Source organism: Crotalus tigris, unplaced genomic scaffold (genome assembly GCF_016545835.1).
Source record: "Crotalus tigris isolate CLP2741 ecotype Arizona unplaced genomic scaffold, ASM1654583v1 scf7180000018468.2839379, whole genome shotgun sequence".
NCBI classification, from domain to species: domain Eukaryota; kingdom Metazoa; phylum Chordata; class Lepidosauria; order Squamata; family Viperidae; genus Crotalus; species Crotalus tigris.
Window position 1 is genome coordinate 1,249,956 of NW_024097024.1, and position 288,358 is coordinate 1,538,313.

Below are 288,358 nucleotides of genomic sequence, written 5' to 3' on the forward strand. Positions count from 1 at the left end.
TGTAAGATCCCTACAGCTCTTGATGATCACATGCATCTCTACTTTAAAGAAACTGTTCTCTTAAATATTTGAAATAATAAATACTTCATTGAGAAATATTGAATAAAGTCAATAAATAACATATAATTAAAGATAATTATGTAGGTCTTCATTAAGCTAAGGAGATAAGGAGTGTATCGGTAGTTTATTTGGTAGACCCTGGCACTTTATAATAATTGCATAAAAACACAGGATACTGTATTACAAAACAGTGTGTTCTATAAATAATTATTATTTTCAGTACATAGAATAATTGCAATATTATGGAAGAAGAGCAAAAGTGGGACCTATGTACCTTCCACAAATTATTAACAATTTTATGTATCTCTTCCTTTTTGATTCCCTTGCCTTTGTACTAAGTTGAAGGGCTCCAGTGTTTTAATCTGTCTTTTTAAAATATGCCTTCTGCATATTCCCACTCAGTAATATCCTTTTTAAACTAAGACAAACAGAACTATCTTATGATTTCTGGATAGTACTTGCTGTGGAACTGAACTTAAACAAGCAAAATATATATTTAAAATAACAATTGTTGAGTTATATTTATTATATAAATTATAATTATTATAATCATATTTAATTTTAATTATTACTGTAAGTTATTATTTTAATATTTTATAAAGCTGTTTAAATGTTTAAATTGGTTGTAAAAACTGAATAGCTTAATATGATTAAACTGTATCCAAAATATTCAAACTTATATTCTTAAATAAGTTTGGGGGTTGGACTCAATGACTTCCAAGGTCCCTTCCAACTTTATTATTATTATTATTATGGATCATCGCACAGTCAGCCAGATGTTCAGACTGGATTTGGCATTTTGTCTACCTATCGAGTCCTTACCCAGGACCTGGGATAGGCAGATGTGGATGTTTGATGGTATTACAGATATCGTCGCAGGATGGAAGCAGTTCCTAATAAGGCTGCCTTTTGCAATTGACTAATAGCGAATTTGTCAATGCCAATGGTGTTCAAGTGGTGCTCCAGTTGTTTTGGGATTGCACCCAAGGAGCCTATGACTATTGGTACTACCCTTGCTTGCTTTTGCCACAGTCTTTCTATTTCTATTTGTAGGTCTTTGTATTTTGTTATCTTCTCCAGTTCTTTCTCTTCTATTCTGCTATCTCCAGGCACTGCCACGTCCACTATCCAGACTTTTTTGTCTTTCTTATCGACAATTGTTAAGTCTGGGGTGTTATGTTGCAGGTGCTTGTCTGTTTGAATTCTGAAGTCCCAGAGCAGTTTAATTTTATCATTTTCTATGACTTTCTCTATTTTATGATCCCACCAGTTTTTGCTTACAGGCAAATGATATTTTTTGCAGATCTTCCAATGCACCATTGTTGCTACTTTGTCATGCCGCTGCTTGTAATCAGTCTGTGCAATCTTCTTGCAACAGCTTACCAAGTGGTCCACTGTTTCTTCAGCTTCTTTGCATAGGCGGCACTTACTGTCTGTTGCTGTCTTCTCAATTTTGACTTTGTATGCGTTTGTCCTTAAGGCTTGGTCTTGTGCAGCCAGAATTAGTCCCTCGGTCTCTTTCTTCAATTTTCCTGCTCTTAGCCATTGCCAGGTTTTATTATTATCTGCTTTCCCAGCTATTTTTTTCATGTATTGGCCATGTAGTGCTTTGTCTTCCCATGCCTCTATTCTGTTCTTCATTTGGTCTTTCTTGTAGGCCAGTTTGGTCTCTCCAGTAGTTAGTAAGCCTTCCTGATATACTAATTTCAGTGCATCTTCATCATTGTTCTTCAGATATTCTTCCAAAGCCATTTTTTCTTCTTCAACCATCTGATGTACTTGTAGCATTCCACGCCCACCTATTTGCCTTGGTAGATAAAGTCTATCAATGTCACTGCGTGGATGAAGGGCATGATTCATTGTCATTATTTTTCTGGTCTGCCTATCCATTGCTTTTAGTTCTGCTTGAGTCCAGTCCACTATTCCAGCTGTGTACCTAATGACTGGGATTGCCCAGGTGTTGATTGCCTTTATGGTATTTCCTCCATTGAGTTTGGACTTTAAGATCTTCTTCACTCTCTTGATGTATTCACCTCTAATCTTTTTCTTGACTTCAGTGTGCTTGATGTTGTCAGCTTGAAGAATACCCAAGTATTTGTAGTACTCTTCCTCATCCAGACTCTTAATGTTATTTTCGTGGGGCATCTTGATTCCTTCAGTTTTCACTATTTTTCCTTGTTTGATAGTAAGTGTGGCACATTTGTCCAAGCCAAACTCCATTACAATATCTTGGCTATATATACGGACAGTGTTGAGCAGCGATTCTATTTCAGATGATGTTTTTCCATACAGCTTCAGATCATCCATGTAAAGGAGGTGGGATAGTCTAGCAGATGTTTTTGATGTTTGATAGCCATGTCCTGAGTTATTCAGTATTGTTGACAGAGGAAACAGTGCAATAACAAATAGTAATGGTGATAATGAATCTCCTTGAAATATTCCTCTCTTGATATTAACCTCTCCCAGCTTCTCACCATTGATCTGCAACTGTGTCTTCCATTGTGCCATCAATCTTTGCACAAATTTTCTGATGTTTCTACTGACTCCTGTTATTTCTAGGCACTTTATTATCCAATCATGTGGCAGAGAGTCAAATGCCTTTTTGTAGTCAATCCATGCCACATTCAGGTTGGTCTTCCTTCTCTTGCAGTTTTCCAAGATCATTTTGTCTATTAGGAGTTGATCTTTTGTTCCTCTGCTATTGGGGCGGTTTCCTTTCTGCTCAGGTGGAAAGAGATTGTTTTCAACTAGATGCTGTTGTACTGCATCAGCTATCACACCAGTTAGTAATTTGAAAGTTGTTGGTAAGCAGGTAATTGGCCTGTAGTTACCAGGTGTTGCCCCTTTTGCTGGATTTTTCATTATTAGGTAGGTTTTCCCAGTTGTTAGCCACTTTTCAATTTCTCCTCCTTGTAGTATATTGTTGAACTGCTTGGCAATGAGTGGGTGTATAACAGTTAGATGTTTCAACCAAAACCCATGCAGTTCATCTTCACCTGGTGCTGACCAATTTTTGATTTTCTTTGCTCTTTTTTCTACCATTTTTGTTGTTATTACTAGTTCTTTCATTTCAACTTCTGTTTTATTTGCATCCACCTCTTTTAACCAAGCCGCATCCTGGTTGTATTTCTTTGGGTTATCCCATATCTGCTTCCAGAACTGCACTGTTTCTTCCTTGTCAGGTACTGACTGATTCCTTGCAGTTTCTCCATTGATGGATTGGTAGAAACGTTTCTGATTGGATTGAAATTGGAGGTTCTGCCTATAGTTTGCAATTCGAGCTTCATATCTACTGATTTTCCTGGCTATAGCTGTTATTTGTTGCTTTATTATTTCCAGTGCTTCCTTGATCTTCCTTGTTTCTAAGTGGTATTTCTTGATTAGGTATTCTTTGGTCTTCTTGTTCTTCAGCTTCTTTTCTTTCATCTGTTCTAGCTTGCTTGCATGTGATCTTAACTTGCTGATCTTATTTTCTAGTCTAACCTTCCATTTTTGTGGTGCACTGTTTGTTTGTTTTTCTTTTTTGTTGATTTTGCATCCCAGGTATTCTGTTATAACTGCAGCTGTGCTGTACATTAGTTGGTTTGTTTCTTGCAGTGAATTGGTGCTTATACTTGCTATTGCAGTATTTGCATCTTTTAATGCTTGTGCTAGCTGTTTCTTTGGAACAAGCTTCAATGCAGGCAGCCTTATTCTGTTGTTTTTGTGCTGTTCTAGATGCTCAGTTATTCTTTGTTTCAATTCTTTTATTTCTTTAGTTAGAGGGTTTTGTTCTTCCTGAGGTAGAGGTGCCTGGTTTCCAAATGAGAACAGTTGTATATTTCTGCTAGATTCCTTCACTGCCAACTCCCCCTGGTTAGCCTCTACATTCTGAATTACTTCTGGTAAGGCTTTGATTTCTTTGCCCTGGGGTAAACCTTTGCAGTTCGTCCAATTCTGTTTCTGTGAATATTTTGTTTCGTGTTATAAATCGGCGTTGATCTGCTAGTCTCTGTTCTGTTATTTCTGATTCTGGATGTTGTTCTTTCCAGAACTGGTGCATTCGTTTTAGATATCCTCTTCTTGTTGGACTTGATCTGTAGTAACAGATCATTATTTCTTTGTTTTCCATCACTGTGTATCTGCGACGGGTAAACACCTTTTCTTCCAGTAGTTCTGCAGCTGCTGGCCCTGGTTGCTCAGCCAACAGTCCTGAGTCCTGTAACCCATTTTTCACCAGATATCCAGGAACTCCAATATCTAGTGCGGACCTTGTTAACCCGGGCGACGTCCGAGCCGGTATGGCATTCTGCAATTTACGTCTATTATTATTATTATTATTATCTATTTAGGCAATTGCTTACAAACTATACAGACTTTTTTCCAAGAACTTAAATCTTTTCTGTAACTAAGTATAGCAAATAGGCAATTTTCTCAAGAGTGCAGTAACCATGTTTAGCACTGGCAATAATTAAATATATAGAGAGAATAAGCCAAAGTGTCTCTATCTTATTAAAAGGGGAAGGAAATGATTGAGCAGAATTGCAATTAATCCACAAATGAATATAGTCATTTTTGATGGCATATTCCTATCATCTTTGCACTTTCCTTGTTACCTCCATACATACATTGGTGAATGTGTCACTGAAATTAAAGTAGTTAATAGTGTAATACAATTTAAAATATGTCTCTACTGTGCTAGAACTAGCTCCTGAAGACACAAGTAATAGAATACTTAAGATTCTACCATTCTTACAATCTCTTTGAACCATAAGATGGGTGGCAAATAAAATTTAAAAATAAAATAATAAAAATAAAATAAAATATAAAATTAAAAAAAAAATTAAATAGTAAAGTAAAACTATATCATTTCCTGGAAACAAGAGAGGTACATGAATATCTAATCAAATACTTAGCATACACAACTCCTGGGACAGGAAAACATATTGTAGAAGAATGAGGAAAATTAAGGTGACAAACTTTTTTACAATGAAAAGGAGGACACAAATAAATTGAAAAAAAAATATTGTAAATAAAAGAAACATTTTATTCGTTGCAACAATAATACAGAATACACTATAATATGATAAATGCATAATAAAAACATTTGTAACAATAATATTTTATATTGTAATTATGCTTACATGTCGCGCCCCCACCCACAGCCATGCCCCCACCTGCAGCTGCTCCGCCAGCACTGCTGCCCCGCCATTTAGAGTGAGCCCCGTGGCTCCCAAAGCACCAGCTGCACCAGCTCCGGCCCCAGGGGGCAGCCCACTGTCGACACACCCCACCTGCAGCTGCCCCGCCAGCACCACCACCCACCCTGCTCAACCCCATGTAGAGCAGGCCCCGCGGCTCACACAGCATGGAGGGTAGCCGGCCACCGCCGCCCCTCACACCCCTGCCTACAGCAGCCCCGCCGCCCCTGCCTCTTGTGCCCACAGCCATTATTGCCCTAGCAGGGCCGAAGATCAAGAGAAAGTTACCGTGGCATCACCACGTCAGTCTCCTCCAGGTATCTTCGGGACTAACTAGGAGATGGTGTAGTTGGGTAGCAGGGAGGGGTGCAAAGTTCCTGCCAATTTGCCTTCGCTGCAGACAACTTACATGTGCAAAGTTTGCCGGCCGGGTGTTTTGGCGCACTCAGCAGCAATTCCTATTGGCTTTCAAAAGCCAATAGGGGGAGTAGCACAGCTCATGCAAAAGTTGAAAAAAAACCATCAAAAAAAGGTGCCGGAACGCCGTTCTGAGCGTTTTATGGGGAAAAAGAAGCTCTGCAGATTAGTCTTCAAATATCGAAAAGGAGGACATGTAGGAGGACACTTTTCAAGGGAGGACAGAACTCACAAAAGGAGGACTGTCCCCCCTAAAGGAGGACGGTTGGTCACCTTAGGAAAATTATTGAACAGATTAACATTTACAGTCACTACACTGTGCAAAGCATTTTAGCTTACAATCATCAGGTTATAAAATATCTGAAATAAAAAATTCCAGCAAAACTTTCTACCTGGATTTTTGTTCTTCAATCACTAAATTGTGTCTGACTCTTCTCAACTCCATGGACCATAGAACTCTGTCCTCTAGTGTCTTCTTAATTTGAGTCTGCCCAAATTAATGCCCACAACATTATCTTCTACCTAGATAGAGGATATTGCTGTTCTTGGGCTAGATGCTTGGCCAACCCTTTTGTGAGAGCCATAAGAGTGATCGTAGGAATGAGCATGAAAGTGAAAAAATAGGCAGAAAAACATATTCCCATAAATCTTGGTAACCCATAAACATTTGGGTGTTCATAATTAGATTAGAGTTGCTTTTTAAAGCATGTATGCAGAGAAATTAATAAAAGGGAAATCATGTTTCTGTTATCTTTTAATGAATTCATTCTTCTTTACCATAGCTGTAAAATATTAGCTTCTTCAAGTTGCGCAATCACTGCCACTAGTGAATAGTTGACCAAACCCAGGGGTAAGAGCTTGAGAAGAAAGGAAGAAAAGTGTTTCTTAAAAATAAGCTGGTCGTATTTTCAAAGAAAATTTTATAACAGTTAGAATGCTGAGAATTTGTTACATCCATTCTATTGTATATTTAATTTACTTACTGAAAAAAAATTACCCTGTCTGTTGTTTCGAAAAATTAAACATAGTTTAAGATGGCAAATTTCTCCTTTTGCTCCGCTCCAATGTCTTTAAGCAAAAACCTGAGGAAATGCATGTTTGTTTATTATATAACTTATACATTTCCTCACTCAACAAACTCCAGATGGAGTTTGCAATTTTCAGTTTCTAATTTGCAAATTAAATGAATAAAAGTCTAGATGCAAGATTTATGGTTGCTGAGCCGGCTAGATTATAAACTGGCAATTTGAATGTGAGCTATCTTCCTCCTTTTTGGAAGTTCCATAATTTCATTTTCATTTGAATAGGCATAAAAACACATAAAGTTTAATAAGTAAAACTCTTCTCCATTCAGTGAATGTATTTGCAGAATTCATAGAATTATGATAAACCACTTAAAATATTCAGTAATTTCTGCCTGATTTCATTAAGGTCCTATTTAGTTATTCCTGTTTGTATGAAGTCCATTAGATGCCTCTGGAAAACATCACAATTATTATGTGAGTGCAATAATGAGCTTCTGTAACTTAATTTCAACACACTTGTTTCAGATCTATGCACCCTTGAAGGAAGTCAAATCAAATGCTCTGCTTAGGTTCTAGAATCCTTTTGCTGGATGTAGCATAAAATATAGATTGCCTTTAACTGAATTATATTTTTTTATATAATCTGTAAGCCACCCTGAGTTACTTTATAGATAGGCATCATAAAAATTTAATAAATAAAAAAATAAATATTTAATAATATATTAATAATAATATAGAGAAATTACCCCAGATTAGCAATGTTATGTTTTAATCAGAATTATATAAACCTATTGTACATCTGTTATAATCCAGTTTTTTCTGCAACATGCCTAAGGTGAGTAGTCTACGTTTTTACCTTAAGTGTTTCTTTTCCTTCCCTTTCCAGCACCCCACATCCTTTCCAGCTATTCTCCTGTTTTTTGACAGATACTACTGTAAAAAGATGCTCAAGAGATATTTCTGCTAGTTAATTGTCTTTACTTTTCTCATATTGACGTTTCATAATTCCTCTACAAACTAGCAATACCTTTTTCTAGAACAACAGAAATCAGTTAATTGTTTTCTACCTCTTTTAGGTTCCTAGGTTTTGAAACATAAATTAATCTCTTTACAATAAATAAGATAAAGATAGTGTTGGAAAAGGGAGTGCAGTCCCTTTTTTCATGATATTGTGGATTCTTTTCATACTCTAAAGCTTTTCTGCCTTCAGCTGTCTTTACCAACTAGGAATTCTGCAAGAAAGAGGCCATTACAGCAAAGTAACTTTACCCAGTTTAAATTTGCCACAACACACATTTGCTGCCAAATTTTCCAGAGCAACATCTTAGTAAATTCTTTCTGACAATAGTTAGTGACAAGCATGTCAGAAACAACAAACTCAGTCACATATAAGGCACATCAATAATTTAGTCCTTTCCCCCTCCCCTCAATGAGAACTCTTGTGTTTTGCAATAATGAAATATAAGATTTTAAAAATAAATAATAGGCTGTTGTCAGGCCAATTGTAGCTAGAAGTTATGAATTTGATTGATTGATTGATTGAACATTTGACTTCATTCTCTCTAGCAAGATCAAAGAGAAGCTCTTCCTTTTGCCCATGGCCACTTGCAATTTATTTAGAGATTGTATTCATAACCCAGCAGGTAGCAATATTGGACTGAGGTACACAGAAAATCAGGTCTTTGAGGTTTCTTCCTCCCTCAATTCAAGGGATGCAACAAATGAGATTTTTTTAAAGTTTATTAAGTCATTAACCACTTAATCACTAAGTGCAAACCATTAGTTGTCTCTCTCTTTCTTTCTCTTCCTGTCCTCCCTACCTCCTCCCCCCCAAAAAGCTGATGATAATAATAAAAAAAACCACATATTTGCTTAAGCCATAAAATAAAAGCTGGTGTTTAAAACATGAGCTGCTTTCTCAAATGCGGCAGACTGTAATTTTTTATTTATGCAGCTATTCTTTCCCCCCTACATCTTTTTTCTCTCTTTTTGTTTGCTTTTTAATCAGCATGGCAGGAACTAGTGACACTCAGAAATGACAGGTATATGAATTGTAATGAGGGATCATAACAGTGGTATAGTGATGACGGGAGAAAAGACACATGCTCAAAAACACAAATGAGAAAATCACACCAAAATTGGTGCAAAATTTCAAATTAGATCAAAGAAATTTCCTTTTTTTCCCTTTAGTTTCCTTTAGCCAAGTATTTGAAGTTTTGCATGTTTCTTCTTTAAAACAGGTGTACCAATCATGCATACATTCCAAGGATAATTGCATGTACACTTGTCTAGCAGCCTACACTAGAAACTTCACAAGTGCCAGTTGGTTAAAAAGGTTAAATTGGTTAATAAGGTTAGAAAGATTGTCATAACAAGGTTAACACCATGTATCAACAATAATATCTTTCAATGTCCACTTCACCTGGAATCTGTTGAACAAAATAATGTGTTCAGGGTCATATACTTGAGATGGACAACTACTGTATATAAATCTATAAAACAATAATATAAACCAGGGGTCTTCAAACTTGGCTCTTTTATGACTTGAGGACTTCAATTGCAAGAATTCCTCAGCCAGGCATGCCTGGCTGAGGAATTCTGACAATTCAAGTCCACAAGTCATAAAAGGGCCAAGTTTGAAGACCCCTGATATAAACAAATGTGTTCAGAACTAGGAGAGGTATCAGCTATAAAGATTAAAATTTTTCAAGTCATGGTACTCCCTGTGGCATTCTATGGAAGTAAAAATTGCACTTTGAAGCAGTAAGACATGAAGATATGAAGACCAATAGTTGTATTATGAAGTGATACCTCTGAACATAGGCCCATACAAGACGGCACAATGGTACGCATCATGGCACAAGGCATGTGAGCTCTGTATTTTCTCTGTACTTTCAACTGATACCAGAACATCAGTATGAAAGGCAAGGGTTTATGTTGTGATGTAGCACACCTCCTTTGTCAATTTTTTTTTTTAATCATTGCACTTCTGTGACATTTCTTAGAACTCTTAATACTGCAAGGCTGGGTGTGTATTCTTGAACATTCTGTATGGAAAAAGTTATCTCAAATGAGTATATCATGCTGAGAGACCCTGTTAAACACTTGGCAATTTATTGCTTACAAATGAAGCTGCTATTTCTACTGCCTTGAATGTTTAAAATATTACTATCTGGAACAAAACAGGACATAAATATTAAATAAAAGAAGACGTACTTGAAGCTCAGTTTTTGTTTTTAATTAACTTGCCCTTCTCACAGGAAAGCTATAGAAGAGGTAGAAAGATGTTAATTCCTATAAAGCAAGTTTTCTTCTCTTTTTTATCCATTGCTTTAAATATTATATTTATTGTATTGAAATAAAATATTCTTTAAGACGATAATCCTGAGAGCAATACTCAACAGTTCTTGACCAATCATAGTCTACTTTCCTTTCCTTATCCAATACATTGGTCAACAAATAAAAGATAACACAATAATTATGTTCAGAATCTGTGAATTGTGCAATACAGTAGTTGCTTGTTGCTGGAAAATATATTTACAGTAGGGGAGCACAGTCTACATGCAGCCTGCAAAGAACCTCCCAAGATATTCCAAATATTCTACACAAAATATAAATACTAATATGCCTGAAGGAAAAAGATATATAATAAAATGAGTAATGATATTTGCTGCATGTAATTAAGGCCTTCTTTCTCCTGACTCTGCCTCCCTTTTGGAATTACAGCACCCAGCTTGCTCTTTGAAGAGTGACCTAAAAAGTCCCCTATGCAACCAGTCTATGTTTTCTCAATTATGGACTCATTTCATATGTTCAGAAAGTTTTGTCAGTCTTGACAAACAGTAGCTGAAATCTTAAATTCTAAACATTCTGCTTCCATATTAACTTAAGCTTTATTTATTTATACTTCCTCAGATTTCTATCGCTAAATTGGCAGCTACTCTTCATCATTCTTAGTTTTTTTAATCCCTTAGGCTTTTAGTTCATGTAGAACTATTTCCCAGATATTCCTCCTCCTCCCTCCCTCCCTCCCTCCCTTCCTCCCTCCCCCCCCCTTTCTCCCTCCTTCCCTTTCTCTTTCTTACTTTGGAAGGGGAGGATAGAATAAAATAAATCTCTTATCCTCTTATGGACACAAGCCTTTGCTATCTATAATTGCAGGGAACAAACTGGATTATGCAAATAAGCTTATTATGCTAAGATTTGTTGTTAAATTTGGGGCTCATTAGCACTCCAGAAAGCATTGAGTTTGATGCTGTTTTAATAGCATATTCTGAGTGCATAAACATTTTTGTTTCACGTATTTTTTTCTGAATCAATTTTAGTTGGATGTATTTTGATAATACCTCAGAAATTATAGGATGTTCCATTTCCCTCTTTTTTTTACATTTATGTTATTTTCTGTAATCAACATTACCAGCTCCTGGTTACAAGCTGGAAATATTTATAATGCTTATTAGCTAACTCATTACTCCATTCCAATAAAAGAATATTAATAGGGACAATTTTTAAATTTTATTTTAATAAAGTAATGTGTAAACATGCAAATGATATGATATGTTGGAAGAGTTTACTAAAGATTTTCAGTCATTAATTAATCTTTATTTTATTAATTGTATGGTCCTGACCACGGTATTTTCTGACTAGCTGATAATTAAATAAAAAATAAATAAAACTAGATTTCTGAAATAAAAACATCAGTTACAAATAAATAGTATAAACAATGATTAAAACTAACAGCAACCAAAAAGGTTATATTTTAAGACCTCAAACTTTGAAGGAAAAGAGAAAGTTACAAAAATGTTCAAGCACAAGTAGCCATGAGAAGAACCTGAGGCAGCTACAAACAATTTTTTCAGATGTTTTGGTGAACAGGAAGGATCTTACCAAAAAGGTGTTCTCTCAAATACAAAATAATCTGAATGTACTTCCCAAATGAAGGGAAAATTTGTTGGTTTACAAAGATAAGAGATTTTAGTTTGCTGTACAAACTAGATTTTTGCTCTTCAGCAAATCAGTACGTATAATAGTGAATAGGGCTGAACTATGATATATTTTCTATAAATATGGAGTTGAGGATTGGTTTCTGAAAGTTATTAAATAAAATGGAAATAAAGCATACATAAGAATAAATAGAATCCTCATGGAATGGTTTAACTTTAATAAAAAAAATAATTAACTATGTTGTTATGTCCCATAGATTGTTCAATAAATTTATAGATATAGATATAGGCAATATTTATGATAACATTATAAGTATTATGCTGAGATTTAACAATGTGTATATATAGATGATATTGACTAAAAACCCAATTATTTAAAATAAAATTTAGATAGAAAATAGACTATATGATGTAACAAGGAATATGAATGCAAAAATTAATTTCTCAAACATCAAGTAAACATACTTATGAAGAAGAATGGAATAAACAATTACAACATGCATAAAAGGGGAAAAATAATGCTCAATTTACATTTTTGTACTTTGGTAGAATGTTTGCTAAAGATAGTAAAATGGAAAGATTTTTAACTTATTCAAATGCTGGTAGCAAAGTAATGGATAGCATGTAGCTTATTAATGAATATTTGTTGAAAGAGTAAAAATCATGTATAAGAAAAAAAAATTATCTTTTAAATGGAAGTGAGAACTGAATATAAAAGTAGGTTGAATGCAGTGGAATTAGTATTTAAATGTGTGTTGGTGGTGGGCAAATCCAAAAGAAAGGGTCAAGAATGAATAGTTCCAGGATTAATGTGAACTAATAAAGGAAAATATTTGTAGTTCAGAATTGAAATGAGGGGATCTTTGGTGCTGTCTGAGCTTGGCTGCTTTCTTGCAGAAATTTCATTACCTAAACTAGGTTAACATCATCAGTGCTAGTAAGGGGTGGGTTTTGCTCTCAGTTTATATTCTAGTGGCTTGCCCTGTCTGTGTTGGTCTTTGTTGGTTTGAAAACTAAGAGATTGTAATTTTAGTTTCCCCTGAGGCACAAAGCCAGTTGGGTGAAGTTAAACTACTCACTCTATCTCAATCATAGGAGGAAGGCAATAGCAAACCACTTCTGAAATCTTGCAAGCAGTCCACTCTGATATTATTTTTAAATTATTGATTCTTACACTTTTTCTGCATTTTTCATAGTGTTGCTTACAAAATGCCTTGATAGTTATGCATATATGTCTGCATTTACAGTACAGTTCACTGGAAATGAACCGGCAGCCAGTATAATGTCTTTGCATAGGCATACTATGGTCTGTGAATTCTCCCAGAGACAAAGTTTCATTTGAGAGAGTGTAGTCTGGGTTTCTCAGCATGAGGATAGGAGCTGACTAAACTGTCTATAATGCTTTCCTGAAAAATTATAAATATATTTCTCTGGGTTTCAGATGCACTTTTCCTTAATTATGTATGATGTTGATCATGGTCATAATCCACTATAGCAAAAGTCCCAAGCCACCTTCTTATTTTAATTTACACTATATTAAATAGCTATCCTTTTCAGGTGAGAGAAAAGACTATGCTAAATGCAATCACAAATGCGGTCTTTCTTTACCAACACTTCCATATGTGAAGATTTTGTGATTTTTATAATAGTCTAATTACACTTAAAGGCCCTCATGTTCCTGAAGGAATGTACAACATACCCGATACCCTGTTTTTAGTAAATAAATACTGTGTTTTTGTCTACCACTTTTGTCCAAACAGATTAAGAATAAATATTTTGTCACATATTGTAACTGGGAAAGCTTTCTACACAGAAACTATTAAGTTATTTTTGGTCTGTAGGGAAGAGAGTTGGGATTGCCATGATTGGAAACTTTACATTTAAGTATGCTCAGAAATTATCGTCTTTGGAGATGAAGAAAATATAGGATATATTACTTTATATACTAATAGGGAAGATTTAAAAATGTACCTTATATTAAGTTGAGTGAATTAAGAGAATTCAAATTTAAAGAAATAACAATTATAGTCAATTAGAAAAGAAGTTTCTTATTTTTGTTGAAACAGTTTATTGATTCTATCTTTCTACTAGTTGCTCTACTGACACTCTGCTCACCAGCATATTATTTCAAAAAAGGAAACAAAAAAAAGTGATTGAATATTTCAATAGATAGTTACCATATTTCAAATCAATTTTGAAATTTGAATTGATAAGGATATGATGAACAAAACTATGTAGCTAACCTAAGAATCCTTATCTGAAAACATTTTGCTTTGAATTGGGGAACTAGCAATATTTATTTTCACCAAAAGTGGACAATGAGATATACACATGTTTTTTAATAAATTAACAATATTGAATCTACTTCAGTAATAAAGAACAGCCATTCAGATAATGGAAAGTGGAATTTGAGTCTCTTTTGATGGTTTAGATTCCATTTTCTATCACCTCTGGCCAATGGAATCTGTGTTCCAGGAGTTCACCATGTCTGGCTTTTCATTATCTGCAAAGCCCTTTATTTAATATAGCATATAATGCAGAATGACTTGAGGAATGTATGTATGAATTTATGTACAGTATGTATGTAGCAATTTTGATATAGACCACTCTAGATCTGGGACCATATAACATTGGTTTGATACTGATGCAATTTAATGTGCCTAATGTTAGTCTATAAAGCCCTTTATGATATGTTACCTGAATAATCGCAGTCCACCTGTCCCAACCAGAAGTGTATCAATCTACTGCAGTGTTTCTCAACAGAGCATGCAGGCTGGGAAATTCTGAGAGTTAAATTTGCCAAGGTTGAGAAACACTGATCTACTGGTAGGAAGAAGCTGTCCTCCCTAGGTTTCTAGGAGGAGAAGTACTGCAAAGCTAAAAGTGCTACTTTTCTATGACTTTCCAATGCTCCAGAATGACTTTCTCTACTCCTCCCTGATGGATTTTAGGAAATAACTGAAAGCCAAATTATTTTGGAGGACATTGTCTTAACCTAACCATTGCACCAGCTTTTATTATTTGTTCTTGACTTCTTTTTCTGTCTTTTGGGGGTTTTTGATGTTATTGTTTTAATCATGCTGTGGATACTTTAATACTTATTGTATATTATGCAAACTGCTGAGAGTCATTATACCGAGGCAACATGTAGGTTTAATAAATATTAAATAGCAAAAGAAGAATTGTGGCTCTGTATGTGATATAGCATGTCATCTGACAATGAGAGCCTTTATAAATATCAGCCATATGCATGACAGCTAGATGCATGACAGACTTCATACAATCAGGAATCATCTACAAGGCTATGAAATAGTCCTGCCAAACTGCCTTTAATGCAATATTTTAAAAGATGGTGCAATATGTATTTCCGTAGGGCCAAATAGATATTCCCTGGCCCTGAGAATACACATATATGTTTAATAAGGCATTGGAAAAGAGAGATAACCATATATTCCCTTTCCAGGTGTCATTTTATCCTTAGACACAAAGTTAATAGTACCTAGCAAACAACAACATGTGTTGGGTATTAGAGTAGAAGATCTCTTGAAAAGGGATACAATTTCATTAAAATGTGGGAGGGCGGAATCAGAGTTTCATAACACAGAAAATTTCTACCTTTCTTTGAAATTATTTTTCTACCTTAGAAACAGATTTGACCAATGTGGACATGGTTAAAATAAACAAGTTCAACTTGTTCTGCTATCGGCAAAAGGTTTAGACAATCCCAATTTTCTACTATATACATTTTTAGATTTCTAACATTAGGTATTCCCAAGGTCAAAAACAGTCATCTGCAAAACAGAAATTTAATTAGAGCTTTTCTTCAGTTTCACAAGAAAATCCAATTGAGCAATTATGTTCCTGACATTCTTTTTTTATAGAAAGTTTTATTAATTCAGATTCCATAATGTGCAAAATAATTGATAGGAGGGTGGGAAGGACAGAATAACAAAAGCAGTGTCACACCTTTATTACAGTTCCACATATTTTAGATGTAAACTATGACAAAAGCAGAAAGTTTCTGCAGAAGCTTATAGACTAGAGAGAACCACAATCAGTTGGATATTTTCATTATTCTTGAATAATGGTTCTTCAGCTAAATTTCCAAAGTGATTGATCTTTTGTTAAAAAAAATGAATCTAACTTTTCTCTGTAAAAGAATTTATTGTGATTGTAACAGTTTGGCCCATTCTTGCTTTCTGCTGTCTACTTTCCCAAGCTTAATAATGTAACATTTTCTCATAATCTGCATCACAATCCTTCCTATAAAACAAGCCTGTAGCAACAATAACACATTAGAGTGGATAAAAAAATAAATATTACATTTTCCACCATTATGTGAAAACAACAAATATGTCACTGAAATTCTGATGCCTTTTTCTTGTCAGAAAATAGTACAATAATTCTATGAATTGCCCAATGAAGTCCAGACAATCCATGCCAAGTAGCATGTTTATAATAACATAACACTTTGGAATTATAGCACATTGTGAACAGTCCTAAACAGTGAATGCCACTTTTCTACTTTGGTAGTCTGATAAGGATAACTGGACAAAATATGTTCATTTAGGAGAGGCAGAAATACAAAGTGAAGTAGAAAATAAAAGTATTTTATTATCACTTCTCATTTGGAAATGAGGCATGACAGATCTAGGAATGAGTACATATAAAATTATGAGAATGGAAAAGATTCATCCATCTTTACTTTTTTGATATTTCCATTTTGAAGTCATTAAGCTAAACTATGCATGCTATCCATATAGATCAGTGGTTCTCAACCTTCCTAATGCCGCGACCCTTTAATACAGTTCCTCATGCTGTGGTGACTGCCAACCCCCCATCCAGCTGGCGGGGGGGGGGTATCAAAAACTTGACCAAAAAAAAGAAAAAAATGGGAAACTATAGATAGTCCTCGACTTACAACAATTCGCTTAGTGACTGTTAGAAGTTACAACAGCACTGAAAAAGTGAATTATGATCATTTTTCACACTTATGATTGTTGCAGCATCCCCAGGGTCATGTGATTTACATTTGGATGCTTGACAACTGATTCATATTTATGACATTCACAGTGTCCCAGAGTCACGTGATCAATGGCCAGGGCGCATGGCCAGCTGATCACTCAGGTTGCAGAGTGCCTGTGGGTGGGAATATGTGGGTCTCTGGGATGGGACTGGGATGGGTGCCTGCCTTCCTTCCCTCCCTTTGTCCCTTCCTTCCTTCCTTCTTTTCTTCCTTTCCTTCACCTCCCTTAGTCTCTTCCTCCTTCCCTCCCTCTCTCCCATTGTCCCTTCCTTCCTTCTTTCCTTCCTTTCCTTCACCTCCTTCTTAGTCTCTTCCTCCTTCCCACCCTCTCCCATTGTCCCTTCTTTCTTTTCTTCCTTTCCTTCACCTCCTTCTTAGTCTCTTCCTCCTTCCCTCCCTCTCTCCCATTGTCCCTTCCTTCCTTCTTTCCTTCCTTTCCTTCACCTCCCTTAGTCTCTTCCTCCTTCCCTCCCTCTGTCCCATTGTCCCTTCCTTCCTTCTTTCCTTCCTTTCCTTCACCTCCTTCTTAGTCTCTTCCTCCTTCCCTCCCTCTCTCCCATTGTCCCTTCCTTCCTTCTTTCCTTCCCTTCCTTCACCTCCTTCTTAGTCTTTTCCTCCTTCCCTCCTTCTCTCTTATTGTCCCTTCCTTCCTTCTTTCCTTCCTTTCCTTCACCTCATTCTTAGTCTCTTCCTCCTTCCCTCCCTCTCTCCCATTGTCCCTTCCTTCCTTCTTTCCTTCCTTTCCTTCCCCTCCCTCTTAGTCTTCCTCCTTCCCTCCCTCTCTCCCCTTGTCCCTTCCTTCCTTCCTTCCTTCCTTCTTTGTCCCTTCCTTCCCTCCCTTCTATTGTTCCTTCCTTCCTTCCCTCTCTCATTGTCCCTTATTTCCCTCCCTCTTCATCCCTTCCTCCCTCCCCCCCTCCGTGCCCAGGAAGGGACAAGGGGAGAGGGATAGGCTGCCAGCGTGGCTGGGGGCTTTGCTGCTGGCAAACCTGCCTGTGCACAGGCAGAGACAGAGGAGAGCTCCACCCAGCTCAGTTGCTCAGCTTCACCGAAAGACATGCCGCTTGCTAAGTTAGCAGAAGCTCCAGGATCAGCACCAGGCTACATCTGATTCGAGCTTTGCTAAATTAGCAAGCGGCATATTTTCTAGCAAAGCTTGAGCAAGTTTGCTGGGCAGGAGCCAAGGAGAACAGCTACAGTTGCAGAATCAGCTGTAGAGGCTCGCCCTGATCCTGGACAAGAGGGAAGGAGGGAAGGACGGAAGGAAGGAACGAAGGAAGGAACGAAGGAAGGAACGAAGGAAGGAAGGAAGGAAGAGACAAGGGGGAGAGGGAGGGAAGGAGGGACAAAGAGGGAGCCAAAGGAAAGGAAGGGAGGGACAATGGGAGAAGGAGGGAAGGAGGAAGAGACCAAGAGGGAGAGAAGGAAAGGAAGTTCCAGCCAGGAGAGGCTTGCCAGCCTGGCTGCCGAGGAACAGAAGAGCGCAAAGCCAAAGAGAAGAAGGTGGCGGTTTCCTCCCAAAGGGGGCTCCTTTTCTCCACCCTTTCCCTGGGTTTGTGGGGAATTTCTCATCACCAACGTTGACAGGTGCTGCTTCGAGCCCATCGCAAGCTTTCTCACCCCCTTTGCTTCTCCCCCCCCCATTTTCATGAGGATTGTGGCGCCCTTGGGAAGCTGATCGTGCTTTGAAGCTTAGGAGAGGAGGAGGAGTCCCTTCCTCCTTCTCTTCCTCTCTCCCTGTCAAGCCCTGGTGGGCTCAATATGAATGGGCAGAGGAGGAGACAAGGATGGGCAGGGTGGCAAAGGAGAACGGCAGCCATTGCAAGACTTCCTGGCTGACAAGCGCAAGTTTGGGGGTCGCCAGCTGACGGGCGCAGGAGTTGGGTGCTGTGGCGGCCTCTCCTTCACTGACCTGCGTGCATGAGAAGAAGTCAATCCAGTTGCTGCACAATGAGTTTCTGGGGAGGGTGGGGCCTTGCTCTGCGCCTGCGCTCTTCATGCGCCCCTGCAGGGCACATTTGGTAGAGTTTGTGCAGACTGCCACCAAGCAGCATATTTTCCACAAACAAGTGAGGTGGAGTAGAGGGGGGAGAGGGAGAGAAGGCGGTTGACAAGCCCTGCCTAAGACCATCAGAAATATGGTCTTAGGTGACCCCTGTGAAAGGCTTGTGCGACCCCCAAAAGGGTCACGACCCACAGGTTGAGAACTGCTGATATAAATTTACCTACAAAAGAAAAGAAAAGAATTAACAGAATAATAATTACCTATATAGTATAACATGAATAGTGTGTAAGGGAACTGGTCCCTTAAGTTAAGTGTCCTTGACACTTCATATTTTCAATGAATGATCTGTTCAGCTAATAAATGTGTGTGTGTGTGTGCGTGTGTGTGTGTGTGAAGAAATGATGTCATGGTTCCGACAGATGAAACCCTTCAAAAGAACTTCCAGGTGTTGTTTACCTTAAAGGATCTTTATTCGGGAAACAAAGTATCAGCACTACATAGTTGAACCCAAAAACTAAATTCCCCTCCCCTGGATACAAGGTAACAAAGCACAATTCCCACCCCCAATAAACAGTCATAAAGCACATTCTCCAATTAACTTGAAGCACAGTCTTTCTCCCCAACTCTCCAGCCCACCAAAACATTATCAGCTCAGGACTCAGTTTATCCTTGGATTCCCATGGCAGAGTTATTATTGTTATGAATAACTGAACTTTCATCCCTATTCCCCCTCCCAGCACCAACTAATTCTAAAAGCATACAGAAAATGGCTGCATTTTCATCTGTTGTCAAAGTAAGAACATCCGATGTTAGCAGCATTGACATCCGGACCCCCTTTTAAAAAAGGACAAATCCTGTAATGCAAACAAAATCACACATTAGGGGTTACCTCTTGGTTTGTTAGGGTATTTCTTATAGAACCTATTAATAAGTCTGTCAGCTTTTACATCACTAGATTTTATCCAGGTGGCTTCAGAAAATAGATACCCTTTCCATTGCACTAAATATTGTAGCTTCCCTTTAAAAAGTCTAGAATCAAGAATACACTTCACTTCATAGTGAGTCTGTCCAGCTACTATGAGAAGTTCAGGAGCCTTCTTAGGGGGGGGGGTCATAAGATGGAGTCCCGAAAAGGTTTCAGCAGGCTACAATGGAACACAGGGTGGAATTTTCCTAAGAGTCTGTAGATGTGTTTCAGAAACATCTTGGTTAATCGCTGGGTGGATAGGAGCCCTTTGCAGGCAATGAAGTGAGCCTGTTTTGAAAACAGATACATCACAGTCCACATAACTGTATTTTCCCTGCTTTCAGGTAGATCTACTCTAAAATCCATAGCAATTTCTTCCCATGGTTGGGAAGGGTCCACCACCAGTTGTAATAGTCCAGGGGATTTCCCTGAGATTCTTTTCATGGTGACACATACAGCACAATTCCTGACATAGTTCTCTACATCCTATTTCAATCCCGTCCACTAAAATTGTCGGCAGATTAGGTGTAGTGTTTTTAAATATCCAACGTGTTTTACATCATGGCCGTGCCAGAACACAGTAAGCATGGTTTCAGGCAAGCACAATTCCTCCCTTTGTAAGCCAAACCATCCCTGCATGTTAGGGAGGTTTGATTGTCTTTGAACCATTGGTTAGTAAGGATCTCCTGTTTTATTTTCTTTGCCCCAGGGTTGTTGGGGTTTGGGGCTCTCGACGGTGGGACTCTACATGGCATTAGTTGAGAAGCAATTTGTGGAGAAGATATAATTGCTTTATTAACTTCTTCACACTGGCTCTTGTATTGGGGCAGTCTGGATAAAGCATCAGCTAAAAAGTTTTTTTCCCCGGTATGTACTTTAGGGTGAAGTTAAATCAATTAAAGTATTGAGCCCATCGTACTTGTTTCAGGGACAACCTACGGGGGGGGGGTTTTCAGCACCTCTAGGTTTTTGTGATCAGTCCATACCTCAAAAGGCACCATGCTCCCTTCTAGATAGTGTCACCAGTTTAATAGAGCCCAACAAATCATGAAGACTTCCTTCTCCCACATAGCCCACCTCCTCTTGCAATCAGTGAATTTTTTTGAGTTGTAGGCCCAGGGTTGTAGGGCCCCATCCTGATTCTTTTGCAATAGCACAGCTCCGACGGCCATGTCACTGGCATTGGCTTGAATCACAAAAGGTTTCCCTGGACAAGAATGCTTTAAGACCAGCTTGACCACAAATAGCCTTTTCAAATTCCCAAAAGCAATTTGACAGTTCATAGTCCATGCTAGTGGCTGGCCCGGTCATGGCTTCCTCCCTCTTTGCCTGTTTTCTGTAAGTCCATAAGGGGTAAAGCAATTTCAGCAAAGGAGGAGATGAACTGGCGGTAAAAGTTGGCAAATCCTAGAAGGCTCTGAAACTGTTTGCGAGTCTTTGGGGGCTGCCATTCAATTATGTTTTCACTTTAGCCGGGCCCATTTCAATGTCCTCAGTGGAGATTCTGTAGCCAAGATAATCTAGTTGGGTCTGGTGAAACTCACACTTTGATAGTTTAACATAAAGCCTGACATTTAGCAGTTTCTTTAGTACTTCTCTCACTAGTTTTACATAGTCAGCCATATCCGTGCTGTATATCAGGATATCATCAAGATATACAAAAACTCCTTTGTATAAATGGTCATGTAGTACCTGATTGATCAGTTGCATGATGACAGCTGGAGCCCCCTGTAGTCCAAACAGCATGACTTTAAATTGATAGCTCCCCATGGGACAGTTAAAAGCAGTCTTCCATTCATCTCCCTCTTTTATCCTCACTCGGTAATATGCCTCTCTCAGGTCCAATTTAGTGAAAACACTCCCCTTTGCCAGGTGGGTTAGTAAGTCCTTCAGGAGGCGGAGGGGGTATTTGTTTTCCACACTCACAGTGTTTAATCCTTTATAGTCTACACAGAGACAAAGCTCCAGTGTTATTTCTTTAAATAAAACTGGAGCTCCCACTTGAGATTTAGCTCGTTCAATAAATCCTCTCGCTAGGTTCTTGTTCACATACTGCTGCATTTCCTTCATTTCAAGGGGGGACATGGTGTATAACCTTGGTCATGGGAGTTTAGCTCCCAGTAACAGTTCAATAGAGCAATCATTAGGCCGGTGGGGAGCCAGGGTGTTGTATTCTTTCTCACTAAATGCCTCTGCTAGGTCCTGTACTTGCTGGGGATAAGTGGCTTGCCTGGTTGAGGCAGAGCAGCTATTTTCCCCTGCTCATTAGATGGGCTAAGCTCTACCGTAACCTCAGTAGAGTTAAGGGGAGGCTTGGGTCCTATAGGTAAGAAAAAGTTCTTATTCCCTTCTCCCACCAGATAAACGACTTCCATTTGTCTAACCAGGCTAGCCCTAGGATCACGGCCTTAGTCATTTTTGGAGCCATGATGAAACGAATGAACTCCCAGTGCTCACCTATTTCTAAGCATATGGATTCAGTTAATTGCCTGACTAAAGTTCTCCCATTAGGATCGGCACTACATAGTTGAACCCAAAAACTAAATCCCCCTCCCCTGGATACAAAGTAAAAAAGCACAATTCCCACCCCCAATAAACAGTCATAAAGCACATTCCCCAACTAGCTTGAAGCACAGGCTTTCTCCCCAGCTCTCCAGCCCAAAACGTTATCAGCTCAGGACCCAATTTGTCCTTGGATTCCCATGGCAGAGTTATTATTGTTACGACTAACTGAACTCTCATCCCTATTCCCCCTCCCAGCACCAACTAATTCTAAAAGCATATAGAAAATGGCTGGTTTTTCATCTATTGTCAAAGCAAGAACATCTGATGTTAGCAGCGTTGACAAATGAATTTAAGAGTTGTATGATTTAGAATTGTATAAATAATAGCATTTCATAATATATTTTCTTCACATATTCACCAAAGCTACAGATATATTTGCTTCATCATCAAGTGAAACAAGAACATAATAAATTTCATTTGATAAAATTAATCTCTTATTTTAAAAAAGCACATATAATCCAAATTTCAGGAAGATGGGGACTTTAACAAAAAGAATGGTAAGAACCCTGTACATGTGCATAATGCAATATATATCAATATTGCTTTTTAAAAGCTGAACAACCAAATATCCTAACAAATAATTTTTCAATAAAACTAAGAGATTGCTTTAGGAGGCCACAGAAATCCATTCCAGTTCCTATCAATGGAATTCCCTTGCAGGAATGAAAATATACCTTTAAGTCATTTCCACCGAAGTTGTCAGGTTTAAATCCTAAAATGACTTAATCAAACCAAACTTTATTAGGTTCATAGATCAGCATAAGGAGGATGGTGCATAGTTAATTAAAAAACATAGAAGATAATCAGAGTCTAAAAATAAAAATTATGAAAAGCTGGGGTATATAAAATATACTGTATACTGTATATTCATACAGTATATATTTTGAAAAATAGGAACATTAGATAGGTATAAGGAAGTCAATATCTATCAAAATACAGAGCACTCTAATATGGTGAACTAGGTTTTAAATCTAGTTTATGACAGAGGTCATCATCCAATGAATTTTAAGTCCTGCTCACAGAACATGGCAACAGAGGATCAACCTATTTTCCAAAGCACCCAAAAGCAGGACAAGAAGCAATAGATGGAAACTAATCAAGGAGAAAACCAACCTAGAAGTAAGGAGAAATTTCCTGGCAGCTATAACAATTAATCAGTGGAACAACTTGCCTCCAGAAGTTGCTCCAACACTGAATGTTTTTAAGAAGAGTTTGGACAACAATTTATCTGAAATGCGATAGGGTTTCCAGTTTGAGCAGAAGGTTGGACTAGAAGACCTCCAAAGCCCCTTCCAATTCTGTTATTCTCTTATTGCATGTTGCAACAGGCTTGGTTATCTGAAAGCAGCAGTAAGTCTAGAAGTGTAAGTAAATAAGTCTACTGCACCTGGGACACTTATGCAGTAATGGTGAAATGAGGCTAGCATAAATCTGTCTGTAACACATGCACTGGAGAAACATATATTGTGTTGTTTCTGTGTCTCCAAATTCATAGGTAATGAATCTTCCTATATCAGCCTACAAGTACAGCTGAGGAGAGAGGGTGACATCATGCCAGAGTAATGACCATCTAGTGTTTAGGTGTTTAGTTAAATATGACCTAAGGGAAGCAGAGTATTTTTTGGATTTACTGGCACTCTGTGTCTGCTACAAGCTGTTTAATGAGTGCTTTGTCCTAATCATATCCCATGCTGAGAGAAGCCCAAGGAAGATATTTTAGTTCCCACTGCCTGTTTCCATGTGGATTGACAATTATGAAAAGACTTGCTGATTTAAGTTATTATTTCACAATTTATCTTCCATTAATGAAACTAGGAAATCAAAATAATACTAAAGAATCGAGATATCATGTGTCATGCATCTAAGGTATGGAATCCAGAGTGCAATAAATGTTAGATTAAAAGTATATTAATACCAGATTAATTTATATCCTGAGACAAATTTCTATTGAAATATCTGAAAAATATTTTCAGAAAATAAATTCTTCGTTTAGTAAATTTTTATGGGGTTCCTTGATTCTGAGAGTACCTTTACAGAAAATGGAAATACCAATTAATGAAGGAGGATTCCGTTTTCTGAATCTGCAGCTATATCATCAAGCTTATCTATGGTCAAGTATTAAAGTATACTGGAAGCCAATATTAGTTGAGCAACATTGGAATGTACATATAGCACTTTTGATTGGGTGTTTTAGTTAAAATGCTAAAATAACTCTTGGAGTTATATGTTAGTTTTCTTGTCTCAAATAGAATGAGACCTTTTAAGAACAGAATCTGTCTTTTTCAAATACCGAACCATGCTTTAAATAGAACCCTGTATGAAACCCAGAAAACTCCCCCTTTCCTAAAAAGTCTTGGTTGTCTTTGGTTTTGATAACATTGTGTACCAATTCAACCTTATGAAAACAGATACCAAACCTGGACTGCCAAAGTCCATAAGTTCACTGAGTGATAGCAAAGGGATATAGAACACTCTAATCCTTTGCTGCCATCTGGCAGTGATTTGTATTTTTGCAGCCACATTCCTAAAAGCAAGCATCTTCTTCGCACCTTCATTACTTTGAGTATTTAGATTCAACTATCTAATGACCATTTCTCAATGGACATGTTTTTGGGAAAAACTTTCTGTAATCGTTGATTGATTTCTTGTTAAAGATGAGATAGAGAGCTACAAGTTAAGTGTAGAAACCATTTAGAAGGGCTGGAGGAGACACGGATGCATTCCGTCAAGGGGGCGGGGATTAAAAATTATATACATTTACCAGCCACAAAGAAAATCCAGTTTCCAAATTTAAGTTCCCACTTTGTACTCCTATTTTTTTGCATTTGATAGAATGGGAAGAGCTAAGTACCAACATTTCAGAAGGATATATCCTCACACATAGTTCAAGCAAAGATCCTCTAAAAAAAAAAAAGAAAAATGTAAATTTAAATTTAAATTAATTTGCCAGAAATGAATTTTAAAAATCCCAAATATTTCCAGGGATAGAAAGGATTCAGATTTATTAATCACATGGCATGGCATTTTGAAATCAAGAAGAAAATGATTCAGATGTACTGATCACAAGTGTGGGGCATTTTGAAGTCAAGAACCATGTTGCAAATCTAGATGCTAATGTAAATAAAATTAAGTTAACTTGCTTAAAAATATAGAAAAGATCTTTTCATATATAAAAAAGACAGAACCACTGAATACCCTCTGTTTAAGCTTCACTATTAAAGCAAAAGAAATGAAAGAAGTTACCACAGCTGTTATAGTTCTGCATGACTAGTTCAAATTCTTGCTCAGGAAAGAAACTAAAATGCAGCATATCTACTGGGTAATTTCACAGTCTGTAACCAATGTTCTGTTACTTTCAACATCCTCAGCTTCACCCCTATTAAGGAGGAAGCAGTACAGATGTACAAATTACATTACAATATTGCTTATAAAACTACTATAAGCCAAGGGGTTAACATCCTAAAAGTTCTCCTTCAGCAGAATGTGATGTATGTTATAGTTTCGTTTTGCTTCTGGGTATAATGATTAATTTCTGCATATTAAAGGAATTACGGTGTAGGAGGCCAGTTGAACAGGAGAAAAAGTGGAACAAGGAGTGAGGAAAAAATTTTTTAAAAAATCTTCCCAGAAATTCCTCTTTTCAAAGAATCTGTGTCAGAGGTGCTGCTGTTTTGATATTTGTTCCCAACAGTGGTCCATAAATTTCATAGTGGTGCAAAAAAGGAAGAGAGACTGTGAACACATATGTAAGTCAAGATGTTGTCTAATTAGGGCTTGGGGAGAAAATGTTTCAAGAAATCAACTTTTGCCAGACAGTTCAAGATAGCAAAATGATTTAAGATGATGAATGTTCAGCAAATGAATTACCCAAGAGGAGAAAGCCTGATATTATAGGATATTCATGTATTTGCCTTAGTGAATTTTCTTTTAAAATAGACTCAGTCTGGTCCCATTTGAGGCAGATTTTTGTTTTTATTTTGATTTCTGTATGTTAACATTAATAATTTTTCATAAGAAAAAAAACTTTAAAAAGACAGGGCAAAAGACTATAGACCAATTTAGGACATATACACACCTACTGTTTAATCCATTCCTGTCTTGAACTAATATTAGCTTGACTATAAAATGTTGTAAGAAAACCTTTCCAGATAAAGTCAGTTTGACATCATTTAGATATGTTAATTTTTATTCTTTTTCTTCTGTTCATTAAAATGTTCTGTGGAACTAAAAACCATTTTGAGCTTTATTTCTTAATACCTATATGTGATTAAAATATAATAATATGGAAAGCCAGTTAATGTGCACGTTACAAAATAATTACTGTAAGAAGAAGCATCTGAAAAAATCATTTTCTCTGGAGAAATCTCAGCTGCTTTATTGCTTCCCTTTTACAACTAACTTTAACATTCTAATGTTTCGTGGATTTTTCATTATCTTCATATTGGTTTCTTATAAATCTATTTAAAATTAATTTCAATATTTTCTCAGTGTAATACAGTCTTTAATGTATTTCATTTCTAATCATTCTATTAATCATTACTACTGTGTTAATGTTTTCTGTTTAAAAAAACAAGTGTTCATAATGTAACCATATACCTATATAATTTGATTCTTTACTATAAAATATACTATAATTTGAGCTATGAAATTACCATTACCAATAGGTGATATTAAATGTAAATTAAACAGATATATCTGTTTCATGATATTAATGAAATCCATCTATTTGGATTGAAATTAATTATTTACTGAAATAAGTAGAAAACAAGTAATACATGCTTACATTGTACCATTTTAACATGTCTGCTTAAGTCTGCTAACTAAATCTAGACTGAGACATATTTCAGTTTCTTAAAAACATATATTTTTTTAAATGTTAATAGAATTCTTTATTGGAACAGAATACTTTATTGGACATGTGTGATTAGACACACAAGGAATTTGTTTTCGGTGAAGAAAACTGTCCTTATGTCTAGCTGTTTTGGCATGCAACACCCTATAATGGCATCCTCAGGGGAGGAATTGAAACAGTTTATGTCCAGGATGTGTGAGGGGTCTGGATATTTTCTCAGACCTCCTTCTGACCCGTGCAATATACAGATCTTCTATGGAAGGCAGGCTGGTTGCTTTTTTTTCCTGCATTCTAACTATCCATTGCAGTCTATACCTGTCCTGTTTAGTTTAAGTATCAGTGAAAGAGAATTTTCTGAATATTTTTCTCATCTTAGAAAATAACATAATACAATATTTTTCTTCATTCCTAAGGTGCCCAAGAAGTGCAGTCTGAAATGGCTGTCTGTTGATTAATAATGATAAAGTAGACCAAAGTTTCATTGTTTTTTCATATAAAAGTCTTATTTTCTCCACTGTTAATATAATTGATCTACAGACAAGATATTTCATCACTGTGTATAATAACGGTGTTGCTTTTACCATACAAATTTTGGGGAGAATAAATTAAAACCATGGAAACCAGTTGATACATCTATTTGGATTCAAATTTATTATGGCTCAATTCATTGAAATAAGTAGAAATCAAGCAACCAAAATTATATCATTTCAATAGATCTACTTCAAGCATTATTCAATTCAGTTCAAATCTATTTTTGTTTCTTTAAAATAAATTTCAGATCTGTTTGGTGGATTGTTCTTTTTAAAACAAGTCCAATAGACAAATATTCCCTTACAGCTTTTCCTCGCATGGAGACTTTTTCAAGGAGAACGGAACCCTAGTTTTGTTTAAATTTATTCCTACCAGTTGAAAGAGAGCAGGGAATGTATCTGTACATTTCCGTTTTAACTGAAGGTAGGACTTGAGCAGTAGAATAATTCATATCAGACTGCAAGTCAGTTCTCTATCCCCACAGTGAAGTAGTTCAACGCATTTTTAGAAAGTTTTGCTGTTTTGCTTTTTTTAGGCTTGTGCTTTAGTGTCCTCTAGTGGTGGAGTTGTGTATTTTAGGGGGAGGAAGAGATTAAAAATTAAAGCAAAGAAATTTCCCATTCGTTAAAAAAAATCATTATATAAAGCTACGGAGAAAACATACTTTGGAGCTTGTATCCTTTCTGACAGATTTTCCCTATATATGAAGCAAATTAGTTTTTTCAAATGATTGTGCAAGAGTAAATACCAATTTGTGCATGATAGTAGATTGTGTCTCTCATGGCTAATTCACTATGTATATACAGCAGACAGACCAATCCCAGTTTCGAGGCTGACTGATTGGAACAGATTATAATAGTAGGTATTAAAAACTAGCACATTTTAATTCAAATAATCTGTTCATCCAGTTCTGTATATTCTAGCTTGACTACTGGTGGCTTTCTAATGTTTTAGGTAAACATCTTTTATAGGTATTAATATTTTAATTTTATTAGATATTAATATAACTGGCAATGGAGTAGAAACTATATGTTCCATTTATGGATCCAAGCCTGTATTGTACAATGTTCAAAATTTATTATAGAGGAGTTTATCCTAGCATTGTTCTAGAATGGGCAGGACAGAGGTCAACCTAAAGAAACAACTGGGGAGGATTTTTGCTGTATGCATGGATGAATCAGAGTTATTAAAGTCTATACCATCTGGTTCATGAAATATAAAAGATCTTATTTCCAAAGCTCCCTAGTCAAAAGAAAAAGAGAGTGAGAAAAATTTACCTTAAACTCACATCTGCAGTCCAATAATGTGTAAAGAAAAACCAGATTAAATACTTCAAACTCTGCTTCAAAATGCCTAATACATTTTCCATCTAGTCCACTTGGACATGGTGGTATGAATATTAAGCCACTGGCCAGAGCACAATTTGCCATTTAATATACTGTATTTCTCCAGTTAAATTGTTAGTAACATATTGAATGATAAAGATTAGTCACCCTCATAGCAGTTATATAAATGGAGATTAGGTCATTGTGGACTACATTAAAATAAGGTAAGGTGCTGTCAAGCATGATTGGATGCAATGTTTATTTATATATTTGAAAGGGAATGTTCTTGTTCTCTTCCCAATTTCTTCTTAGAAATGGAAGTAAATCTGCTCATCAGGAAAAAAAAGTATTTCTAGTCAATTCAAAATTCCTTTTCCAAATTAGCTATGCTTATCTATTTTAATTCTGGTCTGCTGAAAAACAAGCCATAGTAGCCTCTTATAAAAATATAATAATAATAATAATAATAATAATAATAATAATAATAATAATAATAATAATAGTAGTAGTAGTAGTAGTAGTAGTAGTAGTAGTAGTAGTAGTAGTAGTAGTAGAGTTGGAAGGGACCTTGGAGATCTTATAGTCCAACCCCCTACTCAGGCAGGAAACCCTATACCATTTCAGACAAATTGTTGTCCAGTCACTTCTTAAAAACTTCCGGTGTTGTAGCATTCACAACTTCTGGAGGCAGGTTGTTCCACTGGTTAATTGTTCTAACTGTCAGAAAATTTCTTCTTAGTTCTAGGTTGCTTCTCTCTTTGATTAGTTTCCATCTGTTGCTTCTTGTCCTGCCTTCAGGAGCTTTGGAGAATAGCCTGACTCCTTCTCCTTTGTGACAACCCCTGAGATACTGGAACACTGCTATCATGTTCCCCCTCGTCCTTCTCTTCATTAAACTAGACATACCCAATTCCAGTAACTGTTCCTTATATGTTTTAGCCTCCAGTCCCCTAATCATATTTGTTGCTCTTCTCTGTACTCTTTCTAGAGTCTCAACATCTTTTTTACATCATGGTGACCAAAACTGGATGCAGTATTCCAAATGGGGCCTTACCAAGGCATTGTAAAGTAGTATTAACACTTCATGTGATCTTGATTCTATCCCTCTGTTAATGCAGCCTAGCACTGTTTATTTAGCACAGTTGATCAAGCATAAGGCTCGAAAGTACACAGCTCTATTAAAAAGAATCGTATTCCAGTTATTATATCAATGCTAGAATAAATGCCAATTCATGTACAGAAATCATAGCCTTGCAATCTACCAAAATCAAAGGGTGTTGATCTGTTTAGTCCCAGATTCAAAAGGCCAATTTGTACTTTCTTCCTTGAAGCTGTCCATTGCCATATGGATCCAGGCAACTACATTGTCTCATTTACTGTTTTAGGTATCTATTATCTTAGTTCACGGGTCGGCAGCCCGCGGCTCTGGAGCCACATGTGGCTCTTTGAGCCTTCTCCTGTAGCTCCCAGCCTCCTCCACCATTTGCAGAGAGAGAGGGGGGGGAGGGAGAGGGAGAAGCCTCATGCTGTTCTCAGATAAGCTGACAAGCTTATTGGGTGGGGCTCCTGCCTTTGCTGCGTCTTAGCAGGAAGCAGGAAGCAGTAGAAAGCAGCATCTCTCTCTCTCTCTCTCTCTCTCTCTCTCTCTCTCTCTCTCTCTCTCTCACACACACACACACACACACACACACACACACACTGAGTGGGGGAAGAGGATTGGCTGACCAAGGGCAGGAGAGAACCAGCCCAATAAGAATGTGTGTCAGCTTGGTTTCTGGTTTGCAATCGTGGCTCTGTCAGACGTATGAAGAGAGTGTTCTGTCCGTTGTCTGGTTTCCCTTTGTTGGAAGACCCTGGAAAGGTCTAAAGTTGCCCTGGAGGGGCAACCACTGCTGAAGAGGACCCTTGACAGATCGAGGAAGGGCGGCAGCACTTCTGTTTGATCCGAAGCAGCTCCTTGGACTGACAAAGAAAAAATCGGTCATTAACATGGCCGATCACTAAGCTGTTACAGCCAAAAGCCAAAAGCACTACCAAGCACAATGAAAGCAACATGGAGGAACTGGGTGAGACCTTACCTTACCTTTCTTGCTTCCTATCTACTTTTCTGTAAAAGCCTTTGGAAATTCTTTTTTTCCCCTTCTTAATTTGGTGGCTTCTGCCTACTCTGTGAATATAAAGCTATGGAAAACAGCAAAAAAAGAACTAAACTAAACAACTAAATAATTGGACTTGTAATTTTTGTATACCTGAGGTCCCAAAAGGTTTCTATTCCTTCAGAGACCTATTATCTTACCTATCTGTTAAGCTGGAAAAAAAAAGAATATTTCTTTAAAAAAAACCAGATAAAAGCCTAACTTGAATTTGGGAAATATATATATATACATATGTGTGTTACCGGGGACATCTTGTGGTGAAATTTGGTACAGCAAGTGATTTTTTTCTGACTGGGAGACCTATGAGACTAAGATTTGTCCTTGACACTATCAAAAAAGATAAGAACTTGAAACAACTGGATGGGGAAAACAACTCTCTATAGTGGAGGTGGACATGTATTGACTTTTATCAAAAATATCCTCCACTAAAGGACCATCTATAAACACCACAGAAATGGAGGAATACTACCCACAACTTAACTACAAACTTATACTTGAAAAAATCCCAGAGGCTACTGAGCTAATGAATTCCAGACTGAAAGATAAAGGCGCCACCTTTAAGCTACAAAATAAAGCCCAGATTTCAGCTGATGAACTTACAACTCAAAAGGCAACAGAAGAAGAAGGAATTAACACTAAAATGGACTTTAAAGAATACCATCTACAACCTACTCTGAACTCTGATAACCAAACCTTGATTTCAACTAAAAAATCTGCAATTCTAACAGCAATAAAAACTGAAAAAAAACAATACTAAGATGGAAAGTGCTGAAGACCTACATACACAGCACGTTGAGAATTTAAATAACCCAGACAACCAAACAACAACTACAACATTGAATATGACTTTTTATTTAAATCAGCTGAAACCGGAAGATGGCTGTTACGTATAAGCTGGGTTGACAAGATTAGAAATGAGGAAGTGATAAGCCATCTGGGAAAGCCAAGGAAAATCATCAAAACAATTAAAAAATGAAAGTTAGAATATTTCAGACATGTGATGCGATACCCAGAAAAATACGGCATGCTCCATTAAATCCTCCAAGGAAAGATTGAAGGCAAATGAGGTCCAGGCAGAAAAAGAACATCATGGCTTCAAAATCTAAGGGACTGGTTTGAACAAAACTCAGCAGCACTTTTTCCTGCAGCTGCTGATAACAATAGGATTTCCAACATGATCACCAATGTCCGATAATGGATATGGAGGAAGAAGAAGAAGAAGAAGAAGAAGAAGAAGAAGAAGAAGAAGAAGAAGAAGAAGAAGAAGAAGAAGAAAGAAGAAGAAGAAGAAGAAGAAGAAGAAGAAGAAGAAGAAGAAGAAGAAGAAGAAGAAGAAGAAGAAGAAGAAGAAGAAGAAGAAGAAGAAGAAGAGAAGAAGAAGAAGAAGAAGAAGAAGAGGAGAGGAGGAAGGAGGGAGAGAGGAGGAGGAGGAGGAGGAGGAGGAGGAGGAGGAGGAGGAGGAAGAAGAAGAAGAGGAAGAGGAGGAGGAGGAGGAGGAAGAAGAAGAGGAAGAAGAGGAAACTGGAAGAAGAAGAAGACCAGTCTGAACTGACGACAAATATATAAGCCAAATATGGAGACTCAAATTATTAGGCCAATAATCTAATGACTATGAAAGGACCAGCTTCCTTGAAAAATTGATAACTGGATGGTCTCCCTTGATTCAAATGACATGTGTAGGAATGAAGGGAGATCCACCTGAGGATTTAAAGGCACTGCTATGGAAGCTTGCTTAGCACAAAAGTAAAGCCAGAGTTAGACTTAAAAAATTGGATTTTTTTAATGTGACCTTTAATGGAAGAGCCTAAAATCTCATTTAATGGGCTAAGGAGATTTTAAAAGACATTAACTGATTTAATATTTAGGATTTAGATCTATAAGGGAAATAAAAACTAGTTACTAGAATAATAGTTTTGAATTATAATATAGAAGATGGATTGAGAGGATAAAGGTTATTTTATTAGTAAGTGATGATATTAGGATGAGAAATAGAATATGATTGTGAAATAAAGTAAGAATTTATCTGAGTAAATAATAAGTGTATCTTAGATATGATAACTATTTTGTAATGAACTAAGGGAACCGTGGGCAATCCGAAACCTAAATACTACGGACATTAAGCTAACTGGAATACTGTAACTGAAATTAGATAAAAGTTAAAAACAGAACCTGGAGGCGTATAAGTCAAAAGATATTGATAAATATTTTAACCAATTGAGTTATAACTAGCAATGTATTAATTTGAATGTGATATAATAACCAACGGAAACAGAGAGGAAATTTTTGATGATGTAACCTGACATATGTATGAAAGAGCTTGTTATTGGACTATGGATTACCCAATCACCATATTGCTTCCTTAATACCTGGAGCTTTGTAAAATTGGAAAATTAATAAAAACGTGTTTTTTTTTTTAAAAAAAGAATGTGTGTCAAGTTGTCGGAGAACAGCGTGAAGCCAGCTTGCCAGGTGAGCAGAAGATCGGAGAGAAGGAAAGAGGGGGGAGCGAGAGAGAGAGGGAGGGAGGGAGACAAAGAGAGAGAGAGAGAGAGAGAGAGAGAGAGAGAGAGAGAGTCATGCACAGCAGCCTCTATTTCTTTTTAACTAAACTCTTCAATCAAGCTCTCCCCCCTTGCACGCGCACATGCGCACATGTTTTGTGGCTCCCAGTGTTTTCTTTTCTTTGGGAAACAGGTCCAAGTGGCTCTTTGAGTATTTAAGGTTGCTGACCCCTATCTTAGTTAATTCACAAGATGTAATTGCACACAACAATATATTTGCTTTATTCCATTTCCTTGTTTTATTTTTTTTTAAATTTGCCACTATAGTCACTCTACTGAAGTCTGCATGAGAGAGCAAAATGTAAGCACCATGTCAAAAGCCACAATAGGTTTACCCAGATTCAGAATTTCAAATAGTCCTCACTTACTAACAATGGGGACCTGGAATTAGAACTGGAATTCATTGCTAAGCTAGGTGGTCATAAGGCGGAACATTACATGAGCATGCTAACTTACAACAACAGTTCCAGCAACCCCAGTTGCCACTGTTAGGCAATGCCACTGGACTACAACATCCCACAGGTATGCAATAACCATTTCTGATCTCCTGCTGATTTTGCTTAACTTGCAAATGACAACTACATGATTGCAGGATGCTACATCATAATTGTGAGCCAGTTGCAAGAACCAAAATCATGGAGCTGCTGCAGCAGCCTCAACTACGAGGACCATTCATAAGTAGCCCTTGCTCACAGCTGTCTTAACTTCAAATGGCCACTGAACATGGGGTCATTAAATAAGCACTTCCTGCATATATTTAAAGCAGCTGCATCAAGCTAATAAAGGCCTCTTTCATTAGAATACTCTTTTAGTATCTGTAAAAGTACCTTTATTCTAAGGTCCTACAATTCCATATCTGCTCAACTTTCAGTTTGAACATAATTCTTCAATTTCTTCAGCAGAACACAATAAATTAAAGTGGCAAATAGAAATATAAGCTTTATCAGGCAATACCAACAGAAAGAGGTGTTTGTTTTGGGATTCTGGCAACAAGCACACTAAAAATGAATCAATGGGTCAGGCTTTAAAAGTTGATAAAGCTGATTTAAAAAAAAAGATAAAGTAAAATGGGTAGTAGAAAGCATTCTTAAAAATTAGAATAATAACAGAAAGCAATGTTACTGTTTCTCATATTGTAAAAGGATGATTTGTGACTAGCTGTTACAACTGCAACTCCATGAATGAAGTCATTTGCTTAAGCATCCGTTTAATGTATGTTGCCAGACATGTCTCAAAATTGCAGATGTGCCCGAATGAGATACAATTCTATAACAATATAGCTAGTCCTTCATTTGGGATCAGCAATTTGATCATTAAGTGATACAGTCACTGGGTGAAGCTACGACTGTGTTTATGATCTTACTTTAGCATTCCTTTTCTTTATAGATGTATGAATGTTATAAATGCAAAGAATGGTCATAAAGTTACTTATTCATCACTATCATGACTGTGAACATTGCTAAACAAACCAGCTGCTGAATGAGGACCACTAGTAGTAAGCTAGATAAACAGTTTGGATTTTGAGATGATCACTAGTTGACAACAGTAATACACAAGGAAACTTTGTTTCCATATGGTGGTCATCTGGGCGCAGATCTAGGTGCCTTTTAGGGTAACTATACCTTATCTAAGAGAAGCTTGATTTATGCTGCTCAGATCTGGTAACGTCCACTCACGACCAGCTGTTCTTAAGTTACACCCCTTTTTTCTACTTTAAGCAATCAAATGAAACACTTTTACATAATCATTCTATAATAAAGATACGTGTCAATAATGACCTCAAATACTAGAGGATAAATTTTGACAGCAGATAACACATACTCAAGCATGAAAATATATAGTGAGATAAAAGCACTGATTCACATTAAACAAAGTAATGTCTATCCATTGAGTCAAGTGCTTCATTCTGATTATTTATAGAAATAAAGAAGCTGCAAGCTTTCAAAATAAATATTAATCAGTTCATACATATTTTTACATATCAAAAGGATATGAACACTGCATATCTGGGGGGACTCAGATCCATCTTTTTTACATCTCCAAGATGCCAAGTTGTAGTTGAATAAATAGGTGCATATGGGATTATGGCTGTGAATTACTAGAATGCCTATAGCTTTGAAAATATCGAATCTATGTTCCTCCTGTGTTAAAGAAACAAGCAAGAATACAACTCTCTTTAGAAAGTTCATCCTACGCTAAGGAACATTAAATCTGTTCTTTATTATGTCTTCTTTTTTGTAAAGTCTGCTTCTAAAACTGAAATTTCTCTTTAGAACAATACATTTCTATGATTTAATGTTGCAATATTAGCTTAAAATAGCAAGTAACAAGTTTTTTCATGTTACTTAAAATCAATACTAAGTTGTCTATTCTATATGATATAGAATATACTAAACTATTAATCAGTAGCCTATGCTATATAGCAGCATATTACACTTTTGTATAGATATCTATATCAATTAACAGATGTTTTATTTCCAAGCCTGGGGTCCATTGAATATACTAACTGTTACGTCCTTGGCGGGAAAACAGACACGAGAAGCAGCTGGAGTTCTCAGTTTCTTTTATTCAGCGTTCAGCTTACAGGAAGATGGCTTCAGCCTCGCCCAAACGCCTCGCAGCCTCTTATATAGGCAACTCCCGGGTAAATGGGTTACTTTTCCCGCGCCAGCACCCGCGCATGCGCACGGCGCTGGCGACAGCCTGTCTGGTCCCGGGCAGCTTTGCACCTGCCCGGGACTGCCTGCAAACGCCCGAGCCGTTTGCAAGGCTCGGGACATAACACCCCTTTCCCCCGGGCTAAAACTACTACCAACATACAACATTTATTTTATATGACATTTTGCTCCCCAGTGCTCCCACTGTTTACTGGCCTTTGCCTTGCCAGCAATGTTATGTAGTCTTCTAGGTACTTAGGAGATTTCTTTGCTCTCTGTGACCTTCTTAGCTGTGGGTTACTGGCATAAGTCCCCTGACTGGAGGGAGGCGTGAGCCTGTTCTCTCTATTGTGCCCTGGTGTCTTCCAAGGACTGTGCCCCGATGCCTGGCCCGCACACGAATCGGTCCCTCAGTCGTTCCTCGAGGTCCTTGAACTCGCAGGGCTTGGCGGCCTTCCGTTATTAGCGCGGCGATGTATTCCTGGCGTTTCACCGGACCGTTGATCCCCTGCTTCGATCATAAAGGTTGTGCTTTGTTTGTGGCGCACTTTGTGTGGGTTGTTGTGGCGCCATGAGATACCGGACACCTTGGGGTGGAAGTGCTCTTTCATCAGCTTCTTCAGGTCTGCGTAGCTTACAGACTCTACTGGAACAGGTGCTGCAAGGTTTTCTGCGATTTCGAAGGCGTCTTGGCCGCAAACGCAAAGCAGGGTGGCGGCCTTCAAGCTATCTTCCCTCACTTGGTTTGCCTTGAAGTAGTTCTACATTCTGGATACGTAGGACTCCCACCGCTCTGGATGTGAGACGTCGAATTCCGAAAGCCTTCCGATTTTCGCCATCTTCGGATCTTCAGGAGACGGGTCTATCAGCCAGCCTACCCCCGAATGCGCACCGGATTGGCGGCAGCTGCCGAGTCGACGCCGTTCCTCTTCCGCCGCTCAGGACTCCTTGGGTAAGCTTACACTTCTTCCTTTCCAGGTAGTGCAAGGCATCCCACCTTCGTCGCCAGTGTTGAGTCCGTGGCGGGAAACAGACACGAGAAGCAGCTGGAGTTCTCAGGTTCTTTTATTCAGCGTTCAGCTTACAGGAAGAGGGCTTCAGCTCAGCCCAAACGCCTCACAGCCTCTTATATAGGCAACTCCCGGGTAAATGGGTTACTTTTCCCGCGCCAGCACCCGCGCATGCGCACGGCGCTGGCGACAGCCTGTCTGGTCCCGGGCAGCTTTGCACCTGACCGGGACTGCCTGCAAACGCCCGAGCCGTTTGCAAAGGCTCGGGACATAACACCCCTTTCCCCCGGGCTAAAACTACTACCAACATACAACAATTATTTTATATGACATTTTGCTCCCCAGTGCTCCCACTGATTACTGGCTTTTGCCTTGCCAGCAATGTTATGTAATCTTCTAGATACTTAGGAGATTTCTTTGCTCTCTGTGACCTTCTTAGCTCTGGGTTACTGGCATAAGTCCCCTGACTGGAGGGAGGCGTGAGCATGTTCTCTCTATTGTGCCCTGGTGTCTTCCAAGGACTGTGCCCCGATGCCTGGCCCGCACACGAATCGTCCCCAGTCGTCCTCGAGGTCCTTGAACTCGCAGGCTGGGCGGCCTTCCGTATTAGGCGGCGATGTATTATTGGCTGTTTTAACGGGGAACCGTGACCTCTGCTCGTGAAGGTGTGGCGCCAGAGATAACGGACACCTTGGGGTGGAAGTGCTCTTTCAGCAGCTCTTCAGGTCTGCGTTAGCGTGTACAGACTCTACTGGACAGGTTATGCTACAAGATTTTCTGCGATTTTCGAAGGGTCTTGGCCGCAAACGCAAAGGCAGGGTGGGCCGCCTTCAAGCTATCTTCCCTCATTGATTGCCTTGAAGTAGTTCTCCATTCTGGATACGTAGGACTCCCACCGCTCTGGATGTGAGACGTCGAATTCTGAAAGCCTTCCGATTTTCGCAATCTTCGGATCTTCAGGAGACGGGTCTATCAGCCAGCCTACCCCCGAATGCGCACCGGATTGGCGGGCAGCTGCCGAGTCGACGCCGTTCCTCTTCCGCCGCTCAGGACTCCTTGGGTAAGCTTACACTTTTTCCTTTCCAGGTAGTGCAAGGCATCCCCCCTTCGTCGCCAGTGTTACGATCCTTGGCGGAGAAACAGACACGAAAGCAGCTGGAGTTCTCAGTTTCTTTATTCAGCGTGCGCTCTTACCAGGAAGATGGGCTTCAGCCTCGCCCAAACGCTCCGCAGCCTCTTATATAGGCAACTCCGGGTAAATGGGTTACTTTTCCCGCGCCAGCACCCGCGCATGCGCACGGCGCTGGCGACAGCCTGTCTGGTCCCGGGCAGCTTTGCACCTGCCCGGGACTGCCTGCAAACGCCCGAGCCGTTTGCAAAGGCTCGGGACATAACACTAACCATCTGAGATTTCAAGACATATTTTTTAACCACTAAAATATCTCACTGTTAAAAAAATGTAAGGAATAGATAGTGACAGGTAAATGATTCTTACAATTCCTGTATCTACTAAGTTGTTCATTCTTTATTGGTTTTACTTTATTACCATCTCCATTTCAGACACAAGCTGACTTCAAAACACAGCATTCCCCCCTCCCCTTGGTTGTTATATTTTCAACATACATATGTTGAATTTTATCCTTTCCATAAGAGAATTGTTCAACCAGTTTTGTAAATTAGCCAGATTAATAGTTAGCTCTAAGCTAACACAGACTCTGACCCATCTTTTGCAAACATTAGATGAGTTGTCATCACCTCATGCAAAAAAAACAAAAAACAAAAAACAAAAAAACCCATAGGCCCAACATTATGTGTATATACTTTTTTCTATTTGGTTTTATTATCAGTATTTTAAGGAATAAACATTTTTATGAAGTATGCATACTGGTTGAAAAAGAGTCAAAGAATGTTCATATGCTATAATATATATTGGTTATAAGTTAGTATTCCATTAAAACACATTGTAATAATACATAATGAATCTGATATCATCTTTATCTGACAGAAATTGTTTGTTTTTTTTCCCTGTTACAATATGGGGAAATTACCTCAGATTCACTGAGAATATAGTAATTGGAGATACATGTGTATATTCTTTCAAGTGTGAGGACAAACACCTTTTCATGCAGAATCATTTTTCCTTAATACAAACAAGAAATTATATGTGTGAGGGCCAGTATGATTTATTGGTACCCTTGTATTCAGAACAAGTTACTTTCATACCCATGATCAAATTATTTTTCAACTCTTTATCTGTTATTTCTTGTCTAAAGAATGTAATGGCTGGGGAAAGGGAAGACATGCCTACCAATAATCTTAATTTTTTTATATCAAGAAATGGGTTTGTGTCTACTTTTGTTTTATGGATCCTATCTAAGAGTACAGTAGTTTTGGATGGCATCATTCAGACCATTGTGTCAAATACTCAGTAGAAATGAAAATTTAAATAGCCCCAATATATAGTTATAATCCTATCTTTGAACATATTAAAGAAGAGCTCACAACTTTGAAATTATTTATGGCTTCTAATATTCAGGCTGATCAATTTCATCAGATTTTCATTAGTCCTTCAAAATTATATTTAATTTTGTAGTAAGAGTTCAAATTAACTTGTTTATCTAAGTACAGATAACAAATACTATTAGAGTTATAAATCAATCTTCTTCTGATTTTAATGAATGATTTAATAGGCCCCATTAAAACACCATTCTCATTTGCTTATATAATGTGTAATGTATTATCCATGAAGTAAATTTTAACTTACTAATTTCAAACATGCACATTTACTTTATGCCCTCTTGATCAAGTTCTTCATGATTCAGCAAAAAAAATGCCTTAGAAGGCCTTAATCAATGCAACCTGCAGCATTCCCAGAAGTCAATTCTCTTCCATGACATCATTTACATAGTCATTTGCTTGCAGTATTTATCTATTTCCATAACTGTACAAATGGATGGGAACACCAGCTGACCTTCCTTCCTAAATTTTCAAAGTCTATAATTATATAATTGTGGCAAGTCTTGGCAATATCATTTGTTTCCCTTGTGAATTAGCAGGATGGGATAAATGTGAGATGCTTAATAATATTGGAAGTTGTTTTGTCATATTTCTGATCTGTACTCCCAGCACATCATATATTTTAATATATTTGTTGGAGTACATTTTTATTTCTGTACTTCATAGCGCAGAGCCACCAACTAACATAACTTTCCCATTTACCTTTTTTGCAGCTGTTGCTGCATTTCCTCTTCCCCTTTAGGAATCAATCATTCTGTCTCCTGTTCATCAGTATCCTTTTTACTTCTCTTGAGGGTTCCTAGACTGTATCTTCTATAAGGACTTGAGAGTTGTTTCCAAGTTCCAGTAATGCAGAATATTTTTTATGTCTCTTGTTTTGTTCATCACTGTTCTTACTGGGCTTGGTTCTTTGTTAGATTATACTCCTTATGGCCAAGCTTTCTCTGTCAACTTCTGGTGTAGCATTTCTCCTGTTTTGATCTGAGAAATTCTCATTAAGAGATATAGTCTGGTTATTTACTGCTGCAGTTCTCTGGCTTTTCTTGACCATGATTACATTGACTTGCTACAAACTTATGCCAAGTTCTTTCAGAAAGGAAAGTAACATTCCATAAACATAGCGATGATTGCAAGGGGGACGACTACAAAGTCATGTTTATTCATATCTTGTTTATTATTTACTGTTTATTGTCTGGATATGTTAATGCATTTAGATTGTTTTAATTTGCTGGACTTAGACCATAATAAAAAGTGCATTCATTCATTCATGAATAGTACCAGCAGCCAGATTTCTAAATAGATCAACAGCAAGACCACCACAAAGAACACTCTTGACTGTTGTTTCCACTGCATGCATGCAGTGAAAACAGCAGTGGACATCAATCTTGATGGTGGTCAGTCTTCATAAAATTTGCTCTAAAAGGCTATCTGAATATGGGGTGAATCAAGACAGAACACATCTGATGTCACTCTGTTTTTTCGTGCCTTGCCCTGAGATACTTTTCCATATCAACACTTATCAGCCTGGGATGCTTTTTTGATCATATTCATTTCCTGGAATAATACCAGACATTTTTAAAGAAATAGTCTAAGTTAGGGTTGTCAAACTGCCGGCCCATCGGCTGGATGCATCATGCCAAAACTACGCCCACCAATGGAAAAAAAATTGTGATATGTCATGTGATGTTGCAAGTTTGACACGCCTGGTCTAAGTGACTGCCCACATCATACTGCTCATTCACATCTAAGAAGTATTTAATCTCCAAGAAAAATCAATCTAAACACTTGCACAAATACATTCCACACTATTCTTTGTAGCATCTGACACGAAATAATAGAATTGAAAGATACCTCGGAGGTCTTCTATCAATGTCTGCTCAAGCAGGAGACCCTATATCATTTCAGAATTAGTTGCAAAATGGCTACAATTCCTTAAATATAAAAACTGTGAAGCTTGATATTGATTCTCGTAAATATATTTTTTCCTTGAATTTACTAGGTATTTCTGATTAAATGAGGAACAAAGAAGGCAGATCCCCTTACCTAGAAATATTTTTTTCCTTCACCTTTGAAGCCTCTAGCTTTTGAAAAGACTTGTCTCTTCCCCGCCCCACAACCAGATGCTTTTGATGTCTAGTTTACCACATTAACAAGCTCTTGAGTGGATGGACGGTGCCCATCTCATCATGTCCCCACACAATTCACAAGTTTAAAATGTTTTCCCTTACATTTTTAAAAATAGCATTCCACATTTTTGCACTAGTATAAGAAACATATTTTCATATATTATTTATGCATGTCTTTCCAGGAGGTGATTTAAATATATTTTTAAATTTATTCTATAGTTTAAAAACTCATTGTGACAAAACCCTGCTAGGAAAGCAGATTGTTTTTTTCTTTCACCAAGATCTGGAAAATCAAATTTAAAGTCCAGAATTATACTCAAATGCATTTTACTCTTGTAATATTAATTTTTTTATTACCTCAACCATTTCCCCTGTCTCCCTTGACTTCCACAGCAGGGGTGCTCACATTATTTCCTGCAGCGTTCCACCTCCACTTCAGAGCTGTGGATTTGAGGAGCTGCCCTACCGTTTATCAAAGCTTTCCCCTTGGTCATCAGAAGAGAGAGAGAGAGAGAGAGAGAGAGAGAGAGAGAGAGAGAGAGAGAGAGAGAGAGAGAGAGAGAGAGAGAGAGTCTTTTTTACTTTAGGCTGCAATGAAATTGTCAGTTTCCTCTTTTTTCCTCCAAGCCTTTCTTCTTTCCCTTATTTGTATGGAGTTATCTGTTCACAGCTTAGTAATCTGTCTAGAACTGCTGGAAAGATCATTTTTATGCATCACTTCTGGCAGCTAAGCTAAAGGCTAGTAATAGCAATATGTTTTTATAGAGACACACAAAAACTGGGCATATGGCTCAGAGATCCACAGAATAGTTTATATTTTTCACACATCGTTCACCATCCTGCACTTGCTGCTCCTTTCAGGCAGAACATCCTCAAGAATTAAAGCCCTCAAGCTATTTGGGTTTAAAAAGAAAGTGCATTGCTAATTTTCAAAAGCAAATATCAAATGTTCCCTTGCCACAAGGTATATGCTATGTATGCCTGTAAGTCTTTACAAACAAACATACACAAATATTTATCGCAAGTTGGAGTAAGATTTTTAAAGAAAATCTTAAGAGACAGTTGGTATATTTTGATATATTCCTCTTGGTACAGTAGAGTAAAAAAAAATCAATTTTCAGAAAGGTATATTGAAGATAGGACTTTCATTAAAAGTTTATTCTTTCTTTGGACATTCATTCAAATACCTTGGAGTGATTGTTTCGTGTTTGGACAGTGTTGCAGTGTAACATCTGAAAACTGGCCTGCCAACGTGTCTTCGTTCATGGATAAGCTGATGGAATTGACTAAATCCTAACTCTACAATCTCCTTATTTTGGACCTTGAGATCTGCTAATGCAGGGGTGTCAAAATTGGTGGCCCATGGGCCGGATGCGTCATATGCAGGCCACGCCCATCCTGGCTCTGCAAAGGCAAAAAAACATCATGATATATCATGATACATCACGTGACGCAATCAGGTTTGACACCCATGTGCTAATGGAACATCCTTCAGTTGTTAGTGAATGCAATTTGAGAAACACTTAAGAATCCTATGAAAGTAATGGTTTGTAGAAAACTACAAATGTGCAACAATCCTAAGTATTTGTATTATATAGTCAACAATAATCATCTTGAAACAACTTTTCCCAGTCTAGTGCCTTCTTAGGTAATTATGCCCAGATTCATTGAAACAACAGGGATTTTCCTACACATTTTTCTTAGATTTATCTGCGAAGAAAACTATTATTGTCTTGAAATGCCTTGTCTATAGATCAATTAGAATATCAGTGAAAAAAATATTTCATGTGAAAACCCAATGAAAGGGCCTATTTTATCCTTTTTGGACATCTTAGAAATAAAAGGAAAAGTGACATCTTATTCTCTACGCCAAGGTGAAGGTAGATATTTATAGAATCTTCTATCATAAATATTAAATCTTTAAACATCTAGTTTTGATAACATGGCATATGAATGTATAATCTGGTTTGATTATTGTGCTTTCTGTAGGACAATCAGAACTGTTTGAAGAAATGAATCATTGGCTGAACAAGATACGTTTATAAGACTTCAGATAACTTGTGTCATTTAAATCAGCAGTCCCCAACTTTTTGGACTGGTTTCGTAGAAAACAACTTTTCCACAGACCAGAAAGGCTTGTGGGTTTATGTGCTACCTAGATCCCACGCATGAGCAAATGAAGCTAGGGACTGGTACCCCTAATGTAAACCCTTCTCTGTGACACTTTAATAACTGTTTAATTATAGTCATTCCATAATAATCCAACACTTCCTGAACTTTAACCACCAGCAAAGTGAAAGGTTTATAAGTCCAAGATTAGTGGGAATTATTTCTTCATACAATAACATTTCTTGTGGATAATGTTTGGCTCCAGATCATTGTCTGCATCGGTATTAGTTTAATGTAAAATAGATGCACATTTCCTCTCATCCAATAGATTATATCAAAATGATATACTTAATATAGCCTTTTAGTTCAGTGTGAACATTTGACATCTGTGATGCAATTGTCCTTTTTTGGCTGAATTAATAGATCTGAAGCCCATTTTCATCATCCTTTCATTCAGGTATTCAGGAAGGAACAGTTTATGCAGAGGTGCTTAATAAATCAAAGAGACACTTAGAGGGATGTGAATTGTTCAGTCTAGGTGATTATTTTTTTTTCTATCTTTTTAGTCATTATAAAAGTCCAGCCCATGCAGACTACTCTCTGTGTACAAATGTCTGACAAAGTGGAAGAGATCAGAAACAATATTGTAGACAACAGATGAACACAGAATATTTAAAAAGCAAGAAGGGAAGAGTGAAGCCCTGCTGAAAGATTAAAGAATAGGAAAAAAGTACAAATGAGCAAATCAATTACTGTGTGAAGATTTAGAGGATGTTGTTTAATTCATCACGATCTGTGCTACATTGCATTTCCTCACAGTTTCTTTTTTTATTGATGTTCCTCTTAGTTCTTTCCTTGACATCTAATTCTACAGGACTGAGCAATCCTTTGAAGGTAAGTGTTGTGAACTGGAGGCCTGATCCTGCGTCATTTCTAAAAGGATTAACTGGGTTCATTTATACCAACATGGTGAATTCTTAATGATAAGGGTTCAAGTTACGCCAACAGGAAGAGAACTATAAAATTAGGTGTTTGGAAATTAAAAACATTTTTTTCTTTCAAATACCCGACATTGAGTCAGGGGTGCACTATCCATTGAAAATAAAGTTGCTAATATGTATTTATCACATACACATCGTGTGCAATAAATCCATTCTACTTAATTAATCTGTTTCTTTCCTTTGCTAAATAAAAGAAATATAAATTTCTACAGTATGTTGATAGACAGACTGGATCTAAAAGGCCTAAGGAGTGGGGAAAATCTGAGTTTCCTATGCCAGAACCAGTCCTTTCCATGCCAAAGTAAATTTGGACTGGCTGTGCAGTCCTTTGGCATCTTTGATTCACGGCCTGTGCACTTTCTATATCTTGATTTTCCTTTCTTTGATTTCACATAATCTCTAGAGATTGCATAGTTTTGCTCCAGTGCAGAGACACTGTTAGTAAATCAGGAGACTTTGAAGGTAATGGATCCAAAATGCACTCTTAATAGGCTCCAAGACTTTACTGCTGATAATCAATTACCGAAAGCCATAATATTCTGATGGCTAGCCACACCGGCCACTGATAATATATTTTATATAACGTAAAGATACAAATCCCTTGAATTCAACTTCTGGTGACCATATAGACATGTCCATGTAGTTTTTTTGGAAACATGTGTTGTTATTGTCAACTTCCAGAATTCTATATTAAAGGATGGGACAAAGCTTCATTTTTATGGCAGGTTTATATTTCATCTTCCTTAGGAATTTAATGTAGAATAATGATAGTCCTTCCTCTAGTTTTTGGTTTTTTTTGTGTTGTTGTTTTTTTGCCAAAACAACAGTCTTTGAGGGCAAGTTGGGTTCAGAACAGCAACCAATCATCCAGTGACATTCCATGGCTCACACTGTTTCTGGGTTAAGATGTGAAAATCAGCAATTTCATTATTGCAGTATGATGTTTCTATAGGTGTTGTTGAACTGAACTTCCTTGAGGCCCTAAGGAAGATAGGTGGTAAGGGAAGCTATGAGTTCTAGTCCAAAAATATTTTTTCTCCAAGACTGATGATAACGAAGAACAATATTTATTTGTTTGTTTGTTTGTTTTTGTTTTATTTATTTATTCATTAAATTTTTATGCCACTCATCTTTCCTATAAGGTGACATTTAAAATGTTTGCATTATATTGGAATAGCATCTTACATACTTTTAAGATTTCCTATACAGGGAAATCTATACAGGGATTTCCAAATACTGGGATGATAATATGGCAATGAAGATAATCGCTATCATAATTTTATCTTAGTAGTCTTTTAGCCATCTATTCAGTGCCATTTGTAAATATACCGTGTTCATTTATAATTTCATGATGACAATGATTGTAGATGTAGCAAGGACAGATGAGGACAGTCCCATATAAAATCATAACCATGAAAATAATCTTACAAAACACAATAGTAGATAGTTTTAAAGTGATTTTTGTTATTTTTTTAGTCAAATCTCAATGTTTTTGTAGGAACTACCATAATTCAGTTTTAGACTGTATGAAAGGGAAGGATCACAGTGATTATTACCTAATGGTTCTCAAAACTCCACTTTCTAAGATAGTATTTTGGCAGCCTTCAGTTGTGTGGGCTTCAACTCCCAGAATTCTAGCCAGCATTCTAGAACCCTAGCCACATCTTAAAGTTGCCAAGATTGAAAAACAATGTTCTAATATGTGAAATATAAATTATGATGTGGTTGTTTTACCTAGGTCTCAAAATTTTCTTTAAAATATTTTACTTATAAACTAATGATATATATATATATATATATATATATATATATATATATATATATATATGTAGGTCTTTGGTTGTTCGGGTTTTCTCCCGCGTAAAATTGGAAGTGTCGGGAGAAAACCCGAACAACCAAAGACCTACATACAAATACCCGCGAAAACCTCAGAAAACATATATATATATAAAATAACGATCACCAAGAAAATAAATAAGAAAATAGAATTTAATCAACCTAGCTTTCATCGATAACTCTCGACATCGTCAGGGTTAAAAGGCAAACGCTGAGAGAAAACCTATATATGATCGTTAAACGCCTGTTTCCGGCTCCTGGAGCTTGTCACCAGCCCCAGCTGATCTAAATGCACCCCTTTTGTCAATGCACGTTCCTTTCCCGTTCCTTTCCTGCACTCCATCACGCACCATTCCACCGTTAACCCCAGGTTCGGATGGGGTCGGAGTACCCCCTCCTCCCTTATGTGCAATTCCTCCACCACTTCGAATACCACTCATTCTGTAGGGTAGGGAGGAGAGGGTATTCAAGTCTCTACCAATGCCCCCATATGCCCCAATCCCGTCTTGATCTGTCCTACTTATCCTTCAGGACTGCAATGCGAGTCTCTCCCCCAACCCCATGCTATTCTCCCTCTTGTCCTCATTCCCGTGCACCGTCCTGGTTGGCCTGTTGTTTGATCCAGCATCTCTTTCCCTGCACACACCCCAAACATTCTTTATCGCCGTTCCATTGATAGCACTTTGCCATTCGGTCTGGTGTTGGTGAGCACCATTCTCGTTCGACCCCAATCCCCTGTGTTTACCCTTTACGGAGTTCCTCTGTCGTGGCCACAGTTGTTGTTCAACCACATGTCCCCATGTCAAATGTACCAGAGGGGGGGTATCTCCCTTCATTCACTCATGATCGAGATACCATTACGTGTCTGACAGCGTCACTTATAGATGGCTCGTCTTTATCACCATCTTCAGACCTCACTATGTCCCGTCTGCCCCCCAATCCCCCTTTTAACCCTGATGATGTTGAGAGTTATGGACGAAAGCTAGGTTGATTAAATTCTATTTTCTTATTTATTCTCTTGGTGATCGTTATTTTAGCAATATGGACATACCCAAGAGTTGGATTTTTACTCATATTTCTAACTATATAAATACACACACACATACACACACACATACATACATACATACATATATATATATTAATAATCATGATCTTAATAAAAATAAAATGGAATAAAAAAGTTGGAACATTATAAGTTTAATTATAAGTTTATATAATTATAAATTATAAGTTTAATGGAGCATACAATAAAATGACCATGTTGCTCAAAAATCTTCTTTGCACTTTTCAAAAATAAAAAACAAAAATATTCAACAATATCCACAGTTTTTTGATTGAAAAATCAATACCAATTTTTATTCAGTTCCCATGCCTGAAAAATGTACAGTAGATCTCTTGTTAGATTCCAAATACTATACTATATACTGTAAGCCAAAAACATATATTCATCACACTCTCTTTCAAATTGTAATCAAGAGCAATTGCTCCAGACTGCATATTTGTAAAAGACCCAAAATACATACTGTATATTTTGGAAATTAACAAGATTACTGAGCAAGCCTCAAGAAAATTTCACTTAGATTTTCATGCATGAAACTCAGTTTTAACATACGGAAGATTTGTGATAGGTATGTGCACAAGGTAACACATGCATGATAAACTATATTAGAAACTTTCATGATGTGATAAAGTCAGCCTACGGATCTTGGATTTAAAAAATAATAGCTTTCTGCATCGCAGATTAAATTTTATGAAAAAAGATGTATTTTCTGCATATATATTTTGAAAATGATGCACAAGGGCACAGCTTCATAGAAAGTACAGGACATGATATCATCCAAATATAATCTATATTTTACTTGATCAAAGAGCTTTCAAGAAAAATAATTAAAAAGTAAAACCTTATGCAATGAAATTCAAAAGAAAAGATTGGAGACTGGTAGAAAGCATCTGACTCAGCTTCAAAGTCCTTCGGAGTGTGTATAATCAATGTTTGTCAATAACAGTTTTACTCCCTTTAATTTATCTTCTGTGGATATAAAGCATGTTGATATTAGTTACACTCCATATCTTCAATCTGATTTTTGATGATTCAGGAATATATTAAAATTCAGGCATCTCATTTTAGTCAAGGGCAAGGCACATAAAACTGTGTTTATTGCAGTCCTTTCACCTTTCTGTTTCTCTAACTAGAGAAAAAATATTTATAGAAACTTTTATGGAATTGAGAAACATACCATACCAGTATCAAAGTCCATATTTGCTCTAATTGTAAATTATTTTCTATATAATGATGTCAAAGGAAATTCAGTAGTTTTCTGTATTAAAACTTAAGTAATACTTCCATAAGTTAAATCATGGTAACTGGACTTCTTGTTTTGAGGGGGGTGAAACTTTTCACTTCTTATTCAAGTAGCTTCTTCAGTCTGAGCAAGTTGTTTAGGGGAACCACATATATGTTCTCCAGAATGGTTTCATTTCTCACCTAATCTATATCGAGATTGTTAGGTAAGTAGGCAGAGAGTTGTTGCTCCGAAATATTTTCTCTTAGGTGAGTTGTTAAGAGTAGCCTCCCTGGTGAATCTCTGAGGTGGTCTTGATCTCCCTGGAGGCTGACTTTCTGGACAAACCTTTGTCTCATAGTGTCGGTATCCAAATTGGGCCTTTATTAAATCAGTGTCTGGATCTAACAAAAGAATGGCAGAAAGCGCTGACAGTCAGAATCAACAAAGGAACCTATCATTTCTTACATGACTGATGTGTCAGGGAAGCTAAAAAGGATACTTGGAAAATAAAACATATCTGTGTCCATCAAACCCATCAACACACTGAGACAGAGGCTTATCCACCCTAAAGATCAGACACAGAAAAAATAAGAGGAATAATGTAATGCATGCAATCCACTGCAGTGAGGAGTGTTCAGAAAACTACATTGAAGAAACCAAGCAGCCTTTACACAAGAGGATAGCCCAGCACAGGAGCAGCAGCTCTACAGGACCAGAATCAGCAGTATATCTTTATTTAAAAGAAAAAGGACACTCTTTTGAGAACAATGATGTTCACATTTTGGATAGGGAAAGACAGATGGTTTGAGAGAGGAGTGAAGGAATCCATTTATACCAAAGTAGAAATCCTTCCCTTAATAGTGGTGGAAGCTTCTGAGACAACCTGTCTCCCATTTTTTATGCTGCTCTTGCATCAGTCCCAAGGAAGATCAAAACTGCTTCATAGATTCATCAGGGAGGTCACACTTAACAATCCACCTATATAAGGAACGGTTGCTAGAATTGGGTATGTCTAGTTTAACGAAGAGAAGGACAAGGGGGGACATGATAGCAGTATTCCAATATCTCAGGGGCTGCCATAAAGAAGAGGGAATTAAGCTATTTTCCAAAGCACCTGAAGGCAGGAGAAGAAGCAACGGGTGGAAACTAATCAAGGAGAGAAGCAACTAGAACTAAGGAGAAACTTCCTGACAGTGAGAACAATTAATCAGTGGAACAGCCTGCCTCCAGAAGCAGTAAATGCTCCAACACTGGAAGTTTTTAAGAAGAGACTGGACAGCCATTTGTCCAAAATGGTGTAGGGTTTCCTGCCCGAGCAGGGGGTTGGACTAGATGACCTCCAAGGTCCCTTCCAACTTTACTACTATTATTATTATTATTATAAAAGATTTAGGAGTAGCTACTCTTAATGCCTCTCTGCCTATACTCACCAAAGCCTATTCAGATTAGATGAAAAATTAAAGCACCTTAGTGGACATATATAGGGTCCCCTAATCAACTTGGACAGACTAAAGAAGCTACTTGGACAAGCAACTAAATGTTTCAAATTAAAAAGAAAATAAGTCCGGCTGACATGACTCAACTTCCACTCTGTCTGGGTAATAAAGAATCTTTATTGACATATTGCTTCCATAATGAATTATGCAATGTACCACCACAAATTTCTTCATGGAATGAAAGCAGCCAAAGAACAAATATCTGCCATTGAAATAACATTCCTCATTCTTCAGTAACCATATTAAATGTCTAAACAAAAAGGTAGGATATACAAGTCTCAAAGTAACAACCCATCCAATTTAAGTAGTACTATTTTATTTTGTTAAACTGCACCTAATCATAAATGTAATGATTAAGCAATGAACAGCATTTCAATTTGATCCAAATATATTTCACATTTTAAAAGCCAGTTTATTAAAACCGACATCACAAATAAATTAGATAAATATGGCAACTCTTTCCCTTAGCATAGCCCTCAGAAAAGACTTCTTAGAGGAAAACTTTCCATGCCAGTTTTACTTGCTAGTCCAGTGTGATCAAAATTGAAAGTGTGGTTAATAATTTGCAAAACCTGTTATTTAGCAATTTAGGTTGAGAAACAAGAAAAAAAAGAGAAGCAAGAAAAAGCAAATTAAGAAAGAGAAAGAAAATCTGTTTAAAATAAGAATGGTTAATTGGTTCATCTATTTGCCACTTCTCCCTCTGATTGTCTTTCTTGGAAATACTCCTGTTTCAGTAAGTATATTTATTTTAAAGCCTTGTTTAAAAGTGATAGATGAATTAATGTCATGCCTATATTAGAAAACATTATGTTCTACTACTCTATTGGTAATGCTAAGTATACTACTAGTAATCAGGAAATATATGTAGCCGAGAACTGTAAGGATTCAAATTTATTAATGTTTTTTGGAAATAGTCAATATAAAGGGGGAATGAAAAGCAACTTTTTGGGAGAAAAAAGACATGGCATAAACAAATATTCAACATTGGCCTTTTTATCTTCCTTCCCTTCCATATTTTCTTCTTTCAAAAATAGATGTAAATATTTCTTTTGTTAATCCATTTTCTACAAGCAAAATTTGGCTTTTGCTTAAGTAACAGGATGAGATTTTTGAAAATTTCCATTGTGCACTTAACGTAATTCTAACAGAGTATATCATTCATGTCAAAATTGTAAAAACAAAAATTTACCTCAATAAATATAAATAGAATACATAGAAAAATTATTTTCTTTAGCACTGATGAAATGCAAAAGCAGGAACATTTTTAATAAAACATATTTCTTTTTGTTATAATTGAACTGATCAAAATTTCTGAAAATAAATCCTAGAAGCAAGAATATCAAGTGTTCTGTGAGCTGATTATATTATTTGCCTCTAATGTTTCACTGCAAAATGAATTGCCAGTTTAAATATTCTGATTTTAATAAAACTGTGCATTTGTACTCTGTATGTGTTGACAGCTTTAATGTTGTTATACCTACCATCCTGAACATGAGTACGCTATACTACCCATGTTCAAGAGGATAAATATAATATTAAACCCTCCTCTTTGTTGTGTATAATGCTTGAAATAGATTACAACAGCAGGCACAAGTCCATTAGTCAATACTCTTAAATGCCTTTTAAAATAATTTATCAATGATACAAAAGGAAGTAAAAAATGTAGTGCATGCACATATATTTTAGTATATGTTCCTTACATTAATTATTATTTAACTATTAACTAATTAGGGTAAATTACAGGACACCATCCTCCTTTTTCTTTCATCAAATGTAGCAGTCTCTCATTCCAGATTTTGCAACCATTTTTGTTCTATTCGGTTAATGATTAGATTAAAGGAAATGAAGCTATAATTTTTGGCCCTACCTGGAACGGAAGCTGTAAGTTCCAAACAGAAGTCTGTAATAAAAAGAGCAAGGCAATACCCAAGCATTGTCACTCCTTCCCTTGAGCCGTGGCTTATACATTCTGCCAATTCAAGTAGCAATTAGTTCCCATGGGAGACAACTGAAAATTTCCACCTCACAAGGGCCTGGGTTTCTTTTGTAAAACTAAAATAAGGGAAGACACTCATTTTATGTGCATATGTACTGCCATGAACTCCCAAGGGGACAGAAATATACAGTAGCCATAAATAATATAATACAATATAATTATACAGAGTCCATGATGCCCACAACTTACTTATATGGAAATCATACCCACACTCTTTTCTTTGTACCGCTATCTGGAGGTCCATAACACTGCAAATGAATTCCTCATTTTGTAATGCAGTTCTTCAAAGGGTATGCAAAATGTATGCATTGAGGGAAATACTGTATGTTATGGAGCTTCATAATGAAAATAAATGTATTGGAAAAATTGAACATGTATGTACAATATGTGTACGTATAATGTATAATATATGCACGCGCTGTGTATTGCAAATGGTCTGTTTTTCACACATACAAAACTAAATAAAATATATTGTCAGATTGTAGTAATCTGTGACAAACATATTTTTCTGGGCTTGTCTTTAAAAAATATGAACAAATGCAAAAATAAGAGAGAATGAACCTATGGCTAGAAATGATATAGAGTAGAATAAAACATGTACTTTTTATGTTGGGACAATGCATACATTGGCCATCTAGTATGTAGTGTAAATCCAGAAGTTTCCTCTAGTACATCATGGAAATGTGACTTTAAACAACTAAAAATGAGACATCATTGAGATAGATTAGGAGGACTATATATATGTATCCTAGGCTTCACCCAATTTTAATAAGAAATAGGACCTAGATCAGAGACATATCTTTGAATGGAACTACATAATAATTGGATATAGACATACATTAAATAATACATTAAAGTTTAAATTATTATTTTTTAAAAAAAACTTGCATGAGTTTTCAAGCATCTGTTGTGTACATCTTTTGTGGTATTGCACTGTTAACCTTCAGCCTCCAGCAAGAAGAAGCAAGTTGCCAATTCAGCATTATTCATTGATCAAGGGAACCTCATATGCTCTCTTTTACAGGACAGGCAAGGGTGTGCCTGAAGCTACAGGATTGCAAAATGTCTTAGCTAGATGCATTACCAAATGTTGAACTGATCTCTTATGGAGGGGAAATTCCTTTCTGACCCCTGAAGGCATTCAGCATATGCCCCGAAGCGTGAGAGTTCTCTTACAGCTAAGTGCCTTCTTAATGGGTTTCCATAAGCTTTAACTTGAGCTATGTAGCCTGCGCTCTCAGCACAGATAGCAAAATGTTTGATAATGCAAAAATCTTATGTCAGACTCATAGGAAGGTCTGCCTTGTGAAACTGACTGAAGAGGCTTTGTTGCTCCTGTCTCGAAATCAGATCTATTCTGAAGAAGAAACCAAGTGTGTGTGCTCTCACTATCACATGAGATAAATGGAGAATTTCAGAATGTAGCATGAGATAGAATTTCAGATCTAGTAGTGAAACTACTCATAGGAATAATGGACTCATTTCACTTTGGTTCAAACTTCTATAGGCTTTTAAAAATTTAATTCTCTTCTTCGTGTTTGAGGGGGAAAATATCACTAAACCTCAAACCTGTAGCACATCACAAGAAAGAGAATGCTTGAAACTCCAGAGGATTGAAATTAAAAATTACAAACAAAGAGCTTTATGGCTGCATAACCAGAACTGGTGTCACTATGAAGCCAGGCAAAGTTAACTTCTTTTGAAAAGCATCAAGCAAAAAATATGTCTCTAAGTAGGCAGCAAATTGTGGAGAAAAATGGAAAGCATCATTTAACTCCAAGCCAAAAAAAACCTGGAGATTAATCACTCCTTGTCCTTTCATCAGTAGGGTTAGGAGTGATTGTTGAGAAACTAGAGTCATGTTATGTGGCTCTTGATTGCATTTAGATTAGAATTTCCATAACCAAGTGGTTTTCACCTGTACTGGACTTTCACTCCTGGATTTTTTCCCCCAGAGATGTCTATATATCCTTAGATTTCTTAATCCAACAATTGAAGAGAAGTCACATTTTTTTTCTCCTGGTATTTCCATTCTGGTTCCTTTATAAATCTTCTTGCTATGGGATATACCAGGATCTCTGATCAACTACAGCAAGGGGAGAAAAAAAAGGCTGGGGAGAATACTGATTGAAGAAACTGCACCTGCCTTCTCTTCGGCTTAAGGGTTATTTATGCTGCTCAGGTTTGAATCCAGCAATTCTAGGCTTGGGAAATCTAATATGCCTCTATTAGGGAGAATGAATCTATTTAAAAATATATAGATCTGTGGTGCAATTGTTTATGTGTAGAGTTGCTATTTTAATTCACTGGTGCTATAAGCAGTGTGAAACCAAAAGATCAACATATAAATTATTTAATGTAATCTCCTCTAATTGTTTCATTCCCAAGTATTTTCTGACAGCTCAAATTTATGTACATAAAGTTATTAATGTGTTTATTTGCATATGTAATAGATACAAATGAACAAATATGGGTTATTTCTCAGCAAAGTATTAGGTATAAAATTGCCACTTCAAGTTATTTTCTGTCTTCCAATATTTTAGATTTTTTTCACTGTTTTGCTAATAGGTTTTGCAATAAGAAGAAAGTTATTCGTTTGTCTTCCTGTTTTGGTAGGGTAAAGGTAGACACCACAAATCATAGTTTATTTCTGTAGTATAGAACGAAAGTAGATATAATTTCAAAACAGCCAAACTAACATAATTATATATAATTACATATAATTACACTTCAGTAAAAATTGGGTAGGAACAAGCAGACATGAATGGGCCAATTTCTGCACTGCAGAGTTTTCATTGTAAGTATTCCAGAGAATCAATGCTCCAAAACAAAGCAATTTCACCTAAAATTGTGGCCTGTTTCTAAACTACAAGTTTGACTGATGGGCTACAGATTTTCAGTTGAAAGTCATAACCATCTTAGCTCATTCAGTAACAAAGTCTCTAAGATGCTGTAAGAATATTTGCTGATTTTGACACAACAGTTTTCCATGGCTGTCCTGTAAGAAATAATGTTATTTGTTGTAGTTGTGTGTTGTATTTGTTATCATTATTATTAGTCACTCTTAGCAATACCTTCAGTCTAGTCTGGGGCATATCAGAGAATGTTTGGGAGCAAACTAGCATTCTACTAGTTGCTAAAGCATATTAGTGCAAGTGAATCTCAAAGCATTAAAACAGACACATCCCTTAGAAAGTTGATGCAACTGCTTTGAAGACTGTCCCTCATTATCTGTATATGCACACAATTGTTCAGTGCTTAGCTATATTGGCACTCCCAGAAGAAATGTGGTCTGTCCACGCATGGGCACATGCATACACATACATAAATATAAATATAGAGAACCAGAAACAAAGCAAGAACATGAGAGCACACAGTTGTTAACATACTTTGTAATTCCGTGCTTTCAAATGCTTTGCATAGCTCTCCTGTTAGACCAAGAACTCAGTATACTTTTGAAATTTTCCTGCAATTTGTAACCTGAATATTACTTGTTTCCTTTTTTTTCCAGAGGTAGCAAACATTCTCCAACAATTTTCGAGAATAGGACTTATCCTTGAAAAGAGCTCATACAATTAGTTTCCTTAAAAAAATTTCCTTGGATAATTGAGGTATGGGAAAATTTTCAGGGAAGCTGTGGTGACCTGAAGATAGCTCCATAGTGAACAGAGTTGACGAGCATGATGCAATGAAAAGTTGGCAAATGGACCAGCTTCTTGAATTTCCTCTCCAGATAAGGGGAGGATTCAGAATTGCCCACACACAGCACAGAAAATAGCTTCCCATGAAGAAACCATAAAACAGGGGTTTAGACCTCTGAGAGCCAATGGGATTATCACCTTTACCTAAGCCATGCTTTTGAGCCTTCAAAAGGACACTGGATTCACATATTTCATTTCTTAATAGACTTTAGAAATTGTTGTTCACTGCTTGTTGGACAGTAAGAACCTGCATACTGGAAAGTTTCATTTCATCGGGTAAATCTTTTTCAATCCTTAATGAAAGAAGTTTTATACAAGTTTAGAGATTTGAAAAACAATTTCTTTAATAGTAGCAAAAGGGTGATTAAAACATTGACTTTGGAAAGTTACAAACTAAGGACCAGAATTTGAAATCAGATTTTGAAACTAATTCCAAGAATTTTTCCGGTAGGAAAATATAGCTGTTTGGGGGGAAAATAAATATTTTTAAATCAAGTATAAGAAATTTTCCTGTGGAAAAATGTTGTTGATCAGAAAAAATAAGTGACAAGATGGAATTTTGAAAACTGAATCCTAGAGGAAAGCAGAAAGAATTAAAAGATTATAATGAAAGGAAAAGAGAAAAATTAATACAAAATAGAACAAATTATTCTAATAGATCAAATTTAAGCATATTTGGGACCAATTCACTCAGAGGTTATTTTTAAGATCATCTGTTATTAACAAGACTGCTTCTGAGCCTGACTGAAATGTGGATTTAAAAAGAATGCTATAGATAAAGATATTATACTAGATATACAGGTGAAACCAGACAATATCTTAACAATTAAAAGAGATATACAAATAACAAACTGAAGAGTGACTTGGACATTTTTTTTTCATTTTACATTTACAAAAAGAATCGTTTTAAAGGGCTTCTGAGAAGCAACATAGATACAATGGAAAGAAATCAAGCCCTACACTCTATTAAAAAGGAATAGAAATCACGATCTCTAAATCTAAAGATTTCTAAAAATAAAACAAAGAAATATAAAATGAAATTATTTAATGGGGGTTAAAATATATATATATATATATATATATATATATATATATATATATATATATATATATATACTTGACAGATAAAAGACAATCACCAGGAAGTAAAAACAATCAAGTTTTTAATAAATAACCGAGCTTTCGATAGCTATACTACTGCCATCATCGTCAGGGTGTAAAAGCCAGGGTGGGATTCTTTGTTTTATTTTTAGAGAAAGTAATTATGCTAAAAAAAGGAAAGGAAAAGATTAAAATATATAGGTTATTATTTCTGGTAACTCTTAACGGACTTTTGTTGACTAGATTTAAATGTTGAAGTTTTAAGAATCTGTTTATAAATAAGGAATGAGACGGGTTGAAGGATTTTATTGTAGTAGTAGTAGTAATAGTAGTAAAGATGATAAGCTACTGAAATTATATGTATTGGTCATGATGGAGAGGGAGATTATTTCTATAGATACCTTTTTTTCTTTTTTAAAATTTATAAAGTGTTGCCCCTTTTTTGGACTTTTATTTATTTTCTTTTAATTGAACTTTTATTCTTTTATATTTGCTTTAGTTTTCATCTTTTTTAAATCTCTATAGTTGTAAACTCGAATAAAATTAATACAAGCAAGGATAATTGAAATCTGGGAAGCCAAAGAAAGTCTAACTAACTGCAGATATGACTGTACACAAGACATGGCATCCTCATCTGCACTCCTGACCACCTTATCACTAAATCAGTTCCAGCAAATCATGGTCCATCTATAAGAAATTTCTGAAATTCTCTTCTCTTTTGAAATAAGTTGTAAACCAAATTCTCTTCAGCAAGTATTTATGATAATTGCAGGAAAACATATCTATTTGACACAAAAACACATTTCAAGTTTTCCAAGCAGTGGAAGTTGCAATTTTTCTCTTCTATGAGTCCAGCCACTAGCAAACTTCTTACTCTCCATCATTCCTTATAAGCTTGACACTTCCATGAGGCACTGCTAGTCCATTTATAGCTGTTATGAGACAGAATTATATTCTGATTTTATCCATAAAAATGACTAATTTACATTTGCTATAACAGGTTTCACATTGATTTTAAAAGTATTTTGTTAAGCGAGGATTCTGAAAAGATTTCCTAAGACAAAAATTGCCTCTGCTTCTCATACACAACTAGCAAAGTTGGCTTTTTAATACTTCTATTCATTCTTGACCATCAAAACCACTTGGAAAAGAAATATCAGTGCATAGTGTGGTACTCCCTTAATAGGTCAAGCCCTCCATCTTCTGGCAACATAGAATATAGCAGCCTAAAGAATGGAGAACAGAATAAAAGGAGGCTGGTTTTACTTTTATGCTTATATCACTTTTGTACCTATTTAATATGAGTGGGCAAAGCATTAGATAAGAATCTTTTACAAAGTGTGCTGGCACAAGCAAAGCATCTGTCCTTTAAGCTTTAAAGCAGCTGCATCCTCTGGAAAGCTTGGCAAGCTCATCTGAAAGCTATCTCCTAAAGACAGAAGCATTTTCATAGGGATCACCAAGGAAACTCTTTGCATGCATCAACATGTTCTTTGCACAGCTCTACAATAGAATTGACAATTGCTGACAATATTCTCTGAGTGTATTGAGTATACAGCAGAACTAGATTCCCCTGAAATATGTTAACCTAATAATTAATTTTGATCCCTATGTGTTCCTGGCAGATTAAACGTTACAGATGGTGCCAGAAAACAAATCAGTGGGGATCATTGAGATTTAGGAAAAATTTAAAAGTAATAGAGCTTAACTTCACCAATGGCAATATTCCACTGGCATATATTCTGAAAGAAAAAAAGAAGCAAATAGTTTATTCCTTCCTATTTTTTAAGGAGGTGCCTGCCAACCAGCAGTTATTTATTTATACATATGCATACACATATACAATTGATTTTTATTCTGCTTTATTACTTCACTAGCAACTCAAAAGGGTGGACATAGCTAATACTCCTCCTGTGTTCCACATAATAACCCTGTGAGATGAGGTGGGCTGAGAGAAAATGAGTAGCCTATTTACAGTGTGTTAGGAATGGGTAGCAGATTATATCTCTCCATTCCTGCACTCAGAGACACTGAGTAACCTCTTCAGGAGATGAAGGAAGCAGAAGTGTGGATCTGTCCAGAATAAAAGACAGGAAAGGTGCCAATGTATTATAGAGTTACTTCTGAGACAACTCTTTTGTTTATCCCCATAATTCAAAATGATTGTACAACATCATGCTACTTTCTAATTATTATTGTTGTTGTTGTTGTTTTTACCAAAGTGCAACACAAATATGAAAGTCATGGCATAATAACTCACAACATAATAGTCAAATTTAAACAACTAGATAGAACTAACCTAATAAACATAATGTTATTTAACCTTAACTCTGTATTGAAAGTGTACATTGACATGCCTAATTAAAATGTTTTCAGTTAATAGGAAAAAGTGTTTATAAAAGACTTAACTAAATATGACATTATAGTTGCTAGTTGAAATATATATTATTTTTAACTATACAGTGGATTTATTCTAAAGGGGATTGAGAGTACTGAAACTGCTTTTTTTTAAAAAAAAGAATCTGCTTTATTAATAGCAATAGCAGTAGCACAGACTTACATACCACTTCACAGTGCTTAACAGAGTTTACAGAGTCAGCATATTGCCCCCAACAATCTGGGTCCTCATTTTACCAATCTTGAGCTGGTCAGAATTGAACTCCTGGCATTGGAAATGCAGAATTAGCGAGCAATACTGCATTCTAATCACTGCGCCACCATGGGTCTTGGTTGTCAGATAGCATTTATATCTGATTTGTCTTATTACAAAGTCTCATATCTCTCTCTCTCTCTCTCTCTCTCTCTCTCTCTCTCTCTCTCTCTCTCTCTCTCTCTCTCTCTCTCTCTCTCTCTCTCTCGTTTCAGCATTCTGAGATTATATCATCATGGTTCCGCCAACAACCTGGTAAACAGTATGCTTTTTAATGTGTTCTTTATGACAGATGCTTCATAATATTTACAGTGTTAAAATATGGAGGGAATAATTAGGACAATGTGGTCCTTTCAGAGACTCTTTTGCTTTGAGAAAAATTACAGTGAAGGTGTATTCTGTGCATTCAATATATGGCTGCACTAAATTTTGACAAAACATGATCATCTCATGGCTATGAGCAGTTGGCTTGTAGAATATAGCTCTAATTTTATTGGGCAAGAACCTTAAATCACACTTGCCTTTAAGTAGATAAGCATGTCTCTGATTCCAGTAGAATAACTTGTGTGACATCATATGGAAAATTAAACCTCCATTCAGATACATTTTTTGGTAGAAATCATGCCCAATAACTACCATGGAATGTATTGGTAGGTTGTTGATCTTGCTATATTGAAGTAGAGAGAGAAGCAGCCTGGAATTAAGGAGAAACTTCCTTAAGGGCAATTAACCAGTGGAATAGCTTTCCTTCAGAAATCGTGGGTGCTCCATCACTTAAGAAGAGACTAAATAGTCACTTGTCTGAAATGGTATAGGTTGTCTTGCTTGAGCACGGGCCTGGACTAGAAGACCTTCAAGGTCCCTTCCAGCTCTATTCTATTCTAATTCTAGTTGTTAATTTATCATCAGCAGTGAAAAAAACAGGATTAATTATGAGATTTTGTTCGCTTCCTATTATAGAATGATTATAATATAGAAATCCTGATCAAAAGCAATATTTTATATATTTATATACAAATATGAAAAGCTTTGCTATGCAAAATGATTAATGTAGAAATGGGTAGTCTGTATTATGATGTTATAAGTATAAATATGTGCATGGGAAAATAATCTTTTTTGGGCGCTTCCATGGATAGAAAAGGCTGTAATATAAAAGTTGTAAAGTATTTTCTACATGGAACATTTTATTAGTTTTTGAATAATGTTAGCCATTGTTTCATGTATGTTCTTTAAAAAAGCATCACCATACATTTTATTTTTATGGATTCAAATAATACAAAGAATATTGTAACTGGATTGTTATGTGTTGATGTATCATTAACATTTAACATTTTCAAATGTTTGAGAAGTCTGTTCAGTTTTTTATTTAATTTACTGAAAGTTCCAAGAACTGTCAATTTGTAATCCAGCTTTTCCATGCCACCCTTTGCCACATTGTCCTATGACCTTTTGCAAGGAGAGAGTATAGAGAATTGATAAGGGTAGAAGGCATCTGTTTCTTTATTCTGCCAGCAGAAATACTTTTCTGCATCAGAAGTATTCCATAAACAGGACCAAAAGTTTGTATGATTAAGCAAGATCTTTAATATTTGGATCTGGCTGATATATCATAATGTGTAATCAAATATATTAAATAATGATGTCTCTGAAATGTAAGTTAATTTATTAGCCAAATATAAAATTTGAATACAGTAAATGATTGTGTAGCCTTTGTAACTGCTGTAACTGTTCTCTAATGATTAAAAAAATAGGATTCAGAAAAAAACTAAATCATGGAATTCCTATATAATGTAAGTGATCCTTCTTGGTTTCTCCTAAGATGGAAGTGGGCCTGTTCAGGCAGATTCATAGACTTATAATAGTTGATTATTATACCCAACCTTAGTAGTAAAGATAGTCCTCAACTTACAACACAACTGAGACCAAAATTTCCATTGCTAAACAAAGCATGTTTATCACCTTTTTTGCCATGATGGTTAAGCAAATCAATGCAACTGTTAAGTGAATATGTCTGCCCTTACTGATATTCTATGTTGGAAGCCAGCAGGGAAGGTTGCAAATGGTGATCATATGTCCCCAGAATGCTTCAACCATCGTAAGTATATGCCACGTGCCAAGCACCCAGATTTTGACTATGTGACCATGGGGATGCTTCAATGCTCCTAAGTGCAAAAACAGGTTGTAAGTCCCTTTTTTCTGTGCCATTATAACTTTTTACAATCGCTAAACAAATGGCTGTAAGTTGAGAACTACCCGTATATTGCCCAACTTAAAGGGGTAAAGGTAAATGTTGTTAGATCATTGAAATCTATTAACATTAGCAAATCCTAAAGATTAGGATGATTAGGATTTAGTTTGTCATCTAAGACTATTAACATATAGTCAGAATGCTTGCCTCTGTTAGATGTGAATATATTACCATTCACTATTTTTCAAAAGGAAGGGTTTTTTTGAGTTTTGAACTTAAAGCAAGTTTCCATCACAGCAGCACAAGATGTGCAAAAAGTAAAAACTGTGATCAAAAGCTATTAGTACTGAATATTTTGTCTGCCTATGTTAGAAAATGGCCTTTTAAAAGATAACTGGAGAAGTTCAAGTTATTTGTTGCTAGAAATGTAAGATACCAGGCAAAATCCATTTTGAACCTACATAGATTCATATTTAGGTCAGTTTACCTCAAATAAAGAAGGAAAGTTGGCAAGTATATATAATCATATTATATAAATCCTATGTTGGGATTTTTCTGGTCTTTTGGCCAGCAAGCTCCCTACTGATGCTTAATCTTCACTTGGATTCACAGCTGATAGAAATTTTATAACTGCCAAGTAGATATTTTTGCAATTATTCCATATGGCACCTGAGAAAGCATGGTCAGCTGTGGTTTGGCTACTCTTCTAATAGATATGGAAGTAATTTTTATCATGCCACAAAACATGTTCTGGGAGAAAATATTGCATGGATATGATCAGTGGTTGGATTCAGCTGGATCGCACCAATTTGGTAGAATTAGTAGCTAATTTTTTGTAGCCCAGGCCCAGAATGGGCTTCCGGAAGCGGCATCCAACACAGAGAACTGGTTGTTCACATATTTGAATCCCACCACTGGTTATAATGAATAAATTACTAGTTGTACCATACAAAGATTTTGCAACAATAGATACATGAAATATATAGAATATTTTCCTCAATAATTGACATAGAGCTTACTTTTATTTTTCATACTAGATAAAAATATATACTTTTTTATACTGACAAATCCTGAAAAAAGTATATAATGCTGCATATGATCAATCCTTTAAAATTGAGATAGATATTACGTATAGGGTCAAATTTATAACCATATACATACCAAGTGGTTGGTGAAGATCGGCTAGGACAGTATAACAACTTGAGTTCTATTATTTCCACATAAATACTGGAGCAAACATAGCAGATATATTGTCCTCAGCAAGCTTTAAAAAAAAATTAAGTCTAAATCAAATAATTAAAAAATAGTCATATAAAAATGATCATCAGACACAAAAGAAATAATACTTGCAACCTATTTTGAAAGAGATATTTTGAATAGATCTTGGTGGTTCACATAATGTCACTTGATTCCTAATAGTTGATTAGGAACAATGAACAAACTGAGCTAACAATAATCATAAGAAGACATCCATGGGCATGATGGGGTATTGAGAAATTATAAAGATGGTTCCATCTATTATTTAGAAAAAGGGGGGAAACTATTTCTTTTATACAGTATTTGACACAGAGATGGGAAAAGTACATAAAAAGCCAAAGATACCATTATTACTACAAAGTTTAATAAATAAACAGAGAAGTTCTAACTTTTGCAAAATAATCCCACATACTGTCAGGTTGAAATATGAACTCCTTTCCTTTTTTATTACCTTGCATTAAACTTTATTTGCTCTGTGGAGACAATAGCCCTATCTTGGAATGAGTTCCTTATCCCTCAGCCTGGTGTGCAGTCCTGCAGCACTTTCATATTGCAAAGGCTTGACTCTTGAGAAATAATGAGTGAATAAAAGAAGTCTTGACTTGACATAACGATAAATGAGGTGATTTTTTTTTTTTTACCGTCAAGGAACCAGTTTTGGTCCATAGAAAAAAGAAGTTTCTATTTTAATATGGAATATAAAGCATTCATTGTACAAAAAAGTGTTTTTCATCAGAAGCAAAAGAAGAACAAAGATAAAGGCAGCAATCCAATGAATGAGTTGAGAAAACTAAGATAATGCCGTTGATAAGCAGTTCAAGGCGACCCATTGTTCACCAGGCCATCGGCCCAGCCCTAGGGGAGAGCTTTTAAAAGTATCCCTGTATGCATTTTCACTCTCCTCATTACCATACCTGCTCTTTGAAACTCACCAGTGGATCCAACAAACTCCTCTGACACCTGCCGGAAAGAGCGGATGACCCATCTTAATCAACTACTTCTGTGAAAAGTCTATGGAAAGAACTGTGTCCCATCTTTACTTTGCTATTCAGAAAGCTATTTGTCAATGGGTATCCTGAGAGCCATTGCTATGAACAAAGATCTGTTTCTGTGCACTGGAAATGTGGCACCATGATCAAAGTTAAGGAGAATCTCCTACTTGTTTCCTTTGTTCGTGAATATGTCCCTTCTCTTATATGGCTACTAACACCAGAATAATTACCTGTACTTTATCCAGTACTAGTTTGAATGTAATGAAATGATTCCAGCAGCGCTCTGAATGGAATTGGGATTTTGAAGCAGTCTATTTACTTTTAACAAGGTATTTCTCCTACCTCGAAGACCATAACAAATGTTGCAGACACATCACAGTATTATATAGGAGCAGTCCATAGATATCAAGGGGAAAAAATAAACTGTCTCGTAAAAGGATTTTGAACAATGCCAGTTTGGATTAAAAGTTGAGATACAGGCCTGAAATGCTACAATAAACAGAACATTTGTCATTGACTATGTTTAGAATGTCAACTACTTCCTAAAACAGAGTATGTATTATTCCTACAAAAATATATACTAATCTAATTTTTTAAAATAAATTTTAAACACTTTCTATATGTGTTGAAATGTCATTATTAACAGTGGTGGGATTCAAATAGGTGAACAACTGGTTCTTTATGTGGCTGCCACTTCTGGAAGTCCATTTTGGGCCTGGGCAACAAAAAATTAACTACCGGTTCTGCCAAAGTGGTGCAAACTGGCTGAATGCCACTACTGATTATGAATCTTTTCTGAACAAGTTTTTTTATATCTGAGGTATAACACCAAAGTTTTCAGAAAGCCAAGTGGCAAATGCATCTAATGCCTATAGATGTGGCAAATGCATCTAATGCCTATAGAGAACTATTCTCAAGTCGAAATGAAAATCATGCACATTCTTCATCAAGAATATTTTTTCTATTGGACAATCCAGTTTACTATTTTGTCCATAATATAATGTGAACTACAAAGGGCACATAAGACTGATCAATAAAGAAAATACAGTTCAATATATCAATACAAAATATTCCAGGAATATTTGTGCCCAGGAAGCTGGAAGTTTTTGTTATTTACCTTGTTGTATAATATCAGATTTTTCATCTATTTGCAATGACATTCAGTTAAATACAACTTCCTTAACAGCATATTAGGCTCATGCCTTTTACAGTACTGTGTGATCGTTTTTTCTAAATATACAATAGGATTGTAATCAAAATATTACCCTGCATGAAACATGCTGGGCGATCTATGCTAAGTCATTCCATAAGATTTCAACTCTTTGTAAAATCTGTTGTGAAGGTAAAATGAATTAAAGATTAATTAATGATCCAGACAAAATCTTCAGAGATTATCATTATTTCCTGGTTGAAGTTATTTATTTATTATATTTATATCCAAGGACTAAAACTATGCCCCATGGTGTTTTGTTTTTTGCAGTACATTACACAAAGGAATCGGAATGTGTTGATGATCACTATGCTTATTCTATAATGTTGTCTAGTTTAATTTCGCCAGATCAATATATTTGCTACACTAAACAACTTTGAATACTACTTTTCATTCATGTTATAGTCTGTTTTGTTTCTGATATATCTGCAGATTCAGCTGATGACTATGACGCTGAATACAGCACCGACTATATAGAGCCAGCAGGGAGTGAAATCAGATTTAGTTTCTTTGACTCTGATTGGATATATGAATTCTTCACTCATGATGGTACTTCATTATACTTATTATAAGATGGAGAAACAGCATATGGGAAGTGAAAGAAAGTAATTCAGTTTTTAGATCAACGTAGAACTGGGGAAAATTGAGAAAACTGTAACTGCTTTATAAACCTGCCATTGCATCACTGTTCTGGTTGAAAAACCTTTCAATAAAAATGGTACAGATTAAAAAATTTGAAAAATTAAACTTCAGATTTATTTCTCTGTGCTAGTAAATCCCTGCCAGACAAACCCATGTCAGAATAATGGAATCTGTAAAAGGAACAGAAACAGCTATATCTGTACCTGCCCTGAACCATACACAGGATCGAAGTGTGACCGTGGTAAGACACATCTTGATTTTGTCACTACTATTACATAAAGCTGAAAAATGTAGATACTGTTATAAATCATACAGTTTACAAAATATAAAATAGACTTATTCACATCCCATTTTAAAAGTCAGCTGGAAATTTACAAGGACTTTCAAGTTTAAAACTATAATTTTAAGTTCTGTATACTTTGTCACTTTAAATGAATTAAGAATTCATTATAATTTCCATTCCTGAATACACACAATAAATTGTATGCATATTTTTGTTGAATATATTTCTTTCTAAAAAAAAACCAAATTCTGGACAAGAAGAATTCAATCAAGTGCAAATGTATGATCCTAGCATGAATGGAATAGTTTCATTTTGCATGCTAAGTATTCACATGTGCATTTTCTTTCAAACAAGAATTCTGAAAACTGAGATTGATTCAAGCATGGATGATAAGAGAAATTAGTTTACTACAAGGAAAAAAATCCAAAAACAATCTCCTAGAGGTAAAATATACTCACAAGAATAGAAAATATCCTAGTGTATTCAAAAGATTATTTTCCATTCCGAGGCATAGAGTATAATAACAATGGAACATAGGACGGATACTTGAGAAAAAGATTTAATTCTGAAATAGAATAAAATAGAATATAAAATAGTAGTTTCAATTCTGACTGTTATTTTACCAATAACAAAGTTTAAAGCAGAAGAAAGGAAATGTAAGAGCTTACTGCAATTATCCAAGAACAATATACCGGTACTAAGGAGTTAGAAAACAATTGCGGCCATTTTACTTAATTCTCATTACATTTTAGAATCATTTGGAAAAAGTGAATAAAGTACATAAAAGGTAAACAATATGAATGCACCAAGCGATCTTTAGGTGTAGCTGAGTATTTATATATGGAAGTCTTCTGATATTCCAATACAACAACAGCTAAACGTAGAGTATAAATATGAATATTTTCAGTTATTAGACCAAATATCTTCAGTTTAAGTTAAACAAAGTTAATAGCAATATCATATAGCTGTAGTAGTGTAAACTTTAGGAGAAAATATTTAAAATTGAATATTTTATGAAGAATTGCTTTAAATCAAATACCTGAAGTATAACTATAAAATATAGCATTCTTAAATATTAGCCAATATTAATCAAATCAAAATGATAATGAAGCACTGCAGAGATCATTCAAGAACTTGCTAAATGTTACAAAATAAGTACATCATGGAACGTATTGCAGATAATTAGTGAAATAAAATAGAAATTAATCCCATAAATGAAGTGCCTATATATTGGCTCAAAATAGATATAAGAAGTAAGTATAGTATATTAACATAATTATGAGGATGTAATAATTTCATCAAGTGAGTTTATTTTTAGAAAAGTAAGGATGGTATTTCATAAAATTATTTAATTGTACCTATGAGTTTATGTATTTATTTAACTGTATCTATGTATTTATGAACCAATTCATAAAACATGAAAAGACTATAGTCAGAATGGTACCAAAACAATGTAGTCATATAAATCAGTTGTGTTCTAAATGAAGGCATTAAACTTTATATATTTTAGCTATAATAATAGATAAATACATTTATTAAAGATGTCAGTTCATGTACAAACCAAGGATGCCCAGTGAGTACATTATTAAATTAAGCAGTTTTTAAACACAAAACTATTACACATATTTTAATACTTACATTTACCTCCATTATTTACATTTGACAACTGTAAAGCATTTGACTGCTTAGAATGGGATTTTTTTTTTCAAAATTAATCCATTGAATAAATTGTAGTAGGATAAGGACATTTATATGTGGAAGGTATAACAACCTAATCTCAGTCCCACTAGATAAGGGGTGTCAAACTGCCAGCTCATGGGCCGTATACATCACGAGGAAACCGCACCCACCCCATTGCCAACAATGGGGAAAAAGTTCTGATACGTCACACGACATCACGTGATGTCAGAAGTTTGACATGTCTGCACTAGATAGATAGAGCATGAAATCAATTTCAGTTTATTGAGACTATGTATAGTAACAGAATCTTGCAAATGTGATTGTGCTGTACATCCTTCACCTTCTTATATTTCAATTAATTAGGGAAGCATCTACCTGATTTACTTTTGAATGTTATCTTGTTTTGGGATATAAAAAATGTTTCAGCTCCTTTTGCTTAGGTAATGATACCTACCTATTTCCACCATGCTCACCTTCCTTACTCTTTGTACCTTTAATGCCAAAAAAATTGTATATGATCATGACTGTCTGATCATTAATCTGTAAAGGAGCATAACATTTAACTGTTAAAAATAACTAAATAATAATAATTTGAAATTATACCATGATGCGGTGGCTTTAACATTAATTAGTGATTGGGTAAATTTAACAAATTTGGAGATACTCCATCTGGAGGGATGGGATTTACTTTTCGGTTGGCATGCCTATTTAATATTTAATAAGAAAGTGGATAGGGTTTTTAAATCTCATATTATAAGAACTTCTTTACTTAGGGTTTGGAGAAAATATTATAAAAGTGATTTTAAAATACCACTATGGGCTATACCTTGGCATGCGATAGAGGGCATAAGGAGAGGTGTTAAAATGGATATGGTGTCTTATACACAATTACTTAGATGGGATGGACATAACTGGCAGTTAAAATTATTGGAAGAGTTAGTACATGAAAATATTACTTATTCTTGGTTTCAATATAGACAATTAGCAGATAGATGGAAGTTGGATCGTAAGGTGGGTTTTCTTAGAGAAGATGAAAATCTTTTTAAGCAAGTAAAGGATCAAAGACAAACCCATATTAAGAGAATTTATGGGGTTCTAGTGGAACTGGATTCAGAATCAGAATTAATTAAAGATTGTATGATTAAATGGGCGCAGAATTTTGGAGAACCAGTTCCACTGGATATCTGGGAAATTATCTGGGTGAGGAATGTTAAATTTACACAAGCCCAGAATTTAAGGAAGAATTTTTATAAAATGTTTTATAGATGGCACCTTGATCCACAAAAAAATGTCTCTCATGTATCCTGACCTACAGCCTAAATGTTGGAGATGTGGTTGTTTGGACGCCACCTATTATCATATTTGGCGGTCGTGTAAAAATATAAAAGCTTTTTGGATTAAGATATGGTGGAATATTCAGAGAATCTTTAGAAAGAGGGTAAAATTTACTCCACAATTATTTTTGTTAGGTATAGTTACTGACTGCGATGCAAAGGAGGTTATATTGATGTTGAATTTGATCACAGCCGCAAGGTTGTTAGTAGGACAATACTGGAAGAAGAAATCTTTGCCTACCTTGCAGGAGTGGTTTTTTAAAGTATCTTATTTGGCGGAAATGGCAAAGATTTCGGCTTTCTTAAAAGAACAATCGCAAGAGAAATTTTTTGCTATTTGGGACAAATGGATAAAGTTTATACAATTTAAATTGGATATAAAAAAATATTATTTAGCTTTTTTATAATATTTATATATATATATATATATATATATATATATATATATATATATATATATATATATATTCTATTGTTAATCTTTCTTTTTTCTTTTTTTTCTTTTTATATAATTTTTTTAACTTTTTAAATTAAGCCTATATTCTGCTCTGGGAAGCTCCGGGGGGGGGAGGGTGTGGGTGGTTTGGGGAGGGTTGGGGGAGGTTTGTTTTGTCTTGTTTAATCCTGTTTTTTTTGTTGTTGTATTGTTGTTTTCTGTTTTTTGTAAAAACTTTTAAAAATTTTTCAATAAAAAAAAAACTAAATAATAAAATAAATGAAAACAAAATGAATTAACTGTGGAATATCTGTATCCAGCTTTTCTAGCCTCTTGTATTGCAGATACAATACCAGACATGTCAAACTTGTGATGTCATGCGACGTCACAAAACGTATCAGACAGTTTTGCCATTGCTGACAATGGGATGGACGCAGCTTCCGTGTGACGCATCCAACCCATGAGCTGGCAGTTTGACACCTGTGTTCTAGACCTTGACCATGCTAGCTTGGAATGCTGGGACTTCCCAATTTAAAATATTTTCTTTTTTAAACAATTTTGTGATAATTGTTTCAAACGCCGTTTGAAACAATTATATATAATAATTAATACTACATGGTAATTTTTTATAATATGAAGATAAGCCATACAAATTCATATTATTTATGTGTAGAACAAATAGGAAATGTTTAAAATACAACTGTGTATTGGTATTTATAGTACTGTAATGTTGCTATTTTCCTCCAGGTCCATGAGCATTTCCATATCCATAGGGTGATGAAAGAATAGGAATTGTATGATTGTTTACTGTTTTACAACTCTGTAACTGTAACTTTCACCAGGAATTAGAATACAATTGTGTATCTCCATTGTTAATCCTTGTACTACATAAAGTCTGCTTTTAGCAAATATCCAAAACTTGAAAAATCTACCTAACTTTCTTGCTCTTTTTACTGTTATTATATACCACAGTGAAAAATACATGCCAAAGAATCAGCTGCAATCAAGGAGAATGTCTGATTATGTTAAGAGCACCTTATTATCAATGCAGTTGTAGATACCCTTATAAACCACCATTATGTAATAAAGGTGAGACAAATTGTTGTTGTCATACCAGTAACTAATTTCTAGGATTACTTCTACTACTGCTGCATTTTATGGATTATGCAAAGAAAAATCACACCCGTTTTTCTCTAAATTATCCTCTAAAATCAAATCTTTTCACTTTATTTCTTAAATGCAAACAATATTCAGGACAGCCTGCATAGATTTATTTTAATGGACCTGTAGACATTAGACTGGGAAGACTTTACATTTTCCCATATTAAATCTGCTTATCCTTCTGTGTTTTATATATATATAATTGTTTGAACAAGCTATCAATCTCATTTAAATACAATATTCTAATTAATTCTTGAATACTAGCATCCTCAGCTTGTCGACCAAATCCTTGTAAAAATGGAGGCACCTGTCAGAAGCATCGCTTAAGGTTTAGATTCAGCTGCAACTGCCCTGAAGGTTTCAGAGGAAAATTTTGTGAACTAGGTAAGAGAATTATCTGTGTTTGGCAACGATGGCATAACTAGTATAGGGGTTGTGGTAGATAAATCAGCCTTTGATCATTCTAATTGTGTGTTAGTAATTTACAAAGAACTAATTAATATTCTTTGTATTGTACACTTTTATATATAAAACTGATTTGAACTCCATTGTGATCATCATTGTCATGTTGTAAGCAGTAGATTCAGATTATCCAACTTAGGTATTTTTGATAAAATCTAAACTGGGTGGAATGCAGATTCTTGTGAAATGACATTAATTTATATAAGAATGGAGAGGGGGAAAAATGCAAGAACAGGCCGAAATAAAACAAAAAGATCTTCAAAACATGACAATCTTGTTGTAGGAACTGAAGACTGCTTTGAAGAAAATGGCCACGCATACAGAGGAAATGTTAGTCAAACAATCCTCCAAAAAAGATGCCTTCACTGGAATTCTCATTTTCTTTTGGACAGTAGTTACAACGCATTTATGGAACATGCTGACTATTATGGCCTTGGTGATCATAACTTCTGCAGGTATTCCATGTATACATGCAAACACAATTCCACGAATATCATTGTTATTTATACCCCCAATTTCAAATCAAATATTACTAAATAATGAATAGTCATTGACTATGTTCTGAGGACATCATTAACTCAGCCATTAATAAGCTTTTTACCCCCACAAAAAACCCCAATTCACAAAGTATTCACTTATAACAGGGGTGTCAAACTTGCAACATCACATGATGTGTCGCGACATATTGTGACTTTTTTGCCATTGCCAGCAATGGGGTAGGTGCACTTTCGCTATGATGTATCCGGCTCGCGGGCCAGCAGTTTGACACCCGACTTATAAGATGACAGGCTCTTTACCTCTCCCTAGTCCCTTGGAATGCTCTCCATTTTTTCTGTCTCCTTTTTCTAGAAACTGTTACCATTTTTAAATTTAAGAATGGATGTTAAGCCTGACAGTTCGCAATTTCATTTAAAATCAGTTGAGATGCCAAAAGAACCTGATGGTTGACAAGTGAGGCTACCTTGATACCACATTGTATACCCCCTGTGTCAGTATAATGCAGGTTAGGTTGTTCCTATTATCAGTGATGAAATAACAGTACAATAGATCAGTACAATTAACTCGTTGTTTACCGAAAAAGATCAGAAATATTTGAGCTCACCATAGAAATAATTGCTACTTTGGGGTAATATTCTTGATACCCGAATATACTTTCCTAAAGAATGAATGCTGACAGCACATCTATAAAAGCATAAAAATTAAGCTTAGACATTGGCACAATATTATTAGTAGGTAAGTACATTAAACTGAGAAGATGCCATTGTTAATCATGTTTGTCTTCTTGGTTTCTGAATGACTTGATATTTCAGTGTGAACATTGTTCAATTCCAGTGCTTATCACTTCTTCAATTAATAACTTCTTTTCTGAAGATCCATTCTTCTGACAGGTGAATCTTGAAACTTCTCTCATTTAGGAATCCAGATGGTGATGACAAACCCTGGTGCTTTGTCACTGTGAATAACAAATTGAAGTGGGATTTCTGTGATGTCCCCCCATGCTTGTCAACAGGTAAAATAAATAATAATAACACGGTGTATATTCAGTGTAACATTAATTTAGTATGGCATTAATTTAGATTGGCAATCACTGTAGATTTTGTGTCATCCATCTACTTCAAGAGCACAGCTCACATGATGCCCAATGACTTTAAAGATACTGGATGATTTCTCATTTGCAGAGCATCAAAAAGTATACCAAATAAGCAAAGTATCTTGAGATGTCTACTACCAACAGATATTAAAGAAGATGACACATAAAACAAGAAAGAAGAAAATAAATGAATTACAGAATGGAGAAAAAAATATTCTGCATGATTCTTAGAATGCAATTAAGGAAACTTTCTTTGATTATTTGATGCTGTAGTCCTTTTCTTCACAGAAGTGAAACAGAATATTTTAAAGAATATTTTAAGAATATAGGAAGAAGAAATTATTTCCCTTTGTGCCAAATCAAGTATACACCAGAATATGTTGAAATCTATTGTAGTAGAACTAATAGAGCTTCTGAAAAAAATCCAGATGACAGCTATAGATAAAAAGGCTTTAACTAATTCTACTAAAAGTCTTGTTGTCTTTAACTAGGAAAAATGGTACATCACAGGGCAACAATTTATTAACCAGGTTGGTCCAAATGGTCTGAATTATAGAATGTGTCCAAAATCCAGGACTGTGCTATTGCTGTGGTCACAAAATCTTCATTTTTAACATTATTTTTACTCTAGAAAGAGTACAGAGAAGAACAACAAAGATGATTAGGGGACTGGAGGCTAAAGCATATAAGGAACAGTTGCTGGAATTGGGTATGTCTAGTTTAATGAAGAGAAGGAAGAAGGGGGATATGATAGCAGTGTTCCAATATCTCAGGGCTGCCACAAAGAAGAGGGAGTCAAGCTATTCTCCAAGGTGCCTGAAGGCAGGACAAGAAGCAACAGATGGAAACTGATCAAGGAGAAAAGCAGAACTAAGGAGAAACTTCCTAACAGTTAGAACAATTAACCAATGGAACAACTTGCCTCCAGAATGGGTGAATGCTCCAACACTGGAAGTTTTTAAGAAGAGATTGGACAGCCATTTGTACGAAGTGGTGTAGGGTTCCTGCCTGAGCAGGGGGTTGGACTCGATGACCTCCAAAGTCCCTTCCAACTTTATTATTATTATTATTATTATTATTATTATTATTATTATTATTATTATTATTATTATCGATCATTGCACAGTCAGCCAGATGTTCAGACTGGATTTGGCATTTTGTCTACCTATCGAGTCCTTACCCAGGACCTGGGATAGGCAGATGTGGATGTTGGATGGTATTACAGATATCGTCGCAGGATGGAAGCAGTTCCTAATAAGGCTGCCTTTTGCAATTGACTAATAGCGAATTTGTCAATGCCAATGGTGTTCAAGTGTTGCTCCAGTTGTTTTGGGATTGCACCCAAGGAGCCTATGACTATTGGTACTACCCTTGCTTGCTTTTGCCACAGTCTTTCTATTTCTATTTGTAGGTATTTGTATTTTGTTATCTTCTCCAGTTCTTTCTCTTCTATTCTGCTATCTCCAGGCACTGCCACGCCCACTATCCAGACTTTTTTGTCTTTCTTATCGACAATTGTTAAGTCTGGGGTGTTATGTTGCAGGTGCTTGTCTGTTTGAATTCTGAAGTCCCAGAGCAGTTTAATTTTATCATTTTCTATGACTCTCTCTATTTTATGATCCCACCAGTTTTTGCTTACAGGCAAATGATATTTTTTGCAGATCTTCCAATGCACCATTGTTGCTACTTTGTCATGCTGCTGCTTGTAATCAGTCTGTGCAATCTTCTTGCAAAAGCTTACCAAGTGGTCCACTGTTTCTTCAGCTTCTTTGCATAGGCGGCACTTACTGTCTGTTGCTGTCTTCTCAATTTTGACTTTGTATGCATTTGTCCTTAAGGCTTGGTCTTGTGCAGCCAGAATTAGTCCCTCGGTCTCTTTATTCAATTTTCCTGCTCTTAGCCATTGCCAGGTTTTATTGTTATCTGCTTTCCCAGCTATTTTTTTCATGTATTGGCCATGTAGTGCTTTGTCTTCCCATGCCTCTATTCTGTTCTTCATTTGGTCTTTCTTGTAGGCCAGTTGGTCTCTCCAGTAGTTAGTAAGCCTTCCTGATATACTAATTTCAGTGCATCTTCATCATTGTTCTTCAGATATTCTTCCAAAGCCATTTTTTCTTCTTCAACCATCTGATGTACTTGTAGCATTCCACGCCCACTATTTGCCTTGGTAGATAAAGTCTATCAATGTCACTGTGTGGATGAAGGGCATGATTCATTGTCATTATTTTTCTGGTCTGCCTATCCATTGCTTTTAGTTCTGCTTGAGTCCAGTCCACTATTCCAGCTGTGTACCTAATGACTGGAATTGCCCAGGTATTGATCGCCTTTATGGTATTTCCTCCATTGAATTTGGACTTTAAGATCAACTCTCTTGATGTATTCACCTCTAATCTTTTTCTTGACTTCAGTGTGCTTGATGTTGTCAGCTTGAAGGATACCCAAGTATTTATTTTATTTTATTTATTTATTTTAATTGATTTATATGCCGCCCAATCCCAAAGGACTCAGGGCGGCATACAAAATTAAAACAATCATCGAGAATAAAACAATAAAATAATTCAATCATACCGCAAGTCTGATCATGTCCCGGCCTCCCCCGGGGACATCAGCCCCAGGCCTGCCGGAACAGGAGAGTTTTAACGGCTTTCTTAAAGGCTGGCAGGGTGGGAATTGTTCGAACCTCGGGGGGAAGTTGATTCCACCAGGTTGGACCCACCACAGAAAAGGCCCTTCCCCGAGGGCCCGCCAGCCGACATTGTCTGGCCGACGGGACCTGAAGGAGGCCCAATCTATGGGACCTCACCGGTCTCTGGGAACTGTGCGGCAGTATGCGGTCCTGTAAGTAACCTGGCCCTATGCCATGAAGGGCTTTAAATATGATAACCAACACCTTGAATTGCGTCCGGAGACCCACAGGAAGCCAGTGTAGCTCGCGGAGGATAGGTGACACGTGGGCGTACCTTGGCGCGCCCACAATCACTCTCGCAGCTGCATTCTGAACCAACTGCAGCCTCTGAACACTCTTCAAGGGTAGCCCCATGTAGAGCGCATTACAGTAATCTAGTCTTGAGGTGACGAGGGCATGAGTGACTGTGAGTAAAGCCTCTCGGTCCAGATAAGGCTGCAACTTATCTGGTGCACCAGATGCACCAGGTGCAACTGGTGCACCAGGCGAACCTGGGCAAAGGTCCCCCTGGCCACAGCCGATAGATGTTGTTCCAAATTTAGCTGTGAGTCCAGGAGGACACCCAAATTGTGTGCCTGCACTGAGGGAGGTAAATTTGCCCCCCCCCAGGACTAATGATGGACCATCCAGTTGACCTTTGGGAGGCAAGACCCAGAACCACTCGGTCTTGTCAGGGTTGAGTCTAAGCCTGTTCACCCCCATCCAGACCCTCACATCTTCCAGGCACCGGCACATCACATCGACTGCTTCACTGAAAGGACACGGGGTGGAGATATATAATTGGGTATCATCCGCGTACTGATGATACCTCACCCCGTGTCGCTGAATGATCTCACCCAGCGGTTTCATGTAGATGTTAAAAAGGCGGGGGGACAGGACCGAGCCCTGAGGCACCCCATGATCGAGGCGCCTAGGGGTCGATCTCTGTCCACCCGCCACCACCGACTGCGACCTGTCAGAGAGGTAGGAGGAGAACCACCGCAATACGGTGCCGCCCACCCCCACCTCTCCGAGATGACGCAGAAGGATACCATGGTCGATGGTATCGAAAGCTGCTGAGAGGTCAAGAAGCACCAGGATAGAGGAGTGACCCCTATCCCGGGCTCGCCAGAGGTCATTGGTCAGTGCGACCAAAGCAGAAATCTGTAGTAATCTTCCTCATCCAGACTCTTAATGTTATTTTCATGGGGCATCTTGATTCCTTTAGTTTTCACTATTTTTCCTTGTTTGATAGTAAGTGTGGCACATTTGTCCAAGCCAAACTCCATTACAATATCTTGGCTATATATACGGACAATGTTGAGCAGTGATTCTATTTCAGATGATGTTTTTCCATACAGCTTCAGATCATCCATGTAAAGGAGATGGGATGTTGTTGCATACCTTCCCTAACCCACGCAGCACCATTTGGGCTCACCCAAGAACCATTCCCAATCTAAATTCCCAATCCTATCTGCTGTCTCTGACTGCACAGTACTTTTGCATATTCCCAAAAAACTAAAGGCACCTTTCCCATCACTCTTCCCATGCACCATCCTCAACTACTGAGTACCTCTTACACATTCCCATGGCTCCCACATAGCCTTCTGCACCTGTTCCATCCTTCCATATGTCATAGCACAGCACCTCTCATTCACTTTCAGACACCCTTCTCAATTTATGTCACCCACTCAGATGCCCTCTCTGACCTGCATGGCATAACCTTCCTAACCCATGCAGCACCTCTTGCACAGCCCACATACTATCTGGACCCACCTGGCAGCAGCCATTTACCTGCCTGCTGACTTGCAACTTCCTGTTGGCTTTCCCAACTGACTTTCTTCTCACAAGTTTCCCACAACAAAAGTAAATAGGAAAACTGACAGGAATTCTAGGGCAGAAAAGGGAGAGAGATAGTGAGAGGGGGCCACATTTCAAGCTACAACAAATGGCTCAACTGAACTATGCTTCAGAGCTTCCAGAAAATCCCCGAGATCTACCTCATTCTAGTGGGGAATTAATGTGGAGAAGGAGTGATCTCTCCATGGCAAAGGGCTGATGTTAATGTTTTCCAACCCAGATCACAATACCACTGCTATTAGACAAAGATCAGATCTAATGTGTGATCTCCACAGTGAATTGGATCTTTGAAAAGTTAGATTAGGTCTACAGTTCCCATGATGGCCATGAATTCCTGAGTTATCTCTGGCTCTGGGTCCAAATGTAGCAGATGGAAGTTCTCAAGATACAAATGTGGGAAAATCCTTTACCAAACCAGCCACAGAGTCAAGGAGTTTGGGCAGGAGCTTGCTACATTGGAAAGAGGGAGATAAGCAAATTCAAGCCCAACTGATATCTATGGCCTAGCCTTATTAATAGAATATCAATTCTGCTACAAGATTCCTGCATACATTTTCTGTTCTTTCCCTAATTAAAAATCAGATATTAAGGAAATATTGAAAAACTGGTGAGTTTTAGCTTAATTAGGTCTAGTACGAATATAATATCTCAAGTGTGGTTACTTTCTTTATATTGTAGCAAAGTTCTCTAGGAATATAACAACCTCCTTCAAGAATCCTGCAATAGATAATACATCCAGAACATGTGGGAAAGCAGAAATAATAAGACCATTCAAGAGAATCTATGGAGGTGTCAAGTCAACTCCTGGCAAGCATCCATGGCAAGCTTCTCTTCAGAGGAAGTTTTCAGCGGGTATGCCAAAGGAACATTATTGTGGAGGAGTATTGATTGAGCCATGCTGGGTTCTTACTGCAGCACACTGTATCACGTAAGCATACTTGACAGATTCGGTTAATTTCTTTTTCATTTTCTACAAATGCACAGAAAAAACAAACCTGTTTGGTTCCATCCATCCTGTAAAAGACTCTGAAGTGCACAGTTTTAGGTAGCAGAAATCAATTGGGGAAAATAGCCATGTCAAGTTGGAGAATAAATAGGATTGTGCCATGTCTTTTCATCTCAGAATGTTAAGACGTGGCCTTATTTCTTTTATATAAAATTGTATTCACCATTCCAATGCTAATGCACAATTCATGTCAGCTATATAAAATTCAGGAAGACACCACTTTGTATTTTGCTACTGGGATAATATGCTTGGTCTAGTCTTACCTTTAAGCTCTATTACTTTATAATTTGGCAATGTGTAGACCTATATTTTATAATGGTTTTGCTATTATATCGGAGGATACACTCTTCTTAGTATGGGTTAATCTATTAGAAACAATTTGTATGATGATGAATTCAGATGAAATTGGTGCAGTTCTCTATAACTTATTAAGTGTCCCACAGATCTATAATTATGACTGACTGTTCTTTGAGACTGACTGTTCTGTTTTCTTTCATAGAACAGAAGCACACAACCTCCAGGTGTCCCTTGGAGAACAGAATCTCAATAGGAAAGAGGCTCATGAACAGAAGTTTGATGTAGACAAGATCATTAAACATGGACATTATACAGAGCAAGATGGCATCCCATACAATGATATTGGTAAGTTCCTATTTTGTGTCATGGATAAACCCCAATCATTATCACTAGGAACCAAAGAAGGAAACTTTGGCTGAACTGTAAGAACACTGATGCAGGTTAAATATTGAGAAGAAAACATTAAATTATAATGCAATTAAATTACAATTAAGAGAGCTAGCAAATTCATCTCCAAAAGTTTAGAAAATAATATGTGATGTTTATTAAGTATCATCATCATCAATATCATCATCATCATCATCATCATCATCATCATCATCATCATTTTAGCCATTTTCTATCCACTGCAGGATGAAAGCCTTTTCCAACCAATATGGTCCTGAGCTTTCTTTTGCCAACTGGGCGAGCAATACTTGCCGATGTCGTCGATCCATCTTGTTTTAGGTCTCTTTCATGGACACTTTTTATCAAGTGGGATCCATTTTATGACTGCCTTGGTCTACCTGCCATCAGTTTTTCTTGCTATGTGACCAGCCCATTTCCATTGCAATTCTTTTACTTTCTTTACTTGTTTACTTTTGTTTGTTCTCTGATCCATGTTCAGGTCTTTCTATCTTGTCTTGTAATGCCAAGCATGTATTTTTTTTTTATGGCACCACTTGAAAATTGTGCTTAACTTGCCGAATGCCTTCCAACCACATTTAACACGCTGTTCACTTTCCTTTATTATATCACCTACCATTGAGATTTATTGGCCAAGGTGATCTACTAGGTTTAGTTCTTCTACAGATATGATTTTTTTCTTTCTTTGGTGAATTTATTAAACATAACCTGGCTCTTTTTCACATTTATGTTTAAGCCAAATGGTTCTCCTGCTTTGTGCAGTTCTTATATGTGTCTTTGTAGCTCTTCTGGATTTTGTGAGAAGAGAACAACATCATCTTCAAATCTTAAGTGATTTATATAAGTGCCATTGATTTTTATTCCATAATTTGCCCAGTCTAGTTTGTGAAATACTTCTTCAAGGCAGGCTGAGAAAAAGGTAGGTGATATTGTATCACTTTATTGGACACCTTGTTCTATGTTGATTTCCACTTTAAGATCATTAAGGCAAATTGTCACCATTGTTTTTTCATATATTGATTGTAATAGGTTTATGTAAGCAGTCTGCGCCTTGGTTGAACAATGCCTTAGTTATTGCTTGCTGTAATACTGAGTCAAACACCTTATCATAGTCAATGAAAGCCATGCACAGAGACATGGTGTACTCATTGTGCCTTTCAATGACTTGCTGAACAATCTGGATATGAACAATTGCTTTTCTGAAAACAGCCTGCATTTTTCCATGCATCTGGTATTTTTTCTTCTCTGAGGTATCTCCAATACAGTTTGCGAATATCTTGCATAAACTGTGACCACCAGCTTTCAGCATTTCAACCTTAACACAGTCATTTCCATTTATTTTATGGCATTTAATACTTCCTCCACTAAGATATCTGGCAATTCTTCTTTTGTGGGTGTGATTACCTTTGAGTGATTTTGATCTTTGTATACCTTTGAGTAGAACTTTACAATTATTTCTAACATTTCCTGTCTTGTTCTACACACTGAGCCATTTTCATGGTTTAATGCAAAAACCTTCTTTCTTGTATTTATAAGCTTGCATTTTGCTCTGTAAGTCCCTTTGTGTACTATTTTCACAGGCTTCATACTAAACTGACTCATTTCTTCTTGGATATGTTTCTTATGGTCTTGCAAAATTCAACGTACTCCAATTTATTAGTGAAAATTCTGATATTCTTCATTGTCCATCTTTTCTTTATTAAATCAGTAGTTTCATAAAAGATTTTTGACTGTATAAAGTGTTTTTCTGGCAGTGCTATAGATGTAGCAGATTCAAGGATGTTTTTTTTATTATTTGTTCATTTTGGTCCATAATGTTCATCTCTTCCAAATCTTGTAATAGAGCAAAATGATTTGATAGATTAATCTCAAAATCATTTATTTATTTTTGTTTTTCTTTATTTTTGTTTTTCATAACGTCTTTATCATTTTCATACATTCTTTTCAACAGTCTATCTTCACTTTAGTGTGTTCGATTCTATGTCGCTTCCAATGTTAGAACAATTGATGATGGTACAATTGCAGAATATGGTTTTATCACTTGACATGATGTAGTCAATTTCTCTTGTGTACCCAGATGGACTCTTCCATGTCCATTTTCTGCTAGCTTTTTTCTTGTAAAAGTTTCTGTCCTTCAGCAAAATCTACTAAACTGTTGCCTCTATTATCTCGTTCACTACTTACAGTCATACAGAAGTTTAGTATAAATATATTTATTGCTTTTACTGTTTTATTTTTAAACCAAAGTTAGAAGTTAAGTCTAGAGATGACTTTGTTAATTTAAGCATATAAAAACCACTTTAATGAAATAGATTGGAAATATCTAGAAAAAATTAACAAATGCTCAACTCTGACCTAGTGAAATTAGAAGAAATCTCATCAGCAAATTTAAGGCTATGGTGCAATTCACTGGTCATATAATTAACTGTGCCTTAAAATACTGTGTTTTGTTCTCTTTTTACAGCTTTGCTGAAATTAAAGCCAATTGATGGGCACTGTGCTGTGGAAACAAGTTACGTTAAATCAGTGTGCTTGCCTGACTTTACGTTCCCTGATAACACAGAATGTTACATATCAGGCTGGGGAGAAACAGAAACAAGTAAGCCATGGCAATGGGAGCAATTGAGTCTAACATACGGACAGGATTTGTACTGAGATTTGTTAGCTCTGCACAAATTACTCCACCATGATATTCTCTATGAACAAAGGTTCCCTCTGCATTTTCACCTATAAGCTCCAAAATAACTGCAGTCACTTGAAGTTCCAGAAAGCTGCTTTGATGTTGTCCAGTAGCCATCTGGAGTGCTGCAATCTGGTGTTTTCCATCTTCTCCCAACTTTCTTTCCTGTCTTCTCCTACTGCTGCCCAAGGTTTACTGGACCCATCAGGTTGTGCTGAGATGCTGCTACTTGTATGATGACAATTGTGCTATACCTTCTCCTGGGGGTCAGGAGAAGAAAGAAGAGGGTTTCCAGTTCATCACATATGTATGCAGCATAATGAAAACTGGCTCTTTCCTGTCTTCTCTTGACTTCTGGATGTGGGCAGGTTTATTAGTATCAGCAAACGTTCACAAAACAAAGTTCAGTACTAGACTAATGTCTACTTTTGAGTCGTTAATGGACTGTCTGATATAGAACTGAATATGGGTTATAGATGTAACATATAATCTTAGCACAAGGACATTATTAGTGCCCAAAGAAAAGCACAATTCTGTACATGCCTGACAATTATTGATGTAATGAATCAATGAATCATTTGACTTAATTTGTCCTATTTTTTTATCTCAGAAGTTTAACTGGTTAGAAATTTTAATGTCTTATTGACCTAATAAAATATATCACTTCAAATACAATAACTATCCTTTTAAAATGTTAAGCAAAGCCATGTTAGATTTTGAGTAACCCAGTTGTTAAGTGAATCTGCCTTCCCCATTTCTTTGCTTGTCTGAAGGTCACAAAAGATGATCACATGACCTTGGAACTTCAATGGGCATAAATGTGAACCAGCTGCCAAGCATCTGAATTTTAGTCACATGAGCATGGGGAAGCTGCAAAGTTGTAACTGGGAAAAACGGTCCTAAGTCACATTTTTCAGTGCCGTTGTAACTTTGAACAATCACTAAATAAAATGCATATACGTGCATATGCATCTTTCTCTTTCTTTCTTTTTCTTTCTTTTCTTTCTTTCTTTCTTTCTTTCTTTCTTTCTTTCTTTCTTTCTTTCTTTCTTTCTTTCTTTCTTTCTTCTGTAACATTAGTTAAATTCAGTATTTTTACCAGTTGTTTTTTGGGCCCAGTCACACATCTGAAGATGGGAAATAAAGAGTGTTTTTATATTTCTGGCCTTCATCCTATAGGTGAATCATCTCATCAACTATTAGATGCCAAAGTAAAACTGATTTCCCAAAGGCAGTGTAATGCACCAAATGCGTATAATAGCAGAGTGGCAGAAAGCATGTTTTGTGCTGGAAGTCTTCAGAGAACAAGAGCAGATACTTGTCAGGTTTGTTGCTTTTTGCTATCTGAACACTAATTTCTCTTCAGACAAAATGTAAATAGTCTATATAAGGCAATGACTGGCAAGGTGCTGGACATGTATCTACTCCTTATATCAGATAGCATTCCCCAATGTTCTTCCTTAATCCAAAGGTATATACAGGTAAGTCCTCAACTTACAAAAGTTCATCTAGTGACCTTTCAAAGTTTTTTACATTTACGACCATTGTAGCATCCCCAAGGTTATGGGATCAAAATTCAAATGCTTGGCAACTGGCTTTCCCAAGGTCACATGATCACCTTTTGTAACCTTCCAACAAGCAAACTCAATGGGGAAGCCAGATTCGCTTAACTAACTTAGCAATTGCAGTGACTTACTTAACAACTATGGCAAGAAAGGTCGTACAATGGGGCAAAACTCACTTAAATGTCTCTCTTAGCAACAGAAATCTTGGGCTCAATTGTAGTGGTAAGGTGAGCACCTACTTATACTTGACTGCTTGTTATTTTATAGTTGATGGCTGATTCTAAAAGGCTAACTCTTTCATATTTTTATTGTCAATTCTGAGGCCAGTTGTCAAATCTTCTTTATATTTAATCTTAGTCCCAGATAACCTTCTAAATCTAAATTGATACTTTGCTTTTAAAAACATCCTTTTTTTAACCTAGTGATTTACACTTCAGAAAAAAAGTCATAAACTTATTTAATCCAAGAATCTATTTTCTCATCCCTGCCATTAATATATTGAAAAAAATTAAATTCATCAGAATTAAGTATAAAATGTTAATGTTAATTATTTTTTGTTATTGTCAATGTTAACTGCCTTTTTTAATCTTGTCATTAGGGCGATTCAGGAGGTCCTTTAACATGTGTTACCAATGGAACTTACTATATTTATGGAATTGTGAGCTGGGGAGATCAGTGTGGATTAAAAAATAAACCAGGAGTTTATACACGGGTGACAAGATTTCTCAACTGGATCAGAACAAAAATTAAACACGAGTCTAATTTTCACAACTAAGAATGGTAGTCATGAAGGTGGGAAGAATGGTAGTTCAAGTAATTCATCCTTTGAAAAAATTCATCCTTTTCTCTCTTCTATTTTAGCATTTAAGTATTTTGACCCAAATTTCTATCCAGAAATGTAAATTCTAATACCTTACTAGTATTTTGACTAGAATTCACTTGCTTATATACCGGCCAAGTAACTGTGCAATCCTTTGCTTAAAATAATGTACAAAATTTATCTTTTTTTGTTATATTTTTATCATTTGAGATATTAAGGCTATAAAACACGATCATAACCTTCATAATTAAAACTAGCTGTGTTGAGAATTCTTTGCCCAGAAGACCTCAGTCTGTTTAATGGGGAAGTTCACATTTATATTCAGAAACCAGGAGGTATGCTGTCTATTTGGACAGCATAGCTCCTGCTTTGTGAATGTACATTCTAAGTTCCCCATTAAACAGACTGAGGTCTTCTGGGCAAACAATTCTCAATGTTATATGAATTCATACATCATTTGACTCAGAAGAATGTATTTATATTTGCTTGCAATTCCCCAGAATTTCCTTTTCATTCATTTCTACAAACATTGATTGGATGGCAATAAACCTCCAATATCTTCAGGCCAGCTGAAGATCAAGTGATATGTTATGCTTTTATGTAGTGAACATCTTACAGTAAAGGAAGATATGGAATCTTGTTTTAAACAGACTTCTGCACAGATGGGAGATTAAACTTTTTCCTCTAGCCACTGCATTTCTAATCTTTTCTATCCTTTACTCAGGATTTTTTTTTTTTTTTTTAAAAAGGAGGCAAAAGTGCCCACTGGCATGAATTAATTTAGCCACATAGGAATTCAAAAAATGTACATCATTAACAAATCAACAAAATAACTGTAGACTTTTTGGAAAGTGATTCCACTAATTTATTTTCAGTACAAATATATATATTTTTACTTTCAGCAAATCATGATTCAAATATTTTTAGTACAAAGCTGAGCCTGCCAGTCATCTAGTACTAATCTAATTTGCTGTCATAAATACTACATTGTATAATACATAGCTTAAAAAGTCAGGTGCGGTTTTTCATGCAAAATATAAAGTTTACGGTAATATTAAACCACTCCTCTAGGGTTAAAAAGGTCTTTTTTTTGTAATAACTATTTCTGAACGGTGCATTACTCTCTTTCTCAGGAGATTACAATAGCTACATGATTTGGAGAGCAAGCTAAAAAATATATGCATTTTAATTAGACAGATGTCAGTGTTTCTGCTCATTTCTTAATTAGTTTCATTTTTCTTCTCTTCATTTGCAGAACTTCTGCTGCATCAGGATTCAATTGGACTTGTTGGGCTCCTTCTGTTATTTTTTCCTGCAATCACAATAGATTCAGAATATTATCTCCTCACAAAGACTATTGTGTCATTCCATTTTTAACAATTATACTGAACAATATATCATATTCTAAGTAGAAGAAATAATATCCCAAAGCTGCCTTTCTAGGTTGGGTACTTTGACTGTATAAAACTGCTTATAATGGATTTATAGCTTGGTTATTTCAAATTTCTTCCAATGATAACCCACAGATCTTTATGACTGCAATAAAGATTTTCAAGTAGTGGTTTAGATCCAAACCAGCTGAAATGCTGAGATGTTCACAGACCTATGGTATATGTTCAGCTGTCTTTTTTTCCAATTATAGTTTAGGGGATGACCCAAATGCATATTGGAATAAGACTTGGTCCTAACAGATCCAACGCATCTGTGCTACCCAAATATGATTACCTGCATCAGAATATTTCACCATAACTCTACCAAAAGCTCATGAAACTAATTTTCCTTTTGCTGGAATAAAAGGAACTGTATTCCATGGCCATTCACCTTCCTATTGTGGCTCTGTAGTAGAGGCTGGACTATCCAATACAATATTTAGTGTGCTTGATTTCTAAAATTTATAACAAATTTTCAGCTGAAAAATTAACATGGTAAAAGCTAGCAAATTAGTATTTTTTTCCCTCACTCGTGCTTAGGCTACCCATTCATTCACTTACATAATCTCGATCATATTGATCCTGAGTTTCTTGCGTTTCTGTTTCCTGGGCATATGCCAGCTCTGCAGCCCTTCTGGCCATTTCCACTCTGTAAGAACCTGGAGGAGTCCAGCCAATACCCTTGATCCAATTCAAATCAGATTTGTATTTGACCTAGAAAATAAAATACAGTACTAACTGCATGTATCTTCCATGACTACAATACTTAAATCAAATGAAGCACAACATATATTTACTAAAGGCCTAGAAAAGAATATGGCGACCCCAGGAAGCAGTAGCTGATAGGCAAGGACAAGTGAAGGAGTAACACAAACTATTCTGTGCCACCTTAGTTGTTCTCCTAAATTAGGTGCTACGGAGTCCTCCCATCTTAAAATTTTAAGATAAAATTGGTCTTATATACAGAATAGGAAGACAGATCGTTCTTTGCCTCAGCTACTGAAAACACTTGAGTTTCTTCTCATAGCAAACATGATTTGTAAATATTATATAATACAAACATTATATAATACAAGAAAATAGTTGCCAAGCCAGAAGAAATAGGGGCGTTGTCTTACCTGAACGCCTTTTCTCAGCATGATGATGGAGAATCCACGGATGGGTTGTCTTAATCTATCTGCTCCAATTAGACTAAGTCTGAAATTTAGTACCGCCCCCTCTGTGCCAACTGCACCCCAGTTTTAGGCTAAGGCGATACCCAGACTTTAGTCCGACGCGTCTGAACAAATGGGGACCAGGCCAACTGACCTAATGGGAGGGAGTGGATTCTCCATCATCATGCTGAGAAAAGGCGTTCAGGTAAGACAACGCCCCTTTCTCCAGCATGATTGGATGGAGAACCCACGGATGGGACATACCAAAGCCCTGTGTCCCTAGGGTGGGGAATTAGATTGGGCCTGGTTCCCACCCAATGTTAATGCGTGTTCTAGGACCCTGCGGCCAAATGAAGCCGTAGAAGATGCATATATATCCCTCTTGTAGTGACAGACAAAGGAAGAGGGCGATGCCCATGTTGCTGCTCTACAAATTCCCTCTACAGAGGCCTGAGTAGACGAGGCAGCTGTAGTAGCTGCCCCCCGGTGGAATGGGCCGTGATATGCCTGGGATCTCGCAGTGACTGAGACTGGTATGCCAGAGAAATACAAACTCTAATCCACCTGCGTATTGTGGTTGAAGAAACCTTCTGACCTAGTGATGAAGGGTGATAGTACACAAACAGAGCCTCTGTTCTGTGGAAAGATGAGGTTCTCTGTATATAACAATATAAGCCCTGCGCACATCCGATTTGTTCCACTGAACCTCTATCTCATTAGATGGGTTAGGACAGAAGTCCGGCAAAACTATTTCCTGAGATTTAGGATACAAGGACTTGACCTTAGGCATGAAGGAGGGGCCTAGCCTAAGGGTTACCCTGTCCTTATGGAATGTACACAGGTCCTTCCTCACTGAAGAGTAGCCAGTTCAGATATCCTTCTCGCTGAAGTTACAGCAACAAGAAATGCCACCTTCATCGATAACTGTTTAAACAAACCAGTGTCAATAGTTCAAAGGGTGCGAAACAAGAACCTATAAACCTGATGAAGATCCCACGAGGGGTATCTATGTACAGTTGATGGTCTGACGTTGTTAGCTCCTTTTAGGAAGGAGCGTATCATAGGGTAATGTGTTAAGGATTCATTGCCACAGGAAATAACTGTGGCAAGTGCTGCTACCTGCCTGCGGATGGTGCTTGTGGAAAGCCCTTTGTCTAGACCATCCCTCAGGAACTCCAAGATAACTGGCATTGAAACCGCCAAAAGGTCAATTTTTCGAACTGAACACCAATTACAGGAGTCTCTCCATGTGGCATCGTATATTCTATTCGTCGAGGGTCACCTAGATTGCTGAATCATAGCTATGACCCTTGACGAATATGAGTCTCAGCCTAAGGCCTGCCTCTCAAGTGCCAGACGGTTAACTGGAGTCATTGAGGGTCTGGATGGCGTAGTTCCCCCTGAATGTGGGAGATGCGATTTGCTGGGATCCTCCATGGAGGTGATACGGAGAGCTCCATCAGGTCGGCGACCAAGAGCGTCTCGGCCAATGCGGCGCAACCAGGAGGACCTCTGCTCGTTCGCGAAGGATCTTCCTGATCGTGGCAGGAAGAAACGGCAGAGGAGGGAAGGCACAGAGCAGTTCCCTGGGCCAGGGACTGCGGAGTGCATCTGTTCCCTCTGCTGATGGAGGTGGGAACCCAGAAAGGAATCTGGGAAGTTGTGAGTTGGTGGGGGAGGCAAAAGGTCTAAGGTTGGGGAACCAAACCTGTCCACGATCTCTCTGAACACCTTCGGATCCAGCTGCCATTCAGAATGATCCACGGTTGCTCTGCTCAGTGAGTCCGCCTGCTGGTTGGTCACTCCGGATATGTACTCCACCCTGATGGAGGGAAGATTCAGTTCCGCCCAGGACCCCAGCAATTTGGCCTCCTGCATGAGAGGCCTGGACCTTGTCCCCCCTTGTCTGTTGACATGGCCTTGGCTGTAATGTTGTAGGTTAAAATCAGGACATGTTGGCCCTGTACTATATCGGTGAATCTCTTTAGGGCCATATGTATGGCTCTGAGTTCCAGCCAGTCTATATTGTTCCTTAGGTCCTGTTTGGACCACCGACCTTGAGCCCAGTGCGTGTGAAGGTGTGCCCCCACCCAAACAGGCTTGCATCTGTGGTAATGGTAATCCTGTCTGGTTCTAATACTGCTCCCCGTGACAGCGCCGGGGAGTCCCACCATTGAAGGGAGTTCAAGTCTCTGAAATGGAAGGAGAAGCCATGTAATTCTCTGGCATGGAGGTATGCCCATGGCACAATTTGCACGCAGGACACCGTCTTCCCCAGTAGCTGTGATACGGAGGCCAATGTGATTACTCTGGCCCTTAGGATCCGACATACAAGAGTCTGAATAGAGTTCCTTCGGTCCTGAGATAGGTAGACCGTACAATTGTCCGTGTCTATAACAGCGCCCAAATGGAGGAGCCGGGTTGTTGTATGACTTTTCTGGAAATTAACAGAAAACCCGTGCTCCTGAAAGACCTTGATGGCTAGGGCGAGGTCTGACTGAGCGTTTCGGAATGATGATGACTGAATTAGTATGTCATCTAAATAGCATTGAATTCTGATTGGAATTTGTCTAAGGTGGGCTGCGAGCACTGCCAGTACCTTGTAAATACCTTCGGTGTCGATGAGAGGCCAAATGGTAGGGCTCTGTACTGGTAATGGGCATAGCTGAATCTGAGGAATTTGCGGTGGTTAGGAAACATGTCTCAGTTAGGTCTATTGAGGTAAGAAAGTCACCTTGCCTGATGCTGGCCAGGATTGATTGAAGTGGTTGCATCTTAAACTTCTTATACCTCAAGTAAGATTTAGACCTTTCAAGTCTAAGATTGCCCTCCAGCCCCCCAAGTCTTAGGGATGACGATGAGGTTTGAGTAAAACCTTCGTCCTTCTTGGTCTTGTGTACTGGTTCAATTGCTCGTATTTGTAATAAATGAGCTATGGCATCTGACATAAAGTCAGCCCTGGACCTGCTCGTTGGGATAGGGCAAGAGCGGAATTGTCAGGTGGTTGAGAACAATTTCTAGTCTCAAACCCTGTTGACAGTGTCTAACACCCATGCATCTGTAGTGATGGCTGTCCAAGTGCTGGAATAAGGGACCAGCCGGCATCTGTAGTGGTGACTGCCCAAGTGCTGGAATAAGGGGCCAGCTGGCTTCCTATGGGAAGTGAGACTGTGAGGTCACTTGCCTCGTTCAGAGGAACGGCCCCTCGGTCTTGAAGGGGCCGCTTGGCCTGGATCTGTGGTCTGCTTCTGCATGCTGAACGATCCTGCTGTCGTTCTTGTCTCTGAAAGGAATAGAGGGATGCCTGGGCCCAGTCCCAGGATGGAGCTGGTCGAAAGGCAGCCTCCTGTAACTGCTCTGTGACATGAGTTAACCAGAGTTTTACGTTTGTCCTTACCTTCATTTAAGTATGGTCCTAGTGCCTTACCAAAGAGATGTCCACCTGTGTAAGGTTTAGAGGCCAGACGCCACTTGGTCTTGGTGTCTGCTCGCCAATTCCTGGGCCAAAGGAACCTTCGTGCTGAGATGTCTGCAGCGATGGTCTGGCAGTGTATCTAGCCATGTGCAGAGAAGCGTCGGCTAGGTACTGGGATGTAGCCACTAACTTACCCAGATTTTGGTGAGCTCTGAGCTGGTCTGGAGGGATCCTGTCCTGGAGCTCACGTAACCCAGGGGCTGAAGCCCTAGCGAAGAAGGCCATGGACGTTGCCGCCCTTGTTGCCCAGGCTGATGCCAGATGGGAACTACGCAATGCGGAGTCAATCTTTTTATCCTCCGCCCTAAGTGCCTCATTTATGTCCCCAGGGATGTTAACATTGGGAGACAATGAGTTCAAGGCTCATCAATCTCAGGAATCTCCAATAGGGAGGCCAGGGAACGGGCAACATTGAATAATGTTCTCTCTACTGCACCGGGGCTTAAGAAGGATCCTAAGTTCTCCCATTGTTCTTGAACTATATTCAGAAAAAGGGGAGGGCAGGGAATATTGTTCTGCGAGACTGAGGGCTTGGTGTATATGGCGTGGGGACCCCTGGAGGTGGGGTCTCCTGTTCTTGGGGGAGGTTTGCACTAGTGCAGGCCCTGAGTAGCAGGGAATTAAAGAATGAATGGTCAAAGAGACCGACAGGAGGGGTGGGGTCAGAGGGAGTGATGCCCTCGTCCTCAAACAAAATCAGGCCAGATTGTTCAGCCCCTGTAGATTCCAAATCCGATGAGGGATCCTCCATCAAATCTGGAGATTGTAGATGATACGTGGCCTGGGGGGGGTGTCTGTGGTGTTGGAGGTCATAAATTGAGCCACAGCCTGGGCTATCATGGACTGGAGGAGGTTTGGGTTCAGGGCCTGGTTCTCAGGAGGGCGAAGTCCTACTGCAGTGGGAGTGAATGTGGCCTGGGGCCCTGAGGTGTCCTGACCGGTTATATCCCTCCCTGAAGCCACTGTTAGGTTTGAATCTGACTCAGGAATTCCCCTGGGGGGAGACCAGGCCCCTGGGCTGAGGCACTGTATGAAGAAAGGGGCTCCAAAATAGACCTTCCCATCGTGTCTGTCAGATCTGGGGAGGCCGCTCTCAGTCTTTGGCACCCTTCCTCCCTCTGTGGCTCCCTGCTTGGCCGGGCTCGCTTGGTGGTGCTCTTACCACTTGCCTCTGATTGGCGACTCCTCTTGGCCGGCTCGCTGCCTTTCTCTGCCATGATGAGTTGCTCTGGTCTCAACCTTGGCAAAACGCCCCCCTCGGCGCTGTACTTCACCAAGGGAGTCTACAGAGATACTTCAGCCCAAGAGGGGGATGGGCGGGGAGTTAATGGGCACCCCGATCACTTGGGATCGATCCGGCCCTCCCCGGTCGAACCTGCTCTCTCGACGATCCTGCCACCGATGATGTAATACTGCCTTCAGAAGAAAGTTCCAGGCAGTCTGGCCTCAGCCACACACAAAATGGCCACCAATGACTTCAGGCACACTCAAAATGGCCGCCGAGGCTTCAGCCCCACACAAAATGGCCGCCGGTGACTTCAGCCACCCACAAAATGGCCGCCAGTGACTTCAGTCACACTCAAAATGGCCGCCAAGGCTTCAGCCCCACACAAAATGGCCACCGGCAACTTCAGCCACCCACAAAATGGCCGCCAGTGACTTCCGCCACTCACAAAATGGCCACCGAGGGCCTCAACCACATACAAAATGGCCGCCGGGGGCTCCAGCCACACCCAAAATGGCTGCTGGGAGGCAATTCAAAATGGCGGCCGCCAATTTCGCGCCCTAAAAAAACGGCCGTTGGAAGAAGGCCTTGAGGCCTAGGGTCTAAGCTGCAACGAGCCCTCGTTCAGGTGAATCGCCTGGGCTCCTAAAGCAGCTGGTGGCATGTGATTAGGCCGGCTGGAAAAGCTGTCGTCCAAGGCCTGACAGGCCCTCCCGGCTCCGAAAATTGGGCCGCGCCCAAATTCTCACCTGCTGCTCTCTGCTGGGGCCGAGGGACCTGGGAAGGCTCCCTCCAGGCTTGATGAGGCTCTGAAAACGACCTAAATCAAAGGTTTGATCTTGCTGTCCCTAACTGAGGAAAACAAAGAAGGGAAAAGTTTCCCCCCCCCCAGAGGGAGAGGATTGTGAGTCTGTCAGCCTGAATAGGCTTCAGACTGGGATAATTGATCTTTCTTCTAGATATAATCGATTCTGAATCAATAATAAAATAACAAATAATAATAATAGCCTGAGCTAAGTAATTAAATAGAATTAAACAGTCTTCTGCTCCAGGAGCGAAGACAAAACGCGTCTTGGGGCAAAGAGACTAAGTCTAAAACTGGGGTGCAGTTGGCACAGAGGGGGCGGTACTAAATTTCAGACTTAGTCTAATTGGAGCAGATAGATTAAGACAACCCATCCGTGGGTTCTCCATCCAATCATGCTGGAGAATGGCAGTTCATTGGCAAGACTCAAAATGTCAACATTTATTACAGTCTTTTCTTTTGCCTTCCTTTTCCAGACAGAAAAGGGTTATTGTTGAAAATAAATATTGGAAATGTGAAGCAGTGACTAGATCTACGGAAATCCGAATAAGAGTGGAATATCTTTACATATTTTTGTAGCTCTTCACTTGCAACAATAGCAACTTACAGATGCATGCAGGAATTGGATTTATTTGGAGAAGCCTTCTCTCCTTGCCTCATGGACTGGTGAAAATAATTTCTTGATTAGGAGTACTATTTTTTTCCTAACATGCATTAGCATTCTCTCTCTCTCTCTCTCTCTCTCTCTCTCTCTCTCTCTCTCTCTCTCTCCTCTTCACAAGTCAGCTATTCCCACAATCTTCTTTCCTCTAAACTGCCCACATGAGCATGACATCACACCACTGTGGAAAACTCTTCCAGTGGCTGCACCTTTTAATGCATTTCCTATCCAGGCCTTCCTAAACCTGGTATATTGGGCATTATCATGGCACAATATTATGGAAAAGACCTATTGACTTTTAAAGTCCAATCTGTTTCCTTAATATATACATTAAGTTTGGACCTGAAAATGAGTATGTTCAGTAGACATATCCTTGCCTAGAATTGGGCTCTTAGCCATAGATCCTAGCATACTTACATCACTTTGGAGTTTGTATGCTTGTTTGGCATGCCTGAGATTCAGCTGCTCTGGGTCACAAGTATATTGATGCAGGCGCTGCCTGTAGTTGACATCACTTATTAATTGCTGACTTTTCTTTGCATGGATAAATCCTGGCTGATCAGTTTGACTTCTGAATTGCGCTCTGTTTATAAAATAATCCCTTTTATATTGGTTGTCACTCTGGAGGTGGCCCATCTTCAGGAAATGTCTCATTTTAGGATCATCACGTGCATTGCAAAATCCAATCCGTTGACCTCTATCCCTTAGGAAAGCTTCTTTGTATCTGAACTAGAGAACATTGAGACAGAGGAATTTTTAGTTCATTACACAATCATATGGAAGCATACTTTCACATAATTTTATATTATGCCATTTTACATGTACATGCTGTAGCCTATAAGTACATAAATGTTAAAATCCTAGTACAGCATACTAACTGTTTTTAGACTGGGAACATTTCCTTATAGTTGAAGAATATATGTAGAAAACATATATTCAAAGCAACAATTACACATATAGGACAATTTAAAATAAAATTCTAGGGTGAGCTCTTCATCAGAACATCCAGAGTGCTGGCAGCACATACTGTATAGGCACAGCAGGAATATGCAATCATTTTCAGCAAGGAACCAGTTTCTTGCTGGTTATACAGCTAATTATGTTACAGTGCCATGCAAATACCACCCAAATTTTAGGAACAGTTAAAGGAGAAAAGGAAATCAAGTTTTGATTTTTAAAACTCTTTACAAATTCATTAAATAGAACAAAATGTGCCAAAATTATTGCCCTTGCCTTTGACAAGAAGAGCACATGTACTCTAATGTCATATCTCTGGATAACAGCAAGAAGAGTTAATTTCTCCCTGAATTTCCTGTTTTTTCAGTTTCTCAGTGTTTTTCAGTTGATTAAGTGAATGATTGAATGATAGACTGAATAAATACATACATTTATAAATAAATACATTTAAACTAATGTGAAATAAAACAGGCCCAACTGATATAGATGAAGAATGATTGAGACAGTTACTCTCTGGACCAGATGGAAACTTGTATTTTTCTCCATTGCACTTTTGTTCTCTGGCAGTGTCAAGTCTGACAGAGTTGGAATAATAGTATTTGGTCAAATAAGCTCCATGGAATAAAAAGATGCTAATTATTTCCACAGTATATTGATCATAGTTTTTTCATATGCAGTTCAATAGGAATATTAGTGAATTCTAATACACGGGACTATTCTTATTGTGGGATTCTTATGGCATTGAAAACAGGTTCTTTCCTTGAAACTGCATGGAAAAAAATCATGGAAGAGATGTTAGGTCATAAAGGCCTTGAAATGCCACAAAAAGTACAGCTTGGAATGTTTCATACATCACTGGCAATTTCTCTAGATGCTTTAGCTGTCTGGAAAGGGATGGCATCCAATCTGAAATCATAGCCAGCTGCCCGTGTTTCCTCCCAAGATGTTTTATATAGTTTCTGCATTGAGAAATGGAAAAGCAAAGGGGAAAAAATAAATTAATCTTATTTACATATCTGCTGTGGCTTTCTTAATTAAAATTTGATTATATTACAATTATTTATTTATGACTCAAAAGTTAGCATGCATCCCTTCAGTGTTTCACATACAAAATACAATGTCCTATTTGGAAAGACTCACAAACGTCATAATTAAAGTTTGCTTTGATGCATTAGACACATCAATATTGAATTGACATTGCCCCTATTCTGTCTTTTGAAACATTTAGCACTAGCATTTGGGTTTTACAGCAGAGACATTTCAGTACTGCATTTCCACTATGTATAACTTCAAACATTTTTAATACCTTCTGTGCTGTCTCCAAATCCTGCTGGTTCCATCAACCTCTCTAAAGTAGTGAGATGATTAAGGCATTAGCTAGATGCAAATTATGAAGAGAACACAGCTGAACATAGGAATGCAGCTGAATACATGGACAGTTTCACACTAGAACAGTTCTTTATGTGTTCAGCATTGCCATATAACTCAGAGATCACGATCAAATCATCATAAGGACCTTGTAATGTGAAGTTCTTTACCCTGAAATCTTCTAAGCAAGTATTATAGCTAATCCATTCAGTTCTCTCTGTTGGACTCAGGGCCAACCCTGAGATAGGTTAAGGAAACCTAGGGTGCCAAGGCTTAGAGGGTGCCAATGTGGTTTTCCTTCTGAATCCTTCTAAAATGCAAATCCTTGTTAAAAAGTTAAAAAAAATGAGACCTCGGTGCCCTTTAAAAACCTATGCTGGAGTTGCAAGCAAAATGGCTGATCCCATTGTCTCAAACCCTTGGAAAATCACTGTCCTGCAGTCTCCTCAAAAAGAGCAGCCATCTGTAGCACATGTAGGGGATCTCCCATCCTCTCATTCATAGAGTTTTCAGTGAATCAGTCTATTCATCAGTTCTTTGGTCTTTACCACAGTCATTGGCTCTGGTTTCACAAAACCAATTCACCATACCTTAGACGTCCATTTTATTATCTACATTCCCAATTACTTAACTCAGATTGAGAAAAGATGGTGGTGATGATCTTCAATTTCCAGAAAGCTAATATTTACAGAAAATAGGGTATGGATTATCATTTTTCTCCAGCCATATAATGGAGAAGCTGCTGCACCAGTGCATGGCAAAACAAGGCCTAAATTTGGCTCAAACTCTGGTGATCTTGCTTTCTTGCTCTTCTACATTGTCTCAGGTGAAAGGAAGCACCTCACAAGGTGGTGCCACAGTCTGCCATGATAGGGTATATATGCCCAGTACAGGGTGATGACTCAGGAGTATCTCTGGTATGAGCATTGAGGGAAGGTACCTTCAGTGTTGTCTAGTTGCTCTGTGTGAAAGAGCCATTTACACATTCAGCTTCAATAACTCCTAGATATTATTACACAGTTATGATTGCACCTTGATGGAAAACTAGGCATGTACCCTCACCACCACCCATATGTAAACCCACACTTTCTTCTTATGTAAGGGAGGAGCCTTGGTGCCTGGTCAAGATTAGCAAACTGCTGTATTACTTCCTGTGACAGTTCTGCTGTGTTGTGAATGAGGCACTTTCTATTGCTTTCCTAAACATTCATAGAGATAATGCCAAATAAACTAGAAGGCTTCAGGCTCTGAGCTAGAGACCAATGAACCAGGTAGAGATTAGGGCCAACATTGTGGCTGTATCATATTTCCACCTCAGGGTTTATATTATGGCACTTCTGGTTAGGGTTCACTTCATCAATATCTTACAAAAAAGGAAATTCACAGGTTTGAAGCTTCCACCCCAAATATAATATTGAGCAAATTAATTATAGCATCTTAAGCACTGTTACAAGGATAGACTCTTCTATTACAACTAGACAAAGCACATTAGCTTTAGAGACACTAGGACATGGACGGTAACGGTGCACACTTGCTACTACCTTTCCACATCTGTTTCCTCAGGTAACCATTCACTTTGTCCTGAATTTGTCCTGCACCCACCTTCTCAGATTACTTAGATTGCTGAATAATGTTTTTCTACTCTGTAGTAAATTAATGCCACCTCCATGTTTTTGAATGGGCCTGAAATTTTAAAAAATTTTGCTCCTATAGTCTGGTCAATAGTATGCTCATTTAAGATAAGATGATATGGAACACAAGCAAGAGTGCATCCAAAAATGATAAAAGATGGCCTCTTTAAAGAGCACTTTTAGACAAATCTTTAGAATTGTTTGCAGAAATTATATTAGAGGAATTTGGCATTCCCACTCCCAGTATGGATAAGATCCAAATCTAGACCCTTTTCTCAAGTTCTAGTCATGTCTCATTTCCCTCCGCCTTTTCTCTCTCCTTTTCATTCCTTTAAATCTGCAAATCTTTGGTCTTGCTGTTGCAGTTCATTCTTAACACAGATCCTTTGATTTGAAACCCCATGCATCATTTTACTTTATCACAGTTTGCACAGTTTTTGCACTCATCCTCGCACATTACATTCATTTGATTTATGGCTATCTTTGCAGCTTTACAAATACCAACATGGCTTTTTTCCCCCTTCTTCTCTGTGCTCTGGGGTCAGTTCTCCCTCAACAGCTTTCTGTGTGTGGCATCTGATCCAATTGTGTATCTACCAAAAGCAGTTTCATTTTTAATGAGATGCCCCCAACTCCTCCACCTCCTCATGCACTCACTGGCTGTTTCAGTTCAGATACATGCTGATCCATTTGAATGGTCTGAGAAGAAACAGAACACACCAGACATACAACTGTGCCATTCATCTGTGCATGGCAATGCCGCTCTAACTGCATGAGCAATATAGCTCTCTTATTCTTTCTTCTGACATGAGAGGGAAAGGTTTGCCAGTGCACAATGCAAAATGTGCTACCTGCTTCTACTTCTTTGTGTGTTGGAGAAGCCTTTCCAGCATTGTTCTCTGCTATTTTTATATTCCAGGAATTGATTAAACGGGTCACTTTATGGAATTGTTTGTGTATCATTTTTCACATGACTATGCATATAGTTTAATTGTCCACAATGGTCTATTCATTGTTGCAGAATGTTTTAATCTGTGAAATTGGTCTATGGCATTTAACAGCAGGCAGTAATCTTTTACACAAATGAAGGCAAATGTACGTGTCCCAAGATAATGCTGCAGGATCCAATCTGTGTACTTTCTGGAGAGAGAAAATTTCCCGAGGATGGCTCCAGCAAGACCTCAAAAACTTGGAAGAATGAACCTTTGGTCCCGGTGACCAACTGAAAATTGGATCCTGCAGTACAGTTTCAAACTTATATTACTCCAAATAGTTTGAACGACATCTACAAGAGAAGTAATCTTGATTATGAGATTAATTTCCAAATGAAAAGAACAATTACTTACATCACTGATCTGGAGGGCATTGAGACGTGCCCTTATGAGGTCAGGGCGGTCAAGGGGCAGGGTGTATCTGTGCATGTTATCCAAATAGCCAGCTCGATATAGCCGCTGTTAGGACAGACAACATTTAGTGTAGTTCCACAATATCTAAAATGCTATTTTCCCCAAAAAGGGCAATACAGAATGCATATAGCACTAACCTATGCCTATGCTTATACTTACTTTAGGCAAAGCTTAGAAATGCTATCTCTATTTGTCAAGCAAAACTCTACAGCCAAAATCAGAAGTTGCTCTTTGTAAAATCATTGCCACTGCACAAAGGTTACAGAACTTTTGTGTATTTCACCTGATAATCAATCCCTATGAGATAGTTCAATGCCTCTATCTCTTTAGAACTCTCATTATCCCTCAATACAATTGCCAAAAGGCAGATCTATGATGATCACTAGACTTTTAAAAACTCCATGATAATTTGAGAACTGCTTACTTCCAAATGTTAATAGAGTAACTAAGCCATATACCTGCCGTAAATAACTTAGAAATTTAGAATAAGCAGAATTGATCACCTCTCTACCATCTGTCTGTCTGCAATTGTAGTGGAAAGATTATGAGTTTCATTCACTTCTGTTGTTCAGAACAAATTCATGGGCTGAGAAGTAATAAATTCTAAATGTGTATCTTCTGCACTAGACTCTGGTTCATAGATTTCAATGCTGCAGTAAAAAAAAAACTCTAAAGTCCAATATATAAATTAGGGATAAATTGATACCTTGAAAGTTCACAACATATTTTGCCACTGTTATTTTCTGCAATGTACTATATGTCTGACAGCCAACAATAGCAATAACATTTCTTCTAATACCATAGTTCTAAGCATATTCTACAAGGTTGAGGGCAATTATTTATGACCTACAATATCATAAACACCTAACCTACCTCATTGCATTGAATGTAACTATTCTTTGCATGGAGAAAGTCCAAAGAGTCTGTAACTGTCGTGAACTTGAGATTGTTTGGTTTCTGGCGATATTTTGTCTGTAAACAGAACAAAGGGCAATAATAACAAAGTATAATAAAGAAGATTCTATACAAATGATGTCATTTAAAACATAACATTTTCATTATAGGTTCATTGTAATCTAATAGGTTTTTGTGTATAATATAGCTATTAGCCCCACTAGATAAACCAGCCCAGGATATCACAGGAAAATAGAGCTACTTTTTTGAGATTAGCTAAAATAACGGAATCTTTCAGATCTGATTGTACTATACCTTGTCTCTTTCTTATACAAATGTGAATTAGGATGGAGGTGTCTGTCTGAGCCATTGTTTTGGATTTAAGCTGTCTGTTTTTCTCCTCACTGTCAATATAATTTTCCTTATTATCCTCAATAGCATTTCTTGTTTTTAAAAAATACACAGTTTAAAAATATTGAAATAACCTTTGCTCTCTATTATTTATCTAGGCTGAAGGAATGGTTTGTCTAACAGAAATATGATGTTATTGGATCTGGAAACTACTATTTTTAAAAACTATTATTATGTAATGCAATAAACAAACGGAAAATATTTTTTACTGAGCTAACTGGCATTACTAAATATATCAAATAAATATATTTATAAATACATATATTTACATAAATTAAATAAATACATAAATTTATTTAATTTAAATAAATAAATTATGGCAGTGATATACATATAAATCAAAAACAAAAAATCATATAGAAACAAATTGCACTCAGAATATCTCATGTCCCATTTTGTAAATTAGTTGGCATAAGGATAAAGGTCTTTAGGTCTGTTCTGAAATTGATAATACATGCCCTCTGTCCAGGCTTCCATAACATAATGGTGGTATAGGGAAGAATCTTGATGGCATACACATTTTACAGAGGCGCAATCCCATGAAAGAGTTAGCAGTACCTCACTGATGAGTTCTCCAGCCTTCTTCACATTTTCTATATGAGGGGATCTTAGAGGCATCCAGCCAACTCCCTTCATGCAATTCAGATCTGATTTGTAGGAAAACTATTAAATAAAAACAAAAACAAAATGTGAGAATGATCCCTGATTTATATTTGCATTTGAACATTTATATTTTCTGAGACATTGGGACAACATTTTTTTTTATTCATCTGTTGTTTTTGGAATAAATAATGTATCACTGACAAATTTAGGAAAGACTAGACATCATTTTGGGGCCATCATTTCAGAAATGTTTCCTTACCTAAACTGATAAACAGAATGATAATGGGCAGGGAGAGCAGAAGCAAGTTCTGACCTCCTGCTAGCTTCCCCAATGACTTTGCTTGTGGAAAACTGAAAGGAAACATTGGAAATTAACCATAGCAGCATGGCCGGTACTACTGATCTAAAGAACTTGATATTTCAATCCCACAGGAGTAATGGATCTTGGATTTTGAATGCATTGTTTAGTTAGCCTTTTTGAGATACATTGATTCAAAAAAAAAAAAAAAAGAGTCATTGCCCTATGGTGCACCATTTTCCCAATTGAGAGACTGATTATTGGTTTGTTTGATTGATTGATCCTACTAACTGAAACAGCACTTTTACCAATTCCTTCTGTTTGTAATTTAAAGCAAAAATTTGCTTTGTTTTAGCTCTGCTTAGGGAGAAATCCAAGAGTGATTCTCCAATGTTATCATTAGCTGTCATTAAAAAGATCCAGTTGGCTGGATGCTTTTAAACTGCATTTGAGTTTGGTATCTATCAAATGTACCGTGAAGTAAGAAAAACAGGAACTGATATGCTTTTGCTTTGATTTAGGTAAACTTCCAGCCAAAAGTACTGTACCTCCTGTATACTTGTTTATGTCAATATTCTATTTATTAACTCAATACCAAAATTGAATTAATAAAATATTTTAGCATAACTTCTGAAAAATGCTCTGAATTTATTAATAAACCATGCCCTTCAGAATGGACAGGTGCAGAAAAACTTTAAAAGATATAACTCTGTATATAATAAATAGCCTATTTATTTAGTGATATTTAATTTGATTCACCTTACACGGTTTTGTTGTTGGCTAGTTGTTACACTATTTTAACCTCTGACATTCAAGCATATGCATTACCTCACTCTGCAGCAAATTAACTCTTTTGGCCCACTTCATCCTCAAGTCTTCAGGGAGCACTGTGTACTGATGCAATCTTTTCCTGTAATCCTGGTCACTGATGAGATTCTGGGCTTTTCTAGCATGAACTAGATTAACCATGTCCATAGGAAGATTGTACTGAGAACAGATATTTCTGGAGCCTTTCTTATACTCCTGTTCACTCTGTAACTTAGCAGCATGCAAGCAGTGTAGCAGATTGGTATCATCCAGAATGCTTCTGGCACCAATGTGCTTTCCCCTCTCGGAAACAAAGTTGTGCTTATACTGTAGCTGTGATGGAAAAGAAAACAGGATTTATCTTGCACCTCTGCATCTGTGATGCTTTAAAAAGTAAGCTTTATGTCTACATATAAAAAAATAGGAAAGCGTTCACTACAGTGAACAATTCAATACATGAAAGAGCCATCATATATTTTATTGGTGTTGTGCTTCGGTTCACTTTTCATCTTTTACATGTTAAAAACTTGGCTCTGATCAGCACATGCCAAGAGAAATTGTGTTGTTTGAACAACAGGACTCTATATGTGAAAAAAATGAGATTTTGTAGAAAGTCTTTTTGAATTCACTGATTAAGTACTGTATTTGAGGAAGTTGCTGCTAGGTAGAAAAGCTGGGCAATGAGAGCAGATGAATATGAGATGAAGCATTATACAGGTGAGAGCACCTGCATCTGTTTTATTTGTACGCTGCCACATCGGTATTTCAGTATCATCAAAGACATAACATGTTCATAAGCATATCTCAGCAAGACTCAGGCTGTGTTTTGTTTATCTGAAAGTTATTTTTATGTAGCAAAAGATGCATATTTGAATGTAGCTTGGAATATATGAAATCCTCTAGAGAAATGGTACTTGCAAGAAGTCACTGGGAATTCAAGAAAAGGGTTCAAAATATTGAATTCTCACAATAACTAAAGAGAACAAATCTACAGATTATATGGGTACCACTGCTGCTCTGAAAAGTCTTATGATAGCAAAAGTTTGAATATTGTTCATAGTGGTCTTATTACTTGACTTTGGGAGGGGCATTTTGTTTCAGGAAAGTGAAGAATGTAATTCCTATACAAAAAGCACTGAGCTTCTAAAAGCAGAAAATAATACATTACAGTCAAATGTGGATGTAAATCTCTGTTCATTCCTCTTAGTTATTTTACTGGAGTACCCAAGGAAATAAATGGATTATATATTTACATGGATCGATATTATTTTGGATGTTTTGGGTAAATCTGAAGTGAACATCCAGAGATATTTTTCTTTCCCCTATTCCCATTGCAACAGCTTCAGTCCTGCTTTGTCTCTGATTAACCATGACTTTCTTTTAATTCACACAAAGAATCTCATTCATAAGTAATACATTCTGTCTCACATCCTTGTCTCACATCATTACGGAGCTGCTTTAATTCAGTAAAAGCTGCTTTATACAATGTATTACATGAAGTTAACAAAAATTAGGCAAGATGGAAGGCTGCATAATTCAACTCACATCACTGGCAATTTCTCGGGAGGCCTTGGCAGTCTGGAAAGGGATGGCTTCCATTGTCAGTTTATAACCCTGAGCACGGAGATTATGCCAAGATTCCCTATATTTTGCCTAAAGTGGAAATGGCAACTTTAGATTTCCTGGTTAAATTTTAACTAAAAACTAAATTAACAAAAGGAACGAGTTGTAATACAGGTTTCAAAATAGTTCACATAGGTTTTTGTCACTTTTAAAAAGATGCTTCTTCAAACCAAATCAAATAAAAACAATTCAATAAACATATCAAATGGTAAATCCATCTTTATATGAATTGTTCAATTTGTATAGGAATAATTACATTATAAACAATCATGAGCCACCTACAAAACATATGTATTTGATGTGAATAGAAATTTTCACCCAGATCATTTTGGCATGCACTTATTCATATTCTTGGCTCCTTCTTTTTCCACATTAATTTAGGAAGGAAAAAAAGGTGAAAAATTCAGGATAGGTAATACTTCTGCCCAAATATTAACATCCCAAAACAATTACAATCATTACAACAATCTTACCACAGAATATTTAATTCTGAAAATTCACTACATTGGAACCAATGTCAGCATAAAGATCATTTTCAATAAAAAGTGAAAAAATGAATATGCAAATTTTAAATGCAGCAATGCCAATGATTTAAGATACTGATATAATAGATGCAAAAGGGAATTAAAATTATCACCACTGAGAGCAGTCAGATTTTCCTGCTAAAGAATCATGGCAGCCAAATATAAAATGTAACACAGAGGTTAAAATTATAATAAATTGATAAACCATAACTACTCTGACAGAGGATCAAGGACAGAAGATAGCAATTATATTTCATACATATCTGTAAAATGGGTAAAACTTTCAACTTCTCCCTTATAGAGTAGAAGGTTAAATACACTTATTAAGGAGAAATTATTTATTAAGACTAAAGTAAGCACTTACCTCACTAATGTTCACTGCATTTATTTTTGACCTTTCAAACTCAGGAAGTCCTAGGGTTACCCTACAGTGATGCAAAGTGTCTTCTCCTGCTGCTTTGTACAGGCGCTAGGATAATTGTTTTTAAAAGTCTGGTTAACAAAAATTCCTTTAAAATGTTATCGAGTTGTATTTTTGAAATGCAAGTATAGTCACAGGTTGGGATTTGTTTTTAACATATATTTCTTAAATACCACGTTTTGAATTATTTTAATGAAAATGCATACATATATACATACACATTTCCCATATTTGCACAAAATATGGGTCTATCTCCAGTGAAAAACTGGAAGCTTTGATTAAGAATCACCACAATTGAAGAGAATCAATAACACCTAATGAAAGTTTAGTCAGTTTTCTCTGTGCAGAAAAAGAAAGGAAAAGCAATGCTCCCTACTGCACTGTCGCAATTGTTGTTGCTTGTAATTGCTATTCCCCATCTAAGGGAGATGGGTTTAGAAATAGGATAAATAAATAAATAAATAAATAAACAAACAAATGCATACATACATACATGCTTGCATGCTTGCATGCTTGCATGCATACATACCGTTTTCTTCACACTGGATACATCATTTCCACCCACCAAATTATTTCTTTCATGTTCATTGCATGCTCAGAATAGAATTTGATTTGCCAGCATCCTACGTTCCATTTCTATTTTGCCACTATTATATACACAATTATAATAATATTATATATATAAAAGGGTTAATGCTAATGGAATAACAGGCCACTGTGGGGCTGTCCCCATTAACAACTTTGGAAAGTTCCTGTGCCTAGATCTAAGTATACAAATAATGTAATTTGTTGCCTGTTGTTCACGTCTTGTGCTTTCTCTGTTTTTGCCTGCCTTTTATCCCATTTTTGCCAGCAAATGTTTTTGATGTTTGCTGATGTTTAATAAATAAACATCAAACTACATTTTTGTTAGCTGTGCTGAATAGTATGTATACTTTCTCTGATCTGGATATCGGGAATGACTGGGGATGTACTGGGTGCAAACTAAAAGAGAAATTTCCCACAATAATTCAAAGAGAAAGTACGAGGCCAGATGAAACAGAATTTTAGGATGTCAATCATATCCATACTTTTCTTTTTCAATGATACATATAGCTGTAGAAGAGACCCAGTTTGGTCTAATGGTTAAGGCACCAGGCCAGAGACTGTGTGACTTTGAGCTAGTCACTCCTAGCCATGATGTCAGGTTTGGGCGAAAAGTTGGTCAGTCAATTCCTGTTCCAATAAATGGATCATCACTCAGTTGATCTAAAAAAAGTGGATCTGTACTTGCAGAGAAAATACTAAGAATAAAAAAAATAGCTGGAGATTTGTGGATTTTCCCTAAAACATGTGAATTTCTCTATTACTTTTTTTCTTGAAATAGAAAGAAAATAATCACCTCAACCAGATGATATTGTTAATGGACTCAATCCTTGGATCTCCCAAAATGGGGAAGATTTCAATCTGGGTATTATTTTTGAACCTCCTGGTGTTGAAAACATTTTAGTCTGCATGTGTGTGTAAAGAGGAACTTTTTTTCCTTGCATTCAAGCTCTCCAGATAACAAATACACAGCTGGCAGAGTTTTTAAAGTATAGAAATAAGAAAAATAAAGACAATCATAATCCCATGCAAACAAAAATATTTACAAAAAAAGCACTGTACAATTTCTCTCATACAGAATAAAAGCATATTCCAACATTCCATCTGGTGGTTTTTTTACAAACATTTGCATTTTAAAAATTTCAAAATCTTCTACCCATTAATCTGATTTATTATTTAATACTGTATGTAATAATATATTCAGTATTTAAAGTTTTTCTCAATCAATATTTTAATTAATTAATCTTACTAATTGAAAAAAATGTTACAATGCTAAAAAAAAGTTGTTGAAAAGAACGAACCTATAAATCACAGAAATAAGACTGCACTAATCCCTGATTGCTAAAGCTTTATTTCATGACGTTTCCATAAAGATTCAATGTTACTCTGAAAAAAAAATCATGGCAAGGAAGTTTAGGGAGACAAACAGTTTCCAAAGGTGGAGTTGATTTGATTTTCATTTTAATGGTGCAATGAATCTGCAAAGGTCTCCTGAATAGTTTGAAAAATCAGAAGCAAGATTCTTGGCCTCTGGTGCTTTAAGTGAGTTTTTGAATACATTGATGTTAACTATCTTTGAGACTGTCCTTCCCGTATACCCTTTTGCATTTTGGCTGCTTTCAAGAACAAAAGAGAAGTCATTTGCACAAGTCCCTATGAAATAACTGCTCTGATTTGTTTCCTTTGTCAGACTGACTGACAAAGAGATATTAAAAGCTTCTCTAGGAATAATAAAAATGATCTCACGATGTTAAAGGATAAATTGATGGTGCTTTCCTTCCCCCCCTTTTTTTAGTATATTACACTTCTCAGAGCATGCTGCTTTCTTCTCTCCCCACATATTGCATTTTAAAGATCCATGTTAGCAGAACCTACCTCATTAGCAATCATATTGCTGAATTTTGCATGAAGGAGGCCAGGAGAGTCTGCCACTGATGTGTACTTGAAGGAATTTGCTTGCTGACGGTATTTACTCTGAATTCACACAGTGAGAAGCAGACAAAAGGAGGAATGCAAGATAAGGACATTATATTTTCAATGCTACAGATTTGGCTAGTACTTTACACAGAATCTGTAACATATAGCAATCTTTTGACCTGTACAGTATATCATTTTAATCCCTTGCCTCCATATTATTAACCGGGCCTGCATAGTAAAATCAATTCCCTGAAAATAAACAAGGACTAGTTGTTAGCATTACTTCTTTTGAACTACATTTTAGCACTTGGATGGAATTATACAATCCAGTTTTTGGCTTAGTTGGTTTGGTCCAGCCATCAATTTGTTGTGGTGCTGTAGAACCTCAAATATATGATTCCATTCAAAATAGATTTAATGAAATAACCTCTTCACTTAGAGACTTTAACTGAATCAATTCAGATCTAATATTTTTTACTAAAATTCTTGAAAGAAATAAACACTTATATTAGAGCTAGAAAAAGTTGGACTTCTTTTATCAATAACAACTACATTCACGTAAGTCTAAAGGGCTTTCAAAGGATAAATAAGCCTGCTGGTTGGGTCTGTTATTCATATATTAGAACACATATGGAATAGGACATGCCCCAAAAGGATAAAAGCTGAACACCTCACTGCCCCTGCCTTTTTCTGCTTTTTAAAGGCCTTTTTAATCCAGAGAGGCTAAAAAGGAGATTGGAACTATAAGCAAGAAGAGGGCAGGAGGGGGGAAGTTTCAGTTGTCCTCACCTCTAGGATGTTTTGACGAAAAACATTTACACCATGTTTATACATGAAAGAAACTCACATGCACATTTTTAAAATGTGGTTTCTGCCATTATATCTGTTTTGGTCTTTATTTTGCCTTATTATTGACCCATTCTTTTGCTCTGGAGAAAAACTTAAGAGTGAGATGAGAGAGCGCAGGAGAGGGAGATGGAGAGAGTGCATAGTAATGAGGAAGAGTAATTCTTTATCCAGGCCACTTATATAGAGTCACTTGGGTTTTGAGAAATGTGATTCTATGTCTAATATAAAAACACAGGCTTCCTTTCATCTGGAAAGGAGAATTTCCTTCTACAAAGGATCACCCCAATGTACCAATCACTTGGGTCCTGATTACAGAACAGAAAGTTTGTGAAAGTAGTTATCAAGGTCTGCAAAACCTTGAACTCCGTTCAGTTCATCCAGGATATAAATTGAGTGATCAAATAAAGAGGAAGGGTGGGAATGAAAGCCCACCCTTAATCAGGAAGCCTCTTTGTCAGTTTTACACAGACATCTGGCAAAACCTTGTTTGTAGTGGAAAAATCAAAAACATCTTTTGTTACCTCACTGATGAGTTCAGAAGCTTTCTTCTTTGCTTCAATGTCCAAGGCTCCAGGTATGATACAGCCAACTCCTCTCATAAAGTTCAAGTCAGACCGGTATAAATTCTATGAGAAACCAATCAAAACTAATTGATTGATTGCACAGAATGAAGAAGTATTTATTCAAATGCTTTCATTATAAATAACATCTGCTTCATGAAGCCTATGTAATTTTCAAGTATACTGGAACTGAATTTCCTTATTTCATGATGGTGTGTTTAAACACACTTTCAGTTACATGCACAAAACATTAGCTCAGTATTTTCTGTTTGTATGTCTATGTATCTATTACTATATAACTCTATCTATCTATCTATCTATCTATCTATCTATCTATCTATCTATCTATCTATCTATCTATCGGCAGAAAACAATACCTAATTCTGAAGTCAATTCTGTATAAAATTGTAAGTTATTTTTGATATTTCCTCTAAAATCATTCATATCAATTAAAAACCTTACATTGATGAAATGATCATGTTTATACTCACTCTAGAAACTTTAAGCTACTACTTTTTTAATGTCGTGGTTGTAACAGTGGGTATTATGCTAATGTATGTACATGTGTGTGAATACACAGACACACACACACACACACACACACACATAATTTAAACATTTTTAATAGATAGGGAGAATCTAGATACAAATATTTAGGTACTGCTATGTGAGAAAAAGATAGGCAATAGCCAGCCTACCTGGGAGAAAAGGTATTTGAAACCAGTCTCCATCTATGGACATTTTACTTCAGCCTCAAAACCTTCGTAGCCAGGTTTTTGGAAGCTCCTTTGGCTACTGCTTCTTAATGCCTATCTGTAACAAATAATCTCTTCTTGTCCACAGTTTGATATGGATGGGAGCATAGATCTGGTTTGTTCCAACAAAAACCAGTTGATCACTTCAAAATGTGTTCTTCCAAATTTCAGTTGGGCAGAAAGCATGAACTCAGGGGCTAGGAAAGTAGAGTAGCTGTTGGCATCCATAATCTTCTATAAGAGACTGGAGGGACAGGGCCACAGGGTTAGGCCAATAGTCCTGTTGTTGCTGCACCATTTTTTTCTGGTGGTGGGCAGCATCATTTCTTGGGATACTAGATTCCATTATCAAGATGGGGTAGAGTTCTCTAGCTCATAGAATTAGAGAATTTCAACCAGCTATCTCTGGTTGGGTTGTCAGAAATTCCAGAAGTTCATACAATTATTGTTATAGACCAAACTAACCTGGGAGCTGCATGTTATGCACACTATTGCACAGTGTCAATTATGTCAACAAGGAGACTAGACTATTGCTGACATTTGTGGAATCCAATTATTTCCAGAGGGTACTTGGTAAGATTCCTAAGCAATTCCACTGAGATTTAATTGTTGTCTGGAATGTCTGGATAATAGTGGCTTTGGGTTGAAATTACATCTGAGCAACATTTCCCTGTCTACCAAATAAGGACAGCTCCTTGGACTACTGAGGAGCTCCAGAAAGTGCTGTGTTATTTTAGGAACTGAATGTAAGTCATTCAAGAGACCCATTGGATTGGAGCAGCATATAAACCCAGTATATACAGTACATAAATATATTAGAAAATATATTCTTAAAACTAAGATTTAAATTTTCATAGAAGCAGAATGGGGAGGCATATTTATACTGATTAAAGGATGAAAATAATTAATTGTAAAGCTATAAGTTATTATTATAAAACTATACTTTAAATGGCTCAGCCCATTTTGGGCATAGCCCCACTTTGTTTGAATCTGACCTTGCCCAATTTCAAATGTGATTTTCACTAATTCTTCACAGATGCATCTGGCTCTCTGTCTCACAGAAGCTATTCAACTCTCAGTTAAAGATGGTCTCCAGAACTTAATTTACCTCACTCTGTAGTTTATAAGCTTTTTTAGCACATTGCAGCCTCATATCTTCTGACAGTGCTGTATAATCATGAAGCAGTTGTCTATATTCCTGATCACTGACCAAAGACTGGACTTTTCTGGCATGTACTAAATTCAGCATGTCTAATGGTAGGTGGAACTTGTTCTTCTGATTATCAAAATCTTTCCTGTAATTTATCTAAGAAGGAAGTAAAAACAAATGCTATTTTTCAGCCATGACTTAAAAGATAGTCATAGAAAGTAATTTGACAAATTCTTTTGAAATTATTCGCTTTACGATTATAACTATAACCATTAACTAGGAAACTGGACAGAAAATAATAATATAACCACAGGAAACAACTGGCCATTTGAATGAATATATTGTTATTATTTGTTCCTCAACAAAGTTGGTGTACATTATGAGCACATTACTGAATTCTGTTCCTAAGCATATGAGTATTGTCTTAGAAGTCTTTCTAGTAATTTCAAAAGTGTTCTTTGAAAATGCCTGTATTATATTGGTGAACAAAACTAACCAAAGCATAAAAGAACTGAAAGAAATAATACAAAGTCAGAAAATATGGAGAGAGCTTGTCCATAGAATCACCAAGAATCTGACATGATTGAAAGAATATCATCATCATCATCATCATCATCATCATCATCATCGTCACATTGCAAGAAAATTAGAACCACTATAATTTTTTGTCCTCTTCACTTTTCTCCTTACTTCTTCTTTTGGCATTGCTCCTCAATGTTTCCTCCCTTCCATTTCCATATTTAATAGTGGTGCAGTATTAAGTTAGCATTTTTATTTTTTACTCATTGTGTTGGATTTGAGTTCCAAAAGCTTAAGGGAGTTTACATGCAGGTTTCCTTTATTGTATCCTCAGAAACAAGATCATATGATGCACAAAAACTCAGATAACTTAAGAACCTATTTAGATTTAAATAATAATATTCTGGAAGCATCTTGGCCCTGAGTACCAGGTACTGGAAAAAGATGGTGAAAGGAGTTATGATATTTATGTCTTATCCATGCATTGTTTTTTCTTTTGTTTTGATAGGCATCTACTTGGTTGATGAAATAAGCAGGATGCTGGATTAGATAAGACTTTATATTCTTATGCCAATAGAGGTGAAAGTCTCATCCATTTATATTATTTTGAATGTGCTGATCCTAACAAATTGAATGTTTGCTTATTAAAAATATAGTGATATTAGTATACCACTTACATCACTCTGTAGCAAAGCTGCATGCATGAAATGAGAGATGTTTATATCTTCCAAGCCATGGGAACCAATCAAATGTCCCTTCATTTTCTCAAATGCCTCCTTGTACTTATACTGAGGAGAAGAAAGAAAACATTAACATAGCCAAAACATGAAAAATGAAATAAAATATCTACTTTTACATTTCTTTTTGTTGTCTTCTCTGATAGGGGAGACTTTACATAAAGTCATATGTATCAAATGGCCTTATTCAGGCAAAATCAAATTTGTTTTAGAATACATCTGCTCTACAAGAAAGAGAATGTGGGTTTAGAAATTCAAATTACATTTATTAACCTGTACTTTGTTTAAACAACAGCTGGTTTCTAATTGTTATGTAAGAAGTGGTACTAAAAACACACAGTGTTATATATATTCACACCCTTTGCAAATATAGTTACATGTAATCTCATTACAATAGATCCTCGCACCTGCTCATTTGTTTTATTTGTTGAACTCCATATAATGGCATAAACTGAATTGCAATATTATTGGGGATGAAATTAAAATCTCTGAGTTAAACTCTTGATATACTTGGAGAAAAGATTTAAGAATTACTCTAAATAATAATAAACCATTAAACCATTTTTAAACAATAAGGGGAACAATAGATGAATAGTTTGACCTAAAAACCATACTAGAATATAGTCAGAAGTAAATTCAATCTGTTACTGGAATTTCCTAGTTTAAAAATAAAAAGCTTTATAATAATGTAACAGCTACTGTACTTTTAGAGATGCATCTGAAAGTAATGAATATATTGTTTCATAATGTTTCAGTAGCAACAGACAAAATAAGAGGCAATTTTATATACTATTTTATTCTCTTTCCCAATTGTCCTTAAGAATTTTATTGAGAGTGGGGCGGGGATATTCCTCTTTGTGCTAACACTAACTTTGACATTCAAATTCCTTTTAACTTTTAACATTAAATAAACCCATTTTAAAGAACAGCGATCATTAAAAGTATCTTCCCTTCCCCCTTCCAGTTTATCAATACAAATTATATAATATACAGTATCAAATATAATATACAGTAATCTAATATACAGTATCAAATTTAAAGGTACATTAAGATCCATTTACCTAATTCTACTTAGCAGAGTATTATTTAATTCACACATAAAATTTGTGGAAATAATTTGGAATTCTTTATATTCCAAAGCTATTTGTTTCTTCCATTGTCCTTTTCCAGTATCTAAACAAAATGCCCTTAGAATTATTTTTTTGCCATTGTTACTAAATCAACTTACATCACTTATAATTTCATTAGAAGCCTTTGCTGTCTGGAAAGGAATAGCATCCAGTTTCAGTCTATAACCACCATGTTGCATTTTATTCCAGGATTCTTTGTAATGGGTCTGTTTGGAAATAATAAGTAAGACCAACATCCATTGATTGATACTCGAAGCATGTTCTTCCCTACAAAGAACAATACGTTCTATACCTAGAATGCCTAGCCCAAACTTATATAAATTAACTTGTTTCTAATTAAATAGGCTTCTCTATTTAGGTCAGTATTGTACATTGTTAGAGTTACAGTTCATATATGATGCTAAGTTGATTTCTGACAGAACCTTGAAATCTGCTTCAGTTGGTGTAATGGATGTCAGAATGAACTTGGGAAATAGGAGTAGGAAGAGGGCAACCGCCTAGACTAGGGGTAGGCAACCTTGGCTCTTTTATGACTTGTGCTGGCTCAGGAATTCTGGGAGTTGAAGTCCATGAGCCATAAAAGAGCCAAGGTTGCCTACCCCTGTCCTAGACAACAGTCAAAGAAGAGCTATTTCAGCCAACAGAAATGAGTATGAAAGAAATATTTCAAAGGGGACTCTCCCTAGTTCTCTGGAAAGTAAAGGCAATTGAGGGGAGAGGTATTTTTAGATTTGTAAGATTCTGTTACTGTAATCTTACGATGCTAATATTAGTATTCATGGTTTTGATTTCTTGCCTGTACAAACTTGAATAGCTGGCTGTTAGATCTATTGATTCAAACTGGAACTATGATTAATCTAGATTCAGTCCAATGTGTCTGAAGCAGTCATTTTATTATCTTGTCTAAGGGCAACAAAACTATTTTGTTTATATCCATTAATGTTTACCTCTAGTTTTGGCAATAGCTTCTCTTTTATCTTAATTTGCAGTTATCATAAAAGGTATCAGTAATAATAGCACTAGCAAGAAGAAATCAACACTCAAAATACCCCAGAGGTAACATATTGCATTCTGAAGCATAAATGGCAGGCAAGCATAATAGAAAATTACATTTGGGCCAGCTACCCATTTTTTATTTTTTTATTTTTATTTTTGCAATGCAAACTGAATCTGGGGCATTTTGAATAAAAGCAATGGTAGCTATCCTCAAGAAGATAGGATAGATGTGCTATAAGGAAAAACATACACTTAACTACAACAAAATGACTCCTTGCTATTATGTAATGTGACTACCACGCAAATAACTTGGTTGCAAATTTTGCAACTTCCACCCTTTGATTTAAGGACATTAAGGACAAACTTCATCTCAGTTCAGTCTTGGCATCTTGGAATCTTCTTTTCAGAAAGCCAAACCAGCCAACAATATGGCAATGCTGCCATTATTAAAAATAAAAAGAACATCAAAAATGCATATGCATAAGCCTGTTCTTGTAACCCCTTATTTACAATCAGACTTATCCTCAAGAAAGAAAGTGAGAAAAATACATTTTACATAAATCACAGCTATAATTAATATAAAGAAAGTCAAGATGTGTCCAAAAAAACTTACCTCACTGATATTCAAAGCATTTTGCTTAGCTTGAAAGATCTCAGGAAGTTCTGCTATTTGAGTATAATTATGTTTGATATTCTCTCCATGTTCTTTGTAAAGCCTCTGGAAAATTCAGAAAATAATTTGTAAGGCAGCATTACATGTTTTCGTGCTAATATCTCTCCTACCCTCTCCCAAATGAATCCTTATAAAATTAATTCAAGAACTATAGCCAACATAAGAATTCATCTAAGCCTTATAATTTTCTTGTGACTGTCTTTACTAACTGGAGATTTAAAATGAGTTGATTTAGGCTGTGGCATCTAGAATCTGGAGCACCCTTTGAAGTCAGCTATTTCCGGTTGTGTCACTGAAACCTTTTTTGGCAAATCGTGAATTCTTCCCTCGGTATACATCCAAACTATTGTTTGCTTATCATATACAGTAGTAAAGTTTATAAAGTGATGATTCACAACAGCAATAAATGTTTTTTTATTTAACTATTACTACGTTAATTAGCTTCTATCAAAGGATAGCATTCCAGTATCTCAATTCAATATGAACGGGGAGAATCGAAGCACTGCTGTCTCATGCTACAAATTCCTTTCTAAAACACAGCACTTGCAGGCAACGTGCTTTGGAAGACAGAATTATCTCCTGCTGTTTTCTGAATTTTGAAATCCTTGATGGCAGATTTATTCATTTATAAGTCCTGAATAAGATAATTATTTTAACTCTTGAATATGAATACAGTATGGTTTCCAGGCTTATTTATTTATCAATGTACCATGCATATTCTCCTGAGCCAGTAGTGATAAAATGCCACTTCCCAATAATGCTTGTCTGGTATTTACTGTATTATTTTTTTCACCATGAGGTAATAATTATTTCCCCAAACTTTAGATCTCACTGTGCACTTATTTAATTTGATTATTTTATTGTTCTATTTTATGTCATATTGGGATTATTTCTAAGTAGATAGCTGTACTTAACTCTGAAATAAAACAACATAAATCACTTTTCATCTCCTCATGTAATTGTCTTTGTGTGTATCCATCACAGAATTACCTATTACTATAGAAATAATCAGCTGTAGATTAGAAGCATCTATGTATATGGCTGTATAAGACTGAAGTGATTTGTATTACTAGCATTGATTTATTGTAAAAAAAGAGAATTGCTAATAATTGTTTTGGTGAGAGAAAGAGACATTCATATTTAAAATGTTCCCTAAGGAGAAATATATATATTACAAATATGATGCTGATATGGTAGTAAATTATAAACACATGCTTAATGTACTAAACTGTATGAGTTAGGATAGGGTTACAAATTTATCTCTCCATATATGAGTGTTTTACTAGGCTTTTTAGAAGAATCGTAGGTTTCCATTAACACAAGTTTCTCTATTCCTGAGAATGAGGTCAATGACACAGAAAACTAGTGCTTCAATCAGGTCATTCAAAGAGGCTACCATTCTTATAATCATAATGTATATACATTACAACTTACATCCACAGCCTGGTTATAACTAATTCTAGCCTGGATCATCTCAGGAGTGTCTTTAATACTGGTAAACTTCAAAGCATATGGGTGCTGACGGTATTTCTTCTGTTGAGAAAAAAAAAAAAAAGATCAAAGCAGTGAATTTTGTGCTGCTCTTTCATGCTATTTGAAATAAAAAAAAGTAGATTCCTTGAGATTAGAGTGAATGTGTAAACATAATTATTATTCCTCTTTCTTCATGTTTATCACCTAAGAACTTTCAGATTAGAATTAGTTTCCATTTAAAACTAATTTTTACTAATGTGATCATACTAGTTTCCACTTAAAATTTAAGGAAAACATTTCAAGAGGATTGTGTATAATAAAATGCCCAGAATCCCATGAAAAAAACCCTCATGCATTCTCCCCAAGTCTGAAATACAAAGTAGCATTCTATATAGGTAAGCCCTTGAAGTAAAACAGCTATTTGAATATAATACCACAATGATATTTTTGTGCATTATTTGAAATCTCATGATTTAAGCCATAAATGCAAATAATAAACACTGAAGATATTTCTGATAGCCTATCTTATTGCTTATGTTTTTCCTCTGTGTCTGTGTGTGTGTGTGTGTGTGTGTGTCTGTGTGTGTGTGTGTTGTTCACTTAGAGAACATTGGATTGTGACATTTACGTTAACATTGCAGCGCGTCTTTATTGTGCTATTCCCACAAGTGGAAATAATTGATTCACCAATTTAACTGTTGTATTAAAAATATTTTAAATTTTTTTTTAAAAAAATGGTAGACACTTGCTTCAAAAGTTAAAAACATTTTATCACTCGTACCTATAAAGATAACAATTACATAAAAGATTCTTATGGTTGCTATGGACAAAGATTAATAGAAATCCAAGTTTTAGAAAATACATTCCTTCAAATTATAATTACAAGCAAAAAGTGAAATATAGATGGTAAAAATCACAATTTCCAAAGTGCTGCCATTTCAATGGTGAAAATATTAAAGCTGCAAAATAATTATGCCAAGTGCCTGAATATTGCTTACTTAAAACAATATTGTAAAAGCATTAATATCTTATGTTGTTTTGTGCTCTCTGGTCAAAGAGCTTCGGTAGCACTAAAACTACACTAGAAAATCTGCGTCTACATGTATTTCTGCTATAAATGATCATGCCTGTCATCAAACCATCTTTAGTGTGACTGCACAAAAGTTCTCTTGAATCCTTAAATCCTCTTAACTTACTTGCTAGGTATGCATATTCAATCATTCAGAATAGATGTCTTAGTAGCATTCAGAAGCAACTATAAGCTACATTTTGTTTTTTGTACTGAAAAAAGGGAGAGCTTGAACATAAGTCAGTTATTAGAGTCATAAATATACATGTTAAGGCTTGATGGACTTCATTAATAAAATGTAAGGTGGTGGGATAGCAATTGTTTGATTGCCATTATTATTCATGATATTGCTTGTCACTTCCTTTGCTTTTGCAAAGACTATATGGACTCCCACTGTTTTGTGTTTGGTATCTGGCTTCCTTCTAATTATGACTACAATGCCTTATTTTGAGAGCCTTTTTCTTTTCTCCCCCTTTCAGTGGAATTATTTTAATTTTATACAGACATTTTACATGCATTATGGGGCAGGTATTGCTGCAGCTGTCATGAAATCTCACCTCACTAATGAGTTCTCCTGCCTTCTGAGCCTGCTTCACATTTAATGACCCAGTGGCGATCCATCCGGCTCCTTTCATCCAGTTCAGATCTGCTCTGTATCGGTTCTGACAAAAGGAAATGAAAATGCTCCATTGTGGCTGCACACACATTAAAAATGCCACCTAAAGAACTCACACATCAGAACACCAACTGAGCCAAATTAGAGCCTGCTTTTGTTTTATTCACTTCTTTGCAACTGTGGATAGAAATGTGAAAGGGAGGGTGGTGGTTTGAAAAAGAGATCATGAATGTGCTGACAGTGAACCTTTTTGCTATAAGGTTTAAAAGAAAGTGCATTGAGGAGGAACTTATTTATTTACTCTCTTTTACTGATTACTAAATGTTTCTGACATTCTCAAAATATCAGTCATGAAAATCAGGGCTGGTTCAAAGGATTTCTCCATAAATCTTTTTTTCCCCTATTTTCCTGAAATAAGGCAAATGAGTATAAGACTTACTCCAAATGTGAATAGAGTTACAGCCATAGGAAAGATTTGGGGCAGTAAAGGAAATTAGTGAAGGTGCACACAGGAATGACTTATTTAAATCACTTTTTTTGTAAAGGCCAGTGCAAATAACCCATGTGTTAATTCTACCCAAAGTTACATGAAAGAGGGAAATGTGAATTCATCATCATCAGATAAATACTCTATAATAGGGGTTCAAACCTACCTATGATATGGTTGCTGAAAATAGGTGCATAGTTTCTTGCCATTCCAAGATGGGAAGAATAAAAAATTGTAGTGTAAGCTTTAAACTCAAATTAGCCTCATTTAAAAAAATATATATGCTTGGACACACACACACACGCACCCAAACCCATGTAAAAAACAACATTTCCCCATCTACTTTGCATCGTTGATCTGTTCATTATAGCCTATGCTCACCCAAAAATATTAAGTACAGTTTCCATTCATATTAGATGTCGATGAGAAGTGTAATATTGATTTGTAAATATTATTTAACTATGAAAAAGTACTCACTCTGCATAATTTGCAATATATACACATTTCCAGATCCATCAGGAATTTATACAAAGTTGTATTTTAAAAAAACCCACAGGATTCCATAAATGAAGTTGTTTTTGATCCAGGGAAAACAGTGTACATTTTATCTAACTTAGGAACTGTACCATACCAGATCGCACTATAACGCCTACCATATTGGAATCACATATTGGAAGTGATTATTAAATTAGTTATATTTTAACAAGCTCCTGACCCTTTGATCGAGTCACTGTGTTAGTGGTCTTAGTATATAATCAGACTATATACTGATTATATACAGATAATATAGTTGTTATCAGTAAACCTACAATAGATTAACCATCCAAAGTTATTCTTTATGATTAGCCACAAATGGCTAAGAGAGTATAAGCTTGTGTAAAAACAATGAACTTTGGGACTTACATCACTCTGCAAGCCATAAGCCTGCTTGGCCCATTCTACCTTCATATCTGTGGGCAAGACTGTATAGCGGTGCACAATTGTCTTATATCCTCTATCAGTGGCCAAGTCCTGAGCTTTCTTAGCATGGACAAGATTTATCATATCCATGGACACATGATATTGATTTTTTCCATATTCAAATGCCTTTTTGTATTCCAGGTCACTCTGCAACTTGGATACATGAAGCATGTGAGCCATTTGTGAGTCTTGGCTCACATCTTGCACTCCAATCAACTTTCCTCTAGTCTTCTCATAATTCTCCTTGTATTTTATCTGTTGAGAAAAATAATAGATTATGGCAGCAGGGAGAAATAAATACTCTAACTCATTATTAACTATGGAATCAGATCCAAGTAATCTTTCTTATAAAGGTATGTCCTGCATTCTGTTTCTTGTTTATCACATATCATTTATTGATTAGCAAAATGCTTAAACAAGGATGCAGGCATTCATTCTAGTTTTAATAATTCTTAAGGGAGCATATTTTCAAATCAATACTCACATCACTTGCTAGGTCCCTCTTTGCCTTGGCTGTCAGGAATGGTATAGCATCAAGATGAAGTTCAAACCCTTTCTCTTTCTGCCTCTCCCAGCTACTCTTGTACATTTTCTAAAAATATGTTAATACCACAATTATTTTGCTTGCTGTCATGAACCATAGGCATTATAATTGCATCCAATAGCTCCAAAAGGAATCAGATTTATACTGTTTTACCAGTTATTTAAATGCATCTCAAGTTCCTATTGTTAATCCAGCTTGTTTGTTTCCCTATTGGTCAAATTAAAAAGATCCTTATTAAAGGTGTCAATGTTAGCAACATAGGTGTTCTACAAAAAAATTATGGTGGCTTTTCCCAAATGTGATAATCTAAATGCTTTAAATTTCAGCTTCCATTATTCCTGACATAGGTGATGCTGAATGGAGCTATTGGAAATTGCAACCCAAAACAATAAAGAAACCCTGTCACTCTTAATGAATACTAGACACTAGTTCTCTGACAGGAACATTGTCTAACAGAGACTCAGAATCCACACTAAATTATAATTCACAAAATTCTTGTGGGATACTGTTGAGCTCTTATTTTGTATAAATGTATATTATATATAAATGTATAGATACCCACATGGGTTGTGCACCTTTCTAAAATATTTTGGTAGAAATGTTTCAGAACTTGCACAAGGATAGCAACTCTCTACTATTACTTAAAATGTAAGCTTTCAGGCTTTCTCCATAAACTCCATACAAAATAGCATTCAAATCTCAACATACCTCACTAATGTTTGCTGCATTTATTTTGGCCTGTATGAATAGAGGCTCGTCTTTGCTAATGGTGTAGTTGTGAAGAAAATCCTCTTTTGCTGATCTGTATGCAATCTGTTCACAAAAGCAGACCAAATCATTTCATCCAGAGGCATAAGGCACAACAAGAAATATCTAAGTTCTTACAAATATATAAACATAACTTCTGCTAGGTCCAACCTCTAACCCAGTAGTGTTGACATTAACTGATACCTACGGTGGTTCTGGTAGACAGATATTACCAACAATAATAAAAAAAAATGCCTTGGGTGCAACTAGAGCACCACTTGAACACTATCAGCACTGACAAATTCAGCATCAGTCAATTGCAAAAGGCAGCTTTACTTGGAGCAAGTTACATCTTGTGATGATACCTTTAACACTATCAAACACCATCTGCCATCCCAGGTCCTGGGGTAGGACTCAGTAGGTGGATAAAAAGCCAAATCCATCTAAACAGCTTGCTAACTATGCAACCAATGATAATTTATGAAACTTGCAATCTAACTCTCAACAATTCTGTCCAGCAATTGTGGAAGACAGACACATAACCTTAGCAACAAACAGTAGAGTCTTGCTGAGGAAAGATATGCAGAAATTAAGTTGTTTTTTCTTAGTACACAGCCTTGATCACCACAATATCCAAAACAATGGTAAAACAACATCTTGATACATTATTTAAGTAAGCCAAACATTAAGTAGCACAGATGAACTACATATGAATCAATGTAAGAAATGAAAAATGTTCATTGCTAAATCTTCCTATTTTTCATTGCTGGTATTCGTAAAGACTTAGCTTTCTGGGAAAATTCTTATGTTGGGAAAGATGGAAGGAAAAAAAAGAGGAGCAGCACGACAGAGGTGGATGGACTCAGTTTCAGTGGCAATGGGTACATTGTTGGAAGACCTGAAGGACCAGGTTAGGGTCATATTGTCATGGAGAAAAACTATTGATGTGAATAAGAGTTAATACTGACTTGATGACACATAATAAGTCAATCAATCAATTTGTCCTCAGAGATTTTTTGTTTTTAACAATAACAAATCAATATAGAAAGAAGGTAAAGCAGACTCACATCACTCTGCAGTTCCTGGCTTTTCTTCGCATGTTGAATCTGGGAACTGTCTGCAATGCTTGTGAACTTTAGAGCATCAGCCCTCTGTCGATACTTTTTCTAATTAAAATACATTTTAAGATGATTCAGACATTGTCACCACTTTAAAATTGATCAGGTATACCTTCCATTTATGTCCAGTCTAGGTCACATAGCACTGCAAGATTTCTTTTTAAAAATATTGCTATCAACTCTGAAGTTAAAGCTGGGTTCTCATTTTCCTGACCTTGGAGGGATGGAAGGCTGAGTCAACTTGAGCTGGTCAGAATCGAACTCCTGGCAGTGGAATGCAGAGTTAGCCATCACGGCTCTTTTGTAGTTGAGATTTTAATTATAATCACATTCTTCATAATTTACATACATTCATATTTAATTGAAATGGGGATAATTTGAAGTATGCTACTTAAATACATAAACACGCATACTGTCTCATTCCAATTTCTCAATCAAGTGCCACGAGCACTACTATGGATATGGATTTAAGATTTAATATCATAGACATTCATTTCTAATGAGGCACTGTGATGGCACCGCAAGCCCCACTTATTTGTATCTGTATCATATACAAGTTTAACTGTATTCCCCTTCCTTGAACACATGTGGGGAATAAAGATGGTATGGGAAGTCAAACGATAAAAGCAGGAAACTCTTTGCCAATATGTGGCAACCTCTGCTACTAATCCTTCATGACATTACTTGCAGCAGGGCTTTTTTTCTCAAGAATGCCAGAACGGAGTTCCAGCACCTTTTTGGGATGGAACCTTGCAGGGTAGGCAAGGCAGGTTGTATGACATGTGTGAGTTCCGGCACCTTTTTTTTTTTAAGAAAAAAAGCACTGCTTGCAGATAAATATGGAATTTATACTGGTAATAGAACAGTAGTTTCAGTATTTTAATAAAATGCTAAATTCTGCAAATCTGTCTGTTTGCAGAAAATTTGTTGCTCTTAATTTAATATAATTCAACTGGTGGTTTGACAGTCAGTCAATCACATGCTCGAAAAACTACAACACTGGGTCATGCCATCAGCATATTACAAGAGCTTTTCCTTTCTATAAGATTTCAGCAGTATAAATATTTGAATAAAATGAGTAAACTGACCTCACTGATGAGTTCTCCTGCTTTTTTTGCTTGTTCAATATTGATACTTTGGTCTGCTATCCAGCCAACTCCCTTCATCCATTGAAGGTCAGTTTTGTACTGAAGCTGAAAGGAAAGGGGAAATAAAATTTCACAAGTTTTACATAGAGTGGCATTATTAAAATATATTAAATTAGCCAGCTATGTGTAACAAGAGTAATTAAGAGACTTCCAGTTCTCTCTTAGACATGAAAGCCATTTGGGTGGAGGGGTCACTTTTGTTCAGCACAGACAAGACAGCTGTCATGGAGAAATTAGGAGACAGGAACATTATATATACCATCCTGGAGTGAACAAAATAAAGGCAGGATATAAGTCTAATAATAAATGCAAATAAAGATCTAAGTTATAACAACTACATAAATTTATAAAGTTGTATACGCAACTTTATAAATATATAAAATTGTATAATTTTTTTATTCACACAAACTGTTGGTACTACTAGAGTTCAGCTCAACAAAATATTCTTCTGTGAGAATGAATATATTAATTTAATAAATTTTTATTGAATTAAATACATTTTATTTTTACAGTACATATGTATGTAATTCCATGTGGATTGGTCTGCAGTCTTAACATGTAGCCTCTGAAATGACAATACCTGGGCTGTACTATCTGAACTATAAAACTCTGGATTATCAATAGGTGGCAGACAAAAAGTTAGATTTTGACATCTAGTTATTATCTGGATTTTTTGCAGCCCAGATTTAATAGACCAAACAATAACCAATAGATTCTAATCTCTTAATTATTCTTATCAGCCTTTTTAAACTAATAAAAGAAATGTCTTTTATCTTACCTCACTTTGTAGCCCATAAGCCTTTTTGGCCCACTGTGTCTTTAGGTCTTCTGGAACTGCTGTATATTCATGAATTTTCTTCCTATAGTCAACATCACTAGCTAGAGCCTGGGCTTTCTTTGCATGTTTCAGATTTATCATATCCAGTGGTAAATGGAAATGTGCTTTATTCTTCTCAAAGTCTTTTTTATATGCAATCTGCAGTAATATCAACATATTGCCTTACCAAAAATTAAAACAGATTGATGAAACACCAAACTTGAATTAACAGTTACCTTTACCACACAACAATAACTAGATTAAAAACAAGAACTTTCAATTCCTTCAAATCTCTGCACAGTTTTGCTTATCCGATTAAGAGTTGAAAGACTAAATTTCTGTTCTAGCTTTCTTTGCTAGCATTGTGAAATTTTCTTTAAGTTTTATAATGGCTTACAAAATTTTACTAACACTTAACTGAAGTTAATAATTATTTTCAAAGAACTATTTTTCTTTGGCTGCAGAAGTCAGGCAAATGTTAGTTTTAATTTGGAAAAACTTTAACCAGCATATTAAATACAGCTCAAAGTGCCACAAGCATGCCATACCTTTTCTTGGGGCTATGCTATGACCCCATTTCTTCTAGGGGTCAAGCAAAGACCAAAGAATCAGTGCCTGAGATACCTTCAAGAATCAGCATTTTGATTAAGCCTTCCTGCCGTTATTTAAAAGGGCATAAAATGTAATCCCATTTTTTTCAATTTTTAACCTCTGAGAGAAAAAAACGAATTTTATTCTGCTTATGAAAAGGAAAAGATTATCTTCCTTTCTTTTGAGTAGATGGATAACAGCAAGTGGTAGTTCAGGATTTCTCTATTGCAAAGCTACATCACTTGACATAATCCAGTATGCTAAAAAATGTGGATGTGCTTGAGGTCCCACTTCTGCATATTTCAACCAAATAAACACATAATCTCATGCAGATTTAGACTGGCAAAAATTCAATGATTTAATGCATCTTATACCAAAATAATAACCTTAATAACTTATTTTGAATCAGAATTTCAATACAAATTTCTTTGAACTAAGATCTGAAACTGGTAATAAGTTACATTGCAGGTTATAATTTTATAATATAAGATCTTTTATTTTCCCAAACCAGAAATATTGCACATATGCATTTATTCTAATCTTGAAGAATTTGAATTATACATTTTGCCAACCTTGCTTAGCGTTAAACATGATTGACATATGTAGTGATAGAACAAATGTATTGCTAGTCAGTGAAAAGAAATTACAAGAGAATAGGAAATGAATCGTGTGAGCCTGTGGCATGTTCCTAATATAATAAACATGATTTGATCATTATTGCTATTTTGTCTCCAATCTCTACAAGGTTTAAGCTTTTAATCCCTCACCACTATTGTCTTGCTTAGATAAAGAAGTCTAATAAGAAGAAATACTGATTTTTACTATAAGCATGCAACCACTGGGATCTGTAAATCCTAAAGAAATAATAAAAGTGGATATGAAAGGACATTTACCTCACTATTTATTTTGGCTACTTGCATAGAGTGCAGAAGTCTTGAATCTTTTGTTGATAAAGCTTTTCCTTTCATTTTCTCATAGTCTTCTTTGTATTTAATCTTTATAGAGAAAATAAGCAATAATTATAGAATCATAACACTGTAACCCCTAGATATAAACTTCCTGGCATTTACAAGTAAGGCTGAATAATTAAGAGAGTAACTATCTAATACTGTGATTTTTTTTCTCTTTAAAAACTCTTTGCACAATGACCTCTTTACTTACCTGAATCCTTATCTGAAAAGAGAGGCGACTATTTTTTAAAAAAATCTCTTCTGATTTTTCAGCTCAGAAGTTCACATTTTGCTTTCTAAGGTACTTTCTAACTGGCTGTACATAACAGGGCATTTTGTGAGAACAGTTGCAAAACCCAAAATATATACCTGAGATTAAAGGGAACTGTGAACATTTATACTTAAAAATAGTACTAAATCTAAATAAATGTTGTCTGAAATACTTTGAAATGAATTAAACATATGTTTTGATCCATTAAGATTTTGCCTGTTTTTATCTGCATCCATGTTTAATTTTTAAGCCCTGAAAAGTACTGTTCAAAATTTCTGTTTTAGTTTCTGGACACTTCAGAAAGTGTCTAAAATGCAAAGATTATTACGGAAAAGAACAAAGTATCTATTATAGAGTATCATAGTTTATGGTATATTATTTTCAAATACAATTCATATTGAATTTCTAAACAACTTGTTTTCATTTATATAAAGGATGCTGATTTTTACAATTGATAAATCCTTCAAAAACATATAGAACCTACTTCACTGGCAAGATCTCCTGAAGCTTTGGCAGCAAGGAAAGACCTGGAGTCTAACTTCATTTCAAAGTTGCGGCCCCTGCTTTTTTGCCAGTCTTCTTTGTATTTAATCTAGGAAGAAAATATGGTTGCCTATTATATATTATTAATAAAAATAAACCATATATATATAAAAACATAGCAAACCAGGTAGCAATCTACGTATGACCATTTATCTAATGATAGTTACAATGGCCTCAGAAAAAGTGACTTACTCCCCATGTTCAAAATTACAACCATTGCACCACCTCTGCCCTCATGAAATCACAATTTTGGTGCTTGTAACTGGCTCACACCTACAATGGTTGCAGCCAACTGGAAATGTCATGATCATGACATTTCCAGTTGGCTTCCAAAAAGCAAAATCAATTGGGCATTCCAGAGTCATTTAATGACCATGGTTATTCCCTTAACAACTACAGTAAAAATGGTTGTAAAATCAGGCCCAGTTACATAATAGTTCACTTAAAGATTACAATGCTTAGCAACTGAAATTCTGATCCCCATTATGATAAGGTGACCAACCGTCCTCTTTTAGGGAGGACAGTCATCCTTTTGTAAGGTCTGTCCTCCCTTGAAAAGTGTCCTCCTACATGTCTTCCTTTTTGATATTTGAAGACTAATCTGCAGGGCTTTTTTTTCTCTTAGAACGCTCAGAACGGCATTCCGGCATCTTTTTTTGACGGTTTTTTTTCAACTTTTGCATGAGCTGTGCTACTCCCCCTATTGGCTTTCGAAAGCCAATAGGAATTGCTGCTGAGCGCGCCAAAACACTCAGCTGGCAAACTTTGCACGTGCAAGTTGTCTGCAGCGAAGGCGAATTGGCAGGAACTTTGCACCCCTCCCTGCGACCCAAGTTCCGAAGATACCTGGAGGAGACTGTAGTGGTAAGTTTCTCTTGATCTTCAACTCTGCTAGGGCAATAATGGGTGCGAGCGCAGGAGGCAGGGGCGGCGGGGGTGCTGCGGGTGGGGGTGTGAGGGGCGGCAGCAGCTGGCTGCCCCCCCATGCTGTGGGAGCCGTGGGGCTCTCTCTACATGGGGCTGCGCAGGGTGGGCGGTGGTGCTGTCGGGGCGACTGCAGGCAGGGTGTCAACAGTGGGCTGCCCCCTGGGGCCGGAGACGACACGGCCAGTGCTTTTGAAGCCACGGGGCCTGCTCTACCCGGCAGGGCAGCGATGCTGGCGGGGCAGCTGCGGGCGGGGGTGCGGTGAGCGGTTGACCTTCCATGGGCCGGACCAGCTTTTACGATATTTTTTTCTTCAATTTATTTGTGTCCTCCTTTTCATTGTAAAAAAGTTGGTCACCTTAATTATGATCTTAAGTCGATGACTGCTTGTATGCATACAGGCATATAAAACCTGTTTCAGGCTATATTTACATCCATGTCTGTATATTATTCAGAATCACTTGGATGCAGATGAGCTTGGTTCTTCTCAGAAATGCTCTTTCAGACAGGCTTTGTTTTAGCAAATGAAACCTAAGGGTGAAAAGTATATCTGAAAGGAATCCTATTTCTTATTATTTCATATTATTACGTTGAGGGGCAAATTCAAAAGCCTTCTTTCTTCCTTACAATTCATGGAAACATGAAAAAGACAATTTTCATCTCTCCTACTGATCATGATTATGGTAGCTGAGAATGAGAAACCACGTGGATTTTCCCTTCCTGAAACTCCTAGCCAGAAGTGTTAACTGAATTGCTGAAAGGGAAAAAATTAATCTCCCTTTTTCTCATGTGTTAATATTGCCAATATTTCCCTGGTAATCTGAACATTGTTTCTCCCTTCCATTAGTAGCAGAAAACAAAACTTTGCTCCATACTTCCTGCTAATAAATGCACAGACTTTACTACTTTACTGTCTAAGCTAATCTGTGCCTGTGCTTATCCAGAATCAATTCTCACAGCGTTCAAATGGCAGACTCTGCAGGTAAATGACTATAGCAGGTGTGGGTAATCTAGAATATCTACAAGGCTCCATGGCGGGGTGGCTGAAACAAAGCAGTATAAAACTAAAAACAAAACCCTGATATCCCCTCCTTTCTCTTTCTCTAAGGCCTACCATTTCTCTCTTTCATGCAGCAGGTTGCAGGAAAGTTGTTAACCAGCTGAATTGCTGTCTTGCATTCACTAGTCTTAAACCAATATCTACACTAGAATAGGAAAAAAAATCTTACCTCACTGTATAATTCTGCATTGGCTTTCGCCTTCACTAGCTCTGGTACATCTTGAGTCAAAGTATAATGTGATTTGTTTTTCTGATAGTTGGCTCGATAGTTCAGCTGGCAGAGGTCAAAAACATTTAAAAGATTTGTAATTATTCAGGATTATACTATGATGCTAACAATTATTGTGAAGTTATGCTAGGTCTTAAGAAAGGGTGGGGAACCCTTTTAAGTTATTCTATAATACAGCAACTTGTCACTGAAATGTTTGAAGGCAAAATAAAATATAAATGATAAAGATTAACTATTGCATGTGTCTCTGAGCATACAGTATGTGTCACTGTAGTCTATGGTTTTTCTGTTATTACTGTATATAGCAATATCAATATCACTTGGACTTACACTATATACTGTTCCATAGCACTTTACAGCACTCTCTGAGCAGTTTACAAATGTTAGCATATTGCCCCCCCCCCAAACAGGCATCATTTTACTGACCTCAGAAGGATGAAAGGCTGAGTCAACCCTGAGCCAGTCAAGATTGAATTCCTGACTGTGAGCAGTTAGCCTGCAATACTGCATTCTAACCACCATGGCTCTAGATTATAGCATCTTGGATTTATTTTGATTATGTGTGTCAAACAAGCCACAGAAATCTGTTTCACACCCCTCATCAAACAAAATACACTTTGAGTCCCTATACTCTAGGGTTAGTTGTCTTCTGTAAGTTATTCTTCCTCATCACTATTACTACTTCCTATCACTGCTATTGTCTCTTTTAGCTCACCTCACACAATGGCCCTGGCCCAGAAGGACACACTGAGTCTGCTAATTCTTTTTATTCCTGTTAGAACCAAAATGAAAAGCCATTCCAATGGTCAAAGAGATTTGGCAAAAGCACCTATCGATCAGAGCTGTGTGCTCAAATAGACAGTGTTGCCCTTGATAAATTTTGTATTATTCCTTTCCAGGAATAAATATCTGTTTGCTTGTGCAAAATTTGGGATGACTATTTGACAATCATAATAGAACTTACATCACTAAGTTGCTGGGCATTGATTTTTGCTTGAAGGATCTGAGGTGTGCATGTAACAGAGCTATATTTCAATTTATCTATGTTTTGCCTGTAATTTGCCTAAAATTAAAACAAGCAAACATTCAGATTACACATAGTTTCAAAATTACAAGTGCTTATCTCATCCAAAGACCTTCAGATCACAATGCAGGATATAATTAGTATTTTTATCAAATCTTAATCATTATTCACCCCCGCCCCTGATTAATTACTTCCTTACTAAGCTGAAAATTGTATATCATTTAAAAATAGTTCATTTATAGACTTTTTTTAATAGAATGGGACTTATATTTAAACCAAGTCTTCCATAAAATATCTAAAACTCTTAATATGGTATAAGCAATCCACATCCAATGCATTCTTTTTAATTGATAAGCCATTCTTGCTTCAGCAGATCACCTAGAAATCCAGTGTAATTCCAGATATGTTTATTCATGGGTTCTGATTATTCATGGAAAAAATAAGAATATGGCTCTAAGCATTGAAAGTCAACAGAATGATTTGATGAAAAGAAGGGCAGCCTTCAGCTTGTGCCTGTAATAGGAGTCAGTGCTTTGAAGGAAAAAGGAATGTGGCAGCTCAATAGTATCTGAAAGCATGAAATTTAGCTATATAGAGTTTCACCAGGTATCATTTCAACCCTGAATCATAAGGCTGTGTCTTTAAAATACAAGTCTACCTTGCTTAGATGTATAGGAATCTGTCTTTCTTGGACTAGCTCATTCTGACTTTTGTTTGATTATTCCACAGCTTGATAAAACATGTGAGCAAATGTTGCAGATAATATCTTCTTATAATGATGATAAAGTTGGAAGGGACCTTGGAGGTCATCTAGTCCAACCCCCTGCTCAGACAGGAAACCCTATACCAATTAGGACAAATGGCTGTCCAGTTTCCTCTTAAAAACTTCCAGTGTTGGCGCATTCACCACCTCTGGAGGCAGGTTGTTCCACTGGTTAATTGTTCTGTCAGGAAGTTTCTCCTTAGTTCTAGGTTGCTTCTCTCTTTGCTCCACCCGTTGCTCCTTGTCCTGCCTTCAGGCGCTTTGGAAAATAGCTTGACTCCCTCTTCTTTGTGGCAGCCCCTGAGATATTGGAACACTGCTATCATGTCCCCCCTCATCCTTCTCTTCATTAAACTAGACACACCCAATTCTAGCAGCCATTTCTTATATGCTTTAGCCTCCAGTCCCCTAATCATCTTTGTTGCTCTTTTCTGTACTGTTTCCAGAGTCTCAACATCTTTTTTACATCGTGGTGATCAAAACTGGATGCAGTATTCCAAATGTGGCCTTACCAAGGCATCGTAAAGTGGTATTAATACTTCACGTGATCTTGATTCTATCCCTCTGTTAATGCAGCCTAGCATTGTGTTGGGTTTTTTTTTTTTTGGCAGCTGCAGCACACTGCTGGCTCATATTTAAATGATTGTCCACTAGGACTCCGTGATCCCTCTCACAGTTACTACTATTGAGCAAGGTACCCCCTATACTATACCTGTACATTTGGTTTTTCTTGCCTAAATGTAGAACCTTACTTTTTTCACCATTGAATTTAATTTTGTTAGATAGCGCCCAGTGTTCAAGTCTGTCCAGATCCTCCTGTATCCTAAGCCTGTCTTCTGGAGTATTGGCTATTCCTGCCAGCTTGGTATCGTCTGCAAATTTGATGAGTTCCCCATCTATCCCCTCGTCCAGATCGTTGATGAAGATGTTGAAGAGCACTGGGCCCAGAACAGAGCCCTGGGGCACCCCACTACACACTTTATCATCTGTGTATGTGTACTCCAGTATGTGTACTCCAAACAGGTGTGCCAGAAATATATTAAATATTAAGGATCTTTAAATATTTACTGTGATTTAAGGTGGAACCAGATTCTTCTTTTTTATCTTCTTTTATTCTTAAAGAATAAGAGCCATTATTTGAAATTTAAAAGTATTAAAACCTTGGCACAGGTTTGACTCTCAACCTTTGACATTCACCACAATCAGCTTCCCCAAACTAGGTCTCTAGATGGTTCCAAAGTACAGTTTCCATATTCCTGATAAGCATGGCTCATGGCCAGGGTAATAGGAACTGAAATCCAAATATTTAGGGATAGAAGACCAGAAAGCCAGTCTATAGCTATTGAAAATCAAAATCTCATGAAACTCTCAAAGTTTCAGAGGACTATACAAAACTCAGCTAATTGGGTAAAGGATCAGATACAATAGAAGGCAGCTTCTTCAGTGGAACACAATTCCCTACGTTGTCTCGAAGTACTTTAACAAAAATAAACCATTGAGTGGCTAGCTCTTTTTTCTACTAGAAAAATAATAGGTAATTGCTATTTTTAGTACTCTATTTACTATTCTATTTACTATTATTTTTATACCATATTTTCTCTGTGGTATTTTTAGCTAGCAATAAAATCTCAAAATGGATATACATTTGCAACTGAAAGAATGCAGTATTCAGAGACCTAATGTGAAATATTTGAATTAGGATGAAGCCAAAACAATTGACAATAGGTATAGGCCTTTATATCCTGAACTGAGCTAATCTTGTCACCTAAGCTATTTATCTGATATGGTTGCATAAGTCATTTTGTGTGTATAGGAAAGTAGTTCTAGGTTGCCTATAGTTCAGGAAACCATAGCAGTATGCAAGAAATAAGGATAAAATTTCCAGTTCCTTTTCCAAAATGTAATTCCCAAGATTCCAGTCAAGATTTAGCAAACTTTTAGAAACTAAAAAGCTCTGAATCTGGCTACTAGCCAGGAAGGAGATTACATTAGATTTCATTTTTTTATTAAAAAAAAGTTCATTAAAGTTAATAAAAATATCAGTTAACAATCAAAGCCTCTTAAAGAGAAATACGTCTTCACTGCTCTTCTGAAGAATGAGAAAGTTTAGTGGCAAGGCAAAAGCCCCCAAATAAGCAACTTGCCAAATAAGCAAATTCCTGACAGCAGGAACAGTTTTAGAAAGGCTTTTCCTGAAGACTTTCATTGACTAGTCATAATCCTAATGTGGAAAAAAAGGTATCTTGGTTGGCCAGTTCCTGCATCACTAAGGCATTAAAGTTTAACAACTTCTTAACTTATGCTTGCTAGGCAACAGGAAAGCAGAGCATAGATTTCCATGCACCATCTTATGATTTGGGTAACATATGTCAGGAGACCCCAACACCAGGGCCGTGGAACAGTACTGGGCCACAGCATGCCAGAAACAAGCAAAGACCCATCAGCAGGATGCAGGCAACATGCGAAACCACAACCCTCTCCAATCCGTGGAAAAACCTCTATTCATGGAACTGGTCCCTGATGCCCAAAAGGCTGAGGGCCACTGCCATATGTCACATTTTGAACCATTTTTAAGAGTACCCCACATAAAATGCAATGAAATCAACAAACCAAATAGGGTTCCCTTTGCTAGATAATTATACTAACAACATTTGATTACAAGCAATGGGAACAGGATTAATGCCAGTCTATCTAAATACAGTGGATTATCTCTCTTATTCTCAGTCCCTTGACAGTACATGAGCCCAGCCTATCAGCTAGAAAACAACTTGCTCTTCTAGGGGTTTCACTTATCATTGACTATGTCAGTCACTGCAATTAACTGTTTTACAAAGGCCACAGAATATACTTTTCTCTACAGGAAATGGCAAGTCAGGCAAACATAATGAGAGAACTGAAGAGATTATTTACATCTTTCAGAGGATCCAGCTTCCTTGTTGTCTGATAGGAGGGGGTCAGGATCACTGGGTAATTGTAGTTAGCATCATCATGTGTGTAATCAGATTTATACACTACCTGGAACACAAGGACCACAAAAACAATTACCTTTTTAAAACTATCATTTTTTTAGTAGTTATAAGACAAGTGGAAAAGGAAACTATTAATATTATTATTAAACCTAACCAACAAAGCAAAATCAGGATGGTCCATATCAAAGAAAGGAAATTATTTGCAGAGTTTAAATGATGAATCTTCTTCAGCTGTGCATATATGCCATTATCAGATATAGGAGCATTCCCTTCCATATGTGTCATGGTTCTTTAATGTCTTGTACATTTGTAAATAATATGCTTCAAGCGGTATTAGTAAGAAATGTCATCTCATTGAATATCATAAATATTGGACTAAGTACAATTGTTCTTAAATGCAGCAGTATCAAAACAACAGGTGGCAGAAGCAGCAGTTTATGAACTAAACTTTTATAAGCATGGGGAACAAAGAGGATGACCCTTCCTTGAAATTATTTTAATGCCTAGTCCCAAAGCTCATAACATGTCAATTAACAAATTACATTCTAAGAGGAATTTAACCATCTGCCACATAAATGGGGAAAAAACTATTGTTTCCTATAGTGATCTAAAATACAGTACATGTTTACTGGTATGATATATGCTTATGCAAAATTAATTTTAATATGTCCTTTGAACAGTACAGAAATATATACAACCCTTCCTGCAGCTCTTAAGAAATAATTAAAACTCTGGCTCTCCCTCATTTCAGGAAGCAAAGACTAGATATCGTTTTGAAATGATATACAGAAAATAATTAAAGGCAATCTGATTTAAACAGCTTACATTGCTTGCCAAACTTCCAACCTTCATGGCATGCAGTGTGCGCCGATCCATGCCAACTCCTTCATAATGACCTTTCTGGTTCTGGTAACGTTCTTTATATTTGAGCTGAACACAAAGACAAAACACCTCTCACATATAAATATTATTACTTCTCCCTTGCAACAAAGAAGCAAAGACTTAACAGAAAATTTAAAACAATAGAAGAACTGATATTGTGCAGCTCTATTGTTATTTCAAAAGATGACTCTACATTATCAGTTTATTTTGGTGCCATTGTTAGAAAACATCAACTTATTTATGAAAGAATAAAATAGTGGAATCCAATTTAACCATACTGATATACAACTTTCAATACAGATTATTTTTAATAGGATATCATGTTTTCCCAAATGCATACTACAACATTGTTATTATGACCCTTTCTAATCATAAGGCATATAATATCCAAATTCAATTGCTGTTACTTAAAAATTGATAACAAAATGTTATTGGGTTATAATCTGATGTTTGGCTTATATTTTGCTTTTTAGTTTAGAACTCAAAATTGATAACCAGGGCTACTTGATAACTGAGGCTCTAAACAAACTTAACAGATGAAGATAATTAATATTAAAATTAACAGAAATTATTAGATTAGTAATTGATTTATATGCAATCTCTTTTGTAATGACTTTTATATTCTTTGATCTAGTATTTGTATTTTCTGGAAGTCACCTATATAGAAACTCTGATTTCAACAGTACCTAAGTTAAGCTTTCATAGAAGTGCACACAAATAACTCAGACTTACATCACTGGTGTATTTTGAGATCTTGCTAACATTCCTGAATTGAGGCGTCTCACAGTAGTTAATACTGTGGCGTTTACTGTTCTCCAGATCCTTCTTGTACTCAACCTTAAAAATTAGAGTTAACAAGAATAAAAAGATATATGTAAGATGATAGATAGACAGACAGACAGACGGAAAATGTTCATATATCATCCCTATGTCAGTACCCCTTTGCAAATGAAAAAGGGGAACACAACTCAGGACAATGGTTTAGCCCAAACCTATTTTCTATCACTTTCATACAACTGCAGAAAATTTTGCTGAATTTATTTGCTCTTGCATTAATGTAAAAGAAAAACATTGCTACTTTTTATATGAAAAAGTAAGGGATGATGGAAGAGGGATAGTTTTACAAAGAAGTTATCAATGTTTTAGAGATAGCAACTAACACTGTAAGTGATAGAGTTAAATTTAAACAACTATAATAAAAATAAAATAATAAATAACAATAATTTAAATAAAAATATTTTTTCGTCTACATTTACTATCAATCAAAATATATGATTTTACCTCACTGTACAGCTTGTTCACATCCTGAGCTTGTTTAAGAACTAGATTATCTTGGGCTGAGAGACAGTGGTAATGGGCTGCTCCTTTCATCTGAGAAAAATCCTTCTTGTATTTAATCTGAAAAAGAAACACGGTATAACAGCTACAAGCAAACTATATTTTTCATTTACTTAGCTACCTGCCAAGTATGGTGAGACAATAATTTTAGTGAACCCTATAATTTACCCCATGGTGCTCTTGTTTCAATACATGTACAAGTGAAAAAGAAATTAGAATATACAAAGACAAAGTCAGGTACAGTTCAACTGGACATGGCTATTAACCTGCTTTTGAATGCAATATTTGTGATTTACTTTTTTCATTTTTCAAACAACAATAGCTGCTTCATAGTGGTGTCAACTAAATTGTGGGCAGGTGAATATGTTAATACATATTTTCCATACTAGCAACTTGCTTCAGCAAATAACAGGTTCTGTATCAAACAACAGTTTCAAGATATATTATTTTCAGAAGGAAAACAATTTGGTGCTCTTTTCTTAAATATTTCCTTCAATGTCAATCACAACATTGGAGACTGCATATTATGCTGCATCTGATGTTTTCAATTTTGTTATTCTATGAATCTTGTTGCATCCTATAAGCACTGTTTGTATATTTCTAAGCAACAATACATTGGAAAAAATGTCATAAACTCCAGAACTCTTTTATTCTCATTCATGAAATAAACTTTATACAAAAACCATATCTGTCTCCATTAAATTTAATAAATAAAATAAAATATAAATCAAAGAAATTTTGGAAACATATTTGAACAAATGTACTTGTACAGTATAAAAAACAATTTGTTCTATCCGGTTGAAAGCCAAAACATTATAATAAGCTTGAGGTAAAAAATTCTGGATTCAGCTCCCAGTCAGTCCTATAACCCATGTCACACAAGTTGCTATTTCCCATCTGAACATACTTCACAGGATTATTTTCATATACTAGTTTATATAATATTAAATGCTGCTTCAGTTCTTCATGCAAAATATACAAAAATAATTTTAGTTAATTACATACATTAGAAAAGTAAATAAACTATCTGAGTTTATTTTTGATTATGTACAAGTAGAAAACATTGCAAGACGTGCATATGCTAAATAGTTCATGAATCACCTCTTCAGGTCCTATATCGCTAACTGTAGCTATTACTACCAATTAGTAGAATGCTAGAATACTGTAGCTGATTATGTGCCATGAGTTAGTGTTGCCTCTTAGCAACCGCCCAGACAGACCTTCTCCAAAATGAGTGCCAGAATACCAACAGTTTATTTTAAGTTTATTTAAAGATAAATATAGAAGATGAGTATTTCTTCTTTTAATAGTAATAAAATATTTCTGACTAAAATATTGCTTCCAGTTTTGAAAGCATGTATTTACTCAATCAGAACTCAAACAGAGGGTCACTTGGTAGACCACAAAAAAACAGCTAACGTCCTCCAAGGACTTATTCTTTTTATAGGTTTTCATTAGTTGTTCAAATAATATGACACCAGATAAACTATAGCAAGCATTTTGGATCTGGTCCATGTTAGCTGAGATATCCAAATTCATACTTACATCACTAGCCAATTCATTTGCCTTCTTAGCATTTAGATATGCTGGTGTGATCATAGCAGGGAAACTGCCTTTTCCTCTATGTTCTCCATATTCGTCCATATAATCCTGAAGAATATTCAGCAGCGATCAATTACTTATTGATTTTTATATCTCATTTTAATATTAGCCTTTGTAAGAAGTAGTGCTTCCACATATTACAACATCAAATGGACAATATAAAAGAGTAGATAATGAAGAGGTTAAAAACATCATTTTACCCATATATTTTTAAATCCCTAACATGAACATAAGAAACCCACATTTAAAGCATTATATTTTTAATCCATTCATTTATTTGTAGATCACACTAAAGGCTATGTATGAACTGATATATGTGTTGGAAACAAAATGAAAAGTGTGGTATACAATAGTGTTATTGTGAAATAAATTTAGCTATATGTTTTTTCTCTCATTTGCTTTTAATTTTTTTGTCCTTTACTTACCTAAAACCAAACCCCGCAATAGGCCATGTATACTATATACCAATTCTAAGAAATCTATAGAACCATGGGATGCAGAAAATAAGGTATATGAATTTAATAAATGAATAAATATAGTGGAACATATTAATCATTTCTTTGTCTTCTTATCTTTCTCTTATCTTGCCATATTAATGAAGGAAAATAAAAATTTCTACTATCTAATAAATTCTTATGAACAGCTGACCTATCTAGGCTTTACATCTAGCTAAACCTTCATACCCCCATTTCATTTTATTCCAAAATTCACAATTTCCAGAAATAGCATGAGGTGCAGAATGTGGGGCACTAATGCAAGGGAATCAAAAGACCTAAACTACAAGAGGAACTACTACTCGTAATATGTGGACTGAAACCACTATTTTAGAAGCAGTGTGAAACAGAATACATGCATATACATTTGACTGTTACCTGATTAAATTGATCTACATTTTCTCTTAATGTGCCAACAGAATGACTTGCTTTTCCCTTAATCTCTTTTTCATATCTTTGGTGATACTTAACCTGAAAGAAATGATTATAAAAGAAATGAGTTTATTCTAACATTCCTTTAGGTTTAAGACTGATTGACTTTCTAGATACATGTGCAAAGCATAAAAAAAGTAATGTACAAGAAAAGAAAAAAAGTTGCAGAAAAATAGAGAAGACATTATCCATATTTATTGGTAACGCGAAACCTCTTGTGGATGTTTTATGAAAAAATGAAACAATGAACTTGTGGTTTATGGCTTTAATGATTAAACAAGATAGCTTATCATAGAAAGAAGTCACAATTTAAGAGAAAGAGCTTAAAATATAATTGTGGTTATAAATATTGGAAACGACATCTTTGTATCTTTTTTCTTTCATTCCTATTTTTATTCAATTGTTTTCTTTTCTTGAACTTTTTGCTTTCTCTTTGTATCTTTTCTTTCCCCCCGCCCCTAATTTATATGAGTCTGTATTGGTGTTTATCTCCTTCACTAAAAGCTTCCCAAAAATCATATTTAAAAAAATGAATAGCCAATGAACGCTGTTTTCACATCAGTCAAAAGACTGATGAGGAGATTGAATTTAATTCCTTACATGACTAAATGTAAGCATTTACACCTAATTCGTATATCTGGGAGTGCCACCTGTCCACCATTCTGAGATTAATTTGTTCTTCTCTTCCATCCTAAAATTCATTTTTTAGCATAAATGTACCATATTAAGAGACAATCATTTGCCTATTAATCTCTATCCTTTTCAAATCTAGTGTGCTGTAATATTTGTAATTTTTCTCACTGCAGAAAATGCTTTAATTTTTTTAAAGTATATGTTATCTTATAAACAGAATGTGTTCATGACACATTCATGACTTATAGAACTTACATCACTAGCAAGTTCATTGGCTCTTTTAGCAATCTGATAAGCTGGTGTCATCATAGCAGGAAAGCTTCCTTTCCCTCTTTGTTGTTCATATTCTTCTGGGTATTTAAACTGAAAAAAAAATCAAGAATGTGTAAAGCTATAGCAACAGAGCTATAAATCCAGTTCATATAAATCATGGCCTAGGTTAATATATACAAAATAATACATATAATACAATACATATATATTGACTGAAGCAAAATTAAACAAGCCACTTTATTATGTCACATGATATATCAATATAGCTATAGAAAAATAAGCTATAGAAAGGTAAGTAAGTAGTAAAAATTATGTACATAATTTTTCTTTATACATACATCACTCATGAACTGCCCCCCGGCTTTTTCATGAAGTATTTCTGGAGTATCCATAACACTGCTGAATTTGGAAACCTGCTCTTTATGTCCCAGTTTGTATTCCACCTAGGGAGAGAAAGAAGACATTTCTTGAAAATAAATAAAGAAAAAAAATCTTATTTCTTGCTACTAAACAGAAAAGAGCAAAAATATCTTGTGGATTTTCATTTGGTTTCAATTCCTGCAAAATTTTATATTTTGGACTGAAATTATTTATTCTATAAATAAATTCTATACCTATAGATATATGGTCTGTTTATATTTGGTTTGATTAAGGTCAAAGTATATGCTCTCTCTTCTTTTTTGTTTTTCTTTTTTTAGAACCTCTTACCTGTAGAATTGGAAATTCTGAAAATTACCATGGAGAGCTGAGGATAAGATTTTATTATACATCAGTGGTACTCATGGACCAATAAAAAAAATTAAAAATACTGATTTCTGTTTTATTTATTTATATAATCCTGAACATATTTCTTTGGCAAAGACAGCCTGTAAGATTTTCTCTGTATAAATTACAATTATATATTAACATAAATAGATATAATTTTCATATTTTCAGCTTTATAATTGTTCAATGTCTAAAATCAGAAGCAGAATTCAGTTTTTCTTTGGGCTTTGTATTATTATCAGACTCCACTATAATCCTGGAAAGCATTGGGATATATGTATGGATGGAATTCACTCTCAGTATCTGTGCTTAATGTTGCAATCAACAAATGTGCATATGTGCATGTGTGTAAAATACTGGATCACAACAAACATGATCTTTTCCTTATGAAAATGGGATAATCAGGGTTTTAAAATAGCATCTAACTTTTTGTTTTTTACAAAAATGAAACTAGGCCTTTCTCGGTATTATGACTTTAGTTGGACTCAGTATCAATTAATTTATTTATTTTCAGGCCATCCCAGTCCAGAAAATTCTGGGTAGCTAAACAGAATCTAAAAACAACAGTATTACATGATCAAAAAAATTCCATAAAACATTGTTAGGGAACCAAAACCATCCTCCGTATCCTTAGCAACTCACAAGGCATTTCAACCAAGGCCTGAGGAAAAAGCCTCAAGGGTTTCAAACAACATTTAATGACAAGTAAGGTGGGAGCTACACAGATTTCTAGGTGATATTATTCCAAAAGACAGGTGAACATGAAGTGCCATCTTGTTTTGATGAAAGGAGATTGAATTTATATTCTCCGGCCTTATTTCTCAAACCATTATGCTGATTTTATTCTCTACAGGCCAATTAATTTCCAAAGATATTCATTTTAAAACATGGACATGACAATGGATACATAAATATAAATATATCATGTAGCAGAAGCCTGATAATATTAAGGAAAAAATCCTTCAAAACTCTATGGAAATTCTGAAAAGTTTATATGATGGAAATAATTATTTGTACCATTACTCAGTTTTTAAATAATAGTAATTTTAAATATTTTGATCCTCAGCTGTTAAAACATTTTAATTTTTGTTCATATCACAAAATAAATGCATTTATTAATCAAAATGCTATATTAGTATATTTGGTTTTTTATTTATTTATTTATTTATTTATTGTTTTATTATTTATTTATTTGTTTTTTAAATCTGTATAAAATTTATATTATCACCCATCTCATGAGAAGTAACTCTTAGCAGCATACAACAATCAGAGACTGCGTAAACATTATGGGTAACCAAAGAGTAAATATACATACATACATAGACACACAACTTTATAAGTGAAAGGGTTGGCTTTAATCCTTAAAGAATCCCAACTGCCACCATCCTAGCACAATCTATGGCCTAAATTTGATAAATAAATAAATAAAATCTCTTGCTCTTTCCTCAAATACATTTCCAGAAACTCACATCACTGGATAGCTCTGTGGCCTTCTTGGCAATCTGATACGATGGAGTCACAGAAATCGGAAAGCTTCCTTTTCTGTCCGGCTGCTCATATTCCTGGTTATTCTTCAGCTAGACGAAACAGATATGTATGCATTTACATTTGGCCATGAAATTATTTCCTCTGATATTTATTTATTGGCATCCCAATTTGCACTGGGTTAGAAACCAGGGGACTATGAATTCCACTTCTAATCTTGACTTTGTGTCAGTCATTCTTTCTTAGTCCTAAGAACAAGGTAAAATCATTTCTGAAAACGTTTCCAACCCCCTCCCCCCCCCGTGCATGACATGTCCAGTTGCAGAGAGTTAAGGCTGACTTGAACGCATAGACACAAAGCCTCAGAGTAACAAGATATATTTGTATATACTGTATGTGTGCACTTTTCCCTGTTGGACTAATCAATGCACTGCTTTTTCACTCTGTATATATGCATACAGTCTAATGGAGTAGATGTATATGTGTTCACTATATGTAAAGCTATATGTGAAACTACTGTCTAATAGCACTAATATTTGGGGGATGCATTTTTCCTCACAGAAAAGTAATCTTTCTTTTACCAGTTCCTCAGTTTTCTGAAAACAGTCCTCAAGATGGACAGAGTCCCAACTCCTTTTACAAAATTTCTTTCCATCATTGCCATTGCTACCAGAAGTAACTTATTTTATGTTACTTGTTTTCCTTTGTATCGTGTCTTTTTTCCCAACAATTTGATTCCATTGGTAATGTTCATTTAGGTTAGATTGATTGTTCAGATTAAGAAGTGAACTTTATAGTATAGCAAAAATTTCATTATGGATTATTTTCACACTCAAATTCAGCACTCCAAATGTTATACTTATTTATTTATCAAACTTAATATATTGCCAACTATTGAAATCTTATTAATAAATAACATTGATCAAGTCATATGAGACTATTTTAAAATTTACACTGGAATAAGACAAGAGACAACTGAAAATTAACTGTGAATTTTCATGATATATGTAAATATCACCTTTGTGTAATTAATTATTATTACCAGGATCCTAAATAATTTTAATGAAAGTACATTACAAACTAAAAATTATTTCTTCTTAACAATCACATACTCTTTGAAAAACCTCTCTGATGAGATAAGTACAAGAAGGAAAAGCTAATAGAAAAGAAATGATTTCTTAAAAACAGACATACAGTCACTGAGTTTCAAATAAATCTTTCTCTATCAGTTCCATATCCCCTTCATATATTGTTGGCAATGTATAGGTCATTCCTCAATATTTTAAAAAAACTGTCTGTGAAGACTGTATATTTTATTTCAATATATTTCCTTAAGCCAGTTAGCTGAGGAACTAACCCTTCATGAGAAATATTATAATATTTGTTTTACAGATCAATGTCATAAAATAGTGATTTACTTACATCACTAAGACTTTTCTGTGTTTGGCCTATCTTGATCATTTCCAACTGTGGAATAGTTTCTCTGTACCAGGATTTGCTTTCATTACATATATCATGGTAAGTTTTCTAAAAAGAATATATGTATAATAAGAAATTAGTACAAAGATTACAGTACATCCATTTTTATTAGGTTTCCAAAAATGAATTAGTTTTGTAAGTAGTATTTATAAATAAAAGCCTAGATGTACACATATCTCTTTATTGAGTGTATTTTACATCAATTTTAAATTGGTCTTATTCCTTTTGCATTGGAACTGAAAACGACATTTTCCCTTTTCTTCTGTTTGTTCGCCCTGAACATGAAGAGTGAATTACATATAACTGTTTCTTATTTCAGTTCCAGGACATTTCAGCAAGCTGGATATAGACTAGAATGCCCAAACCAATAAAGTAACATCCTAATCTTCTCTGTCCAGTACATCTGCCAAAAATACAACATTATATAATTGCAAGGCAGTTTCATATTCATGAATCTAACTATGGCATCTCACTTTAAAAATTCAGTTACCATTTTTTTTTGTTTGCAAGAGACATTTTCCATAACTAGAGCATAGTTTGCTCCATGTTATGCAATTGAAGAATCAAATGTAAATTAACCAAGTGGTTTAAATTCACATAAGCACATAAGCAAAAAGGTGGTTGGGTGTTGGTGATATTGTGTGTTGCACAAATAAGTCTCAGTGGAGTTATCGTGCAAGTAAAAATCATGTTGAGTTTCATCTTCCCTCTCAATTACTTTCGATACATGATAGAATTATTTTTTCTTTCAATTTTTAAAATAAAATTATAAATATCTAACCAAAATAGCTGAAGATGAATGTAACATAAGTATAAATAAACATGAAATTCTGTATGCCTCTACTCAGAAGTAAATGCTTTGCTTGATGCCAGAACTGTATAAAAGTACCATTCTAAGCTTTGCATGAAGTCAACATAAATCTTTAGATCAAGCCACCAGTAATTCAGAGATGGTCATAAATAGCTCATTCTTCAGAGAACCAAATGAGGATTGGATAAAAGGTATAGCATATCAATGGTACAAGTAGGAAACTGTTACAAACTCATGCTGAGAGCTAAATAAAAATAAATTAATAAATAAAATTAAATTAAAACATAATAAAGACAAATTAAATGTTTCTAATCTACATGCATACTGTGTAAAAATATACAGATTACAAGTTGTTAAATTGCAGTCCCCTGCCTACAAGTCTTGTTACGCCATATCATGATAGGTAAGACAAGATTTAGGAGGAAGGCTTGAAAAATTATTAAGAGTATATGCACACAGGAGAATCATCCAAGATTAGAAAGTCATTTTAGCTGGCCAACTAAAGCAAGGTGGCACCTATATCAGGCAGCATTAATAGAAGAGGATATCAGAGAAAAATGATCAGTGACAACAGCAAAGGTAACATCCATACTGCACATGGTAAACCGCTCAGTTCTTATCAATAAAACCACATGGATAGACAAGATAAAATGATTGACAATATAGTGTCAGACAATGGACTCTTTGGATAACACTCAAAGAAGAGCAAGGCATCTTCTTACTTAAGGCACAAATAACCAAGCTCAAGTTATCATATTTTGGAAACATTATGCAAAGACCCAGCTCTCTTAAGAAGTCCATACTGCTGGAGAATATGAAAAAAATGACAGTCAGCAGCATTCTAGTTATAGCAACAAAGGATGCACCATTGGGAAACCTGAACAGCCAGGTTTCTGATCTAACTATCTGGTGGCTCAGTCAATCAAATAGCACAACAAAACTGTGAAGAGTTGAAGGATAGTTTATTAAGTCTTGATGACTTAGCAGCTTTTTACCTGACTTATTTGTTGCATTTTCTGTGTGGCTTCCATGTCTCTAGATTTTACATCCCAATGAAAAACAGACTTGAATTTCTCACCCTCTTCTCTATACTTAACCTGCATAAAAATACAGATTCAATTGTAATAAATAAAAAAGGCATTATATTAAATAAATAGTCATAAAGCAACTATAAATTATCTTAGTATACCAGAATTGTCTGGAATTTTCAAGTTCTTTGGTTTCATTGATTATTTCAAAGAGACATCAGTCAGAAAGCACACGTTTTAAGATTTTATTTTAAAAACTATGTATAAAACAGTGCAAACTATATTTACCATAATACATTTCGGTTATTTTATTTAAAAAGCTACCACTTCATAATTTGGAAATGTACTTAAAACACTTGACAATAGGACCAAGTTTGCCAAGTCGGGGAACTCAGTACTGCATCAGGCTAGATTCCATCCTTTTCTTTACAATACGTCTCCTAATACGTGATGTTTGCATCTGATCCAAGATTTTCTAGAAACAGTATTATACTCTGTTATTTAACCATTTCAGTGCCTAAGCTAAGCTATGATTTGAGATTTGGTGCCAACGATTTTCAGGCTAGAGGTTCTGGGGAACTGCAATGTGTATGCCAAAGCTGTTCTATCTGGTAAATAAAAAAAACATTGATATCATGATCTGCAGAAATCTCCTTAACTGAACACATGTAGCTGAATATATCCTAGATCTGATTTACTATTGGAAATGACTTTTTAATCATTTGGAATCTTTTACATGGTCTCCAGCAGTGATTTAACGCAACTGAACAATATAATAATAATAATAATAATAATAATAATGATGATGATGATGATGATGATGATGATGATGATTATGTTGGAAGGGACTTTGGAGGTCATCGAGTCCAACCCCATGTTCAGGCAGGAACCCTACACCATTTCAAACAAATGGCTGTCCAGTCTCTTCTTAAAAACTTCCAGTGTTGGAGCATTCACCGCTTCTGGAGGCAGGTTGTTCCATTGGTTAATTGTTCTAACTATCAGGAAGTTTCTCCTAAGTTGCTTCTCTCCTAGATCAGTTGCCATCCATTGCTTCTCGTCCTGCCTTCAGGCGCTTTGGAGAATAGCTTGACTCCCTCTTCTTTGTGGCAGCCCCTGAGATATTGGAACACTGCTATCATGTCCCCCCTCATCCTTCTCTTTGTTAAACTAGACATACCCAATTCCAGCAACTAGACATACCCAATTCCAATTCCATATAAGCAATTCCTTATATTATTTAGCCTCCAGTCCCCTAATTATCTTTGTTGCTCTTCTCTGTACTCTTTCTACAGTCTCAGCATCTCTTTTACATCATGGTGACCAAAACTGGATGTAGTATTGCAGCTGAATTCTGAGAAAATGGACAACGGTCCACTTGACAAGTCTTGATAACTACCACTGCATTCACTCCTTGCCTGCCTTGGTGTATTTGAACTTGTAAAAGGGAAGAGATATTTAAGATCACAAAATCTTTAATTTTGGACATTGAAATAAGTTGCTTTTGGACTTTCCTTGGAAAACTTTACCCTGCATCCATAAGTAGTATATAACTATGGGTTGCAAAATCTTTTCATAGAATAGAATAGAATAGAATAGAATAGAATAGAATAGAATAGAATAGACCTTGGAGGTCTTCTAGTCCGCCCCCCCCCCCAGCAAGGAGATAAAACATTGGAATATTTAGCTGTCTACCAACTCTAGGCATTCTACATGAAGTTAATTTTATTTTCTTTAGTCAGACTTTCTAGCTTTCTTGGGGCAAAAATTGATGCTGTTAATTTCTTTTGGACTTCTCAGCAGTTTTGATAATATCAGTGACAGAATCCTTCCAAACTGAATAAGCTGGAAGCTTACTGAAATAAATATTTCATTAAAAAAAACAAAATTGTGAGAACTAGCTCTTATAAACTCTCCTTTGAATTTTGTCTGAAGCTTCCCTTTTTGACTAGCAGGATGTCTTCTATACGGCAAAAGAAAAGGAAAAGTAATCTTGGTTTTTCTAGCACTCAAATTTATTGGAAGTAACAAGATCTCCTATCATGAACTTCAAACAGAAATAGATATTGCTTTTGATCCCTGACTCATACCTGAGCAGATATTTCATGCTCAGTTTAAAAGAAATATAATTGTTGTTTATGATAGGTTTATGAAGGATAATTCAGAAGTGTAATTCTGAGATATATACTCCTAGAAGCACGAAGCTGAAAACACCAGCCTGAAGATGACAAATGGGACTTCGTCGAAACGTTCCCAAGACACTTCCAATTTTATGCAGGAGAAAACCTGAATAATCAAAGACCTACATACAAACACCTGCGAAAACCTCAGAAAACATATATATACATACATACACATACATACATATACATATATACATATGACATTTCATGAAATTATCCTAGAAAGCAATATAGAATGAGGTTCATAAAGCTGTAACAACAATGCCCATCATTTGTTAAATGAAATAGAAACATCAAATACATATTCATATCATACATTACATTTGCAAAGTTGCCACGTTTACTCAGGAACACATTCAATAAACCAGAAGAATTTATATCAAAAATATAAATATATTGATATTTCCTGTTTCAATAATGAAAACTTGTGGCAGTAAAAATACAAACAGAAATTTAGAGAGTTGTAACTGGTAGCACAATAATATTCATTAAAAATATTTGGACATATTTTATAGGATTTTTTTTCACTGAATAGGGAATGGTATCTAGCAAGTTTCTCCATTACAGGTATGTAAAATTCATTTGACTTTATATTTCTGCTTAAAATAAAATATCTCAGGGTCAATGTCAAACTCAACACAAAAATAATAGTTCATTTTTAAACTAGTTAGCAACTTGGGTAAATAGAACAAATATGGATTTTAGTCGAAGGAGTGAAATTGTTCTTTCAATAATTACCTAAAAAAACAAATCTAACATTACAATGTGATTACAAAGCACATCTTACCTCACTTATTGCTTCAGACTGTTTTTTCACATTCATATTTATTGGTGTCTCAAGAATACTTGTGAATGCATTGTTTTTGGGGTTATGTCTATGAAAGAAAGTAGACACAATTTTAGAGAATTATTATCAATAATCTTTAAAAGAATAGCATTCTTTTAAATAGAGATACATATATAATCACATGACATTTATTTAATCACAATAAATATTTATCATTTGATTTTGGCAATTATACATTGTTATATATAATTATAAAGGTAAAAAATAATGATTATATTTCAAGCACTGAATATTTAACTTTTTTAATATGTGGTGGATACCGAAGCATAAGGAATGCTGTTACCTTCCCACTGAAGTAGTACATAAGAGCTCTCCATGACATCATGCTGGCCACATGACCATGGAAATGTCTTCGGACAGCTCTGGCTCAATGGCCTTGAAATAGAGAAGAACACCGCCCCCTGTGGTTGGCAATGACTAGAAGAGTAAAATATGCTGGGACTCCTTTTTTACCTTTTATTGAAGCATAAACTCATTTTATATTACTAGGGAAATACAACACTGTATGTCCCTGCTCTTAATCAAGATTTGGGGCCTTTCTCACTACTGAGTTGAAGTATTATCCAGACATCCTTTAATTACCATGAAATCAAAATGGCACAAAAATGTGCTATGTCTGCTACTAGTCTCTATTCTGTCTGTATTGCATCTCTTCTGAGTCACTGCTAAATGGTGTTCTAATTTGTGAGAATGCCATTGATTGAAGGCCAGAGAATTATTTTTATATCCTGACTTTGCTGACACCGTTTTTCCATGTGTCATCATACAGCAAGGAAAATTTCCTCTCATGATGGCATTGTTGCACTGTGGCTAAGGTTGAGGTCAGAAGCAAAGGAGCTACGATCAGACTGGACTATTACAGTAACTATTTCCAGGTGTCAACCACCTGGCCTGCTAAGAAATAAGTAGATGCCAGTCCATTGCAATGTAAAAAGATGAGAAAGACACATAGGATTTTAACTGGGGATTAAGAATAAGTACAAAAATATACTATCAGAGCTAAGTCCTCAAATCTCGGCCTATGAGCTTTTTGGTTCAGTTAGGCTTGATGGTGCCTGATGGGTAGAGGGAATGTGTTCAGGACTCTGCCTAACTTCTCTAAGTTGGTTTGTTTTCCCATCCCATTTGGTCTTTTCCCAAATTAAGCTAATGTGAAATGCAGATAGATAGATAGATAGGTAGATAGATAGATAGATAGATAGATAGATAGATAGATAGATAGATAGATAGATAGATAGATAGACAGACAGACAGACACCAGAACACAACAGAACCCAATCATAGAGGAAATATTTCAATCTGAGAGTCCTTCAGTGCAAAACTGATCATATGAGCCAATATGGAAAGTAAAGACTGGAAAACAGAACTGTACCAGTTCTGGGGAATTTATTTAAAAAGTCACCAGGAAATACTTACTGGAATTGCTGGTTTTTAGAGTGAAAAAAGCTAACAAAAGCAATAACAATGTGACACATTATAGGCATCCATGACTAAACATGAAATTTTGAAAGTTATGCATGTGAGCTTTGAAGAAGATTTACCAGTCAGCTTGAATTTCTGAAAAAAAACATATAAAAGGATGTGCACAATAGCCAAGCATTATTACTTGTCAGTAAGTGCACCTAACGGCAAGTAACTATAGGCAGTTGTCTTCCCAGCTATAAGAGGATACAGAATGTGATCTGGCCAACTGAAGAGTCTCAGATCAGGCCTACTAGCACAAAGGTGGTCCACGTTCTAATATCATTTAGAATCATTCTAATGCTTCCAAATTAAATAATCCAAAAATAATTGGAGATAATTTCTAATGAGTTCATAGCACTAGAAGTATTAACTTTTTCCTTTGATGGAACAGGAATTTAAAATCTGAAAAGTCATATCCTGCTAATAAATGCAAATTAAGAAAACACATATTTTCTGAGCTATGTCCAGTGAATCTTCAGATACAAAATGACTGCACTGTAAAACAAAATAGTTAAATTCAAAGAGGAAAAGAAATCTAATTTTGAGTTTATTTCAATGGCATTTAGATTTAAACTAAATTAGGCATAGGTAATATAATTATCTTCCAGATATGCTTGGAATTATTTTTCTGTCCTATTAGAAATGACTTTCAGGTAAAAGGATCTACAACAACCAATGAGTTATACCGTGGCGAACTATCAAGTTGTCCCATGGCAAGTTTGTCATGGCAAGTTGTCCCATTCTGCTCTGAAACTTCAAGTTGTGTGCTTTATATAAAATGGATCTTCTAGAGTACACCTATTTTGGTCTTTAATCTAATAAGAAGTTATAATTATGAATTGTCATTATCTTTTGAGAAGTTGGTTGGTAAATCTGTGAGCTGTAACTCAACACATATGGAGATTAGAAGGTGGGAGAAGACAGAACAACCTGGTACTAGTAAAGAGTTACTGAGCATCCTCTGGATACAAGTATAATCAGGTATTTTGCTTTCTATCTTACTCTTTTAAATTAACATATCTTCAATTGTACTTAGATTTAATGCATAATATATTGTACTTATTATTTTAAATGCCATGAACAGTTTTTGTTTACTCCATGCACTTTATCATCTGAGTAAACCAGTATATCTGAAAATCATTTGAACAAATTTTCAACAGTATCAGAATTTAGTTCAATTTCATGCACATAATAGGGTCATATTATAAAACAAAATGTACACACTTACACTTGACAGTATGGCCTTTTCTGGTGGCTAATAAAATTATTTACAGTTAGCATCATCTTGCAAACTTCACAGTGAAAGCAGGCTTTATGCCAGATCTAGAAAAGCAGATAGAAGTGGATGAAAGTTATTTGTCTTTTGAATTTTCTAAATCTAGTTTAAAATTTTATAACTAATTTTTCCTGATAGTCTAACAATCAAACACACATGATGTATGGTGTAAATCATCTCTCCTTTTGAATCTTTAAAAAAAGAAGCAATGCAACAAATTTAACAGATGTTCAATTCTAACTTGGCCATCCAATAGTTATATTGATTATTATACTTTAGGATAAGTATATTTTATTTATTTGAACAAATGCTGCTAAATAGACAAATATATCAGAACAATTATACAGTAATAATGGCAAATAGTAATTAATTACTAACCTGATCAATGCAATTAATCTTCTCAGCAGGATAGACCCCATAGCCACACCTGGCACAAGACTGAATATTCATATTGAAACTATATACAAAAATTTTAAAAAATCTGAGAGTCCAGAAATATATAAAAATGCCTTGTTTCCTAGGAAAGACACTCCAGTCTGTTTGTGCTGTGCTTCTGAGTTGCACTCAGCTGTTGTCTGGTTTTTAAAGCTGTCACTTACTAAGAGAAGTTATTTTGGCAACTGTGATAAGAGTTCATAGAGGGAAAGGGAGGCAAGAATTCAATGAAGCCTTTCTCTAAATAGATGAGTGAAGTCAGAGAGAAGCATCATGGTCATATGAAAATGAAAGCTATCTAATTGGTAATATATAAAGTATAGAGTTTAATGCTCATTTGTCAGAGTCCCAGGTTTGCCTTCTAAATATATTTCACATCATCTTCAGATTATTATGTATCAACTAAGAGTCTATTAAAGCACAAAAGGGCAAAGCACCTTCAGAGCAGAGACTAATTCCCAGGTTTTCTTTCTTTTCCTGCCCTATGTCCTACACAGGTGGGGGGAAAAAATCAACAATACCTATTGTTTTTCATAAAACATAGCACAGGGTGGGATTGGAGATTCCAGAAGTGCCTGAAAGATTTAGCTATATTTCAAGTTGTCTTAGTGAATACCTATTTGTCTTTAGGAATACAGGTGGTCCTCAACATACCACCACAACTGAGTCCAACATTTCTATTGCTAAGCAAGACATTTGTTAAGTGAATGTTGCTTCATTTTGCAACTTTTCTTCCCAAGTGGAGTCACTGCAATTGTTAATAACCCAGTTTTTAAGTGAATCTGGTTTACCCATTGACTTTGCTTGTAAGAAGGTTGCAAAAGGTGGTCACATGATCCCAAGACACTGCAAGCATCTTAAATATGAGTCAATTGCCAAGCATTTGAATTTTGATCATGTGGCCGTTGAGATGCTGCAATGACTATAAGTGTAAAAAATGGTCATAACTCCCTTTTTTCAGTGCTGCTCTAACTTTGAACAGTCACTTAATGAACTGTTATAAGTCAAGGACTATCTGTACAGTTATTCCAGTATCAATAAACAAATATTCCAGCATACAGGCTGATAGGTGAATATGGATCAAGTGATTGAGAACTTGCAGGTACATCACAGGATTCGTCCTTATATCATCCTACATACCTCTTATCCCCTGATGATCGGTCAATGAGAGAGAGGGAGAGGGAGAGATTTGGGGGTTTGACACAGGAATTATAGATATTCTGGAATATTGGTATAGTAGTGCAAAGATTAGTTTCCTGAATAAAAAGAAAATGAAAATGAACCACCATTCTGTCAGTTTTGACAGGTATTGCATTACCCTGTAAGACTTCTATAGCTCACCAACCTCTAGATTTGATTTACTGATTTACTTATATATTTCTGAAATGGGAATATTCATCTATCTTCTGAAGATCAACATTTCTGTGTAAAACAAAAAAAAACAAACAAACTTTTTGTTTTGCAAGTGTGGTAATTTTGCTTAAATATAAAGGTCCACATGTGACAGCAACCAGAAATAAACATAGCATTGGAATAGTCTATATAACAACACCCTCCCTCAAAGAAATAAGGCAAATAGAAAACTTGTTCTCTCTGTACATTTAACAGTCATTGAGTATGTAACATAATTCCAATTTAATTAACCACCTATCTTCTTTTTTCTTTTATTTTGTTAACAGGTATATTGGTGTTTTGAAGTACAGCTGACACTGATAAAAGTCAGGTATAAGGAGTAAATCTAATGTCTAATTAGCATTCTGAAGTCTCTGTTTGGCATTAGCTGGACATTACACCTGTACAATCCAAAATGTAATAGAGGACAGTGCTTATATAGTAGTGGATATAAAAGTATCTCCAGCAAATTTAAATGACCAATAGGGGTTATACAGACTTCAGTGCTTGACTGAATCATTGCCAACACTGATTCAAAATATTATAGATACAGCAGATGACAAGGCTTGTCAGGAAAAGAAGGAAAACACCACACAACTAAAGACAACTATAGATTGCTTCTTCAGTGAGCTAGAGATACACAGAGATGATATCCTGAGTCCATTTCTTTTAAATATGGTTATCAAGGCATCTTTGTGCTACAATTAAATTGGGTGAAAGAAGGATCCATGTGCTTCCTTTCTCTAGTATCTTTCAGCAAATGTTATAGACGCTAGCAAGAAATGCCTTTCTCTGAAAATTAGTTGAAAGTTTTCTTTAAAAAACTCATTTAATAATATAAGTAGGTCAGAATCTGTGTGAGAAATGCAGAAGTCAGTATTTCACTTAGTCTAACATTGATTCTGAATGATTGGAGACACTGCAATGCCCAGAACTGGACAACAAACTAATTCCATATTTTCAAAATCTGGAGTTTTCTCTACAGATACAGATTTTGGAAAGAATCAAACAACTGTGACTATTAAAGTTTATTCATGTTCAAACAACTGTGACTATTAAAGTTTATTCATGTTTCAAAAGATCAAAATGCCCAACAATATAGTTTGTATTCTGATATCAGGACTGCAATTGTGTATGCAAATATCTGGAAGTAAGTTCTGATGAACTCAGTGGAAGTTATACTTGAGTACACCTGTATAGGATTATGCTATAGATCTATAAATTAATTTTTTAAATCTATTTGTGAGTTCTTAAGAAATACACCATGATGCAGCTCTTCCTGCTTCTGAATAGGCCACAGCTGTCAGTGAAACATTAAGACACTGAAAAACTGTTAAGCCATGTTCTCTCGCACAAAAGCTCATAACTATTTGACTGAGACCAGCCATGAAATCTATAGAAAATAATGTCTTTCAAACAGACAGCTGGCTGTTTACATAGGTGGGCATATTGTATATATGTTGTCATTGGTTGTATATGTTCAATTTCCATAATTAATATTTTTAAAAATTGCAAAATCCCTGTCATATTAATATTAGGAAGGCAGGAACACAACTATGCAAATTAAACTTGGATACACCTATAATAATCAGAAGTTTCTGTAGTCACAAAAAGCTTTATTAAGCAAAAAAAAGAATATCTACAGTAGTGGCCAAAATTGTGGGAACCTATTGGGAAAAGTGTACAGTAGAAATGCCACCTTTTGTTAAGTTTCTACCAATTTTTCTTCTAATTTCTTTATAACTGTAGCCTTGTTCACTTAATAATACTATTTTACATTGCTTTCTGGGCAACCAGTCAACTCTTTGCACCATTACTTTAATTTTATTACCTTTTACAAGTTCACTAAATGAAAGGAAAAAAAACCCTAACCAACTTGATAGCGATCTCATAACACACTGACAAATGTCCTCCTACTGTGATCTGATTGGTTCATTGCCAAAACAAGATGACACCTGATTGGCTCTCTAAATACTCATGCTCATTGGCTAAAAACAAATGAAGGAAAGTTACCTGATATCAAGCTAAGCAAGTTGTGCTTCCTTTTTCTGGTTATTTGGCTATAACTTTTCATAGAATACAGTACAGATAACTGAATAAACTATGTTGCATTACATTCTCAATTAAATTATCTTTCCATTGATATATAATTTTATGGCACTACTCCCAAAAAGTGGTGTTATTAGCCATCAAACCTCAAAAATACACTTCTCAAAAGGTTTCCACAATTTTGGCCACCACTGTAAATTCAGACTGAGACATTAAGAAACACAAAGCCAAATTTAAACTACCTATTGTTTCTTTTTTAGAAGTTATTTGATAAAAAGATCAAAGGCAGATTAACTAGTTTGGAAACGGTTGAGGGTATATGTAAATCCAGATTGGAAGACAAGGTTAAGAAAAATGAACTTTTTAAAGAAAGATAATATATAAATTGATGGTCAGACATGGTGCACATACCAGTTATTTGCAAGCATAAAAAAGTGTGGCACGATATAGTGAATGATGCAGGTATGAAGTAGATTTAGCTAGATTTTCCCCTTTGTTTTCTAATTCAAACTTTATCGCCAGAAAAGCATGTCGCCTTCCTTAATTTGGTCCTCTCCAGAGATATGAGGATGACAGAATTGATCATGCTGATGACGAGACGAAAAAGTAATTATTCCTAGGGGAAAAAATCGGGCCGGCGAAAACTGAAAATCAGCTGCTTGGGAGGGAGGGAGGGAGGGAGAAGGAAAAGGCGAAGCCATTGGCCAAGCTGAGGATTGTGAAAACAAACGCTTGTTCCGCACTCAGCCCAAAGGCGGCGCTATAAAGACTTGGCTGGGCTGACCGGGAAGGCGGATGATCAATTTAAGTCTCTCCGCGGCCACTTCCTGGGTTGCCGCAGGGAGTAAAGTTTTCTGACCGTTTAAGTTTCGCTTTTACCTTCGACTTAGCGTTGCGGAGAGCAGACGCAGCCAAAGGACTGGGAAGGAGAGCCTGTTCGTCGTGGGTTCCACGCGGGCAAGTATAGCTTATTTCGAGAAAGAGAGAAACTCAATTTTCCCCAAGGTTCGATTCCCACCTCCATGCCGACTTCTCTCTGCTTAGGCAATTTCCTGGTAGACGAGGGGCCTTTTTCAAATCTTTGTGCTTAAGCTCTCCTCATTGTGCTTTAATTCGCTGTTAACATTTTGGGACCCGGAGTCGCTCGTAGGAATCTTCAAAAAGTGATGGACTTGCACTCTTTGTTTCCTTCCACCCACCATACACTTAATCGTTTCGAGGGTTGCTATTTTTGCTTTTAAAACTAATGGTGAAAGTAGCACCGGTTGGAGTTCTACCTGCCTGATTAGTTTCATGCAGTTCTTCGGTCGGCATCAAATCTCCATTCCAGTAAAAAAAAACAATTCGTGTTTCTTTTCCATGCTACAAAACCGCGATCTGGGAAATTTCTGCTTGGCATGGAGCTAGGAAAATGGGGATTAAGTGCAGTTAGTTCTGTATTTCAGTTTTCTGTGTTAAGATGCTTGGGACCAGCTCTTCAAGCATGCTGTTATGGTTGTATTGATCTGATAAGCTTACCCATGATTAACTAATGAATTCATGATTCATTCAGCTGATTAGAATTGCACAACGTGAAAAACTATAGGGTATATAGGGTATATAGTTATAGTTATATCTATTTTATTAACTGAAGCATTCTTGCCTATTTTTCTGATAGAAAAAAAAACTTGATAAAGATCACCTAATGAGATCATCCAGGATACATGTTCAAGGTTACTGGTTAAAATGAAAGAAAAAGAACTTGGAAGCAGAACTGAAACAAAAAGATTTTCTGTATGAAAGAGAAAAAGACACCACCACCACCCTTTGGATGGTGTCCAGTTAGTTACGGAATCATGATGGGTTTTCTCTTGTCACAGTCTTCTAATCAGAGCCACCTGGTGGCAAAATCCAAAACATGCTGCCTTTTATTTAGTAGCTGTAGGGCAATACATAAGATAAGAATCTGGGAGACTTGCCTCTGCTGTTTTAGTACTTTGCAACTATCCCATTAAGAAATAAGAGAGAAGCTGGGATAATGCAGAGGTTTTTAGGGTAGATGTTTCTTTCCAAATGGATAAGGATACTGTAAAGGTAGGCAGGATATACCTCTTCTGTTTGTAGAGGCAGAATAACTCCCAGGTGGGGCATATATAATAATAATAATAAAGTTGGAAGGGACCTTGGAGGTCATCAGGTCGAATCCCCTGCTCAGGCAAGTAACCCTATACCAAATGGCTGTCCAGTTCCTTAAAAATTTCCAGTGTTGGAGCATTCACCACTTCTGGAGGCAGGTTGTTCCACTGGTTAATTGTTCTTACTGTCAAGAAGTTTCTCCTTAGTTCTAGGTTACTTCTCTCTTTGGTTAGTTTCCATCCATTGCTTCTTGTCCTGCCTTCAGGCGCTTTGGAAAATAGCTTGACTCCCTCTTCTTTGTGGCAGCCCCTGAGATATTGGAACACTGCTATCATGTCCTACCTTGTCCTTCTCTTCATTAAACTAGACATACCCAATTCCAGCAATCGTTCCTTATCTAGTGCAAGGATCCTGAACCACAGACCACTACTGGGCTGTGGTCTATTCGCAATCGGGCCACGGGCTGGTGCATTTGCATTTGAGCTCCCTATGCATGCGTGCCGACCTTGCATGGCCCGGTTCCCCTCTTCCCCTTCCGGGCCGCCAAACCACAAAAGTTGGGGACCACTAGTCTAGTAGACTTTTGTCTTATAGAGGTATGACTAGAATTATTCAAGAATCTGCAGTTATCCCAGTGATATATCCTAATCTCCATATTGTCAATGGAGATTCTTAATCATCCAGGTCATGGTTGTCTCAAAGGTGTTTTTCAAAACTGGTCTTTCTAGTTTTTTTTCCTTGAAAATGTTTTGCTTCTCATCCAAGAAACTTCTGACTGAATTTATATTATTTGCAGTCTAATCATTACCACTGCTCTCCAAGATTGTTGAGGCCACTTGGGAGTTTATTTGTACCCTCAGGATCACCTGAATCAGAGTGCAAATGGATGTGGAACCTTCTTGATACTGCTGAAAGGACTGTGTTGTGGACAGGAGATAGGTAGTGTCCTATTCATCACCCTTTGTTGAGAGAGGACTGTACAATTTTAACGTAGATGGCCTCTTTGACCCCTCTTTCAAACCAATGACCCTCTGTCCAGAATGTGAACTTTGTTGTCTGACACACCTATTGATTGGGAAACAAAACGACCACTTCACAAATGCATGGCACAACACAGGAGAACAAACCCATCAGGACAAGATTCAGCATCCATCTGCATTTAAAAGACAAAGCAGATTTCACATTCTGGACAGAAAGGGCCACTTGTTTGAAAGAGGGGTCAAAGAGACCATCTGTATATTAAAATTGAACAGCCCTCTCTCAACCACCTATCTCATGTCTAAAACACAGTCCTTTCAACAATCCCAAGAAGGTTCCACACCCATTTGTACTCTGATTAAGGTGATAAACCCCCAAGTGGTCTCAACAACTCGGGTGACTGCAAAGAATATAAATCCTTCCATTCCCCACCATTTAGTCAGAAATGAAGAAGCTTCTTGGATGAGAAGCAAAATGTTTTCAAGGGAAAGTCCAGTTGCCTTTTAAAAAGCACCCTTGGAATAATACCCATATTGTTTGCAAAATGTTTCTCTGTTTTTAACACTTAGAAAGTCTTGTGAACCTCTGAAAAGCTTGGAGTTAGATTCAGTGGGCTTCACTGTGCAGAGTAAATAACTGGGTTGGATGTTGTTTTTCTTCTTGGTACAGTCAACAATATGTTATTGTATTTGTGGATCATATACACTTCATTAGGTGATATATAGTCTCCTCAGTACAGAGGTTTTCCCTAGTATAACGTGAAGTTAAAGTGAAAGATATTTGCAATAATGTTGGAATAGCCTTGGAACATTTTTGCATAGTTATGACAGCCATGCCACATATCAGCTGGGATCATTGTACTTAACTCTGTTTTTATTTTTGAACATATAAATTCCTGGGTGTTACAGGCATCTTCAATTTGTGGGAGTAGTTCAAAAAGTACAGGTAGTCTTCAACCTAAAACCATTCGTTTAGTGACCATTTGGCGTTACAGCAGCACTAAAAAAAGTGAATTATGACTCTTTTTCACATCACCGTTGAAATATCCCCACGGTCATGTGGGTCAAAGTTCATACGCTTGGCAAGCGGCATGCATTTACAATATTTATAGTGTCCCGGGCCCATGTGATCAGCTTTTGTGACCTTCTGACAAGCAAAGTCAATGGGGAAGCTAGATTCCCTTAACAACTGTATTACTACTAGCTGCAGTGATCTTACATTTAACAACTGTGACAAGAAAGGTCATAAAATGGAGCAAAATTCACTTAACAACTGTCTTGCTTAGGAATGGAAATTTTGGGCTCAATTGTGGTAAGTCGATCCTAGATCCTAGATCTACTAAGGATATATGAAAGAAATAGCTCTGTTCTATGTTTCTTTAACTGAGCTTAGAACAATGTAAGATAAATAAATTAAAATATAAATATCCAGGACATAAAGCTAGAGAGCAATCTAAATTAAGTAAAATAGTATTAAATCTGTGTAATTATTTCACCTGATTTATTAAAAGAAACTCAAATGGGATCATCTGAGTTGCGATGAAAATTGGAAAAGAAATTCTTGTAACTTGTATTTATGTATTGTAGATTTTTCTTTCTCAATGCTGTCCACTATGAATACAGTGACTGATAGTTGTTTATTATTCAGATAATTTAGTGTTTTTCAAAGTTGGCAACTTTTAAGATGTATGGACTTTTAACTCTGATAATTTCACAGCCAACAATTTGGACTTCAATCCACACATCTTAAATTTGCCAACTTTGAAAAACACTGTGGTAAACCAGTAGCCCCCAACCTTTTGGGCACCAGGGACCAGATCCATGGAGAGAGGTTTTCCACAGACTGGAAGGGGCATGATTTCGCGCGCTGCCTACATCCTGTGGGTGGGGCTTTGTTTGCACGGACCCATTTCTGGCATGCAGCGGCCTGGGGCTGGTCCACGGACCAGGTGTTGGGAATTCCTGTGGTAACAATGTTTAAATCAGCTTATATCTTGCAAGTTTCAATATTGTTATTTTTAGATAACTAACGAAGTAAAAAAATTTGTCTTACTGAAAAAATATACAAGAAGTTTGTTCAGAAAAACTAATACTATTATTTGTTTAAATGGACATCCATTTGTAAATTGCTTTTTTTAATGATTTCTTTGTATGATATTCTGGAAAAAAAACTTGCTAAACATCATGCTATCTAAAATGATAATAATTGTAAGAATATTGATTGCAGATCTAAATATTGGCAGAAGATTCTGTTTCTGTGTTACCACTGATGGCTGAAAATACTATAAATGATTATGTGGATGCAAAACCTTCAAGAACTGATCGGTTATCCATCTTTGCAAAGTAAGAAAATTAATTTTTAAATTAGAAATCTTAATTTGTATAAAATAGGTATACAAAAAGTTATGATTACAGTTCATCTGTGGCAAACAATGTGAACAAATAATGCTGTGACACAGGAATGTTTATGATCTTTTGATATATTCACAGAAAAATCACTTTCAATTTTTTATGACTTTTTTTGTAAATTAAAACAGTTGGGAATATTTACTTCAATTAGTCATTTGTGCAAATATTTTAAAGTATATTCATATGATTATGGGGTCCAAATGGTAACTTACTCTGAAGAGTTTTGATAGTTTACTATTATATTTTCATAATATAGTCTACTAGAGGTCTCTAACCTTTTTGGTTTGGCGGCCCGGAAAGGGAGGCAGGCAAATGGGCCGTGCACAAGTACATGCGCAAATGGGGCTGTGCGAGTGCTACAAATGGGGTGGTGCTAGCACCGGCAGGATGCCTGAGGTTGCACTAGTGGCGGTAGAATGTTTAGGGGCGGTAGTGCTGGCAGGATGGTCAGGGCGGCACTAGTGCCAATAGGACACTCAGGAGTGACGCTAGCACCAGCAGGATGCTCGGGGTGGAGCTAGCACAAGTGTGGGAAGTGAATGCACACACACATGCACGGGAACTGGCCATCCCTTCATACAGTCCGTAGCCAAAAGGCCACAGCCAATAGGTTGGGGACCCCTGGTCTACTATTTCTGCTACTGAAAGTCATGCTTGATTGAACAAAAGGTTAGCAACAAAAGTTAGGGATTTGGCATTCAATAGATGTGAAGCATGAAACATTTTAACACTGAATCAATCCATCTTCCCTTTGAAATAAAACATTTGACATTCAAAAGTTTGATTTTTGCAGACTCCATGAAAATCTCTACTTAGAGAGAAATGTTTATTACCATCCCCAATTATTTTATTTATGTGTTTTATATGACCAGTCACCTCAAACATTTAAGGAAATAGACTGGATTTTAAATTGTCACTGGATTTCTGTTTTGAAAATTTTATTAACAGGGATGAAGAATTGTTTTATGTCCCTATTTAATGTTTTTAGATAGTGGTTTTAAAATGCTTTCTAACAGGATTTTATGATACTGACTATAAGCTGTCCTGGAAAAAATGTTTATTCTAAAAAACTGATTATAAATTCTTAAATTTTTGAGTAAAATTGATTTACTTTTTTGGCAGGCATAGCATATGAAACCTTTTATTTTACTTTTTTTATTATGTTTATTACACAATAGTCCAAGTCTTGTCTTTAAGATGGGCTTATAGTAGTATAGTGGAATATCAAACTAGGGTTTCATGAGGGAGGTTTCAGAAGAGCCTAAGGCCAAAGAAAAATTCACTTGTGCATAGCCAATTGTCTATCCCCTCTTTGGATCTTGATCATAGGTTCTAGCAGTTTTCTATTTTGCAATCTGAAAGAGTTGAAAGCCAATAAAGGTTTCAGCTTCTCATTCTGCAACATCTGTGCTTATAAAACTTGATGATCTAAACCAGGGCTTTTCAACCAGTGGTACGGGTACCACCTGTGGTACATTGGCACCTGGCAGGTGGTACACGACTATCCTAGAAAAGTAGCGGGGGAGGGGAATGAGCTGAACAGGTGGCAGCCCCGCACTAGCCTGAACGAGAGATGGCTGGAGCTGCAGGGCTGTCAGGACTCAGAGGAAGTGCCAGGATCAGCGCCAGGCTCCAGCTGGAGCTCGGCGCTGATCCTGGCGCTTCTGCTGAGCCCAGAAGAAGTGCCGATCAGCTGAAATGTTGCAGCATCTCCAGGGTCTTGTGATTTACATTCAGATGCTTGGCAACTGATTCATATTTATGATGGTCACAGTGTCCCAGGGTCATGTGAAATGACCAAAACCTGCTGCAACCACCCAGCAGACAGGGGGAATAAAAACCAAACATACCCCACCCCCACTGCCAATCCTCAACAGAAATGCTCACAACAATGAAAACCTCGGACAGGAGGAAGAGCACCACCGGGCGGGCAGGCAGGAGTCTTGCTCGGCTATGGCTTGGGGGGCACTTTTTTCAATGCCTTTGTAACTTTGAACAATCACTAAGCGAACTGTTGTAAGTCGAGGACTACCTGTACTATATCACTTTTTTCCTCCTTTTTTTGTCATCAAGTTTTTGACATCTTGCTAGGCGACTGGCGGTACTCAGATATTGCCATATCCTAAAAATGGTACAATGGTTGAAAAGGTTGAAAAGCCCTGATCTAAACAGGTGAAAGCTTTTTCAGAACTTTTTTCCTAGTCTTATACTACAGGGATGTTTACTTGGGAGGAGAGATGTTTTGAACTCAATGTTGACTCCTGGCAACTGCCTTGTCCAGTTTCCTTGGCCAGATTTCAGAAGTAATTTACCATTGCTTGCTTCCTAAGGCTGAGAGAGAGAGAGAGAGAGAGAGAGAGAGAGAGAGAGAGAGAGAGAGAGAGAGAGAGAGAGAGAGAGAGAGAGAGAGATTGTCTAAGACAGGGGTGTCAAACTCAATTTCACTGAAGGCCACATCAGCATTATGATTGTCCTCAAAGGGCCAGTTGCTGTCTCAGGCTTCTGTCCCTCAGGCTTGCCCAACAGACATCTCTCTTCTCCATCGCCTTCTCTTCCCCCCTCACTCCTCTTTCCCTCCTTTTATAACATCTCCTCTCCTCCCCCATGTGTTCACTCATTTCCCCAGTGGAGCTGAGAACCCGGGATCAGTGCACATAGCTCCAGCTGGTTGGGGCTTCTGGCGGCCTCAAAGGTGGCCAGTTGCCACATGCAGTCTGGGGGGAAGAGTCAGCTGGAGCCCCAACAGCCCCGTAGCTCCAGCTGACTCTCTCCCTCCCCCCCCCGACTGCGTGCGGTTGCCGGCCACCACTGAGGCCACCAGAAGTCCTGATCAGCTGGAGCCATGTACACTGATCCTGGAGCCTCAGCAGAGCCCCAGCAAGACCTCAACTCCAACTCACTCTCCCTCAGGCCCTGCTGCTGCTTCAACACGCACACACCTTGCTACATACTTAATCAGCTTCTCCTAATAGTCTGCTTATGAGCCAGATCTAAACACACTGGGGGGGGGGGGGAGAGATCTGGCCTGTAGGCCTTGAGGTTGACATGTCTGGTCTAAGATAACCCAGATTTCATGCCTAAAGAAGGATTATAACTCCCAATTTATCAGTTTCCAGTCTGCTGCCTTTAGTATAGGACCAAACTGGCTCTGTTTTGTTTATCGGTGCAAATCATTTAAGCAACCTGAATCTGTTCGTCAAAACAGACTGACAAAAATTAGGGATGTGTGTTTTTAGGTTGTTAAAGCTTTGTTGGGATCATACATACTGTACAATACAGCTTTCCCAACTGATAACCACCACATCATATTTAGATGTTTCAGTTTCCAGATAATAATATGGGTATGGAAGTACACTAGCAATCACAACTGGAGGGTGTAAGATTGGCTTAAGTGATTCTCTTAAGGATTATGTTATTCTTTCTAACTTAGTTTACATTTTCACACAAACAGTTTTCAATAAACTGACTTTAAGGTACATAGCTTGCATATCATATGTGTATATCCAAAAGCAAGAGAAGCATTTTTGTTGGAGAAGAAAAACAATGTTTAGTATTACAAGCACAGACAGGCACTCTGTTGCTAATAAATAGAGAGTACTTTGTCCCATGTATGGGGCATTACACTTTTTTTGTTTCCATTGCTAAAACATGGCTTAACAACATAAGAGATGAGGGATGTGAAGAAAAGAGAAGTGGAGTATGTTTTTGTCTGTTTCTGATAAGAATGTCTCTAGTGAGAGACACGTATTCAAGTGAGATAAAATTCAGTTGGAAGCCTATCCTCATTCCTTCCATTTGAACATTTCACAAAAGCAGATTTCTCTATGCAAGATATGGCTTGTAGCAAGGATGGGAAAGGTGATTAGAAGCTTGGGTGGGCATGTTTGTTGCACCTGTCTTTGTTTCCTTAAATCACAGAAGCCTCTTGCCAGAATCACACCTGAGCCTGACAACTGAACAATTACTGACAGCTGAGTGTACGCACAATTATGTGCTCTCCGAATTACATTTTCCCTTTCAGATCACTTCACAAAACATTGTTAAAACCTTACTTCAGTACAGATTATAAAAAATTATAAAAAAAAATTTAAAAAAATATTTAAATCTAATCAATTGGTCTTAAGCCCGATTCTTTCTTTTTTTTAAATGAAAAAAATATCAGACAGGCCATTCATTTAAAAAAAAAATTAAAAGGATAAAAAAGTGCATGGTTTGCCCACAAGGTGGCAGGCCAATGTAATTTTAAATAAGAAACTTATTGTTCTGTCAAATGTGCAGTTCACCAATATATGTTACTCTAGAATCTCATCTGATGAAATATGCTAAAGGAATATGACAAATGTACAAATAGGTTTAGGGCAAATTTACACATACATCAGATTTTTGTGTGTCAGTTCTCTAAATTCATGTTCATATATCATACACATATATGTATGTTCACTAGTTTTGCTATTTTGAAATAGATAAATAATTTATGCATAATTCTGTTGGGTGCTCATTCTATTTGATGGGAAACCAGGAGACTGAATTCTAGTTCTGCCTTAGGTGTGAAAGTTGATTGGGTGATTTTGGTTACTCTCATTCCAACTCACCTAACAGGATTGAGGTTCTTGGTAAAATAGGAGAAATGAGTATTATGTTATGTCCACTGCCTTAAATTACTTATCAAGTAATAATAGCAGGATAAAAATCTAACAAAATACAAATACTCAGAAAAAATAAATAACAAAAATTAGGGGGCGGAAATTCTTAAAGGAGCTTTTTTTTTCTCTTTACCCCTAGCATTTATTTTTATTTTTCTTTTTTAAAAAATTAGAAAAGATGGTGGAAGGTTTATATCACATTTCTTAGTATTTTTGTTTCAATTTGCACATAAAATTGTTTGAAAATGCAACAAATATAAATGAAGTAAAACATCCAAAATTTAATCTTTAACTACAGATGGTCACATCCAAAAATTAAATTATTTCATCTTCATTAAAGCTAATCTAGATTTGTGAGTTAATTCTTACATTTTGTGTTGGTTTTACCATTTTGTTACTTCAGGTGTTAAGGAAAAGGCCTAAACTGTTGCACCCTGTGATATTTACATCACCATATTATTTTGCTGGAATATTTATTTTCTCTACACTTGATTATATGAGTTCTCGTTTACCTCTTTCAATCAAATTCATGTGTCTGTTGTAGTTAATTAGTTTAATTATTTTTCAATTGAGGTTGAGGTTTGTAAGTAAATATATCAGAAAAATGTAATGAGTGTAACATTTTCACAGGGCAGAAGGACGTAAATATATTTAATAAGGACGTGAATGAATTAAAAATATTTTTACAAGTAATTTCCTTGAGAACCTCTTTCCCATCTGTAAGAATATAATGCTAAATGGCCATCTTAGGATTCCATCCCATTTTGATGTTTAATTGTCATTATTCTATAATTTTGAAATTTTAACCCTAATTTTTAATTTCTAATGATAACTTTTATACATTGTTTATTGATTATATTATATTGTACACTCCTCTTTGAGGGAGCTGGGTGTTTAGAAATAGGATAAATAAACAAACAAACAAATGTATAGTATTGCTTTAAATGCAGTGGAAAGGTTTTCTCCCCCTTTGAATTAGTAAATTGTGAGAGTGAATATTCAAAGCTGGATCTTGGCTTTAATGGATATCTTCCTGCTTGAATGTGCAGTGTGTTGCACCTGCCTTTTGTATGCATTCCTGCATTCTGTACTATAACAACACTGCAATAATAAAATAACATTGATGCAAGTACCTCTTTTCTGCCTTTCAGCTAGAGCAGAAGAGGCTTACATGACCTAAGCTACGTGTTAGGCCATAGTAATGGCCCTTTCAATAGCCTTATAGAAAAATCCAGCGTGACCTATTGCTGACACAGACAAATTGTTGAGTCTGTGAACACATTGTAGTTTGTTTCAGTTTCTGGTGTTGTGTGAGCATGATGAGATGCTCGCATTATTAGAAAAGATAATAATTATCCCTCAGCATAAGGTGGACATATTTTTCAGATGCAGAAGAGTGTACCACTTGATGAAGAACCAAGGTACCGTTCTTTCTTTTTCCTATTCATTCAAGGGAATGAATTAAAATTTGAAAATTAAAATGAATTAAAATTTGAAAAATCATTTTATAATAGATTGACCATAAAAGTGTATAGTGTAGAATCATACATTTGTTAGAGGAATTAAAGAATTAACATGTGTAAAATAAAGCAGTAGCCAGGATGTGTCTGATGTTACGTTTTGTATTTGTAACATGCATAGATAATAAAAAAAGGCTGTAAATTAGATAAAACCCATTTTGTGAAGTAACAAATTGTGGTTTTTTATGATAATTGCATAATTGTTTAAGGAGGAAACAATAGTTCACTGTAATCAGTAATAGAAATATTACATAGATGATATATCTTTCCTTAAACTTGCATTTGTATTTCTATTTGTAGGCTCTAGGCTTATTATTGATTTCTAGAAGACAATGAAACTTTGTTTCTGTCTTAAGCAATTGAGCTGACCATAAATTAAAAAAAATCTCATTAAATCAGTGATCTTCCATTATTATCGAGGCAGTTAATTATTTGCTTTCTCAGAGAAATACAGGAATTTCCAAAACATGTGGAATGTACATTGCAGATTTATTTCCTTAATGTCCTGCCAAACATTTCTCATAAAATTTGGGTAATTTCCGGTAATCTGAGTCTAGACCGATATGGTTCTAAACATACTGTTACTTTAAAATAGGTGAAGAAAGTAAGGTAACATGTAGATCTTGACTAATCCCTGAGTTTTTAATAACACCTATTAGATAAAATGTAACTTCAAATATTCCTGAATACCAAATTGGTGAGGTCTGCTTGTTGGATAAGATCCTGTTTGTCCTAGTCCTTTGCCAAAAGACTAACAGGGAGACTATAACTAGGTATATCCTAGAAACCTTGAGTTGAAATGGACCATTAGGATATTAGGAAATGAAACTCATCTTTACCAAGTACTGTAGTTATCTAGCCTCTTGCACTAAACTCATTAATGAAAACCTATTATCTGTCTTGGCAGTTGATTACATTGTTGAATTGTTACTCTTTTTTTTCCTATCACTCAATTGGAATATATCTTCATGTGTTATAATTCCATTGTTCAATTGCTTAAACACATTTTATTATGGCGATGAGACCAATATTATTAAAGAGTACATATTTTATGGTGAAGAGATCAATATTAAAGAGTATACATAAGGAACAAAATAAGGATAAATGTAGTTAAATTAAAGATAAAGGAATAAAATCTGCATTAGTCGATGACTATGTTCAACACTGAGCAAGTGTTAACCTTCAAAGGTAACAAACTAGCAAAAATTATGGTGAACATTTATCTTTGTTAATAGCTAAAATATATACTGTAGAAGTCATCAGTGGAGAGAATAAGATTACAGTCATGTAAGACTTATTTTCCAGTTTTCTGATAATCTTCATTGCCTCAGGAAGTAGACAGGGTTTTTAGGGCTCTGAGCTCAGCCATGTGCTCTTTAGATCTACAGCCCTTCAGGCTGGTTAAAGCGCCCTGGGGATGTTGTATGAGTAGCTTTAGTAAAGCATAATTCTTAAGTGAAGGGATTGTTCCTTTACCTCTAAAGGAGGCTTTGGTTTTCCAACTCCTCAGTAAGCCATCACTGGACTCCACTATATTGTGAGTAATGCACTCTTATTTTTACAAGCCATTTTAATTATATGTGTTTTAATTTCATTAGACAGATGGGTAGTTAGTGGATTGTTTGGAGATCATTTGCATTCTTTTCACAATAACATTTAGTTCTATTTCCACAGAAAAAAGAAGAATGAATGGGAAGGTCAACCAGAGGATTCTTCTGGTAACCAATATCGAATTATTATCCCTACGTTCCAATATAATATAGCCTTTAAGAAGCTTGGTAAATGCATTATTATAAACAATAAGAACTTTGCAAAAGATACAGGTACTCCTTTATTCTTCTACTTGCACACTAATTTCTTGTGATAACTTTTAAAAAGATGTGTAAACTTTTTAAAGTGAATACTTTTAATAAGTGATATTTCACAGTGTGCTGATATTAAGTGACTTCTTGTTTTAGTACAAACCTGACCTTGGTTAAAATAATGTATAAGTAGACCTCACTTAACAACAGCAATTGGGGGTGTAATTTCTGTCGCTTAACAATGCGGTAGTAAGATGTGAGGTCACGTACCACATCGTTTAACAACAGCAGTTCCTATTTGTTATTTAGAATTGTGGCTCATTAAGTGAGAACTTCCTTGTGACTTTCTGCCTGCTTCCAAAAAGCAAGCACTTCAAGGATAACACCGACAGGAAGTCACAAGTACTAGATGGCTTGCAAGTAGTCTGGCAGGCAGATAAGTGACTGCTGGGTGGAGCTGCGGCCAGGTGCAGAAGGGTATATAGTGACTGGCACAGTGCCAGTCAAGATAGGTGTAGACTATGTGGTACAAGCAATATATTTATTTGTTTGTTTGTTTTTGGAGAGTTTATGTGGCCACCCACTCTCTTTCAATGACTCTGGGCGACTTACAAAAAATAAAAAACCATATACAAATAGTAGAAACAAACCCCCCCCCCCCACACACACACAAACACACATACACACACATCTGCTGAAACAAGCCACTTGAACTCACTCCAGGTTTCCCAGACCCATTGGCAAAACCAGGGCCTTGTGAAAGAATGTCAAAGTCTAACCTCCATGAGAATGGAAAGGAAGGTAACCAGCACACAAAGGACCCTTCTTCTGAGTCCCACAAGATGTACTTCCTTAAGAGGGGGGGAACTGCAACATTCCTTGCCTCCTCACAGTGATCGGTTAGCTGGATGTACTGGTAGAGACAATCCTTTAGATAACCTCGTCCCAAGCTGTTTTGGGCTTTAAAAGTGACAGCCAGCATCTTGAATTATACCCAGAACAAATCTATAGCTAGATGCTGTGGATAGGCATGTACTACGGGATATAGGATCCTCAGGACCTTTACTTCATTGCCAGATTCCTTAGAGAAAAAAATGTTGCGTGCCACTGTAACTTCAAATGCTCACTGATTTGTTGTTGTTAACCAAGGACTATTAGTATTGGAACGTAAACTTTTTTTAATAAAAAAAAAAATACAGTAAGCCTCACTTTTCCAGACTGGGTGAAGTTATGTAATAGTAATAGTAATAGTAGTAAAGTTGGAAGGGACCTTGGAGGTCGTCTAGTCCAACCCCCTGCTCGGGCAGGAAACCCTACACCATTTCGGACAAATGGCTGTCCAGTCTCTTCTTAAAAACTTCCAGTGTTGGAGCATTTACTGCTTCTGGAGGCAAGCTGTTCCACTGATTAATTGTTCTCACTGTCAGGAAGTTTCTCCTTAGTTCTAGGTTGCTTCTCTCCTTGATTAGTTTCCACCCGTTGCTTCTTGTCCTGCCTTCAGGTGCTTTGGAAAATAGCTTAATTCCCTCTTCTTTATGGCAGCCCCTGAGATATTGGAATACTGCTATCATGTCCCCCCGTGTCCTTCTCTTCGTTAAACTAGACATACCCAATTCTAGCAACCGTTCCTTATATGTTTTAGCCTCCAGTCCCCTAATCATCTTTGTTGCTCTTCTCTGTACTCTTTCTAGAGTCTCAACATCTTTTTTACATCGTGGTGACCAAAACTGGATGCAGTATTCCAAGTGTGGCCTTACCAAGGCATTGAAGAGTGGTATTAATACTTCACGTGATCTTGATTCTATCCCTCTGTTAATGCAGCCTAGCACTGTGTTGGCCTTTTTGGCAGCTGCAGCACACTGCTGGCTCATATTTAAGTGATTGTCTACTATGACTCCGAGGTCCCTCTCACAGTTACTACTATTGAGCATGGTGCCACCTATGCTGTACTTGTGCATTTGGTTTTTCTTGCCTAAATGTAGAACCTTGCTTTTTTCACCATTGAATTTCATTTTGTTAGTTAGTGCCCAGTGTTCAAGTCTGTCCAGATCCTTCTGTATCTGAAGCCTGTCTTCTGGAGTGTTGGCTATTCCTGCCAGCTTGGTGTCGTCTGCAAATTTGATGAGTTCCCCATCTATCCCTTCATCCAAATCGGTGATGAAGATGTTGAAGAGTACTGGGCCCAGAACAGAGCCCTGGGGCACCCCACTACACACTTCCCTCCATATAGATGCAGTTCCATTGAGGACCACTCGCTGAGTACGGCCGGTCAGCCAGCTACGGATCCATCTGGTGGTGGTTCTGTCTACCCCACATTTTTCTATCTTGTCAAGTAGTAGGTTGTGATCTACTTTATCAAATGCCTTACTGAAGTCCAAGTAAATTATGTCCACAGCATTCCTCTGATCCACTAATTTTGTCACTTGGTCAAAGAATGCAATAAGATTTGTCTGGCATGATCTATTTTTGACAAACCCATGTTGGCTTTTAGTAATGACTTTGTTTGCCTCTAGGTGTTCGTTGATTCATTGTTTGATTATCTTTTCCAGGATCTTCCCAGGTATTGAGGTCAGGCTGATAGGTCTGTAATTTCCTGGATCCATTTTTTTTCCTTTTTTGAGGATGGGAACTACATCAGCTCTTTTCCAGTCCTCTGGTAGTTCCCCTGTGTTCCAGGATCTTTGAAAAATATAGTTCAGTGGCTCCGATATCACATCTGCCAGTTCCTTGTCTTATCAAAAAACAAATCTTTTGTTGTTGTTGTTGTTATTGTTAGTTCAAATTCAAATTGTCTGCTAAATCCAAAATTTACCAAGCCAGAGTTTAACTGTAATCCACTCTATTCATTGTGGATTTTAGAATTCTTGTTTTGCCTCCGCCAAGCTGTTAAATAGGCTATAACGAATTAATTGGGGGAGGGGGGAGAAAGATACCATTAATACCTGTATGACTTTGTTGTAGCCATCTTAACAGTCAGATGACTGTAGCCCAGCATGATAGTTATAATTAAAACTAATTTTTTGTTTACAAAAATCTTTGGTTTTGAAAAGTTGTTCTAAATATCAAGTAGCTCTTTTGGAGGAGTTTTTATTTTTTGATCATAAATTTAGTTCTTAGTTTGCCTCTATTTTTTTAAAAGGAGGGTTTTGTTCTTCTGTTTGTTTCCTTGCATTTTAAAGAAATTCTTATTTAAATATTATGTTTAGTCTCAATTACCATGCAAGCATAATTGTAGTTGGTGGCTCATTCCCTTTCAATGCAGTTACTTGCCACTATAGAAAAGTAAAAATAGCATACTTTGAGCTTCAGCAAATATTAGACAAATGATTATGTGGAAATTATGCACAGCTATAGGTTATAAAACTGCTTATATAAAATATTATTTCACACAGCTGGTTGTGACATTCATTTGTTTTGGCTTAGGGATGTGTATACGAAATGGTACTGACAAGGATGCTGGTGACTTGCAAAAATGTTTTCGGGACATTGGTTTTGATGTTTCCATCTATAATGATCTCAGCTGTAAGAAAATGAGGGAAATCCTTGGTGAAGGTACTGATTTTTTTTTTGTAACTTAACTACAGTGGGGCAAAAAAGTATTTAGACAGCCACCAATTGTGCAAGTTCTCCCACTTAAAAAGATGAGAGAGGCCTGTAATTGTCTTCATAGACCTCAGCTATGAGAGACAAAATGAGAAAACAAATCCAGACAATCACATTGTCTGATTTGGAAAGAATTTATTTGCAAATTATGGTGGAAAATAAGTATGTGGTCAATATCAAAAGTTCATCTCAATACTTTGTTATATATCCTTTGTTGGCAATGACAGAGGTCAAACATTTTCTGTAAGTCTTCACAAGGTTGGCACACACTGTTGCTGGTATGTTGGCCCATTCCTCCATGCAGATCTCCTCTAGAGCAGTGATGTTTTGGGGCTGTCGCTGGGCAACACGGACTTCCAACTCCCTCCAAAGGTTTTCTATGGGGTTGAGTTCTGGAGACTGGCTAAGCCACTCCAGGACCTTGAAATGCTTCTTACGAAGCCACTCCTTCGTTGCCCGGGTGATGTGTTTGGGATCATTGTCATGCTGAAAGACCCAGCCACGTTTCATCTTCAATGCCCTTGCTGATGAAAGGAGGTTTACACTCAAAATCTCACGATACATGGCCCCATTCATTCTTTCCTGTACACCGATCAGTCATCCTGGTCCCTTTGCAGAGAAACAGCCCCAAAGCATGATGTTGCCACCCCCATGCTTCACAGTAGGTATGGTGTTCTTTGGATGCAACTCAGCATTCTCTCTCCTCCAAACACGATGAGTTGTGTTTCTACCAAACAGTTCTACTTTGGTTTCATCTTACCATAGGACATTCTCCCAGTCCTCTTCTGGATCATCCAAATGCTCTCTAGCAAACTTCAGACGGGCTCGGACATGTACTGGCTTAAGCAGGGGGATATGTCTGGCACTGCAGGATCTGAGTCCCTGGCGGCATAGTGTGTTACTGATGGTTGCCTTTGTTACGTTGGTCCCAGCTCTCTGCAGGTCATTCACTAGGTCCCCCTGTGTGGTTCTGGGATTTTTGCTCACCGTTCTTGTGATCATGTTGACCCCACGGGGTGAGATCTTGCATGGAGCCCCAGATCGAGGGAGATTATCAGTAGTCTTGTATGTCTTCCATTTTCTAATTATTGCTCCCACAGTTGATTTCTTCACACCAAGCTGCTTGCCTATTGCAGATTCAGTCTTCCCAGCCTGGTGCAGGTCTACAATTTTGTTTCTGGTGTCCTTCAACAGCTCTTTGGTCTTCACATAGTGGAGTTTGGAGTGTGACTGTTTGAGGTTGTGGACAGGTGTCTTTTATAGTGATAACAAGTTCAAACAGGTGCCATTAATACAGGTAATGAGTGGAGGACAGAGGAGCCTCTTAAAGAAGAAGTTACAGGTCTGTGAGAGCCAGAAATCTTGCTTGTTTGTAGGTGACCACATACTTATTTTCCACCATAATTTGCAAATAAATTCTTTCCAAATCAGACAATGTGATTGTCTGGATTTGTTTTCTCATTTTGTCTCTCATAGTTGAGGTCTACCTATGATGACAATTACAGGCCTCTCTCATCTTTTTAAGTGGGAGAACGTGCACAATTGGTGGCTGACTAAATACTTTTTTGCCCCACTGTATTATCTTGAAATCTAGTTGGACAACTTTTTCTAAGTTGATGCCAAGCTGATAACTACTTAAAAATGCATAACCAGATGTCTGGGAATTCCTGAAATTGTAGGCTCAACACATTGTCACAGGTTGAGAGAAAGAATAATAAATCACATATCAATTCTCTGGAGCTTTATGATCCTCAAATTGTATACCAATTTTAGCACTTGTAATTTTTAAGATTATTTATTGTTAAAACTATGTTCCTGTTTTCATGCACAGAATCTCAGAGTGGTTTATAAAACCAAATACTCTTTAAATTAAAACCAGTACTTTAAAAATCGTAAGCTTCAAGCAGCAGGAAGACAAAAGACCTAGTTGGAAAAATGCCCTTTTTAGTTGATATTACTAAGTAGAGCTGAGTGACATGTTCGTTTAATGATGGGAGATGTGGTTGATTTGTAGTTGCCAATGAAGATCACAGTGATGCTGCTTGTTTTTCCTGCATATTATTAAGCCATGGAGATGAAGGCCGCATCTACGGCACAGATGCATTCATGGCAATCAAAGATTTGACAGCACTTTTCAGAGGAGACAAATGCCAAAGTCTAATTGGAAAACCCAAACTGTTCTTTATTCAGGTAAGAAGATGTTTGCTAATTTTAGTTCTTAAAGGATGGAATGTTTATCAAAACAAAACAAAGCTAGAAATAGCCTGGCATACCCATATATTTCAAAACACCACCAAAACTGCAAGTAAAAAGGGTCCAAAATTCAAGTATCATATAACTACATTTGTGATCTTTGAAGAAAATATGGGCTGTCTTCATCATTTCTTGAAAAGTCTAAATCTTTCTCTTTTTGTACTGCACATGCCATAGCAGGTCACAACTTGATTGTTCTCCTTTTACCCTTTTACCCTTTTGTGGGATGCGGTGGCCCATTGTTCTATAATACTTCATTCTTCAGTGTAGGAAAACGACACTAAGCATAGCTGGGCTGAGATTACTTTTGTTGACATATATGAGGTCTAATCCTATCAATGTGAATTTTGCTAGATGGCCCAGTACAAAGCTAGATTGACTTTGAATATAAGGAAGCTTCATATCTCAAGCACAGTTGTCAAATCTGTGCAGCTTTATCTCTCCAGACCTTCTCTTCTCGTTGTTTACCTTGTGACTAAAAAGCAAGGGTTTTTTCTTCGTTATTCTGTCTTTTGGATAGACCAGGGGCAAATATATCTCCCCAAACTAGGTATGAGTATAATTTTGGATGCTTTATGAATAATAAATCTTATGCCCACTAGCTACAGCTTGACCGTTTACGCATAGTCTAGTAAATGAAATGCAGCTGGAACATTTATGCTGCAGCCCTCAGACTTAAAGCATTTTTGATGGAACTCTTTGCTGCTTATCAGTAGTAGAAGTCATTAATGTGCACTTCAGTGGTTATCCTGGTCGAATTCATTAATGTACAGTATTTAATTTTACAAAGTGCAAGTACTTCTTCAGTCACCAAATGAATCTGCTAGAGAACTATCATAAAATGTTATGATTTTTTGTTTACCATGTGCCATTTATACATACGCAAATTATGCCTTACTGTTTAATATTATGGTTTCAGGCATGCCGAGGTTCTGAATTTGATAATGGGATTCAGACAGATTCAGGTTCTTCAAATGACACCCTGGAAATGGATGCCAATCCAAGATACAAGATTCCAGTTGAGGCAGATTTTTTGTATGCATATTCCACTGTGCCAGGTACATTTGGGGGGGGGGGAGTAACAATTTGATATAGGATGAGTCAGGCATAAAGTGTGACAGAAAATGTAGGCATTTGAAAAGTGATTATTTGAGTAAAGGCTATTTTGGGGGGAAGCATATTTTCTTTACAGTGAATTCTAGTGATGACTAAGCATCTGGCAGGTATTAGATGATGCATGCTAAAACAGTAATGGGAGATCATTATCTAATTGGGGCTAGTTTGTTATCTCACAACTATATAAATAGGAAAATTAGTCTATCAGCAGTTCTGTAAAACAAACATGCCTGTTCGTAGATTTGTGCAGTCCCAGGCACATACACGTGTGAGTGAAAGAGATAATGGTGGGTAGTGAAAAGTGCTCTGTTGCAAATTTCTCAATTCCTCCTTAACTCCAACACCTATTTTTTCCTGGTGTCCTGGATCTTCTATTCAAGTCCAGCAAAATGCACACCTTCTTCACCAAGCTGCTGGCAAGTACAGGAACCCCATCCATTCTCATTTCAGTAGAGCTGCATACCTCTACCAAATAGAATTCATGTAGTTCTCAACTTACAATGCTAAGTTTCCATTGCTGATTCACGACTGTTCAGCGAGTCAGCAGATGGTCATGAGAACAAGGACTGGTCATAAATCACTTTTTCTATTGCCATCATAACTTCAAATGGTTGTTACTGTATTTCCCCAAAAATAAGATTGGGTCTTATATTAATTTTTGCTCCAACAGACCCATTAGGGCTTATTTTCAGGTGATGTCTTATTTTTTTGATCACAAGGTCCATGGCTGGATCTGGCCCATGATAGGTCTATATCTGGCCTGCAGAGCTGCCCCAGAGATGATGAGGGACCGGCCCCTGTCATCCAGAACCGGCTCTGCCGGGTGCCCTCCTAGCACACATACAGGAGGCAGCAAGTGCACGGGAGCCAACAATGTCTCTCAGTAGCCACAGCCCGCTGGCCCTCTGCCTCCACCTGCTGTTTGGAGGGCCAGGCTGGCAGTCATAGCACTCAGATTCACCTGTGCATGCACAGGCTGTGCAGCCCCAGAGTGCGCAGGCCAAGGGGCTGGCGGGTTGCGGCAGCTACCAGACACTGTCAGCTCCCGTGCATTGGTCACTTTCTGTGTTGCAGCGGATGTGCGGTACTGACAATCTTAACTGGAGCTTATTTTCGAGGTAGGGCTTATATTAAGAATATCCTAAAAATCATGCTAGAGCTTATTTTCTGGCTGAGTCTTATTTTCGGGGAAACACAGTAGATGAATGGTCATAAGTCAAGAACTACCTGGAATAAAAAAATAAATTGAGGGTTGCTATGATTGATTAGTATAACTTCATCAATGGTCTAGCAAGTGTCCTTCATAAACTCAGAAGCATGTTCAAAGGCAGAAGTCCCCAATCCCCAGTCCATGGACCAGTATTGGGCTGCAGCATGCCAGCAGCCAGGCCGCATAAACAAGAAAGCCCGATCCGCGAGATGCAGGCAGCACACAAAACCACACACCTTCCTGTCCACAGAAAAACCTTTCTCCACGGAAATGGTACTTGGTGCCCAAAAGGTTGAGAACCTCTGTTCTAAGAAACCATCTCATACACAAGTGCAAATTCTGTTTTTGGTTAACATGGCTCGTACCCATTAATTGAATTATTTTTAAGTATTGATTTTCTCTTAAGTTATAAAAATGCTGATATTTTTATCATATTGTAACAATCTATTCCACAAGTTAATTGTCATATATCATGAAATATGAATATCATGACATTAAAAATCATGATATTCATCATACAAGAAAAACAATGTCTCTTTCAAAATATCTTTCATATCTTAACCTTCCCATTCTTTATTTTAGAAAATGTTCCAACCTATTCAAAATTCCTAAATTCCTTTTCTATGAGATATATATCCCAGAGACACTTTATTTCCCACAGTCGTAAGGTTTTATTACATATAGAGGGAATATAATTTTTCCTTGTTCTTTGCTTTTTATTTATTTATTTAATAAATTTATAAGCCGGTGATATACAATATCATAAATATTTTAGAATAAGGCAAAAGAAAACAGAAACTTATAACAGACACAATGCAGAGCATCAGGGAAGAAAATACTATAAATAACAATGTCCAATATCAGTGTCCATAAGAAGTCACAAAACACTGTAGCAGGGCCTACTGTAACTCCAGTTTTAACACTTTTCTAATAGATGGATCAGAAGCATGCAGACTTTGTTCCAAACAGCAGGAGGGGGGGGTAGAAAAGTCAAAGATCTGAATGTCATGTCCCAAGATGATAGTGTTGAATGGGATACGGAACATACCAGTCCCACTGAATCTATGCAGCAAAAGGTGATTTCACATGTATGCGCTATGAAACATGTACAGATAGTCACTGCAACCAATTACCACTTTGCACTTATGACTTGCAGGTTTGTAAAGCAAAGGAAAGTCGAAGTAAAATCACAAGCATAATTGTAGTTTCAATTAGTGACCATTTTACATAACAACTGAGTTGCCAGTCCAAATTATGGTCTGTAAATGAGCGCTCACTGTACAAACCAGAAGGTTGAAAGACACTTGGAATCAATATTTCTGCCTTCCAGTTTAGTATTATTCTGCATATGGATTGTTGGATTAGAATCTCAGTGTTTCCCAAACTTGACAATTTTAAGGCATGTGGACTGTGGAATTCTGGGAGTTGAAGTCCTCATGCCTTAAAATTGTCAAGTTTGGGAAACACTGGATTAGATAGCTAAATTTACAGTATAAATTTGCACTGTGTGTTAAATTCTGTATTTTACCCTTACTGACTTTAAAAGACATCTTAATTCTGTCATTAAAGGACATTTCCCTATTCTTTTTTCTAGGTTATTATTCCTGGAGGAATCCAGGGAAAGGCTCCTGGTTTGTGCAGTCTCTTTGCTCAGTGCTGACTGAGTATGGCAAAAATTTGGAGATCCTGCAGATTCTGACCTTGGTTAATTACAGAGTAGCAAGAAACTATGAATCTCAGTCTGATGACCCACGCTTCTGCAGGAAGAAGCAGGTTCCTTGTGTGGTATCAATGCTAACCAAAGAACTGTATTTCTGTAAATTGATGCCACCAGAACAGCACATTTAAAATACATAATGCATTATAACTTGCAATATATTTTTAATCCAAGCTTTTCCAGCAGAAGGCAGTCATAGATCTAGAGTTAAGATTGATATAAGACATTTAAAATATGCAATACCAAAATTACCTCAGTCAGTTAATATATTGATTTTCACAGTGCCACTTGTTTCTGTGTTGTTAGAGGTGCCTATTCCTTCTTTCTATTTTCACCAGAAGCAATCACAATATTTCTCTGGAGTCTTCCTTTTCCTCATAGAAATAGCTCATTTTTCCTCTATTAATTACTTTTTTAGATTCATCATTAATTTATAAGAATAATTGTATATATTTGTTAAATACTTCCATCTATAATAGGAAAAAAGTATTATCAAAGTTCATTTGATGATCAGTGATAAAATGGTTGAGAAATCATCCAAGGATGCTTGAATGCTCTTTTACATCCCAATCTACATGTAAAATCACTAGGTGAGATCCATATTTAGTCTATTATAAATCCATTATTTTGTGTGTCATTTGATTTCATTATTATTAATTTAAATTCCATAATTTCAGTGGGTCTGCTGTAAGTAAGGTCCAATCTATTCACAGTAGTTCAACTGCTAATTTCTCTGTTCTCCCTGTTCTCCTTTTTTTAGCAACCAATTCTTATAAATGTAAGATACATATAAATTTCTTATTTTTAGCCAAAATGACAAAATGCTCCTGATCCTTTTCTTAGATCAATGAACAATAAACACAATTTACAATCTATTTTACACAAAAATAATTTTGTATCAAACACATTTGGTAGTATAGTTATGTAGTGTATAAATAGAACAATATTATAGGTTGTTGATTTGTTCAATGCATTCTACAAAGCAAGTAAAAAAGAAAAGAAAATTATTTCTAAGATTCTATTTTCTTGTAATTATTTGCTACTGTTAACAAACCATATTTTGTTTTCTTTCTCTACGTATATAATCATAGTCTTTGCCCAAAAAAGTTTCTCTTGCAGTGTCTTCATCCTTGTGGTAATTGTTGGTTTCTTATTTTCTTAATATACAATCAATATTATGTAACACAATGTTTTTTATAATTTTTACAAAATGTCTGTATTGTTACTACATATTTACAATAGATTCACTTCATAGATTTGCAAATTTATTATACAATTAGAGTAGCTACTTGATAGTTTAAGGACTTTTCAAGTAACTTTTGGCCTGATATAGTTTTCATATGTACACACACAAACACATATATGCACTTATGAAAGTTCCTGAAATTTAACCTTTGGGATCAGGCATGTTGTTTTTGTTTTTGGCAGAGAAGAGAAGAACTGGGTTCTGTGATGACCTTGATGAAATGCATGACAACCAATCAAAGTAGATGCTATTTTGGGATATAGAGTGATTACAGTTCTGCATTTTTTTTTTAATCCAACGTTTTGCTAGAAAATAAAATGTAACTATGGAATAGCATTAGCAATGGATACTGCAACTAAGACATTCTCAGTGACTGATTCAATAACTTGAAGAATTCTTAGGAGTTTATCTTTCTGCTTTATGAAGGTATATTAATAAGTTATTTATCCTAGCATGGAAACAGCTATTTCCATTCACTTAAAAAGAATGTCAAATACTTTGAAATGCTTGTGTTAACTGGCAGTTAACATAGGAAACTAATATAGACAAATTCCTTAGTTTATCACCAAATATTCACAAATTCAGTAAAACAGAAATTGTCCACTGTGTTTACGTCATTTGCATAATGAATTGTGGATTTTGTAATTTCTGATTTAGTGGTTATTCAACAATAACAGACACCCTACCCAGTTGATCAATTATGGTGAGGGTATATTTTTTAAGTTATCTGTATATGATTAGTCGCATACAGCCAATCTCTATATGAGCAAAAACCATGTTTCTTTGAAAATATGTTAATGAATTCCAAGGAAAAAACTGATGGGATAAACATAGATATGCAATATGACAAATCTGCCTGTTAAGGTGTTTTTCTTTTGAGTTTTGGAAGAAGGCATATTCAGCACCTCACATCTGGAGAAATTGTTGGTATTATGCTGTATTACTATAATCAAGCTGCCATTACAATATGTGCTTCTCTAGGTTTGCTTTGTATCTTCCAAATATGTAATTTATATTTAGTGCTCAAAAAGAAAGTCATAACAATTTTCCTGGAAAAGGAATGTTGGGCAGCAGTTGGTCAACTGCTGTAGTAGTGGTCCTATATATTTGAAGGAAAACATTTGCATTAGAACATAAGTAGGACCCCTTACAGGAAAAAATTATCCTATTTGTATGATCTGAAGGTTATATACAATTAACATGATTGGGATTTGTTAATAATTTGTCATCTATCTCATCTTGCTGTGGAGTAGGCGGAGGCAAAGGGGAAATAATAGTTCAAGTATCTTTCATTAATAATAGCAATAGCACTTAGACGTATATATGGCTCCATAGCCTGCAATACTGTATTCTAATCACTGTGCCACCACAGCTCCTTCAATAAACAAAAGAGACTTCCAGGTTAGACATCGTGGCATAATGGGCGCAGGAAAATGCTCCGTTTTCCACATCAGATTTTGCTTTGCTGGCGACCCTAAAAAGGGTCTAAATTCGCCCCAGAGAGATGAAGAAAAAGAAGGGGATCGTGGAGGGGTGGCAGCCCTTCTCTTTGATCCAAAGAAGCCCTTCAAACTGGCAGAAGAAAGACGACACATTTATGTAGCCAGCCAGAAACCACTGACAACCCAAGATAAGCACTAACTAGCAATCTCAACAACACGGATGGAGGTGGGTGAGAACGATCCTCTCTTTATAATTTTAAAACTTCTTCCTGGAAAAAAGAATTCCCAAAGCAAAGAATCCCCCAGATGATGGGGAAAAGGTGAAGTTCCGCTCCGTTCTCTCAGGAAAAGAGAAGCAGTGAATAACTTTCTTGGAGGGGGGGGGGGTAATTAGAGAAAACTACAAGATTAATTTGGATTTAATATAGAGACATAGCTTTGACAAATTTGGGGACTAAAAGTATTTTTAAGACTTTCTTTTTGAAAAGATATTTAGAAAATTGGTGAAATAGGTTTGGACTTTAAAGCTGGAAGATGGGTGTTAACAACATCTAGTGGTGAACCTTGGTATTACAATTTATTATGCTTAAAAGAAAATTTGGCATGAAATCCAGACATAGATAAGGTTTTTTGTTGTTCCTGGAAACTTTCATTTTTGCAGATTGCAGCTGGAAAAAAGGGGGGAATCCTGGGCTGTTTTATCTGTATGAAGGAGACAATCATTCTAAATTGGCCATCCTGGATTACAAATATTGACTGACTTTTAGTTTCAAAAATTACCTAGAAATATTAAGAAACAGTGGGAAAGTTGCTTCTGGACTATTTCTCTTTGGAAGAAATATGGATAATCAATAAGAAAATGTAAATGGACTTCAGAAAAAATTCTTCAAGAGACAATTGTTTTAAATTATGAGGAAACTAAAAATAATTTAAATAACTTGCAAGCAAAAAATGTTCAGAAAATGGCCATAAAGAATGAACTAGCAACTCAGAAACCAGAAGAAAAAATAGAGGAAACTGACATAAAGATAGATGATTCGAAAGAAGAAACCAACAGACAGGCATAGATAAATAAAAATTTGGAAGAGCCAGATATAATATCGGAAATGGGAAAGACATTTTACTTTTTAAGACTTCAGAACATATTTGAGGACAAGGAAAAAGAATTGATAGAATGGATGACAGAGCTGTTAGAAGAAATGCTGAAAACCGGGGAACAAGAAACAAAGAAAAACTGAAGGAGAAAGAAAATGGAGACTGTTTAACAAATATAAATGGATTAAGTGTTTTTACAAAAACACTTTAATTAAATTGTCTTTTTTATTCCAAATAATATATACAGAAACAGAAGAAGAAATACTTGATGACCTAAATGCACTGACATGCAAAGTTATTTGGCAAAGGAAGAAAGCTAGAGTAAGACTGAAGAAAATAGAGGTCCTGACTAATTAGATGAGGTATTGTACCATCTAATGAATGTTTAAATATAATTAAAAGAATAGATAATTTTTAGAAATAAAAGAACCATTATAAATTAGAAGGATGTGTTTTTGTAACTAGGATAACATAATTTTTCATAAGATGGGAAATATGAAAACACAAAGAGGGTCAGTATAAGGGAAGCTTTTAGTTACCCAAATGTAATTAATTATGAGAAAAATGATAACTGATAAAAGTTATTTTGAATATTGATGAGAAATTAAAATTGAAAAAAAAGAAACGATACGGATTGAATAAGGGAACTCTGATTGTAAATACATTTGAGATATGTTTTGGCTACAGAAAATATAAACTGATTATTGACACTAACATTAGAAACGTGAGGAAGATGTTTATATTTAATTGTGTAGGTATTAATAGCAGTAAGAATTATACTTATATAATGTGGAAAAATGATTATTATTGGAAGAAGAGAGGACCAGGGAAATACTGGATGGTGTAATATTGGATATCTTGAGTGAAAATTAATATATACTGAATGATAAAGGAACCCACACACCGAGTTGTTTATTAAGTACTGATGATTGTAAAACTCAAAATTAATAAAATATTTACAAAAAAAAGGAACATGAAAAGAAAATTACACTGGGATAAGATAAAGTAGGAAATGTTGATATATGCTCCTGTTTGTTTAAGGAACCATGATAGCACAATGGTTAAAATGCAGTATAGCAGGCTAACTCTGTCCACAGCCTGGAGTTCAATCCTGACCAACACACGGTTGATTCCTTTATTTGCTGCTTTTGTTTCTTCAAGTCAATCTTGACTGGATTGGCAAACAAATCTTGGCAACATTTTCAAAAGTGATTTGTCGTTGCTTGCTTTCTAAGGCTTAAAGAAAGACACTGGCTCAGAATCACTTAGCTGGCTTTGTGCATAAGACAGAGTTGGAACTCACAGTCCCCTGTTTTTTATCCTAGCACCTTAACCACTACAACCTGGTTTCTATCCTGATACTCTAACCACTATACCAAATTGGATCCCAACTGAATTTTTACATAAAATTTACATATGATTCTTGCTGTTCCTCTTCTCCTGGCCATTTTGGTATACCATCAAGTTGTGTCTGTGCTTATTTGGGGGAGATATAAACAAGGATGCTAAAATGGTGGGCGGGGGAATTCTGATTTGACAACAGATAATGGCTTATCAGAAGCATTAGACCTTTCCTTATAGCTTTGCATCTGCACTTGAACCAACGGAAAACCAGCAGCATCTTGTCGTTCCTATATTAAATCCCAACTGTCTGGTTTATTGGGGGATGGTGCTCTGATTTCACATGTAAGAACATACTTCATAAAATAAGTAGAAAAAATCTCCAACTTGGTTGCTCTTCTTCAAATATTATCCTGTTGGACAACAATCCAGTTGCGTCAGTTACAGGAAAATTGACCTTTTTTGCTTCTGCACACTGTACAATGGGAATATTCATGTCCTTCGAACAGTTTATGCTAGACAAACCATATCAACATGGTGTGCTTCAAGTTGAATCTAATCTCTGTAAATCAATTAAAAGCATGCAAAGTCACATCGAACACCAAAGCCTTTGAAACGTGCCTTAATGTAGAGAAGGTATGAGATGTAATTCTCAATAAGAAACCAAAGAAGAGCCAGTCTGACCATTATAAAAATAGAAACAAAACTGATCTACTCCAAAAGAAGCCTGGTAGCCTTTTATGTAGGGAGGAATAAAAAAAATTACATGCAAAGTACTAAGAATATAATCTTTTTAAATAAGGACTACTACAATATTGAATTTAGTTACATTCTTTTGCTTTCAATGGTCTTAAATATTACTAGTTCTTATCTTTGCTTTTCTCATGCATTTTCTGACTGATTTTGTTTGAAACTTGACAATCTCAGCAACTTGTGACTCTCAGGCAACCCAGCTTCAACTTTTCTGAAAATAACTCATACAAACCATCTTGCCTACTGTTGACTCTGAATGAGACAGTAATGTCTTACTTCAGTTTAAATATTAGCTGAGTCTGCGTCATACTTGGAAAGACCTCCAAATTAACTGACTTACACAAAAAGGCCAGATAGGACAAACAGCCGTTGCTAGCCACTATACAACTTCTGCTGCAAAATTATTTTCCATCCAGTAAAATGAGATAGATTTTTTAATAACTTAAAAATACACCACACATTTTGAGTTAGAAATTTCCTTAAGCCAATCATATACCCCTGTGATTTTGGGAAAAGGAGGAGAGATGGTATAGAGTTTCATTATCTTCACAAACTTGTGGAGTAAATCTGAGGAAAAAAAATCTATTTTAAGCCAATCATCAGGGAAGCATGGGAGAAAGAAGTTCCAAGGTCTGTTAAATGCTGGAGAGACATGAAAAATGAAATACTGTGAAAATCGATTCTCGTGGTCAGGGAGACATCAAATAAGCACAAGTATCTCCATTATAAAAATCTACTTTACTCGGTTCTTGGATAAGTGATTGCAGCTCAGACTCCAACTGAAGCTTGACAGAAGAAAAGAAGAAAAACTTGGTAAATGAAAATAAATATGTGCACCAATTCTTTGTATATAACAACTAGTTTAGTTATTGATTACTCATTTATTTTGCAGTATTATCACCTCAATCAGGTTGGCTCCTGGTGAAGTTTTAAAAAGTCTAAAAATCACATACAAAACAATAGCAACAGAAATAAAAACAATACATCTTGAAGGGCCAAATGCTAAATGGAACAATGCTACTTTGGTCTGTCCAAACTAACAGCCAATCATACTTCTGGAGCAAACTACAATGAATTCACCACTGAGACGGCCTGACACTTGGACCTTTTGAACAAGTATCATGTTTGGATGGCTTACTTCATTAACTAATTATATGGCTGCCCATTTCACATAAATTACTCTGGACAATGAACAACAAAAAATTAAAAACCAATATAAACAGCATAAAACAGTAACTGAAGACATTAATAGATTCCATTCAACTGCAGGTAAGATGACAAAGCCACATTTTGAATGCCTTGCAGGTGTGTCTATAGTGGGACAAAAAAGTATTTAGTCAGCCACCAATTGTGCAAGTTCTCCCACTTAAAAAGATGAGAGAGGCCTGTAATTGTCATCATAGGTAGACCTCAACTATAAGAGACAAAATGAGAAAACAAAATCCAGGCAATCACATTGTCTGATTTGAAAAGAATTTATTTGCAAATTATGGTGGAAAATAAGTATGTGGTCACCTACAAACAAGCAAGATTTCTGGCTCTCAAAGACCTGTAACTTCTTTAAGAGGCTCCTCTGTCCTCCACTCATTACCTGTATTAATGGCACCTGTTTGAACTTGTTATCAGTATAAAAGACACCTGTCCACAACCTCAGTTATACTCCAAACTCCACTATGGTGAAGACCAAAGAGCTGTCGAAGGACACCAGAAACAAAATTGTAGACCTGCACCAGGCTGGTAAGACTGAATCTGCAATAGGCAAGCAGCTTGGTGTGAAGAAATCAACTATGGAAGCAATAATTAGAAAATGGAAGACATACAAGACCACTGATAATGTCCTTTGATCTGGGGCTCTACACAAGATCTCACCTTGTGGGGTCAACATGATCACAAGAACGGTGAGCAAAAATCCCAGAACCACATGGGGGGGGAACCTAGTGAATGACCTGCAGAGAGCTAGGACCAACATAACAAAGGCAACCATCAGTAACACACTACGCCACCAGAGACTCAGATCCTGCAATGCCAGACGTGTCCCCCTGCTTAAGCCAGTACATGTCCGGGCCCATCTGAAGTTTGCTAGAGAGCATTGGATGAGCCAGAAGAGGACTGGGAGAATGTCATATGGTCAGATGAAACCAAAGTAGAACTGTTTGGTAGAAACACAACTTGTCGTGTTTGGACGAGAGAGAATGCTGAATTGCATCCAAAGAACACCATACCTATGTGAAGCCTGGGGGTAGCAACATCATGTTTTGGGGCTATTTCTCTGCAAAGGGACCAGGATGACTGATCGGTGTACAGGAAAGAATGAATGGGGCCATGTATCGTGAGATTTTGAGTGTAAACCTCCTTCCATCAGCAAGGGCATTGAAGATGAAACGTGGCTGGGTCTTTCAGCATGACAATGATCCCAAACACACCACCCGGGCAACGAAGGAGTGGCTTCGTAAGAAGCATTTCAAGGTCCTGGAGTGGCCTAGCCAGTCTCCAGATCTCAACCCCATAGAAAACCTTTGGAGTTGAAAGTCCATGTTGCCCAGCGACAGCCCCAAAACATCACTGTTCTAGAGGAGATCTGCATGGAGGAATGGGCCAACATACCAGCAACAGTGTGTGCCAACCTTGTGAAGATTTACAGAAAACGTTTGACCTCTGTCATTGCCAACAAAGGATATATAACAAAGTATTGAGATGAACTTTTGATATTGACCACATACTTATTTTCCACCATAATTTGCAAATTCTTTCCAAATCAGACAATGTGATTGTCTGGATTTGTTTTCTCATTTTGTCTCTCATAGTTGAGGTCTACCTATGATGACAATTACAGGCCTCTCTCATCTTTTTAAGTGGGAGAACTTGCACAATTGGTGGCTGACTAAATACTTTTTTGCCCCACTGTAAGTCTGGTCTTGGCATAAAACATCTATTTTGTTCTTGAGATGGACTGAAATGCATTTGCTCAAAGATATGAATAGGATAAAGTCACATTTCTTAAGGTGGCCTGTAAAGGAGTAATTATAAGGAGAGCACCTGTGGCATCTGCATTGGTAAGTACTGCCATATTGGACATTGACAAGCTAAGGCGGAAGGAGGCAAGGTCGGCTGCTGCAATATGCAAAACCGGGACATGGTCAGCACCAGGGCCATATGAGCTAAAATAGATAAGATAGGAAGCAGTATACTTGAACCAGAGAACTTTTGCAAACATGGACAGGTGCATTTGGGTTTAAAATCTGGAAAAATAATGACTGAGAATCCACTGATGCAAAAGGGAGAGAGAAAAACACTTGCAATTTAAAGCCTGGATAAGACACGCACACTATAATATTGTAGTTGGCAGAACTTCGGCATATGTATGAATTATTTCTTGAGTGCAATAAAGCAAAATATAAATCAGTATTCAGGAAATTGTATGAATATGAAACCTGAGAAGGTGACTTTAAATAGCTATTTGCAGGGTATGGGAAGATTTGGGCAGAATTAAGATCTGAATTCTAAAAACATGAAAAACACAGTGGAGGAGAGATAATGTTTTGTCCATTTGTTTAATTTCCATAAACATTCTTTTTCTCTTGCTTTTTTTCCCCCTCTTTCTTTTAGAAATATATCTACATATTATCCTCTGCAAGTCTGTCTGTCTCTCTGTCTCTCTCTCTCTCTCTCTCTCTCACACACATACACACACACACACACACACCAGTTATTTTGCTTTGCAGCCAAAAGCATTTGCTGAGAAGCAGAAAACCCCACTCCTGACACAAGTGTCGTTCCCTGATCAGCTGAAGAGACACAGCAAGGAGAGCGAGATTCCATTTCAGGCTCCACAACATGTCAGTCAGCTAGCCTGAGAGAGAGAGAAAATAGAAATCAGAGGTTCCTTTCACCTTTCCCTTCTTGGTTTTTTCTCAGCTCTGGGTCCTTTGAGGAGAGACACTGAAGCTATTCCTAATTTGCAACTCAGGTTTTCCTCTGAAATACTGAGAATTGTTTCTCCATTGAAGTCACCTTTATTGTTCCCATGCCAATGTTTTAACCTGCTACACAATCCTTGATTAGCAAATCTGAGCAGGATATCTCCATAAAGGGGGAGAAAAGTATTGCCTCTCAACAGAAGGGAGATAAAGAGAAATTGTTTCAAAAGTTGTCTTAATATTTGTGTCTCATACTTCTCTTTCTATCATGAATGATGGCTGTGTTGCTGGGCCAATTCAGGACAACCAGAACGTACACAAGCTTGACAAACAGGCTTTGTAGGCTGATAGAGCTGTGTTGTAAAATGGTATCTTATCGAAAACTAGGCAGTATCTGCGTTCTGAAAAATTCAGTTCTTCCTGTTAATTGTGCAGTCTATCATCTCCCATTACATTTGTGGAAGTACAGTGGGCTTTGCCTCTAGCAGCCTGAAATTGCAAACAGGTACCAGTTGCAGTCAATCTTCTGCATTAGTAGTCAGTCAACTGCACTGAGAATTGGCAGAGATATACACCAGATTTTATATATTTTAGAATTGTCTTAACATGTTTCAGTAACATCAGAATAGTGTGGGTTAAGGCTGCTTCTGGTATTAGTTGGGGTGAGATTAAATACAGGAATTCTAAGCAAGCAATAAAACATTGTTTTCCAGTTATTAGATCTACATAAGGAAAGGTCTATGGATTTGTTTTCTGAGAGTTTCCCTGCCTATGTTATTCATTAAATAAAGTATTTTGTTAGATTGTAATAATTGCAATCAAATACCCAACTATATCTTCATAGCAATTCATATCTGTCCTCTACTTGCTGTTGGAACAGTGTTACATTAAAAAAAAAATGCTATGAGGAAATGAAGTAAAAAAAAAGCAAAAGAAGTATTAACCTGGATTTAGTATTATTATTGCACCTGTTTTGTGCCCTGTCAAAAGCTCTTTAAAAACACTGCCATTTCCCGTATTTCCTCATTAAAACAACTTTCAGTTTTGACAGTAAAAGGGAATATTTCTCATATGAGAAAGTTGCGTATTTCCTTATGAGTCACAGTTAGGGATGTAATTAAGACTGATATAAAAGGACAGTCGCTCTGTTAACTAAATAATCCAATTTTCAATAAATGTCTCAGTGACATGTTTGGGTATTGCTGATCTCCAGCATGGCAAACATCTTATCCTGTAAGTATTGCTAAAAATCGTATAACATTTATTTACAGCTGACAATGTGTACAATTTAATTTTATTCTCTTCTTCTGTGTACAGTAGTTAAAGTGCAAAGTGCTTCAGTACCTTTTATTGTCACAAGATTAGGGTAAACCCCTCATAAATACTATAAATAAAATTTAAAACAGGAATAAACTTAGAATTATCTTTTTTTCCCCACCTTTGGAAGAGTTGTGCTATTGCAATTTTTTTTAATTGGACATGGAAATTATCTGCAATTAATGTTCCTGCTCTCCTTTAGTATTCTAAATTTGGCCAAAGCCCCTCTTGTAAATTCACAAGTGTGTACATACATAAGATAACATCCTTTAATTTTAAAGGTGTTTTGCTATCTCTCAGCCTCAAGCAAATTTGATATATAAAGGGCATGAGCAAAAGAAATGACACGAGGTTACTCTAACATTGTTTGATGTATGCCCTATAAGACTAAGAGTTTGGAAGATTTACCATATGGAAGAAGACAAACTAACTGTCCAGATTCAAAGGTATCTTATGTTTTCTTTAGCTTATCTACAGCCTTGTTTTTTTTAAAAAAATCATTATTTTTAAGGAAAACAAATGTTACTTATAATAAACTTTTATAGCAGCAGAATTATTTAGATCTACAATTTTGTAGTTTGAAAATAATTTTTATACAGTGCCTATTAGATTATTGTAGCAGGAATAAAGTGCACAATAATTTATTACTAGGAGACATGGAACAACCAAAATTATATTTAGAGCTAAATTAGATTCACATGATGTTGGTAAAATTTAACATTTCCATAATTTCTGTTACCAACTATTGCACGGATTAATTTTTTCTTATATAAGCAATAATATACCACCATTTTTTATAAAATAATGATTTGCTATTTTTCATGGTGAAACTTTCTCAAACAATGATATAAACTAAATCATATCAAACCATTTAAATCTAGAGATATTATATTGTAAAATATTTCATTTTTCAGCAATAGTTAATTTAACTGGTAAAATAATAATATTTTCTTAGCAGTATTTTATTTTGCTTTACCATACATGTATAATAATTCTTAACTTTGGAGCAAAAAAAATCTTCTGTTTATATATGACATATTATTAAAAACTGTTCAAGCAAATATTTGAATAATTTTATTCTTGAATGAATCCTTTATTGAAGTTCTTTTAATAAATTGGGAAGAATGTTTTGAATTAAAAGTCTTCAATAAATTCTTTTTGTCTTGGTTTGTTAAACTTCAAAAGTCTGAATTTTGAATTTGAAGAACTTAATGCTATGTTCTTTTCAGATACATGCAGTTTTGGAGAGATCATAAAGTCTTATTACAATATGATGTTATCTATCACATTGTCATTCTCAACTTTTTTGTTAACATGTCTGATGTAGATGCTGCTTCATATGTTAGAATCTTCAATCTCTACCTGAGATATTTTAATATCTATATTATTTTCTTCATATTTTTCATGGCAGAAGGCATTTTTAGGCAATGATAAACTTGAATATACTTAATTCTTTCAGAAATATCTGATAAATGTTTTTATCAAGGCAAATCATCTCCCATTCCCACTTCAAGTTTTGTTTCACTTCTTTAAACAAATATTTGATTTGATTGGAATCCTCTTTTAAATAATATATTAAGAGTGATTTGCATTTTAGCTTTGTCTTCTTTCTTGTTGGAGGATGACTACTAATTTCTTAATTTTGGCTCTTTCAAGTATATTTTGATCCACTTACTGAATGGTTGATTCTAAAGCGCCTCTCCTAGACTTGCTGTATTTCTTGATTGTTTTTTGTGGGATATCAATTGAATTAATAAATAATAAATAAAAATATTAGGTGTGGAAATAATAAGAACATCATGGCTTCTGTGACTGAATCTATCCCTCCATCCCCAAGAGGAGTATGCCATCAAACATTTCTATTTTTTTCTTTGTATTTTATATTTTATATATTAAATAAAAAGAATGAAACATGAAGAACTTAAAAAATATTAATTTTAAAATAGTAGAAAACCAACATTTTGAAGAATAAGGAATGTATGTCACTTGAATATCTTGAATGTTGCAGTTGCCCAACAAAGCTGAAACAAAATATTTGGTCATAAAGGAGCTTCTAGCACTGCACCCTTAATAGGTACCTGCCCTGCGCTTATACTGGCTACCCTCTAAACCAGTGGTTCTCAACCTGTGAGTCGGGACCCCATTTGGGGTCAAACGACCATTTCACGGGGGTTGCCAAACAACACAGTCCGCCATTTTTTTCCCCTTTTCCTTAGCTGTGCTACTCCCTTTTATTCTATTGGCTTTTGAAAGCCATTAGAATAGACTCTCTTGAATAGAGTCTAATAGGAATTGTCCAGGCTGTCTCTGCCCTGCTGAGCCCACCAAAAGTCCCATTCTGCAAATGGTGCTGCACCAGTTGAGTAGTCCTCGACTTGCGACCAGTTGAATAGTCCTCGACTTGCGACTGGTTGGGGGCCACAGCATTAAAAAGTTTGAGAACCACTGCTCTAAACCAACTTAAGAAAATCCTGTCAGACTGAGATGTTTTGGCAACAATTTGGAACCTATTCAATCCAGGCAACAGGCTACAACATCTTCCTACTGGGCAATTCACCTGCTATCATTCTTGATTACCACTAATCCCAATAGAACTGCTTCTTGTAGGCAACTTTTATTGAGCATATGTACATTTATGGGTATATATGTCCGCATGCATGTATATATATAGTGGTCTGTGGGAATATCTTTGAGAGGCAGAAGAATGAAGACCCACAGGCTTAGCAATAGTCAGATAAGAGACATCTCAGTCCACAAGGAATGAGGGACATGGTAAGCATCTCAGAAGAGATACTCCCTAGTTCCCTGGAAAGTAAAGGCAAGGAGGGAAATATATGCTTTCAGACTTTCAACCTGACAAAAATAGTAATGTTATGTCTCATAATGTGAGCTTCTTGTTGGACTAATTCAAAGGGCTGAAAAATATGGTTTCATGAATCCCAATTATAAGTTTAGTTCTAGGCACCCTTTCTTGTAGGCTGGTATTAATGTAAAATGTATTCTTCATATAGTGGAAATGAATAAAGAAAATATTTGCTATCCAAGTCCCTTTCAATCCTTGCAAATAAAGAATTGTTATATATTATAGGTACATTTGGATTTTGACACAAATGTGATGGAATAGAAAGAGGAAGAAGAATAGAATTTCAGGGCAGTGAATGATTATTCTCATGCTAAAATAGGCTTTTAAAAAAAACTCTGCAGTTCTCTTCATTTAATTCCTTGCAGAAATGGAACTTTTAGTGAACACTTGATGTTCTGAATTTATTTCTAGAGAAAAACAGAGAAAGTTCACTCCAATGTAGCAACAGTATGTATCCACAAAATTCTTGTCTCTAATGAAATGAGTAGGAAATTATTCTTGTCCTGAAACATCACTGCTGTAGAGATCAGTGCCTAAAAGCACTGTGTTTTTTAAGTACTTAGAAATGAGAGGGGGGCAAATACACATGAATTGCCTTCCAATGATTATGGACTATATTTCAAATTTAACACATTGTCCTGTTGTTTTTTTATTTTGGCATTAGCATTCAAAAGCAATGGTTCCTTTCTTCAGACCAATCTACTTTATTTCTAAAATATGGTGAATTCTCTTCAGCATAGAAATTAGAATCAGTTTTGAAAATCTTCATTTTGACTGTAATACTGCTAGTAAAGTGGCATTTACTAGCAGACCTACTGTATTTTTTTCTCTCCTTTGCATCTAGACAGGCTTTCCAAAATAGTTTAAGCAGATTAAAGGATCTTTGTGCAGGCAAAAGACAAAACTGGGAAAAAAGGAAGTCCTTTTCATAAATAAATCTGTTTGCATAATACTAAAGTCCTTTGAATCGTTCATTTTGTTAATACCAAGATTTTTATCTGCAAGGTGAAAGAAAAGTCAGAATTTCATATATTAGTTTCCTCATAATTTAAAACAGTCATATATGTATATCAGTTCCTAAATCTCTTTTCCTTCTTACAAATCTTTTATCAATGCAATTCTTACAATTCTAATCTCAAGGGACTTTTTGTTGGATTTTGTTATTTTGTTGAATTTCCAGGATGGTAATTGATTCTTCCAGGGTTTTGTTTTCTTTTCTTTTGTTTTGTTTTTGCACATATACTCCAAGGATAAACTGTTCTTTCACAAGAACAACTATAGAAATAAAATATCACCTCTGTTATTCCTTGGCTGACCCTTTACATCCTTTGGGGAACTAACTGAGAAATATATTGAGGTTTTTTCTTTGTTTTGGCATATGCAAAGCATTTTATTTGATTGCAAGTATATGAGTAACTTAAATTTAAATAAGATTGACAAACAATATAGGTTACTATTTGATAATATTTTGTATGGTGATAGTTTCTGTTTGTATTAAATAGATGAATAGGATTAGTGAATTAGTGAATCCTGAAAGGAAAAGGTCTGATTATGATAGCCTTGATAAACAGTGAAACTCATCTTATTAAAGTACCCTGAACCATTCTTTGTTTATTTTTCAGGTTGAACTAATAAACAAATATGTCAGATTCTACAAGAAGGCTGGGCAATTCATGCTGGAACTACAACTTCTAACATTTATATATGTTGCATTTGCCTGATTCCCCTTTTCATCAGCAGTTTTTGATTTTTGAATATGTCTTAATCACTAATATGATATGTTTCATTAATTCTATTTCTTGTAGGCTGGTATTAATGTAAAATGTATTCTTCATATAGTGGAAATGAATAAAGAAAATATTTGCTATCCAAGTCCCTTTCAATCCTTGCAAATAAAGAATTGTTATATATTATAGGTACATTTGGATTTTGACACAAATGTGATGGAATAGAAAGAGGAAGAAGAATAGAATTTCAGGGCAGTGAATGATTATTCTCATGCTAAAATAGGCTTTTAAAAAAAACTCTGCAGTTCTCTTCATTTAATTCCTTGCAGAAATGGAACTTTTAGTGAACACTTGATGTTCTGAATTTATTTCTAGAGAAAAACAGAGAAAGTTCACTCCAATGTAGCAACAGTATGTATCCACAAAATTCTTGTCTCTAATGAAATGAGTAGGAAATTATTCTTGTCCTGAAACATCACTGCTGTAGAGATCAGTGCCTAAAAGCACTGTGTTTTTTAAGTACTTAGAAATGAGAGGGGGGCAAATACACATGAATTGCCTTCCAATGATTATGGACTATATTTCAAATTTAACACATTGTCCTGTTGTTTTTTTATTTTGGCATTAGCATTCAAAAGCAATGGTTCCTTTCTTCAGACCAATCTACTTTATTTCTAAAATATGGTGAATTCTCTTCAGCATAGAAATTAGAATCAGTTTTGAAAATCTTCATTTTGACTGTAATACTGCTAGTAAAGTGGCATTTACTAGCAGACCTACTGTATTTTTTTCTCTCCTTTGCATCTAGACAGGCTTTCCAAAATAGTTTAAGCAGATTAAAGGATCTTTGTGCAGGCAAAAGACAAAACTGGGAAAAAAGGAAGTCCTTTTCATAAATAAATCTGTTTGCATAATACTAAAGTCCTTTGAATCGTTCATTTTGTTAATACTAAGATTTTTATCTGCAAGGTGAAAGAAAAGTCAGAATTTCATATATTAGTTTCCTCATAATTTAAAACAGTCATATATGTATATCAGTTCCTAAATCTCTTTTCCTTCTTACAAATCTTTTATCAATGCAATTCTTACAATTCTAATCTCAAGGGACTTTTTGTTGGATTTTGTTATTTTGTTGAATTTCCAGGATGGTAATTGATTCTTCCAGGGTTTTGTTTTCTTTTCTTTTCTTTTGTTTTTGCACAATACTCCAAGGATAAACTGTTCTTTCTGGACAAGAAAACTATAGAAATAAAATATCACATTGTTATTCTTGGCAAAGACCACATCCTTTGGGGAAAACTGAGAAATATATGAGGTTTTTTCTTTGTTTTGGCATATGAAAGCATTTTATTTGATTGCAAGTATATGAGTAACTTAAATTTAAATAAGATTGACAAACAATATAGGTTACTATTTGATAATATTTTGTATGGTGATAGTTTCTGTTTGTATTAAATAGATGAATAGGATTAGTGAATTAGTGAATCCTGAAAGGAAAAGGTCTGATTATGATAGCCTTGATAAACAGTGAAACTCATCTTATTAAAGTACCCTTTAACATTCATTCTTTGTTTATTTTTCAGGTTGAACTAATAAACAAATATGGATTCTACAAGAAGAACTAGTATTGGTACATAACTAAATTTTAATGTTTTTGCCTGATTCCCCTTTTCACAGCATTTTTGATACTTGATATTTTTCAATATATATGTCTTATTCATTTGCCTTGTTCAATAAATGCAGTCAGAACAAGTTTCTATTAAAGTTATAACAATTTATTATAGCTGCCATGCTATATTCCCACTCTTTTTTCATATCGGGGGTGACATTTGATCCACATCTGAAACCTAATGAAGAATTTGGCCATGGATATTCTTAAGCTTAGAATCAGATTTTCATATCTAAAGTCCTCCTTTCATTAAGTTGTTACTCAATGAAGCAGAAAGTGCCCCTTGTCCAGGCTTTATATTTTACCCTTTATATTTATTACACACTTCAGAAATGTGGTCTAGCTGAATTTGATTCAAACTGAGCTCTGCTTCTTATTCATCAAAAGCTATTCACGTATATATTTTATTTTTATTTGACAACATTTTTCAAATGCTGCTCTGAGTTTTCTGTGAATAACAAGCACATTTCAACACGTTTAACGATTTTTGTGAAGCAAAAGGTCAATTTGCTAAAATTTTGTAAGAACAAAGAAAAATTCTGCTTGTATCTGTAGCCTACCATTTTCACTCAAGTGCTTTAGGCTATTTTCCGATTTTCAAGAACTAATGGGCCACTTCTTGTCCTTGTTCATGGGCCTTGATAATATGCAGTAGTATCATAATAATCAATAAAACGTATCATGCAGAAGATGAAAGGAGCTTATACGAGAAATGCTTCCTCATGCTTTCATTTGTATCTAGCTTCAGATCACAGTATTTATCTTTTTCACCACCTTCATTGCTTAACTATATAACATTACTCATATTGAGATTAGATAATATATTATCCTTCCAAATGTGTTTTTTTCAAAGTATTTTAATATGGTTTATCATGGTATAAATTTAATGCCCTTTTTTTTCTTTTGACATATACAATATAGTCGACTGGAAAACGCATATAGACATCACATTACTCTCTTTCAGAGTAAGCAACATTTTGCAAATGCAAGTGTAAGCAATAGTAGGGAACACAAATTAAAATCAAGAGATAAAATAAAAGGAAACCTAATTCAGCTATTTTGCATAAACACCATCTTCTGTACTTTTCTGTATATTTCTGTCCTGGCAAACAAATTCATATGTGTACTTTGTCCCTTACATTATCCCCAAAAAACAACCTTCTTGGTTTTCACCTTCGTTTCAATGAATTCAATCTCCTTTTATATATTTGTGATTATATCTTTATCCTTTGTCTCTGAATGACCAAAGCTTCTCAATAAGTCTTTTTATATTCATTCATTCATCTTTATATTCAGTCCACATAAGTTTATCACCCATTCATAACCGTATCTCTTGCCACTCTGGCTTCTTAAGTACAGTAACCATTTTCTCATGACTTCAATTTCCTTTTGTGAAATTTTCAATTTTAATGCAATGGACAGAATCAGTTTAATATGTACATATAACTATTTTTACTTTTTTTTAATCTTCATACCTTCATTCCAGCATTTGCATATCTGAAAATTTCTCCATTCATTTCCTCATTTTTAGGAAATATTATACCAAGCTACACAAATTAATCTTCTTATTCTAATCTTTTGCCATCTATTTTTGTTGTCCTACACTAGTTTGAAGTTCATATATCTGAAATATGCTGAAACTCAAAAACACTGTATTTAGAACCTCATTTTTATTTTCTCCAAAATCATTCTTCATTTTCTGTATCTCTTTTATCCTTCTCCAATATACATTTTGCCTACTTCCCATCTTCTAGGAACTTTTTGCAATGTAATGACATATTCAGGATGTTTTGTAGCTGTTTATTTTTTAAAAAATACAGAATACCATTCCTTATTGCAGTTACAATTTTGTTTCATGCATTTTTAAAACAGGGCTGGACAGTGAATGAGAAAAATAATGGCTTGATGATACTTCAGGGCTAAAATTTGGTTGCCCAGCATTTAGCATTAGTTTTTGTACAGGGATAGTAATCTCCTTTTATAAAACATGACTTTTTGTTTTTCTTTCTTAGGAAATTGTGACAACAGTGTCTACAAGTATGGTTTCTTCATAAAATCACCACCACCTCAACTTTTTAATAATCAGGTACAGTTAAGAAAATAATAGCTTTACTATCATCATTATCAAAATACATTCCTAATGTGTTGGTTTTCTATTAATGCATGAACTTGATTTTTCCCCTTTCTGTAGAGTTCCTGGAAAAGGAGATATTTTATTCTTTCTCATTCTGCCCAAAATGGTTACATCTTGAGCTATCGTAAAGGCCAGCAAATAAAGGGCCACATTGAAATTAATGAGTAAGCATTTGAACAAATCTATCACAGTTTATTTTAACAGAGTTACTAATTAAATACAAAACTTCTAATGCTTAAATAATACAGTATGCTGCAATTTCCCCTGGTTCTATAATACATTTTTGTCTAGATTATATATGTGGCTACAACTTCCCTATGGAACAGCTCCCTGACCCCAGTTCTTTATGGTCCTAACCCTGTTTCACAAACCTGGCTTTTTTCAAAAGATTCTGACACATGATGCATTATGATAATATTGAATCTATGTTTAATAAGTATGGCTATGTTTTGTTTTATGCTGTGGGATCATCATTATCATCTTGTATTTTTTAGTCCTAATATCTAATTTATCTCGATTTGCTGTTTGATCGAGGTAGCATACAATAAGCAAGTACAGGTAGTTCTCAACTAACAACAGTTCACTTAGTGACCATTCAACATTAAGCAGCACTGAAAAAAGTTTTTCACGCTTATGACTGTTGTAGAATCCTTACAGTCATGTGTTCAAAATTCAGACAATTGGCAACTGACTCATATTTAAGACAATTTCACTGTCCCAGGTTCATCTTTTGTGACCTTCTGACAAGCAAAGTCAATGGGGAAGCCAGATTCACTTAACAACCATGTTACTAACTTAAAAACTGTCATAAAATGGGGCAAAATTCACTTAACAAATGTTTCACTTAGCAACAAAAACATTTAGGCTCAATTGTGGTCATAAGTCTAAAGTTACCTGTAAGTAAATAAATAAGTAAATATTAGAGAGCAAGTTGTAAGGGGATAGTCAAATAACTCCCTCATGCATTAAAATAAATGTGAATACTAGAGTTGCATGAGTTTAGTGTATTCTGACTACATACAATAATTGTAGGATCAGAATTATGTCTTCACAAAAAGGACCACTTTATGTATGTGGGCTTGAAAACCCTAGATGATCATAGGCAAAGAGTGAGGAACTATTATCTTCCATCTAATAGTTGCCTGGGTTTTTGTCACCTGGGTGTGATAGCTCTATTGATTGCCTAAGAACTTTGAGAAGGAATTTCCTATACCAGATGTAGTCTACAAACTTTATCTTCTCATATCTGTAAAACGTAATGAACATTCCTAGTAAGTGCCTTGATAGAATTAAATCCTGAAATGTTCCTAAACATTTATTAAGCATCTGATATCTTTGATTCACATTCAGTTTTTAAACTCATGGAACAGGATAAGGATTTGAGAAACAATTGTGTCCCAAATCTAGTCTTCCACTATCTGCTCCCATCCAGAAGTTTCCAAAATCAAATCCCAACTAATCCAGCTAGCAAAACTGTTGTTTCAAATGCAACGCAGGCATTCTTAGAAAAAAAAATGTACTTTTTATTGTAAGAATTTGTTTTTAAACAGTCAAAAATTAATAACATTTATTTGTTTACCTATATTATTTGACAGAGCTTCAAAAATAGAAATTGGCATAGGTGACTCTGAGAAAATGTCTGTTGTGAAAAAGATGTTCAAGTGCCAGTCCACTGAAGTGATGAGTATCACTACAGAGAACAGAATATTTTATCTTATTGGAAGAGATAGGTAAGTTCACAATCCTTTTATGGACATGGTTTTAATTTGTTATAATGTTAGAAAACAAGCACACCAAAACTTTGAAAATGGATCCTTAGACTAAAACATTTCTGGGGTGTGATGAGTATATGTTTAAACACATCCAACAAGGAGGTACTTTACAACCTTGAAAACTGCATCTACTATGAAACTGCTCTTATTCATAAGATGTTTCTTCTAGCATTCAGCTATAATCTGCCCCCTATAACTTCATATCATTATTCTGAATTCTGCAGTTTGCACAGAGGAGAGATATTAACTGCAGTCATAGTTCAATACTGTTTATGACAGAGTTAGATTCTCAACATTTATGGCATAAAGCTGCAAAAGAGAAGAGCAAAGTGTGGCGAACACTTGCTCACAGTTATGGGAGGAAGGAAGGGAAGAAAAGGAAAGAGAGAAAGAGACATAGAGAAAGAAAGAAAGAAAGAAAGAAAGAAAGAAAGAAAGAAAGAAAGAAAGAAAGAAAGAAAGAAAGAAAGAAAAAAAAAGAAAGAAAATATATTTTTCATAATTAAATAAAATTATTTTAAGAGGAAACTATTTTCCACTATTCTAGAATAGTGGAAGTTCTATCATGAGAAGGGAAATATGAGTTTTGTTGTTGTTGTTAATTGCGAAGTCGTGTCCGACCCATCGCGACCCCATGGACAACGTTCCTCCAGGTCTTCCTGTCCTCTACCATCTTCTGGAGTCCATTTAAGTTCACACCTACTGCTTCAGTGACTCCATCCAGCCATCTCATTCTCTGTCGTCCCCTTCTTCTATTGCCCTCAATCTTTCCCAGCATTAGGCTCTTCTCCAGTGAGTCCTTCCTTCTCATTAGGTGGCCAAAGTACTTGAGTTTCAACTTCAGGATCTGGCCTTCTAAAGAGCAGTCGGGGTTGATCTCTTCTAGGACTGACCGGTTTGAACGCCTTGCAGTCCAAGGGACTCGCAGGAGTCTTCTCCAGCACCATAGTTCAAAGGCCTCAATTCTTTGGCGCTCAGCCTTTCTTATGGTCCAACTTTCACAGCCATACATTGCAACTGGGAAAACCATGGCCTGGACTATACGCACTTTTGTTGGCAGGGTGATGTCTCTGCTTTTTAGTATGCTGTCTAAATATGAGCTAATTCTTGTGAAATCAATTCTAGTGGAATATTTTGCATGGCTTCTTTGAAAACTATCTGAAATTCAGACTTGTGCTGCACTTTTGCTATGGGAAAAAATAGTTATACTTAAAAAATCCATATTCTCTTAGAAACATCCTATAATTAAGACTTTTCTTCCTTTTTCCCCAGAATTCAATAATTTCTTATATCTGAACAAACTGACTCAGAAACAAAACTGAAGGAGTTTTCCCTCCCCCTGTTTATAATTATAATTATAATTCTTCTCAGATTAAAAAGCACTACCAATTTCCTTAATAGATACTCTGAAAGAATTTAAATTTCTGCCTGTTTTCTAGTAAGATTTTGTAAACAAAAGGTGTGGTACAAAGAACACTTGTTTAGAATTATCTTTGACCTTTGTAATTAGGTCATCTAGAATAGAGTTTTATTTAAACAATGGAGTTATATTGTTCTTTTGAAACATAATGTTAGTTTTAATGTTTTTATAAGCTTTTATAAGTAAGAAAGGAAAACAAGTTATTAGAGTTCAGTTGCTTTCATCAAAAATAGTCATTGTGAAGCTCAATTGGTTATGGTAAATGAAGGGGTTTTTGCAGTGAAGTCTCAAGAATCTCTTACATTCGTAATCCACATTAAATCCACATTAAATGGATTGCTGCATATAGAGTTGAGCATACATTCACCCATGTACAGGAAGAGCAAGCATGCATGATATCAGTCTCTCTGCAATTCATCTAAGACAGGGGTGTCAAATTGCTGGCCCACAGGCCAGACGTGTCATGTGAAAGCCACGCCCACCCCACTGCCAGCAATGGCAAAATAGTCCCAATACGTTGCGCGACGTCACATGATGTCATGAGTTTGATATGTCTGATCTAAGCAATCAGCCAAAAGTATGAAAAAGGGCATGTCATACCTACCATGACCATATATTCTCATTACATCTTTGACTGGAGGTAGAGTAACTGGAAGTAAAGAGAGGCTATAAATGCAGAGAAATTGGAACAGCAAACTGGCTCCCACTCCTGCACCCACATGCGTAGTTTGCTTAAAGGAGGAATTGATGAAGAAATCTCTATTGGATAATATAACTGGCTCCATAGAAGAAAGTTGTTTTTTCAGAATTTCTGTGCAACATCAGAATTATTGCATATCCTTACTACTTTGGTGTTTTGATATCAGTTGAAACCAAAGGATAATGTATATTTTGTTTAACAGGCCAAAAGTGCAGTTTACAGATTGACGTCTCAGGGATTAAACTCCAAATTATTGCAAGAAAGACTAGAAATCAAATTTGAATACTATGCAAATGTTAGATCTCCAGATTGTGAGAGGCTGCTTCATAAACTGAATAATCTGATACTTTGGCCACAGTATTATGTTTGGTTTCCAGAAAAAAAATGCCCATTTAGAAGAATGGGTTTGCACTTATGACTGCAGCATTCACTTAACAACCGTGGATTTACTTAATTAGTATGGTGATTCACTCTCATAAAAATGGTCATTAAATCAGCTATCTTACAATTTTGACTTTGATTCTGGCTGTAAATTGCAATTTGAGGACTACCTGTATAGGAGTCATTTGAAAGCATAATTTTTTTGCCATCCTTAGTCTGATATCAGTTTTTAATTAACAGAAACTGTCTGAGGGTTAACATCCAGCCAACCAATTAAAATACCATCTTTTCTTCTCCTATAGTTCTTCAGCAAGAAAAAAGACATCATTAGAATAATTGGGCAAATACAAGAATTGAACTCGAGCCATCCTCAAAATAATTCATGCATAAAATAATGGAATCACTCAAAAAGTTTCTTTTTTAAAAGCACCATGGGCCCGGTTAGACAATTCATTTCATATCTGAAGAATCCTTGGTGTTGTCTCCAAATATCTGTAGTCTTATAGCTGTTGAAATGATGACCTATTCCTGCAAAAATGAAAAGATAATACAGACACTTACATAAACAACAGCAGTTTATTTATTATCTAATTTACATAGCAACCAATCTCACAAAAAAGTGACCCTGAGTGCAGTGGCGGGATTCAGCCAACTTGCACCACTTTGGCAGAACTAGTAGCTAATTTTTTGTTGCCCGGGCCCAGAATGGACTTCCGGAAGCGGCATCCACACAGAGAACCAGTTTTCACATATTTGAATCCCACCACTGCCTGAGTGGCAAACAAAACAAAACAACAAAACAGTTTCCCTTCTTTTTTAAAAAAAGAGGGTGGGCGAGTAAAATTTCTTTTAAATCAAGCTTGACTCTCCATAGAAAGGCTGAATTTTACTGGACAACAATATTAAAGTGGTTTTCCTGTTTATGTTTCTAGGATTTATTTTTTTTTCAATTTCCTATTCTAGCCTACAAATCAAGCATTCAAATCCAAGGGAATTTCACTCTTCCAAGACATTGTGCTTAATTCTGAAGTCCAGATAGGTGCTGTAGCTTGCTGAATGCTTTTTGATTAATTCTGAAATTCAAAGGCAATGGCAAAAAAACGACAGAGTCATCTATCTGGTGGAATGTCTAAAGCTTGTGAGCATCATCTGGATTTATATATTTTTTAACCTCTGTTACTCACCCGGCAATGTCTACACACTTTCATTTCTTACTCATGTGTCTTTTTCTCTTTTGTCTGTTTTAAAACATTTAAAATTCTAGCAAGGAAGTTGAGGAATGGGCTACCTTCCTATTTACATTGTGCTCAGAACAACAGGTAAATTAATGTTTTCCTTTGAGTTACAGCAAGAGTTTATGTTATTAAAATACCATATTTAATGTTTCTGGAGAAAAAAAGACAAAAATGTTTATTTTCATTTGCCTTCCTTCTTTTCCAACCACATTCTAGTTCACAAGAAAACTTGGTATGCACACCACATAGGATTTTACTAGCAATTGTTGCCAAAAGCTTTAATAAGGCATCAGATTACAGAAGCCATATTTCAAATTATTAGTTCAAGAAATGTCATTTTTACAAGCAATATTGTAAATCTTTGTGGCTGATAAGGATAAGCCCATTCTTTTCTTATTTGCCTTCATTAAAGAAAGGTTTACTTAAAGTTCTTCCCCTTTAGTTAAGAATGTGAATCAATTTCCTCACATTTCACTTTCACTGACACATTCTGTGAGGAAAGTGGGTTCCTTAATCTCCTGAATGTTGACAAGATAATATTTACATAATATTTACAACACATCAGCCATGTACTATATTTCTTTAAAAGATTTATACCCATCTTAAGCATCTCTGGGTAGCTCACAACAATAAAGAAAACAATAACTAAAGAACAATCAAAAGTAATAACTATCATAAAATCATAAAAATCATATCATAACAATCATAAAAACAGTAAAACAATAAACTAAACTTATACAGAAAAGCGTGAACTAAATAATAATAAAAGGAAGACACCAGGTAGTTTATGCAGACCGTGGCTATTGTTAAAATTTAGCAACCTTCTTAAGTGTTATGTGAAGTTTTGAGACAGCTTAACCTAATCATCAATGTCCCATGTTATTAACAATCATAAAACTGATTACTGGTGAGTATTTGCTATTAAGGGAAAGCATTTGTTTCTTTTTTATTTATTTATAAATTATGTTTACATAAGTGCTGTGGGTGATGTACAGCTTTAAAACAACATACAATACAGTAAAAAACAAAAAAAGGTAAAAACCCAAGAACTAACACATTGAAGTATTAATCAATTTCTCTCTGTGGCATATATTGGGAAAGAGCTGGGCCTTCAATCAAAGGGCAGCACACCTGGGACTATTGTAACCTTGCAACATACCAGTTGCATTGTTTCCAGAGCAGCACCAGAACAGAAAAAGGCTTATTTGATCAACCTCTTGAATCAAAAGTCAGAATGACCCTGCAGCAGAATGTTTAATAGCAAGAGCTCATAATATAATAATGTAATTTTATATCCCAAAGTAATGTCAGTTTTCAACACAGCAAAATGTTTGAGGATTAAATAACAATGAATACAATAAAACAAGCAAGTAGAGCCTCGCTATCTTTTGCATAACTTTCTGAATATATTTGCCACCCTAATTGAATGAAATATAAATTGAATCTTATTTATGGGTATCTGAAGTTTCAAAGAAAGAATATATCCATTTATTTATTACACAGTTTACACACTGCCCTTTTTTGTGGATCTCAAGTAAAGTAGTTTACAAAATAAGGAAATGTGTAAAATAACAGGAGCAAGCAACAACTAATAATCTGCCTAAAGGATAGCCTGCACACTACTTGCCCCCAAATGCTTGCAGAAACATAATTTCAGCTGTTATGATCAACAATTGTTATGATTTATGTAAAGTATATAAAGTTTGCTGCCTAAATTTTGAATCAGAAACAGAAAGTCAGAAGTCGGTCCCAATCTGTCCCGGCCTGTCTTGATGAATTGGATATTACCTCTACCACCAAAATGGATCAGTATCTTGGTACTAAATATGAAGTAAGTGTTACGTGTTTAATTTTTAGACACACATCCGCTTTAATTGCAAGCCAGTTGTATAATATTATGTGGCAAGGGGCAAAATATTAAGAAGTCAAGAAATAGCCGATCCTAAGAAATTGGATTTCATTCTTCATTCTTTCTTCCATTAGTTACTCTTATATTCCCGCTAAGCATACTTAGTCATTACTAGTTTGTTTTAGAAGTTTTGGAGCGGGATGTACTTGAGCAGACTTTCTTCCATTCTTATGATAACTCTAGATATATATAATTTTTTTATTCAATACTTGAGGTGGCATGACAATAAAACAAGGACACCATAATTTCCTTCAACAATTCTTATTTCTTATCTGAGATGGGCCAAAATCATCAGCTGGGTAGCATCCCAAGCATACTGGCTGGAAAATCCTGGGAAGTTCAAAGTCCACACTTCTTAAAGTCCCCAAGGTTGAGAAACATTGTTTTCAGAAAATTTCCTGTCTCTTCTTTCACAGTATGCTCAATATTAACAGCATATCCTAGCTGTGCCATTAAAAAAAAACATTATCCTTTTCTTCTTCAACAATTGTAATATATTAAAAGTAAATTAAAGCTAAAGTGTCTGTTTATATTAATTCTTATCAGAAACTCTATCTCAGATTTTCAGCGATCACTGTTAATTAAGCAACTTGAAATAAAGCCAGTCAGTGACTAATTATTTTCTTTGGGGTATAGGACATAGCAACATCAGTTCACAAACAAAGGCCAAACTCAGATCCTAGTCCTCAAGAAACCCAGAAAGAACTACATATTTATGAATCCCCGGGAAAACTCCTACGCCGTCTGGTGAGTTCAGAAACTGATCCTGGATATGTTGTCCATCAGAATTATATGAAATATTTATTAATATTTAATTATTTGCAGTAAGGGGAACAATTTCACAACCTACCTTCCTTCCTTCTTTCTTTCCTTCTGTCCTTTCCTCTTGCCAATTGTTGCTTTATTTCTGGCTCTTTTTATTCTTGTGAGGCTCCAAATATGGTGATGTTTGACAAAGGAGTTAGTATTAATGAATGAATGTTTAGTAATACAATGCATTATGTAGATGTTTGCTATTTGGCCAGAATATTTATACAAGATAAATGTGTATGGGATCTATGCATTAGCATAATAATGTTCAATAGTTATCTAAGCATTTTAACATTTACCTTTTAAAATTATAACAATAGCTCTTGTTACTGTACTTAATATATAGATACAGTATATACCAATTGGCAGAGATGAGTCTTAATTTGGCTTTTTCCCCACATTATAACATATATATTTTAATCAGTGACCTCCATTTTCTGAACTTCATTTCTGAAGTTTCTGTTTTGTGGTGATTTTTATAGCTGACATTTATTTTTATCTTCTCAAATATTTTTGAGTTAAAAAATAATTAAATTATTGTTTTAGAGGCAACTGACAAATACTTCATTTGAAGAACAGGAAGAAAAAGAAGAATATTATGCTTCTCCATCAAGTATTTTAGCTGAGGTAAGAAGCATGTGTTTGAATATAGTTAAAGAAATGGAAAAATTCTTGAATATATCACTCTAAGAGGGATGAAATGTTTTAGATACTTAAATGTGACTGGATTTAAGAAAAGTATATATATATATATAATGCTTTGAATCAGAGTTAAGGGCTAGACCTATTGAATGGCTAGACATATTGAATGGATTGTCTAAAGAGTAAATATATTCTTAACTATGATTAAAAAGAATAAGAAATTTGAGGAAATAAATACATATTAATCTAGGAGGGATATATATTCTAAGTAGTATAATAATAAAGTTGGAAGGGACCTTGGAGGTCATCAAGTCCAACCCCCTGCTCAGGCAGGAAACCCTTCACCATTTCGGACAGATGGCTGTCCAGTCTCTTCTTAAAAACTTCCAGTGTTGGAGCATTCACCACTTCTGGAGGCAGGTTGTTCCATTGGTTCTAACTGTCAGGAAGTTTCTCCTTAGTTCTAGGCTACTTCTCTCCTTGATTAGTTTCCATCCATTGCTTCTTGTCCTGCCCTCAGGTGCTTTGGAGAATAGCTTGACTCCCTCTTCTTTGTAGCAGTCTCTGAGATATTGGAACACTACTATCATGTCCCCCCTCGTCCTTCTCTTTGTTAAATTAGACATACCCAATTCCAGCAACCGTTCCTCATATGTTTTAGCCTCCAGTCCCCTAACCATCTTTGTTGCTCTTCTCTGTACTCTTTCTAGAGTCTCAGCATCTTTTTTAAATCGTGGTGACCAATGCTTTTTTCTCTTCTTTTTTATTTTTTATTTCCTTTTCATTTCTCTTTTTGCCTTCTTTTTTTACTCTTTTATCTATTACTTAAGAAATGTAAAAATGTGAGATGGCTTATATGGAAAAAACAGAATTAAGTCTGTCAATATAAATGTAACTAATCATTGAGAAAACCTTTACCAATAAGAATATTTAGAATTTGGTGGGAGAAATAAACTAAAATAAGGATTGTAACAGGGTTGATGATAAGGCAATCCAAACGACTGGAAGGAAAAGAAATGTACTAATATAATGATATTTTTTTTAGGAATGTTGGAAAAAGTATATATCTAATTGTCATTTATTAAAACAATAAGAATTGTATTAGCTCAATGTTTGAAAAAAAAGGATGTTTTGGGGAAAGAGGAAATTAACTAAAATTAATATATGGAATACAGACTATAGAAATCAATTGTTAAGAAGTGTCTTTACAAATGTAACCTAGACAACACACTGTTTACCAATTATTGAGTGACGTATGCTTGTTAAACAATTAATAAAATATATTAAAGATCCCACTCGTCATCTTCAGGCTGGGATCTTAGGCTTCGTACTTGTGCGAGCAAAGTGTGATCGGAGCTGCCGTCTCTCCATATATATTGGTGGAGTGTCTGGAGTGCTGGCTTTAGTTGCTGTAGGTGGATTGGTTGACTGTGTAAGAGCTATTGTTTGTGGATTGTTTGGCTGTTTCGTAACAACCTGAGTAGTTGAGGTGCTGGCTGTGTGACCCTTAGTCTTTTGTGTTGTAATGACCTGGGTAATGGGTTGTGTGATGACATCTTGAGATCTAGTGTAGTGATATCCTGAGTTCTGTATTGCACCATCCTGGATGGTTGGCTGTGTTGTAACATCCTGAGCTTTGGCGTTGTAGCCTCCTGAGTTCTGTGATGTGATGTCCAGGGCTGACGGCTGTGAAGTAACATACCGGGCTTTGGTTTGGCTTTGAGTTTGCGGTCTAGCTCTGTGTTCATGGCGTGTGTCCATTTGCTTTGTGTGGGGATCGGAGGGAGGTGCAGCAGCTGGTGATGTTGTCATGGTTTGGTTTCTGGATGGTGGTTGCATTTCATTGCCCTACACAGAATCCATCTCCTCACACGTACAAAACTCACTCCACTTCATAGAAACAATAAAGAAACAAAACCTACAACCCAGCGACCTACTTGTGAGCTTCGATGTCACATCCCTCTTCATCCAAGTGCCTATCAAAGAAGCCCTGACAGCTATCCAAAACAAATATAACCTCCCTAAGCACATCCTAGATCTGACCAACCACTGCCTAACCAACACATACTTCATCCACAATGGACAAAGATACAAACAGATAGAAGAAGCACCTATGGGATCACCCCTTTCACCCGTCATTGCAAACACATGGAACACTTCAAAACCAATGCCTTAGACCAGTGGTTCTCAACCTTTTTAATGCCGTGATGCCCAACCGGTCGTAAGTCGAGACAGCGCAGGCCAACCACCGGGGAGGTAAGGCACCCGCCGGGCCCCACGTGCACCAGCAACCCTCCCTGCGCCCACCAGCCTCCCACCTCCCACCACTGACTTACATTTTTAGTAGTTACTCAGCAGGGAGGGGTGGAAACTTCCAGACAGCTCGCCTTCACTGCAGACAACTTGCAGCACCGTTTGCAGAATGGGACTTTTGGGCAGGCTCAGCAGGGCAGAGGCAGCCTGGACAATTCCTATTGTCTTTTGAAAGCCAATAGAATTAGACTCTATTCAAGAGAGTCTATTCTATTGGCTTTCAAAAGCCAATAGAATAAAAGGGAGTAGTACAGCTAAGGAAAAGGGGGAAAAAATGGCGGACTGCGTTGTTTGGTGACCCCATGAAATGGTCATTCGACCCCAAATGGGGTCATGACCCACAGGTTGAGAACCGCTGCCTTAGACAAATCTGAACACAAACCCAAACTCTGGCTCAGATATGTAGATGACACCTTTGTAATTTGGCCACATGGGAAAGAAAAACCGGACAACTGACTCACATATCTCAACAGCCTACACCCCAAAATACAATTCATGATGGAAATAGAAGCTAACAACCAATTCCCCTTTCTGGATGTCCTAATCTACAAAAAACCCAATGGCTCCCTAGGACACACCATCTACCAGAAAAAAACACACACCAACCGCTACTTAATCGCACAACCCCACCACCACCCTGCACAGATCAACTTCGTAGCCAAGACCCTCATCTCCAGAACCAAATGCCTAGCCGACAAAGACCACCTGAAAACTGAATTACACACGTATTAATCTCCAATGGATTTCAAAGAAATACTATTACCAACCTAATCCAAAGGGAAACACCCCCCCAAGGACCGAGACATAGAACAGTACAACGACATCGCCCTCCTCCCCTACATCAAAGGCACCACAGATAAAATCAGCAAAATTCTCCACAAACACAATATCAAGACAGCCTTCAGCACCGACCAAAAAATAGCCAACATCTTAAGAAACCCCAAAGACACGATCCAGCTAGAAAACCAAGGAGTCTATGAAATACCATGCAAAATCTGCCCAGCCACATACATTGGACAAACTAAAAGGAGAATAAATGCACGCATCGCAGAACACAAGAATGCAGTCAGAAAAGAAGAAAAAACTTCCTCCCTCTTCCAGCACCTTAAAGCTAAAGAACATGAAATTGATTTTGAAGGAACCAAACTAATCTCCAAAACTGAACACCACAACAAGAGAATAATTATGGAAGCCATTGAAATAGAAAAACACCCCCACAACATGAATAAATGTGACGATACCTCCTGCCTACCAGACATCTGGAAACTAGCCCTAATCAACAAATGAGTCCTAGCCACGAAAATTGACACCAGACCCAGAACAACACAGTACGCCACCACCATTCACCCTCACCAGAACCAAACCCAAGCCCAAACCCATCCCTCAGACAAAATGCAACCACCATCCAGAAGCCAAACCACGACAACATCACCAGCTGCTGCACCTCCCTCCAACCCCCACACAAAGCAAATGGACACAGAGCTAGACCGCAAACTCGAAGCCAAACCAAAGCCCGGTATGTTACTTCACAGCCTTCAGCCCTGGACATCATATCACAGAACTCAGGAGGCTACAACGCCAAAGCTCAGGATGTTACAACACAGCCAACCACCCAGGATGGTGCAATACAGAACTCAGGATATCACTACACTAGATCTCAGGATGTTATCACACAACCTATTACCCAGGTCGTTACAACACAAAAGACTAAGGGTCACACAGCCAGCACCTCAACTACTCAGGTTGTTATGAAACAGCCAAACAATCCACAAACAATAGCTCCTACACAGCCAACCAATCCACCTACAGCAACTAAGCCAGCACTCCACACACCCCCTCCAATATATATAGAGAGACAGCAGCTCCGATCACACTTTGCTCGCACAAGCATGAAGCCGAAGACCCAGCCTAAAGATGACGAGTGGGACCTCGTCGAAACGTCACCAAGATACTCTCAATCTTACATGGGAAAAGACCCAAATACACCAAGACCTGCATACCTATACCCGTGAAAATCTACGAATATATATATATATGTTTTCTGAGGTTTTCATGGGTGTTTGTATGTAGGTCTTTGGTTATTCGGGTTTTCTCCCACGTCATATTGGAAGTGTCTTGGCAACGTTTCGACGAAGTCTCATTCGTCATCTTCAGGCTGGTGTTTTCGGCTTCTTGCTTCTAGGAGCAATGTGTGATCATAGCTGTTTCTTCCTTTTAACTGCCAGTGGGGGTATGAACTGATTGGATGAGAGCTTGGCTGTGTTCTGATTGGATGGAGGTGTGTTCTGATTGGTTAGGAGCTTGGCTGTGCTCTGATTGGATGGGGTTGGCTGTGCTCTGATTGGTTGGAACAGTGTTCTCTTTGGGTGGGGGCTTTGTTGTGCTCAGGTTAGTCTGAGTTGCATGGGGATATGAGATGGTGAGCTGCATTGCTATTGTTTGGCTCCGCGTTCGTGGTCATGCCTCATCTTCATGGTGGGTGTCAGTTTGCTTCATGTATGGATTGGAGGGGTTTAAAGTGGCTAATGATGCAGCTGTGGTCTGGCTTCTGGTTTGTGGTCATGCCTCATCATCGGTGTGGGTTTGGGTTTGCTTTTTGTGTGGACGTGTGGTGGTGACATCTTGTATGGCTTTTGTGAGTGTGGGTCTGGTGTCATTCTTTGTGTTAGGGACTCGTTTGTCAATAACCCCCACTAAAGCCCAAGACAGAGAACAAGAAAACGGCAAAGCCCTCCTCCCTTTCATAAAAGGCACCACAGACAGAATCAGTAACATTAAGACAGCATTCTGCACAAACAGAAAAATATCCACCATCCTAAGAAACCCCAAAGATAAAATTGAATTAGAAAATCAAGGAGTATACGAAATCCCATGCACCACTTGTCCCACCACATACATCGGACAAACCAACAGAAGAATAAGTGCACGCATTGAAGAACATAAGAACTCAGTCAAAAAAGAGAAACCAACTTCTTCCCTGGTCCAACACCTTAAAATCACAGGACATGAAATTGACTTTAAAAAGACCAGAACTATTGCCAAAACTGAACACTTTAATAACAGAATAAACAGAGAAGCCATCGAGATAGAAAAATGCCCACACAGCATGAACAAACGAGATGATACCTCCTGCCTACCAGCCATTTGGAAACCCGCCCTTATTGACAAACGACTCCCTAACACAAAGAATGACACCAGACCCACACTCACAAAAGCCACACAGGATGTCACCACCACACGTCCACACAAAAAGCAAACCCAAACCCACACCGATGATGAGGCACGACCAGAAGCCAGACCACAGCTGCATCATTAGCCACTTTAAACCAATCCATACATGAAGCAAACTGACACCCACCATGAAGATGAGGCACGACCACGAACGCGGAGCCAAACAATAGCAATGCAGCTCACCATCTCACATCCCCATGCAACTCAGACTAACCTGAGCACAACAAAGCCCACACCCAAAGAGAACAGTCCCCCATCCAATCAGAGCACAGCCAACCCCCATCCAATCAGAGCACAGCCAATCCCCCCCCCATCCAATCAGAACACAGCCAAGCTCTCATCCAATCAGTTCATATCCCCACTGGCAGTTAAAAGGAAGAAACAGCTACGATCACACATTGCTCCTAGAAGCACGAAGCTGAAAACACCAGCCTGAAGATGACGAATGGGACTTCATCGAAACATCGCCAAGACACTTCCAATTTTACGCGGGAGAAAACCCGAACAACCAAAGACCTACATACAAACACCCGCAAAAACCTCAGAAAACATATATATATATATATAAAATCTCGTTAAAAACACGAATCCTGGGTACAGTCATATTATAAAAACAAAGAAACATGAACACCAGGAAAAATTTAAAACTAAAAACATTTAATCTAATGCCAAGCTTTCGTTGGCCAACTGCTGACATCATCAAGGCTTTAAACCGGTCGATGGGAGTCTCCTTTATAGTGCTAGTCAGTTTATGCACACGGCTCCTGGACCTCGTCATTGGTCCTACTTGATTGGACTGCGTGTTGGTTATATTCTTGATGTTGATCGATGCTGCCGCTCCATTTTTAGTTTTAAATTTTTCCTGGTGTTCGTGTTTGTTTGTATGTATGTATGTATGTATGTATGTATATATATATATATATATATATATCCTGAATCATGAAGATGACGAATAAAACGACACTTGGGAGAAAAGAACAACCAAAGACGAGACAAAATTGGAAGTGTCTTGGCGACGTTTCGACGAAGTCCCATTCGTCATCTTCAGGCTGGTGCTTTCAGCTTCGTGCCTCGAGCAGCAGTGTGTGGTCTTGGCTGTTTCTTCCTTTTAACTGCCAGTGGAGGTATGAACTGATTGGGTGGGAGCTTGGCTGTGTTCTGATTGGGTGGAGGTGTGTTCTGATTGGTTAGGGGCTTGGCTGTGCTCTGAACTAAAGGTTAGTCTGAGTTGCAGAGGGATTCAGATTTTGGGCTGCCCTGCCATTCAACTGACACCCTCCATGAAGAGGAAGCACGACCACGAACGCGAAGCCAAGGAATGGCAGGGCAGCCCAAAATCTTGAATCCCTCTGCAACTCAGACTAACCTGAGCACAACTCAGCCAATCAGAGCACAGCCAACAGCCAATCAGAGCACAGCCAGCCAATCAGAGCACAGCCAAGCCCCTAACCAATCAGAACACACCTCCACCCAATCAGAACACAGCCAAGCTCCCACCCAATCAGTTCATACCTCCACTGGCAGTTAAAAGGAAGAAACAGCTAAGACCACACATTGCTGCTCGAGGCACGAAGCTGAAAGCACCAGCCTGAAGATGACGAATGGGACTTCGTCGAAACGTCGCCAAGACACTTCCAATTTTACGTGGGAGAAAACCCGAACAACCAAAGACCTACATATATATATATATATATATATATATATATATATATATATATACACACAATGATATTAAAAATAAAAGAATGATTCCTGGGTATATCCATATCAGACAACAAACAAACGTGATCACCAAGAAAAATTATAAAACTGTAAAAGTTTTTTTTAAATAAAAACACCAAGCTTTCGTTGGCCACTGCCAACATCGTTAGGGTTCATACAAGTCAATAGGAGAACCTATTTATAGATGAAACAGCATCTGCACCCAGCTCCCAGACCTCGTCATGGGTCCTAACCGACCAATCAACACTTCAGTTGTAATCTCCCTGATATTAACTGATTTACCCTTGCTTCCCTTACCTATGCGTATATTGCTACTTACTCCCCCTTCCTCCTCCTGTATCTGTAAACCAGGAAAACTCTCCATCTTATTCTGATCAAATACACATTCCACATCCCTGGGTTGTTTCCTCCTCTCACCTCCTTTCCTGGGGTGCTCCATCTCAGTGAACTTTTTCCCACCTCCACCTCTTTCGTGTCCACCATCATCGTTGTCATTCTCCCTATCATGGGACTCCATACTAAGTGTCTTGCCTTCACCCCCACTACCCAGCGCCACCCCTCCTCTGTATGTCTGATGATCTCACCACCATCATCAGGTTGTCGGTCATTCCTTTCCCGGATATCGGTAAATTGTTGGGATCAGGGGCTCCTCCCCCCTCAGTTTCCCTCTCCGGCAAATAAAGGATGTTGTTAAATTGCTTATTTCGTAATGGTCGAACATGCGCCTCCCATGCTCTCAGCGCCAAATGTGCCGGGCACAGGTCCACATGCCAATTAATGGAGTCTCCACCTGAGAGCCAAGCCTCTTTGAGTAATCTGTCCCCTTTTGTAGTGGGGGTGAAGGCAAGACACTTAGTACGGAGTCCCATGATAGGGAGAATGACAATGATGATAACGGACACGAAAGAGGTGGAGGTGGGAAAAAGTCCACTGAGATGGAGCACCCCAGGAAAGGAGGTGAGAGGAGGAAACAACCCAGGGATATGGAATGTGTGTTTGATCAGAGTAAGATGGAGAGTTTTCCTGGTTTACGGATACAGGAGGAGGAAGGGGAAGTAAGTAGTAATATACACATAGGTAAGGGAAGCAAGAGTAAATCAGTTAATATCACGGAGATTATGACTGAAGCGTTGATTGGTCGGTTAGGACCCGTGACGAGGTCTAGGAGTTGGGCACAGATGCTGTTTCATCTATAAATAGGTTCTCCCATCGACTTTAAACCACTTTAGCCACTTTAAACTCCTCCAATCCATACATGAAGCAAACTGACACCCTCCATGAAGATGAGGCACGACCACGAACGTGAAGCCAAAAAATAGCAAGGCAGCCCAAAATTCTTAAACCCCCCTGCAACTCAGACTAACCTGAGCACAACCAAACACAACACTCCCCCAGCCAATTAGAGCACAGCCAACCCCTCAGCCAATCAGAGCACAGCCAACCCCCCAGCCAATCAGAGCACAGCCAAGCCCCTAATCAATCAGAACACACCTCCACCCAATCAGAACACAGCCAAGCTCCCACCCAATCAGTTCATACCCCCACTGGCAGTTAAAAGGAAAAAACAGCTAAGACCACACATTGCTGCTCGAAGCACGAAGCTGAAAACACCAGCCTGAAGATGACGAATGGGACTTCGTCGAAACGTCACCAAGACACTTCCAATTTTACGCGGGAGAAAACCCGAACAACCAAAGACCTACATACAAACACCCGCGAAAACCTCAGAATATATATATAATAATCATAAGCGATAAGTATCTGAAAAAACATCACAGAAATATAATCAACATAGAAACATCAAATGTGTAAGTTTTTGCCGATCAGCAATTTTAACTGAACAGCATAAAGAAAAGGGCCATTCTGATCTCAGGAAGTAAGCTGTTCCAAAGCAAGAAAATGATGTCCAAAAACATATTTCATCAGGTCCTGCCCCTAACATTCAGGGTTGGGAGCCCATAGCATTTCCCTCTCAATTTACATATATTTGACAGGGACATTCTACCCTAGTCTTCCCTAGTCTGAACTGGCCAAAGACAGTCTAGCAGGAGCCCAGGAAAAGCCTAAATTATGTATCAAATCCTTCAAGAGAGTAATATCCTTAAGCATCCTTAGGCTTAGAGTTTTGGCTCTGTCTTCAATTGGCTCACTAAATTGCAGAACGTTTAACCATCTCCTCTTGTAAGCCAGTGTGAGCCAGTGAGGTCCAGCACACCACTGACAACATTCCATCCAAAGCTAAAGTTGGAACTTCCTTGATCCAGATCCCGTTATGGGATTTAGTCTGAGTCTGTTCAATACCATATAGTCCCTTACAGTTTGCAAGTCCATTTCATCTTCTGCTCAGCCTTGGGTAGAGATATATAGGTAGAGGTCATTAGGATACTAATGATAACACCAAACAGATTGAAAAAGATTAGGAGAGAAGCCTTCATCCTATATTATAATGCCCATATCTCCAATTTCTCTTCCCCCATTGTCACAAAACAGGGTCTCTGTCTGTCTGTCTGTCTGTCTGTCTCTCTCTCTCTCTCTCTCTCTGTCTCTCTCTCTCTCTCTCTCTCTCACACACACACACACACATACACACACACACACACACACACACACACACACCTGAAGTCTCCTTTAATATCTCAAGGACAGCTTCTTACTCCCCAATGCATCTCATTTTAATACACTGATACATCTTCCATTTATTTATGTTTAGCCTGATTTGCCATCTTTTTTATCTAGATCAATTTGAACATATTCTAAGATTTTCAGCAGTCCTAGTCACTGAGATTTTTATAGAAACTATAAAAACTACTAAGCAATAACTATTTTATTTTGCTTCACTACTAAGATACAGTTTAGCTTTAGCCAGATAGAGTGTATCAGTAGTGGAATCCAAATCTAGAAACTGTTAAGTTTATCTGATGACATTTGTATACAAATAGTGTATAAGATAACATTTATTAATTGTATATGTAATTTATTTTCAAAGCTGGATGAGGTGAGAATGGGAGAATATAGCATCTCAGACAATGAAAAGTTCAGTAGCAGTAAAGAATACATGTCCATGAAAGATTTGTAAGTATACTAGCTATTAGATATTTCTCTCCTGAAACAAATATTTATGCATTTCTTTTACAATTTTTTTCATGTGAGTAGCAAAGTCAACAATAAGTACAATACTTTAAAAGTTTTCCTAATTATGCATTTGTAGGTAAGACCACCAGAGTTGGCTTCAAAATCAGAATGGCAATAAGAAGGCATAAATTCCAATCCTTTATTTTGCATCCCGTATCTAGTAGTTCTATTGGAAGTGCTTGGCACCTGTTGTCCTCTATATGGACAATACAGTCTTTTTGGGTCTAGAACAACTGACAGGCCTGTTGTGGGTGGCCAGTTAGGGACAGCCCCTTCGCCACTGCCAAATCGCCTCTGCCAATTCACTGCTGCCAGTTCGTTGCAGGACAACTCAACATGGGCCTTTCACTGTGGGGAAAACTCATTGTGGGCACCCCAATGGAGAACTGGGTGGGCAAGTGAGTGAGTGAGCAAGTGGGCAGAGTAAACAGTGGTGGCAGCAGCATGAGATAGGAGAATGGGAAGCCCTCAGCTGCCACCACCATTATGTGCTCTGCACACCCACTTATCTGCCCGCCCACTCAGCTCTCCTCACTCGCTTGCTCACCTGACTACTCACCTGACTGCATCTGTGCACCCCAGCAAGCTGTCCCAGGTGCCCACAGCGAGTTGTGCCCGCAGTGAATTGCCCATGTTGACTTGTCCTGCAATGATTTGGCAGAATGAGTTAGCAGAGGCAACATAGTGGTGATAAGGGGGCCGCCCAGAGCTGGTTGTCCCCAGTTGACCATGTGGAGATGTCCCATTCTGGTCTTTTCTCCCTTAAAAAAAATGGCATAAAGCACTTCCTTCTGGGTTCTCTTCTTGTACCGAAATAAATCCCCCTTCCTACTCAGAAATTATTTGTGAATGATTTGCTCTCAGCACTCACCTATTGGTTAACTGATCATTGTGAATAATCAGGAGGGGAGAAAGAATGAGAATTCTGAAAGCATGAGGGCTGGAAAGATAGGTCAAAGATTTAGAGGAGGAAGAAGTTTAGGACTGTAGGAGAAAACTTCAGAGATCATCTTAGGCTCCTGTGTTAGAGGTTCCTCTTGTCTGTTCTTTCTATTTTAAGTTAATCTTTATTGCATCAGAAAATATACATTTGATCTAGCTGATATCCAACTTTATTTCCAAAGGACTATCAGCATGTAAACATTTGATTAACCGTATCACCTGAGTTCAAATTGGAGTAAGATTGGAAATCAGTACCAAAAGTAAAATCTAACTTCAGATATTAATACTAGCACAGTCAGAATGATGGCAATTATTACCAATAATTCTAACTGTATATTTACCACATATTTAACTCATCATAAGTTTCTAAAGAGGTATACTACCATTCTCTTTCTGCACTAGTTACACACTTTGTTTTCTTTTGCTATACTTCTACATGAGCCAATTGTAAATAATGCAGTGGCCAAATTCAAAGTCACACCAAATCAGAGTTTAACATGACCAAAACAGCTTAAGGCCAACACATTTCTAATTTTCAATTCTGATGTTACCAGTGTATTTCAGATCAGCTTGTTTTAAACAATCTCTATTTAATACTGACTACATTGTGTTGGTGAGAATGACATAGCAAGATGTGCCTCTCCAAAAACTACTAATAAAAAATAGTTTTTCAAATAAGAAGAGAAGTATGTGACCTTGATGTTTGCTGTAGTTCATTCTTACCTCATTGAATTATGGCCTAACATAGCATTTAAAATTTATTAATAACAATATTTGAAGTAATTTGGAACAAGACAATCCATTGTTTTGTCTTGCTGGTTTTGCTATAAGCAGTTAATAAACTTTTTGGAAATTACACATTGAATAGTTTCTCCAAATTTTCTATAGATTAAACAAGGGTTCTCCATCCTGAAGCAAGTACATTTCCAAGAGTTCCCAGCCAACATGGCAAAATTATAGAAGATCTAATTCATTATCAATATCTACTCCATTTTTTCAATTTGAGCTGATTTCAGTCTTCCAGTCTTAGCCAGCAGCATACAGTATACAGCAGGGGTGTCAAACTCGCAACATCACGTGACGTGTCATAATGTATTGCGACTTTTTTGCCATTGCTGGCAATGGGGTGGGCGCAGTTTCGTTATGATGCATCCAGCCCATGGACTGGCAGTTTAACACCCCTGGTATACAGGAATCACTTTAGTGAGCTTTTAGCGGACAAACTGAGAACAAGTTTGCTGGGTGGCCTGGGGCCAGTTTCATTCTCTCAGCCTTAGGAAGCAGGCAATGGCAAACCACTTCCAAAAATGTTGCCAAGAAAACTGCAGGGACCTGTCTAAGCAATTGCCAGGAGTCAACACTGACTTAAAGGCATAAACGACTGTTCAAAACATGCAATCACCCATAATTATTTGAGCTAGAACAAGAAGCAAATAAAAAGCTGGATCACTAAATATGTGAAATTCAAAAAGAATTATCCATTTTGGAAAAAATTATAAGGCCCAAGAGAAAGCAGAACAATGCAACCTAAGTAAGTTTATTTCCAAACACCTCAGCATCTTCAAAATGCGAAGTGTACTCACTTAATGTAGTTTCAACCTACGTCAAAAGACTGATTTTAGAAATCTATGACTCATAGCCATGAGGTCAGTGAATAAACTATCACATTTTCTAGTTAAATTTTTACCTGAATTATCCTAAATTTGTTCTTAATTTTACACAATCTGCTTTCATTCAAGTGTTGCCCTTGATTTGATTGTGCAGAGGTAAGATTTTGGGGGATCTGATTGATGAACGTCTTTTAAGGTTAATATAATCTGCCCCTCAGAATTTCAGAAATGGTAGAAGATAAAATAAAACCAAAAGATGTCAATAATCAATTAGTGACCTTTCCCCAAAATCAGATGGATGTACAAATGGCAGAACCAAAGCCATTGGAAACAACACCCAAAGTCTTCTTTTTATCTGTGGTTCAATTGTCCATAATTCTCAGGTAAGAATGTCTTTTGAATACAGTCATTTCCTTCATTATTGTAAAATGTTGAGATCTAAAAGAAAAAGTTTTATTTAAATTGGAGTTAAATACAACCTTGTCAAATTGTTCCAATTCTAAATAAAGATTGCACTGGTAGTTAATAAACAAAAATTTTAAGTTGTACAACAGGCAAGGCATGTTGTTCCATTAGTGAACCAGGAAGTAATGTTTAACTTTATCTCTCCGTCATCTTATTCATTGAATTCACCAAAGCATAAATTTGTTCCTTTATTTGCATATTAAGCATAGATACAGGAAAAATAAAATGGTCTAATTTTTCCCTCTAAAATAGTTTGATTTTGAAACTTCTGCTACCATTACTGGATGCCTTTTCTTTTGTTGTGACGTGCAATTGTTTATCTGTATTTGGTTTGACAGCATCCTGTATTCCTGCCCTAGCCAAGACGAGAAATAGATATTAATACTGTTTAAAATTTGGAAAGATAGGATTTTAAATAAAAATATAATTATATGGAAGAGGAGGCAGAAATTCAACTATATGCAAAATTAAAGAATTATTCAAATCTCTTTGCTGCATATTTGAACCATATCTGGCTGGGTGTTTCCTAGCCCAGTCTAGAAAACTGTATAGCTTGCTATTTTGCTTACAGTGTATGTTTTCTATCTTAAGAATTAGCATGAATAGCAATAGCTTGCAATGGTGTATATTCTGATCCAACAGTCCTACATTCTGGATTTCATTCTCTCTTTCAGTAAAATCACAGATGATAACCAATTGGAGCAGGTGGATATCCTCCTTCTCCAGAATAATCTTGAATCCTACTTAACACTTGTAGAAGCTTCTGGATGCATATGGTAAAGTCTTTTATTTATATTTTATTGATTATTTACTGCATTTATTATTTGAATTTCTAAAAAACAATCAGCTGAATTGTTTTGGGAGGTGGGGAATGTGTTAACTACTTGCCTTCTTAAAAGAATCAGCCAACTAAATGATCAAATTCAAATTACAGTTTTTCAACAAAGATTGATAAGACTCTTGCTGGCTTAACTAAATATATTGCTTTATCATAATTAATATGCTGTCAGGCAAAAATAAATGCATCGGTTATTTTTAGTACTGCCATCTTCTCATCACTGAATATTCCTTCAGAAGAGACAGCTTCAACTAATTAATGTGCAGTTGGTTAACTATTAAAAGTAGCAAAGTCACTTTCAAAGTGAGTCCACACTGCTGTTTTTTGTCAGTATTATGGAAACAGTTTATGACTGCAATCTTCCAAGTATTTTTCCCTCAACGTCTCAGTCATACATCACTGATATTCCTTTGAGATCTCTTTTCCTGGACCAAAACCCCCATAATTTAACTTTCAAATCCAGAAAAGGCCAATCAGGTGCTTACCACCTGCTGAGATTGTTAACTCCATTAACTAAAATCAATTAGTTGGATTAGATCGTTCCAACACTATCAAAAATCTGCCAGGTTTTTCCATAGACTTATAAAAATTCTTTTTAAAGTCATGAAGTAGCTCTTTTAATTTTAATTCTTTCTTAATTAATTCTTAACTCTTTTAATTTGAACAGCTATTTATAAGTTAATTTTATGTCTTCAGCTACCATTTGATGAATCTTAGAAATCTATAATAGATTTCACAGATCTTTCTAGCAATCAAAAATTAACTTGTAAAAACGTGGTGAGAACAGTTGTTCAAATGCAAAACCGCTTCGCTTTAAATTTTGAAAACAATACAATAGTAAACAGTGGTTTGTATTTATATTTCCTAGAGTCAGAATAGATACTAATAAAAGGAAATTGAAGTGTTTGCCTCAGAGAGAACATACATATGAAGAGACCAAATTAGTGAACAGAGCTGTACAGTCAAGGTTTGCTTGAACTGCACAGTTGCTGTTGAGCATCTTATCATCAATATCAAAGCAAATTCAGTTGGCAGAAAATAATGCCAGAGGCCTGATATAGAGTTAGTCATTATTCCCACAATAGAGACCTAGGGTGAAATTTTAAAAAGCAAACAGAAAACCTAGAAAGTTTTTTAAATTCTACTGCCTTGGTAAACCACAAGGTGTCACACTTTGTCTACCACTATCTTTGTCCAAATAATGAAGACATTAAATAAAGCAACAAAGAAGTTTCTTCTTAACAACATTGCATTGCTTGCTTAACCTTGCATTGCAAGTAGAAGACTGTAGGGAAAAAAATACATCAATAAAAGTATCAAGATCCTATAGCTTTAGATTCTTATAGTAGACTGCCATGCTACTCCTGATTAATAACTAATCATTTATAGGTCATTCATAGGCCTGGTGGGATTATAAGCCAATAAAGTGGAAGAATTCCATGTTCCTTGCTTAGGGTAGGGCTCCAAATTAAAGCATTCCAGAATCTGCTTTGTTGCCCTTCCCAGACGTTGTCACCCCCCTGCTTCTTCCTGGCCCTAGACTGGGTGTCGTCATCTTGACCCTAGCCTGCTCTCTTCTTTCCCCATCCTTGGGCGGCGGCTGTCTTCTGCTGAAGGGTCTTCCATCATCTTTGTTCTATGCCGTTTCCCCTTTTTTTATATGTTACTTATATGAAAGGGTGTAGGTCTATACATGTTGTATTCAATATGTTTTAAATGTGTTATGTATGTGTACACTTTGAGAGGAAGCAACTAAATTTCATTTTTCATGTGTGCCATTTTGCCCACAGGAAAAAATAACAATAAAGGTTATCTATCTGTCTGTCTGTCTATCTATCTATCTATCTATCTATCTATCTATCTATCTATCTATCTATCTATTTGTTAAATTTATTTGCTGCCTCGCTTGCCACAGGGATCCTCTAATCAGCTTACAAAAGGAAGAAAATGAAAGAAGTGTAAACAGAACAGAAATAAAATAACAGAAAAATAAAACAAACAATGGAAAAGAACACAAGGAGAATACATCAATATGATAACCAGAAGATGGACAGGTGGAGATCAGAGCAGGGGGGGGGGAAGGTGGAGTCTGCCATCAGTCCAGCAGCCGCTTCCAGATTTCAGTTAATAACAAGATGAAATAGGAAATTTGATTAGGATAGCCAGCTTCAAGTGCAGGGGTGTCAAACTGCCGGTCTGCGGGCCGGACACATCATCTGGAAGCTGCACCCACCCCATTGCCAGCAATGGCAAAACCATCCTGATACGTTGTGCGATGTCACGTGACGTCGCGAGTTTGACATGTCTGTTCTAGTGTCACATGTTTTACCTATTTTCTTTTCTTCTCAAACCAAATGGTAAATTATATGTTTAGTATTGAAGGCTTGGACATTGAAGAATATCCCTTTCCCCACCTACTTTGTGGTGTTGACAAGGAAAAAGGCCTATCAGTATCAATGACTGGCCTATCATATCAGGGATTGGCAAAAGGAGGAAGGATCCCAAAAATAAAGTGGAAAGGAGATTAACAATATCCAAAGCTCTCCATTAGGATTGTGGCAGTTAACATAACATGAATTAAGCACAGAAAAAGGAAGTTGTTATAAAGAAATTGAAAGTGACCCTGCATTGATTTTCTTGCGTATAAAAAGTGGGAAAGGAAAAACATTGTCAAATGTTCAATCACTATTTCTCAGCCTCAGGAACTTTAAGATGCATGGACTTCAATTCCCAGAATTCCTCCAGCCAGCATATACACTGGTTTATATCAATATAGCAGAATGTCAGTATTTCTTGAGAAGCATGTTTCCTAACTTGGTCTACCTCAAAGAGCTAATATGAAGTTTAATATCTGATACTCTTTCAGTAATTCAGAAATGTATGTGTGATGTTTTTAATTAATTGATGTAGAACATAAATCAACTTCTGGATCCATAATCATTTTAAATCTTCACAAAACAAATCTTCCATTTGTTCTTGGGCTGACAAACTTTTTTTATTAACACACGCACATAAATATACACACACATTCACACACACACACACACACACACACACACACACACACACAATAACAAATGCTGCTCCCAGTTCATTCATTGAGCAACTAGTTCTCTTTTCTGCTGCAAGATATTAAGGTCACAAGAGATTTTATATGTCTGTATAATAACTTGGTTTTGAATATTTTAATATAGTAATAGCCTTCCACTGCCCACTTGCAAATAATTTTACTTCTAACGTTCCTAATAAATGAATAGCTCTCAAATTCATTCCATTTTCTAATATTTTTAATGCCAGCCAGCCAGATGTGCTGTGCAATGAAAATCCAGCATGATTAGATCCCACCAACTTCAGCAAAAATTGCCAACAATAAGGGAATGCACCCTTAAAACTGTGGCCTAAGGTGGTTTTCTCTGTTCATTTCCAGATCAGGTTAGATAAGAAGTCTAAAATGTCTGGTGTTTGTCCCTTTTCTAATTTACTGCAGCATTTCTCAGTGGAAAGACCCATGTCGTTTAGGATGCATATTTCATCAAGGAGATCATATAGTGGCTGTGAATGATTTGCATATCAAAGATATGGATGAAATATTTTGGTTCATAAGTAGATCCAGAAGAAAGGAGGTAAGACATAGCAATTGAAGTAAAGCTTAGCACTAAGCAATAGAAGATTTTAATGCAAAATTATCATTAGATATTTTGCCTTATCTATCTGCTTATAAATTGCTAATCCACAATTAGAAATGTCCAGCCAAATGATAAGTAATCATGTATCATCCTTCACTCCCTATTCAGCTCTCCAACTTGGTTTCATTAGCTATATGATCCCTTTTTAAACTTAAGCCTGACCTTAAAAATAAAGTGACAATGAACAAGCATAGTAAAGACTAGAAGGTGGTTTTTTTTGTTTTTTGTTTTGGTCAGACTAGTTTCTTTCAATAACTTAAATCTTTTTAAATACCACCACTATTATCAGCAATGACACATAAACTGATTTTGTGAAATATTCAAAATATTCTAACTCCTGGTAAGGAGGATCAGCAAACTGAAATAGATTGTTGTTTTTTTAAAACTAGAAATACATCTCAAGCTGGCCTATGATTTGTTTCTGTTTGTAGCAAGGAACAAGCTAACATTCTTTTATATCCCCTGTCATCCTGCAAGTTGTAAGACAAATTTATCACTGCTTTAAAATCACTCTGACAGATTATTATGGCAGTGATAATTCCTGGCTTTTCTTCATCTACGTCTCTCTATCTAACATTAGAAATTATTCACTTCAGGACTTTGGACTCCATCAAGATGCTTATGATATCCAGCTTCATAAAACTGTCTGGCAAGAAAATTCATTGCTGCTGCAGGCCTAACTCATCAGAATTGTATACATTTCTCATCTTCAGTGTTTATTATAGAAATTCATGCTGATTTGTAGTTTGGATTTGAACAATTGCTTATTATTTTACTAATACAAAATGTACAAGATAAACTGTAAGATACAATACTATAATCACTGTTCTTAATTCCCCCCCCCCTTAAAAAAGGTAAAACTGACAATAAATCGACTCCCAGATTCAGAGATTTTGCATGTTCCAGGATGCAAGTGTCCACAACGACATAAAAGAACAGAGTAAGTATATCATAAAACTGTATCTTTTTCATGTACTTATCAATCAGCCAGGACACAATCCTATTTAGTTTGTTGTGGTTTCACTAGCTTGTTATCCTATCTGCAGAAGGAAATCAATGAAAAGATGAGCTCAGTGACAATTGTTCAGTTCACCCATCTGCCAGTTTATCCCTACAAGATCATTCTCCTTTTCTGATCATTGTTTTTGATGACAATATTTTAAACGATGTAATAAAAAAAATAATGCAACCATATTAAATCATTACATAATTTTCCAACTTCGCATAACAAGAAGTTAACTGTGTGAAGATTTGCAGGGAATTGAAAAAATAAAAACAGAAACAACTTTGGGAAGATATGGTTAACTTCCCAAACCATTATTTATTTGATTATAAACATGTAGGAAGGATTCATCTTTTTCCCCCTTTATTTCTTCTGATTATAGGCACTAAAAGTTACAGGTGTCAACTGTTATATCAATCATTTCACTTTGTGATATAACATCAGGACATAATTTTCTTTAATTTTCTTCTCATTTTTCTCTTACAGAGTTTCTTCCATGTTATTTTCTGTTTGATAAGAGATTTGCTTCTATATATATCAGGACTTTAGATCTCCTTGCAATCTTTGTGAATGAAATGATGATCCTGGTTGTTACAAATCAATGAAACAAAATGAGTTGAAGAATGAATGGAAAGTGAATAAACTTTGCAACTGAACATTAGGGAAATTGGTATTTTCTAAATGTAGTTATGATTTCTACTTATATTTCAATAATTAACTGAGTTGCTAACAACTAGTGGCAGTCAAAATATATTGATAAACAGTAGGATAGCTTACCAAAGTTTAAACAAAGAACATGCTGTAGCTGCTGAGAGAATCTATGATAGGGACTAAATATAATATGAACTATGGCAGATCTGATACTATAAGAAGGGTGATCCTAGTTAAGGAAGTATTTCTTCTCCAGAATAAACTAGTCACAGCTTTTTATTTAATTATATTAAATTAGGTTCAAACAGAAATCCATTTCCACTGTGTAAAGTTGTCAGATATATTTGGATGTTACTAGAAAAAACATTAAAGTTCCATGTTGGTTCTGATAAAAAATTAATGTTTTGGAACAAAACTTATTTAATAAATAAACATATTTTGAAGAAAATAATTACTTTTAATCATTCTGGAACTTTTAAAAAAATATGAAAGTAATATAATTAACTAGGTGGCAATATGAAGAGCTAACATACTTGCTGGAACGTGGTACCATAGCAGTGTCTGATATTAAGATTGAGTAAGTGTATTGAAGGCTTAATAAAAACAAAATCAATAATTCAATATGATCAAAATTTTAAAATATTAAATACATAAATTTAGACAATATGCAAAAAATATTGAATAGGGAACTTAAATATCCTATACTGCATAGTCTTGGATTCTAAGAAATGTTAAGTGTGATGTATTTAATTCATCTAATTGTTTTTCTGGTATATTGGACACTTCACCAGATGTTCAAAAAACATTGTTATCTTTTTATGCTACAGATAAATGTGAATCAGATTCTTGTAAGAAAATAAAAGTAAAAAGTTCTCCATGTATTATTAATTATATTCCAAAAATATGGAATTATTTTAATTTATAATTTAGCTGAATTGTGCCTTAGACTATTGCCGAAAAGGCAATTATGTATGTCAGGAAGAATTCACATGTATCCAGTTTTGAAACGAAATATGATAGTTCTCGCCCTTTGAACTGGTTTTGTATTAATCATAATATAAGATCAAATAGTATGATTTGATATGGTATAGGATTAATTCATGATTTAAAAACTGAATTGTAACTGTGTACAGATATATTACTAGTTTGATATCAGAGAAACAATGTATCTTGTATAGTGGTTTTCCTTTATTTCTATTATTTACTTTTTTCTAGATCTCTTTTTTTCTGAGTTTCTTTTCCTTTTTAGTATATATTGTTTAATTTTTAAGTACAGTATATAGCTTTTTTATTTCATAGTTTTAAATGAGAATTCAAAGTTTTGTTCTTACATGTCATTATTTATATTGTTTACAAAACTCAATAAAATTTATTTTTAAAAAGAAATATAAATCCATGGCTACCTTTGTCATTCTTCATCTTCCTTTTTACTGTTTTTCCCAAACGTGTAAGCTATGCTTTAGTATGAGAATTGCTTCATTTTAGCTAGAGAAGTTCATGATAAAATAACAGAGAAATTGACACATGTTATTCCAAGTATTAATCTGAGAAATCTTGATTTTTCAACCTGTGGTCTGAACGGGGACCAACATATCAAACACACTGCATTAACAATCTGGGCAAAACTACTAATAGCAGAGCACTATTAGTAATGCATACTAGAACTATGAAATATAGATAGCTAAATTCATTCTTTCACTGACTTGTGAGTGAATGGGGACAGAAATATCTGTATGCCAATCAGTGTCCTCATGAACCGCATGTCCAAAGAATATTTCTGATTAATCCATCGTCTTGCCAAGATTATGTCAAGGTAAATTTTCTTTTAAAATTGTGTGAGATTTCTGCTGTGTTGACTTTGAGAGCAGCAGACTAAGGAGAAGGGAGCATCAATATTGCAGTCACAGCACAGTCTACCACCAAAAATATGAGAACTGACTTGGGAGTAAGGAATGGTCAATGAGAGAAGCATGTTAAAAATAAGGCAGCAATTGGTTCCAGTGATAAATGAAAAATATGGAAGGTTTTGGCTTATCTTTAGCAAGATAGTTTTTGGAAATTCTCCAAGTGTGATCCTGAATAGAATTACATTCCCACACAAAGAAGGGGGTGACCATTGTTACCTCCAATTCAGAATACTGTGATCGAATTCTATGTTTGTCAAAAGTTTGTTAGTGACATCTATAAGGACTATATTTATAATGAATCTTTATCTATTAAAAACATGCTGCTTTAAATCAGGTCAAAGATGAAGCATATATACCATCTTGTTTCCCATTGACACCTTAGGAATAGGAGGGCAATAACATAACAAGCTAAAATTTAGTGGCATGCTGATTCTGATCCTTGAAATATATTGCTATCATTTTTTGAACCTATTAAGTTTTCTCTCTGTGTGAATTTATATTCCTGTACATGGGATTGTTTAAACTTCTTAGATAAAAGTTGTCTGAATTTTGATGCATCCTAAGTGAAACACGGTTTACTGGAAGATCAGATATTATTAACATCTGCTAATTAGGAATGTAAATGTCATTGTTTTGTTCTGTTGCTTGGCAAATATTCCATCCTGACATCTTTCTAACTAATTAAGTCTCATTTTTATTTAACTGTTGCACCAGTCATCTTTTTCAAATCCTTCCTGATTAGAAATATGAGGAGTTGCAGATTTAATTTTAAACACACATTAGATCATGACTTCTTTCTCTCCAAGTCATCTTTCTGCTTTCGTTCTCCTTCAAAATATCTTTTGTGTTCTCTGCTTCATATCTTATACTTTACCAGTGTGAGAAATTTTTTCAATTGTTTCATTAATAACAGAATTAAAAATAGTTTCATTTTGTCATTTCAATGAATGCATGGATGCTACAACTGTCCTCCAAAATTGCTCTTTAGAACCTGCTAATGCTCCCCCTCCCTTTAATCTCAGTGTTATTAGGGGGTTAAATCAAGAAACCAGCAATGGATTAGAAAGCAGTTGAGCTTTCTATGTTTAGAATATAAATCAAGACACTATTCATTCCCATTTTACATGGAGCAAGCAAAAAATATAATTCCATAATTATATATAATACAAAAATCCCTCTCCTTACTTCATTTAAAGTACTTCATTTAAAAAGTTATTTCTCACAGCAAATGATTAAAATAAAACTAGAAAATAAAATTGACTTTTAATATCTAAATTAACTTTTAATATCATTTCTGGAAAGTGATCGTTTAAAATTCACTTTCTATGCTATCTTTTGCTAGCTGGGAAGCCAAACAAATCTTTCTGCTGAGATTTGTGGGATTCTGTATGATATGTGCTGGAAGCAAGTATAGAGGCATATTTCTCTTGTATTTTTTAATATAGGTACTTATTTTAGAGCTGCTCTATCAACACAATTATACTGCCACTCATGTAAAAGGGGCGAAGTTGTTCACAAGAGGGGAAAATATTTGTTCATCTCAAGGTATTCATCAAGGACTTGATAAAAAGATGACAGTGTATAAAAAACAAAAGATCAATGTAAAATAGAAAAGGCTTTTCAGGTACATTTGCTGAATCGTTGATTTTTCAGTATAATTTTCTGAAGCTTTTCAACCATGAATGCATTTTCAGGAACCCTTATAAACTGCCCTCAAAGAATCTTTTTGTTTAAAAAAATGTACTCTTTTTGATGGACAAATATGCTACATTTTCTTCTAATTGGCATTAGTAGGTAGAACAGCAGTTACTAACAGTTGTTAAAGACATTATTTTCTTTATTACTGCCTTTAACACAATTCAGTAGAAGTATGTTTTCACACAGCTACAATTTCAGTTTAAGTGACATCTCAAACATAAATTGCAAGTTGTGACAGTATGGTCTGCGTGATCTAAGAAGTGGGATTCCACAAAGTCAGTCTTCATTTTTTTTTATTAATGATTTGGATAAGTAGATAAGTGCTTATCAAATACAATTAAGCGGTATATAAGTCTCATAAATAAATAAATAAATAAATATTTCCTCTTCAGCATATTCACATATTGCTTTGAATTCTTATCTTCATGCTATAGGAAAATATTGTAAGCTATTTTGATGTAAAATACAAAGTTAATCCATGCTACCTAGCCTGTAATGGTCCGTAAATACAGACTATTGCTGTCAAAATGTAACCAAGATCAAATAATTATGAATAGAAAATCCAAGTTTGTCCAAAGTACTCTAGAAAATTGTATAATTCCTTCTGTGTATAGTTCAGAATTCTTTTATAAATATTTAATTACTTATTATATTTCTAGAGATGGCTATTTGCAAATCTATCAAAGGTTCAATGCAGAAATTAAAAAATAAGATATGACTTTATGTCGTCTTATTATATTATTTTATTGAAAGAATAACTTTTATAGCCACTTTCAGGCAAGAGGATTTACTTCCAAAATACTGAGATTTTTAAGAATGTTTTATAAAGCTTTCTGGAAGGGATAAGAATATTTGCCTCATTAGCAATCTTCCATAATCTGACATATTCTAGATGTGTTGAACATTAATTTTTAGCCGACATGGCCACTAGAATTGTCCAGCCCACGTGAAAGCTACCAGGCTGACACATAGTCTTATCTGATCATTAAATCAAAAGAAGCACTATACTCTCACTTCTTTACAAACTGGCATTTACACATTTGTAATATGTATTTTGAACCATATCCATAATTAATAAAGTGAGCTTAACAAAATTAGATTCAAAGAGATTTCAAATGCTAGTTTTGAGCTTTCAGTGAAGTAGCTAACAGCTAAAACTTTGGACGTGCAGTGTGCTTAGTTACGTTACATAAGAATCATGTCATTCTGCCAATTAAATTCTTGGCACCTTCCAAGTCTAGTTTTAAAAAAAGCCTGGTGAATAAATAAAGACTTTAGCATGTAGTCTCTTGATCCAGTTAAAACAGTTGCCTTTGTGCTAAAATCCAAATTATATGGGAACTAATCAAGGAGAGAAGCAACCTAGAACTAAGGAGAAACTTCCTGACAGTTAGAACAATTAACCAGTGGAGCAACCTGCCTCCAGAAGCGGTGAATGCTCCAACACTGGAAGTTTTCAAGAAGAGACTGGACAGCCATTTGTCCGAAATGGTATAGGGTTATCTGCCTGAGCAGGGGGTTGGACTAGATGACCTCCAAGGTCCCTTCCAACTTTATTATTATTATTATTATTATTGTTATTATTATATGTTCAAAAGGAAAACTTTAATAGTGCATCAAATTGTATTTTTGTATTCTGTTGTCTATGGAGATTCTCAGTCATCCAGGTCATGGCTTTTTCAAGAGGCAACTGGACTTCCTTGTTTTGCTTTGAAGATGTTTCGCTTCTCATTTAAGAAGCTTCTTCAGCTCTGATTGGATGATGATTTCTATTCTGTATTTTTTAGCTATAAAACAAAAAGATACTTCTGGAAAAGAGGGAGGAAACCAGTTATTACCCTGTTGTTGTTTTTTTTAAAAAAACCTGAGACTCACCTTCTTTTGATATAAAGGACAGATGATTAAATATCATATATCTCACAGTATATGTGTTCTATTTATAATACTATATGTTCTGTTTCAATTTTCCAATATTTCAATATTTTGGTAAACATGTATTTTATAGTCCCATTCATGTGAACGTTCAATTATATTTTTGTTCATTTTTCTAATCTACAAATAAGAAACTAACTTAGGGGAACTGTAGCTATAACAACAGAAAATGTAGAATTGTCTTAGTAATAATATAGTTTTCCATAATTTTGACAATTCCTGATGAGTAATCAAACTTATAATTGTAATTACCTACCTGGAGTACTTGAAATAAAAACTAAACTCCCCTAATGCATGAATAATGATCCTCTTACAGCTTTTGTGACTTCCTAATTACAGGGAGGGAGGGAGGGAGGGAGGGAGGGAGGGAGGGAGGGAGGGAGGAAGGAAGGAAGGAAGGAAGGAAGGAAGGAAGGAAGGAAGGAAGGAAGGAAGGAAGGAAAAAATTGAGTGGTCCTATTTTTCTAAGAGTTTTCCAAGATTTATAGATGGTTAGATATTTGATGGACCCATTTAGTCTAACTTGGAACTTAGTGGTAATAGCCTGATTGAAAACAACTAGAGTATGCATTCTTTCTCATACAAGAAGTTAACTGGGTTAGGGTTAGGGAGAATTTTGTGTTTATTATGGATGAATGGTTGTTTAAAAGAAATATACACCTCAGCGTGGAGAAGATGGATAAATTACATGTAGAGTAAATATGGGATAGAGTTGATATGGGATTAAAAAGTATTATTTAGATTATGAATAATTTTTAGTTTTTAATTTGGAATTGCTTATATTGTTATTTTTTTTTAATTTGCTTAAATTGGTTTTGTATTCGAGTTAAAGCACATTATTGATTTTGTTATTTGTATAGTTGGATAAGTTTATTTAGAATTTGCTTGTTTATTTGCAACCCTGTAACCAGCTCTGGAAAGTGAGGGGGGAGGGAGGGGGTTATTTTAGGGGGGGATATTGTTAAAAACTTGTATAAAACTTTTCAATAAAAAAAAGAAGTTAACTGAGAAAGAAAAATAATGGCGCCTCACCCTTACCCATAAAATGTTTTTTAAAAAATAGTTAAGTGTGAATAGACAAGGAAAAGGAAATTCCATCAGAAAAGGAATTCCATCAGAAGTAAACATAACTAGCCATCTTGTCATTCCAGACTTACAAACTCTTGTTTGTGGGTGACAATCTGAGTGCAAAAGAATCAAGATTTTCATACACACAATACAGTTTACACAGGGAAGCAAGTTAAGAAGCTGGCAGGAAGGATACTTGGAGAAGTCAGAAAAAGAGAAATAAGAAATTTGGTTCGTAAGCTAAGATGTAACAATGTACATTGTCTTGGGCTTTTGAAGAAGTCTATGTTTCATGGTGACACTAGATCAGTGGTTCTCAACTTTTCTAATGCCGTGACCCCATAATACAGTACCCCATGTTGTGGTGACCCCCAAGTGGGTGTGGCCACCAATAAGAGGGAGGACGGAAAAAAATGGCGGACAGCGTGGTTTGGCGACCCCCGTGAAATGGTTGTTTGACCCCATATGGGGTCCCGACCCACAGGTTGAGAACCACTGCACTAGATTAACACATAGGACTTGGCATGGGTCAATATGCAGAGGAGAATGCATTGTGGGATCCTGTCTATCCAATACAGATATCCAAAAGAAGTGTATAAACAGTAAAGAAAGAAGATCCAAATATTGCTAGTTAATGTTTCCATCTAAATTCTAACAAGATCTTTGATTAATTTTGAGGAATTAATTGCAGCTACCTTCTAGGGTAGGCAAAATGGGAATCTCTGGAAGATTTCTCACGATTCCATGTATTTTAAAGGGTCCTGAAGATGTGGCTCTTCACAGTTCTTTGACAAGAATGCATTGACACCCATTTCTGTTTTCTATGTTCCCATTTGGTTTCGTTGTCACTGTCATCATTTTTCTTTTCTTTTATGTTGTTTTTGTGTTTTTTGTATTGTTCCCTGTTTTAAATAATTTTTAACAATAATTATTATTAGTCCTGTTGTTTTCAGAGAGATAATTAATTTCTGAATTGCAGAACAGGTAATCATTTACTAAGTTTCAACCTTAAAAAGTAGATCCAAAAGATGGAAGTTTATCTATGTTTTTTGTATGCATTAGCTAAATTCTGGTTGCTTAAATTCTGAATGCAAAAGTAAGAATGATGTCTTTCTATCTTCATGCTAAATAAAAATAATGAAAAAAAATTGAAATGAATTATAAGAAAGATCTTGCATAGTGCATTTTGTCTGATCAATGGTTAGAACCTATGAAAGGGAGTTAAAATAAAATGTTGTGCACATTTATAAATATATGTATTATTTATAAATGCATATTTAATACTGTCCTGTGATCAGATTCTCCTACTCCAGAAATAAAAAAGTTGCAGAAAAGGAGAACTAAAATTGATTAAAAGATGAAAGTTGGTGTTGGTATGCACTGAGGAAGGTTGATGGCCATTAACCTTACAGGGATTAGACATCAGTTATTAGTAATTATGTGAATGATACAACTATTGATGCAAGCTGCCAAAACTTAGATCAACACATAGATAAAAACATTATACCAGTACTTCAACAGGGACATATGAGACCAAAGGCAATACAGCATCTTGAAAATATTAATGCTTGCTTTGTAAATTATTAAAAGACTGAAACACTTATCTAGAATTATATTTCAGGTTGTTTATTTATTTTTAAGTACAATAAATAAAAAATGTAAAAACATTAGTAACTTTATATTACTTAATTTCATTTTTCATTTCTTCTGGATGCTGTACGTTCTGCAAATACAGCATCTTCTGTTTACACAGAAGATGTTTGTTTCTATATACCTACATTGTTTCCATGTAAATCAGAGTCAAAGAACAATGCAGAAAATTGATCAGAAGTTAAGGCATATAATAATTGTAATTAAAAATCCTACTTTCCTAATTCCATTCTGCAACTTCCATCTTCCAGGCCCTGAAATACTTTTCCATTTCATGTCTAACTTTCCAGTTTCCTACATTTACAGTAGGAATAATTTTATGAGGTTTCAGCCATTGAATAAATCGTTTCATTTCAAGGAAACTGCTGTGCTCACTGTAAGGAATTCCTGCATATAAAACAACAACAAAAATGAATGGTCAATATTAATAGCTGAAATTTAGCATAACGTGCCTTACAAAACCTGAAACTGATGTTTTAACTAAATTTCAATGTAATTTACATACTGAGTATCCAGCTAAATTCTGGCCAAAATTACATAGCTTCTATCCTTACTGTTTAGTCTGCTCACATTAAATTATTTTGTGATTTAATAACTTAATGCCCCTATCAAATGCTGAAAGAGAATTACTGAAAATGCCAAAAACATAAATAGTGAAACCGTGAAAGAAATACTGTTTCCTCAAGAAAGGTTACTGGTTATTTAGTGTGGAACATTCAAAACATTTGCCTATCTACTCCATTATCAAAATATGTATTAGACGTAACATGGGTTTGTCTCTGATCAATGTAAAGAGATATTCTGGATTGCATACAATTAGTCCTGTTACAAAAGTTGAATGCAAGCATATAGCTGGAAAAGAAAAAGGGCTCTTCCTTCCAAAAATGTATGTGCCCTCTAAACATTTTACAACAATGCCTGACAAATGTAAGTTGTCTTTTAAAGGTCAAATAGAACACCCTCTATTTATTTTGTATCCCTTCAACTTCTAGGATAGCTCATGGCTTATTTGGTTCCAACCTGTAATGGAAAACTGAGAGAAGATAATTAAGCATATTAATAATTTGAAATTATGTTACCATATATAGTGATATTTCCTCTTGTCTGAGGTTGGATATCACCCAAAGAACAACATCCATCTGAATATGTCCACCCGGTGGGTTTAAAAGCCAAAATATGATCAAATTTCTCAGAGAACTTATTCAAATGATTCTGCAAATTCTATAGATAAAAAATAATACCTGGTTATTTCAATTGAAAATAAATAGTTTTTAGAGAACAGTTAGATTATTAGATAATGGCAACACATGTGGATTTGGTTAATATGCAGGGATGAAAATATTTACAAGAAAAGGTTATTACAGTTTTATAAATTTTATAAATTTTCAGCATCCCTGCTATGCACATAAATTCCAAATAATGGTCAAAGTTTTATCTATTTATTCTGAATTACCATTTGGAGGAAATTCATGATAAAGTGTCATAATTTTAATTCAGGACTTTCTATTATTAGTTCAATTATTAGACAGTTTGAAAATAGTGAAACAAGTTGCAAAAAAATATGCAGCAATGAAAAAAAACCCTACAGTGACACTAATTGACCAGTAAATATTATTAAAACAGCAATATCCATGAAAAAGGACAAAAAGGAAACCAGATCATGGTATTTAGCAAGAGATAGAAATATTTTGAAATATTTCTTAAGTAAATACAAAGCAATATATTTGCTATTTAGCTGCAATGTTTACAGGTAGTCTTCAACTCATCATTGGTTGTTTAATGAGTGTTGGAAGACAAAATGGCCTCAGAAAGAATTTTTTTCTTCACTCAGAGCCTGAAAATCTGGTCTGAATTTCAGCAGGGAAGATTGTCACTCCATAACAGAGTCTCCCAGGGTCTCCTTTCCCCAAGGCACCCCACATTCTTTATCTCCTTCTACTTAACAACCATGACTGGAGTGCTCAGATTGTGGTCATTAAGCAAAACAATCACACAATGTATTGCTTAATTACTATTTGGTTCAATGTCTGAGCTTCTGGCCTCAATTGTGATTGTAAGTAGAGGACTACCTGTAGTTTTATTACTGTTTTATGCCATGCTTATCCATACACTTTAACTCAGGGGTGTCAAACGGCCAGCCCATGGGCCAGACGCGTCATGACGAAACCGCATCCACTCCACTATCGGCAAGGGGGGAAAAGCACTAATACGTCGCGCGACGTCACATGATGTTGTGAGTTTGACATGTCTGCTTTAACTTATAAAGAACAAACTCTACACGATTAAACTGTTCAAATTGTAATATATTTAACTTTGATTTTACCACTTAAATTAGTGAGACTATTGAGATTTCGGAATAAACATATATAAAATTAGTCTGTAATGATTCAATCCTAAAAATGCTTCTGTGACAAATATTTATTTGGAAAATTTTTATTTGACTATAATTATTTTATTGACTATAATTATTCATTCCACATGAACTACTGAAATGAAAAAAAAGTATAGGTAGTTGTTGATTTACAACTGTTTGTTTAGTGACCATTCAAAGTTACGATAGCATTAAAAAAGTGACTTAGGATCATTTTTCACACTTATGACCATTGCGGCACCCCAAAGTCACATGATCAAAATTTGTATACTTGGCAACTGGCAAATGTTTATAATGGTTGCAGTGTGCCAGATTCAGGTGACACCTTTTGTGACCTGATAAGCAAAGTCAATGGAGCAGCCAGATTCACTTAAGATTTGTGATATAACTTAACTGCAGTGATTCACTTAACAACTGTAGCAAGAAAAGTCACAAAATGAAGCAAAAGTCACTTAACTGTCTTGCTTAGCAATGGAAAACATATGGATTCCCCCATCTCCCCACCACCAAAAAAGCAGAGTTAATAGATATAGGACTACTCAAAATAATCCGGACATCGTTAAACTCAAAATATTCCCAAAGACATTTTGGAAAAATATTCCAAATAAATGGAGAATTTTGGAGTATATTGTCACGAATAATCCAAATCAGATGTCATATTCAATAGATTTCAACATACTATGTGTTCTTTGATACATTGGGAAGATTATTGTACAATTAAATAAATGTTCTGCATGTAAAAGATTCACAACTTAAACATTGGCATCTCTAGATAGCATTTGTAAAGACCCCTGAAACCCTAAAGTTTTATGGGAGTATGCAAAATGTGGTGATTTAGTAACATTTTGGAGAATTCCAAAATGTTCTGTTCTCCTTCTGCTTCATCTTTTACTTTTTTAGCCTTCTTCCATCTTCCAGATACTGCTCTTGAAACACCATGGTTCAGACAGAAAGCGGAACATTCTAGAGTTCTCCGGAGTGTTCTGTTCCTGAACTGCCAAATTTTCCACATCCCTAAACTGTTGCCATTTCATTAATTCCAATTTCAACCAATCTGATATACTCCAGATGTGGTAACTATAATTCTCAGGCTGACTGAGAATTCTGGGAACAAGACATCAGGAAAATACCGAAGTGGGAAAGACAAAAATCAATGCATATTAACTATCAAAATGTTTTAGACGCAAGTGATATAAATCAAACGTCTTCTGTAAGAATCTTAAAAACACAAAGATGGCTTTTTAATTTAACCCATCTTTTCCTTATGTTTACTCTCTGAACATAGCTTCAATAGATATCTTAGTTCTTTAAAAAAGATATATTCTTAACTACATTTTCTTAATAATTTCAGTACAGTATAGTAATGGAATGAATGTTGTTTGCTTATAGCAGCTTTCCCACTCTGGTGCTTTGTAAATATATTTGACAAAATTCCCAATCTTTATGTCCAATGGCCATCTGTTTAGAGATTATGAGAGCTGAAGTTCAACATCTCCAATCTAGAAATCACAGATTCCACTGATATTTTTTTAAAGGCAACAGGACATTTCTCAATCACAGGGCAAAAGGATACCCCAAAAAGATTTCAAATTGCAAATATCTGAGAGATACACTGTTTCAGAACAATGTCTTGGTTTGCTTTAGATTTACATGATAAATGTAAGACATTCTATGCAACTTCTTAAACCATGACAAAAGTTAAATAGTAAAACATAATAAATCATTTTTTTTCTTTTTTCCCAAATTACGTTTTGCATATAATATGTTGTTGGGATACAGAACAAAAAGCAACTGGGAGCCTTTCTTTTGCTTTAACCATTTCCATTCTGGGCTGCTGCAGGGCCTATGACAGTGGTGGCGAACCTATGGCACGGGTGCCAGAGGCGGCACTCGGAGCCCTCTCTGTGGGCACACGTGCCATTGCCCCAGCCTTGCCTTCCCCCGCGACTCCCTCCTCTCCAGCAGCCCCCCTGAAGGAGAGTCACCCCTGAGCGTGGCCCACACGGAGCAGCACAGCCAAAGACATGGCAGCCAGGCAACATAGACAAGACTCTGCCCTCACACCCCATCGTGCACAGTTGATGATGCAGGGCACGGGCAAAGGGCGTGACCGCCATAGCACTGCTGGGCTGCCTGGGCGATGTGTGGCGGGCCCTGGATTTTATTTACTCTAATTCTAAGAAAGAATTAGTATCTTAAGGAAGAAGACTGTGACTTTTCTTATTCTGGGATTCAGCTTGCAATCTTACCTTAAAATTAATCTGCATCATGGGCAGAAGATGCAGGAAAGTATTATTCCAGTTCAAAGTGATGAGGGAATTCATCATTGCCGATTCTAAGCATTGAAGTGTTTTGTATTTTTCCTGAGACATGCTTACTTTTGAGCCCAGGACTTCAGCAATAGCTACAGGAGAGACACCGTGAAAATGGAAATAGGGGGAAAAAAAGGTAAGGTTACTTTTTGTACTTCTTTCATGGGTAATTCCCTAAAAGTAGTATTTGCCTATATGTTTGTTTTGAATAATCTGCTGATTACTCATAAAAATATTCTAATACAATAGAAATATAGAGGATTCACATGGAATTTGACTAAACTAGTAAAATCTTCCTCCGGTCTGACAATCTTTTCTTCTTGCCTGCCAGTTCATCCAATTATTTGAAGATGGGCAATATACAAACTACGAAACAAAATCAGTTTTTTTTTTCATATTGAGGTTTCAGGATTCACCTTCATATTTTTAAGAAAAAGTAGCTCAAGTATAAGTGAAAGTTTCATATATTAACTGATACCATTTATTTTATTTTTAACAAAGAAACCAAATGTTTCATTAAAGTTTTTTTTTAAAAAAATGTTCAAATTTTTTCTTGTTTAACAATAAGCATTTGTATCTGCTTGCCAGCTTAAAAATAGTAATATGATAGACTATGAAGAGTTCCAAAAGTGGATAAAAGATTCATTTTGTTCCAAATAATCATTTTTAAGAAGGCCGACATGCATGTTTCAACACTTTCCAATTTAGGATTGAAATAAATTACATTGCATTTGGAAAGTTATCCCACATACCAAGAAGCTGAGTTAAAAGTTGAAAAAGTCCCTTACATTTACAATGCTATTAATATCTCCAAAGCTTTTATAAACTATAGCATTACTAAAATGGGGCATCACCAATCGTTCATGACACACACTGACTTGTCTCTGAACTGTTTGCCAAGAAGTCCAGTACGACATGGTTTTAACTATTTTAGAGCTGTGATATTTTTGGGAAAGTAACATTAGGAGTAGAAACATCGAATTAAATTGTGCTAAGTGTTAGGTTTAGCTCAAATATCTAGAATATAGTATCTCTGTTCCTCTTACCAAAAGGGTCTCTCCCTTACCTAGAAAAACTTTTTCTTTTCCAACAGAATATGTTCCACAAACAACTAATGTTCGTGGATTTAAAGTCACTCGTTCAAATGCAGTATTGACAGCAAATTGAATCACTTCTTGCTGGGAAGGAAAAGTATATTCAGGACTACAATACCTAAGAAACAGTAATAAAACACGTTAGAAAACTCAGCTTTGATGGAAAAAAGGAAGCAACACCTTTAGTCAATGGTTTCTGTTTGTTATATTTATAGGAACAGATGAAGAGTATCTCAAATATGTATCAAAATATAATTCAGTGAAAAGTATCAAACTCAAAAGTGAAAACTTTAAATCAGTCCATAATTTGTTCAATGTCTCTTTTTTTGCCACGTGTGTCAACAAAAATATGCTGTTGTCTCAATTAGTAGGACACAATTGATCTATGCATAAGAAATGAATGGTATTTCTTTATATAATTGACAAAGCAGGATGCTTTCAGTGACATAATCTGCAGCAAAAAAATATTAGTTAGGAATACTGCAAAGAATTAGGACAACAAAAACTAATCATACGATGATCCAGGAATATCAAGAGTGATAGGGGAGGCTGTGTATATAAATCTCTATATTTTGTTTTCCTACAGAAATTATTGTCCTGTATTTTGCAATCTAAAATGAATAGAGAGAAGTAATAAAGCTCACATCTTAGGATGAATGAAAAGTACATAGACAAGTAACAATTGTAACTTATACTGCGCTCCCTGTGATTAGAGGGAGATGAGCAGAAATGGTAAACAATCATGCAGATTTAGGAAATATATTGATAGGATTCCTTGGGTTCATAAGCATCTTTTTTTTCTTAACAAAGCAACCATATGCTCCCGTACAATACTATTAAACACAATATAGTCTGATGAAAATGTAAGGTAAGCTCATTGAGGATATTTTCTTAATTTGAAACCTTATCATTCAATCCTATTGGTACTGATTAGGGCAGCGGAAATTTGACTTGCAATGGTACATGTGAAAAGGATCTTAAACAATCATCATCATCAACAACAACAACAACCTAGAACTAAGGAGAAATTTCCTGAAAGTTAAAACAATTAATCAGTGGAACAACCTGTCTCCAGAAGTTGTGAATGCTCCAACATTGGAAGTTTTTAAGAAGAGCCTGGACATCCGTTTGTCTGAAATGGTATAGGGTTTCCTGCCTAAGAGGGGGTTGGAATAGAAGACCTCCAAGGTCCCATCCAACTTTATTATTAATGTGGTTGTTGTTGTTATCTCAAGGGTTGTCACACAGAAGAAAACATGGACTTGTATTCTATTGTCCCACAATAGATATGTCCAGTGCCAAAGGCTAGATATTCAGGCTAGACATGAAAAAAGCTTTGTCTAGCGAAACAGTCTGCTACATAAGGTTTTTACTCAGAGGGAGATGGTCGTATGTTAGACATAACCTAGTAGCCAGCAAGACTTTGGTCTAGATAACTTTGATAATCTCTTCCAATTCCATGATTCTATCCTAGCACGTTTTTGTAGTTTAAAAAGTGCTTCCCCCATTCCAATATTCTAAATGTTTAAGCAAAAACTTACGTTGTGTCCAAGTAAACAGTATGAACTCTCCAACCATTTAGGAAAGGACAGCGTTCCATAGAAGGATCTGCCCTAAAGTCGCCTGTATGCAATATTACAGTCCCATTTGGAAGACAGAAAAGAATCATTGCAGCACCAGGACAACTGCCAGAAGAATGAGTGGAGTGGAGGAGAGAAAGGGAAGGAAAAAAGGCATTTTGAATTCAAATCCAAAACAAAATTAACATAAATTAGTCATATAATTTTAATGTACAATACATTTATCAAAAAATACTTACTGATTAGCATCAACCAACACTACTTTGATGCCATCTACTATACATTCTCTATCCATTGGCAGGATGTGGACATATTGTTCTTGCACTCCCAGTTTATTCTTTACTAAGTTTCCAGTTATCTAAAATACAAAAAATGTTTTGCAGCTACTTACACCTGTTGTACCATTTTCATTTGGACTAATTACAATGTCTTAATTAGGCAAGATTAGGTAAATGAACAAATGAGAGAAGAAAAAAGGGGAAAGTAGTTGTTATTGAATATATAATTTGCATTTAGTTGAAGTCTATACGGACTGAAGACAGATAATAGTTTCCACGCTTGGAGTCTCTATTTCATCATTATATTCAGAAGTACAAAGCATTGGTCATATGGAGAAAAAAGTATAGTAATTTAGCAGGGGTAGTAATAACTTTACAAGGAATAACACAAAAGTAATGCACTCATGCAATCCACAATTTTATTGATATGCTTCAGAATTGTTGGATATGTTGGATAAATTTCAAAATTAATTGGAATTAGTTCCAAAATTCCATAGGATTATTAATATTATCTTGTTTTGTATGTCACAAATGAATCCACAACAGGCATACCTTATTGCAGTATATTGGAAATGTAAACTTTTTAGTTAGGCCACCATAATGATCAGAATGGAAGTGGGTAAGGAAATAAGCACTGCAACCTTCAATCTTTCCATACTGGAATGCATCTACTACAAAACCTGTGCCTGAAACAAATTAATAAAAGAACAGTCATTTTTTTACTTAGTACAACTGCCAAAGCTGACTAGTACAATTAGAATAATAGAATCTCTTAAGACTCATTAGGCATAAGCTTCTGTGAACTAAGTGCCAATGCATCAACATTCACATTCCTGTGTTAATCACAAAAGCTTATTCCAGAGTAAATGTTAAATCTTTAAAGTTATCTAAGGATTCTTTTTTGAGTTTACACTCAGCAAACTGGTACTAACCATGTTTGTTTCCTTAATTTTTTTCCTTAAGAAAAAAAGGAGCGTTACCTAATACACTTAATGGGCATTCAGAAAATTGTAATCATACTTATCTGAACAGCCAAAAATATGGAAATATAGTTTCTTTAAAACTATAATCAATAGAAATAAATAAATATCAAAGAACTTACACTACAGTCTTATGCTTGTTGACTCAGAAGCAACCCTCATTGAATTTAGTGCAACTAAAGTATATGTAGGATTGCAGCCTTAATAAATTTCATTGATGATAGCACAACTTAAATATCTTCCTACATCTTTAAACATTTTTCTGTAATTTTAGACCTGTTTGCCAAAAAATATAATAATTGTTCCTTTCTATTGTTTAGTTACATATTTCTTTATGAGAAAGATTTATATCGGCTACTCCTGCCATTAATGATCATATTTTAATGAATAGATTGCAATACTACCCTAACAATGAATAATTCCTACTGAATGCAATATAATTTACTTGTGAATACTTTTGTACAAGATCATTTCATTGGAGAGCTAAATACAGAACATCTTCAGGGCTTTGAGTAAAACAATGTTATTTTACTTATATATTGAAAGAGTATTTTCACATTCTTTAGGAGAAACTAGCAATGCAAGGGAATAAACCCAACAATCCTAAATTGTTTTCTTACAAAATAAATAGAGCATTACCTGGTATCTTCTTATAAAAAGGACACTGCTTTTTTATTCTATCTTCACCAGGATATGACTCTCTGTATCTTTTTTTATATCTTCTCTGACCACCAGAAATATTATCTGCTCTGGTGTCATACTTAATGCTTGAACTTTTTGTGATTGTATCAGAGTCTCCTATTGATCCGTCAGCCTTCCTCTTTCGAGATATGAGCTTGTTTCCATTTGCAGCTGATGGATTCACAATCACTCTTTCTTCAGAAATATTTTTCTTTGGGGTAGTCTCACTTTTTACTTTTGGTTGCAACCCAAAGAAAACACCAATGTCCATTTGTTTTAGGCGTTTGGGAGGAGTGATTTGGATCTTAGTGTTTGTAGCAGGAACCGGCTCTGTTTTAGATACTGTACTGGGTAAAACAGACATAGCTATACTCTTACAAACTATTTCCTTTTTTTCTTTCATTGAACACAAATTGCTCTGAAGTGCTCTATTTCCGCATGTGTTAATAATAGTCTTAGCTTTAACATCTAAGTTATTGAACTTTTCTACTTCACTTTGATCTAACTGGAATGATTGCAGAGGCTCTTTTGAAGAAAGCATGAGATCCTTAATAGCAGAATCTGCAGAACACCAATAACTATCATTAAAATTGCCCTGCCCACAATCATCTGCATTAAAATGAGAAGAGTTCACTTTAAGCCAGTCACGCTTATCCTTAGTTTTTCTTGAATTTAAATCTCCTATGGGACATTTCGTCTGATCAAGAAACCTTGCTGAACAGTCAGTGCTGTTATGCATGCTTTCTTGTGGGAGAGCCTTAGGTAATCCATTCACACTTGCTGGTAAAATTGTAGAGGATTCATTGATCGTTGTTCCATCTTGCATCATTTTAACACTCTTATGTTGAAGTTGTATCTGCTGCGATCTATTAGATAAACTTCCAACAATTCTACTTTGGCTTTCCAAATTTCTGGTATCAAATAGATTTTTTTTACATGTTATCTCTCCCTTTCTCTCCACTTCTTCCTTATCTGCCTCATCTAATTCTACAGCATTTTCATCAGTATAAAGTGGGGAATAGGAAATGTCACTATCATTCATATCAGCATCTGAGAGAGAGGTATTCTGTTGAAAAGAGCAAAGTTGACTGTTTAATTTCTCAGTTCTTTCAGTTTCTTCAGAAAAAGGATTAAGGCATTCAGATTGCTTTGTTTCATCTATATGCTGTATTGTATGTTCAGATTCTTTAATATTTCCCAAAGATGAAGACATGATGTTAGTTATATTGATGGAATCCATAGTCATTGAACTCAGTTGTGGTTGTAGAAGAAACTGTTTTGATTTTTCCATATTCTGAGTAACCTTCACATCCTGTAATTCTCTACAACTGAATTCATTATGTAAAGCAGCACCAGGTCTAATGAAATTATTTTCTGTACTAGATAAGGAGGATGCAAAGATACAGTCCTGTGCTCTACTTGCTGCAAGTTGGAAATGGCTATAGCGTTTGTAATGAGAAGGAATGACTGAAGAGCACAAAATGCCATCAGGACATTCTAACAAAAGAAGAAAAAAAGTATTAGGAAAATGTTTTGAATATAGCACAAATGCAAAAACAAGATTTACTGAAAAAATATTAAAATCCTGAAAGTTATACTTTAAAAAAAACATGGCTAATGCAGACAACTTTTTATATTGTACCTTTATTTCCTCAAACTGAATTTATATATTAGAATGCAAAACTTCTAATACAATATCTGATGGAAACATAACACAATTTGTAGCGAAAAGAGTTCAAATGGGTATAAATGTTTACTTTTCCTGAATTACTTGACTAGATGCACACATCATGTTTAGCCAATCTTTGCTAATAAACTTCAATAGGCTGTGGGGGAGAGGGGGTATTAAATGAAAGTTTTCAAATTCAAATAATAGCAGTTGGAACCAAATAGTTTTATTTTACTGAAAATTATCTGCAATTATTTTTAATTTGGTAAGCTATACTCTGTAAAAAAAATAATTGCATCATAGCCTTTCTTTACTCACCAGACCTCTTGTACAGGATTTCGTTCTTTAAAATTTGATACATGTTTTTAATTCATGCCTTAAAACTGTAGTTCAACTACAATTTCAAAAATCTAGCTTGTTTTTAGAATTAATTCAAAGACTAGCAAGATTTGTTTGAATATATGGCTGCCATTTTCTTAGCCCCGGCCTCTGGTTAATCAAAAGATTGAAAACTAGTCAATGTTTTTCAGATGCTGAATTGCATGACAAGAATATATTGTTTACTTCTTAAAGGAACATAACCTGTTTTCAAAATTAAAGTAGAAGAGTCCTTGCTTCCCATTAAAACTGTACCTTTCTCAGCAGTCCCGGAGGCATCCAAACATTCTGTAACATGCCACTGAGGTGTCTGTATCAACAATAAAGAAAATGGCATTTGACAACTTGGGCAGTACCCCTCGAAAATTGGTCTAGCTTTTGTAGTGTTTTGCCTCTCACAGATTTTTGTTTCTTTTGCCAAAGTTGTTGACAGACCTTCCTGTGATGGTTTAATAGGATCACCAATGGAAACCTCTGGCTTTAAGGGGGTCTGGCTACCTCTTTGTCTTGGACTTTGCTTTGTCTTCTTAGGGACACCTTTTCTTTTGGGTGCTTTCCCACCATGTCTATTGTCATTTCTTTGTGATTTACCATTTTCAATCTTTGCTTTTTGTACTTGGGTAGCAATTACTTCTGAATGTTGGCTTGTAGGCTTTTGCTTCCTAATAGATTTATATTTCCAAATGTCTTCCTCCAAAAGGCCATCTTCAGACATGACAATCCATCAATGAAGGAAATATCTTCTTTAGGAAAAATACTTCCTTTAATTCAGTTGTATTATTTTACTATACTTTAAAATAATAAGTATCAATTGCCATATTAAACATCATGCTATCCCATTCATATAAATGTTACAAATACAGATACAGTTTAACGTTCAAGTGCAATGATTGACATTTCAAATATTAAAGTGCACTTAGATAAGAATCTACAATTCTAGCCATGAGGCCAGTTTTGAACTCTCTTATTTTGGGGAAATTTGACTAGAAAAACGTAAAACTGTTCCACCGACTTCTTTTCTTCATCTGTCATCCTGAAATACAAATAATAAAAATAAAACAGAATTCCTTCAACAGTTCATTTAAAAATTATTCTAAATATTCTAAAAACACAAAGGATCATGTTTCCTATTGATTCTCTGAACTGAAAAACAGTAACTAAATTTCAAATACTTTTCAATAAACACTGCATTGTCACTTCATTTTATAACATCTTCCAACAGATAATATCTCCAAGCATACTTTTAGCTTTAAGGTTGGTCTCAGAAAAGCAAAACAGTATTTTCCCTCTTCTCCGCTTTCTTCCCATATTCTCCCAATACAAGTCATGTCATAAATGTAATATCATCTACAGCAGACATGTCAAATTCACGACGTCATCGGGACTGTTTTGTAATTGCTGGCAATGGGGTGGACGTGGCTTCTGTGTGACGCATCCGGCCCGCGGGCCGGCAGTTTGACCCCTGGTCTACAGTATCTTTGATTTGAAAAACTTCCTCGTGCTGGGGAGAACACCAAGGGCTTTTCTCCTCCCTTAAAGGCAGAAAGAAAGTGGAAAACAGCTGCTATTCCAATGGTTCTGCCTTGTCTTGCTTTGAAAACAAGGCTGCACAAGTTGCTGCAAGGGAAACATTTCCTCTGTTGTGCTGGGGAAGATGCAGGAAAGGAGTGAAATCTTCCCCTTTTCTGCTGCTTGCCTCTTTCATGCTTCTCCATAGGAATCCCTGCAATGGCACATCCAGTTGCCATTGTGGAAGATGTCAGATGTTACAATGGAAAACAACTTCAATCAGAATAGAGCTGGAAGTCTTCTAGTCCAACCCCCTGCTCAAGCAGGAGACCCTATACCATTTCAGACAAGTGACTGTCCAGTCTCTTCTTTAAAACCTCTAGTAATGAAACACCTACAATTTCTGATGGCAAGCTGTTCCACTGGTTAATTATCCTGTTAGGAAGTTTCTCAATTCCAGGTTGCTTCTCTCCTTGATTAGTTTCCATCCATTGTTTCTTGTCCTGCCTTCAGGCACTTTGGTAAGTAAATTGACTCCCTCCTCTTTGTGGCAACCTCTTAAATACTGGAATACTGCTATCATGTCCCCCTTAGTCTTTCTTTTCTCTAGACTAGTCAAACCCAAATCCTGCAACCTTTCTTCATGTTTTAGTCTCCAGACTTTTAATCATCTTAGTTGCTCTTCTTTGCATTTTTTCCAAAGTCTCAACATCTTTTTTGTAATCTGGTGACCAAAACTGGATGCAGTATTCCGGGTGTGGTCTTACTAAGGCTTTATAAAGTGATACTAATAAAGCCTTAGTAAGAAGAACTATGTGGAATACCTTCAATGCGTGGAGAAAAGAATCAGTTCATTGCCCAATAAGTCTCTCTGCTGTCCAGCAGCCAAAAGAAATGGCCAGAGAAGTAACAATCCCTGTGGCTGGACCGGGAGTGGTTAGTCCTGCAGTGGAGCAGCTAAATCCCTGCACTGCTGACCTGTCTCCAGCTCTGCCTCCATGCTGATCAGAAAATTTATATGGAAGAAATGTATATTATTGCACTGGCAAACACTACTTTCCTGCTCAATCTCTTTGATCCAGGTTCTGGTGTGAGGGCATGTCCTTAGCGACTGCTTGCCAGGCCATACTAGAGCAAGGGCGGGCGTCTCCCAAGTTTCTCTCTCGGAGTTCCCTGCAAATCTTAACTTGTAACTAAATCGCATTGTATTCAACAAAACGTTTAGCCCTGTGGTGTGTTTCCATAACACACTACAGCACTGGTGGTCTTATACACAATTTGTATCATAAGTCATTAGTTTAGTCTGTTTAATTTTGATCCCAGGATATGTGGGCAGAATTTCAGCCTCGTGGATTAGGTGGTACATTTCGGTAATCCGCGTATATTAAATATGATCATGACCTTTGGACTATACTGGCATCGAAATGAATGGCCTCTCCATCCAAGCGAGCTATCGTCCCTTAAGTCAGAGTAATAATGGCACCACGTTACCTCAGCAGGTTTCTTCCACTTATGAAGCAGCCCCATTCCCAAATCTCTCACATCTTAAAAAGGTCCAGCCGCCGCCACCGATTTCATTCCTCCTTGGCGGCCCTTCCCTTCCTTCTCCTGTATCGTTCCGACGAGTTCCGCACTTTCACCACAAATAACCCCCCTGCCTTTTCGCCAAAATATGTTTTTAAAAAATACTATTTTAATATCTTTCAGAAAAACATTCCTACACTTATTTAGCCAGCAGATTCAGATTTGTTTCTGGCGAATCTGTGAAAGTGAAAGAAAAAAAAATCCCAGACCGCTGGGTATCTGTTGTCGAATATGCGATTTCTTGTACTTTTTGGAAAGCGTTGTGGCAACCACAAGGGAGTAATAACCCATCTTTGGTCCGAAGTTTTATTTGGCACGAGGGCGACAGGATTTAAACATTCAGGGTGTGGGGGTTTGGTTTGGTTTTGCAACATGACTGGACAGACTTGAGTTTGGAAAGTGCCGGAAGCCAAAGGGAAGGGCGGTAAAATCACGCCCGCTTTCTTGTGTCCTCGGCAGGGTAAGGAGGGGAGAGCGATGGCGGCGATGATGGGCGGCCTGCCCGGTCTTTCGCCTTCGCAGAGCCAGTTGGAGTACGCACTGGAGGATGCGAACACGCTTCAAGAGAAGGAGAACTTGGTGTATCAGCACGTGAAGAAGGTGGACGGATGGGAGCGGGATTTGAAAGTTCCCGAGTTTGGAGCAGGTGAGCCCGAGCTTTTAGATCGGCGTCCTCTGGTGATTGATTTCTTTGCAAGAGCCGTCAAACTTTTTCCTTAGTTTTCTCCTGCTTCTCAACTTATAGCTTTTCTCTCTTCCCGGGCGAGTTTATTATGATTTTAAAAGGCGTGTTTTGTAGTCGGCATCATATCCCCTGATCTTCTCGTTGCTCTCATTCTGATTTCTCTGAATCCTTTTTAAAGAATTGTGTTTGTCAAAGGAGAATATTTGTAGCTCAGGGTTGAAAGGAGGGGTCCTTGGTGCTCTCTGAGCAGCTTGGTTGTTTTCTTGCAGACGTTTCATTACTCAAACTAGGTAACATCAGTGCTGGTAAGGAATGGTCCCAACAATCAAGAAGTAAACAGTATCCAAGCAACAGTAAACAACTCAACCAAAGAACCTCTAAGACCAACCCCACCAACACTTGACTGGGCAACTGACTAGAATATAAATTGAGAGCAAACCCCATTTCTTACTAGCACTGATGATTTTACCTAGTTTGGGTAATGAAATGTCTACAAGAAAGCAACCAACTCAGAGAGTACCATGGATCCTTCAGAATTATGTTTACTAAGCAGCATAAAAGTATTATTTACCACAATTTGGAAACTTCTTCTGTTGATGCAGTCTGAAATTGTGTATGCTTTTTTTTTTTAATTCAGTCATCTCACCATTAGCACATATTTGCTTTGTAATGATCTACCATTGCTATACTTTTACACAAGGCCTCAAAATTGTACTTTGGCGTTTGGTGTATGTTTCCTTCATATAGTGTATTAGATTTTGTTCTATTAATTTTCGTTGAGTTATTTTTAAGCCTATTTTTGCAGCCTATCATTACTGTTTTGAATTTCAGGGTTTTTTTTCTTCTACAGCACTGGTGGTCTTATACACAATTTGTATCATAAGCATTCTTTCAGTTTCATCATACAAATGATTAATAAAATGTTTTTTATATATTGTTTTATCATAAAAATACAAAACAAAATAAACATACACTCAACACTAGCAACAACAAAAAAGAAAAAAACTGTACAAAAAAAGAAAAATGTGATCAAATAAATGTAACATTTAACATGTAGGATCCATCTTTATATCATATCATCTATCCTAGTGGTTCTCAACCTTTTCTTCACTACGGACCCCTTTTAAATACCTTTTTTGGCCACAGATCATGGCCGTGGATCCTGAAGACTTAACCAAGATTTAAATTATAAATTTCTTCAAGTCTTTGCAGACCCCATGTGATGACATTACACACACCTCTCCAGGAGTTTGCAGATCACAGGTTGAGAACTACTGATCTATGCCATAGATCAGGGATCCCCAACCCCCAGTCCGTGGATCAGTACCAGGGCCGTGGCATGCCAGCAACCGGGCCGCACAAACACGCAAAGCCCCATCCGCGAGATGCAGGTAGCGCACAAAACCACACCCCCTCTAGTCCATGGAAAAACCTCTCTTCATGGAACCGGTCCCTGGTGCCCAAAAGGTTGGGGATCTCTGCCATAGATAATTTGACAAACTATGTTTTATGGGCTGGAAAGAGAAAAGACTACTGAGTTTTACACCTTTGTCTTTCGTTTCCTCAACTATTACCCCACCCTTTGGAATATTGAGTACCTATTTAGTGTCTTGTGCACATAAAAAGCAATGCGATCAAGTTAGAGCCTGGGCTGGGAACCAAGGGCTCACTACACAGACATCTTATTCTTTTGATATCCCTTTCTTTTTAATTTGTAAGCTCTGCAGGTGAGGGGGGAAAGAAAGTTATTTCTTCATTGCTTCAAATGTGTGTGTGAGCAAACAATGTTCTCTCTTGTAATCTTATAACAACAACAACAACAATAATAATAACATTGGAAGACACCTTGAAGATCATCTAGTCCAACCCCCTACTCAGGCAGGAAATCCTATACCATTTCAGATACCTATACTCTTCCTCTCCAATCTCTCTGCTCTTTTCTTGGATGGGGAAAAGGTCAGGTAAAGGAGAGATTTCTTATTGAAATCACTTTTGACACACATATATCAAGCAGAGATAGGAGAGAAAGAGATTTCAAGAGAATAAATTGTTTGCTTTTATACATAGTGAAATCAATGTAATCGCACCATCACTCTGAGACCCACAGGTGCATTATGGAAACAGATTATAGTACTCTCTTGAAATCTTTTTAATCTCTTCACTCTGCAAGAAGAGGCGAAACAAAGCAATTTGTGTAGAAAATTTCTCCTTTGCCTGACCCATCCTTGTCCCCTTCCTCAGAATGGAGAGATTAGAGAGGAAGAGATTTTAAGAGAGTACAAGTAGTCCTCAAGTTATGACCATGCATTCAATGACTGTTTGAAATTATGACAGTACTGAATGAAGAGACTTATGACCGGTCCTCAAAGTTGCAGCTGTGGCAGCACCTCTGCAGTCATGTGAAAAAAAATTGGGTGTTGGCAAGCAGCTTACACTTATATTTGGTCTGGTTTCTCACAACAAAGTCAAGAAGGTAAGCCAGTAGGGAAGGTTACAAATCCTTGGGTAAGTCTCTCCTCCTCTATCCCCAGCCATTCTTTGCTAGTTTGTACCCACTAGCACACTCCTTCCCTGGCCTCCTTGCATTTGCATGTATGCTCAACTTCCACACCCTTTTTCTCTAATCTCCCTGTCTTGCACTCATACTTTCATGCGCTACATATCCTCTTTCCCAGCCTTTCTGAGTTTTCCTCCTCAACTTGTACACAGCCTGCACTGAGCCTCCCAGGATCTCCTGTCCCCCAAGTGACACCCTCATACTCCTTCTCTGGAACCTTCTTCACTTTCCACTTAATGACCTACATGTTTTGGTATTATGACAACTGCAACTGCCTGGATTGCCATCAATAAGCAATGCAGTCATGTAATGTTCCACTTTTTGATTGCATCACTTAGTAAAAGCAATCACAATGACTGTCATAAATTAAGAATTAAGTGTAAGATGTTTGATTTTCTATACATCAAGAGTAATGTAATTGCACCGGCAGCAGGAAAGGGTCAAGCAAAAGAGAGATTGCCTACAAAAATTGCTTGGTTTTTTTTCTCCCCATCCTCATCACAGGATGGAGAGATTGGAGAGAAAGGAAATTTCAAGAGAGCTAGCTGTTTGATCTTCTACACATTGAGAGAAAAGCAGTAGTTTCAGCAGTAGGAAAGGGTCAAGTAAAAGAGATATAATTTACTATTTGCATAAAAATTTCTACTCACAAATCATCCTTGCTTCTGTTTTATTGCTTTACACATTACCTGTACTTTAAATTTTTCTACTATCTTTCTCTGAATAATGCATCAACTCCATCAAGCCACCTCTTTTTAAAGTCTCCTCCTTCATCTCAATCATTCACTCTTCTTTCATATATTGTTTTGTAATTCACTCCTCATATTTTTTCTCTAAACATTGAAATCATTTCAGTATATTCCTTTGTATTGAAAAGAGTTTATTGCATGTATTTCAAAAAAAATATTTTTGAAAACGCTTGAGACTTCTTTTGTTGTTTCAACAAAGGTGCTAATGATAGTTCTGTGCCTAATCTCATATATTGAATAATAGTTGATGAAGCAGATAGGAAAACAAAACATTGATATTGTTGTAACATATGTCATCTGTGCTATGATTTATAATTAGAAATTGGTAATTATAAACTTTGTAAATGAATTCTTGTCTTCAAAAAATTATACTATTTTAACATTAAATTGAGTAGTTTTATTTTATTAAATTATTTATTAAATGGTCAGAATAATAAACAGTATATTTTTAGATTAACTGCTTGAGAGTTATGAAGAATTACAGATTTTGAATATTAAGAATATTTTTGTGTTAGAAATCCATGATTTTTTTTAAAAAAAAATATGATCCATCAATTGTTATTTCAGAATGTGCTTAATTCTTTTAATGCCTTAAAACAATGTACTAATTAGAGCTTTGATTTCAGATTTACAATGGCTGAATACTGAAGGCTCACTTTCTTTATACAAACATCTTTGTGGGAAAGTAGTGGTATTAGATTTCTTCACCTACTGCTGCATCAATTGCATCCATATTTTGCCTGATCTTCATGATTTAGAGGAGAAGTACTCTGATAAAGGTATTAACCAGTCAATACTTTGTTCAAAGATAGATAACAGATTTCAAGAGAGATTGGACTTTGACTGTGGGAACAAAACAACTCTAGGCTGATTCCCTTCTTTAGGCTCTGCCTCTCATTTTACTACACTCCACATTCATGAGCTAGAGCCAGCTTGATGCCTCAACCTTATCTTCCTTCATGTACCAACAATCAACTAGTGAAAGATCCACAGGAATTAATGCCAACAATATTTGTCTAATGCTTTCCTGTCTTATCCTTGCTAGGGCTATTTCTGTGTTCATAATGGTATTCACAAGGTTATTTTAAAACCTAATGCACATTCTTATCACATCGATAGTCTGGAAATGACCTGTTGGGCTGCTGTATGAAGAAATGCTTCTTGACAGAAATACTTTGGGATAGAGCCAGTTTTAAATCTAGCCTGGTTCTAGAATTTTGCTGTGTAGTATTTTACTCTTTTCTCTCTGTTGTCAATGAAATTGTCTTAAAATATAGCTTACTTTTCTTTTTAAATAGAAAACATATTCTACTCAAATTGATTTGCCTAAATACAAATTGTTAGTGTCTAGATTATTGCCTATATAAAATCAGAACACACAACATGATTTTTCCTTCATTCTCTTTTTTTGTCTATTTCTTTACAATGCATTGAAACAATTGTGAAGTTTTCCTTACCTTTCAGATGAAAATACAAGCAGGAGAAATAGGGATAGATCTAGAAGATTCCATTTTAGTAGCAAAATTATATTAATATGGTAGCAGTTTAAGACATGAATGTATTGCATATTGATTAATGACATGCTACATTTTCTGTTGCATCCTTATTTGTAGAAATGATAAAATTTGGTGTTTTGTGATATCTCATTGCCATTTCTGTTGCAGATTTTAATAGATATATTTAGTGTCATTGTTATTATGTTATGGCGGTGCAGTGATTACAATGCAGTATTGCACGCTAACTCTGCTGACTGCCAGCAGTTCGATTGTGACCTGCTCATGGTTGACTCAGCCTTCCGTCCTTCTGAGGTTGGTAAAATGAGGAACCAGATTGTTGGAAACAATATTCTGACTCTGTAAACCACTTAACAGAGGGCTGTAAATATTTATGAAGCAATAAATAAGTTTTAAGTGCTATTGCTATTATTTCTTCATTTCAGTGCACATGTACTCTAACCAAATAGCATCACTTTTGGCTATTTAGCAAAAGTAAACTAATATAATAATAACAACTCTCACTTATGCAGTAAGACTAAATTCTATTTATACCAGTGGTTCTCAACATGTAGGTCGGGACCCCATTTGGGGTCGAACGACCATTTCACGGGGGTCGCCAAACAAGGCTGTCCGCCATTTTTTTCCCCTTTTCTTTGGCCACGTCCCTGGCACCTGGTGATGTATAAGTGGTTGGGGGGTCACCACAACATGGGGAACTGTATTATGGGGTCGTGGCATTAGAAAGGTTGAGAACCACTGATTTATACAGTACAGATAGTAGCAGCTCTAGGAGTCCAGTCTCTGCATTAATTATGCTACTTATCTTCAATTCTTAAAATAGGGAGAGGAAGGAAGAATAATTTAGAAACTCTTGCAGACTTCTACATGTCTTCAAAATGATAAGCAGACTGCAATATTATCCTTATTCCTATGAAATCCTTGTATAACTTTTTAAACTCTTATTTTAAACTTAAATGAAAAGATATTGAATGAAATGTTTTATTATTTATTGCAGTACCCTTGATACTCTCTTTATCAGATCATTTTTATAGCAGAAAAAAATGCAATTGAATTCAAACCAAATAAACTATTAAAAGCATTTGTTGTACTGGGTAATAAATTAAATTAAATACAATATAAAAGTCACTTAAGTATGTGGGAAAGGATACTGAAACCAGACCTATCATTTCCTCAGTTCTTTTGATCTAGGATTCTGTCTCTTAACAGAACACAAAGTTATTTATGGTGATATTGTGTCAACTCTGCATAATAGAAAGGTGAACAAGATTTCTGTGACTTCTTTTCTCTTTCCCTTTTCTCAGAAGAGAATTATAACAGTTGCTGTCTGTATCTGTCTCATCCTGTTTTGTAAACTGGGCTGTGAGAATAACCTTGAGAGACAAGACAAAGAATCATAGCCTCAGACATCCCGCTGAACTGTCCAGTTTTGCTATCCAGTCTTCTGGTTTGCAAAATTTAATTTAAAAAAGTACAGTAGGGGGTCATTTTGAAGTTGATTGTATAAGCTGTCCAGTGTGTTAATCACCATAAAGGTGTTTTATAATATGTTCAGACTCCAAGTTTTATTTGTTGCTTTCTCTTAATTGAGGTTGCTCCCTTTCTTGATGCTGATGCGGTAGGTTTGGGCTTTCTCATTTTAATGTTTTATTATGAATTTAGAAATCTTGTTACAACAGTCCTTGATCTCTTCTGTGTTACCCATAGAATATGTCGGGGGGGGGGCAATCGAAACCTAAGTGCTGTTACATATTTAAAGAAAAAGCAGGAAAAGATACATTTGTTTGTTAGAAATACTCCCAGGTTTTCCTTCCAAATTATTTGAGGCAGCTAGCAATCATAAAAATAAAGATTAAAAAAAAACAGAATTATAATTAAACAGAACTAAAACAATTATAGGCGCCAAATCTTGACTAAGTCAATTTGTCTTTTGTTTCCATTATAAAAGTCTGTTTTTATAGATTTCATTATTCATCTCACTGAATTTATTTATTTATTATTTATTAATAAAAATTTTATGCCGTCCAATCCCTAGGGACTCAGGGCGGCGTACAAAATTAAAACAATAAATATAAAAATAAAAATAAATGCATTCATACAGCAGGTCCCAATCGTATCCCGGCACCCCCGGGGACATCAACTGAATGTCACTACAGTACTGTTTTTGTGATGAAGAAAAAAGTGATAGCTCAGTAATAGAGCAATGGGTTTGAGAGGCAGGGTGGGCAGGATGGCAGCTGAGGCATTACAGTTACGGCCCTATTCCCTGGTATGTGTATACAACATCAAAATATACAACGAAGGCAGCTCTTTGAAGAGAATACTTTCATCTTGCTCTTTTGACACCACCAACCTCTGTGAATACCATTGGGAAGCTCTTTGTTTTACATGCAAAAACACCAAATTTAATTCCTCAGTATGAGTAGAAAAAAATTGTGTATAAAACTTAACGTTTTCATTGCCTTCAAGATAGCATTGAGCTAGATAAAATGGTGTTATAAGTCAATTTAACTCAAGAAATTTATTCTAAAGTATTGGATGCCTTTCTTGACAGTTCATATGAAAATATCAAAGTAGTACTACCCTCTCCTAAATAGTCTACAGCATTCTAAAGAATATTTTCATATACTTCTAAATGATGACTCATATGAAAAAATGGACGGTTTTGCCTTTCCATTTACAAGTGTAGGTTGACCCTGTACAATTTACAATGTAATAATAAGTCTGAGAAAATTACAGTTCCCATCCCCACATGGGCAAATACGCTTAGCCACAGGGATTTTACTATATCTGCCTTATAGAAATGCAGATGTAAATACGTTGAGTCTAGCTTTAAATTCTATTATATTGGAATAGCCTATTAATTTCCATCTGGAATTCCATGTCCCTCATTCTTTGAATAATTAATTGCTTACTTTGATTATAACATATTAAGAATATTGTAGTAGAGATAACCCATATGAAGTCAGCTTATGCTATATCATCCTGTTTCCAGGGTGAGGAAAAATTATCTATTAGAATTAGAGGAGTCAGTCCAACAGGGAAGAACTGCATTTTGATCCATTTTGATCTATACTACTGGTATTACAGTCTTATATATATTTTACAGTGAAGTTCTTCATGTTCTTTCTTTCTGAAGACAACATGCATGGTATAACTATTTATCTTATCCCAGAACAGAACAGTATTTCAACTAGGTTTATTGAATGTGGCTTTGTGTATATGATGTTTAAATGTTTCATTGTAAATGCCATAAATCTCATTGTTTCTTAATCTATGCTTTCAGATGGTGTCCTTATTATAGGTGTTCACTCAGCAAAATTTCCAAATGAAAAAGTTTTGGATAACATCAAAAGTGCTGTTCTTAGATATAACATCACTCATCCTGTGGTAAATGATGTTAATGCAACCCTGTGGCATGAGCTAGAAGTGTCTTGTTGGCCAACCTTGGTAATTGTTGGACCTCGTGGCAATATCTTATTCAGTCTGATTGGCGAAGGGCACAAGGACAAACTATTTCTGTTTACAACTATAGCCTTAAAATACTACAAGGAACAAGGACAAATTAATAGTAATAGAATTAGAACACAGCTATATAGAGACTCTTTGTCTTCTTCACCTTTGCTGTTCCCTGGGAAAATTGCAATAGATAGTTCTGAAAACACATTGGTAATAGCAGATACTGGACATCATAGGATTTTGGTTGTGAAAAAAAATGGTCACATCCTGCACATCATTGGAGGTAAGGGTCATCCAAATATATTTTATAACCTTATACTTTATTGTTTTGTTTTGTTGATTAATGATTGAAATAAAATAATTATTTTAAAACCTTGCATTTTATCTTGACAGTTCTCATGGCAAACCCTGAATTCTGTCTTCTACAACTCTTTAATATTGCATAATAAACTATTTTAAAATTAGTTTCCAGTCCTACAAAATGCTTCTTTGAATGTATATGGATTGAGATCCAAATAAATGATTATCTAATCACCACACAAAATCATGGAAATGATACCACATTTTTCAGACTTGAAGCTGGTATACTGCAAATAATGTGAACAGTAGAATCTATGAAATTCAATTACTTATTCTAGCATACAGCTGGCTGCATGTTTTCCTAGGCATTCCATTCCATTTTGCATTGCACTTATACAATTCCTTGTTTTGAAAGCTGAATTTTTAAAGGAAATTATTGTAGATACAATGAATGTGTTTGTATGTCTATTAAAGTTTAAAGTTTAACAGATTATATTACCAGGCATTGTATAAATTTAAACATTCTACTTTTGTAAGACAATCTCCACAGTTTTCTGTGAAACATATTAAATATATTTATTAAATTTGATTTGATTAGACCCACAGCTGTACTGCTATTCTTATTAATATAATATAAAATCCTTTGCATCATATATCTGACATGACTAGGTATCCATTGTTGACCTCTAGCAAAAGTTATATTCTTTGATGTTGTTTTTGCTCAAGGATCAGACAGAGGAAGAAATGATGGAAATTTTTCAGAAGCATCATTCAATTCTCCACAAGGAGTTGCCATAAAGAACAATATTATTTATGTAGCAGATACAGAAAACCATCTAATTAGAAAGGTAAATTGATTCATTATGTTCTATCGTGTCAGTACCAATTTAGCAACAACATAGACAATCTGGCCCTAACCTGGTCCTTACCTTGATTTTTTAAATGATAGAAAACAAAATTGACATAATTATTCAAGAGCTAAGCAATGTGATCAGCAGTAGTATTCCTAAATATATTTTTATTCCAAGTATATAGAAAAAGGTATTATTTTTCTTTTTCTATAAACTTTTAAAGCAACTTATCAAATGCAGGTAATCCTCATTTAGCAAGTACAGTTAGGATAAACAACTTATCCATTACATGAAGTGCTCACTAAATGACAAATCACATGACTGCAACTGTGCTTATGATTTTACTTCAGCTTTCCATTGCTTTACGGCATCAGAGGGATATGACTCCAAACAATGGGGCAAGTCCCAACAGTGAACAATGTTCACACACAAGCTGAGTAAAATGGCAAATCTAATAGTGTTTTTTTCCACTCCCCCACCCTTTGGAATATTCTCCCAATGCTAAAATAATTAGCAAGAAGGAAATTAATGTTTGCATTTACACTCAGTGGAGAAGAAAAAATTATTAGTGAGTAAGCATCCACTGCACACTTGCAGCTGTGAGCTGCTTAGGAGCCAAAAAGCCTTCATTGTGAAATTGATTACATTCTTGTCATAGACAGGCAGCAGGAGGGTTCTAATCAACTAATTAATATCACAGAGCTCAGTTTGTTAACTTGCAGTTAGCATCTTTCAGGAAAGAGCTACATTGCAGAGAAAAGCAACACAAGAAGAAGGAGCATTTTTAGGCAATCTCTTCAGGCATAGAACAACACATCTGAGCCGATACTGCAAAGTCTCTTTTTCATATATTTTTATTCATAGATGAAGACATTGGTGACAAAGTTACTTTTTTTATCACTGTCAGAACTGTGAACAGTTACTCTCTGAGGCAGTTGTTAAACAAGGTCATTAGAAACCAGTTGTTCTCTGCCTAGAACAATATATGCATTGTACCTCATTCATATTCTACCCATTGGAAACCATTTGGTAACTTTTTAATATGTTGCATATCAAACCTTAGTTCATTAGCATTGCAAAATATTGGTATCTTGGTGCTGATAATCATCTCCCACCGACTTAGATCCTGCATATATGAAATCATTCTAATTGTCATGTAGTGTTAGTAAAAACATCCAAACTTTCCATGTTATTGTTATTGAGTTATAAGACCTGAAATGGTTGCCATGTCTACTCACTAGTCTTAGAGTTAAGATTTAAAAAACCAGTTTTTCATTTATACTGCTCTATATTTTTTTTACATAAACTTTTTGTCATTAATTTATATTGTGGATTAGTCCTATAGAAGTGAATTGGGATAAATTTTATTTCAATTAATGAACAAAACCAATGTTGTAATTGAAGAAAACTATTGTTATCCCTAGCAGACAGACATAAAGTCTTCACCAAAGATACAAAATATTTCAAAATTAGAGATATGTGCTATTCGGGTAGCTAACTATAAAGCAGGACACAAACAAGCTCTCCCTGTTTACACAATTGTAGTATATTCAAAATAAATATTACAGTATTAAATATATTTTGCTAAAAATGGTTAACAGTATAAAAAGATGTGCCATTCTAAATATTAACTGTAAAAATAAATTAATGTGAATCCTTGGTGCTCTATGAGCTTGTTTGTTTGTAATTAGTAACAACCAAGCTCAGGGAGTGCCAGGAATTCCACAGATCAACCCTGAGTTACATGTATTCTCTTTTATTAAAATAAATCAACAATTGATTCTAGATTGACCTGCGGTTGGAGTTAGTGAGCACTGTTGCAGGAGTTGGAATACAAGGCACTGATAAGGAAGGAGGAGCCAAAGGAGATGAGCAGCCTATTAGTTCACCATGGGATATAACTTTGGGAAGCTTAGGTATTTTTATGATGTTTTTATTTTTTTACTTTACTTTTTCAAAGATTGTAGTCTTAATACCATTGCCAGTTATCTAATTTTTCTCTTCCACTTATCCCTTCCCTTATCACATGAGCACAAAAGATTATGACTCATCAGCATTTACAATAATTTGTATATGTTGAAGGCAATCACAATTCTTTTTTATTCATGTGCTCAACTTATATGCCCAGATGTAAAACCTGCGTATTGAAAATATAATTTTGTATCTTGTGGTAAAATAATTTTGCGAATGAAGGCAAATATACATGTCCCAGGATAATGTTGCAGGATCCAATCTGAATTGGTCACCGGGAGTCCAAGCTTTTGGACTCATGTTGGAGCTCATCTTCAGGGAACTTGTCAATCTCCAGGATGTGTGCAGTGGGCTGTTCTATGCAGAGTATTTATATGGTACCCTGGTTGTTTATATGGCTTTTAGTTGTTAATTGGGCTGTTGATGGCCGGCTATTAAATCATTGATTGTTGTTTCCTTGTGCTGCTGTCTCAGCTTCTAAGTAACTGGTAAACTGGTGGTAAATCAGTACTTCTCTTGACAGACAAGAGACTTGTTTCCCAGGCTTCAATCATTTCGTTGGCTATTTTTGTTCCTGCTTAGCCAACAATCTTAGTAACTGTGAAATTGAATGCATGTCCTTGTTCATTGCAATGTAAGACTGCCAATGAGTGCAGGCCTTCTCGTCTAATCGCTCATTCACACAGGCACCCATAAATACTATGCATAGAACAGCCCAGTGCACACATCCTGGAGATTGAGAAGTTCCCTGAAGATGGGCTCCAACACGAGTCCAAAAGCTTGGAAGAACCTTTGGTCCAAGTAACCAATTCAGATCGGATTCTAAAGTAATTTTGCTACATTTATTATAAAGTTAAAAATGTGGAATATTTTTTTCATGTTTTAATACTAACAGAGTATATTCATGAGGGTTGTTGTTTAAGATTACTGTTCTAAAATGGTTACTATTCATTTGATTCATGTATATTAATGCAAAATATTTTGTCATCAGATATGTAAGTGAAAGGGGAGAAAAGTTTGAGAAAGCTTTCAGACCTATTTTATTTAATACAGCTTAATCCTAAAGAGTAAAATGCTGTTAAATGCTTTACATTTATAATTATTTTTCAAAACATTTAGGAATGTTTATTTACTTATTTAAGAATAAACCCAGTATAGTTTATAGCTGCTAAATCACACTACAAAAATGGACACAGTGAACAGTGTATCTTTAAGGAGTCTAGGAAAAAGGCAACACTTTACATTATTTTACATTTATTGTCATACTTCCATCCAGAATAACTTTCCCTGTAATAATCGTGTGCTTATTGCATATATGGTTTATATATTTATCAGTATGATCAAGAGTCTTTTTAATTATTAGTTTTAAGAAATACAGGTTACAGTAGTAATATTTTTCTCTGTTTTCATATATTCATATATTTAATTGTTCTACACTGTCAAAAGAACTGTATTGGGCTGTTTAGAGGTACAGAAAATAAATGGGAACTAAATTATTTTCACAACTATCTGTATAATTACAAAAACTAATTTCCCCTAAACTAATTAATATTTTAATATAATTTTCAACAATGTGGTTAAGTATATCTAGGTAGTGAGTAAATAACTTCCATATCTTCCTTACAAACTATTTTATTAGAGAAATAAATCTTCTTCTATCTCAAAGATGCTTTTTCACAAGGCAACTGGACTTTCTTGTTTTTCTTTGAAGATGTTTCGCTTCTCATCCAAGAAGCTTCTTCAGCTCTTCAGAGCTGAACAAGAAAGTCCAGTTGCCTTGTGAAAAAGCATCTTTTGGATAACTATGACCTGGATGACTGAAAACCTCCATAGATATCCTCTTCTATCCTTTTATAGATGTTTTAGGTAACATATAAAATTTATCTGTAGATTTTTATATTATAAAAAAACCTAAGTTTTAACAAGTTATAAATTAAATGTGATTATGCATATTAAGTTTAGAAAAATTGTATTTTTAATTTGTATTTTTAGTTAAGTAAAAAACATAGTAGACTAGGTATATTGATAGTCGCTGTTCCAAAATCAAGGAAACTTTTAGGAGGATGTATTCTGGATTTGGGAGTATTGTATATAGAAAACAGCTTTTTTTCAATAGTAATATGTAAAACCTGAATGGCAGAATTGCAGTCAACCAAATGTATATTTACATTGCTTTTTTTCAGTAAGATTAAACAAAATGGTAGTACAAACTATAAAGTACATGGTCATAAGGCCAAAAGTCTAGCTCCAATTATATTTAGGACATCACAGCATGTGTATATTCATTTAAGACATTAAGACAAGCATTTTTTTTCTTAGGAACATGCATTCATTTTGTAACAAAGGCAATTTAAATATATATAGTATGTAGTTTAATATTTTTCTGAATGTAATAGTAATACTTATATTTTAGTTTTTAAAATAATAAATATTCCAGCTTTAGTGCTTTTGAATGGCATTGACATCTTACCACTTTATTAAGGACTATGTGGTTTTCAACATGTACATGCAGAGGATGTTCTTTCCATTCTCATCTATTTTTATTCAGTGCTATTGAAATCAAACAGTGCTAAACGCATTTTTGGTTGAAGTGTGAAGTGTTCTTGATAGCTGCATTCTTTCTGAGAGACACAGATCTAAGACCTTGGTGTTATGATCTATAAGTGTAGCTATGATTCAAGCTTTTGTGTGCATAGCTAGCAAAAGTTACTATAATGCTACAAAACATACAGGATTTTAAGCAGTGCTTTTTTTTTGTAAAAAAAAAAAAAAGTGCCGGAACTCATACACATTATATAATCTGCCTTGCCTACCCTACAAGGTTCCATCCAAGAAAGGTGCCGGAATTCCGTTCTGGGCATTCTATGACAAAAAAGCCCTGATTTTAAGTAAACAATACTGAAATATGCAGCATATATGCACTGTATATGAGGAAACATCCTGGTAAAGGGGCAAGTGTATATACTACATAACATATGACAGTATTTAAGTGCTTTGTAAAAAAAATAAGGTACATTTGTCTTTAATGTAAATAAGTATCTTTAAAAGACAGTTTGTGATTGAAAGCATCACTCTTCACATTCATGGACTTTGGTGCATAATATGCCTGATTCTACAACTATTCAGTTCTGCAGCTTTAGAGTGAGGTTTTGAAGGAAAATAAAATTATAATTTTTAAAAACCAAGTTTAGACTGAATGTTTATCAAGGGTTTATTCTGTGTAAACTGAAAAATGACTTAAAGAACAGACAAAAGTCATTTCCTCAGCAGTTTTGGCAGACCCTGCTATTTGAAAATATCTTTTAGGATTTGACTATTCTTTTCCATGCATTTTAAAACATTATATATGGGTGGATTAACATCAGTTTTCTTGTGCCTGTGTTTTTTATGGTCTTTCTATTATTAAATGTTGCAGTTAAATAAAAATAGTAATTTTCTTATTATTTGATATATTAAAAATTATATCTTTGGTATTGACACTACTAAAATAAAAAGATTATCAGTGGCATATGGTTTTCAAAATTTAAATAATTTATAACATATTTATACACACTATTTATTATATAATAAATTAAATATATTCTGGCTTCTAAACAAATTCCACAGGAAATTTCATTTTTAAATTCTTAAATTCTTTAAATTCTCTTCTTAATTTTCCAATTTTCAAGATTGCGTAATAAAATGAATTTCTACAACCCACCCATCAAAATCATTTCAAGAAAGTTTTGGCTCAGTTTTATAATGTATAATTTTCAATAAAAAAATCATATGCTTCACTTACAAATAATGATCTGCCGTAATGTGGTTTGTTTGTTTGAAGTAGAAACGAAGTAGATTTCATTTTTTCATACGTGTTTGAACAGCAGATAAACCTAAATCTTTATGGATATCATTGTTTAGAACTAAGGTATTGGTGGCTGTATGTTATTTACAGATATGGATTATTAGACATTACAGTATTGAGTTATTGATCTATGGCATGATACAGCTATTTGCAATGGGGCAAGCTAGGTCCCAGAGGCATTTTATGGTTTTGGCATATCAAGACATTTTAACAAACTCCATTATATATAATAGTTTGATGTGATAAGAGTTCAAAGCCAGGTTTGAGCTTTCAGTAGAACTTGTCTAATCATTCTGAACTATTAGAGGCTACCATTGCAATTTTTTTATTTTTCCAGAATATGAGATAGTTAATTTTGAGAAAACATTGTTTCATTGTCTTGTTGGGGCTTGTGAACACAATGAATCCATTGTTTACTCAAGTTGTACAAGCAATTATGTTGTTAAAATAGATTGGGCTCAGAATTGAGGAATATATTGTTCTGTAAAAATTCCAAAGCTGCAGCTTCATTTGTTAATCGTTCTTTGGCCCTTTTGTTTCTTAGATAAGAAAGCTGTTCAGCCTCCATGAAAATTTTGCTTCTTCTTGTGCTTTCCTAGTAAATGCTTTTTTACTTTCTATATTTTTTTGCTTCTTATTCTCAGAAAATAAATAGATATTATTGCAGAATCTTTTACGATTGCTTATCAGTGGTTTATTGGCATGAGTTTCTCAGTTTTATTTAAAAATATGATCAGCTTGATAATGGAGATATTCCATAGCAGAAACCATCAGACACAGTACAAACCATTAAGGAGTTTAATATAGATATATCTTGGTTCAATGATTGTTCAACTTAACGTATTAGTATTGTTTAAAGTAGGAAGACTTCAAGCAACCAACATTGGCCAGTGGATCCATATATATTCCATATATTCAGTTCTGCTGTCTGTTCTTGGAAAAGTTTTTCAGAAGTGCCATTGCTTCCTTCTTAGGACTCAGAGAAAGTGACTGGCCCAAATCACCCAACTGGTTTTGTGCCTAAGGCTCACAGTCTCACAGTTTCTAACGATGCCTTTACCCTTATACCAAACTGGCTCTTATTCTGCAGATAATGTGGTAATAGTATTGCAAACTATAATTGGTTTTAGAAGGGTAAGAAAAGCTCATTACAAGCTAGCTGTAGTAATATATTTTGTGAAGAATTTTTAAAAATACAGCAGGTTCCTACTTCCTTATCTGGGATTATGCATTAATATTCCTGAAAGGGACATACACTGCCAGTTCCTTTGAACGCCTAGAGGAATTCAGTAGCAATATTTATTTTTTCTTCTCTGACAGTACCATTTCATAATTCTCAGGTTATGATGGCAATTCGGAGTCTAATTTCTATTGCTAAGCGATGCGTTCATAAAGCGTGACACCATATGACTCATCAAGTAGCAATGGCAATCCCAGCAGTCCTAGTTGCTGTTGTAATCTCAGGACCGCACAGTTGTTAATTGAGGACATTAATTGGCTTCTGAGTGCAATTCAAGATACTATATATCATCTTTAAAAGACTTATATGGCACACAACTGGGTTACTTATAGCAGGGGTCCCCAACACTGGTCCAGACCACGGCATGCCAGCAACCAATCCGCACAGACTAGCACCATCTGTAGGATGCAGGCAGCATACAAAACCATGCATCTTCCAGTCCGCGGAAAAACCTCTCTCCATGGAACCAGTCCCTGGTGTCCAAAAGGTTTGGGACCTCTGACTTATAGGATTGCCTTCTCCCTATGGCAGTGGTGGTGAACCTATGGCACGCGTGCCACAGGTGGCACGCAGAGCCCTCTCTATGGGCACGCGCACCATCGCCCCAGTCCTAGATCTTCACCTTTTCGCTTTAGTGCAAAAAAAAAAAAAGGTTCAATCAATCAATCAATTTCAACTTCACGCAGGGAAAAAAATCTTGCAAAGTTGGAATTGATTGATTGAACTACTTAGTCCCACCCAGTCTGCCATTACCACTGCAGCCATGCCCACCCAATGGGCTACGCCCATCCAATGGGCCATGCCCACCCAGCACCCAACGATACATAAGTGGTTTTGGTTTGCAGTTTGGGCACTCGGTCTCTAAAAGGTTCGCCATCACTGCCCTATGGTATCTCCCTGTCCCACATATTTTGACAGGAAAGATATATTCCAGGTCTTTCCAGGAGCCATGCCTTTTCAGTAGTTCTAATGACTACAAAGGTAGCCCTGATCTTTTTGATAGGTTTCAGAAAGGCTTTCAGGATAGGGCTCTTTCCTTGAGCTTTGGGTCATATGTGATGTGTTGGAGGGTAGATTGGATGATAATGGCATTTCTGTTTGAATCACCATTTTATTATTTCATTATTGATTAGTTCATGTATTTTGTTTTGTTTTTAAGGAATGCCTCTGTTAATGACCAAAATTCACCAGCTAACTTTAAAATCCGCAATGTTTGAATCATAATAAGGACTTTTTGTTATAGTTTTAGCTATATGACCAAGTACCAGTTTGTAATAGTGTCCACCAGAATGCGCTGTACTTTTATAACGTTCACTTACTATATCTATTAAATGTATTAAAATATTTTCCCAGAAAAGGAATTATTATTTTTCAGGAAATGATGAATCCCTTGGGAAGCACTGAGGTCATAAAGGTTTTTCAGAGCTATTAATTGTACAGTGTAAATAAATTCCAAAAGGAAACTTAGAAGTTCATATGTGTGGTGTTGTATAATTAATACATGTTTTCCTCTATAATAATTTAGACCAAACAAGGGAAACCCATCAACTCTTAAAAGATTCAAGTCATGCACACAATGGTATTGCGTCAATACAGTATCATTTTCCATCCATACTCCTAATCTTGTTGCTTTTATTGGACAACAAAGCCTTTGGAAATTAAGGCTACTTCCACAAAAGAAATTATAATGATTTCTTTCCTTTGCTGTACTCATCACATGGGAAAAGCAAATAGGAAATTGTATTTCTAAGAACTAGCTTTCTATTTAGAAATATACTTTATTCTGATTTTAAAATCACAAATTTGGCCATTTTAATAGAGTAGGCCATATCTGATCAAAGTTGTTTTTGTCTTTTTGGAATTCTTTGGAATTGATAAGATATAATCAAAAATTTAAGTTGCTGAAATGTACTGCAGGACATCAAGGATTTCTGAATCAAAACAAAGGCACACAGTTGTAGAAATCATCAAGATAGCAACCATGTTCAGTAATCATCTGTTTAATGTCTGTTCAAAGTTACAACGGCACTGAAAAAGGTGATTTTATGACTGGTCTTCACACTTAATAACTATCACAGCATCTCTGTAGTCACATGATCAAAATTCAGGCATTTGGCAACCAGGAAGTATTTATGATGGTTACAGCATCCTAAGATAACATGATTGCCGATTGAGCTGCCAACAAGCAAAGTCACTGGGAGAAGCCAGGTTCACTTAACAGCTACGTGATTCAATTAATGACCATGGTTATTCGCTTAATGATTATGGCAAAAAAAAATAAAATCAGGAGTGACTCCTTTAACAACTGCATTGTTTAGCCATGGAAGTTCTGGTCCATAAATTGAGAATTGTTTATGGTAGTTAAAAACATGGTGGAATAAAATGCCTAGAGGGAAGGGTCTTCACAAACCTCTGGAGGCAAGATGTTCTGAAATACAGGAGAAACAGCAGAGGAGGTCTGTAGATCTTTAGCTCTCATCTCAAGAGTGAGAAGTCTAAACAGGCCTTCTCATGACCTTACCGGGTTGAACTAATTCAAGGAAGTGTCTGGTATAACCTAATACTTCATAATATAGGCCTCACTAGTTCTTTGATTTGGGGGTACCCTTTACAATGACATTAGTACTTACATATATGATTTTATTAAAATGGAATTCCAGTATTAATCTATCCACTGCATTTTGCCCCAGCTGAAGCTTCTGGGTTGAATCCAAGAGCTGTATCATGTGATGTTCATTACAGGTACCGTATTTTCCAGCGTATAAGACGACTTTCTAAACCATGAAAATCTTCTCAAAAGTCAGGGGTCGTCTTATACACCCAGTCGTCTTATACGCCAGAAAATACCATATTTTCTGGCATATAAGATGACTTTCTAACCATGAAAATCTTCTCAAAAGTCGGGGGTCTTATACGCCCAGTTGTCTTATACGCTGGAAAATATGGTAGTTCTCATTTAGAGGCCATAATTGGGATCAGCAGTTTTGTTGCTAAGTAATATGATTGCTAAGCAAAACGTCCATTTGGTTGTTAAGTGAATCATTGTGAGTCATTAAACGAGACATAATGAGGTAGCAACTTGCAATTTTACTGCCAGCATTTCTATTGACTCTTTTGAACGCCAGTGTAAAATGCAAATAGTGGTCACTTGACCATGGGACACTGCAACAGTTTAAATGCCCACCAGTTACAAAGTGTCTGAAAGTTGACCATAAAAAAGTAGGGATTTTGCAATAGTTCTAAATGCAAGCACTGATCATAAAGTTACTTTTTCAAGATTATTGTAATTTTGAATGGCTGCTAAACAGGGCAGTTGTTAACTGCAGTCTAACTATGCAGTAATCCAACCGGTTAGTAATGAAAGTATGAATTATTGTGCTCAAGTCATTCTTGTTCAGGTAGGGGCATAACAATTAGCAGTCAAAATTGGTCAAGGCTCTCCTTGCCACATCTTCCCTTTTTTGCTTTTATTTATCGATATTAACAGTTTCCTGATAAGCATCTTTGTTTAAACAAGAAGAGACTGAAATACATTTCTCATTAAACCACTTTTGTAGAGTTGGAGATTTCTGCTCATAACAAACAACTTGCTCTACTGGAGATACCCTCTAAGGCTGCTAGATGAAATCAATTTTTGCTATTTTTTATTCTTTTCTATCTCCCCATGCTAACTCTGTTGTTGTTGTTGTTGTTGTTGTTGTTGTTGTTGTTGTTCTTCTTCTTCTTCTTCTTCTTCTTCTTCTTCTTCTTCTTCTTCTTCTTCTTCTTCTTCTTCTTCTTCTTCTTCTTCTTCTTCTTCTTCTTCTTCTTCTTTGTTGCAGTCAGCCAGATATTTAGACTGGATTTGACATTTTTATCTATCTAGTGACTAATTCTCAAGGATCTGGGATAGGTAGATGTTAACGTTTGATGAGGATGATGAAGATGATGTTGATAACAGATTTATTTGCCACCCATCTTGGAGTTCAAAATGATCCTTAAGTTTTTCTGAGATTTCCACAAAATTCTGAATCAAAGAAGTAGAAATAAAATGTTTTTATTTTTCCAGTATAGAATCCTTTGCTGAATTAGATCCTCAGAAGAACAATAAACACAATTGGTACTATTGTAAACTGCTACCATGTTAAGCAGTCCAGTGCCACAAAATGTTTCAGATCATAGTTAGAATTAATATTAGTCCTTTGCTAGCTTTCATATCAGTTGAGATTGTTAAGGAGCTTCAGTCCCTGTCCAGTCACCATTGATCTATCATTTATTACACAGTGATTATAAACATTTCCCATTTTAGGAAATGGTACATATTTTATGGCATTGATTGCTCTAGACTTTATTTTTCAAATATACTTAGAATTCAGTAATTTCTTAAGCACCTAGCTAGTATTTAGAGCCTAGATTAATTTAGATTGCAAAATGCAGGCACAATTTTGGTGGGTATACATTTTATACAGTATAATAAAAATGGAATTATATACATTGAACATGTTAATTATCCAAATTGAGAATAAAAACATTACAGAGCAATTTGAAGTTATTTTTATATATAAATAATGAAGCAATTTGCTACCAAAAGATCATTTATTATCATTTTTACTACGTGTTCTTATTGTTTCAGCAACACATGAAGATAGTGTTCTCTGGATTGCCATGGCAGGTATACATCAAATCTGGGCACTCCTGTTGGAAAGTGGAAAACTACCTAAAGGAGGGTAAGTTAGAATATTAGATTGCTTTGCCAACACCCTATGATCATATTATTTGTTCACACTATTTATGTATTAGATTTGTTTGCCACCTAGAAATAGGTGATAATTTGATTGTATAGCTCTGCTAAATATTGTTATACATACTTTCTCAGTCTAGGTTTAGTTTAGTTTAGTTTAGTATATTCAGGAAGAAATGCAAACTATTTGGAATAATGAGTATTTGAATGGGCACATTCTGTTTTCATTAAAACAATGGTTGGTTGATTCATTGATGATGATGCACCAACAGCTTGTTGTCAACTCTTAATGACCACATATATGGACCTTATCCTGGATGTTGTACCCTGACCTGTCTCTTCAGATCTTCCACCAGTACATCTATCACTGCTGTAATCAAGTTGTCTTCTTGATTAGGTTCGCTAGGAAAGGGCTGCTATTAATGGAGATAAAATGAACTAAATCTATTTTGTAAGCTGAGAAAAATAGGATATAAAAGAAATAACTTTTTAAAATGTTAGTGTTACATACATTATAGAAATCTTTCCCTCTCCCCCTCCCTCTCCTTCCATCTTCCTTTCCTTCTCTCTCTTCCTATATTATACTCACTGAACTCTGCATAAAATACATTTTGAATTATTTCATAGTTTAAAAAATATGGAAAAGAAAACTTATTTTTGATCACAGCATGAAAAAAATTGAATGTAACATTGTATAAATTATAAGTTCAAGTGCATGTAGAGCCTATGTAAATCTCACCACCCCTCCTTTTTTTAAAGCGATTTAAAGAAGGGAACTTGTCTTCGATTTGCTGGAAGTGGAAATGAAGAGAACCGAAACAATGCATATCCCCACAAAGCTGGCTTTGCTCAGCCTTCTGGTATCTCTGTTGCTGCTGAAGATCCCTGGAGTTGCCTTTTTGTGGCAGATAGTGAGAGTAGTACTGTGCGAACAATTTCTCTGAAAGATGGCACAGTGAAACACCTGGTAGGAGGCGAGAGAGATCCAATGGTAAACTAAATGTATATTTCTCTCTGTTTTCCATTGATCTTATACATCCAGATTAGAACATCTCTGATTCCTATGGATGAAAACTTATTTTAAATGCCAATTGGTCACATTTTATTTGTAAGTTATTACAATAGTTAATTGAGATCATTAAAAAAGATTTAACTTTCAGTACGATTGAATTAGTCTGATAATAATCATCAGATTCATGCCAGCAAGCAGATATATCTGCTGTGAAACCAGAAGGGACAATGAAAATTTGTTTTCAAATTTTGTTTTAGGAAAAATAGTTGCTATATTAAATAATAAACAATCTTCTCTTATTACTGGTTACCAAAAAGTTGGATTTTGCCATTCATATCTTTAAGCACAATATTTTAAAATAGCCATTAATATTTTGAAATGAAAAGACAGACATAAGTAAAAAAAAATAAGCTTAATCAAAAAATGGTCTCAATGTTTTATAATCATGAAGATGAGCCAAAAGGCTAGTCTGAGTGCTTCATCAGAATGTTTAATCTCTTTCATTATTTTTTTGAGATTTGATTTCATTTGATTGGTTTCCCATCTTATCTAAAAGATTCTGGGCAGCTCATAAGTAAAAACAATCCAATGGAAACAAATAGGGTTTCCTGACTAAGCAGGTGGTAGGACTAGATGACCTCCAAGGTCCCTTCCAACATTATTATTATTACTATTATTATTATTATTATTATTATTATTATTATTATTATTATTATTATTATTATTATTAAAAATGAATATAAAAAACCTTACAAACTAATCACAATAATTTAAAAACAGAAAACCATGATTAAGGGCACAATTCATTCTACATCAACAAAACACAGGTATTGAAAGAGTTCCCCACTTTTATAATTCTGTTCCATAAAAACAGATACATTACCATTTATAGATAGCTAAGGAATATTCCAAATTTCTAAGATCAACAAAAAAACCCTTTGAAACAGAATTCAGTCTATGTAAAAATTCTTATTTTAGATATCTGAATTGATAGTATGAAATGGCAAGATTTTGAATTGAAGTGAATTGAAATACCTTTATTATCATTTTCCTGTATACACAATGATACACATTAAAATAAAATTCCTGTACACTGCTCTCGAAAAAAATAATAATATAATAGCAGCAGGATCAAAAAATGCCCAATTATACGAAAATAACACCAAAACGTAAGTGTGTGTGTCTGTGTGTGTGTGTATGTAAATCGCAGTTGATTTTGAATATATAGAGGAAAAAAGAGTCGAGAGTTCACAAGGTTGATACTATATGGTGCAAAGCTATTACATAATCTGATGGTTCTGCTTCGGATACCACAAAGCCTCTCCCAAAAGCTAACAAGGAAAACCAGTCATGGAGAGATATGTAGAATCTCTGACAATACGGCGGACCCTGGTCGAGCAGCACTTATATCCTCTACCTGGATAGAAGGAAATTAATTTCCAGTAATCTTTTCTGTCATCCTCACCACTCCCTGCACAGCCTTCCGGTCCAAAACAGTAACACTTTTCATGGATAGAGCGATAATCCAATAGATATATGTACGTTAGTTCTGAGATTAATGCAAATTATCACTTCTTGTCAATAAAAATTGTTTTTTATGAATCTACTTTGAATTCAAGTTAATGTTTTAGCAAGTCATTCTCATTATTGCTAACTTTAATTAAAAAAATGTAATTTAATCATCATGTTACTTTCCAAATATTTTTTTAAAGAATTTATTTGCTTTTGGTGATGTTGATGGAGCTGGGATGAATGCAAAACTACAGCACCCATTGGGACTAACTTGGGACAAGAAAAGAAGTCTCCTTTATGTTGCAGATTCCTATAATCATAAGGTGAGGTTACAGACTCCATTTTCACTACAAAATCTAGTTTATTATTCAGTATCACAAAACTTTGTAGTAGTCCTCCACTTACAATAGTTCATTTAGTGACCATTCAAAGTTACAACAGCACTAAAAAAAGTGACATAATCATTTTTCACGTGACCATTGTAGGCATCCCCATGGTCACATGATCAAAATTCAGATGCTTGGCAACTGGTTCATTTATGATGGTTGCAATGTCCTGGGTTCATGTGATCCCCTTTTGCGACCTTCTGACAAGCAAGGTCAATGGAAAATTAGATTCACCTAACAAGCATGTTACTAATTTTACAAATGCAATGATTCAGTTAACAATTGTGGCAAGAAAAGTCGTAAAATGGGGCAAAACTCAATAAATGTTTCACTTAACATCATACATTTTGGACTTAATTATTATTGTCACTTGAGGACTACCTGTATTGCAGAACAGAAAGGTACATCTCATTGTATGTTTGCATGTATTATTGCAGTTGCTTTTTATATTTCATATTTCAAATTATATTTTAAGCAAGTTTTGAACTTGTATAAAGTACCTCAGGAGAGTTTCTTAGATTAGAATCGAACAAATGAGTTCTAGCAATTGCTCAGTAACAGGTAAACATGGAGTCAAAATGATAAAAATATTTCTTTCATTCTTTATCCAACAAACTGAAAAAGGTTAGTGTCAGGCTCCCATGATTCAACTTACTAAAGCCTAGCCAGACACACAGCACGGACTAGGATGGAATGACTATAAATAGTTGATTACCTTCTGTCACCTTGAGAGGAAGACTGTTCTTATGGCTAATGTCTGTGTTCCTTTTTTCCACCTTTCCTGCAACCTTGTGTTTTGCAGCCTTGGATCTTGGCAGCTGTTGATTGTTTGATATAGCCAACATTTTCTGACTTGCAAAAATCTAGCCTCCTAAACCTAGTTCCTACCCTTAAGAGGTTAAAGTCACCATTACTTTATGATTTAATCCCCGCTTTGTATATTTTATACTAGTAACATTTATGAATCTAATCCATAAACATTACAGCAAGTTGATGAATTCGTGTTCCTTAGTAAAATGTATATTACATTTATGTAAATAGATGGAGATACTTTAAGATGTCAAAATAATGTTAGAAAAGAAGAGGATAATATGTGACCTGTCAAAGGAAATATATGTTTATCCAAACTAAGCAAAAAGACTGTACATAAGGATGTTCTTCTGCCTACTTTATAATATAGAAGTGAGAGTTTGGAATGAGAAGAAATAAACGCTGAATGCAATGGTAATGGGTTACTTAAGAAGCATGTGTGGTAAAACAAGAAAGGACAAGATAGTTAATGTATAGGTGCTGACTTAATGTGGATTGACCATAGAAATGAGACAGCAAAGGAACATGTTAAACTGATGTGATGCAATCTCAGACCTTAGTTCTTTTCTTGCAAACATTTCATCATCCAAACTAGGTAACATCATCAGCACTAGGACTAATAATGTTACCTAATTTAGGCAATGAAATGTCTGCAAGAAAAAGTCCTTCATTTTAACCCGGAACTACAAATATTCTCCTTTATTGGAATCTCAAACTATATATGACAGAAAAATGATAGTTAAGAGGAAGGGTAAGACTGAGAAAGTTATTTTTGAATAGAATTGATGGAATCCTTAAAAAGAGAGGATTATATCAGCCTTACCAGGTAGACCAGACAGGAAACACTACTTGATGAGGCAATTCTACTTGTAAGGCCACATTAACAGAATCTTACAAGCGTGAAAGTACAGATCTTCCTTTACAGGCCAAGAAAGTAGGGAGGGTCTCTTCTAAACCTCTTGCCCTCCATTGTCCAGCTGTGGGCTATGCACTCTCTTATCTGATGGTTTCCTAGGTAGCATCTCTTCGTCCCAGTCCCCATCTCCCACGGCCTATCTTGCCTATCACTAAAAAACAAAAGTATATATGATTGATAGTTGGTTGATGATCTTTACTATGATCACTAACCTAGAACAAAACAATCAGATTCATAAAAATAATAAAAGGATAAAGCATGAAAAGCCATGAGATAGGAAGGAAAGAAAATACATTATCTGGAAAGGACAATAAAACACCTTAAACTCTAAACAATTTCTAAGATATCGATAAGAGTAAACATTTACTCTGACATTTACTATAGTAGAGTAAGTTCATACAGAAGGATATTTAAACTAGAACCTAAATGATAAATAATAAAAATATTTTAAAAGTAAAGTACTGAAACAATGTATGAATCAGTGCATGAATATGAAAATTAGCATGGTTTTTAAGAACAGAAATACGCTAAAGAGGATAATGAATATTGTTGGTGAAAACTGAGTTTAAATTTCCTTTTATTTTCTATTGTTCTGTGCCTTTATTTTATTCACTACTTTTTACTACTTTTCTGTATATTATAAAGTTACTTACCCCAAAACAGAATAGTGTGGTGGTTATGTATGTACAAAAAAGTGGGAGCTATTATTAATTTGAATCATGAAGCAGTACAAAGGCTAATATCACTGCATTGCCATTGATAATTATTTTGATATTTGTCAATCTTTGTTCTTATATATTTCTTTTAATTGTAAATTTCTAGATCAACCTAACACTATAACTTCTTCATAGTCATTTTAAATAGGAATAGGAATATGATTTATTAGGACATTCTTCATAAAATTCAAGAAATAGTTCAACATTACTTTATGTTCTACAAGGTGTCTTATTTGTTTTGTTCTAGATTAAATTTGTAGATCCTAAAATGAAGAATTGTGCCACTTTAGCAGGTACAGGAGAAGCAAGCAATGTAATTGGTTCCAGCATCACCACGTCAACTTTTAATGAACCAGGAGGCCTATGTGTTGAAGATGGAGGGCAATTCCTTTATATTGCAGATACCAACAATCATCAAATTAAAGTGATAGATTTAGAAACCCGTACTGTTTCACTGGTAAGTTACTATATAAAAAAGTATGGATAGATCTTTCTATTTGAGATAAATTATTAGAGCTAAATTTAATTCTACTATCTTTATTGCATTATACATGCATTTTTGCCATGTTTATAATGGCCTGCCAAACAGAATTACTTTTGTATTAAGGATATCCTGTTAAGCTTAAAATAAATGTTCCATCTGTTTTAAAAGGTTAGAAATGACACTACACCGTTAGAATAAGCTGAGATAGAAGAACCTCAGACTTCAGAACACATTTTGACATTTTGATTTAATCTCATCTTGTTGTAATGAGCTGCTTTAAGAATCATGTGTTCCTTCAGTCCATTTTCCCATAAACTGGAAATAAGGTCCATATTATTGAATCATTTGGAGACAAATGAAGTAAATATTTGGACTTATTAAAATCCATCTGGACTTGTTAAAAAAAGCTCCTTGGATTTATTTATTTATTTATTTATGAGACTTATATACTGCTTTAAGTGCAAGCACTCTCTACGCGGTGTACACCAGTAAGCAATGTATATATATATTTACATTGCCCCCAACAATCTGGGTCCTCATTTTACCTACCCCGGAAGAATGGAAGGCTGAGTCAACCTTGAGCCGGTGAGATTTGGATCACATCTTTATCAAATTAAGAACCTCTGGAGCTGAAATAGACCACTAGAAAAAAATGAGAAGGAGTGGAACAGACAATGTTATCCAGTAGATATGACTATTCCAGGTCATATTATCGATACCATCTCTAAAACATGCTTGTAAGGTGTTCAGAAAGGATTACAGCTCTGCATATTCCCAGTGTACTTCAAAGAATATTCTATAGTATACTATAGTATACTATACTATATTCTCTAGTCCTGCTATTTGGCAGGCAGGAATTCTCATACCATCTCAAACAAATAGTCTCCAATCTTTATTTGAATTCTCACAGCAAAGAAATTCCTTCTTATTTCTGTTTGGATCTCCCTCTCATTCTTATCATACTATTCAGTGCTTTGAAGAATAAATCCATATTCTCTTCTATGACATACGTTCAAGTATTGCAAAGACAGCTATTAGCTTTTTTTCAGACCAAACATTCCCAGTTCTTTAATAATTTAATAATTTTAGTTTAGGCGCTACCTGACTTTAACCAGTGCTTGTGAGGCATAAATGTTATGAGGGCCTATTCCACTGCATTCTGGACTAGTTGTTCTTAGTATTTGGACTCCAACCCTATCATCCTCTTTTGGTTGTTAGCTCACACATTCCAATTTGTCAGCATCTTTCTTATACTTTGGTAGCCCAAAATGGAACATAATATTCTAATGCAGTCTCACCAGTGCAGCATGGAGTGTAACAATCACTCCTATGATCTAACACTTACGCCTCTGGAGATATAGGTCAAGATTGTACTGGCTGTTTTGGCAGATGCTTAATCTGTGGTTTACCAGGACACACAGGTCCTTCTTACAAACATTCCCACTGACCAAGTATTGTCTATCTTGTATATATATCTGCAACATCAACAGTGAAAAGGCCAGATTGGCAGATTAATGTTATACCCTGAAGAGAATAAATAAGGATCAGATTTTACTTTATAGCTTTGAATGTGTTGAAAAGTTTATATAAGGCATAGCATCACACCGAAACTGCGCCCATCCCATTGCCGGCAATGGAAAAGTCCCAGTAAGTCGTGCGATGTCATGTGACGTCATGAGTTTGACATGCCTGGTTTATATAGATACATGTATTACTGGACAAAGTGTATGTGTATATATGTATGTATGTATGTAAAAAATAATTTTAAAGGTTATTTTAACATAGTGTGAGCAAACTATTCTGTTCCTTTTACTTCAAAAGCAGAAGTACAATTAATTCTATACTTGTCTTCAGATCTTGGTTTTGTCTTAACACATATTGCAAACTTACTTAAAGGAATGTATTTGTCAAAGCATTAATAAAAGGATATGTCTGCTGCTTTCTCAATAAACTCAATAAAACTTGATTTTTTAATCAAACATTTATTTTTTATAATTCATCATAACTAAATGACAAAATATATTCATTAGGTTATTTAAATTGGAAATCCACAGTTTTCACAAACTGTGAGCGAAATACCATGTCTTGATGATATTGGGAGAGGAGCAATTGTAAAAATTAATAACCTTTCATTGTAATAAACATTTTATTGTAATCACTATTAATAACTGTTGGGCCTGAGCATCCATTTAGTCTATAAATCATGTATATCTAAATAAGTCAAAATTGCCAAGAAATGTAGCATTTATCAATTCTTTTTTTTGATTTGATACAAAAAGACATGCATTGGAGAAGTATAAGCTATGCCAGAGCCTAGAAAGTTTCCTTAATAGTAATATATACCAAACATCTTCTGTAAAGCATGATCATTAATTGAAGGGATTTCTTCCTAACCATAAATAACACAAATTGTTTTACTTTTGTATGTTTCTATAGTTATTCAGACAATTTAAAATTTGAACTTGCAAAAGTAGAGGGAATGATCATAGTGCTTACTGAACAAATAAACAGCCTAATTCCAGGCATAATTCTTTTCAATAGGGAGTCTCTTCTGCATCCTGTGATATATTAGGCCTCCAGTTTTGAATATAATACCACTGTGTATATAGGGGGTTTGTTTATATTTGATTTAAATTCTGTTTTACAAGAACTGAGAAAATTAACTCAAGTGACAATAAAAGGCAACAGCCCCACCTGTTCAAAAGGAGTTGGATATACATTATCCATCTGTACAAACTTAATATATATAATATCACAATTTCCTGTTCATGGAATCTGGACTAACCAGCACTGAATTTAATGAGTTTTGCATTGAAATCAATTTTTAAAAGTAATTTACTTATATGTATTTGAATAGGCCTTCTAGTGCCAAAGCATCTTGAAGCAATTTACAATAAAAACATAAATGAGTACATAATAAAATTCTGTATTACAACAGCATAAACTAATATACATATACATAGAGTGCTTGCACTTAAAGCAGTATATAAGTCTCATAAATAAATAAATACATATAGTAAATTTTATTCAACCCAAAATATGTTCATTAAAAAATGAGAAAAAGGGGAAGAAGCTTTTTTTTTTCATCATTCATACCAAGAAGGCCTTCAGAAATTGGAGACTTATCAACAGGGATCTAAAATGTATCACCATAGTGGGGAGAACATTCCAGATCACAGTCATCACCACTGTCCTGCATTGCCTCATTAGGAGCAGCCATTTGGACCATAGGGGATTTCCCATCCTTTCTTTATCTGTAAAGGTTCCAAGGAACCAGCCCATGCATCAGTTCCTCAGTCTTTGCTGTAATTGTGTTTGCAATACTTGCTCTGGAAATCCATCTGAATCTGTCTGAAAGTGACCTTTGTTTTTTCAAACTTTAGAATATGAAATTATATCTCAAAAATTAACATGCTTTCTATTCCTTTGATAGCTTCCTCTTCTGCATGTTGACACAGTAGACACTATAAATAGAGGGAGTGTTAAAATGAGTGATAAAGCAGAACTACCAAAGCTCCCTAAATCGGCTCCACATTTTCAGCTACCTTCATTGACTGTAAGTCCAGGCCAAGCACTTCAGTTTGTGCTGATGCTCAACTTGCCTCCAAATACTAACCTGACTGAAGAAGCACCTAGCTCCTGGTTTTTTACTGCAGAAGGTAAAAAAAGTCAGTGTTTCTGTTTATAGGGAATATACAGTATGCTAAATCTGTTTGTCTGATTTCAAATACATTGACTTAGATGGTAGAGCAGATATATCCTTATTATTTTACAGAGTTTTCATTTAAACCTATTCCTGAGTTTCTAATAGCAATTTTAAATTAAATGTACAGCCCATAATTAAATCATTTTATTATAACAATTTATATGGCCTACATTTCATTATAATCCTTTACTCAACTGGAAATAATGGAGCAGGTTAAATTAGTGAAATGTTTGTCTCATTCACAAAGAGGCTCCTTCTAGGGCAAGGGTGTTAAACTGCCGCCCCATGGGCCAGACGCATGATGTGGAAGCGGCACCCACCCCATTGCCAGCAATGGCAAAACTCTCCCGATACGTTGCGTGACGTCATGTGATGTCGCGAGTTTGATATGTCTGTAATAGAAAAGAGTTAAATAAAAAAAAATGACCTGTACATAAATACGGAGTTCTTTATTTGCATATAGAGCACTTGAATAATTATATATTTCAGTTTGCATTTCAAATATTGTGATTTAGTTCCTGCATTAATCTGATTCTGCCCTGTGAAAGTCTTCTACTAGTTCTTCCATAATTATTTTAGTACAAGCCATAATAATAATGTTTTATGATTAGATAAAATCATCAAATCGTAACAGACTACCTTTTCTTTTCTAGGTAATGAATGGCTACTTTGTGATCCACACATATCTGGGACAATTGCAGACATATTTGAACAGCCTATAATCCCATTTCAGTTACCCACTAACTGCCTGTCAGCTGAAGCTTTATTGTCAATCAATGTGTGCCTCTATTACTGTAGCAAGGATAGTAATGCCTGCATGATGAAAGGAATCTCATTCAACCAGCCTTTCCATATAGCAAATGTAAACCAAAAAAACATAGCTCCAGTTGAGCTCACATATACATTTTAATTACTGCCTAATTTTTGTTGCAAAACTAACTGAACTTTTGCATTATTATATATGTGTTACTTCATGTTTGAACTTAAAGCAAATTGCAAAAATACATGTTTGCATAAATAGAATGTGGGAAATCATGAACTTGTATCTAAATCTTAGTACCTTATCAACTTATTGTATAAGCAATAAATACTAAAGAGGTTGGGATCACTGTGAATAAACAAAACAAAGCTAAATATAGAAAAGATCAATTTCTATCATCAGCTCAATCTTAATGTTGGAAATTCTTATTTGTTTGATTTTTTTCCTGTGTTATGTAAACATTTGTTATCATATGTTTTCTGGACCAGGAGGCCTTGCTCACTGTCAGTCATGTCTTGATCACCTGTCTGTTGGATTACTGCAGTGTGCTCTACATGGGCCTGCCCTTGAAGATAATCCAAAAGTTACAACTGGTCCAGCATGCAGCAGTGTGTGCTTCAAGGTTTGCCTATGTTCAACCATTGCTGCACAAGCTGTACTAGCTTTTAATTGTTTTTTAGGTGCAGTTCAATGTTGGTTACTACTTGCCAGCTTTAAATAGCTGCAGGACCACCTCAAGGTTTCTGTCCATCCTGCCAGATCCGATAACATGGTTGGTCTAGATCCCTTTCCTTAAATGTTACCTTTTGTGGGACCTTTTAAGACACGCTTTTCCAGTGGCTGCCCTGACCCTTGGGAACAACCTGCCCCTTGAGATTTGGAGGGCCCCCACACTTTAGCTTCTGAAGGGCAGTGAGCACCTACTCTTCACTCAGACTTCAGACTAGGATAGAAATGAGCCCAGCCAATGTAGGTTTATGACATATTGCAGCCTTGTGCTTGGACTATATGGTGGTGTGGGGTTTGGTTGGTTTTATTTATGTTGTATTAAATATTACTGTGAGTCACCTAGAATTTTTATGTATAAGAAAGATGGCCTTATAAGTTTTATAAATAAATCATCAATCTTTTGTTTCAAATAAAAGCAAAATAATGAAAAGTAAAATATGCAGTGAAAAATAGTTTTTAACAGAAACTAAATTTCTTTTTTAAAATAAATGATATTTAAACAGCACATTCTACATATATTTGTTAATGACTTACACAGAGTAACTTCTATGCAAAAGATAAGTGAATTGATATAGGTATGAATAATATTTTTAATAAAATATGAAAAATTAAAAGTCTGAAATAATTAGTTTTTTTTAATTATCTACAACCTTAAATTGCTTGTCAAGATTTGTTTTGAAAGAATGGTATTGGGGGTGGGATGAGGGTGTAGAGTATGGTGTGGTATGTGGTATGGTATGGTATGGGGGATATGGTATAAATAATATTTATCAGCATAAAGAAAAGATACAAAACACATCACATTCCAAAAAAATACTATTCTCATCAACATTATCTAGAATTTAATATTTCACCAGCAATCTGTCCTATCGTGCAAACTATTTTTAAGAACGCTTTTAAGTACATTTGTGCGTGTGATAAAGAAATAGCAGGCATGGTGTTATTCTTTGTTTTTTGAAAGGTTTATTCCCCTCATCATCATCTTCTTGTGCCATATCCATTATCGGACGTTGGCGATGATGTTGGCAATACCTGTTTTTATCAGCAGCCGCACAAAAAAATGCTGCTGAGTTTTGTCCAAACCAGTCCCTTAGATTTTGAAGCCATGATGTTCTTCTTCTGCCTGGACCTCGTTTGCCTTCAATCTTTCCCTGGAGGATTAAATGGAGTATGCCATATTTTTCTGGGCATCATATCACATGTCCGAAATATTCTAACTTTCATTTTTTAATTGTTTTGATGATTTCCTTTGGCTTTCGCAGGTGGCTTATCACCTCCTCATTTCTGATCTTGTCAACCCAGCTTATACGTAACAGCCGCCTGTAAATCCACATTTCAAATGCTTCTAGTCTCTTCAGGTGGCCTTCTGTCAGAGACCAACTCTCTACTCCATAGAGCAGGATAGAAAAAATACAAATCTAGACAAGCCTGATTTTCAATCTTAGGCTTATGTCGTGACTACAGAAGACCTTTTTCATTTTGAAGAATGCTGTTCGAGCTTTCTCTAACCTTGTCTTTATTTCTTTATTTCAGTCGTCATGTTCCAGCTTTCATGTAAATTAGAACTGAAGTGCGTGATCTTTTCAACTTTTTGTAATGGTATTCCTTCCAAATTTATTGATAAAGTAACGGGTTGTTTGCTGATGACCATGATATTGGTTTTTGAGGAGTTAGACTTAAAGCCGTATTTTTCAGATATTTCTGTGACTGTTGATGAGCTGAAGGCCTTCATGCTTACTTATATTGTCAGCATATCTTAAATTGTTGATCCAATACCATTTACTTTGATGCCAACACTGATGTTCTCCAGTGTTTTCCCCTAATAGATGTTTTATATAGTTAAAGAGAAAAATTCCAGTATAATAAGACTTATCCAAGTAATCAATGGCACCTCTTCAAATAATGCTCTTTTAGATTGTTTTTAATGCCACCTTGGATAAAAACCAGAAACTTACTCATACATTTTCAATCACTGACTTTTAAAAAAAAACGTATTTTGAACTCTTCCACTCTTAGGTAAGGAAATTAATAGTCTTTCTCCATTCCCACCAGACTGAGAGTAAAAATGTTGATTTAACCTATGCCTTGAATTCATTTTAAAATGTTTCACTGACAGTCAAGCAGAATGGAAGTTACTACATGATAACCTTTAAAAATTAAACTTAGTTTTTATATTTGATCTCATACACTATATATATTATTGTTATAACATCTGTATTTAGACATTAACAAAGCAACTTGGAAGTCTTTTAAATGTTTCATGATTCAGGTCCAAGATAGGAAAACTTTAAACACATATTCAAAGTCAAAGCTTTTTAATGAATACTATGTATACAGAGTTTAGGTCGTTTCTTTCAATGTTTTTGTTATGCCAGAATTAGAAGTGAATGAATTGTGCATCAAAATAATGTGAAAGCAAAGGTGAAACTACATTTTGTCACTTGCTTTATCTTCTATTCTTCACTTTATAAAACTGAATAAATGATATATAAGTATTTGGATCAGGTATGATGCATAATTATTTTTACTTGTAAGACATGGTCTTTGTCCACTAGGTTAGTGCACTTAATCTGGATGCACATTGTTTTCAGTAGTTTAGCTTGCTTTCTTAGATATTTCAGAATCACTTAGATATGTCAGAATCATTTGTTTCTAAATTATAGGCTAGCTTATAAAACTGTTACAGGCAATTCTCATTATGATGTTTTGAATCCAGGAATGTCTCCCTTTTTTTCTCATATTTAGTAACTGGACTCAGAGGCTTACATGAATCTCGGGCACTTCGAATTCTGGTTTACGTTAGTCTTAGTCTTTATTGAAAACTGTAGCTTCCCTCATCTTACAGGATAACTACATAATAATGCATATATTTGACCCAAAATATCCCCTTGGCCTCAAAAAGGGCTTACTCCCATACATACTCCCATTATATCCTTTTGGTACAGTTTGTGGACAGCCCTGTTATTGCTCCTTCTAAGCACTTACCATGATATTTCAGAAGAAAATCCTTCCTTTTAAATAACAGCTCTTTCCTAGCTTCCCGAAAGGTAATCAAATTTTGCTCAGTTACCTTTGATTAGGGGACTGGAAGCTAAAACATATAAGGAACAATTGCTGGAATTGGGTATGCCTAGTTTAATGAAGAGAAGGACGAGGGGGGACACGATAGCAGTGTTCCAATACCTAAGGGGTTGCCACAAAGAAGAGGGTGTCAAGCTATTCTCCAAAGCTCCTGAAGACAGGACAAGAAGCAACGGATGGAAACTAATCAAGGACAGAAGTAGCCTAGAACTAAGGAGAAATTTCCTGACAGTTAGAACAATTAATCAGTGGAACAACCTGCCTCCAGAAGTTGTGAATGCTCCAACACTGGAAGTTTTTAAGAAGAGACTGGACAGCTATTTGTCTGAAATGGTATAGGGCTTCCTGCCTGAGCAGGGGGTTGGACTAGATGACCTCCAAAGTCCCTTCCAACATTATTATTATTGTTGTTGTTATTGATCATTGCACAGTCAGCCAGATTTTCAGACTGGATTTGGCATTTTGTCTACCTATTGAGTCCTTACCCAGGACCTGGGATAGGCAGATGTGGATGTTTGATGGCATTACACATATCGTCGCAGGATGGAAGCAGTTCCTAATAAGGCCACCTTTTGCAATTGACTAATAGCGATTATTATTATTATTATTATTATTATCTGTTACTTCATATTTTAGTGGTGTTTTATCAAATACATATCCTATTTTATCTAAACTTTAGATCTTCATTCTATTTTTTATATGTTTGTTTAAAAACTGTTGTCTGTAAATAAAGATAATCATGCTTTCTGTGGTTTATACATATGAGTTGTATACAAAGCTCATTCTAAATTTTCTAAAGAGATCTTCCCCAAGAATAACAAAATCACTGGCATGAATTCCTTCACACAGATCAAACATTTGTTCTTGGAGCTCATCAGAAGTTATCTTTTTTCTTAACTTTATTCCATTTCACTTTATCCAACATGTTCAGATCCTTTAGTTCTGCGTCATCTCTCACTGCATATCTGTGGGTCTGCTGAAAAATCACTGCTGGAAACCTCTCCAGAAGCTACTTTTGTTTTTCTTCCACAGTTTTTTTTTTCCTGACTATTGACATGCCCATGGTTTGAATTGAGACTGCATCTTTGATTCTTTTGCAGATGAGGAATGCTCTTAGTCCTCTATGCTTGATTCATATTGGAGGCATTCATAACACATGAATAGACTGAAGCTATTACCAGTCTGGGAAGCACTTTGTATCTTGCAGGACCTATTCCTATATCAAATTGTCCAGTTTGTATCAGACAATGCTACCCTGGTCTGTTATATCAACAAATGTGTGGCAACAAACCGTCTCCACTTTTAAACTTTACATTGCAAATTTGGCATCAGTGTGTAATCCAATTAATTTTTATTTTTACACTGTTAAGCATTCTTAACCAGAAATGTCTACTAAATGTAAAGGATTGTGTCCTAATTCAGTTATCATGGATAATTACTTTCATTTTGAAGATATGCATTTAATTTCAAGCTATACCTTGGCATTCTAAAATCATGGGTTAAAATCATGGCATGCCCACACACATACTGGATGACGTTAGGAAAAATAACCAGATTGCATAAGTATTTTATTTGGTGAAGGCCTCTGAAGTGATGAAATATGGAATTAGATATCAGTGGAGAAATATCCACGTGCTTTGTATTTCAATATCATTTAGAATAAATCTCAAAAAGCTCTAAAACAGTGGTTCTCAACCTTTTTAATGCCACGACCCCCAACCGGTCGTAAGTCGAGGACTACTCAACCGGTCCTAAGTCGAGGACTACTCAACTGGTGCAGCACCGTTGCAGAATGGGACTTTTGGCGGGCTCAGCAGGGCAGAGACAGCCTGGACAATTCCTATTGGCTTTTGAAAGCCAATAGAATTAGACTCTATTCTTATTCTAAAGGGAGTAGCACAGCTAAGGAAAAGGGGGAAAAAATGGCGGACTGCGTTGTTTGGCAACCCCCATGAAATGGTCGTTCGACCCCAAACGGGGTCCCGACCCACAGGTTGAGAACCACTGCTCTAAAACAAATTTAAAAGAAAAAAAGTAAAAAGTGGTAACTATTTACCAAGGTAAACATGAAAGACAGATCTATTATAATAGATTTGAGTGAGGGTCACTGTACTTAAAACAACTTTATTTTTTTCCAGTGTAGTCATTTGTTAATCATTTTATCTTCTTGCCCTCTTTCTGAAGGACAGTGTTTCCAATGCATAGTGGCTGCTTATGTATATCTTTGTCCTGAACCTTAAAATTGTCAAGGAGAATTTCACAGGCAGAGAACTTGAGACTGCATGAAATACAGAATATTATTTATCAGTTATAATTTCTAGGGCAGTACAAAATAGAATCAATTTGCTAAATTGATGGACAGGGATATGCTGTTCTTGGAGCTAGTGTTTTATATGCCATTGCGATATAAGAATTATTCATTTCTTCCCATTATTCATTTCTATCTCACTTCAGCAAACAAAAATATTTCATGAGTTTTTAATTTGCATAACTATTTTTGGCTGGTTAGTTTAAAATCTGTTCCCATATGAAAACCAAATCATTTAAAAATATGTAACTCATAGCCAAGGCTTCCTGTAATGTTTCTTATTTTCCATTAGATTTATTTATATTAAATGTACAGCCCATCTTATATAAGCACTCAAGGTGATTCATAGCAATCCAACAAAATATAAAACAGAACAATAAAGTCAATACAATCCAAATCAAGATTAAAATAACCATCCTTAAAATCAATTAAGTTAAAAGTTTGGAAAAAGATATTTTATCATTTTCTTAATATTGGAGACTGGGTGCCAAAATAGCATTAGATATCCTGATAATAAACCATAGATGGCAGCAGGACCATCTCCCACAGAAGATTTCCTAATGATCGAAATACCTGGCCTAGTTTTGTAGCAAGGGATGTGTTTCTCAGGCCCTAAGATGCCACATAAACATCTTAAATTGTATGCAATAAGCTATCAGCAAGCAATGCAAATCTTTTAACATGGGTATATAATCGCAATGCAGCTACCAGTGATTAGCAGCCTAACTGCCACATTTTATACAATACATATTATACTACTATTACTGGATGGATGGATGGATGGATGGATGGATGGGGAATTCTGGGACTTGAAGTCCAGGTATATTAAAGTTGCCAAGCTTGAAAAACATTGTTCTAAATATTGGCTGCAGCATTGCCCCACACCTTCCAGCTCAACATATGATGTTGCATAAATTTAAGTAGGCAAAGCTGTGGTTGGTCTAAGAGTGCCTGATATATCATGGCAGGGTCAGATCAAGCTGTTCATGACCTGACCCTACCATTCAGCCACCAAAGTTCCTTTTAAACTGGCGTTGTGCTCAGGTCTTGATCCATTAATTATTGATTAAAAATAGCATAACTACACCTGGGAAAATCATCACAGCAGTCCATTCTGTAGAAGGATTCTGCATGCAATAAATGCAATGCATACTTGTGTTAACTATTTTGGTTAAAGAATTACAGAAGAGGATCAATTTATAGTTATTATTAAAATATGTAGTAGCAGCACACCAGGTCATACCATTTTGTATCTATCCTACTTGCCTTCCCACTATAATATCACACTATTCAATAAAAAGAAGGCAAAGCAATTGGGGTCTGGGAAAATATATTTATTTAATGATCATTTATGCCACTCAGTCCAAAGGAGCAAGCTTTTAAGATGCAATTACAATAGAAATAAAATGAATGCCATTAATAATAGATTAATTTGTCTACAGTGAATTTCAATTTAACTTTTCAATTTAAGGCTATTGATTCCAAAACAATTTATTGCAGAATAACTAACTATGAGCAGTTTAATTCCTTGACAGGCCTTAAACATGACTGCATTTAAGACCTAGTAAAAGAATTCTTAGCCACTTAAAGTACGGGAAAGAAAAAAGCATACTAAAATTTACACAAAATATATTCTTCTGCATGGTCTCCATCTGGTTTTTTAAAGGTTCTTGTTAGAGAATTTTAATTTCTCTAATTGGTGAAAAATAAATCAGAAGCTCTCACAGTTGACTGCATTTAGCTGATTCAAATAACTTTATATATATATAAAAATATTTACAATACCATTCTTCTTTACAGCAACATAGCTTAATTGAACACTTCTTACAGAGACAGACCAGAGATACACCTTGAGACTGGAAATCCAGCTCCTAACTCAATACTCTTTTTCCACAGACTCAGTAGCACTTTCATCCCATTGGCTGACTGAGTTACCACATGACTCTTCCTGTTCTTGAATATTCCAACAGTTCTTTATTTATTTCAGGAGGTATTGATTAAGACACTGGGCAGTGTTTTTGAATGGATCAAGTCATTTTCTATTCCTAGCAACCACGTAGATTTTCTCCATGATGATCTACCCTAAGCTATTTTTTCACGTTCTCAAATGGTGCACTTGGCACCACTATAACTGAATCCATCCACCGTGCTGCTGGTCACCCACTTCCTCTCTTTCTTTTCACCTTTTCAGCATTATATACATATCCAGAAAGCTGGGTTTTCTACTTTGTGTCCAAAGTAGAATAATTTGTGCCTCAAGTTGATTTGTTCAATGATCCATTTGTTTCTTCTCTTGGCTATCGATAGTATTTTCAAGAGTCTTCTCCAACACCAAAGTTGAAAAGCACTAGTATTCTTCCTAACTTAATTCTTCAAGTCCAATATTCATTTCCATAGAGTGTCAGAAGCATTGTTGTGGCTTGCACAGTTCTGATCTTTACAATTATAGACACATCATGGCATTTGAATATCTTTTTCAAGGCATTTGTGCTAGTCTGCAGCAAATTTCTTGACTGCTGGTCCCTTAACTGTTGATGGTTAATCCTAAAAGGCAGAAACTACTCACCACCTTGATATGTTCACTGTCAATTCTGATTACGCTTTGTCTGTCATCCAAAATTAATAATGTAGTGCCCTTGTAAGTAGTTCCAC

The 288,358-nt window shown here is 35.9% G+C and overlaps 6 protein-coding genes across 16 annotated transcripts; 4 read left to right on the forward strand and 2 right to left on the reverse strand.

The window, feature by feature from the left end:
• Window positions 1-51,255: 51,255 nt before the first annotated feature.
• On the forward strand, window positions 51,256-86,616 carry HABP2 (hyaluronan binding protein 2). Of its 3 annotated transcripts, none has more exons than XM_039352705.1 (14): window positions 51,256-51,389; window positions 60,320-60,359; window positions 66,184-66,300; window positions 66,524-66,634; window positions 71,099-71,215; window positions 71,552-71,671; window positions 72,033-72,204; window positions 73,165-73,259; window positions 78,544-78,793; window positions 79,371-79,513; window positions 82,038-82,172; window positions 83,433-83,578; window positions 84,417-84,631; window positions 85,894-86,616. In XM_039352705.1, the coding sequence occupies exons 1-13, from the start codon at window positions 51,321-51,323 to the stop codon at window positions 84,591-84,593; spliced, it is 1,692 nt and encodes a 563-aa protein (XP_039208639.1). In that variant the 5' UTR covers window positions 51,256-51,320; the 3' UTR covers window positions 84,594-84,631; window positions 85,894-86,616. The 3 variants fall into 3 exon arrangements, with proteins under 3 accessions (XP_039208639.1, XP_039208638.1, XP_039208640.1); XM_039352704.1 differs by having other exon boundaries at window positions 84,417-84,610; XM_039352706.1 differs by lacking the exon at window positions 66,184-66,300 and having other exon boundaries at window positions 84,417-84,610.
• On the reverse strand, window positions 85,479-150,072 carry LOC120312250 (nebulin related anchoring protein). Of its 3 annotated transcripts, XM_039352700.1 has the most exons (42): window positions 149,877-150,072; window positions 149,451-149,545; window positions 146,699-146,786; window positions 143,696-143,797; window positions 141,833-141,937; window positions 140,395-140,502; window positions 138,499-138,603; window positions 138,143-138,250; window positions 137,201-137,293; window positions 136,272-136,376; window positions 134,670-134,786; window positions 134,121-134,225; window positions 133,332-133,436; window positions 132,448-132,552; window positions 128,715-128,813; window positions 127,691-127,795; window positions 125,478-125,585; window positions 124,666-124,767; window positions 123,143-123,340; window positions 122,305-122,409; window positions 121,166-121,264; window positions 120,060-120,164; window positions 119,292-119,399; window positions 118,751-119,062; window positions 117,302-117,406; window positions 115,637-115,735; window positions 114,143-114,247; window positions 112,632-112,739; window positions 111,344-111,454; window positions 110,106-110,303; window positions 108,204-108,308; window positions 106,792-106,890; window positions 104,275-104,379; window positions 103,309-103,416; window positions 101,785-102,096; window positions 100,614-100,718; window positions 99,624-99,722; window positions 98,691-98,795; window positions 95,197-95,304; window positions 93,806-94,117; window positions 86,630-86,782; window positions 85,479-85,950 (listed from the first exon to the last, which is right to left on the reverse strand). In XM_039352700.1, exons 1-42 carry the CDS (start codon window positions 149,946-149,948, stop codon window positions 85,852-85,854), a joined length of 5,190 nt encoding a protein of 1,729 aa, XP_039208634.1. In that variant the 5' UTR covers window positions 149,949-150,072; the 3' UTR covers window positions 85,479-85,851. The 3 variants fall into 3 exon arrangements, with proteins under 3 accessions (XP_039208634.1, XP_039208635.1, XP_039208636.1); XM_039352701.1 differs by lacking the exon at window positions 128,715-128,813; XM_039352702.1 differs by lacking the exon at window positions 110,106-110,303.
• Window positions 150,073-154,153: 4,081 nt separating this feature from the next.
• On the forward strand, window positions 154,154-181,490 carry CASP7 (caspase 7). 5 transcript variants are annotated; one of them, XM_039352711.1, is made up of 8 exons: window positions 154,154-154,331; window positions 158,694-158,809; window positions 164,905-164,939; window positions 166,713-166,756; window positions 170,264-170,392; window positions 172,458-172,633; window positions 173,616-173,754; window positions 176,617-181,490. In XM_039352711.1, exons 3-8 carry the CDS (start codon window positions 164,905-164,907, stop codon window positions 176,868-176,870), a joined length of 777 nt encoding a protein of 258 aa, XP_039208645.1. In that variant the 5' UTR covers window positions 154,154-154,331; window positions 158,694-158,809; the 3' UTR covers window positions 176,871-181,490. The 5 variants fall into 5 exon arrangements, with proteins under 5 accessions (XP_039208645.1, XP_039208642.1, XP_039208641.1 ...); XM_039352708.1 differs by lacking the exon at window positions 164,905-164,939 and having other exon boundaries at window positions 154,154-154,379; window positions 166,713-166,861; XM_039352707.1 differs by lacking the exon at window positions 164,905-164,939 and having other exon boundaries at window positions 166,713-166,861.
• A 6,116-nt stretch (window positions 181,491-187,606) lies between these two features.
• On the forward strand, window positions 187,607-226,091 carry PLEKHS1 (pleckstrin homology domain containing S1). Of its 2 annotated transcripts, XM_039352714.1 has the most exons (16): window positions 187,607-187,766; window positions 188,132-188,296; window positions 194,024-194,070; window positions 196,122-196,195; window positions 196,301-196,407; window positions 197,839-197,973; window positions 201,781-201,835; window positions 203,478-203,582; window positions 204,297-204,407; window positions 205,017-205,097; window positions 215,365-215,450; window positions 218,281-218,445; window positions 219,202-219,303; window positions 222,853-222,988; window positions 223,906-223,991; window positions 224,541-226,091. In XM_039352714.1, exons 3-16 carry the CDS (start codon window positions 194,043-194,045, stop codon window positions 224,566-224,568), a joined length of 1,299 nt encoding a protein of 432 aa, XP_039208648.1. In that variant the 5' UTR covers window positions 187,607-187,766; window positions 188,132-188,296; window positions 194,024-194,042; the 3' UTR covers window positions 224,569-226,091. The 2 variants fall into 2 exon arrangements, with proteins under 2 accessions (XP_039208648.1, XP_039208647.1); XM_039352713.1 differs by lacking the exon at window positions 188,132-188,296 and having other exon boundaries at window positions 187,608-187,766.
• Window positions 226,092-232,915: 6,824 nt separating this feature from the next.
• DCLRE1A (DNA cross-link repair 1A) lies at window positions 232,916-247,450 on the reverse strand. Its single transcript, XM_039352715.1, has 10 exons — window positions 247,304-247,450; window positions 244,559-245,336; window positions 242,215-243,753; window positions 241,148-241,281; window positions 240,557-240,675; window positions 240,279-240,422; window positions 238,710-238,855; window positions 237,581-237,735; window positions 234,040-234,181; window positions 232,916-233,347 (listed from the first exon to the last, which is right to left on the reverse strand). The coding sequence occupies exons 2-10, from the start codon at window positions 245,016-245,018 to the stop codon at window positions 233,181-233,183; spliced, it is 3,006 nt and encodes a 1,001-aa protein (XP_039208649.1). The 5' UTR covers window positions 245,019-245,336; window positions 247,304-247,450; the 3' UTR covers window positions 232,916-233,180.
• A 184-nt stretch (window positions 247,451-247,634) lies between these two features.
• Window positions 247,635-280,753, forward strand: NHLRC2 (NHL repeat containing 2). Of its 2 annotated transcripts, XM_039352716.1 has the most exons (11): window positions 247,636-248,042; window positions 252,014-252,166; window positions 256,188-256,643; window positions 257,387-257,508; window positions 259,298-259,427; window positions 269,179-269,272; window positions 270,046-270,277; window positions 272,011-272,133; window positions 274,886-275,095; window positions 278,556-278,781; window positions 279,482-280,753. In XM_039352716.1, exons 1-11 carry the CDS (start codon window positions 247,874-247,876, stop codon window positions 279,736-279,738), a joined length of 2,172 nt encoding a protein of 723 aa, XP_039208650.1. In that variant the 5' UTR covers window positions 247,636-247,873; the 3' UTR covers window positions 279,739-280,753. The 2 variants fall into 2 exon arrangements, with proteins under 2 accessions (XP_039208651.1, XP_039208650.1); XM_039352717.1 differs by lacking the exon at window positions 252,014-252,166 and having other exon boundaries at window positions 247,635-248,042.
• Window positions 280,754-288,358: the final 7,605 nt, after the last annotated feature.

What these genes read in the sequence shown, in the direction of transcription:
- HABP2 (XM_039352705.1), top strand. Translation starts at nt 51,321, where the DNA reads ATGGTTAATTGGTTCATCTATTTGCCACTTCTCCCTCTGATTGTCTTT. An exon ending in TGAATTCTTCACTCATGATG is followed by an intron (nt 66,301 to 66,523) that starts GTACTTCATTAT and finishes TCTCTGTGCTAG; the next exon opens with TAAATCCCTGCCAGACAAAC. An exon ending in CCCCCCATGCTTGTCAACAG is followed by an intron (nt 73,260 to 78,543) that starts GTAAAATAAATA and finishes TTTATATTGTAG; the next exon opens with CAAAGTTCTCTAGGAATATA.
- LOC120312250 (XM_039352700.1), bottom strand. Translation starts at nt 149,948, where the DNA reads ATGAATATTCAGTCTTGTGCCAGGTGTGGCTATGGGGTCTATCCTGCT. An exon ending in ATGTAGATCAATTTAATCAG is followed by an intron (nt 136,377 to 137,200) that starts GTAACAGTCAAA and finishes AATATTCTTCAG; the next exon opens with GATTATATGGACGAATATGG. An exon ending in CTTATGGCTTGCAGAGTGAT is followed by an intron (nt 117,407 to 118,750) that starts GTAAGTCCCAAA and finishes TCCTTTTGTCAG; the next exon opens with AACCGATACAGAGCAGATCT.
- DCLRE1A (XM_039352715.1), bottom strand. Translation starts at nt 245,018, where the DNA reads ATGTCTGAAGATGGCCTTTTGGAGGAAGACATTTGGAAATATAAATCT. An exon ending in CTCCGGGACTGCTGAGAAAG is followed by an intron (nt 243,754 to 244,558) that starts GTACAGTTTTAA and finishes TTCTTTTGTTAG; the next exon opens with AATGTCCTGATGGCATTTTG. An exon ending in TTCCAATATACTGCAATAAG is followed by an intron (nt 240,676 to 241,147) that starts GTATGCCTGTTG and finishes TTTGTATTTTAG; the next exon opens with ATAACTGGAAACTTAGTAAA.
- PLEKHS1 (XM_039352714.1), top strand. Translation starts at nt 194,043, where the DNA reads ATGGATTCTACAAGAAGAACTAGTATTG. An exon ending in CATCAAGTATTTTAGCTGAG is followed by an intron (nt 205,098 to 215,364) that starts GTAAGAAGCATG and finishes TTATTTTCAAAG; the next exon opens with CTGGATGAGGTGAGAATGGG. An exon ending in GTAGATCCAGAAGAAAGGAG is followed by an intron (nt 222,989 to 223,905) that starts GTAAGACATAGC and finishes CCCTTAAAAAAG; the next exon opens with GTAAAACTGACAATAAATCG.
- CASP7 (XM_039352708.1), top strand. Translation starts at nt 158,736, where the DNA reads ATGGCTGAAAATACTATAAATGATTATGTGGATGCAAAACCTTCAAGA. An exon ending in GAACTTTGCAAAAGATACAG is followed by an intron (nt 166,862 to 170,263) that starts GTACTCCTTTAT and finishes GTTTTGGCTTAG; the next exon opens with GGATGTGTATACGAAATGGT. An exon ending in GAGGGAAATCCTTGGTGAAG is followed by an intron (nt 170,393 to 172,457) that starts GTACTGATTTTT and finishes GTTGATTTGTAG; the next exon opens with TTGCCAATGAAGATCACAGT.
- NHLRC2 (XM_039352716.1), top strand. Translation starts at nt 247,874, where the DNA reads ATGGCGGCGATGATGGGCGGCCTGCCCGGTCTTTCGCCTTCGCAGAGC. An exon ending in GGAGAAGTACTCTGATAAAG is followed by an intron (nt 252,167 to 256,187) that starts GTATTAACCAGT and finishes CTATGCTTTCAG; the next exon opens with ATGGTGTCCTTATTATAGGT. An exon ending in AAAACCATCTAATTAGAAAG is followed by an intron (nt 257,509 to 259,297) that starts GTAAATTGATTC and finishes AATTGATTCTAG; the next exon opens with ATTGACCTGCGGTTGGAGTT.